The 243,592-nt window shown below is 46.0% G+C and overlaps 6 protein-coding genes and 3 long non-coding RNA genes across 19 annotated transcripts; 4 read left to right on the top strand and 5 right to left on the bottom strand.

The window, feature by feature from the left end:
- Nucleotides 1-6,255: 6,255 nt before the first annotated feature.
- LOC146207106 (uncharacterized) lies at nt 6,256-9,032 on the bottom strand. Its single transcript, XM_084600338.1, has one exon. It carries the CDS (start codon nt 8,292-8,294, stop codon nt 6,948-6,950), a length of 1,347 nt encoding a protein of 448 aa, XP_084456464.1. The 5' UTR covers nt 8,295-9,032; the 3' UTR covers nt 6,256-6,947.
- A 19,807-nt stretch (nt 9,033-28,839) lies between these two features.
- Nucleotides 28,840-46,903, top strand: LOC146207107 (uncharacterized). Of its 10 annotated transcripts, none has more exons than XR_014706541.1 (5): nt 28,840-29,037; nt 29,359-29,465; nt 30,534-30,625; nt 37,205-37,255; nt 46,766-46,903. XR_014706541.1 is itself a non-coding variant. In XM_084600621.1 (3 exons), exons 2-3 carry the CDS (start codon nt 29,441-29,443, stop codon nt 31,283-31,285), a joined length of 306 nt encoding a protein of 101 aa, XP_084456747.1. In that variant the 5' UTR covers nt 28,840-29,037; nt 29,359-29,440; the 3' UTR covers nt 31,286-31,862. The 10 variants fall into 10 exon arrangements, 3 of the variants coding, with proteins under 3 accessions (XP_084456747.1, XP_084456788.1, XP_084456833.1); XR_014706546.1 differs by lacking the exon at nt 46,766-46,903 and adding an exon at nt 37,793-39,822; XR_014706533.1 differs by lacking the exon at nt 46,766-46,903 and adding an exon at nt 37,809-39,822.
- Nucleotides 43,049-48,716, bottom strand: LOC146207108 (uncharacterized). Of its 2 annotated transcripts, XM_084600527.1 has the most exons (3): nt 48,312-48,716; nt 47,471-47,550; nt 43,049-44,821 (listed from the first exon to the last, which is right to left on the bottom strand). In XM_084600527.1, the coding sequence occupies exons 1-3, from the start codon at nt 48,474-48,476 to the stop codon at nt 44,719-44,721; spliced, it is 348 nt and encodes a 115-aa protein (XP_084456653.1). In that variant the 5' UTR covers nt 48,477-48,716; the 3' UTR covers nt 43,049-44,718. The 2 variants fall into 2 exon arrangements, with proteins under 2 accessions (XP_084456653.1, XP_084456695.1); XM_084600569.1 differs by lacking the exon at nt 48,312-48,716 and having other exon boundaries at nt 47,471-47,586.
- A 1,903-nt stretch (nt 48,717-50,619) lies between these two features.
- LOC146207109 (uncharacterized) lies at nt 50,620-69,808 on the bottom strand. The gene is made up of 4 exons (XR_014706573.1): nt 69,484-69,808; nt 69,030-69,134; nt 66,990-67,101; nt 50,620-51,128 (listed from the first exon to the last, which is right to left on the bottom strand). It is a non-coding gene; the product is annotated as an uncharacterized LOC146207109 (long non-coding RNA).
- A 384-nt stretch (nt 69,809-70,192) lies between these two features.
- Nucleotides 70,193-119,322, top strand: LOC146207110 (tyrosyl-DNA phosphodiesterase 2-like). The gene is made up of 6 exons (XM_084600471.1): nt 70,193-70,734; nt 71,768-71,862; nt 87,188-87,382; nt 102,158-102,368; nt 110,391-110,561; nt 118,880-119,322. The coding sequence occupies exons 1-6, from the start codon at nt 70,597-70,599 to the stop codon at nt 119,162-119,164; spliced, it is 1,095 nt and encodes a 364-aa protein (XP_084456597.1). The 5' UTR covers nt 70,193-70,596; the 3' UTR covers nt 119,165-119,322.
- A 689-nt stretch (nt 119,323-120,011) lies between these two features.
- On the bottom strand, nt 120,012-205,795 carry pit (probable ATP-dependent RNA helicase pitchoune). Its single transcript, XM_084600411.1, has 12 exons — nt 205,590-205,795; nt 201,993-202,070; nt 196,048-196,104; nt 193,409-193,565; nt 192,996-193,296; nt 169,229-169,343; nt 169,020-169,159; nt 164,912-165,073; nt 162,906-163,058; nt 162,657-162,827; nt 148,507-148,684; nt 120,012-120,193 (listed from the first exon to the last, which is right to left on the bottom strand). The coding sequence occupies exons 1-12, from the start codon at nt 205,690-205,692 to the stop codon at nt 120,039-120,041; spliced, it is 1,770 nt and encodes a 589-aa protein (XP_084456537.1). The 5' UTR covers nt 205,693-205,795; the 3' UTR covers nt 120,012-120,038.
- Nucleotides 205,796-217,748: 11,953 nt separating this feature from the next.
- On the bottom strand, nt 217,749-226,590 carry LOC146207112 (uncharacterized). The gene is made up of 3 exons (XR_014706582.1): nt 226,429-226,590; nt 225,584-225,691; nt 217,749-217,963 (listed from the first exon to the last, which is right to left on the bottom strand). It is a non-coding gene; the product is annotated as an uncharacterized LOC146207112 (long non-coding RNA).
- A 130-nt stretch (nt 226,591-226,720) lies between these two features.
- On the top strand, nt 226,721-229,193 carry LOC146207113 (gamma-tubulin complex component 5-like). The gene is made up of 2 exons (XM_084601244.1): nt 226,721-226,803; nt 226,886-229,193. Exons 1-2 carry the CDS (start codon nt 226,762-226,764, stop codon nt 229,061-229,063), a joined length of 2,220 nt encoding a protein of 739 aa, XP_084457370.1. The 5' UTR covers nt 226,721-226,761; the 3' UTR covers nt 229,064-229,193.
- Nucleotides 229,194-231,299: 2,106 nt separating this feature from the next.
- On the top strand, nt 231,300-234,453 carry LOC146207114 (uncharacterized). The gene is made up of 3 exons (XR_014706591.1): nt 231,300-231,439; nt 231,797-231,903; nt 233,116-234,453. It is a non-coding gene; the product is annotated as an uncharacterized LOC146207114 (long non-coding RNA).
- The last annotated feature ends 9,139 nt before the right edge of the window (nt 234,454-243,592 follow it).

The following is a 243,592-nucleotide window of genomic DNA, read 5'->3' on the forward strand; positions in this document are numbered from 1 at the left end:
CACTGCTAAACTAGCTTCACTAGCTAGGGTTCTAGCATTAAACGTTGCCAGGGTCAGTTTCCAATGGCGGCCTGTCCAGCGGAGCCAGGCTTTCTTAGCACCCCCTACTGCGTCACAGGTCTGACCGCCGCCGTGGTCAGTTGTTCCGCAGCCGCTGGTGACTGAGGGCCGGGGTTTTATGGAGCTTATCATAGGAGGTTGTGGCCAATTACTGCACCAGGGTGGCCAACTCCTGTTCTGGTGAGGGAGTGCGTTGTCGGAGGTGTTCACCGGCATCAGGTCACACCCCAAACCTGTTTATGCAATTCCATCGACACGCGAATTTTTTTTTTTTTTTTTCATCCGGTGGAGAATCGCGCGGCACCGGGATTTGAACCGCGGTCCTCTTGCATGCGAGGCGGATGTTCGACCGCTACGCCCCCGGTGCACGCGGACAGAAAATATTGGTTTTAAAATACGAAGCAAAAAACATAAGCGCACAGGAGAGGTGTTATTCTCTTAACTTTTAAGAATAGTACCTGTTCTGGCAAACTGTGTTTTGTCCTGTGTCTTTACAAACATACACACACAAAAAAAATCAGGGGGCTCTTTGGCTCACTGAAGTGCTTCAAGGTCCTGGTGCACTGTTAGGCATTGACTGCAAAATTGTTTGTGATTGACTCGTGCTTTATTTGGCTGTATACTTTGACTGCGCATTACAACTACACACTTTGACTGGTGCCGCTTGCGCTAATGTCTAATTAGCTAATTAGTGTATTTGACTGTCACTTTGCTCAATTTTAGGTACACCCTCACTTGACAACGGCCACATTTAGAAAACTAGTTAATAATTAGTTAGCCTAATTAGGCTAATTAGCTAACCTCGGTCCCACTTAGCAGGAACATCACTATACCATCCCTTTAATTGATTGCATGGTTACTGGCCAAAGTACCATTGGCCCTGTTTGAAATTCGCGCACTGTGATGTCACGACCATTTCGAACAATTGAAAAGCGTGACATTTCTGTCGACAACTCGTGCTTACAACGATGAGGCATTAAAGGCTTCCGCCTTAATACGTAACTGTGCACTCTGTCAGTAACCTCCGCATAGCCCTATTTTTCCTTTTTAAAAACGTTATGCACTAAGTGCACACACACACACACACACACACACACACACACACACACACACACACACACACACACACACACACACACACACACACACACACACACACACACAAAAAAAAAACAGGCGAAATTTTTCGTTGTGAGTCACAACACGGCGAGTTATGTTCTTCTCTCAAGGTTACCTCGAGCTTATGAGCACTGTTAAAGCAGTACTGCTGCAGCAGCAGTCAAGCCCCATCAACCAAGTTGAGTAAAGCACTTGCACAGTGAGCGCGGTGAAATCAGTTAGTTGACCGTATCACCTGTTAATAAGAAGGGTCTATTAGTTCTGTCATTTTTCTTCGTCGTTATAGTTTAATTATCTGTCCACGCTGTAATGCACAAACACCTGTTCTGCGCACGTGCAGCGAGTAACTGCAGTGCCGTCGCACAAAGCGGAATCGCGGTATGTCTTCTGGCAAGAGAAAAACGTTGTAAAAATAAACAGTCTCCGTTAAAATAGAAAAAGGCAAAATTTTCGAAGTTATGGGGGTGTTACTCCCGCAAGAATGCGCCACGAGGGGACTAGACGCTACAGTCGCCTTCTAGCCCCGACGTGCAGCCCTAGCAGACAGAGCTGTGACCCCCAACCCGCGGTGCGAGAAGTCGCTACTGCGGCGGGTTCGAGCCAGAGGGGACAGACACCGAGTTCGTACTCGAACAGTTTATTGTGCTCGAGTACACGGCAAAGGAAAACACACTAAAGAACAACCGCCGTGTAGCGAGCGAAAGCCGCGTACGGGGGTGAAATAGAACCACCTAAAGGAGAAGCACGCACGAGGAGTGAGAGGTACTGCTCACCTGCGTGCGGCTTCGTGCTCACGGCCCGCGGCAGTCAGTGCGCGCTGGACCGGGAGCAGAGGGTGAAGGCGGCGGTCTCCCGACGGGAATGCTGAACCGTGCGCGTGCACGCCCAACCGTCAAAAGACGCCGAGGGAGTTGCGACAGACGCGCATCTCACCTCGGCTCGGGGAGAGGAGGTTTCCTGGGTATCCGGTAGGAAAGAAGGAAACCCGTGCGGTGTCGCCGCGGGAGCCTGGGAGGATGGGAGGGTGGCCAGTGTGCCCTCTCCTCGCGGTCCTCCCCAAGAGCGCACGTAATCACGCGTGGTAACTACGCGCAGCCCTTTATAATGGGGGCAGGGGATTATGAATCCCCACATCCCCCCCTCCTTAAAACCGCCGTACGGCTAAAAGTAACCGCGTTCACCCAGAGATATACTGAGTGGGGCCAGCTAGACGCCGTGTAACTTTTAAACCCGTTTAAAGAAAAGCGCCAATATATAAAGAGTTGCAGACAGCTCACAGCCATGGGTGTCGGAGGGGGAGGCATGGCCGATGACCACAGGAGGCGACCATGGAGCAAGGGTGGAAGTGTCGATGACCGCGGTAACCACAGGTCCCGCTTCTTCGCCGTCAGTCAGCCAAGCACGGAAATATCGATGGCCGCCGGCGGGCCTCTCCATTCATCCTTGGTCAGCCAGGGCAGCCCGCCGGGGAACGGTTAGGAACTGCGTCTTCGCGTTGCGTAGCGTGCTGCAGGCCCCCCTCAGCGGGTCGTCCGCTCGCTCCCGGCCGGCCTCTTTTCCCTCCGTCGTTGACGCCGCCGGTGGCGAGAGCAGCGGGGTGCCAAACTGCTCCCGCTGGTGAAGCCACGGCCGCGAGCACCGAACGGCGCCGAGGCGGTCCCTTTGCTGCAGCTTTTGTCGTGCTAGACGCAGGGGCCCGTTCCACGAACTCCGGCTGGCTCGCTCCGTAGCCGACCGGAAACCGTTTGTCTTGGCCTGGTTGACGGCGACAGCAGGCCCTAGGTGCAGGAACGCGGCCACTCCTTGGACGGCTTGCCCTTCGCTGCTGCAACGGTCGTCGTGGCCTCCGCCGGCTCCCCTCCTGGCTGGCTGCAAGACTGTCTTTTTCCTTGTTACATTTTTTTTTCGTTTACGGTATTCCTCTCCTTTTTTTTTTTTTTAATCTAACCCCACTCAGTCTTTTCCAAAGAGAAAGCGCGTGCTTGCTCTGGAAGCAAAATGTACTGAATATCGACAGGGCGTCGCGCCCGTGTTCAGCACGAGAAATTACTCCCTGCGCGTTGGTCAGAGTTACGTCTGCCGTGGGCGCAAGTTGTAACGAGGCGCGATGTTCAAACGACGACATCGGCCTCCCGGTACAGCTGCCTGCTGGCGAGGGAGTGCGTCCTCCTCGGGCCACTCATTCCCTCTGTCAACGTAGGGTTTGAGATCACAGACATGCACCGGTCCGCCGGTCGGTCTTAACTTCAAGTCCGCCAGCCTGTACACGAGCGAAGAGACCTTCTGCCAAACTCGGTACGGTCCTGACCATTTCGGCGCCAGAGAAGCGGAGAACTTCTTACTGGCGTCGCTCAGGACATGACTGCGCCTCAACACGAGATCACCCGGTTTGTAGTGAATTTCTCGGTGAGAGCGGTCATACTGCGCTTTCTGCTCTGCACGAGCAGTGCTCAGATTCCGTCGTGCTTTGTCCAAAGCCTCCGTCATCTTCGCGCGCAGCCCGGTCGCGTAGTCGGCGCGTACCGATCGAGCGTTCGGGTTGTTGCTACGAACCTGTAGAGTACGGTCTACGGGGTTCGACAGCTCCCTGCCGAGGTTGAGGGCGGCAGGTGTGTACCCAGTTGAGCGATTCACGGTTGATCTGAGAGCAAACCCAATCTCGGGGAGACGGGTATCCCAGTCACTGTGCGTCTCCGCAAATGCAACTAGCATGTGCTTGATGTTGCGGTTCACGCGTTCCGTGGGATTCGCCTGGGCGTGGTACGTGGTTGTTTTCTTGTGCTTAATGCCGAGGGCAACACAGGAGTCCACGAACAGCTTAGCAGTGAAGTACGACGCATTGTCCGTTATCAACTGCTCGGGGTAGCCAAACCGTGTAAACACCTCAACCAGCTTCCCCATGATTACGCGTGCCGTCAGCTTTCTCAGTGGGAAAAGCTCCACCCATTTGCTGAAATGGTCTGTGACAACGAGCAGAAAGTGGTTCCCGCTCGGGGTCCTGGGATAGGGTCCCATGACGTCACAAGCCGCAATCTGCCAGGGAGCCTGGCTATTGATCGGCTGCATAAGCCCAGGTGTGCGTCCACCACGTGGCTTAACCCTTTGGCACACGTCGCACGAGCGGGTGTAGCGAATCACCTCCCGCTTCATGCCAGGCCAGGTAGCGAAGCGACACAACTTAAGAAAAGTCTTAGGGCCGCTCGCATGCCCAGCGATGCACGTGTCATGAAAGTAGCGTAACAACGCCTTTCTCAGCGTGCGTGGGATCACCACCTTGAAGGACTCGTGGGTATCCTTCTCGGAGGGAAAGTATCTCAGCAGGACGCCGTCAGAGTCAAGCAGATAGGAATCCATCGCGCTCACAGCATTACCAGCTGTGTTCGAGCGCCCCGCACGGGCAACAATACCAGCTGCCTCCATGTGCGCCGCGGCCGCGCCGCCCGGCTCCCTGAGCCCGTCAAACACTTTCTGACAAAATGGATCCTCTCGCTGAGCCTCTAATAGCTCCCTTCTGCTGAACGCGCTCCCCACTGAACTGATGCAGTCCAAGTGGTTAACGCTTTCGCCCAGGGAAGGCGGGTCGGCCGCGCTTCCCTCGGAGCTATGACCGAGCGTAGCTGCAGTCGCGCTGCTCCGACTGAGGGGCGTCGCGGAGGGGGTAGCAGGGGTACTGCCCCCGCCGCCAACGGGTGCGCGCGAAAGCGCGTCGGCTACCACGTTGTTTTTACCTCTCCTGTAGCGAACGGTAAAGTCGTAACGCTGGAGAAGTAGCGCCCATCGCGCTAGGCGTCCGCACGGCTCGCCTAGGCGTCTCAGCCATGTGAGTGCCATGTGATCTGTCTCAATCACGAAAGCGACTCCATCGACGTAGTAGTCGAACTTCCGCAGAGCGAAGATAATCGCGAGACATTCCTTCTCTGTCACGGAATAATTCTTCTCTGCGGGAGTTAATGAGCGGCTGGCGAACGCCACCGGCCGCAGGCTACCTTCGTGCTCCTGAAGCAGAACTGCTCCTAAGCCCAAGTCACATGCATCCGTGTGGATCACAAATTCCCTGTTCAGGTCAGGCAGCCTCAGCTCTGTGGTTTCCGCGAGCGCATTAGTGAGGTCTCGCAGTGCAGCCTCTTGCTCGGGATCCCAATGCCACTTAACACCTTTCCTTAACAAAGTCGTCAAGGGGGCTTGCAGAGCGGCGCAATCTGGGATAAACTGGCGATAAAAGTTCACCATCCCCAGAAAGCGTCTCAGTCCGCCTACATCTGTCGGCGAGGGGAACTTCCGAATCGCCTGAAGTTTTTCCTCGCACGGCAGAAGGCGTCCATTGTCTAGCGTGAACCCTAACAAGGTTATTCGGGTCGCCGCTATCTGAGTCTTATTTGGGTTCAAAGTGATTCCCGCAGACCTCAGTCTTTCCAGTACGTCCCTGAGATGGCGTAAGTGCTCATCAAAGGTTGCCGAATACACCACAATGTCATCTAGGTAGGCAAGAGCGTAGTGCCACCTTGCATCACCTAGGACAAGGTCCATAAGACGCTGGTACGTCGCCGGAGCTCCAACCAGGCCAAATGGCATTCGGGTAAACTGGAAAAGACCCCGGTGACAGGTGAATGCAGTCTTCTCTCTGTCACCGGGATCCATCTCCACCTGAAAGTATCCTCTACTGGCATCGAGCGTAGTAAAGTACTTCGCTCCGCCAACATTGGACACGATCGAGGGAATACTCGGAAGTGGATAGGCATCCTTCCGCGTCACCTCGTTCAGGCGGCGATAGTCCACACAAAGGCGGGTAGTTCCGTCCTTTTTGGGCACCAGCACCACTGGAAAACCCCAGGGGCTGTTTGAACGTTCCACGACGCCTGTATCGACAAGTTCATCCAGAGCGTCATCAAGCGCTTTCCTCTTAGCCAAGCTGACTGGCCGGGGATTGCACTTCCAAGGAACGGCGTCGCCTGTCTCAATTTTGTGCCTTACTAGTGTAGTACAGCCAGGCCGCTCAGTGAATACTGTATCGTACTCGTTCAAGAGCTGAGACAAGCGCGCTTTTTCCTCCCTTGACAAACTGCTCACGTTGTTCAGCAGAGGGTGGGGAGGCCTGCCTTCCTCCGCGGCGCAAAGTGCAACCGCAAAAGGGGCAGGGGGTCGCGCGGGAGGGGAGTCAGTCCCCTCCGCGCCTTTTCTCTCGGCGCGGTTGACCGGCGAATTTGTCTGCCAGGCCGAAGGCGTTTCGAGAAGCTTTTTCGGGCGCTTGTTGCGTACGTCTGCGCGCGTAGCATCTGATAGCAAGTGTACTTCTGATGCTTTTTGAGGTTGAACGAAAGGTTTCAGGGTGCCACATGCTCGCTCCCTATATCCTCCGTTGCAGACGTCAATAACAATGCCCGTCTTAGCGAGGAAGTCTCTACCAAGAATGATTGGGACCGACAGGCCGGGGAGGTGGGTGAGGCGCTGGCGCCTGACTCGTTTCTCCCATCGCACCACAAGCCGCGCGGCACCGCTCGCGTGCGCCGTGCCGCTGGCTAGTCGGAAGGCGAGGTTGCTCTCTCGCAATCGGATCCCACTCCGACGGAGATGTTCGCATACCTCGTCGCCAAACAACGAAGCGGACGCTCCTGTGTCTAGCAAAGCCATGAACTTACGCCGGACGACAGTAAGCTCAATAAGTGGCACTGGCGTGTCGCTGGGTGGACCAAAACGACAAGCCAACGGGGCCAGGAGTTCGTGTGACTCACTGAGCACCGCTGTTGACGCCGCCGGCTGTGCAGTCGTGCTCAGCGGCGGCTCCGCTCGTTTCCCGAAAGCGCGTACTCTCGGGCAGCGGGGCGCCTGCATTCCCTGGCGTAGTGCCCTGGGTGGTTGCACCGGTAGCAGAGGGCAGTCGGCCGTTGTCGGGCGGGGCTGTTGTCGCCGCGCGCCGATTGACCATACCTCTCTGCAGGGTTTACCGTTGCAGGTGCGCGTTGCGCTTGCGTCCTCGTGTCGGGATGCCGACCACGATTCTGCGTGTCTTGGCCGGGCGTAGCGTGTGCTGTACGCATGGCATAAGTGTACGGGTCGAGAGCTCGGTCAGACAGGTCCCAACCGTTTCTCGTTTCTCCGTCACTCAATGCGACCAATTCGGCTCCCCGGGAACGAGGTCGAAAAGTGCCTCCGTTCCAGGCGCATCGCGGCTCAAGTGCGTGCGACGCCGGCGGGGGTGGCCGATAGGTGCGCGAAGCGAGAATGTCCGCCTGTATGCGCTTGGCTGCCGAGGCGAGCTCGTCCAAATCTCTGAACTGAGCTCCTCGCAGGTAGGCTGCGAAGGTAGGGTGAGCTTGTCGCGTAACACGCTCTACCTTCTCACCGTTCGGAGCCGAGGGGTATGCGAGACGATACAACTCGTCCATCGCCCTCACGTACTCGAGCAAGGACTCGTCCGGATGCTGAGTACGTAGCTCCAGCTCGCGCCGCAGACGCCGTTGGTAATCTGCGGGCAAGAATTCCTCGCGAAACCGCGTTCGGAACTCATCCAGCGTGCTTGACCGGTGGCCAGTGAGGCGGAACCAGCGGGCAGCCTGATCGGTCAGTGAGACTGGCACGACGCGTCTCAGAATCTCGCCATCGGGTAGCCCTGTCGCCTGCTGGTAAGTCAGCATGCGGTCCAGGTACTCGTTGGCACTGACACGATCATGATAACCGCTATAACTGGGCAAAACCACCTCTAACCTTGGTCTCGCAGCTGGCGCGGATGTGTGCAGAGTCGTCTGCACGACACCCGTGAGGCTTTCTATGAGGCGCAAAGCGTCGCGCAGCATAGCCTCTTGGGGATTGGTCTGGCCAGAGAAATCTGGCTGAACGACCGGCTGGGATGTGCAGGGTAGCGGCCGCTCCGTGCACTCCATACCTCGCGGCATAGCGCTTGGCGAAAAGTGCCCTGCGTCGCCGCGCGTCTGAGTGAGTGCGTCGGGAGAAGCACAGCTCGGCTCAAACGATATGAGGTCACTGGGGCTAGCGTCGCTAGCGTCAGCCTCTGTGATTGGACCGGCTGTAGCAGATACAGCCGCGCCAATAGGTTGCCGTTGGGAAGCCATATCGGAAAGCATTAGCAGCGACTGAAAGTCAGGCATGCTCGCTTCCATGGCCTGTCTGTGTCGAAAACCCGATGCACAGACACTCGGTTTGTCACACCTCTGGCCCCACGTTCGGGCGCCAAGATATGGGGGTGTTACTCCCGCAAGAATGCGCCACGAGGGGACTAGACGCTACAGTCGCCTTCTAGCCCCGACGTGCAGCCCTAGCAGACAGAGCTGTGACCCCCAACCCGCGGTGCGAGAAGTCGCTACTGCGGCGGGTTCGAGCCAGAGGGGACAGACACCGAGTTCGTACTCGAACAGTTTATTGTGCTCGAGTACACGGCAAAGGAAAACACACTAAAGAACAACCGCCGTGTAGCGAGCGAAAGCCGCGTACGGGGGTGAAATAGAACCACCTAAAGGAGAAGCACGCACGAGGAGTGAGAGGTACTGCTCACCTGCGTGCGGCTTCGTGCTCACGGCCCGCGGCAGTCAGTGCGCGCTGGACCGGGAGCAGAGGGTGAAGGCGGCGGTCTCCCGACGGGAATGCTGAACCGTGCGCGTGCACGCCCAACCGTCAAAAGACGCCGAGGGAGTTGCGACAGACGCGCATCTCACCTCGGCTCGGGGAGAGGAGGTTTCCTGGGTATCCGGTAGGAAAGAAGGAAACCCGTGCGGTGTCGCCGCGGGAGCCTGGGAGGATGGGAGGGTGGCCAGTGTGCCCTCTCCTCGCGGTCCTCCCCAAGAGCGCACGTAATCACGCGTGGTAACTACGCGCAGCCCTTTATAATGGGGGCAGGGGATTATGAATCCCCACAAAGTATAACTCGGGCAAAGATCTTTTTTTTTTTCAATTTGGATACAGTTTTTTATATTATTTTTGTGATTTGATGATGATGAAAATGACAGACGAAGGATGGATGGATGGATGGATGGATGGATGGATGGATGGATGGATGGATGGATGGATGGATGGATGGATGGATGGATGGATGGATGGATGGATGGATGGATGGATGGATGGATGGATAAGGCTGAACCCTTTGAATCGGGCGGCGGCGCCACAGGCCGCCTAGCCGTGAATAGTAATATATAGTGTGGACCTATTCTTGCCTTCCTTTCAGCCACCAATCAGCTAACCTTCGTTTGGTTATTTCTACCCTTTTAAAGTCTATTTTCCCTTCATTATCCTTAAACCCCAATGCTTTGGCTAAATCTGGCCCATTGCCTTGAACTATAGGGCGGAGCCCTTTACAGGAAATTATTAAGTGTTCAGGCGTTTCCTTATCCTCCCCACACACCCTGCACAGCGTGTCTATCTCTTGGTACTTGACTCGGTACGTCTTAGTCCGCAATACTCCTGTCCTAGCCTCGAACAACAATGGGCTGCCCCTAGAATTATCGTAAATGTTTTCTTTGGCTATTTCCTGCTTGAACGTTCGGTACATTTCTAATGCTGATTTAGTCTCCATCCCTGTTTTCCACAGACCCCTCTCTGTTTCCTTAACCTTTTTCTTAATTGATAATTCCTGGCTGGTCCCCCTACTGCTGTCCAAATATTTGCTTGCCAATTTTCTTGTCCGCCTTCTCCATCCTGTGTCAACATTCCTCATGTAGAGGTAGCTGAATACTTTCCTAGCCCACCGCTTTTCTCCCATTTTTCTCAATCGTTGCTCAAACGCTATCTTGCTGCCAGCTTCCCTGCTCTCAAAAGAAGACTATCCCAGGTCACCCTGCACACCTTGGTTTGGCGTATTCCCATGAGCTCCCAAAGCAAGCCTACCCACCCCGCGCTGCTTAATTTCCAACCGTGCTCGGACCTCTAATCTCAGGACTGCGTTGGCAAAAGTCAGACTAGGAACCATCAACCCTTTCCAAATCCCTCGCACCACTTCATACCTATTGTAATTCCAAAGCGCCCTGTTTTTCATGACGGCTGCGTTTCTACTTCCCTTAGCTGCCACATATTTTTCATGCTCCGTTAGGTATTCAGCTCCAGTATTTATCCACACCCCAAGATACTTGTACTTATCCACTACTTCCAGCATGTCCTCCTGTATCCTATGTTCGCCGGCCTCATTATCATTAAAAATCAACTGCAGACCTAACTTATCTCCCTCTGTACCGCAGATATCCATCAACTCCTGCAAATCTACCCTGTTGTCAGCCATCAGTACTATATCATCTGCATACATTAGTCCTGGTAATGACTGTGGGATAAATTCTCCTTGCTTGAATAAAGAAAGGTTGAAGCCGAGTTGAGACGAACAGGTTAACCGAGCGCCCTGAACGGCGAGAAAGGTAACGAAAGTTGGCGCACGAGGCCCCATAGGACCCCGTTTTCTATGCAGGTCTGTATTTCAGTCGGTCTTGGGCAGAACACATGGCAGCGGGCGACGCTGCCGGCTCTGTCCGTCCCGTGCCGCGAGGGAGGCAGAACAGTGCATTTAGAAGGCACAGCGCAAGCGCAGTGGTTGTTGGTTCGGCGCTAACGCGCGCAAACCCTTGTAGGCGACATCATCCAACGCTCCTACTCTGCTGCAGTGTCTGGACGGTGTTGTGTCTGTGTCTGTGTCGGTGACTTTTGGCTGCACCAGCTGCACTCATGTGCAGTGCGGAATCTTCGCTGTGGAATTATCAGCCTCTCATAAAAAAAGTTCGGCAGATGCCGGCTCTCTACGACGAGTAGCTGAAATCGCACAGAGAGAAGTGCAAAACGATGCCTGCACTGAGTCAAAGTAGTAAGTGGTTTATCAATCCGTTTTTTCATGTACGAACAAGCTCTCAACAAGCAAATGTTTTCTCTAGTTTAGAAAAGTGAGATTATGGAGGCGGGGGATGCCCGCTTCATCCCCGTGCATTCTCGCAGCCCATCGACTCCGTTGACAAGTGTGGAAACAGTTGGCCGGCAGCGAAAGGCCGATGCGGGGCGACGTTGCGGTCGGGCCGCAGAACGGAGCTGGTGCGGACTCGTCGAAGTTTGAAAGAAGCTCACCGTAAAAGAGAAAAAGAAAACAGCATTTTCTGAGGGAGGACGAGGTTCCGCGGACGTTTCCGTGTCTGCCGCGCGCCCCGGCTCATTGTTTGGTGTCAGTAGTACGGCCTTTGAGTCACCGTCCTGGCCCGTCTCCAAGATCGCTCCGGGGCACTGGTAAAATCGCAAGCAGGGATGCAGGCGGACCGTACGCCTGTTGGTGAGCGAACGTTTGAAAACTGTGTGCGAACGTGCGTGTGCGAAACGAAGTGTATTTGTAATCGAGTGGTTAATTGTTAATATACCCATTGTTCTTTTTCGTATTTTATTTGCGTGTCCAGTCTTTTCTTTCACATCTCATCTTGAGCTTGAAGAGCCCAGACCTCCGCTAACCGGCGCCTTGTTGAGAGCGGTGATTGGCCGGTCGTAAAGAACGCATCTTACCGAACGGCCCAGTGTGAACATGCGCGGTCGCACTGCGATAAATACGATACTTACGACGGATGTGCACGTAGTCTGAACGCGGCTTAACATTGCATATGTTATTGGCCACAGAGCGACCAGTCGTTGATTTGTCAACGGACTCTAAAGCCGCGTTCAGACTACGTGCGCAACGCACGTATCTTGATCGTAAGCGTAAGCACAAAAAACGTAACGTGTCTGTTCAGACTGCTGTCGCATTGAGCGTAAAATGCGCAACGTACGCAGCCAGCATGGGCGTAGGAAGCGAGCTTTGAGACAGTTGAGCTCGGAGGAGAGTTGGGCTCAGACGAGAGTCGAGGACAGACGGGTGGTTCGAGGAGGGAGGCTAGGCTGACGGAGGTCTCAAGGGACTCCGGCCTGAAGTGTGGCAGAAGGCCAAGGCCTGATTCTGCTAGCCTCTGACCTCCGATCGTTCACCCATTTGCAGTTAGCTCTCCATGTTTGATGTCGCATCTGACGACGTTATTGTAAATAGTTTGTAAACAAGTGTAAATAAATGTGTACAGTCGAGAAGGGAAATCCTCCTCTCCGCACCGCAATGTGTCGCTGAGCCACGGACGCAGCGGTGGTCACCAACACCGCTACGAGCGAAGGCAGAAGAAACAGCAAGAAACACCTGCTGTATAGGGAAGCCCATCGATTCCCCACGCCCCCCCCCCCTTTTTTTTTTGTTTAACTGATGCTAGTCTTCCAGTATTTAAGATGGCTGCTGTCGAAGTGCAAGTACTGGGGTCTGTCACTGGGTTTCTGGTATAAATCAGTAATTAGTTTGCCATTCTTTATTGACACTGTCACGTCTAGAAAAGTAATAGTGGTTCGAGAATAAGAATGAGAAAAGTTTACGGCATCATGCACATTATTAAAACTTGAGATGAATGATAGAAGTTCACCATGTTGCCAAATAAAAAAAAATGTCGTCTATGAATCTCTTGTAGTAAAAAGGTTTTAGCGGGTAGTCGTCGAGAAATTGATCTTCTAATAAGCCCATGAATATGTCGGCGTAGTTGGGACCAATACGTGTACCCATCGATGGTCAGTTAATCTGGACATAATGTCTGCCATCAAACTCAAAGTTGTTAAGTTCAAGTATTAATTTAAAATGGATAGCCAATGTAGAACCGTCAATGTTACGGCATAAGTTTCGATCTTCAAAAGCCTTTACAACCGACCCGATATCATCGGAGTGGGGAATATTGGTATAAAGTGACGAAACATCCAGAGTTAAGAGCGAGACGCCTTGAGGGATGGTGATGTCAGCTATATCAGCTAGGAAATCAGTTGTGTCCTTTATGTAGGACTGGAATGGGGCTGGAATCTTATTAGTGTGTCAACATAGCGTGACAGGTTTTCAGTTACGGTTCCTATACCGGAAATGATGGGTCGTCCAGGGTTATTAGGTTTATGAATTTTGAGCAATAAATAAAATCTGCCTGGTACAGGGCTGAGGGGAATTATTGACTTTGCAGTGCTTTTGTCAATTTTTTCACTCAAGCTAAGACTGGATAAGGGTTCTTCCAAAACTGTTTTAAACTCCGCAGTCGGATCGCTTTCTAAGGCGGTAAAAGGAACCATCTGCCAGTTGCCTTTCGGCTTCCGCGATGTGGTTACTTCTGTTCATGACTACGATGGCACCACCCTTGTCAGCGGGCTTTATGACAATATCAGTTTGTGACGGTTTCTTTTCCAGAAAGGTTACGACAAAATTTCTTTTGGATATTGTAAGCACATCATTTTGGACTGCCTTAATATAAATGTCGAGGCAGTTTTTTCTTTAAGTCGGGGGAGTCCAGTGATTTTGAGAGGGCATTTTACCATCTTGTAGGTGATCTTGTGACCGGCCATGGAAGTACTCCTTAAGTCTCATATTGCGGGCAAAATTTTTCAAATCTTTTAGCAATTGAAACTCATTGAACCCACCTGACGCAGGGCAAAAATTTAGGCCATGTGCCAGGGTACTCTCGTCGTCATTAGTCAGGGTAAAGTTCGAAACATTTACAATTGAGGTTTGAGCCTGAGATGGCAGTGGCAACGGAGGCTGGGACTGCGCGGGCAGGGAGATTTTGTCGCGCAAACGTTTTTTTGGATTTCTCGGAGTTAATCTCTGCCCATTTTTTTCTTTTTGTACGCGTCAAGAGCGGCAAGTTCTTTGCAAGAGAGGTTAAGATGATTAAGCAATTGTTTTTCTGTATTCGCTAACGACTTTAGGGCAGATTGGTGGTGATCCAAAATAAGACGCGTAAATTCCAAAGCAGCCGTTGCCGATATGCTGTCCCATTTTGACAGTTTGGACGTTGCTGGTATTAACATGGAGACCACGCGGGGCAGTGGAGCATGCTGGATAAGCACATGCAGTTCTGAACGAGTGCGCTTTTCTGCTACTTTTCAAACGCGTATTAATCCGTTGGAGCATTTGAGGCTGGACTTTTTCTTGGGAACCGAGCTTTTAAGTCATAAGGGTTTTCTTACAGTGTTTCTAGGTTGTACCGGTGGTCCTCGGTCTAGACATGGATGGCAGGAGAAATACGTAGCATGGGCTTTGCAAAGGTTCGACTTAGAGGTGGAAGTTCTGGAGCCTCGAGCCCTGTAAACACGACTGTTTAAAAACTGAGTATTACACTTCTGAGGGCAAAGATCTCGAGAGTCGGAAACAGCGGAGCAATGAAGGCTGGAGCTCTGGGCGTTGGAAGCTGGAGGGTCGGAATCATGAGGGCCTCTAGATGATACGCATGGGAGCGGGAAGGGCTCCTTCAGCAGGAGCGTCAGAATTAGCAGCGTCGAGACCAGGTGAGTCTGGAGCAGATTCGATGTGGAAATGTCGGTAGCAGGAGAGCCAAGGGTCGGAGCGTCGGGGCGGGAGGAGCAGGCGCGTCGACGGGAGCAGCCTCGTCGGGAACAGCAGAACTTTGCAGCAAGGACACCACCAGGACGGACGCCGGTAGCAAAACACTAGGGCTTCAAGTAATGGAAGTATTTATCTTTCCTGCAGAATTGGTGCGCACTCAATCCCTACATCTGGAGTGGCTTTTGAGCAGGAATGCTTACTTGCAATCAGGGCGGTCATAGCTTGGATGCAGGCCGTCGGCAGTGAGCACGCGTGTCGGTGGAAGCCACTCAAAGCCATGGAGCGCCTGCAGAAGGCCCGCAGTAGCCGGTTGAAGAGGCATGCCAGCGAAAAGCCCTGCGGTTTCGACGATTTTCTGTTCTTGGTAGAACCAGGCTAGCGCACACACGAGTGATGCCGGGTGGCTGATGTGTGGTCCAGTAATTTGCAGTAGTTTTGAAACATGGACCGTCCTGAGCCAGATCGTTTGTTCCGAGCTTCTCTGTTATTTAGGCTAACATCTAGTGGGGGTACCAGTCTACGTCCCAATTTATAATGGTCGATGATTTCCCCGTAGTTTTGCAGACGCTCGTCGTATGCCCAGTGTTCGGGGGGCTCGACGGGTACCCGGAAGTAGAGAGCTCGGGCTATCTCGTGAGCCGCCTCGTTACCAGGGACGGCAGCGTGAGTGGGTGTCCAAATTAATTGAATTTTCCTATTCAGCGTTCTTTGGGTGAGGATTTCGGAGGGGGAAATATAAGGCGTCATTTGTAAACCGAATTTGGAACCTTGAAGAATCAGGGCGCCATTTGGCGATAAAGAATCGGTACCGCGTTAGAACTGACCCAGAAACCGAGAAAATAAAGGCCGGAAAAAAAAAAAAAAGAAAGAAGGTGCTGGGTCATTTCAAACGTGCTCCTTGAACTTGAGAGAGAGAGAGAGAGAGAGAGAGAGAGGGGGGGAAATTTGAAAAAAGAAAAAACAACAACAACGGGAGGGGTCATGCGGTTTTTTATATGCAATATTCTTATTCGAGGCAGAGGCCGCCCGGCCTCAGTCCCCTTGCGCATAAGCCAATAATGATTAGAAATAATACCGGCAACCGAATAACGCATCACGTTCCAGAAATGAATCATATTTTGTGCTTAATCCTTGCAAAGCTTCTGTGCAAAAAGAAATTGTGACGACGGCGTATGGAACTCTCTACACATATTAGGTTTTGAAGCCAATTTCTAGGCGCGAGGGAGAAATGTCAGTGGCGACATTTCAAACAGCGAACAGTTTTCCAAGTTGGGAGCGACGCCCCACCGGCGTCCGAATGAAGCGGTTCCTCTCCTTCGAGGGAGGAGGTCGTGAGTGAGGGCCGCCAGATATCCCGGTCAAGGTTCCCGAGCGGCGGAAGCGCGAAAGGTTCGTTCCGGCGGGCCCGGAAATAGCTCGTGCTCGTCCCGCTCAGGGCCGCCGCCGTTTGGAAAGGGGCCGCGGGCCCGAGGTCAAGGCCTGCGCAACACCTGCGACCACCCCTCTCGACACGCTGCGACACCCTTTCTCGCGGGCGCACCCTTCCCTTCCCTACCCGTAGACTCCGCTCGGGCAAGGATCGTCGGGCCTTCCCACCCCCACTCAAACGAAATGAACTCGCCTGGTGTTCCCCAATCGTGACGCCTCCTCCGGATATGAGGGGGGAAACAGAGGGAGGCCACGAGGTCCAGTGAGTGCGTCTACAGGGAGAAAAACTAAACTGTTTAGTGCCGCTGATGGTGGCAGTTGCGCCATTGTGGACGAAATGCCCTCAGAAAACAATGACACTATACAAATAAACAAAGCATTTGATCCTTTTCTGCGTGACGTTTCCTTTCGATAGCCCATGTTCCCAGAACGCTCGCTTGCCGGTGGTTCCCTCTGCAATGAATCCGCCTTGAAACTTCAATAATAAAATATGCACCTTATCCATGCAGGAAGCACGTGCAGCACAGGAGGTAGTACAACCATACGCGCACTTGGCTAACGTTCTCTACCGAGCGACGGGAGTGCAGAGCGGCCTCAGTAGTTCTGGGAGCCGCCGTGAGGGCGGCACTGCTCTCTCGTCTCCATAGCAACCGCTTCAGGATCTACCTTGTCCCAGCTTGAAAGGATGACGCGTTCTTTACGCCGTGGAGAGACTGGTTTCGGCTGCCATACCACACTTCCCGACAGCGCAGAACGGACGCACCTCGCCCTAGTCGGTGACCTATTCCTGCGCAGGTCTTGTTCAAACGTGGACTTTTGCAGCCGCGTGGTACGTTTTTTTTTTTTCTTCTTCTTCTCTGTTCCGCAAACCGAAGAGCGTGAACACCGTGCGGGGGGGGGGGGGGGGGGGGGAGGGGGGAGGGGGGGGAACCTGCATGCGACGGGACCTGTGGACTCGCCCCAAGCGCTCCGCTCACCCCTCAAAAGCGGACGAGTCGAAGTTGGGTGCCGTTGTGTATAACGAGAATAGGGAAGGAGGACGGTAGGAGAGAGATGGAGTGCAAAGCAGGTGGGGGTTTGGGGGACGCATCCGATTGCTTTTAGAGCCTCTCTTGTTGACTTTTTACATTTGTTTGTCACTGACACGTGAAGGTGACTCTGCGCGCTTCCTGAAAGTGAAAGCGCTCTACATATCGAGATGGATGACGATTCGCATTGACCGCGGCGGTTTCGATCGCAGCTACTTCGGGAATGAACCTGTTTCCGGTCGCCTGGCCTGCACTTGACCGTTCTTCCGGACCGGATCAAGCCCCTTCGCTTGACCAGATGAAGTAATTATGCCAAGAACAAAGGCATACTGTTCTGATGCTCTCATACTGACAGCACTTGTTCTGTTTCATGAGGCCCGGATACTGCTACATGAAGCGTTTTTGGAAGCTGCCATAATTCAGCATTCAGAGCACATATATGCTTTTTTCATAGTGCGTCTACGGAAAGCCATCTTCTTGATATATATATATTTTTTTTACCTTCGTTGCCCTTGTTACCCCAGCAATTTTTTCGCAAAACAGAAATAGGAGCACTGGGCTTTCGTAAATACAGTATTGTCACCACTGAGACCAATGTTCCCTACTCATTTGTGTCAGCGAAATTGGCGGCCTTCGCAGAGATTCTAGTCCGTTTATTTGGACTGTGACGCAGCGCGGTTTTCCGTAAACTTGCTTTTAAAAGCTAATTGTTTTCCACTGAGGGATGAGTGCTATATATATCACGCCTTCATATAATGCCATCAGGCATTGTAGGTATCCGAATAAAGAGAACAATTATTATTACGTAAAGACAAGTGTCGTTAGCCTCTTTTTCCTTTTTCTTAAATGTACGACCTGAACAAATTTTGCCTGGGAACATATCTGCACCTTCGAGGTTGCAAACGCTGGGCGACCATGACCTTCGGTTCAAAACGCAGGAGTGCGCAGGTACGTACCTGCGCGGGGAGAGAGCACTTTTTATTTTCCCGCCACGCGGCGATCGGGCCAGTGACGACAGCGGGCGACCTCCGCTAGGGCCGCAAAAAAAAAAGCGGCAAGACGGGCGGCCTTGGTCGGCCTTGGCAACACCTCAGCGGCGGAGAGAGGACTTTCTCCTCAAGCCCCTCACTTTCTCCACCGAGCCGTCGGACCCGGACGCCCGGACGCGCCGAGCGAAGCCACTTCCTCCCGCCTGGCGCAACAAGTTGTCAACATCGCGCAGGCGAAAAACAAAATGCAAAGCGCGCAGCGCACCTTGACATTGGATGGGCCAAGTTGATGCGGAGAGACACATTCCGTTGTAGGGGAGGGGGGCAAGGGCAAAGAACAGCTGCTTTGTTTTTATGTTTTGCTGCACGGATCGCGTCCGTGCATGCTTCTCTCCTCATATTTCCTTCGCAGCGTGTCTGTCCCTCTCTTGACGTCAGCCGATACGTCACTCGACAGCGGAAGAGTCCATTCTTGTCCGCCGGGGGTGGCAGCGTGGGGAGTTTAGGCAGTTTAGGTGCTGAAGGGGGGCAGCTTCTCTTTGCCCATCGCCAGTTGCCCGCGGTGTAGTAGTGGGGGTGCTCCTCTCTCGGGAGGAACTGGGGATCGGGTAAAGCACGGCTGACGCAAACCCCGTTAAAAGACCGACCCAGATCCGGTCGGCCCAAGGTCGCAGAGAGGGAGTTCAAGGGCGCGCGCTCCGCCGTCAGGGCTGCGGCGCCCCGCGGTCGAGGTCAGCACGGTCGATAGCGCCTCCCCGGCGGTGCTCAATGCTGCCTGGTGGTTTTTCTCTCGCCATTCATATGCCGATACGGTGCAGTACGGCATATCTTGGACGATCCACAGTCACTATTTTTACAAAAGATATTTCGGAATTCAGGTAGTTGAATTCCGGCTGAGCTTGCCACGCAGCTCGAGGGCATCTCCTTCGCGACCGGAACAGCTACCCTGCCTGGGACTATGCGCACCGTTAAGGGCGCATCGTTAATAATCCCTCTAATTATTAACAGGTGACACATGTCCAGCTTTTAAAGTCTTTACATGCTCAACATTGAGTATTTTTCACGATGAAAGGGTGTCACCGAGGCTAAGAAAAGTCGCAAAACGCTGATAGATATTTAATGACTTTCGCGCAAGAACTTTTAGTCTAGATTGAACAGAATCAGAGCAAGTGGCGATTGAAAATGACTCCTGAATTTGCTGCAACAAATGCGAAAAAAAAAAAAAATTTGCCGACGATTACATTACTTCCCAATACGAAATTTGAGCGCAGCTCATCAGGTGTTTGAGCTTTTAGATAGATTGAAGTAAAGACATGTATATGCACAATTACAGACAAATTTTCATTTTTCACACAAATTCAATATACCATCTAGTTCCTCTTCCGCGAGTGACAAATACTGGGCCTTTCCTTTCCTGTAAATCACTTAACTGGCTGTAATCAAGTTTCGATGGAGGCGAAACGAAGTGACTGTACTGTGCGATGTCACGTTAAACATCCCCATTTGGTCGAAATTACTGCAGAGCCCCTTTCACTCCCATCTTCCTCCCTGCCACAGGTCAAGGTGCGACAGACATTGCGCCTTTCCTTTTCTGTCATTCATTTTAAACCAGCCAAAAGACACAGGATAGAAGACGAGGCTGGACTGAAGATTTATTGAAGGAAAGAAGACACGGGTGTAGTTTATAAAAATGAAAAACAAATCTGTCGGGAGATAGTTGAGACATTTTACATTGCTAAGGATAAGGCGTCGGTTACCCTCCATATTAAGGAATTCGCTTTGTTAGATAGGCCATGACTTCTGCCATTTCACTGGTTTGGGTTTGTGCGCGCGCATCTCAGTGTGCGAGTCCTTCGTTGTTTTTTCTCCAATAAATCTTCAGTTAGTCCAGCCTCGTCTTGCTCGCTTCTAATCTCTGTGTCTTGTATTTTGGCTGATTTAAAATGAATGCTTACCAATTCGCCCAGTCGTCAACCATGTTGAATTCCTTTTCTGTGAGCCAAATATTATTGTTATTGGCTCTAATTAATTACCTAATTAAACCACATCAACCATTTGTCACTTGCACACCTTTCCTGACGCTCTATAATATAGTACGATTCTTTTTTTCCCTGCGCAGCTTGTTACAAGGGACAACGACGACGCTCACGATTACGTTACTAGTTTCTCTTTTTATAGCGCCTCCTTCCTCCGGTCTCATTTTTTTTTTTTTTTTTGAGTAAACTTCGGTTCAAATTGTCTACTTATCACCTCGCATTTTAAATGGGTTAATAGAAGATCATTTAAAAGACTTCCCATTAGCATAATGATAGCAAAACTCTCAAGGTCATGAAAAGGAAGGCGTTGAAATATACTGTCCACTTCTAGACTGGGCTTTTTCTGTTCGTCTTCCGGATTTCAGCCCAATTTTCCAGGCGGAGTTTCTGGCGGTAATGGTGGTAATGGCTGCTCTGTGCAAACTAGACCCACCGTACTCAGCAGTGCCTGTAATTAACCTCGTGCTCGTCGCTTTCTTCGAATATGGATTCGCCAGTATTAAACACCTTTCTTTGCTCCCCTCACATTTGATAATAATTCGTTCACAGGAAGGGAAAGGCGCAGTTATCTGTCACACTTATTTCTGTGGACACCTGAACCGCGCCGTAAGGGAAGAGAGGAAGGTGGGAGTGAAGTTAAAGTGGAAAGAGAGAAAGAGGAACCGTAGTGAGGGGTGTTGTGCCGGTGTGGTTATCACACAGTAGCCCACCGTCAACAGGGTTGTGCCAAGGAGTTGGTTGCATAGCGCTCGTCACCCGTTTCGTGAACGAGGGCTCCCTGGCCGGTAGCGATGAATCCGAGTCGACGCTGGTGAGGTAAAGAAAAACGAAGTGTCTAAAGGTACGTCCGACGTATCCATTGGATTCTCGTAAATATACGGCGGACGTCGATATACAGGCTCATGGCTATATGCACGTCGAACGCGGCCACATTCCGCTTGCTACGCCTGAATGAATCTTATCCTCTATGATATCAGCTTGCCGCGACTCTCGATGAGGTGCTACGAAGAGTGCATCCGTTCTAACATAGATCACGGTCTTCACTTAGGTTTGTGTACGGCAAGCATCGCTGTCACGCACATAGCTGCAGGCGATGCTATGTACTGCACCAACTCCACTAGCTGGCATCGAGATACGCACATTCACGAGCAGCTTTCGCTTCGCACTAAACTATCACCTCGATCTGCCCGTAATGCGAGCGAGCTATTCCTAGCATTTACGCTGTCTTAGGTCCTGCATCGACCTCCGAAGATCTAGCGCCGGCACAACACACACACACACCTCGCCGTGCAGAACATTCGGCAGTCCAAAGTATGTATGTGAAATGGCATTATGCTCGTTCCTCACATGCAGACCGAGGAAACAGGATGTTTCTAGCTAAATTCTTCGTTTAAATTCTACCTCAGAGCCATGGCAAAAGACATGCCGAATCTAATAGAGGCCTGCGCTGCTACTACGGCGAGCTGCACATCGACTCGTCGAGGCGAATACCTACTGCACCGCACCGCAAGAGTGCACAACCGGAAAGCCGGAAGCGCGAATGATCCGAATTCCCTGTGAACAGCAATGTTCTTTGGTATTTAGGGGAAGACTACACTAAAGTGCTTAGCCTGCATCTTTTTCTTGTCGGATAATTTTGCGTACATGTAGTTTAAACCCCCGCATGCTTGAGGTTAGCGTGACCCGACTGAACGGCCGCGCAGCTTTGAAACGATCGAGATCGATATGCATGCATCGCCGGACTTAGGTACGCGGTAGAAAATGTGCGCTGCACATTTCGTTGCAGAAGCTGACTCTTGAAATTTTGCAGAGTGCGCCATGCAAGTGATCGTTGCTACAACCACGCATCCATGTTCCAACGGCTGGCCTACCCCGAGGCGCATAAATGTTCAACCGTGGACGTATCAATGATCGAAGAGATGACAGATTTTCACAATATTGGGCGCGAAATCGATAGCTACCAGTGCTCAGTGTTAGAAAAATTCTGCCTTGATCATGCGCAATTCAGTGTTTCAGGTGTGGTCAGTAGCTATGAACAGTTCGCCTGTCAAGTCAGCGGCGCCAGCGATGGACCGGCGGAGCGATTTTCCACGCAACACCGCTGTCTTGCTAGAAAGCCTACCTAGGCGGCGTTTGACATTCAGCTGCTTTTTGTGGGCCCTGTAATTTAAAGCAACGCCTTCAGAAATGCGTTAAATGTTAAAAAATGTGCTCTCTTCAACAGTTTCACTCTAGGCTGTCAAAGCAGGCGGACGTTGATAAAACAGTTGAGCACTCCAGTCTTTAGAAATCTGTAGAATCGCCTTCAGTTTGTAAAATTATTGGAATAGGTCACTTTCCGATCGCTGGGACATAGACCCTCATGACAGCGCTTTCACGTGAATAAGGACCACACCAGACCGAAAGCTAGTCTCATATAACATAGCTAACCAAGGTATACCTTACAGCATTGTGTTGATTTTTATGGTGCATAAGCGACTAATGCTGCCATGCACCAAGAACAAGGTTTAATGTATTTATTTTGCGTGTAATGACTAAAATGTTCTTTAGGATGTAGCTTGTTTAGGAACATTTTAGGAAACCAAAAATGCAGGAAATTTGCACGTCTCTCCTAGGATCATGCTGGGATGGAAAGGGATCTGTTGCAAAATTGTACAAAATGTTTCCTCTTATTTTCTCGAATCTGGCGCACGTGTAAGATATGGTTTATTGTTAGTTCATCTCCACACTCCTTGCATATTGGTTTGTCCTCTTTCATAAGTATGAAGCTGTGTGTGAGGTGTGGGTATGTGTTTTGTGAAGATGACCTAAAATGGCCTCCATGTTGTGTTTTTGATTACTGCATGATTTCCATTCCTTAATGACAGGTTTGACAAGTATAGTTTGTAGTTTATTTCATTGTTTCAAAAATCCTGCCATTTCACTCTTACTTTTCTTTGTACAAGCTTCTTGGTATCTTCATGCAGCATATTCACCCTCTGTAATTTAGCATTGCGTCAAGGTAACCTAGTTATTTCTTTTCATCACCTTTCAAGACAACTGTCCCGATTTCATAAAGTGTAGGATTTCTGACGACAGGAACTCCTTGGAAGTCATAGAAATAAATGAGATCCACAATCATGAGCTATCTAGGGTGTGCATATACATGTCCATCGCTCAATGGAATGGTGTCAGTACGCTGTTAGAACAGGTCTTGTGGTAACAACAACCATTGTCTGAGGTGGTCCTTTAATGGGCATTGAAATGCTATGTAACTACAGGTACTGATAGAACTCTTGATCATGTTATGTGATGGTGCGATCCTTGCATGCATATTAGGTATACATTTCAGAATCTGCAGTGCACCACTTGACCATTTGCCACCAGTTTGTGTGAAAATGTATTTGTCATGCATGTTAACCAGTATTTAACAGATGACCCCTGTGCACAAGCCAAAAGTGCCACGAGCCAAATGTCACGAGGCCACACGACATGGCAGGAGCTGTTAAGTCAAGCTTACAAAGTTATATTTGAAATATGTTCTGCGACGTTTCAGCTCCAATTAAGAAAGGTTGAGGCTTACAGAGGTCTATGCCAGGTTGTCTATCACCTAACAGGGCAGCCTACGACCGTATGCTAATGAGTATATCTGAGATAACAGAGACATGAATTAAGGAATTAGTAATTATGTTTGTAGCAAAGGGCACGTAAATTAACGGGAATCCACAGTGGGATCTGCAGACAAGAACCATTAATGCTGGCACACCATACCCTTACAGGTGGAGATTAGGAGTCTCCCTAATTTTTTTTTCTGCTCAACGCTTGTCATTTCCTTCGTTCTTCCAGATGAGGAAGATGTGAAAATGATAGCATCGAAAATTCCAGAGACCATCCTTAACAAGGATGCTGATCCCAACAGCGTAAAAAAGGAATTTCAGAAAAGATGGGTAACTAGTAATGCTGGCAACAGTTGAAGCTAAGTGGAAAGGCATGAAATTGAAATGTAACATATGCAGAGATATGTTGCGAGACGACCAGTCTGTGGTGTGCGACATCGTCTCAGTTAGTTTCATCAAGTGATTGGCCAAAGCAGATGGGGCTTGTGGTTTTGTGATAAGTGCAGTGTAGTAGCATAGATGCAACCTTGCCCATTATTAATTGGAGTGGAGTAAGTGCATTGTTTTGCTTTTGTAAGATGTTCATGGTTTCCATGCAAACAGTATGGGAAATTTTTTCCTAGAGAATAATTGCTGAAATGTGAATATAATGTGCAATAAAACTAGTGTTTTCTTGCTATTTACTTTTCCTTGTATACATTAGTTCTGTGAAGAAAACCACAGGCTAGAAGGAAATGTAATGGCATGCATTTTGATACTTGGCCCCGTTGTGCTGGCTCAGTAGTTAGAGTGCTTGGCTGCTGAACCCAAAGATGCAGATTTGGTTCCAGCCACAGCAGAGGCATTTCAATAGAGGGGAAACAATAGGCTGTCATGCACCGTGCGGTGTCAGTGCATGTAAAAGAACCCCAGGTGGTCGAAATTATACCGGAGCCCTCAACTATTGTGCTCCTCATAGCCGTAGTTATTTTGGGATGCTAAACCAGATATATATCACATCATACTCTGAGTAAGATGCTATTCTTGGTCAGTTAATCATACACTAAATGATCAATTTTTTTCTGCATGGTACAGCAGCTGTTGTACAATTTTACTTTAGCCTTCATGAAGAATATCACACTGGCTCCACATGGCTTTCTGTTGACCCTTAATATGCGTCACAATCACACACCCGAGTATGTATTTGTCTAAAGGCACCTATGCATGCAAGGAGGGGACCATTACTTTCCACTTGTCAGAACTGAAATGCATGATCCACATCATTTCTGTAATTCAACTGCTTGCTATTTGAACTGTCCAGCATTGATGCAAGTTTCAAAGAACTGCAATTAGAAAATTAATCTAAGCAGCAAACCATGCCAAGAACTGCTTCGGTTTCATCTTTAGCAACTGTTTGGGAACAAAAATTAGCCAAATGTTGCAAAACATAGATGAGAGGTTACAAAATCTAAAAAACAATGCAGCCTACCTGTGGCATGTAGGGTTTCACATCCTAAAGTGACATATGTAGCTATGAAGAATACCGTAGTGGAGAGCTCCAGACTAATTTGACTGTCCAGGCTTTGTACTTTGCATTGACATCTTGCAGAAAACAGAAGCATTTGCATTTCACCTGCACCAAAGTGCGACTGCCATCACTGGTATTAAACATCACGACCTTGGGGCAAGTAGCCGAACGTGCCACTAAGATGTCGCAGCGTGTACATACATGCTATACACGTCAACCTTTCTAGCATTAAAGCTGTCACATGCATGGCAGATATTCATGTTCAGCTTTGGACTGAAAAGTTTAAAAGTGTACTATTTGTGTTTGTCGAGCATGAAAAACAACTGAAACTAAGGAAAAACGAAAAAAAAAAATTAACATATGCTGAAAAAGCACTAACAACACATAAAGCATATTCGTTCCTTTATTAATGATAAAGTGGCCTTCAACAATAGTACAAAGCCTGAACATTTAGGAAGGTGCTGTGCCAGGCAGCTATTTTACAGAAACCTGAACCATTTCACCTGTAGTAATGCGCATCCCGGCGGTGTGGCCTGGGCACTTATTTTTCGGTCCACTCCAACATGCGAAAACTGCATCATGTGCATTCCCATTTTCCGAGTTTTGAGCTCTGTAGTGCAGGCTAACAAACTGTCGACGACTTATTTTCGTCTGATTGTTGCACAGCGCGTGTAAATAAATTACCACTGCACCTAATAAACACTGACATGCACGTGCAACATCGCCGATCATAAACGGACACACTGATGTCCGTCCGGACATCGGCGCACTCAACACAGCACTCTTCGTAGTCTCACACAGCACTCTAGTAGGACGTAATCCGTACATCACAGCATCTCACGGTAAGCACAAACCACACCTCCAACAAACACGAATCACGCGATGCTTGGGCTAGAGACACGCCGGCGGCACCCAGCTTTTTCAGCGCCGCTTGTATATGTACTACGTAGAACTTGCAGCACCAAGTCTCAATGCGAGCAGAAAGCGATGCGTTACGTGACGCATCTCATCACAGATGGAAGTGACAAAAACTTTGAAGAATCAAAACTACATAACGACCGTCGTAGACGTTAATCCACATGATAACGAGGACCAAATGAGCGGGCGTGCGGGCCGCGGGCTGGCCGTCAACACCGCGATTACATGCGCTTGCGCTCTGCTGCCGCGGTCCAACTCACGTAAACCTATCATCATGCCATCACGTAGTATATCACCCATTCTAGGCACTATTCTTTGTAATTTCACACTTCATGCATGCAGTATGTAGTACATACTTAGTGCACCTCGCACGTACACTTCATACCAACTTCGATTTGGCTGCATATGGCTACCGCGTTGTTGCTACAACATACTACAACCACATCTGGGGATCTCGGACATCTCGGATCCGTCTGGCTTTCCCGTCGGATCCCAAGGCCCATATCGGAGAAAAATGCGTTGGGTCCGTCACCTGCCGTATAGTGTTCTAGAATTGAGAAGTGTGCCGTCTGCCGCCGGCGAGCTGGTCGTTCCAGCGATGACAGGAGAGAGGGCGCTGTGTGCAGGAGGAGCGCAGTGAGCGCGGAGCAGACAGCTGGGTGAACCGCCTTCGTCACCGCTAGTTCAATTGGACTCCGAAGGCGCGTAGCAATAAATTGTGTCGCTTTAGGTCCCACACGCTTGTCTAAATGTATTAAACGGTTATGTTCATGAACAAAACAACTAGTTCCCTATAAAATAAGCGGCCGTCGTCAGGGAACGGCAATATACAAATACAGGCAATGTAAGATACAGATTGCCGACGAACTGATAAGCAACGGCAAGATATATTTCCTGAACGTATTGGGTGCTTTATTTTCCAAACACTAGCGGGAGGTTCAATGACGAATGTCTAATGTGCGTATTTCTATGATCATGTAAATTTTTAATATTGGATGCATCGGTTTATGCGGGCTAGACTGAAGTCTTCCATCGACGCTCACACGTACTGAAAACGCAGTGAATGGTGTTTTAGGCTAGGCTAGCGCCACATGTAAATAGAGGTTTGCGAAGATTGCTTGAAGACAAAAATTATGCCAGCGCTTACTGATGACTTTATTTAAATGTGGGCGAATACATATGAACTGGCAGTCCTACTCAAAACAAAATGAATGAATGAGAGCACATAGCAATGAACGAAACCACATAATGGCCGACGTGAAAAAAAAAAAATCGCGACTTAGTGCAAGAATATGGTACAAACGTATAAAACTGTACAGAACTATATGAGAATATTAGGTGCTTTACCTGCTCTGCTTTAGAGGTCTGTTCTTGGTTTAGCGACTTGGCATAAAAACGCAATCGCATGAGGACGTAGAACTTCACTATGTTAAGTGTCATTTCTTTGTCATGAGTAGGGCAACCAAACTTGGAAACCTCTGCGCTTTGCAAAAACAAAGCAAATTCACGCATGCTATTTGCGTTAATCTTTCTTGAACTAAAAAAAAAACCGTGAAAGACTCTTCCAGTGTGTGCACGAGCTTTGCAAGCTCCGAGGACGGATAAAGAAGACCTCCGTGGTCGAAGTTTGAGATAAATTGATTTTTTCCTTTTTGTGCCGCGGACGATTTGCTTGAAATGAGATAAGCGGAGCAAATACTGCATTTTGACATCTGCATGAACTTTCTAGCGACATATCCTGCAATATAAGCTATGAGACGGCTAGAACTGTGCCTATGTGACGTATCTGTGGTCATCTGAAGGAAGGGAATTCAAAGTAGCTTCGACGCCCTCGAGCCTTATCTCGTCAACCAAACGGTCAAGCTCATCAATAGGATTTGAAAGAAGAAGGGTAGGTTTCTCGCTTGTACGGCTAATTCCAAGTAAGGCATTTACAATTTCAGCATTACAATTTCCTGTCTTTGGGGGCTTCACTTAGTTGTAAAATGCCAGGGCATTAACTGTCACTAAATATTGAGCCGGCGTGGGATGATCGTTGCAGCCATTAAATTGCCTCACGATGCCGAAGAGGTTTTCTAGTTTGTCTTGGCTTAGTCTCGATGTGATAATGTATGTAAAACCGCATTTTGCAGATAAGTATGCAACGAGGTCGACTGTGGACTGCAAAGTTACCCGAAGGCCTTCTGCGGTGCTGTTGCTTAGGGAACCATGCTTTGAGTCAACCATGCTTTGAGTGTATTTCGAGAAGGGAAGGGTTCGAATAGGCAAGGCAGCAGAAAGCGCGCAATGAGCAAGAAGAAAGAACGAAAGGAAGGAAAAGAGCATTCAGTAAAAGAAGGAGGGGAGGGGGGGGGGGCGGAAGTCATACGAGACGGACGGAACTGTTACTGTGCTCTCTGCAAACATGTGTTTTCCTGCTTGACCCAATGATCGCTCTTCGCTCAACAACGCGCCATAGTACAACAACCAGAGAAGCAACGCGATGCAACAAAATTCACGCAGGAAACGAGCCGCAGAAGCAGACGCCCCAAGCATTTGCTCTGCGGCGCGCGCGCTTGTGATGCGCTCCTACGGCTGACAGCGCCACCTACGCTTTTCATCGCTCCGGCGACCACGTCGCTCCTATTGCCGCACGCCGAAGACGGCACACTTCCCAATTCTAGAACACTATACCTGCCGGTCGCCACCGCGCGATCTTGGTAAGCTGCGCATGCGCGAGAAGAAAGAAGGTGGGCGAGGAGGATCTGTTTGTAATCTGGCGGATGTGACGTAATAAATTGCTTATTTTTGTTTTTTGCTCGCGTGTACTCTCGTACCCAGACGCTTTTTTTTATCGCCGCCTCCGCAGCCGCAGGTGCTTTTTTTTTTTTTTCCTTTTCAATTTTGGCGCGCAGTCGTACAAGCAAGCGGGAGGCTTGTTCGCGCCGTGTTTCAGATTGACCAGACTGGAATGTATTCTGCAAAATAGACTGGGCGGCACCCATCCTTGCAAGTTTCTTCAGACTTTCGTAAGTACAGCGAAAATGCAGCGCAAAACACTTACGGTGGCATCCCGTACTTTCCTCATGGCGCCGCTCTTCTCACGTTACAGCTTGTCTGCATCGATGCATTATTGCTAAGTGATCTCAATTCTTTTTGCGGCATCTTGCTGTGAGTCGGTGGCTTCAAGTGAAGCGTAGAGGATCTACGAAGCTCCGTGCGCCAGGAAGCAGTCCCTTCAATACCCGTGCTTCGATCGGTCGCCGGCGGCTCATTTTCGAGTGCGCCTCCGTTTTGCTCCCGAATAGCCCTGTCTTAGCAAGAGCAACCATTTCTATTTTTTGTTTCAGTGTGTGCCGAAATACTCTTGCTGCACAGTGATTTTGGGATCTTGGCTACGTCGCAGCTTCTGCTCATGGGCTCTCCTGCACCATGAATGCCTTGTGCCTCATGAAAGGTGGGTACAAAATGTGTGCTGGCAAAAACAGGTTGCTCCACAAGAGCGCTACTATATGAAATCGAAGTGACCTTATTTATGAAGCTGGCACTGGGCATGCATTTCGGTCAGCACCGTGACAGCCAAAGCAGTAGAAAAGGGTGAGGGGGTTGGGGGGGGGGGGGGGGGTGCCAGTACATATCTGCCGGACTGTTCTGACCACTAGATAGGACTAACCCGGTCATACGACTACATTTTAGCTAAGCTACATTTTAGCTAAGCGTGATAATATTAATTACATTTTTGCATCAACTCTAGGTGAATTCAAATTCTGTTTCTAGTTATGACTGTATATTGTCTTGTGCACCATACAAGGTAATTGCTGTTGATGGGCACGGTAAAAAAAATGTTTTTCAATGTTCACCAGCAAATCTACTCAGTGACAGTGCTATTTCTGTGGCCATTGTATAGATCCTTTTTGTATTCCTGACTAGAGCTGGTGAAATCGCTTCTTTCAGCTGTAGCGCGTTAACAAAATAAATGCTGGTGCATATTTTCCAGTAGCTGTCAAATACAGTGAGAGGGCATTCAGGTGCACAAGGTGGGACTAGGCTGAACCAGTCTGTTCCATATGGAGTGCCCACGTAGGCCTGTCATGGTAGGAAATAGAATTGTATAATTGCTCAAAGAGCTTTCCAGTAGCATGCTTTGATGGGCTAGCTGGCACACCACTGCAGTGTGGTTTGGCTGTGCTAACAGGCCAAGGACGAAAGGAACGCACATGGAAATGCCAAGTTTGTTTTATCATTTCTTCATCTCCGTGTTTCTTTGGTTTACACTGCCAAATCATATTCACGCTTTCCTATATGTTATCTTGCAAACAGCAAATGCACTGCTGACACTAGGGGCAAATTTTATTTGCTCTTTTTGGTTGAGGCCAATTTATTTTACTGATAGAACATTAAATGTTTCCATGTGAGTGCCATGTGACAGCTACTAGCATTATACTTTCATTCTGTGTTGCAGCGAGATCATTCATGTCTTACCTTTCCCAGGAGCCGGCATTTATTGCATTGTTCCGATTTCCAGGCCCTTCCCTGTTTGGTGCGTGTGCTGAAACAGGAATCCCTTGGAGGCGATTTGCAGCTTTTGTTCATCATCTTGATTCCGTCCCCACATAGGTAATAGCCACTGCGGTGGCACAGGATTAGGGTGCTCAATTGTTAAACCCAAGGACACGGGATGAAATCCTGGTTGCGGCAGTCCCTTTACAATGGAGGTGAAAAGCAATGCCGTGAACTGTGCGATGTTGACACACATTTAAAGTTAAAGACAAGGTAGTTGAAATTTCTGGAGGCCTTCACTAAAGCATGTATCTATGTCCCAATATGGAAACAGTCTGTCCGGGCAATGGACAGGGAGAAAATCCAATGAGGTCATTGAGAGCATATTTACCACGGTAGCAGGGGTGAATTTAGGTGCCTACCCTGTTGGGGGGGGCACAGCTAGTATTATTGCGACATATCTGTAGTGCTTCCTGATATATATTTTTTTACATAGTGGCCATGCAGACCAGTTGGTGCAAACCTAACTTGCTGGACATGGACATGGGAAGCCAAGGACATGGGAACTCAATACAAAGAAGTACATGGGACAACACTGTTTGGTCTGAGACCCATTTCCAAAGCATTTCACCCCAAAAGAGCCAAGCATCAGGTCAGGGGAAATCCTGTACCAGTTGGATCCTGTACCAGTTGGATCCTGTACCAGTTGGATCCTGTACCAGTTGGAAAACTGTTGAGTACCTGGCGGCACCTGGAATCAAACCTGGTACCTTCTGAATGCGCAGCATTTCTTTTTCTTGTGTTCCCGTGTCTTTGGCTGGTCCAATATGTTAGATTTAAGTTTAGTACAATACCCCAAGAAAACAAAAATGACAAAATATTTTTGGTCAGTACATAATCTAATTGCCCACTGCTCTTTTAGTTTTCATGGCATTGTTTGTCTATAAAATATATATCCATGAAATTTGTTGCCGCTTAACTAAATTTGTGCAGAGCTAAACACAAAATTTCACCGATCCAGTTTTTGTGTGTGTGTGAGTGTGTTCAGGTAAAGACTATCAGTGTTACAGAAACATTGTTCTACATGCTAGTTTAACATATTTGACAATGGCTAAGTTTCAGAAATAAAAAGCACAGCTATGAATTTCCTGAAAATTTCAGACAGCTCGTCCCAGTGTATATTATTTTTTTTTACTGATGTCTTCTTGCAATGAAATTTTTTCTAGCTTGGTCAGTTCTTTCAAGAACAAACTTAGTATTATCCTTTAACCATAATCATCACGGAATGACACGGATCTGGTGTGTGAATCCACCCCAAGTGCTCTGTAAAAAAAAAAAAAAAAAAAACGAAAATGTACTGCATACACCAGCGCACCTTTGACCAAGGCCTTTCTGAATTCATGAACGATCATTAAGATTTTTTAAGATCTTCCAAAGCCACGTTGAGCACCATTAGAACGAGAACCCGAGCATGGGCTACTACCCCACCAAGACATGATGGCCTTGTGATAGAATCTGCCTCACATTCAGGAGGTACCAGTTTCGATCCTGGTGCTGGTGGGTACAAGATTTTACCCGGCCTGATTCTGGGCTCTTCTGGGATAAGATGCTTGGAAAAGGTATTCTAGTTCACTTCAGGAAAAGGGTCATGAACCAAAATTCACGATTCGTTCCACCATTAGACAACCCTAAGTCCGCTTCGTGCAGCAGAAGCCCATATGCAGTTCCTTTTTCCTCCTTTCCTAAGCCATGAGCCCTGGTAAGCCAAGCACCAGGCTGGGCCATAGCTGGTACACATTTGAGAAAATTGGAAGTGGAAGTCGAACCCACCACATTGCTGTAATGTGGAATGATGCTGAGATAAGGAAATAGTGAGCCAGCACTATTACTAACCATTCAAGAAAGACTACTGATTACTCACACTGTGGTTCATTAAAAGGATGTACTCAGGGGTGCAAAAGCTCAAATAAGATTTGTAGCGATTTTTGGAGCAGCAAAATCTTCGTTTTAGAGCAATAAAATTCATATTTGGAGCAGCTCACAAGAAAAAAAAAATTCAAATTTTGGAGCTGTTAAACATGGAAGAACTTTGCTTTCGGCACAAAAGAATGAAGAGGTGTGAATATCGGACTGTATGAATGCGATCCAAAGGAAATCTAGCAAAGGCCACCTATCACCGATGCTGCGTGTATTTATTTTTGTAAATAAGCTTTTTGTACTGCTAGGCATGCTATCACACACACAAAAATGTGAATCATAAAATTGAAGAGGCTAAATAAAAAAAGCTAGAGAATATGCCTTTTCTTTTTTTTTTCATTTAGCACGGTTTGACAACCTTAATCATGGGACTTTATGTTGCTTGTAAGGCTCAAAAAACATTGTTTTACTCTCTGCGAAATCCACAGCTCGTGTCGTGCGAGGGCAGCTCCGAAAGAGCTTAATTTGAAGCAGTGACTGCGATCAGCCTGTGTCCAGAAGCGAGCGCAGTGCAAAGACAAAATGTTGATTAAAAAGCAAATACAGAAACAGACAAAAAGAAACGCCGACCAAAAGGCGAAATGGCAAATGCCGAAAGCAAGTTTTAAGCAAAGAAAACTGACAAGCGAGCACATCTTCGGCTTGTAAATTATACTTCTTGTGGACTGGCGGTGGCTTTGACACAATATTTTGATTAAGGAGAGGTGGACGATTATTAGGTTATGTATTTCATGCACAATGCATACCTTATAGTACTTCAATGTTGCAGCATGCATAAATGTTATTTTGGCAGTCTTGGGCTCCACTACGGCATTATGGAATTCAATAGCTAGGCTGCTGTGCGTTTCTCGACCTTCTGATGTTCGAAATAAATTTCACATGTTCCACCTCCAGTTGTATTAGCACGAACTTCGGCGGTGATGCAGGCATTGCGAAATCAGGGGGTAGACGAGTCATACGTGAAAGTGCTGCAAGATATATTTAGTGGGTGCACAACAATCATAGTTCTGCATAAAAAAGTAACAAAATTCCCATACAGAAAGGAAAGAAGCCAACAGTCGGCGAGGCCAAGGAAAGCGTTGGGGATGGTACTTTGTCTTTTTTTTTTTTGTTTACTTGGATAATCACAGAAATTAGTAATGTAATCTGTTTAGGGGAAAGATAATTAAACACAAAGTAGAAGAAAAAACAACGTGCCGATGGTGGGGACCGAACCCACGACCTCCGAATATCGCGTCCAGTGCTCTTCCAACTGAGCTACATCGGCCGCTGTCCCCCCTGCTACTTGCTTGGGTATTTATGTTGTCTGTATACGAACCTTGAGAGTGTTCACCAGCGCCACCCTCAGCCATAGCGGCGGACGTAGAACGTCCTTTGTTACCGCCAGCGTCACGTAGAACGTGATCAAGAGCGAGGGCGAAAGCAGGGGAAATGTGGGTGCTCGCCCTCGCTCTTGATCCCCAACGCTTTCCTTGGCCTCGCCGACTGTTGGCTTCTTTCCTTCATGTATCATAACGAGCACCCACATTTCCCCTTAATTGATCTGCATACAGAAAGGTGTTAGACAAGGAGACACGCTCTCCCCAGTACTATTCACAGCTTGCTTAGAGGAAGTATTCAGAGACTTGGAATGGGAGCAGTTAGGGATCAGGGTAGATGGAGAATACCTCAGTAATCTGCAATTTGCTGATGACATTGCCTTGCTAAGTAACTCAGGGGATGAACTGCAAATAATGATTGATGACTTAGACAGGAAAAGTAGAAAGGTAGGCTTAAAAATCAATATGCAGAAGACTAAGGTAATGTTCAACAGCCTCGGGAAGGAACAGCAGTTTATGTTAGGTAGCGAAGCACTGGAAGTAGTAGGCGAATATGTCTACATAGGACAGGTAGTAACCGCAGACCCGGACCATGGAAAGGAAATAACAAGAATAAGATTGGGATGGAGCGCATTTGGCAAGCACTCGCAGATTATAACTAGCAGCTTATTGGCATCACTCAAGAGGAAAGTATGCAACAGTTGCATCTTACCTGTGCTCACCTATGGGGCTGAAACGTGGAGGCTAACCAAGAGGGTTCTACTTAAGTTGAGGATAACTCAGAGGGCTATGGAACGAAAAATGGTAGGGGTAACATTAAGAGATGGGAAGCGTGCAGAGTGGGTCAGAGAAATAACTCAAGTTACCGACATTCTAGTGGAAATTAAGAAGAAATGGACATGGGCAGGACATGTAATGCGAAGAGAGGATAACCGATGGTCGCTTAGGGTAACAAACTGGATTCCAAGGGAAGGAAAGCGTAGCAGGGGGCAGCGGATGAGGTTGAGAAGTTCGCAGGGGTCAAGTGGATGGGAGAGGCCTTCGCCCTGCAGTGGGTATAGTCAGGCTGATGATGAAACACAGAAGCCACCTCCTACACTATCTGATGATGGGAAAGTGAGTCTATCGACAAGACAGTATAAAAATAACCTTAGTGTACATGAATGAACCAACAGGATATCGAAAACTTCCATGAGCCGCATAAAAAACTAAGATACATCCAAGAAAAACATGCAGCACTTAAAATGCAGGGTTGAAGTATTGCTCCAAAATCACAAGTACCACTATGGCCCACCACGGAAGCAATAGCAGTGGTGCCTTGTCACAAACAGCCCACTTGCGTTATAGGGTTCCTTCAGCGCATAGACAGTGACTGAACTGGAAAGCGGTGAAAGCACATGGATGCAAAGAAAATATGAGTAGCCATTGGAATGCCATGATGCCATCTCAAAATAAAACTAAAATGCCAGTGACGCATGCTACAGTGTCTGAAGCATCGTGATTGGTTATATCACGGCCGCAGAAAGTTGTTACTGAGTATGGCAAACTTTTGTGGATAGTCGGGGCATTTTGGCACAGCATGGCGCAAATTTCACGCTTAATGCACAGCTTGGTGCAGAAATATGTAGCCGTATCAAAATATGCAATTGGTGCAGCTGTTGCACCCCTGTGTGCTGTCCGCTCATCATTCTTGGATATTCAGGCACCAAGCCGCTTCTGCTCTTTGAGGCCTGGGAGAGGTCTGGTGTCTTTGCCTTTTTAACTGCTTGGAGCACGACAGATTTTATTAACCCTATTCAGTATGCCCACTCTTTTCAGCCTTCGATTAATAGCCTGGTACGCAGATTTAGGGTGTCTTTGGCAGGCGCACCTCCTGCATATCCTCCAAAACCTCTAGCAGTCTCTCCACTGCTTTGAAGCTCCGTTCGATCGATAGCCTTTGTCCTGCGAAGCTCCCTAGAAATTAAATACTGAAACCAAATACTAGAAACCAAATACTGTGGGAAGTCTCGACACTGACAAGAAAGAAAAAGTAAGGGGAACAAAGGACTCCTTTGCGGCACGACGGAGTCCTGTATTTTTTCTTCATTGTGCATGATCATCCTTTATAGACGTATCGCTGTCATACCTGCTTAAGTGCTTCCGCACTAACTGGGAACCAACATGGCGGCCCACCAAGCCTGACTGCCGTTTTTAGCCAAAATAGGGAACCCTAGCATGAGATGTCACCACCCTAAGCCGGGCGCCGCGGCGCAACACGTAGGCTCCCTATCCTCTGAATTCGGCGCCATCTATTAGTGTTGTGAGAAAGTGTCTGCTGTCCCATATTGCCTCTGGGATCATCCCCACGCTTGCGGGGGTGATCTCTGAGGCCATGCTTCCCGCCCTTCCTCGCAAACATCTCGCCTTCGACTGTCTTTTGACCGAGCCGCTTTTTTAAAAGAGCGAGAATGAGTGGCGACTCACTGAGCGGCCACTCTTTTGGAGAGCAGTCGCTTAGTGAGCAGTGGTTCTTTTGGAGAGCCGCTGGTCTAGTGAACCATCGGGAACCGTGAGCAGCGTTTCTTTTGGAGTGCTGTTAGGAACCGTTCTGCCAGAGTTAGGTCTTCTGTTTGCTGCTACTTTAGCGCCATCTATTAGCAGTACGAGAAAGCAACTCCAGTGGTCAGGCACAGGTGGATTGGGCCGGCATATAAAGAAAAGAAAAAAGTGTGCTGTCTGCACAATCCTTCGCACGTAGTTGGTCGGCTGCTTCGGCGCCGTGTCGAGGCTCCGCGCCGGCGACCTGCAGCCGCAATGTGTGTATGCTTCGGGTGATAGCCGCTGTTTTTGAGCGTCTTTTGTTTTGCTTTCAATAATTGCTATGTATAGTTTTCTCAAGCTGCATTACAACAGGGCGAATGTGGAATGCATGGCCCCTTCCGCAGCCAACCCAGCAGAAAAAAAATATCTGGTTCAGTCATGAACAGCACTGACTGCAGAGCGTCGTGTGCTCAAAACGGGAACAGATGCTTTACGAAAATTAAAACCAGACTTCACAGCATGAATGGCGAGCGATTCGGCTTAAGTAGATACAAAATGAATGAATGAATTAAATACGGTCGGTGTATGTATGTGGCGGCAAAAACAGGAAGGTTGAACAAGTTTGGGTTAGGGTACTGGGCCAGAAACCTGTTGCCAGGAATAAAGGAAGCAGTGGGAGAAGCCGGGGCGCTGAGAGCTGTGGGCATTGAGAAAAACTGTCGCAAAGTTGAACAGGGTTATAGGAATATACGAAAAACGAATCAGCTAGAGAAAGCATGTGGGGGGAGGGGGGATTTAGAAAGTGAAAAAGGACTAACGCGGACTCGAGCTACAAAGCGCACACTGCATTAAAAAAAATGATGCATTTATACTTCAGGCTCCTCCTGAGTTCACTGTCTCCGGGAATATAAGAGGGACCTCGAATCAGGTAATCTGCTTTCTCTATATTTATAATTCACTATCTATATCTGTCTACATTGTCACTATCAGTATTTGTTAACAGTCAGTCCACAAGAGATTTTGGGCTAGAGATTGATGGCCCGAAGTATTTATTAAGGATAATTCTCAGTGTGTTTAATGATGGCCAATGTTATTCAGATAATTTTGAAACGATAGGGTACCAAAAGAACGAAGTCCTCTCTTGGACTTCGTGGACATAAAGTGGACATAAAGAGTAAGAATCGAGCCTAAAAAAATATGGATGTTGCTGTTTACTGAGATTTTGTAGTCACCATTAGGGGAGATAGTATGGACACACAAATATTTCCACGCTTTCGTTAAGTTTCGGGAGGTCGAATGGGTGCGTATCAGTGAACGAGAGAGAGGCAGAGTTGGCTTTCTCTCTCTCCAATAGACCACTGTTCGCTCCTGAGCGACCCAGGCTTAAGTGAGCCGGTGAACCGTTCAAATGAGCCGGCTCACTTCAGTAAGCTGAGCCGTTCTGAGCCGCTTTGCTGATCTCTAGGTCGTCGTCTCTTCAGCTCACTGTTCCTGAGTCTGCGTCGCTTGGATGGTAGCTATTGGAAGGTACTCTTGAGAAGATAAAGGTGGCAAACACCTGCCACATGGCGGCTGCAACGAGGCACTGGCTGGATTCCCAGGATGTTTTACCCAGCACCTCCACCAAATGTAGCGGATGAAATGGGTTTAATACAGGTCAACGTTTGAATAATGAAGGCTGCTTGCAAACGGCCCAAAGCCCAGAACAGTCTGCACGCATCTCTCTCTTCCTCGAACTCTTCAGTAAGCACTTCCTCATTTGAAAGTAAAAATGGGGTATTTCACATATAAACCTCTGGCACCCATTGCATTGACTTATGCTTTAGTCCACTTCAGCAGATCATAATGGTTGCGGAGCACTGCAAGTTTCATTTTCAACCGTCAAAATGTGGAGCACATGCAGTCGAACCCTGCAAAGGAATTTTTTTTTTTTTGTTCCCGCGAGAATTTCACTCTTGCAAAAGTTGACAAATAAGTAAATATTAGCAATTGGCAATTCAGCTATAAGTTGTGATGGCTCAAAAAGTGGGCATGAAAACGGCGAATACGCACTTGTCAGAATTCACAACCAGGCCGTGCTGTTGGAGGTGCTGTAAACTGCACGCAGGTAGTTCTCGTTATCTATAGACATATTGCTGACTGTGTTCGCATACATCAATGATCGATGTATGCGAACACAGCTGGGAGGCCTCTTGTGACCTTGGCAATGAACTGCTGAAAGGTTTGAGTTGGGTTCTGAAGTCCAAAGGGCATCCACACATACTCTAACAGCCCAAACGCAGTTGTGATGGCTGCTTTAGGTATGCTGGCAAACACAGTGGGTATCTGGTGATGTGCCTAACCAGGTCCACTTTGTTAAAAATGGTGCAGCCATTCAGATGTGGTGTGAAGCAGTGGATAGCTGTCGTGGACAGTCTTGGCATTCAACACTTCATAGTCACCGCACGGACGCCAGTCACTTGGATCTTTTTTTAGATATGAGATGGAATGAAGCCCATGCGCTGGATGATGGGTGTATAATGTCGAGTTGCATCATGATTGAACTCCCGTTTAGCAGGTGACCACCAAACAAGAGATGTGATCGTGCTGGTGGTGGTGGTCACACCATATGCTTTGGTGGCTGGGTGAGATTTAAACGCTTTGCCAGTTACTGAAATCACACCGGGATGTTCTCAAAGGAGGTGATGGTATCAGCATGCCGATGCCAGTGGGGACAAGGTTAGACTCGACGCCAGATATAGATAGCCGAGTGAAGCTGTCTGTCGGGCTGCATGCTGAATGAAGCCCAAGTGAAAGTACGATAAGAAATATGCGCTGATGATTGGGTCAACATCAGCGATGACGAACACTCATCAAAATGTGTGGCAGGGTACCAAGTTGAGGGTGAGGGAGCGAAGTCTATATGTCTCTATGGTCGAAGGGATGGCAGCCCGTTGCGATTGCCCCGCCAGCTAGGCAAGATGGCTTTTTTTTTTTAAGGATCACGCTGACCTCTGCACCATTGTTGACAAGGAACGGATTATGACAGGTCTTGTCAATTACCACAAAAGGACCCCGCCGGGGTGGCGCAGTGGTTACGGCACTCGACTACTGTTCCCAAGGACGCGGGATCGACTCCCGGCCTCGGCGGCCGCTTTTCGATCGAGGCGAAAAGGAAGGCGCCCGTGTGCTGTGCGATGTCAGTGCACGTTAAAGAACCCCAGGTGGTCGAAATTTCCGGAGTCCTCCACTACGGCGTCTCTCATAGCCTGAGTTGCTTTGGGACGTTAAACCCCACAAACCAAACCACGAAAGGTGGCCGCATTGGGGAGCCACGAGTTGCCATTAATGGTCTTGAGGGGTTTTTCCCAACCACGAGACATGCACTTAGTGGCAGGATGTAGGAATTGCCAGTCATACCAGCAGCGTTAAGTTATGGCTCTTTGTGCGCGATGGAAAGTGGTGACTGGAATATGGTGAATGGTCTCTTGGGACAGGCTCCTGAGTGTGTCAAGTTGAGGTAGTAAGCTCATCAGTACAGGCCTCGAGGCAGGAAATTGCCGAGTCTGCCAGTGGTGAGACAGCTGTGGCTTGCTGGAAGGCCACCTCATGAACCTGGTTGGTCAGCTCCATGGTTGTGTCACTGGCCGCTGGGAAGGCAAGATGCAGATGCTTGGGCATCAGCAAGAGCTGAAGAAGAGCTCTCGAAGCAGCGGAACATGGGTGGTGAGTCCTCACCGAGGAGCTGCCAAATCTGGTGAAGCAGTTGTGAAAGGCGACAGTCGTCAAGGTCCACCAGTAAGGAGCTGCTGTAGGTTAGAGCGTTCTTACGCCATAGTTCTCTCGGGTACTTTGGTCTTGAGGTGCTGATGAGGGCATCTCCCATGAGTTTATAAGAATATCCTGCAGGTCACTGATCATGTCAGGAGAGAGCGCAGATACGACATGATTGTACTAAATCACCTTGTGAGGTGATGCAGTCAGTAGAGATGTGCACGGGCCGAAATTCTGAGCCCGAGCTAGCTTGGAATCTGTGTTACAGACCAGAGTCTGGCATGACAACGTGTTCAGACTTAAAGGGCCCACGAAGAGCTATTTACGAAAACTAGAAAACGCACTCTAGATATCAGTCCTCTTTGCAACACACAAATTTTTATGCTAGTGTCAGTAATACCGAAAATATTGGCGACTGAAATGGCGCTCGTCCTCTGCACGCTTAACCTGACGCACGCCGCCACGGAAGAAAAAAAAAAAAGAAAACAAGCTGAGACGGCACCCCACCACGTTCCATTCTGCCCGGGTCACCTGGGAGCATCCAGTGAGCGGGCACAACCAGCAAGCCCCGATGGAGGTTTGCGCGGGGGAACATGTCGCCCTAATCAGTTGAGAGCTTTAACCAGGAGCACTTTTTAAAAATTAGTTGTCAATTGTCTCCACGCAAAGTGTTTAAATTTGACTCAAATACTCACAAAGACCATCTCTATAAATTTCTTTCACTAGAATATTAGAGCAAATATTGTTTAATGGCCCTTTAAGGCCCTGGTCTGGCCCAGAATGATACAGAAAGAAATAATTTCCAAATAATGAGTTGACCTTGAAATGCTCAGTTGTCGCGTTTAAGATTGAAATTTGTAGAATATATAGAGGCACAGCACAACATAGAATTATATTAATTTTTTATATTATTACGCAAGAACAATTTATGCATTGATGAATGCTTAAGACATTTGTGGCACTCCTGGATTGTGAATCCAGCAACGCTGAAGTTCTTTTTACTGCTGTAACTTGTGGCTGCAATGAATAATGTGTTCTTAGCAAGAAAGGAAAGATTTAGGTACATGGTTTCCTCACTTCACCAAAAACATGCGGCCTCTGAGCAAGGGGTTGATTCTGTGGCCAAGTACTCGGTAAGCTTATCTTGCTCACTGCGTGTCTTTCATGGCACCGACAAGGTCGTGGACCGCAGATGCTTTGACTAGGTGCTACGGCCCATTTCTACTGAGGCTTGTTGAGGCCTGGCACAACAGATGTGGAAGAGCTGACAGCATACCGCGAATCTGGAAACTGATACCTAAACATCTGCCGAAGAGGAAGAGAGAAAAGTCAAAATTCGATAGCCCACAAGCAGCCCTTCTGCTTGGTCGTTGACAGCTAGCAAAGATCTGTTCATGCCAGGGGTGTGTGGTGTAAAGGTGCATAAACATCTGTATAGAGAATTCACACACTCTTGTGTGGGAAGGATGCTGCAAAATACTGCTGTATTGTGACGCCTAGCACACCACAACCATATTCGTGCCTTTAAAAAAGTTTTGAATACTCTGGATTGGTGTGTCCGGCCTGGCCTCGCCCAAGCTTGAGGCACAGAGCTTCTGAGCAGCCAGAGTACGAGCTTTTGGGCTAAACCGAGCTTTCGCACACCTCTAACGGTAAGGGCCGAGTTGTGCCTCAATCTGGAGAAACCACATTTGCGGGTTCTGGGGTCAGAAGGGTGAAAGGCAAAGTTGCAATGATGAAACGTTCTGCGAGAGTAAGAGCGGCTCTGTAGAGCAGGTGCCGGCTTCAGTCATCCTCTAGTCCTAGGCAATCAGTTGTAGATGTGGTGCTCTAGGTCGCAGGGAAATATAAGCTTCCCACACATTTTAAGGCATAACCAAACTACTGAACTGTGGCAGCACGTGCCTCCGGCCCAGTACATTCTTTGTTGTCCTCCTCTTGTGCAGCCGCGCTTAAGGCACAGCCAAAGAAGGATGCTGCAAGGGCAGCTTTTCTAACCAATTGTTCCAGTTTATTTTTTCTGATATTTTATGTTGAGCTTCTGTACTCTGTGAAATTTCTGGAACTCAGCGGAGAGTACTATAACTGTCGCAGCATTCAACAAATTCTTTTATTACAGTTCTGTATTCTCTGCATGAACAAGACAAATTTATATAAAAAAAAAAGGAAATGAATACATAACTCCTCAGGGCTGTTTCTTGGACTAGTTAGTGGGGTTTACTCATTTTGGTGAGGTCTGAAGTGCAAAACAGACAGTGACGTGAAAGAAACACAGGGCAAAGCGCTAACTTGCAAATGAATACTGAGCTCATAAAAATATTGGGGGAAGGGGGGGGGACTTAAACTCTTCCTTTAAGGTCATGGCATGCCAGCGTTAATGGCGCCAGTTGCCGGTTTTCCTTGTGGACCTTCGTGTAGACACACTTTGCCACTCACTTGTTCAGAAGCTTTTAACTTGCGGCTGCATTGTCCCATACATAGTCGCAAGATACCACTTTATAAAACCACCGCGACAGAGATCTAAAGCACCATTTTAACCAAGCCACACAAAGGTATCTTCGTGGCCTAGGGGTCCTGAAGGGCTGGATTCAGATTTCACCCTTCCATGTCACACCTGTGTTGGCAGCGCCTACCAATTCGGCCATGCCACGTCTCATGCCATCACACAACTCAATGACTAGCCATGCATGACCATATCGTCTGCCAGCTACCACTTGCCTTAGCCATGCCCATGATTTTTTTGCTCATAATGCGGACAATGGCTTTTCTGGGGGACGAAGCCTTTAATGGTGCTGAATGGGAGAACTAGGGTTGGAACACTTTCATCCAGCGATAGAACTAGTGCAGTTTCTTAGCACCAAGAACAGTCAAGGGCAGTCCAGGCTGCACTTCAAACACAAGTTTGAAGGACGTCGCCTGACATCAAAAACACTGCATAATTGCTGTTTCACTCCTTTTAGCAGGACATTTTCGAGAACACTGCAGGATCTGCACTGGAGAAATGCGTAAGCATGCTCATTGCTGTGTTGTCCGCAAGATGTGTCAGCGGGATTCTGCGAGTAACAGATACTGCGCCTTTCCTTTCCTGTAAACCAATTATAGAAGGGTGGTGAACTGTGATGCGTTCAATGGAACACTGGTTGTGTTCAACAAGAGGCATGCGATGTACCGTGTGCAGCAGCAATGCTCAGGCTTTCGCAAGATCAAAAAACAGCGCGGCTACTTGGGACAAACAGAGAGGAGAATAACGGACAAGCGCTTGTCCGTTATTCTCCTCTCTGTTTGTCCCAAGTAGCCGCGCTGTTTTTTGATCTTGCAATGCACCAACTAGCTCAGATTTCCGTTCTTCAGGCTTTCGCATTTCTCCACTGCAGATCCTGCAGCGCTCTCGGAATTTTTCAGATTGCAATTGGCTGATTACCTCTCTTTACACACTTTCTAACCATTCCTACCACTTGTGCACGCAAATCACGCCCTTTCCCGCTCGTTCACGTTTCAAACATTTCAAATTTCCCGCCACTGGAAGTTAGTACCACGTGACCCGTTTGGATGTTGCCATTACCCCTCTAATTAATTACCTAGTTAACCCACATGCATCAAATTATTTACCCAGCAAGATTTTTTGGCCCATTCTTTTTCTTATAACTTGTTTCGTTCAAATGTAATTGTGATGACAATTCTGGTGACATGAAACTGCCGACATACCTACATAATGCTGACGCATTAAAATGGCAGTGACAAAGCATTACTGCCCTGTGCAGTCATACCTATTTGACACATGGTGCCTCTGTTGCCACAGAGGACATGGGCTCAACTTCAATGTCTTAGCCGTGAGAAGCTGAGGAAATGGAGGTTAGCATTTCATTTACAATCATGCCAGTCACAATACTGCGGACTGGCTAGCGGTGGTGATCGTTCAAGGGGCAGAACATGCACACCCTCTCTTGGCATGCCACTGCACTGCTCCTCACTACTTGGCATCTCTGCTCCCGTCCGCCTAATGCAATGAACTATACGAGTACTGATGCGACAGCATTTGCTGACCGAGAAGAATGTCAGGCATTCGGCGTCAGTGTCCATGCGAAGCCTTCGCCTACTAACTGTGGCAGGTGGTGTTAAGAGGTATTTCCCGCCCTCCATTTATGGGAGAGGAGGGAGATATTTGGACACGAAAGATTTAGCAAAGTTGAACCAAAAGCCACGACGAATAGAAATAGAATATAATCGGGATTGGAATAATTGGAGAGTGAAAAAACGATGGAATTAAAATTGGATTGGTTGAAACATTCCAAATTGACTGGCTATGAGGGACGCTGTAGTGGAGGGATGCAGATAATTATGACTAAGTGAGGTTCTTGAATGTATGTACTCTGAAATCTCACAGCACGTGGGCACCTTGCATTTTGTCTCTGTTGTAACATGGCAAGGGTCGAAGCTGGGTTTCCAGGCTCTGTAGTCAAGCACCCAATGACCAAGCCACCACAGTGCACAATGAGAGTAGTAATACATTGGTGAGTGAATTTCGTCTGCAGTCAGTCGAACTAACCGTCCTTAAATTTGTTTTTCCTACAACAAAACTTCCTATGAAAATGCTCTTTATGAACCGTTCCCAGCACTCAGGGGTGTCAGGCATTGCCCCTAGTATGTGGGCCATTCACTTCTGATCTCTTCAGTAGGCACTCCAATCCTGAGTGACCTTAGTTCATTGCTGCAAAGTGGTGGCTGCACAGGATATTGGTGGCTGCAGGAGACAGGATAAAATGGAAAAAGGTCCAATTGACTTATTTTCAGTAATGCTACTGCACATGTGCGAAGCCTTCTTCTCTATTTCTACATAGTAGGGCAGCAGTTCACTGCGTGTGCGGAAACCATGAAAGATGTCTGCTGGGTCATTGACGCGACAAACTGTTGCGCAATAATTACATGCATTGCTAGCATGTACTTGGCCCTCAGGACCACATACATTTTCCCTGCCTGCTATTGCAACAAACGAAAAGACGCTGCCAGGTTTGCCTTCTAAGAGATCAAGTGCCGCTTGGAAAATAAACCACCCTACTATTGTGAAAGAATTTCTGCAGAAAATATGTGAGGGAGCCTCGGTAACCTGCCCTGCCAAACATACCTTGCCCGACGTCTGCAAGAAGAGGCGCGACTGGAAAAAGGTCTATAGCAGAGCTACATTGCATGTGCTTAACAAAGTTGTTTGCCGGGTTAACTAGTATAGCATCCTAAAATTTGAAAGTGCTTGGAAAGACAAGGACAAGAGAAGTGGACGAGACAAAAGCGTTTTTCCTTGTCTTTCTGAGCACTTTCACATTTTAAGACTGCAAGTGCTGTTGTGTATAGCAATAAATTTGGTTATTCATAATTTGTCTGTTTTTTATTCTTTTGTTGGCTATTCATGACAAGCTTACAGAGGGGTATTTACATGACCTCACACGTGCCGTTTTATTGCCCAGAAGATAGCTTTTGCTAAGAAATCCGGAGTAAATTTTGGTGAGCCGATGAGACATGCATAGCAGTTTTTTGCAACGCTCCATGAACAGCAAATTGGTGGCCACTGTGTTGATGAATAGACCAAACGTGCACGCACAGTTTTATGTAATGTAAACCAAGGATTAAAAAAAAAAAAGGCTGAGCACTGTAGCTTACTGAAACCGACGACATATTATTCGTCTTCGTGTAGTTCTTCTGTTTGGAGTATTCCTTATATTTTACCTAATTGGTTAATTAGTTGAGATTAATTATTCTATTTTTTTTTTTTATATTCAGTTTAGGCCCAAGTACCCTTAAGTTTTAGAGGGGGTTCAAGTACAAATGACCCAGTTTTTTCTACTAACATACTTCCTGCATGATTGTTTTTTCCAGCATTTAAACAAAGTGCGCAAATATGAAAGGAAAAGAAAATACCACATGACTACGGTCTTGCTTTGCTAAAGTTTGAATTATCCGAATTCAGGTTTTATCTTGCATGAAAGATGACAGAATCCTCTTCATGAGTATGTGGCTTCCGCCCACACTGAAAATCCGGAAAGCCCGTCTTTTTTTTTTTTCCGAATCAATGAAGCATACACGCCCACTGTTTCAAAGTGAGCAGCCACCGCCACTGTCAGCCAACTCTGACAAAGCTTTTATCGAGCTGTCCCACTGACAAAATTTGGCAATGGCAAACACAATGATGATCCCCAAATTTGGTCCAAACCACCCTCAAAATTTGACTTCATCCGATTTGGACCAAAACCGACGTTCAGGCTAATTCAGCTATGTCAAGCATGATGGTGACTTTCAAATTTAGTCCAGGCCACTCTCTGCTGAAGCTGGATTCAGTTTATTGACAGGCACACTGGACAGCACTCAAAATATTGTTATGTCACTAGTGAGATCATGTATGTAACAATACAATAAAACAAGGTGAGCGCTTGTTAAAGAACAGAGAGCACGTGCAATTAAAAAAATCAGACTTTTTCCCGAGACGTGGTTACGTGGTTACAGGGATGATGACAGTGTTTCACCGCAAGAGATTCCTTCAGTCGTTTTTATGCAATTTCAGTGCCAAATTAAAATAAATCCTCAATTCTTGGATATTGTAGTGCTCGATCTATACTAAATCAGACATTTTTTTTTACACCATAATCTAATTTAATACATATTGTTACATTTTGGTCCATGTTTTGTCCCTTTACAGGTCCAATGGGCACATTCAAGTGCAAGGCCCTTAGTAACAATTGTGCAGCAATAGTACCGTGTAGCTGTGCACTATCAGACATAAAGGGCCAGTTCTGGAAGGCCTTTTTGGTGTCCATGGGATCGAAACATAAGTTATAGTCCTGTGCATTGTTGATAAATTCAGCCTAGCCCCACCATCCACTGGTGTCCTGGTTAGATGACTTGGTAGACAAACTGCCCCACATGAGTAACAGTCCAGGGTTCACTCCTTGGACCACGTCAAATTTTTCACTACTGAAGCTTCTGGAAAACTTATATAGCTTTTCTTTTTACCTGTATGGCTGCACTTATATGGGTGCTAATGAGTAAGTAGCCTCTATTTGAAGTCTACTTTATCTTGTTTCCACTAAGTATACATTTGACTGATCTAGCAGCCAATGCGTGGTACTGCTTTCTTTGATACACATCGCATAATTCAGCACTCTGCCTGAGATGAGCAGTGCACCTGCTGCTAATCATATTGCTGTAACGCATGTAGCTCAGCCAGAATGTTCTCCTCAGTTGAGCAAACCAACCGTTTTCTGGTCGGAGCATTTCATCAATTAAAATAATTAGTGGACAACACACTTTGAAACAAAATTATCTTTATTATTTCAATCAGTAAGCTACTATCATTTGCTTACCATGCATGAAACATTTTGTAGATTTTGAACTGTATACTCACCACAAGATGAGTTGAAACGGTTCCGACTGATAACAGCTACAAGTGAATGGCATCCATCCTTCCACCAGTGTTCTTGTGATCTGCAAAGAGCAAGGCTCCTGAAGTGAAAGCTGCATGGGCCACAATCTCCACACGAAGTCTTGTATCAAGGCATTTCTAGAACAAAAGAGTTTATTCTAGTAATGTCGATAGGCAGTTCATTGAAAGGTTTTGCAGACACAGCTGCTTCTAGCCAAGGAGGAGCTTCAGTTTCTTGGGGTGTATTACCATTTTGTTTTTGTTCATGAACTTGCCGCAGAATACATATCTTTATCTGCCAACAGAACTTTTTTTTATGTACTTTGTTCTTTTCAAGGCTGAAGCAGTACAAGAAAGATAAGGCTGCAAAATAGATTGATTCTTGTGGTAAAGTATGTGAAGTAAATGAAATAGGCTTCTGCCACAGCAAAAGCCCTCCACCTAGTAAACAATCTATTTCACTCCGGCAATGTAGTGCAAAGAGCGACGTGTCAAAGAACGCGAACTAAAGAAAACTAAGCGCTGTTAAAGCTGATCACACCATCGATCACTCCAAATCTTGCGTGCACGTTTCTGTACGGTCCTGTCGTTTTTCAGAGAATAACTGGCACTTTTTACATCGGAAACAATAAATTACTTTCTTTCTGCCGATACATTCCGAACATGCTTTTAGTGCGCTCGCCCAAGTTCTGTACTTGCCCCCACGCATTGACATTATAAATGGCACTGAACCATTTTAACCTCGCAGAAGCCGCTGAAATCATTGTACTCTCCTAAGCTCGTTTCCGATGCACGGACATTTTTTAAATAGGAGCGAACTTACCAAGATTAGGTGAATTGCGCGTATCGGTCGGTGGTCTCGGTTCGCCGACGTTGCAAGTGTACGACAACAATGTTTTAGCACAGCGTTTAAGGGTCTGGTTGCCGACTTATAAAAACTGGGAAAGCATATGACAACCACAGCGGTAAAGAGGAACTGTAACAGCATAATAACAGCGCATATTTCTGCCTCTAACGCCGTACTAGCCGTACGTTAAATGCTTCAAGCACGGCGCCATGAAGAAAATTGCAAAAGCGAATGCAGCGCCACTACTGGAAATTACAATTGCAACTTCATGGAAAATATTAGTAACAGAAAAAAGTTCCCTTCTGAATGACATCTAACGACATGACTTCAACATTTAGAACTGTATTCTTGATGAGAAAGCTGAGTATGTTGCATCCTAAAGAGAAAAAAAAAAAAAAGATTGGTAAGTGCCGCCATCTGCACCGCTCGCAAATGCAGGTTCGGCGCCCTATTTGAAATAATTGTTTTAAACGAGCGCATGTTTGCGCAGATAGACCTCGCAAGGGCCGCTTTGCTCCATCGAAGCATTTGACGCACGACATGTAGCAGTGATCGCAAGGCACATCCGCGCAGACCTGTGAGGAACCAGTGCAAATGTGAAGATATTCCCTTGCTCCTTTTTCTTCTCGCAAGCAATATTCCAAGCACAAATAGAAGTGACTATGAAAATACTTTGCCGAGCCCAAAAGGAAGAATACACTGACGCTGAACAGTCCCATTACGAATCCAACTGGATTGACATGTTGGAAAACAAGTGGCTGATTTGAGCCTGGCAGTTTTGTTGATGTGCTCAACTGACAGCAAGCAGCCTAATTACTGGCATCAACTAGAGCACAACTCGCCCTTGACGTTTTTTTTTTTTTTTTTTTACTTTTTACAGTGACTCATGCTACACAGATATTTTATAAATGCACTAAACAAAGCGGCCCAAGCATACAAACAAGCGATAGTTTGTTTTGTCTCGCACTCTTATTTTTTCCTTCATGCATGAGCGCCCACACACTAGGAGGATGAAAATCCTGCAGGTTATGCACCTGTATGGATATGAACGAGGAATGATGCAGCATTTGTCCAAACAAAGGCACATAATGCTCTTGAAGAGCCTATAGAAACTCTCAAATTGAAATAATCTTATACTACAATCCTTCTTTTTTTTCTGAATGAACACAACGCTTATAAAATATGTTCTGTAATGCAAGCACCTTTCCTGTCATCAGCAGGACATCCGCAGCTATGCATCTAAAACTTGCCGCCACTGTGGGGAAGCAATATGAAATGAAACAGTAAGATGCACTGCTTTGATCTAGCAATCTCTTTCCGCCTCAAATGAGAATTCAGTGTACTCACCACGTTTACAACTATTACAAGGTCCTTACTACCCATCCGGTTAGCCCCTGAATTTAAATCTCCAAAATGAGAGGGCATGTGCTGCATTTAACATATTTGCTAAATATGCACTCAGGCACAACAAAACACAGTGCCTTTCAGGTCTTGCAGACATGCGTTATGTTCATCTGTCAAGAAATGTCTAAATACTTGTGTGTCTAGTTAGAAACAAGCCCCTATTTCACAAAAACTGGGGCAACTAAAAAATGTTAGGAACTCACACAAGCCGCACAGTTTCATGCTTGCAGAATAGCAGCGATGTTCTTCTACCAAGCACATATATGACCAACTGCTTATTTCTGTTATCTGAAACTGCTTCCCCAACAAAATCTTGGCTCTTCAGTAAAACTTCCCATCATGTCAGAAAAGAAAGAAATGAAGCACCATACAACACTTCCTAGCTGCGCCATAGAACTGAGCAGTGTCCACCTTTATTTTTTTGGTAAAGTTGTTTTTCTTTTTTAGATAAGAAATGGCTGCGCTATTCCAAGTTTGACATTGTGTCCACTCCTATCTTCGTCCAGGTTGGATCGATAGTATGTATAAATCGATAAATAAAAAATGAAGCTAGTGTGACTCGATGAAAATAATGCTCGGCACTTTCTGCACATAGGAAAGTACAAAACACTAGCCATGCAACAATGACTAGCATCTCACAAGTAGGTTTCCATGGATATTGTGTACGTTTTTATGCAGGGGTGTCTTGCACTTTTTTTTAGGTGAAGAGGATGCGATAGTGTGCAACAGCAAAGAAAAAAAAATGGCAAGAGCATAGCCGAACAGGTTCCTCATCATCATCCTAACCAGCCTGACTACACCCACTGCAGGATAAAAGTCTGCTTTAATTCTCTTGTAAGGAGGAAGATGAGCATGCAGAAGCTCAATGTCGGCAGCCACAGCCAGTTTGCTCAAAGTGGGAGACAAATCATCAAACTGCATGGGAGAAGTCCTAATTAGGCATTAACGCAGATGATGATGATGATGGTGCCATGGTCAGAGAGAAAGTCAAAACCTGAAATGGTGTCACAGCAGCACGACGAGAGAACAAATTCTATGGTACATAATGAGCTGTGAATGGTGGCCCTGGCCGTGCAGGCAGTCAAAGGCGAAAGACACTGCGCATTACGATGTGAGAAGCGAAAGATCAGATAATGTTGTCCACACTTTTATTAGCAAGTGCAGTTTCCTACACATCACAGATACAGTAGCCCCAGTATCAACAAGGAACGGCCCTATATTTGTTGACGTATTCGCAGTTCTTGCCTCAGGCAGTAACTAGGCAGAGATGCAGCAAAGAAACCGAGTGGCATTATGAGGATGGAGGCGAGCAGGTGGTGAGTGGAGGTGTCAAAGTTGTCTGCAGGACAGACGTGGCCAAGGCTCAGGGGCGCGTAAAGGCGGGCACATCTGCAGGTGGCAACAATGACTCACAATGTGACCAGAAACTCTGCACGCATAACAAATAAGAAGGTTGTCATATATGCGCCAGGAGTCCACACAAAGAGGGGACAGTTACGTAGGAATGAAGGTGGCAGGCTACAGTGGAAGGCGGAACGGGATAAACATGTCTGACCAGATCTGACGTTGCCATACATGAGCGTTATTGCAGCAGGAACCTGCAGATGAATGAATGGCAGCACTTCAGTCACTTGCTCTCAAATCAGCCTGAAGGGTCATGGCCAGGCTAGGTGGAGATCCCCAAATGTCCTCAATTAGGAGTAGCTGTTATATCACCTCCCCAATCGCAGTCTTTAAACTGGTCCAGCAGCAAGCTGCTGACGGAACTACGCTGGAAAGTGATTCAAAGTGCACAGAAGGTGGCTGAACCAGAATGCGCTGCTTTGCTCCTGCCAAAGCATGAATATATTGGCAACAGTGATAGGGTTTAGGACAACTGCGTCAGCCTCAATGTTTTTGAGAATGTGCTTTATCTGATCCATCTCTGGCTGGAGACTTCTAGATGTGTACACAGGTTCACAATGTCTTCAGTATAACTGGTGAAGGATCCTTGCAGCTGGGTTTAGGCTCACAAGTACTGTTTGGAACACAGCTTTTGTATGCAAGGGCAGCCAAAGATCTAAGAAAAGGCGCGTTTAAAAGCAGACTAGGTGGTGAAGTTTGCTTTGCGGTTTCTGCTCTACAAACTGGCAATGCCTGTCACGTAAAACACCATGTCGTTCAGCTTCACAGCGTCGTCTCCCTGGTTGTGGACGCTTAACCGCTTGTAAGAGGTAAGCCAATCCTATGTATCTTGGTCATTGAACCCAGTGAAAATGGCCGGGTCCCACTATCGACATCAAGGTCCCTACATACCTATCTTAATGTTTAGCCAGCTGTGGCGACCTAATCCTTGAAAACTTTCGCACACTTCATTTTCTGCTGCCCCTTGCTACACGAAAAAGAACACATAAGGCGATTGACTAGCGCTGGTCAATCATTTTATATGTCCTTCTTCGTCCGCTCTTTATTTTTGCGCTAAATTCTTGACTTCATGAATGATCAACTAGCCCGGCAGCAAGCTACACTTGGGAGGGAACGAATAAGGTTTGCCACATGAGGGACGGTGCACGAATTCAGGATCTCTGAACAGAACAGATATTCAGCTTAAGCGAAAGAAGGCGATCTTAGTCTAGAAGCAATGAGCGATAATTTCAGAGCCATTGATAATGAGTGCATGGCAGAGGTAGGCAGTAGGACAATTAGACAGGCTACCAGTAAACTATCTAAGCAGACGAAATATCTGATTATGAAATGGCAAGGCGCGAAAACCTCCATTACAGCGGTCAGGATAGAACTGGCAGAGATGTTAAAGGTACTCAGTGAACGCAATTTGTTCGACGCAAGGGAGTATATTACGGAGAGAATCGAGCATGCTCTAAAATACAATGCTAGCCTGAAAGAGGTGAAGGGGAAATTAAGTAGGTGAAAATCCGATGTATGCATACCAAGGTAGCCGAGGAGTTCTACACTTAACCAGGCTGATAATGAGATTAGCAATAGTGAAGAGCAATCAGACGTTCCGTCAGTGACAAAGGAAGAGGTTAAGAAAGCTTTAGAAGCTATGAAAAAGGGGAAAGCAGCTGGGGAGGCTCAGGTAACTGCAGATTTGTTGAAGGACGGTGGGGATATTGTGCTTGAAAAATGGCCACCCTGCACATGCAATGTCTGGACATCGTCACCGGAGTTTTGGAAGAATGCTGACATTATTTTAATCCTTAAGAAAGGGGATGCTAAGGACTTGAAAAATTAGACCAATCAACATACTACCTGTTGCGTATACGGAATTTACTAAGTCATTGCTACTACAGTTATATACATATATTGAACTCGAAGTGGATCACGGAATAGTTAGATACATAGGCAATTTCATATATAAGGCAAACCAACAGATGAGGCTCTCTATAACCCAGAAGCATGAATATGGTACATGTATGGCAGTGGTGCGTTGCCTGCCGGCAACACACTGCTCACCAAGGGTGCGGCGATGACCTGCAAGGTGTACACATGCACTGAATGTCACCTGCCACCTAGTGTCGAAAAGGAGAGTACATTGGGAACACTTCCAAATGCCACTTCGCAGGCGCCAGAAATCTTGGCAGGCAGCAGCTGCCATGACTGCACAACCCGGCTCTATGCATGAAAAATGATTGCCGGTGAGCTGTTAAAACAATCCTTTGCAGGGCACGACGCGCAATTCGATGGACATGAACAACGCTGCTAAACTTTAATGTGGGATTTTCAGGGGGATATTTTGAGAGTTCGATATAGGAAAATGATATATGTGCATTTGATATATCCGGGATCAAATACAGAATCAGGACAACCTTAGACTTTAATCAACCAAATGATCAGGCAGGTTTTCGGAAAGGGTACTCTACCATCGATCATATTCATCATGCTATCAACGAGGTGATAGAAGGATGTTCGGGATATAACCAGCCTTTATAAATAGCATTCGTTGATTAGAATAAGCATTTGACTCAGTCGAAACGTCAGCAGTCATTGCCTAAGGGTGTATATGAGCCGTATGTGAAAGTATTGGAGGATATCAACAGTGGCCGCATAGCAACTATAGTCCTCCATAAAGAAAGTAATAAAATTCCCATAAGGAAAGGCACTAGGCAAGCAGACACGATCTCCCCAGTACTATTTGCCACTTGCTTAGAGGAAGTATTCAGAAACCTGGAGTGGGAACAATTATGAATAAGGGCTGATTTAATACATTGCCTTGTTAATTAACTCAGTGGACAAATTACAAAGAATGCTTAATGACCTAGGCAAGCAAAGCAAAAACATAGGCCTAAAAATTAATATGTGGAAGCCTACGGTAATGGTCAATAGCCTCGGATAAGAGCAGCAGTTTACAAAAATTCCGAGAGCACTGTGGAATCTACACTGCAGAAATGCGACAGCCTGAGTGTTGTTGATGCACAAGGTGCATCACATTTGCTCTCATTATCATTACCAACTAATTGCATCGTCATTGTTGATTCCATCACTGTCATTATCACTAATTGCAGCATTATTGTTATCGCTACTATCATCCTCACTGTAGACAAGAAGAATTATGATGTGTTTCACAATTTCGGGCATGGCTTCAGTTTGGTAGAACTGAAAAAGTTTTAACCCGCCGTGTCATGCGAAAGTATGCTGGCACGTTTTATTGTTCATCGTCTTGTTTTGAATGTCCAGGTCGGCAATAAAGAAAAAAAAAAAAAAAAAAAAAAAAAAAAAAAAAAAAAAGAGGGGCATGGCGCAGTAGGTTAAAGCGCTCGGCAGGGGATCCGAGGTATGGAGGTTCGATTCCCGGTGGAGATCGGACTTTCATTTTTCTAGATTTAAGGACAAAGCTTTCAGCGCAAAGGCACGCGGCCAAAGGAAAGAAGAAGAAGGAAGACTATAGGGACGATCACAGCGCAGTGTTTGTCCCTATAGTCTTTTTTTTTTTTTCTTTGGCCACGTGCCTTTGTGCTGAAAACTATGTCCTTAAATATAGAATACCAACTAGCCCAACAACTTACTCTACTGAAGTTCATTTTCCTGATGACGTCATAGGATTGATAGATATGTCTGACCAGACGAACAAACAGCAACAGTATGAGCCATTGAAGGCTTTCGCCTTAATAGGTACAGAGGTGGAAGCAGGCTCGAGCATTTTGGAACAGCTCAGGGAGCAGTGGTAATGCCAGTTTGGAGCACTCAAATTATGCTTTGGAACATGTTTCTAGGGTCAAGCACTTTTAATAATTGCAATTTGTTTCCTGATATACAAAAAAATCCAATTTGATTACTTTTTATTCAAGATTCAATGCTGTACTACCTATGCACGCATATCTCAACATGTAAAGATGTTTAAAGTAACACAGCTGACTAAAAGCTTTTGCCTATTCTGACTTGACAGCTTTAGACATGTCCACGCTCAAGCACCACCACTACCTTGGAATTAAAATAAACAAGCTGCACATCGCCACTTTTTGATTCCGCAGCTGTGCTGATAAATTCCTGGGCACTGCTCAGTAGTACCTTCAGGAAGGATAGATGGCACTGAAGGGTAGCCTTTTCTTCCTTAAGCTTCTTTACTTCATGGTTGTCTCCCAGTGACTCATGTTTTCTTTTAAATAACACTGGGGCTACACGTCGGCAACAGGCTTTCTATGCCTTTCCAACACTCTTGAAAGCATTTCTTGCAATTAACACCGTCCTGGCATCGCCCCCATAATGCTTCAAGTATGCTTTTGTCTGATGTAGACTGGACAGGTTTGTTGTTAACAACGATTCTATAGTGAAGTACACACTCATTTTCACAGCAGAACTGTTGGAACAACTCGTGTAGTTCTTTGTAACCAGAAAAGTTTCCTCAACAGCTCGTGGTAGTCTGTGGCAATTGCTTCGCTCCTTGCCCTCACTTCTCTCACCACCGGCGATTCAAAAGGCTGGGAGAAGTTGCTGTCATGCGCACAAAACATTTTTCTCGCAATTAATTCCTCCCAGTCGTTTGTGACTCGTTTTAGAATAACTTGAGATCAAAATATTTCTTATGCTCGCTTTTCTAGTTTATTAAAATTTTATATGTGTTAGCTAGGCCCAGCCAAGGTGCATTGTACCTCCACCACTAGTGTGCTGCCATCGTTTAAACTATGACGACCCTTATAGACCAGAATACGGAGGGTAAATTGATCGCTGCCATATTGAGGGCGCTATAAGGCTACCTAGAGGTGCTGCAGCGAAATGACTGCTCTCCACTACCAAACGAGGTGGCCATGGCTATTCATAGCGCTTACGCCTTTACGTTTCTTTGAAGTTTTCACAACTTGCTGCTCACAAAATCGTCAAAATTGCATTTCTGCCTCATGGCAAGGCTGTTCTACACATCTCGCAATGGCAGAGGCAAGCACAGCGTCCACAAGTGGAGCGAGTGGTTCGGTTAAGTGCATGGTACCTTTCTATGCGAAAAATACTACGGTTGCGACATTTCTTACCCTCGCGTGGTGTCTGCAAAAATTTGTTGCAGTCCGCACCGCACAAACAGGTGGCATGCCACAAGTGCGAGTAAACCTGATGTCTCCGTTTGCATTTCAGCAAGGAAGTGCCTTTTTTTTTTTAACAGCCATGATAAGCAACGCCAACCAGTCACAAAAATAAGACCTTGCTATCTCCTGTTTGGTTGATGTGCTGCTGATTCATTCTTCAACCCTGCTGGAAAGGAAAAAAAAACAAAAGAGACACCGGGGAATCATCGCCAATGAGAAGCATTCGCTCGCAGTAGCGGCATGCGGTCTGTTTTGTGAGGTGTGGGCTGCGGCAGATTTTTTGCAGTCACCACGCAAAGGTAAAACATATAGCAGACTGCAAAGGTTTTGCTGGTACATGGGACATTACTTGGGGGTGCAAATCAAATCAGAAAAGTCACAGCCATAGCAAGCCTGCATGCAATGGTACCATGCGCTTATAGGAACCACTCACTTCACTTGTGGACACTGTACTTGCCTCTGCCCTCGCAAGATGTAAAGAATAGTCTTGCTGTGAGGCAGAAATTAACTTTTGACAATTTTATCAGCAACCAGTTGTGAAAACTTCAAAAAGAAACATAAAAGCGCAAGAGCTAGACACCCACGGCTGCCTCGTTTGACAATCCAGAGGCATAGTTTCGCTGCGGCAACTATAGATGGTGCTAGAACGCTCTCAAAATGGCAGTGTTCAATTTACCCTCCTTGTTCTGGTCTATAGACCTTTTCGAAAAGTGGTCGTGGGCGCTGCCATATTGAATACTGGGCTGTGCTGCTAGCATAAGAAAAGTTGAGAATTATCTCTCCCAAAGCCGCTCCACAGCCCAGTCAAACCGGTTTCGCCGAGGCTCGTGAAAAGGTCTATAGCACAACATGCCACTGCCCTGCTGCACTTCTCACAGTCACCTAACCAAATTGCATCGAACCGCATTTCTTGTACCTGGCGCAGTTAACGGCCCAATACAATTAATGTTAAGCAAAAATCATGTTTCGCTAAATTTTATGGCAAAATACCAAGGCATCAAAACATCATGGCAAAACATCGTTTTGGAGTTTTGGAACAATATTGTGTTTTGGGGCAGGATGGCGCAGGCAAAGCAGTTTGGAGCAGAATAAAGCAAACGGAGTGAATGGAGCAGTACTTCCACCCTGCAGGTAACAAAGCTCTGGATGTTGTTGGCAAATGTGTCCGCTTAGGACAGGTAGCAACCGCAGATCCGGACCATGAAAGAGCGATAACTACAGGTTTTCCCCCCGAATTTAATCCTAGTGCTAGTGCAAATAATCTGAGCGCTGACTGATATAATCTGCGTGCCATGTAATTTAATTCGAGTGCCAAGCATTTTATTAAAGTGCCAGCATATCTAATTCGAGCGCGAGCTCGAATAATGCCAGCGCCAACTAATTTAATCCGAATGCCAAAGCAATTAATACAAGCGCCGGCAAATTTAATCCGTGTGCCAACCAATTTAATCCATATGTGGAAAATGAATGCAATACAGGGCTCCAAAGCACGAAACATGAATTCCAGAAATAAATCAAAATTGAGATCATCTTTCAGACAATGCGCCGAATCAGCAAAGTGTCAACGTATAGGATAGCCTTCATCAGTATTATGACAAACATTGCCTTGATGCAAGTGTTTTAAACCTAATGTCTCCCAGAAAATAAAACTGCATTTTAAAGACGGCCGCTTCTGTGCTTTTACAAGCCTGTAGTTTCCTACGCCGCTACAATTACAGCCCAGGCAAATTAAGCACTGCTGTTTGGGTTAAAAGCTCTGCTGTACATAGTTTCAGCCACTTTGCCATGTCAGAGCCAGACTAAATGCAACGGCACGCGCTCTCTCTTTCCGTGGTAGTGGCCGTGTAAAATTGAGAAAGCGGTAAAATGAGATATGTTTCTCTGGCTCCATGTCTTCGCGCCTGAACCAACTCTGCTTTACACTAATCCTTCTTTTCTGCTAGTAGTGTTGAATCATTATTAGAAACACAAATACATTTCTGCACCGGTTGCCATTTCACAAAAACAGCAGGCTGTTGTGTGAAGGCCGAAATGCCATCAGCATGCAGATTCAGTGCATATGACAACCCATAATAAGCAGTGCTTAACCAGCCAATTAGAAGATGACAGTCATATTTATTCACTTGTCATGCGTCTAAACTAAAAGCTGCAAGAGGCGTGTCATAAACTGCCGTTTTTCAGCTGCGCGTGGTCCTTGGTTTTTGCAAGATACAAGAACAAAGCAAAATAGTGCATGCAGATGTGACGCTTAAGCGTCGCATGGTCTGCAAAGTGATCTCAATTTCGATTTATTTCTGGAATTCATGCTTCGTGCTTTAGAGCCCTCTACCGCATTTATTTTCCACATATGAATTAAATCCGCTGGCGCTTGTAGTAATTGCGTTGGCAGTCTGATTCAATTGTTTGGCGCTGTCATCATTCGAGTTGGTGTTCGGATTAAATACACTGCCGCTTTTATTAAATGCTTGGCACTAAAATTAAATTACACGGTGCGCAGATTGTATCAGTTGGCGCTCACATTATTTCCGCTGGCACTAGGATTAAATTCAGAAGGAAAACCTGTAGAACAAGTCTAGCATGGAGCGCATTTGGCAAGTTCTTGCAGGCCATGACTAGCAGCTTACCGGTATACCTCAAGAAAACGGTAAACAACAGTTGCATCTTACGAGTACTCATCTATGGGGCTCAAATGTGAAGGCTAATTAAAGGGGTTATACTTAAGTTTAAGTAGATGCATAGAGCTGAGGAATGGAAAATGGTAAGTGTAGTCTAGAGATAGGAAGTATGCAGAGTGGGTCCAAGAAATCAACTCTAAATAATGGCATTCTAGTAGAAATCAAGAAGAAATGGTCACAAGCAGGACATGTATTGCAAAGAGAGGATAACCGATGGTCGCTAAGAGCAACAAATTGAATTCCAAGTGAAGGAAAGCGTGGCAGGGGGCGGCAGAAAGTCAGGTGGGTGGACAAGGTTAGTAAGTTTTCAGGGGTCAAGTGGGTGCAGCTAGCACAAGACCGGGTTAACTGAAGGATTACGAGAGAAGCCTTCGTTCTGCAGTGGGTATAGTCCAGCTAACGATGATGATGATGATGAGCTATGGACAAAGAAAAACCGTATGGCAACAAAGGGCTCCTTCATCACATAAAAAACTGAATTAAAAAAAAATCTTCCCACCAGTTGAACCAGACTTGCAATGACCTCATTAAAATGGCCAGTTTGCCGCCACTCTGAAATTAATGGCCGAGCAGCATAACTTTTGGGATCTGCACTCGCAAAATCAATACTGACATATACATTTCACTTGAGAAATCTGTCGCCAACGGTGACACCAGCATTTCATCTCTCCTCTTGAGTATACTCGTAACTCCCTGCCACTAAAAAGAAATATTGCTGACAAGTCGTATTGTCTACGAAGAGGCTTCACAAATTCATAAAACATTTAGCGTAAATATATGTGCGGCTCCAACGCCTCAATTCGTCTTTTAATTAAACTGGACATGCTCTTTTCTCTCTGTCTGAGCACGTGGAGGCGTGGAGGGGCAGCTGAACTGTGCATGTGCAAAGGTTATCGCGGCACGAGACTTGTGCTTGACGCGGCAGAAAGTGTAGATAAAGGGACAGAATGGAAGAATCGGGGGAGTCTGGCGGGAGCCCTGCTTGGGGAGCGATCACGTTGTTAGCTGTTGGCGAGCAGCCCGAAGCATCCTGATGTAATGGACTGTGGAGCAGAGCAATACCAGGATGAAGACGGAAGCGACGCCTCCTGAGCTGGTTTTTTGCTTGAGTTGCAGCCAGACGAGGAGCAATGGATTTCGTACTGCTCGGAGCCCCTTTTGCCATGTCACATAGGCCATCTTTACACCCCACTATGTTTCGTCTTGCCATGTAAAAGCACTGGCCCCTTAATTTTGTAGCAAAGCATTGTCCTGTCACGAGTCTCGACCACATGCTTCGCATTGCAGCAGCGTGCAGTGTTGTATCTTTGCAAAGTGCTTCTCTGCTGACCCGGAAATAAACTGGCATTTTTATCATCATCATCAGCCAGACTATACCCACTGCAGGGTGAAAGCCTCTCTCATATTTCACCAATTGGTATTTTGGAGCAGAATAGAATTCATGTGAATTTGTGACTAGTAGTCGGGCGAGGCCCTGACTCGCGGACCCATTCTTTAGAAGGCGAGGCCTACAAATAGATTAGGTATTTTTAGACCTGCATCATTATCATCACCACGTCGCTTTGTTGCTTCAGCAGCGAGTCATGGCGAGTCAGTGTGCCAGGTTCATCCATGCTATGAAAATGTTGATGAATTCTGAATCAACAGTTCCTGAATTCCTGACCAAACCAAACCGAATTCTGAATCAGGTGAAAGTAACACAGATGAAAAAAGAACCTGGAAGGAAGTGAGGAGCAGTCACAAAAAAAAAAAAAAAACTTGGCAGTGAAAGGGTTAATAACAGTGCGCTCTTTGTGATTAGGGTCATCGGCTCTACCTCGTCCATCCATCCCAGAGGTCTTTCATCCTGCCATTTTCCATTCACTTCACGACATCTGCCATCTCAGCATCAGAGCCACATAGTGCCTCATTACCCAGCGGTGCGTCTGGCCAAACATTAGACGTTCGCCAGTGGGCCCGCTCGTGTTTTGCTTGCCAGTCCGTCAAAATGACTCACTATACAAAGACTCCTCCCCAGTCTTTCCTGCCATCTGGTTGTTGCTTTGACCACGTTCACCTTGACTTGGTTGGACCACCACCTCCATCTAATGGCTGCCGGCACATTCTGATGATGACTGACCGCTTCACTCGTTAGCTCGAAGCAGTGCCCACTCTGGACATTACTGCGCAAACAGTTGCCAAAGCCTTCGTTTCAGCATGGATTTCCAACTTTGGCTGTTACCACGGATCGTGGCCGCCAGTTTGAATGCATCCTCTTCACTTCCCTTACCAGTCTGCTCGGCACTAAACAATGCCGCACCACAGCATACCATCCTTATGCTAACGGCATGGTTGAGAAGCTCCATCGTCAGCTCAAGACTGCCCTCATTGCTCGCCTAGATCGCGAGCACTGGGCTGGTCACCTTCCTATGGTGTTTCTTGGCCTACGCACCGTTTTTCGTCGCGACCTTGGCTGTTTGGTGGCCGAAGTCATCTCGGAGACTTGTTCGTTCCTTCGGCTTCCTCGTCCCAGCCCCTGCAGTACTTTTAACGCCTTTGGGACTGCATTCAACACCTAAACCCAGTCCCACCTCTATCATCTGACCGTCAGATCTTTGTGCACCCAGATCTTGCGTCCTCGAGGCATGTTTTTCTAAGGCGAGACACTGTAAAGGCGCCTCTTAGCCCCCCCTATGATGGCCCGTACCATGTCCTCAACAAGACTACAAAGTCTGCGACTATCCTGCTGGATGGTCGTGAGAGGTAGTCTCCCTGGATCGCCTTAAACCCAAATATATGGAGACACCTCCCCAGGAGCTCCCCTCGGATGTTGCTGGCTTATCTGTCGACATGCCTGCCGCTGAGGCACCCTCATCCCTGCCCCGTTGGCGCGTACATTTCGCCGCTCCGTTTGGTCGGGGGGCCCTGTAGCGCACAGCGCCGCTGTAAAGCGGAGGCGCTAAGATCGGCGTTCACAGCCTAGCAAGCACGGCACAGGCTGCTCGGTTCGAGAGGCCTGCCACGCTGGTCCTCTTGTTCTGGTGCTCCGCTGCAACGCCGTAAATTCCTTACATGCTCTTCACTGCAGGACACTTCCTGCCGGCTGCAAATATACACAGAACCAGCACTCCACTGCTTCAATACAATGCTGCTTTAGGCTTGGGCACTGCCAGCTTCGACAATAAAGGAATCTGCTGAAGGCCACGGACACAAAGAAAAATTTAAATGAAGCTGTAGTACAGCAGAAGGATCAGAATTCCCGCAAAGTAATTTGAGATGCGGATCAAAAAGCTGCAAAGAAGACTGTTCTTTGCCCGCAGCTGCGAGGAGGGCTATCAAATGCAGGTGCCATATTCGGTTTGAGGTCGAGCACAGAGACTGGCATTCAACAAAAACAGTATGGAGCTCCTATCGGGATGGAGTCTGATGCCGATTTACGACCTACGGGAAGTCGGCGCAGCCGTGGGCGAGCAGTGCACCACGGGCGTACTGGCGGCCCATGACCGGTAAGCGAGCCATGATAATTCGCCCCCTTGTGTTTCCTCGTGACTGCGGCGACGAGGATTTCAACAGAACGAGTCGGATGTACGGCCTGCATGCGGGGCCCGTTCGGCATAGAGGGTGGCCTGCCTCACTTTGGCAGCGGCACCAGGAGCAGAGCCCAACAACCCAAGTCCCGACCCCTGCCCTGATTCCTGTATTACATGGGCCTGCTGAAGGACCAGCCGTGCGACTCCCAAGGGGAAAACGGCACCCAGGTGGAGGTCATGATTAAGGGAGGAGGGTGTGGGAATTTAAGATTACCCACGCTTGCACGACACGGCTCTGTCTGCCTCACGGGGATACCTCATCTCTCTCCTTCCCCTGAAGCAGTGGCGGAGAGGGCAGGGGCGAGAGACCTGGCGTAGCGTGCCGGGCGGCCCCTCCTTCCCCCTACCCTCTAATATCGATGTACAGCATCTCATCGGGGGGAGGCGACGCCGCGACGCCAGAGCCCGCGGATGCTGCTATGACCAAGGATAAAAATTGGGCACTCCCAATAAACAGCCCGGCCCGGTGGCTGTGCCTCAGTGTTTCGTTCTTACCTGCCACGGATGTGGTCAGAGCTAGCGGCGGGGCGTTCCGTTCTGAGCACAGAGCCCGAGTCCCGTGAGAACCCCCACAAGGTGTTGTTACATGTCTCCTTGACGTCAGCTCCAGCATCCATTGCAGTGAAGAGCAAGCACAGAGCAACGCCAGGGTTCAAAGCGATCGCTGAATGGAAATGTTTTTTTTTTTTCATCTAAAGCACAAATTAGATTAAGCTCTAAAAAATCATTGAATGGTACTGTGTCATGCAATATATATATATATATATATATATATATATATATATATATATATATATATATATATATATATATATATTACCCCGCACCTCCACCAAGTGTTAAGTGGGGATCCAGGCACTGGTAGCGGGCACTGGTAGCGAGAAGAACCGGAGCGGTGGTGGCTTAACTTTTGAGTCAGGTGGTCCGCAAAAGCACTTCCTCTTCCTCCTTCTCGGCTATCTGTCCGCTTAATCAGAACTTCTTCTTTACAATACACATATATAACTGCAAAAAATTTGCACATTTAAAGCTGACAGTGCCCAGGCCTAAAGCACCATTGCACTCAAGCAGTGGACTGCTTGTTCGCAGCCAGCAGAAAGTGGGCTGCTGCGATGAGCAGGCACAGAGCAACACCGTGGTTGCCTGCAAAGGCTCAACTTGAGAAATTATTTTCTCACTTAAAAGCACCCTGATTAAACTTTCAGTATTAAATGGCAATGAATGGCTCTGTGCAAACTAGTATTTTTCATATCTTTAATAGGGCCACTTCATTACATAACTGACGGAGGAATAAACCTCAAACCTCAATAAGGTAATTTTCTCTGATTTAGAATACTTTTGCAGGTGCACCTTACATTGTTTGATCTCTTTTATAATGTTTTTGCAGGTGCAGCTTAAGTTATTTGATCTCTTTTATAGGCTTTTTGTCTTCTAAAAAAGTTGGAGAAATAGATTGAGTACTATAATAGTAATAATTGGTTTACAGGAAAGGAAAAGTTTTCCCGTGGACACCTGAATCACGCTACAAGGGAAGGAAGATGGGAGCGAAAGCGGAAAGAGAGGCCCCATAGTGGAGGGCTACGGAGTAATTTTGACCACCTGGGGACCTTTAACATGCATTGACATCGCACAGCACACAGATGCCTCTCCGCTTTGCATCCATCGAAACGCAGCTGCCGGCAGTCAGATTCGAACCCAGGCACTCTAGTCTAGTGCCTAGACCATAAGAATATAAAATTTGACAAACATTTCAAAATTTCAGCTTTTTGTACCATATTTTATGATGTATATTTGAACAAATATAAGGCAGAGTTTGTTTATTTCCTGCACATCAAAAGAACAATGCATTTTATTAATATGAAAATTTTTGTTTATAGTGATGCATCAAAAAGTTAATTTTTTTACAAATTTATCTGTGTGACTAGGTTTTGCTATTACTTGCAAGCTTAAAGGAGTATAGACCACCTTCACTCTGGCTACGTCATGAAGATGCGGTGGCGCTGTCGTAATTACAGACTTTCGCGTGGTAAGAAAAACAATGCTTCAGTTGCTTTCGCCTATTGTGATTGTGCGATGGTTTGCTGCAGCCGAAAAAATAATAAAACAAAGCACCATGCTGACTAGTTGCATCACCGTGGCACGTGCTGGAAGGCAAAGAACGCAAAGTTTAGTAAGCTTGCACAGGTTTCTTATGGGCGAAGGTCGCCGTAAACAGTGGGCCATCGCAGTGTGGCGCGAAGGCTGGATACCGACACCTTTACGCCAGAGCGGTTATGGGCTCAAAGGCCATGAATAACTCGAGTTTGGCCTTCTTTATGACGCGTAATGGTATTTTGTGAGTGCACGTAAAATGTTGACGAGGCAGCCAGTATATTAATGCGTAGACCTGTTTATAATGTAAGCAATTCCTGAAGCAAATTTTTTTTTCACTTTCTAGTTGTATGTATTATGTGCATAGTGAGCTGCTGCGCATGCGATCAGTATTGCACTCCTCCGTGGTTATATTGTATGGCTAACATTAGCTTTGTTCACCTCAAATTATTTTAAATTTTGTGATGAAATGTGCGTGTGCTGACAGCCACTGATTTGCTCAATTGGAGATGAATTTTATTATACCGAGGGGTTTGAGTGGTATTCACTGCAGCTAATTTTGAATGCGAGTTGTGGGGTTGAGCGTCCCGAGTGACATATGGGCCCCTGTTTCAGATTTTGAAGATCTTTACATCAACTACGTACTGCATGGCACACTGTCGCATTCAGAGTTTATCCTACATAGAAACGTGGTCACGGCGGCCAGGACTGAACTGGGTAGCCCTAACTGCGGAACCAGCATGTGGACGCTGCAGCTTGTAATGCAAGCTAAAAGCTTGAATACCCATGAAGAAATTATAAACGCTGACGCCAATAACCTTCCACGAACAGAACAGATAGGCGTGCAGCGTGGTGATTTAAAGGAATAATGCAAGGATAAGCAAACCTGTACGGTGCCAAGGCACAGTGCCCTTGCTACTGTTGCCATGCTTACCAACAACGCTCATTTGATGCTCGGTATGAAGAATCATCCGAGAATGCAATGATGTTTTGAGCGGAATACTTCCTACCTGGTTTGCGTGTGCTGTTTACGAGCGAGAAAAATCACATTCCACTTACCCGACTGAAAGTTGTTGTATGCACCCAAAGCTTTGCAATTCTCGACGCATTCCGCGGCTAATGTGCTGGGCAAATAGCAAATAGATATCAATCAACGCTACTCATTTTCAAGGCAGCAACAACTTCGCTCGTGCGCTTTGAATCCACTCTTGGTCTGGTACGGTGTGCAGGACAAGGTGATGCATGTTGTGTACGTGAAGTTTTTCCAAGTATTGCTTTTGTACTCACACAGCGCGTGGGTATTTTATCTGCCAAAAAGGTGCCTGCATATCACAATAACACGCTCTTGGCAAGTATGGCCACAGCAGTGGTGTGGCACCACAGTGCCGCTCCCGTGCTTTCCGCCTGCTCTGGGGCCATAGACGACTGCCATGCCACTTTGATTGCTTTGTTTGTTTTAAACATGGCGGAGACCTATAGACACCTAATTTTTGGGTTTGTGTTTAATTAGCTGTAATGATGTGCAAGGTATTACTGTACAGAAAGCACCAGGTGATATCCACCTATGACCGCTAAACAATTTATCATTGAATTTCTTTCCTCATCCGTTTCGGTTTCAAAAGCTGTGTGATGGCTGTGACGCCAAAGTTAAGTCTAGGTCACGTGACGAGTGAAAAAAAATTGTGATATCCTGTGATGTTTAAATTCACTGCAACGCTGAAGCCAGCCTGCCTCAAGAACAGGAATCGCGAAGAGCTGGAGATTATACTGCGGCTTTTTCATGCTGTGCATGGCTTGGACTTGATTGTGATGTCACAGCCATCTCTCAGCTGTTGAAACCGAAATTGGCGAGAAAAGAAAATTGAACTGAAAAGTATTTAGCAGTCGTAGGCAAAAACCACTTGGCGATCCGTATACAGGAATGTCTAACAAAAATGCCACCAAAATTTGGCGTCTGTACTCCTTTAAGATGGTGGTCACGGGCAGAAAATATTTTTTCGCCAAAAACAAGCTGGGATAATATTCTTCATAGCAATACAATTTGCTATGATTTTTTAAAAAGAAATTGAGGATGGTCAAGCCCACAACCTGTATCAGTTGGTGTGGAATGAAACCAGCACCTTTACCTTAGCAGATCATGCTAGCCATAACAGCCTAGCATTATCCTTGATGCATTAGCATGACAGGAAAAAAAAAAACAAAACAGTGGTAGCATACCATATATACACCATTACAAAATCGAAGAACTTGAAGGTAAGCTGTCTAAAAATTGTAAAAACATTTTTTTTTTTTTTGTGGAACTGCAGCAGCATCACACTTTGTACCAAAAAAAAATTGCCTTGACAAGCACTGGACCATATATATGCTGGTCTGCAAATATTAAACGCCTTTGCCCACACGTACCAGCCACAGCTATCCGATGGAAACTAAGGCAGAATCAAAAGCACAGAAGAAAGCCCCAGGTTGCCTCCAAAGGATCCCTGTTTCAGCACACGCACCAAAGACAGGGAAGGACCTGGAAATCAGAACAATGTAATAAATGCCCACTCCTGGGAAAGGTAAGATGTGAAGGATTTTGTTACAACACAGAAAGTATAATGAATGAAAGTATGAATTCCGCAATTCATGGCAGTTGGTTGTGTCTACTATCTTTGCAAACATTTGTCGTCACTTCAAGTAAAGGATCCATTTCTCGTTCCTAATTCTGAGGCAGTTGCTGATTTACTCCAAAATGAGAGCTTGGTATACAGTGCTGGTTTTAGCGTAGATGTGGTTGATTTGTATAATCTCTTCCACACTCTCAACTCATCCAGTATGTTCAGCAATGTATTACGGAGGACAATGATGAATGCTGGTTCCAAAATGAGTGTGGAACCTTAACCGGATCCTTTTTGGAAATGTTATCTTACTACCTGAGTAACACGTTTTTTGAGTGAGATGGTAGACTTTATACGCAAAAATCTGGTGTTTGCATAGGTGCCAAGATAGCTCCCATCCTCAGCGACATTTATCTAAGCAGGGTTGATATGAAAGTTGAGAATGATTTAGCCAGTTGTTGCATGCACATTTTCCGTTTCGTGGAGGATTTTCTGGTGCTAGCTAGCTCTGTGAATCCTGAATTTGTGTCAAATGTTCTTCATGTTTTTGCACGTAATGGGTCGGGACTAAGGCTCACGCATGAAGTCTCCCAAGAAACAGCCTTACAATTTCTCGATTTAAAGTTGTCTTTCCAACCCCACCATGTCTGTTGGCAGTATTCACCTAGGAGTGAAAAGCCCCTTCTGAATTACAGGTCCTTTCATTCAAAGCTCGTAAAAAGTAGTATTGTTACGGGATGCTTAGGCATGGCAGTGAAGAAATCTTGTCATCATAAAATGATGTCCAGTCTCTTAACTCAGGCGGACAAATGCAGGGAAGCTGGTTTCCTGAACTCAGTTCTCGTCTCGAGAGCAGACAAAGTCCTCTGCGCACTAAAATTGTTTTAAGCATGTGAGGGCGGGAAAGGTGTTCGGAGGAAGGAAGAAGAAAGGTATGTAGTAGTCATGCCATATGTACACATGCTGTTGCACCGAATTAAAAGAGTAGGAAGCAAGCATAATGTAAACGTTCTGTTTCCTTCTCCTAACAAACTAGAAAGAGTGGGAGCCGCGGTTCAAAGAATGCACGAGGGGGCAGAAGAAATGTGTGCAACATAAATCATGAAAATAGATATGTTCCTTGTAAGACTGGCATAGTATATCAAATCCCTCTGGCCTTACCTACATAGGCCAGACTGTGCAATGCATTAAAGTGCGGCTCATGGAGCACGCTAATTCGCTGAAAAAGAAAGAAGCTAACCTAGCGAAGCACTGATCCATGTGCGAATGCACGTCATTTTTTGATGACAGTGATGTTTTGTTCGTTCATTCTTACCAGTGTACTAGAGAAGTAGCCAAAGCTTTTCACATCAGAAAAAGTAAAGGGTGCGTGAGTACGCCTTTTGTCACATTATCTCCTCGGGAAATGAATATGCTGCACAGTGGGCGGCAGTTCTGCCGATGCACTCGTGCTTTTAAATGCTTTTTTTTCTTTTTACCAAAACTTGAGGTCGTTGACGTTGCGCATGTGCGCTGTTTCTCTGTGTGCGTATATATGATGTGATTCTTCCCAATAAAAAAAATCAGCTGTAAGTTCAGCGCTATTCGTGTGTCTCGTTTCGTTTATTTCTTGGTCTCTGTATTTTTTTCGCTGTTGGGCCACCATTAATTTCGATACTCCCCCGCTTTTTATTGCTTTGGCTGTGGCGGTGCTGATCGAAATTCATGCCCTGGCCACATCAAAGTCATGCTGTGGACTATCTTCATAAATAAGGTGAGTTTGATTACATATATCAGCACCCTTGTGGAGCAACCGGTTTTTGCCAGCACATATTTTTACAAGCGGGTGCACTCAAGTGCTACTCACCTTTTCATGAGGCACAAGGCATACCATCGGGAGAGGCCATGAGCAGAAGCTGCGACGAAGCCAAGATCTCACAATCGCCGTGCATCAAGATTATTTCGGTACATACTGAAAGGAAACAGAAATGGTTGCTCTTGCTGGGACAGGGCTAGCCGGGGCCAAACGGAGGCGTATTCGAAAATGAACTACAAAAGGAAAGCCCTTTCGTGCGAGCCGCCGGGACTGCTTTTAAGCGCACGAAAAAGGGCTCCTTAGTTCCTCTACACTTCACTTGAAGTCACTGATAAATAGACTCATAGCAAGATTACAAAAAAATAATTGAGATCGCTAAACAATAGAGCGTCGATGCAGAAAAAAAATTCCAAACAATTTGTAACGAGAGGGCAGCGGTGCAATGGGTTGGCGAGGCAAGTACGGAATGCAACACGTGCTTTGCGCTGTATTTCGCAGTACTCACGAAAGTTTGGAGAAAGCAGCAGGGATGCGTGCCACCCAATCTAATTTGCAGAATCCATTCCAGTCCGGTCATTCTGAAACAACGCGGCGCGAACAAGCCTCCCGCTTGCTTGTACCACTGCGCGCCAAAATTGAAAAGGGAGAAAAAAAAAAAAAAGGCGCCTGCGGCTGCGGAGGCGGCGATAAAAAAAAAGCGTCTGGGTTCGAGAGTACACGCAAGCAAAAAACAACAATAGGCAATTTATTACGTCACATCCGCCAGACTACAAACAAATCCTCCTCGCCTACCTTCTTTCTTTTCGCGCATGCGCAGCTTATCAAGATCGCGCGGTGGCGACCGGCAGGTGGGTCCGTCGGAAGAACCCTACCGATCGGGTCCGTCCGCCGTACCTCTGAAAAATATTTCCCGGATCCGTCCGTCGTATCCCGAAGAAAAACGCACCGGATCCGTCGGACGTACCTTTAAGACCATTGATCGGGTCCGTCCGACGTACCTTTAGCCACAGCCATTTTATTTTCGATTGCATTGCTGAAAGAAGAGGGTACATGGCCTCACTCATTGCAGAGGAGCGCTGCGGTCGCTTTGCGATCAACTGACGCCGGACCCAACCGGACCGGCGGGACCGGCGATCATTTTGGCATGCTTTTGGCCAGTGCCTCCTTCAGCCAGGAGGCACTGTTTTGGTCCACTTTACACTGCTCAGTTTTCCAACTATCTCTATCTAATGGCGTCTTCGGCTGACGGCACTCGTGGAACACTGTTGTAGTGCCTGACAAACGAACACCTCCACAATCGCAACATTTCGCAGCATGCGCCGGTGTCTCTAGTTAGCACCAGCGCACTAGCTCTACACACCATTTGTAGAAACGTAGGATAGCCTCCGAGACATAAGAGTCTCAGAGGTTAGAAAACTACACGAGTCCCATCAGCCGAAGATAAGAACTGTGCGTCGCAGCCCCTTCAGGCTTATCAAAGCCAATCCGAGCCAATCTAAGCAGCTGTTTTTTCATTGGTTATTTTACGTTTGTACTGTTTGGCTGTTCGTCTCAAAAAGCGCGGTATGGCTTTGCGAAGCGTGGTCTTTTGCGGTTAAGTTCTTTTGTTATTTCGACCATGAGCAGCTCCGACACTGATGACGATATACCTGATGGCAAAGTATGCCAGCAGCTATGCGAAGAATTTGCTGCTGTAACACAAACGGACACTGCTTGCGCGCAGTTTTACCTTCAGGACAGGTCGTGGAACCTCGAGGTAAGCAGTGGACGAAGCATACTGCTTCGAGCTCATTTTGATTATTCTAACTCCGAGGGGACCGTAAGTTGTTCGAATTAGGCGGAATTGTAATTGGGGAAGGTCCCGTCGCAATCATGTCAATATTAGCAGGAGAAAAGACATTTGCTTTCAGTGGTAGTTTTTTTTCTGCCAAACGTTTGCATTAATTTTGGGGTGTAACTTCGCAGGGTCCTATATGGCACACCTTTCTTGTTATCCGGGGATTGCATGCTTAGAAACTAAACCTTCATTTATTGCCTCCACAACACTTTTCTTGAACCAGGGAATGTAAAGTGTTGCATTGTTCGATGTTCCAATCGTTATTACGGACAAATTTGGTGTACCGTTCGTCTTACTCCAGGATTCCAATATCTGAAATAATTTCTTATATTATAACGTCGTTGGATTCGCTCCGCGCTGCTTATTGATCTTTTTCATTATTTTTAAACTAAACTGTGAAAGCATGCCCGATAGATAGCCGCTGTTGAACGGAGGTGTTGCTGCCACACTTTGTCCTACCAACTTCACGAAGAGCCGCAGGCGTTGCTGTTTCATTGAATTGTGGTTTTTCGATTGGCAGAGCCACTACGTGCTGTGGGGTGCACCGTACGGGTTGGGTGTGGACTTCTCTTGACCCGACAGCGATTCTTAACGGCACAAGTGTGGTTTTGCTTCGGCTGTTTTGCGTCTCGCCACATTCGAAACGCTACCGCGACGATTCGTGCTGAAACAAGCCATCGAATTTCAGACGAAGACAGACAAGAGCAGCACGCACCAGCGTTGATTCTGGCAAACTTTTAGCGCAGAAAAAACGGACATGTGTATTGCTGAAGTCTAAATAAAATTTCAAGAGCAGCTCGGTATGGTCATGTCATCACACATTTATTTAATTAAGCACAAAGCTACGGCCCTGCTTGCTTCTACTGCGAATTGCGAGCAGCGCATTTCGTATTACGAATTTTCGTCGTGTTAATTAGTCTCTCTGAAATATGAGGTGCCCTTTTTCTTTCAGAGGTCCATCAATGACTTTTTTGAAGACAGGAAGAACAAAGGTGCCGTCAGAGTATCGGGAGATGACAACCGTGCCGATGTGGTCCTCGTTGTGGAGTAAGTTTTGTTTACTGTGTATGGATACTTTTGGTGGTGTGAGCAAAAACAAGCTAGGGGTAATGTTAAAATTAATGCAGGTGCATATCATATTACTCTAACTGTAATTGGAAAGGTATTTTTTGAATATTTCTCTAGCAGTACTTATGGCCACTTAGAATTACAGTGCTTTGAAAAATGATTGCATTGCAATACTTCATCCACACATAAGCTATATGCAAACTACATTAGTGAGAAGAGAAAAGTGCAGGAAGTATCATTTTTCATCTGGTGGGAGTACACTGTCAATGCCACATATAAGTGAAGTCTTTTTATTGAATTGTTTCAAGATGGCATATGATGCTGTTTGATGTAATCCTTCTATAGGATAGTTAATATACCATCTTCGCATAGCAATATCTATTTGCCACAAGTTGGGAAATTTAGTTATATACTGCTAATGGTTAGATACGTACCAGTGTAGAATGCTGATTTTGACTATTTTGTGCATTGTGCCATAATAAAGCACTGCCATATGTGGCTAATATTTGCTGCTTATGAAAGTGCAGGATCCTCTCCGGCTATGTTTTTGTTGTACAGTGACAGCTGTTCCTGTGTCACGGTGATAGCAATCCATAGGAAGGATGGTGAAAGTAGAGAAATATGCAGTCTGTCTCATTTTATTTCCCATTCCCGGGTAGTATTAGTAGGAGTGGAAAACACGTACACAGTGAACTGATAATGATATCCCCCAGCTGCCGCTGAATATCTCCTTGCAGTGTGGTAATCTTCCAGTGAGCTTCTTTGTTTGTTGCGTTCTTGAAGCTTTTCATCCGTCATGAATTTCTCTCGCATAGCCACAACAAAGTTAGATAAAAAAGTGTCATATTAGTTTTGTCGCCTTGTTGAGTTACAGATTGTTAAAGCTGTGAAGAAATCGGCCCCTGAGAATGGGTCGCAACAATATGAAAGAACTGATTCTACAGAAAACATCATCATCATCATCAGCTGGACTATCCCCTCTGCAGTGCGATGGCCTCTCCATTTTCCTCCAGTGTTACTGGTCCTGTGCTAGCAGCATCCGCTTGACCCCTGCAAATTTCTTAATCTCATCCACCCACCCAATTTTTTGTCGCCCCAGCTACGCCTACCTTCCCTTGGAAACCAGTTGGTTACTCTTAGAGACCTTCGGTTATCCTCTTTTCGAACTACATGCCCTGCCAATGCCCATTTCTTCTTGATTTTCATTAAAATGTCATTAAATCGAGTTATTTATCTGACGCACACTGCACACTTCCTATCTCTTAACATTACGCCTGCCATTTTTCGTTCCATGGCCCTCTGCGTTGTCCTCAACTTAAGTAGAACTCTTTTCGTATGTTTCAGCCCCATATGTCAGTATCGGTAGGACGCAACTGTTATACACTTTCTTATTAAGTGATACTGTTAAGCTGCTAGTCATAATGTTTGAATACCTTCCATATGCACTCCATCCCAATTTCATTCTTGTACTTATTTCCCTTTCATGGTCAGGGTCTGTGGTCACTGCCTGTCCTAAGTAGGAATATTTGTCTACCACTTCTAACGCTTCGCTACCTATATTAAACTGCTGTTTCTTTCCCAGGTTGTTCAGCATTACCTTAGTCTCCCGCATATTAATCCTTAGGCCTACCTTTCTGCTTCTCCTGTCTGGATCATTTATCGTTAGTTGCAGTTGGCCCCCTGAGTTATTTAATAAGGCAATGTCATTAGCAAATCGCTGATTACTGAGGTATTCTCCAACGACCCTGATGCCTAACTGCTCCCATTCCATGTCTTTCAATGCTCTCTAAGCAAGCTGTAAATAGCACTGGGGAGATCGTGTCTCCTTGTCTAACACTGTTCTTAATTGGAATTTTTCGCTTTCTTTATGCAGAACTATGGTTGCTGTGCAGCCACTATAAATATCTTCCATTATTTTCACGTATGGCTCACCTACACCCTGATCTCACAATGCCTGCATAACCGCTGATGTTTCGACCAAGTCAAATGCTTTCTCATAGTCAGTAAATGCCATGTATAGGGGCTGGTTATATTCCGAGCACTTTTCTATCACCTGGGCCCGCTTGCACAAAACAATCTTAAGACTGTCTTAGCTAAGTCCAGACTTAACTGGAGTCTAAAGAATAGGCCACTAGCATGGACGCTTAAGACTGGAGTCAAGACTGGGCTTCAGTCCTGACTTGAATAAGTCGCTTGTATGATTACGACTCTAGTGCTGTCTTGGTTAAGACACAAGGACGCCAGGTGTCTAAGTAGAGAAATTAGGGAAATACAGGAATGCGCTGGCACTGTCCCTGCTGTAAGATGTACACATTCCGTCAATTTTGCGTTGTGTAAAATCCGTGCCATTGCTTTTTGCGGCTTAAGATTGTGGTACGAGGAAAAATGCCCCAAGTGGTTGCTGAGGCCGTTTTGGGAAGCCACTCTGGTGAACATGAACCCGAAGCGTTCGACGTTCGGAACACGAGCCGTCTTAAATAAGCTTGGTCTTTCTAAAGACACCATTTAAGCCTGGACTTAGCTCAGACTTGATCGTGCAAGCCGGCCCTGGTTTATAGTGTAGATATGATCGATGGTAGAGCACCCTTTCCGATATCCTGCTTGACCCTTTGGTTGATTTAAGTCTAAGGTTGTCCTGGTCCTATTAGCGATTACCTTGGTAAATACCTTGTACGTAACTGATAGTAAGCTGATTGGTCTATAATTTTTCAAGTCCTTAGCGTCCCCTTTCTTATGGATTAAAATAATGTTAGCATTCTTCCATGATTCCGGTACCTTCAATGCCATCAGACATTGCATATACAGGATGGCCAGTTTTTCTAGCATGATATTCCGTCTGTCCTTCAACAAATCTGTAGTTACCTGATCCTCCCCAGCTGCTTTCTTCCTTTTCATAGCTTCTAAGGCTTTCTTAACCTCATCCTTCGTTACTGGCAGAACGTCTGATTGCTGTTCATTACAGCCAATTTCATTCTTGTCCTGACTACTACTATGGCTACCGTTCAGGTCCGTATAGAACTCCTCGGCTACCTTGACTATCTTGTCCATGTTAGTAACGACATTGCCCGCCTTATCCCTCAGTGCGTACATCAAATTTTTGTCTTTGCCTAATTTCTTCTTTACCGCTTTCAGGCTACGACTATTCTTTAGAGCATGCTCTATTTTCCCCATGGTATACTTCCTTATGTCAGCCACCTTACACCTTTTGGTTAGCTTTGATATCTCTGCCAGTTTTGTCCGGTCTGTTGGGTTGGAGGCTTTCATACTTCGGCGTTTCTTAACGCTTTCATGTCCGCTGGAAAAGGTGTGGTTTTTGGGTGGTGTCATTAATATTTTTTTTCTTTAAACAAGCTTGCTTGGTACAGGAATGTCTAGTATCAAACTGTTGAGGAGGAATTCCTTTTCAATGGTATTAGTGACAATCAACATATTTATTAAGTGATGAAAAAAAAGAAAAACTATCAGCAAAAAATATTGTGGCTAAAAACAAACGCGCAAAAGCATCAAAGTTTCTTGACACAAATAAAACAAAAAATTTCTAAAATATACGTTTTTTACAATAGGGACCAATGCAACATTGCACCAAATTCTAGCTTTCTGTGTACAGTATTCGCTGAGTTAGGAAAGAAAACAGTAGTAGTGTTCGACTACGCCAAGGTCGACCCCTGGCTCTCTTCTAGCGGAAAACACTACTCCCTGTGTTGCCAGTGGCAAGTAATACTGGCCAAAAGACGTTGTGACCCTCAGAACAGTGATCTCTTCTGAGCAGCAAAAGCGGAATTTTTTGTAGGCGAAAGCTAAACTTATCAGGGCGTGGTTGTCGATGCTCCGGGTTGGTTTGACTTAGTTTCGCTGTGAGCGCTAAAGTCTGAAGAGCTGAATTTGTCTTCCGAGTGATCACTGCTGCTGTTTGCATTCAAAAACTAGCTCTCCAATGCGTCAACTTCCGCAGAAACTCGCCATTTCCGCGCAGCAGGAGCCATGATGTAAACAAGGAGCGCCGATCAGCTGACTCCGGAGACCACCTAAACAGGCGTGGCAGAGCGGATAAATAAAAGCAAAAACAAAACTGAAAGAAAGGTTCCTCTATTTCTCACTGGATGACTTCACTTGTCAAGAAGTGCTTCGAAAGCGGGAAAATTCAAATAGTGAAATCATCGATAGCGGGCTATCGATGGGAATAGGCGTAGACAGAAAAGTACTAATCAAATCTTTCGTCTTAGGCAGTTTACCGGTATCCTCTCTGACAATCCTACTGTGCACTCAGTAATGATATCAACTGACAAACCATTTGCCAACTTGTCGGCTTTTGTCATTGTAGAAGCTATTAAAAACTGCGTTGGCAAGAACTACAAAGCCAGAAAGCAGAGAAACAGAGACCTCTTTGTCAGAAGAGACAATAGAGATCAAAGTGACAGTCTTTGGAAAATATTGGTGAGTTGAGTATGCAGGTGACTTGTCACTGCGCCCTCAACCACACAAAGGGCGTCATTTCTGAACACAAGCTGGTACAAAGTACATAAGGAGAAATCGAAGAACTAGCCGAACAAGGAGTAATTGCAGCCCGTCAGATCACCATCACAAGAAACAATACAGAAGTCAAGACAAAACACATTGTCCTAACTTTAATAGCACATCTCTGCCGGAATCCATTCAAGCTGCATATCTTCGGTGCAAGGTCCGTCCATACTTGCCAAATCCACTATGGTGTTTCAAATGCCAGCACTTTAACACAGCTTGTTGGCTTGCCAGGGGAAACCCACTTGTGTCACATGTGTACTCATGGCACATACTCCAGGTCGTGCCAATCTGGAAAACAGAAAAAGGAATGATAAAGGCTACAGAAGACCTGTCTTACCTTGAGGCAAAAAGAACACAACAGAAAGGTATACACTCCAAAGCAGTGTCATGGGGACTGCTGCCACTTTCAGCTCAGTCGGCATCTGGTGGACCTTGTGTCGACATCCTCGCATCCTTCACAGAAGCCTGGCCTGAAAACTTCACAAGTAGGTCTCACAATCAACGCCGGAGCTTCTCAGGTGCCGCTCTTCAGTGGCGGTTTCCTCGGCGACAGACAACCAGAACGACACTGCTGAACATGACGTTTCGCCCCATTTCAGTAAGAAGGCTGTTCCAAGAGACTGCCGCTGGACCAGAGCCTATTACAGCAGTGCTAGTGAAAAAGATGTATGCGAAGGCATGCGCGGCAGAGACTCATCCTTCATGTCCACCGTGGAGGATATGAATGTCAGCCGGAGCCTTCCAACATCCACAATTCACACACCTGCTGCGACACCACGGACATCCAGCACCATGAGAGTGGCAATGTATTAAACTCCTGGCATAAAAAAGGGAAGTCAAGAGTTATCGTTCTTAAGAATGGGTAACTTTCCTCAGTAATAATAATAATAATAATAATAATAATAAATAAATAAACCCCCAGCTTATCACAATGGCATATTTAATACAGGGGAACTGTAGAGGTTTACACAGAAATTACCCAGACATTACAGATATGCTCAAAACGATGACACACACTGCGCTGTGCCTCCAAGAAACTAACCTTGGGCCAGACCACACAAATATCTTCACTTTCTGAAAAGATCAAGTACAGGCCAGCAGACTGTCTGGAGGCATCATAATAATAATAATACAAAGCAGCGTCTCTGCCAGAGAAATACTGCTACAAATGAACCTTGTAGCAGTAGCTGTGAATATCATTAGCCATAAAACAATAACATATATGCTCTGTGTACACGCCGCCACACTACACAATTACTATGCACAACTTAAAAGAAATTCCTAAACAGTTTCCTTGCACTCCTCCTTTTGGGGAAGTGAACATACTGATTCCAGGGGGCTGATCATTTCAGGATTTTATTCTTACAAATAACAAATGCCTTGTGAGCACCGGAAAAACTATGTATTGGTGCCCCAGCTCTGGAAAAATGAGGGGCCATGATTTAGCCTTTGAATCTCCGACTGTTTTTAATTATTTTATTTGGGATGTTTAAGCCGAACCTCCATGGAAGTGGCCACTTAACTACAGTTTTAAAGATAACATCATCTACATCCATTGTCCCCACAAGGCAATGGAAAATTCACCTCGTTGATTTACCACTTTTTAGAACAAAGGCCATGGTGGAAAATGAGTATTCCGAATGCCTTAAATGAAAAATTTGTTACATCGGAATATCTGCAGCAATAATAGCCGTCCCACAAACGTCTTAACTCGCATGAAAAACATAAGGTTTAGTGGTCAAAGGAATGCGAATCTGCTAAAGAGAGCAAAACAAAGCTTGGGGCATCCTCCGCAGATGCCCCAAGACAGAAAACTTGCTCACTTTGAAAAGAGCTAGAGCCAAAGCACTATAGATTAGACGCAATGTAGAGAAAACCTCATGGCAACAGTATGTGTCCTGGATGAACAGCTCGATGTCATCAAAGAAAATGTGAGAAAAGGCATGCAAATTAAGGGGTATTACACTCCTATCACATTTCTAATGCTAACGCCTGTCACTCAAACAACATAGAAGAGCAGGCTAACATATTGGGTGAGCATTTTTCCACAGTTTCAAGCTCATCCAACTTCAACACACATTCCAAAAGCACAAAGCAATAGTAGAAATCTCTTTGGTGCAGGCATGCCATGAAATCTACAATCAGCTTATTACACCGCAAGAATTAGATACTATATTGTCATATGGTAAAATGACATCACCGGGTCCAGACACTGTACTCCATGCTTGCCCACCTCTCATAGATTGGCATAGCGGCTCTGCTGAAATTTTTCAATAAAATACGGGTGACTGGAGAGATACTTGAAGCGTGGAAAGAAGCACTTCTGGTACCCTTCCTTAAACCTGGCCCACTGCCAACTAGTGCCCTCAGTTATGGCCAATAGCACTCGCGAGCTGTATAGCAAAATCATCTGAAAACATTGTAAACATCACCTTCATACCTCAGTCCCGGTGACATTTAGACATACACTAATGTGGTTTTAAAAAGACATGTTCCAAACCGATCACCTTGTCCGACTTGAGAACACAATCCGAGGAGCGTTCTTTCACAGGCAACACGGCATCGAGGTCCTCTTCCACCTGGAGAAGGCCTACGGTATCACGTGGAGGTTTGGTATCCTCCGTGACTGAGCAGAACTACATATCCGTGAGGTCAAGATGCTGAACTGCTTGAGCAACTTCCTGTCACCTTTAGAGTCCGCCTAGGTGCAACTTTCGCTGACACTTATAATCAAGAGAACAGTGTACCCCAGGAGTGCATCCTCAGCACGACTCTCTTCATAGTTAAAATGAGTGCCGTAGCTTTATAATCTACTCAGTTTATGTAAATGACCTGCAAATAGCATGCAATTCTTTAGGATGTACTCAGTTTATGTAAATGACCTGCAAATGGCATGCAATTCTTCTAGCATATCTACCTTGCACAAAACCCAACACAGCACATCTACCTCTAAAAGGCAGGTACAAATGACCTTAAATATACTCACTACATGGACAGGTAAAAATAGATTTAGGTTTTCTCCTCAAAAAACAGTACCATTTCTTTTCTCTTTGAGATGAGGATTAGAGGTCGATTCTACTATCTTAACCAAACTCCAGTAGTACCAGTCAAATACCCCGCAGGGTACACTTGTTAAAGCAGATGTTTGCGTGTTCTGTTCGACACCACGGACCCCGAGCACAGCCGTGCGTGCCATCGCCGTGTCTGGGGAAAATGGGATCCTGGTGGTTGAGCCGACGCTGACTCTTTGGACTTTTAAGGCCCCTCAGCAGAGGCAGCGCACCACTTTGGCCCACACTTTCCATAGATGGCACTGACCCACCCAGGGGAAATCGACGGTCACTTTTTTTTTGTCCTCCCCTTCATCTTTCACTTTCCTATCTTCATCCTCACAACAGTCCTGTCTCCTCCTTATTTCTTGTTTTTGTTTATCTTCTTCAAGGCGACAGGGGTTAACCTTGCTTGGCTAACCAACCACCCTGCATTATGCCATATTTGGTTATAGTCGGGATGCACAGCTTGCGTGGGTAGAACTTGCTTCTAAGTTCCTGTCGCGTCTTCTCATAGGGCTCCGTAGTGGGTGGCTGCCACCACGGCCGAAAAACAAGGCTTTTTTGTGGCTACTTCTGTGCTAATGAATGATAGGGCTCCGAAACAAGGTCGCACCGATTTGACATCTCAATTCTTTCAAACCAACACGCTACCATGTGATTCACAGTGAAGACCAAGAAAAGACTGCTCGGATTGTAGCACTATTTATAGTCTCTAAAACCCTTATAGGACCCGAATACAAAGTCAAAAAGTTGCCAAACGGTGATCTGCTGCTGGAAGTACTCTATAAGCACAAATTTGAAAAACTGTTTCGACTAACTTCCTTTAGAGAAATCACCTTAACCATCAGTCCCCACCGCTCTCTGATTACTGTTCGTGGAGTGATCTCAGATTATGACCTCGTGCACCTGACAGAACTACTCGAAGGAATGCAGGAACAGAGTGTAACAAATGTGTACAGAATAAAAATATGGTGAGAAAACTTCCAGACACTGTCAAAGTAGGATACATGAAGCTAAATGTCAGCCAATGCATTTCCAAACCCATGTCATTGCTACAACTGTCAGAAGTATGGCCACAGTTCTCAGAGCTGCCGACTAACCTGTGCCAAACGTGCTTCGCATGAACATGCTGCCGATAACTGCCAAATTAAGCTTATCTGTGCATAAACTGTGAAGTTAACCATGCCGCCTATTCACGAACCTGTGCAACATGAAAAAAGGAAAAAGAATTCGTGACACTGAAAGTCACAGAGAACATTGCCTAGAAAGAAGCACGAAGCATTGGTACATAATCCTACATACTCTGTTGTGGCCTGGTGCAGGGGCCCCAGGTGGCTAGTGCTACTCCACCTCACATCAAGCATGCGGTCTTTCAAGTCAGCCGGCCGCAAGACCTCCCCACACACGAGGAAACCGAACTAAATGCATCAGAAGATGCGATGGACACCCAAGATAGTTCTGAACATCTCGGAGGCAGTGGGACTCCTTGGAAAAACCTAAAAAAGACACGAGGGCCAAAAGCAACCTAGTTCGTTCTCTTTACACACCTACGATACGGTGGCTTTCACAGTAAATTGAAATTGCAGGGGGATAATAAATAATGTAAAGGATATAAAAGACATTACGTGCACACTCACCTGTCGCTTGCGAATATCTTTAAACGTCTTCCACTGCAACAGAGAGCAGGCAAACAGGCTTTCTGGCGGCGTTGCCATCATAGTTGAAAGTAGTGTTGCAGCTCGGGAACTCAAGCTAACAAGTAGGCTTGAAGCAATTGCCGCCACTCTCATAACTTACAAAACAATTACTTTATGCTGTGTGTATCTCCAGCCATACCTTAATATAACTTATACCTTATTAATATACCTTAATATGAATTGAAAGACCTTTTAAATCAACTGCTGGAACCTTTTTTGCTAGTAGGAGATTTTAACGGCCACTCTTCATTTTGAGGGAGGGAAAAAACTGACCTGCGGGGCCAGATTATAGAGAATTCTTTTTTATGCAATAATGTTCGCTTGCTAAACACTGGTAAACCTATTTACTGTTCCCCAAGCTCGGGAAAATGAGTTGCATAGACTTGTCTTTTAGCTCACCCGGCGTTTTTAGTGATTTTAAATGGGACGTTTTGGACAACCCTTACAGGAGCGACCACTTACCCACTCTAATCACTTTGTCATCTGCACCAAATGTCACCCCCAGAAAACCACGACGCTGGAAGCTTCATATGGCAGACTGGGATCTTTTTAAAATGGAAGCGAATTTAGATGAAGTCTTTTGAGAAACTCATAATATTGACGAACTCAACAATCTGTTCACAACTTGTATCATAAGTGCCGCACATCTGGCCATTCCACAATCCACAGGAATTGTAAAATGCCTTCATAAGGTATGGTAGTTGTGTGAAATCAAGGAAACAAAACAAACAAACTTGGGGCATATTTTGAAGGTACCCGTCATATGAGAATCTAATACTTTTAAAGAAGGCAAGAGCCAGGGCCCGGTATATTCGTCATAACGCGGAAAAAACATTCTGGAAGAATTACATATCTTTTATAAATAGCTCAGTCACTTCCAAAAAAATGTAGGAGCAGGTACACAAACTAAAGGGTACTTACTCTCCCTTTGCTTTTCCGGTTTTAACAGCCCTAGGAGTACCAACAGATACAGAGGAACAGGCGTATATACTAGGCGAACATTTCTCCAAAATTTCCAGTTCTTCAAACTACCCAGAACCTTTCTTAAGGTACAAAAGCATAGCTGAGAACAAAGGCTTCCAACAGACAGTGGTAAAAATGAGTCATACAATAGTTAAATCAAATTACAAGACTTAGAGCAAGTCCTAGCTGCTGGTAAACAAACTGCGCCCGGCAAGGACTAAATACATTTCGAAATGCTTGTACATCTATCTGACTCCTCAGTGCAAGCACTTTTTAAATTTTTTAACGAGGTATGTGTACATGGAAAAATGCCAAAAGCCTGGAAAGAGGCTCTTATTGTACCTTTCCTGAAACCTAGAAAACCACCAACCTACACCGGTAGGTAAAGGCCCATAGCTCTCAATAACTGTGTGGCAAAATCTTTTGAAACCATTTTAAACATCAGGATAACCTTTGTTTTAGAATCTCGCCAAGTGCTCGATATTCATCAATGCAGTTTTAAAAGAATACGCTCAACTACAGATCACTTAGTTCGACATGAAAATACAATCAGAGATGCATTCATACACAAACAGCTCTGCCTTGCTGTCTTCTTAGACTTGGAGAAGGCATTCGATGCCACTTGGAGATAAGGAATTCTGCAGTATCTAAGTGACTTAGGCATAAGTGGCAGGATGCTGAAAGTTTTGAGTGATTTTCTGTCCAACCGTACATTTCAAGTTCGTTTTGGCTCAGTCCTGTTAAAAACCTTTGCCCAGGAAAACGGTGTTCCTCAAGGCTGTATTTTAAGCCTCATACTTTTTATTGTAAAAATGAATTTAATTAATCGAGTAATACCTAAATCTGTTATGTATTCAGTCTATGTCGATAATCTGCAGATAGCCAGCACCTCCTCAAATGTATCAGCCTGTGAATAACAAGTACAATTAGCAATAAATAAATTGGTGACATGGGCAAACAAAAATGGGTTTCAGTTTTCTCCGCAGAAAACAGTGGCGGTTATGTTTTCGCTCAAATGAGGCATGCACATCAATCCCACTCTGTATTTAAATGAGAATGAACTACCAGTTAAAAATGAAAAGTTTCTAGAGATAACTTTTGTCAGAAAACTCACATGCCTACCTCATATCAATGCCCTTAGAGAGAAAGCTTCAAAATCACTGAACAAACTCAAAGTACTTTCAAGAAAAAACTATTTACCGCTCTGTTGTGCGGTCTTGTTTAGACTATGTGTATGGGAAACAATTAGAGATCTTATTTGAAATGAGTGCATAGCCGAACCTCTCCCATACACAGCCTTTATGTTCATACAAATGAGCCTTCTCTCGAATACAGAAGATGGTTGCTTACATGCTCGTATGTCTTAAAAATGCAATCCCCACCAAATCATATATGCTAACCCATAGTCACAAAGTGCACCTCTAGAATATTGTTCCAAAACAGCCAATCAGATCTTGTATCTTTCTGTTTTGAAATGCCTAGAACTAGGAATACGGGAGAACCTTGCAAACATTGCCGCGAGGCAAGATCTATTACCCCTTTGGTACAGTCTCCTCCCTCTGTGTGATTTCACACTAACACACTTTCAAGAAAAGCTAACTCCACACATACTACAAGAAGACTTGGCTCTGGAGGAAAAATACAAAAATTACAGATCTTTTTATACCGATGGTTCTAAGAGGGTTCTAAGATGTGGGAAACGCTATAGTGCAAGGCAAATGGGAAAAAAACAGTAAGACTGCATAAACGTGCATCTGTTTTCACTGCTGAATGTTATGCCATTTTCTTAGCAGTAAAACATATGTTCAAGAAAAACTTAGAAAAGAGCATAATCTTCACTGATTCCCTCAGTGCTGTCACAGTTATACATTCCAGTAATGCAGTAGAGCCCTTAGTAGGAGACATAATACATAGCAGCTGAAACACGAGGGCAAGAAATAAAGTTCTGCTGGACACATAGGGATCAGCGGCAATAAGAGAGCCGATGCAAGTGCTGCCTGCAATGCAGAAATTCAGAAAGTAAATACATCACATCGGGATGCCATAAAATTTGTACAAACAGAACTGAAAAGAAAATGGCACGCTTCATGGAATAATGAAGCAAATAACAAACTGCACACCGTCAAGCCAAAACTCGAGGAACGGAAATCGGGTAATCATCAGAACCACTTATTTAAAGTAATTTTGTCTTTTCCGTATCGGACATACCCATTTGATGCACAACTTCATTCATAGGAAACAAGATAAGCAGATATGTGAAGGGTGTAGAGATGAGGTCACTATTAACCACATATTATCCTGTATGAAATTCGAGAAACTGAAGAAAAAATATTTTACACCCTTCTGCAGAAAGCAAATCCCATTCCATCCTGCCTTGCTCCTCGGATGCACTTGTCGATACCTCCTGTGTTTTTAACTTCTTAGAGGATGCAGTGCTCCTGAACAAGTTGTAATGTCTCTGATGTCGGTAGTTTTTATTCATAACATAAACATAATATGTCTTGTGTTTGGCGCATGATAGCCTTAGTTGCTTATGCACCATAAAATCCAACACAACACTGCCAGTCAAATAAGAGCAAAAGTTTTAGGTACAATTTTGGACAAAAAACTCAATTTTTTACTGCATATAAGTAATTTAAAGAAAGCAGCATCCCAGGTGTGTACTGAAAGGGGTCTAATGGGGCATGCCTGTTACATATATATCATTTTCTCCAAGTTATACTGTAGATTCATAGGATATGGCTCACCACCCCGCAGGGGCCATCTGTTAAAGCAGATGTTTGCATGTACTCAAGGATGGAAGCGCTGCTCCATTCTGCTCCAAACTGCTTTTCCTGCTCCATCCTGCTCCAAAGCACAATATTGCTCTAAAACTGCTCCAAACCAGCTGCCTAAAAGTGTATTGACATCAAATTTTGCAGAACAAGCGCTTTTGCAACATAGTGGGTAATTGTATTGCCTACAAAAATGTGATCTTATATAATTCATTTAGGCAACTTTGAGAAGTACACTAAGGCGGTTGCATGTCGTGGAGTTGTGTGTATTGCATCGGGTTTGTCGAAACACCTCCTCTCTGTACTGTTGCAAACCGGTTCCACTGCCGCCTCCACCATGCTGACGTCAGGCGCACACAACAGCCCAGCAAGCATTATGGAGACGCCCTTAGGGCCCTCGTTGCAAAGGTCTATAGGAGCCGACATACTCGAAACAATTGTAGCACTCCGGCAGAGGTATAACGCGTCTTGCACTGGGCCTGATAATAAACATTTATACTCTAGAAAATAATGGAGCATAATGTTTGTTTGCAAGTAAATTTAAGATGATCCCTAAGTAGTTGGATGGAATTAATTGCAAAGAAAAAGTGATCTGTCCACTTGACATAGCACCTTTATGCGCTTTTGAATTGCCTGTGGTGAGAGAAGTGAGAGAGAAGCGAGGGAAGTGGACACTGCAAACTACCACGATCTGTTAAAAACCTTGTACGGTTACAATGTACTGTGCAAGTTCTAATGATTCTGTTGTGAAAACAAGCAGATCACCGAGTCTCTTTGTTTATAACAAGTGTGTCAAGCACATGTCAGGCAAATGCATACTTGAAGCATTATAGAGGTGATGCCACAAAAGTGCCAATCACTAGAAATGTTCTAAGAGTGTTGAAAAGCCATACAAGGCATATTGCCGATGTATTGAAACAAAGGAAGCTCCAGCGTCGCTCAAACAAAGCATGATGCACCACTGGCAGAAGGCAGTGAAGTAAAGAACCTGAAGGAGAAAGCTGCCCTTTAGTGTCTCTTGACCTGGCTGAAGGCACTACTAACCAGTGCTCGGACATTTATCAGCAGAGGCATACGATCAAAAAGGATATGCACAAGATAAAGAGCAGAAATGTGCTGCTCTTTGATGTGAGCTCCAGACTAGAGGCGGTTCATGAGCGCATCAAAGTTGTGGACTCCAGCTTTGAATCTATCAAGTTGAAAAGTAGTCTAAACCTTTCAGTCAAGCTGAATGTTCAGTTACGAAGGGCAGAAGCAAGCATTCTGTTTATTGCTAGTCTGTTCCAAATTGTTTCTCAGGCCATTTGTGTTATTTTCAGCCTGTGTACATATTTTGTCTGTTTGTTGTCTTGTCAGATACATGTGCATAGTCATCAAATTATTGAATGTTGTGATAAAAAGGAATAAAAAAAGGCCCAAAAATATGGTATAATATTCTGCTGGGTCCCCAGCCACGTTGGGATTAGGGATAATGAGAGAGCAGATGCATGCACTGCATAAGCCAGAATCATGGAAATAAAACATTGAACATGTCACACAGGAATCGTATCGTATGAAATTAATGCGCAGCAAACTAAGAGCTAAGTGCCAGGCTGCCTAGGAAAATGTAACAAACAACAAGCTGCATTCCATAAAGCTCATATTGGAATAAAAATCATGTCAGCATCAGGAATGCTTCATCGAAGTACTAATTTCATGTCGTCTACGCGGAGGACACATGCAAATTGCACACTGTTTCTTACTAACAAAAAAAAAAGAAAGACAAACCTGTATGTGAATTGTGTGATAAGCCCACAGTAAATCATATTTTAATCATGTGTACAAAACTTAAAGAACTGAGAATAGACATTTTACTTAGTTTTACAGTGGCCACATCCAATTTCATCCTTCAGGGAATCAAGTACTTGTTAACATTTCACATGTTTTAATGTTTATCTAGAAAGCAGTCTTTTTTTTTTTTTTTTGTCAACTATAGACATCTAGACCTTGTGTTTGGCACATGATAGCCATAGTTGCTTATGCGCCATAAAACCCCATATGTAAATAAAACTGAATAAAATACTGGCTCTATGCAGCTTGGCAAGCAAGATGCACTCACTTTCGAGCATTGAGACTTGCTTAAACAAGATAAAAATATGCTGTGTACGTCACTGTGAAGTTCTCTTGGTAGAAAAACATGGTGTGCAGCATTTGAAATGCAGTTTTGCATGCTTGGAAGTTCCCATCGCTACCCGAGTCACGACCCTAAAGTCATCATCATGTCCAGCCTTGTGACACCCTGTCTAACACTTTTCAGTGGGAGCCGTCCAAGCCTAGCGGCTGCTGCAACGGCCATATTTGCTGAGGCAGCCACCAGCTCCAGCAATGCACCAAGGTCTGCTGCACAAGGAGCACACCCCAACGCATTAAAGCTCATCACGTGGAATACAGATGGCATTGACGAAAAGAACCTGGTGCTTCGTGCAAAAGCTGTCTGCTTAACCATTGAAAGGCAAGGGACGCCTTTAAACATGGCCACACTATGTGCATGCTTTTTGAGCACATTGCTCATGCTTGAATGATAAATTGTAAAAAGGTGGTTCAATGTGACAAGTGCTAGCCATTCGTAAGCACTCTTGTGCCATTGTTTGACTGTGATTTAGAAGTAGTTCATGAGTGAACTCTAACAATTCTTGTATCACCTGAGGTGAAGATGTGACCTCTTTTCAAAACTTTGGCAAAGAGGCTGGGGCTCCCCCTCAACTCTTTTTCATTTTGTTTGGTGTTCCGAAGATTTCCATCTTCCTGCCTTCCCTCTACTGTAGATTATGATACATCCACTGCTTTGTGCTTTGGGAAAGAGACCCTGTTGTGCTACATTAGGTTCCGAAGGGCGCTGGCTTCATTCGCAAAGTCTCTACTTCGCCTTATTATCCATTCGCGTCCGGGTTTTTGTGCTACCACAGAAAGTGCAGTGCATCTTTGTTGTTCTCTCTGATCTCTATTTGTAAAAATAGCTTTTCGTTGCTGGCTACCAAAGCTGTTCTGTGGCTTCTGAAAGTTAGTAACAGTGCTGCAAGATCAGCTGTCAATATCGATGTGCTTTTGAGTTTTCCATTCATCAAGGACTTTGATTTCATCAAAAACCACTCACAATCTCGTTGCATAGCTCATTTTTCAGAAAACCAGCAGATAAGGCAGACCAACTTTTTCTGCTCTTCTTTTTCTGCTATCTCTTCAGTGCAATACTGTCTGGTGACAGCTTCCAACAGTTGAATTTTTCAAAGACAGTTTCTCAGTCGGGACATGTTTTTCAGCAATTTCCTTCTTAGATCTATGCTGTCCTTCCATGGAACAGCTCCCTTGTATTGAGAGCTGCCATTCTCTTTGATGGAATCCAGCAGCGTGTGCTCAACATAGTTGCCATTATCTATGACTGCAACCCGCCGCGGTGGCGCAGTGGTTAGGGTGCTTGACGTCTGCAAGGATGACGAATCAAATCTCTGATGTGGCGGCTGCTTTTCCATGCAGGTGAAAAACAAGGTGGTGGTGAACAGTAAAGAAATCGAGGGGGTCAAAATTTCCGGAGCCCTCTACTATCGCGTCCCTGAATCATCCGTTTCTCCAATGACTCGAGAGTCCAGAATCGTTCCATGCAGTTTATAGTTTCTCTCCAGCAGGTGATATGCGAAGCGCAGTGGTCTGAATGTATTGTGAGTAACAAGTCTTGAGTTCTACTGGGCCCTTGAATGCACCACCCAAATGGTGTTTACAATGCTCGCAGTTTCCCGTTGAGCTTTTTACTTCTTCATGTTATGATTTCCCTGTAATGCTCTGAGGCTTATGTCACCCCTTTCATTATTAGGTCATGTTGGCAGCAGTCAAATGCAGAAGTTATTCTTATCCTTGAGTTCAGGAATCCGGATTCTTTGCTCACATATTACGTTTGTCTCAAGAACTTTTATCTGATAGCTTTTCTTGTTTTGTGCAGTTAGCGACACTAATACTCTGTTAAAATCTCGTTCGAATTGGTGTCCACCGAACACGTCAACTTTCAGAGTTTCTTTTCCAAGAATTCCGCAGCAGAGTTTTTCAGATGCTTGCTCAATAATGGATTAACATTGACTTCTGCTGTACAAGAGAGCACGTTAGCACCCCGTCACGGAGATGCAATGGTTAGAGTGCTTGACTGCTGTTTACTAGGATGCGGGATTGAATACTGGCTGATGCGGCTGCTTTTCGATGGAGGTAAAAAGCTGGGTGCCTGTGTGCCATGTCAGTGCATGTTAAAGAACCCCAAGTGGTCGAAATTTCCTGAGCTCTCATAGCCGGAGTTGTTTTGAGATGTTTAATCCCATAAATGAGACAAAACCAGAGCATGCTTGCCGACACACAATATTGTTGCTGTTTGTAGCATTTTCTCATTTTTTAGGTTCTTTCAACGCAGACTGCAAGCTCACAGGGACAATTGTCACATTGTTTACATTTGCCTTGACTTTCAAATGGCCAATTTGAGCATGTAATGCTGCTTCTGCACTTTTTAAAAAGTACAGTGATATGGTTTCATGCAGAAAAAGCAATGTCTTCCTGCTTGTAACATTCCCTTCTTTTCATCTGATGAAATGCTAGCATGGCATTTTATTTATTCATTATAAATACCTATAGCGCCCATTGGGCATCATCGTAGGGGGTTATTTGCAAACATAAAACAAACAGAACAGCGGAAGCGAAACCATACAATCAGTTCTAAATATCAGTGGCATGTGGAAGTTTCATGGTTACTCTCCTTGCAAAAGAAACAGTTTGGTCTTGCTGACTGCTGCCGTACAGCTACTGAAGATTTAAGTGTTGTTCCCGTGCTCTTGTTGTGATTCCCAGTTGGGTTTGGGTTTAATGGCTGTGGCGTTGATACCCATACCTTGCTGTCCAACCATGCTTTCACAGTTTTGCATTTCAATTCTCAGAAAGTCACAGCGTACCTTTTGTGGCTGTTTCTGCTGACTCTCGAGCTGCGTTGTCGTCCCATAGCTCTTCATTCCAGGTTCCATGTTATGGTTTCCGAGGCCTCCTCCTTTGCCACAGGTCGGAATTCGAGCAATATATTTTGGCAGCGTGTGCTGTGCGACGGGGAAGTATGGTGTTTCTAATGTGCCCTGGCCAAATGCCTCCAGGCCGCAAATAAATTTGAGAGACGTCGGTATCGTATAACCAATGGAGGGAGCATGTTTTGGTGCTTCGCCAAGAGCATATGCATGTGCACTTGCACGGTGGCGTCCTCCTTGTCAAAATGTTTTTTCAGCAGCAATAATGCATCTTCATAGCTATGCGATGTGGAGGGAAGGCCCTGGATCATTTTCACTGCTTTGCCAGTCACGACAGATATTAGGTATCCGAATTTATCTAAGGTCGTAAGCCAGTCGTTATTGTGTATCATTTGCTTGAAGTGCTCCCAAAATTCTTGGCATGACGCATCTTTTCTGTCAGATTTTATGAGCTCGAACTTTGGAAGCTTCACCCGGCAGGTCGCAGTCGCTCTGCCTGTATCGTTGAGTGGTGATGTTTCTTTCACATTCCCCACTCCTTGAACTTCTTTTTTTTTCCTCTTGGAGCTTCACTATGTATGTAATAATCTAGTCGTCATGCTTGATGGATTCGATATAGTCATGCTCAGCTTCTTTTCTTGGAACTAGAGTATCGACCAGCGGCGTTAACTTCATTCAAAAATGGGTCTGCAGAGCGCTAAGCCTTGTTAACAAAACTGAGTTAAAGCAGAAAGCTGGGCTAGTTGGTGTGTCATGGTAAATAAAAAGACTAGCGCAAATAACACAGACACAGACATAGGAGAAGACAGGACGAGCGCTAATTATTTGCTATGTGTTATTTGCGCTTGTCTTTTTATTTACCATAAAACTGAGTTCTCTTTCATTGCGCATGTGGCTGTTCATGCAGGAGTCAGTATCAGAAATGAGTTGGGTCAACTGAGACCAAAGAGCTGTTCTCTTCGCTTTGTTGGTGCACTAACACTAGGCGGTGGCTTCAGGGTAGAAACTGACTTTCTTCATTATTTGCCGCCGTTGCGTCCAGGCAGTTGTCTTCGTTTGGTCCCACCGTTAATCCCTGCTTTCGGCACCAGCTTATACTTTAGGCTGCATTCATTAAAGTTAAGCATAATTACAGAGTATGAATGACATCCTTTTATTGTAGGTTATATAAGACAACTGATGCTCCAAGCAGCGCTCGGTAGTTTCTTTTTTGAAGCTTGCTAGACCTGACTTTTCTTCTGACTTAGAGCTGTCTTGTTCCCATTTCTCAACAATTCATACCGACACAAGCAGTATGGGTTTTGGTGCGGTCCTTCTTCAGAAAAGTTACGGATAAGAGAAAGATATCACATATGCTAGTTGTTCGCTGTCAAAAGCTGAAGCCAACTATTCGATAAAAGAGAAAGAATGTTTCGTCATCATCTGGACCGCATCGAACTTTCGTCCCTACTTGTACGGACGCCATTTAAGGTCGTGAGTGACTGCCACACTCTGTATTGTCTCGAAAATTTGTAAGATCCCTCTAGCCACCTTGCTCTATGGTGCCTGCATCTTCAAGAATATGACATCGCAGTGGTCCACAAATGTGGCCTATCTGATGCAGACTGGCTGTCATGAGCCTTTGTTGACACACTGTAGACTGTCTTCTTGGGTTTGGTAAGTGCCAGCAGTTTCGTGCGACAGCAGCGCTTGGACCCTGAGTTGCAAAATCTTGTCAATTGCAAGGCCGCTTTCTTTCATGCTGTGTTTAGGCATCAGTTGTCATCCTTTGCCCTACACAATGATGTCCTTTGTAGAATTTGGCACTTGCCCAAAAACCTCGGAGAGGAAATTGTGCAGATGTTCCACGCTGAGCCGACGGCAGGGCATCTTGTTCTTGCATGCACATTGCACCAAATCCACAAGAAGTATTATTGGCCACAGTTAGCTGCCGGCTTTGCTCATTGTGTCCAAACGTGCTGCGAGTGCCAGTGATGCAAGACGCCCCGTGAGACTACTGGGCTGCTGAACACAATACCACGTCTAAGTCCTTTCAACAAATAAGGACTGAGTTGCTCGGCCTCTTTCCAACTCCAACGGGAAACAAATGGGTCATCATGGCCACCAATCACATGACCCATTCGCCATCATAATCAGCCCGACTATACCCACTGCAGGGCGAATGCCTCTCCCATTTTCCTCCATTTAACCCGGTCCTGTGCTAGCCGCATCCACTTGGCCCCTGTGAATTTCTCAACCTTATCCGCCCACCTAATTTTCTGCCGCTCCTTGCTACGCTTACCTTCCCTTGAAATCCAAATGGTTACTTTTAGAGACCATCGGTTGTCCTCTCTTCACACTAAATGTCCTGCCCATGCCCATTTCTTCTTCTTAATTTCAAGAATGTCAGTAACTTGAGTTATTTCTCAGACCCACTCTGCACGCTTCCTATCTCTTAATGTTACCCCTACCATTTTTCGTTTCCATAGCCCTCTGCATTATCCTCAACTTAAGTAGGACCCTTTTCGCTAACCTCCATGTTTCAGCTCCATATGCGAGTACCAGTAGGATGCAACTGTTATACACTTTTCTCTTGAGTGATACCGGTAGGCTGCTAGTCATAATCTGCGAGTGCCTTCCAAATGCATTCCATCCCATTCTTATTTTCCTAGTTATTTCCCTTTTGTGGTCCGCCTCTGTGGTCACTACCTGTCCTAAGTAGACATATTTGCTCACCACTTCCAGCGCTTCGCTACCTATTTTAAACTGTTGTTGATTGCTCAGATTGTTCAACATTACCTTGGTCTTCTGCGTAATAATTTTTAGGCCTACCTTTCTGCTTTTCCTGTCTAGATCATTAATCACTAGTTGCAATTGGTCCCCTGAGTTACCTAACAAGGCAATGTCATCAGCGAATCACAGATTACTAAGGTATTCTTCATCAGCCCTTATCCCTAACTGCTCCCATTCCAAGTCTCAATACTTTCTCTAAGCAAGCTGTGAATAGTACTGGAGTGATCGTGTCTCTTTGCCTAACACCTTTCTTAATAGGAATTTTATCACTTTCTTTGTGCAGAACTATGGTTGGTGTGGTGCCACTGTAGATATCTTCCGGTACTTTCACATATGGCTTACCCCTGATCTCACAATGTTTGCATGACTGCTGAGGTTTCGACCAATTCAAATGTTTTCTCGTAGTCGATGCTATGTGCAGGGGCTGGTTATATTCCGAGCACTTTTTTATTACCTGGTTGATAGAGTGGATGTAATCGATGGTAGAGTACCCTTTCCGAAATCCTGCTTAATCCTTTGGCTGTCCTGATCCTATTAGCGATTACCTTCGTAAATACCTTGTACGTAACGGATAGTAAGCTGATCAGTCTAATTTTTCAAGTCCTTAGCATTCCCTTTCTTATGAATTAAGATAATTTTAGCATTCCTCCATGATTCTAGTACTTTCGATGCCATCAAGCATTGCGTATACAGGGTGGCCAGTTTTTCTAGCACAATATCTCCTTCATCCTTCAACAAATCTGTGGTTATCTGATCCTCCCCAGCTGTTTTCCCCCTTTTCATAGCTTCTAAGGCTTTCTTAACCTCATCCATCATTGCTGGCAGAACGTTTGATTGCTCTTTTTCATCTTTTTGGCTACTGTAGAGATCCACATAGAACGCTTCGGCTACCTTGATTATTGTCCATGTTAGTAATGACATTGGCGCCTTGACCCTCGGTACATACACCTGATTTTTGCCTATGTCTAATTTCCTCATTACTGCTTTTAGGCTAGCCTATGACTATTCTTTAGAGCATGCTCAATTTTCCCCATGTTATACTTACTTATGTCGGCCACCTTGCACTTGTTGATAAGTTTTGATATCTCTGCCAGTTCTATCCGGCCTGTTGAGTTGGAGGCTTTCATACTTTGGCATTTCTAATAAAAGCTTTAGTCTCTTTAGATCGTTTACGGGTATCCTCTCTAACAATTCTACTGCCTACTTCTACCGCGCACTCAGTAATGATATTTCTGAAATTATTGTTTGTTGCTTCTAGGCTAAGGTCGGCTTCCTCGGTTAGCACTGTATATCTATTCTGCAGTGAGAGCCTGAATTCTGCTACTTTTCTCCTTGCCGCTAATTTGTTAATGGACTTCTTCCTCATTAGTCTGTTCCATTCCCTCTTCAAATCCAGATTAAATCGAGACCTTACCATCCTGTGGTCACTGCATCAAACCTTTCTGCTTACCTCTACATTGTGCACAGTTCCAATGTTAGAATAGAGTATAAATTCAATTTCATTCTCAATCTCCCCATTAGGGCTTTTCCATGTCCACTTCCAGTTGTTCCGTTTGCTCAAGAAAGTATTCACGATTCACAAGTTATTTTGTTACTCAAACTCAACTAGTAACTCCCCTCTGATATTTCTTAACCTGATGCCATAGTTGCCCACAGCCTGGTCTCCAGCCTGCTTTCTGCCTACCTTGGCATTGAAGTCACCCATCAGAACAGTATACTGTGTGTTTACTTCCCCATTGCCAATTCTACATCTTCGTAGAAGCTTTCAACTGCCTGGTCATCATAATTACCTGTAGGCATATATGCTTCTACAACCATCAGTTTGTACTGCTTATTAAGCCTAATTATGACGCCTGCCACCCTCTATAATGCTACAGAATTCAATTACCAGCTATATCCTTATTGACAAGGAAACCTGCTCCTTGTTCTCGTCTCTTCAGTAAACCTCGATAACACAGTACGTCCCCATCCTTCAGTACAGTATATGCTTCATTCGGCCTTCTAACTTCGTTAAGGCCCGTGATATCCCATTTCATACCCTCTGTTGCCTCTAATAGCACTTTTAAACTAGCCTGACTAGCTAGGGTTCTAGCATTAAATGTTGCCAGGGTCAGTTTCCTATGGCAGTTTGTCCGTAGCCAGAAAATCTTAGCACCTCCGGCTGCGTTACAGGTTCAGTTGCTCCGCAGCTGCTGGTGACAGAGGGCTGGGGTTTTATAAGATTATACATGGGAGTAGGGTGTCGAACCGGAACTGAACCGAAAACCATAACCGAACCTGAATTTTCACTCTGAACCGGAGCCGAACCGAACCCGAATTTTTTCCGCCATCTTGAAACTGAACCCGAACTGGAACCAATCGTAGGAATTGTTCCGAACTGGTTCTTGGTGCGGTTCCGAGCCACTTTCGCTGGAAACGTACCTTCACTAATTTTTTCTTTTATCGCTGCTTGTAAAACCCTCTCCTCGCTTATTTCCAAACCACCACTGCACACTGCAAACATCACAACCTTACTAAAAAATCGTCCCTTGCAAAAAGATGACAAGAACAAAGGAAAATATGCTGCCACATGCACAGCACCAATCTCTGGTGCCCGTCTTCCGTTTCATCCTGAACAAAGATGGCCGCTGCTTGACACAATTGCGCCGCTCATGGAGAAAGTTGCCCCATTTGAGAGCCTTCCTAGGCAGTGAAATAATAGATAATGAGTCACATGTTTTGATAAATTAGCGTATAACCATGTACGATTCAAAAAGGAAATGACGAATCTGTTAAAAAAGAATTTCATGTGACTCATTGCACGTGCATAGCAGCCGCATGCGATGCGATGGCAGCAGATGCAAACTGGTCGAGACTTCAGAATAAGCCGATGTTGATGGTGGGAAGGACGCCTTGAGCAGCAATTTACCGGTCTGTTCTTGAGTTGTATCTGAATTTAGCACAGATGATTCCATAGGGGTCGGCTTCCCTTTTTATTTTCTCTTCATTTTACAGCTAGCGATGTCTGCTTGTTTTATTTTCCTTGGTAAGTTAAACTATGCCAGAAGCTCCAGTGTCCAAAGCTGAAAACTAGGTGGAGCAGGGAACTGAGTCCAATTACTGGTAGGAGTATTAATTCACAGGCTCTATTTGGTGTACTATTGTTTTGGCCCGTGCAACTACAGTGTTGAAAAAACAAAATGCATTTTTTTGCTTTATCCACCATCGCTGATGCGAATGCCTAAGATGGTCTAGAAAAATGGCACTGAAAGCTAGAAGTGCGCTCATGAGAGAAAACATAGCTAATGAATAATCTGGTCTACGGGGTGCGCGGCGAAGAGAGAGGTCGGCACAAGAACCTTGAAAAGCAGGAAGAGGGACGCGGTCAAGTGGCCCGAAGGAGGTTGAAACTTGGCCCTAAGAAAAAAAAATAAACAGAAGGGGGAATGTCAGTAATTAAGCAATCGGTAAACTGCAGCGTGAGACCTTCGCTATCACAGTACATTGACCAGTGAGCTGTTCTTGCCCATTGAAAACCCGGTGTTGATGAATATGTTGTCGCTTACGCAAGTCGAACGTTGACCAAGGCCGAGACCAACTACTCGGTGACAGAAAAGGAATGCTTGGCTATTGTTGGGCGCTTCAGAAATTTCGGCCATACTTGTATGGGCGCCCTTTCGATGCTGTTACAGACCACCACGCTTAGTGCTGGTTGTCTTCATTAAAAGACCCCACAGGCCCTCTCGCCCGCTGGTTGCTTAGACTGCAAGAGTATGATATACGAGTTATCCATCGTACAGGGTGCAAGCACTCCGACGCAGACGCTTTATCTCGCTCGCCGGTGCCTCCTGACGCTCCGTTGTCCTCTGCCTCCAGCTCCGCCTTGTCTTCCCTGTCCATTGACGACATGCCATCAGAACAGCGCAAGGATCCGTGGCTACCATCAGTAATCGATCTTCTAATGAACTCGTCACTTTCACCGGCTCCTTGCGCCCTTCGTCGTCAAGCGCAGCATTTCGCCCTTCGTGACCATCTCCTCTATCGACGCAGTTATATGCCAGATGGCCGTGAGTGGCTGCTGGTCGTACCTCGCCACCTCCGTAGTGATATCTGCGCATCTCATCATAACGATCCGCAGTGTGGCCATGCGGGTGTATTTAAGACTTATGAACGGTTGCGACAGCGCTTCTACTGGCGCGGTATGTATACCTTCGTCAGTAAGTATGTGTGTTCGTGCATCGATTGCCAGCGTCGCAAGCTGCCTCTTCTCCATCAGCTGGCTCCACTACAGCATCTTCCGTGCCCATACCGACCATTCGATCGTGTTGGCATTGATTTGTATGGGCCTCTGCTATATACACCTGCAGGGAATCATTGGATCATTGTGGCTGTCGATCACCTTACTCACTATGCGGAGACAGCAGCACTTCAGGATGCCACCGGACCCAATAGTGCGTCCTTTCTTCTTCATCATTTCATTCTGCGGCACGGGGCCCCTCGTGAACTTCTAAGTGATCGAGGCAAATCGTTCCTATCCGAGGTTGTCAAAGCGCTCCTACGTGAATGTCAGACCATCCACTGGACAGCCAGCACGTACCAACCTCAAACCAACGGCCTTGCAGAGCGCTTCAACCGCACACTTGGTGACATGATGTCCAAGTACATCGCCTCCGACCACTCCGATTGGGACAAGATTCTCCCATTTATAACCTATGCGTAAAACACCGCCGTTCAAGCAACTATCGGATTCTCGCCATTTTTTCTGCTGTACGGGCGTGAACCTTCGTCTCCACTTGACACCATCCTCCCCTACCGTCCTGATATCTCAGAGTATGCATCACTTTCAGCAGCTGCTAGGCACGCTGAAGAATGTCGCAAGCTGGCTCGCTCGCTTACTTCGGATGAGCAAGCCCAGAAGAACGCGCACAGCGACAGCAGCCACTCTGTCCACCAATTCTCTCCCGGTTCTCACGTATGGCTCTGGGTCCCATCGACACCACCAGGTCTGACCAGCAAGTTTACTGCCAAGTACCACGGACCCTATCTAGTGCTCCAACAGACTTTTCCTGTCAATTACCTAGTTGAACCGCTAGCCACTTCTACCGACCTTCGCCGCCGTGGACGTGAGATTGTTCACGTCAACCGCTTAAAGCCTTATTAGGATCCTGCTATCATTTCGTCTCCTTGAGTCACCAGGATGGCTCCTCTTTTCTGCGGGGGCCAGATTGTAAAGAAGAAGTTCCGATTAAGCGGACAGATAGCCGAGAAAGAGTCTTCCTCTTTCTCGGCTATCTGTCCGCTTAATCGCGCTTTTCTGTCCGCTTAATCGTGCGCTTAATCGGAAGTGCTTTTGCGGACCATCTGACTCAAAGTTAAGCCACCACCGCTCCAGTTCTGCTCGCTACCAGTGCCCGCTACCAGTGCCTGGATCCCCGCGTAACACTCCTCACACATTAGGGAATGTCGCCTGAAAGACGAATTAACCTTTGCTGCTGCCATTTGAAATCCCTGCTGTCTTTTGGTCGGCGAGCAGTCATTACAATAAAATCTTGGTGATACGAATCCAGTTGATACGAATTTGCGAAATTCCCTGGCCAGAGTGCATTGTGTACAATGTATAAAATTTCGGATGGTCCGAACACTCTCCCGAGCCACAACGGATGATACGAACGCGCGAACTGCGACCGCAACCTTGAGCACTATGCACCGCCCGCACATGTTGACTCTGCGATCGCCAGCCGTGCTGTATGTACGCATTACGAGCAGTTCGCGGTGACGCGTGGTCCGCACCTCGCCGACGCAATTTTCTGTCGGGCTCGCGCTGCGAAATTTCAGCGGCGCGTGGCCGGCAAACCGCAGACGTCGCAACCGCCGTAGCTAGCGGCGGTGTATGCGGCGAGTGTGCACGGACTGGACATCGCTGGCTCCGCGATCGTGATCCGCGAGCAGTTCGCGGCGCCGTGCGGCCTGCATGTCGCCATCTCCAGCCATGCTGTACGCTCCGTTTTCCACGCCGCGAAAAGTTCGCAGCAGCGCGCGGCCGTGAGTAGTAGTCGGCGGCGCACGGTCCGCACATAGTAAACTTCGTGACCGCTAATCGCGCTGTATGCATCGCAAGTAGAGCCACTGGGAAAATTTCAAAGTACCGCATTCGTTCTCCCCGCGCCGCCGGCTCGCCTATTGGCTGATGTACGTCACGCGATTTCACGTCACCATATCCCTTCCAAGTGCTTGTGCGGAATACGTGTCTTGCGCGGGAATTCCTTTTTTTCCATTTGTTTCTCGCAGTGTACACGTGAGAAATGCTGCCGTGCCTCTTGGTGCGGCACCAGGCCCGAGTCTGGAAGTGCGTTTTCTTTGTGCCTGAACGAAAAGAATGACCTGCAGGAGTGGTAGGTGTGGCTTCACAGAACCGACCAGGAAAAATTCGTGCCATCAAGGAACACCTTATGCGAAATACTCTGGTTCATTGGTTTGAAATTTTGTTTGTTTAACCGCGAAAGATGCGCATGAAATATCCAGCGTGAACATGGTTTGCCTAATGGCAACATGTGTTTACCTTCCAACGCCGTGTGCCGCACGTGCGCAGCAATATGCAGCGTCCATTTTGCCTGCGGATGGAAGAGCTACCCTCACATTAAGTTAAATATCCAGCCGACATTAGATACATCTATGTTCAGTTCTGCGAAATCACACACACACTCTGCTAGTGTATGCATGAGTACGGGCGCGTGTTCGTGTGCGGATCGATGACCGCCTGCAGCTCTTCTTTTTTTTTTATTTATTGCTAATGTAAATGTGCATAAAAGGCTATGCACAAATTTATTATAGTTATTTATTTCTAGTTGTACATTAAAGAAACACAGGTGTTGGAAATTTTCCGAATTCTCCACTACGGTGTCTCATTGCATGAGCCGCTTCGGGATGTTAAACCCCATAAACTAAACCAACCAATTATAGTTGTTGTGTGTTCGCAGCTGAAAACTTTTTGCAAATGTGTGTCAACCAGAGATGCCATCAATATGCGATGTCATTTTAATTTTTGACGGCAGTTAATGAGCGACGTTCTAGCAAATTTGCAGCACGAGGCGTATGGCGATGAAACAACATAAAGAGATACCATTACACAATATTCACAACTGTGAGATAAGAGCGACGATATAGTAGGCCATGTTTTTTTTTTCTTTTTCAAGGTGAAAATGGGCGCGACCAGCGCGTTAGTTTTCCTTCACTTACGATGGCGCCGCAAAATAATTAAGTTCATGCAAAACAATATGCTTCAACAAAGCCTGCTTGGCGTTCTTGGCGCCGCGACGGCAATACTAAATTGTATGTTAGTTTGTTTACGCTGTCTCAGCGAACCCGTTGCGTCACTTTGTGTTGCTTATACAAAGCGATTCATCGTGTTAGAGCGTAATAAACTATGCACATCGCCCTCCGTGTCTTTACCGCGTCTGGCACAGCGGCGCCAGCGGACGGCATTCTCAACGACTTAACAATATATGCACACGTTCCTGAGATCTTCCCAGACATGCTGTTTCGCACTTGGTCACTTTATAATGTTGTAACACCACTGCACTGCACGTAGAACACGAGTTGATCCAAATGGCCGGCGATTTACTAGAGCAGGCGCCCTGAAGTGTTCGCCGGTTCACCCACACTCTTCATCTTTTCCCATCGACTGTGGACTGAAGTAATAAAGTTAGTGACCACATAATCTCTGGTGGTACTGTTCTGAATAAACATACCAAAATCTTTCAGTTTTACTAGCTTCAAAACATGTTAGAAGTCTACGAATGCGGTCACTCGCCGTTCAGACGGCGGTTGGGTCTGGAAGGAAGATGGCGCCCGCGGGCACCTTTGCGGTACTCTGAACATTTTCCAGTGACTCTAATCGCGAGCAGTTTGTGGCGCAGACGTCGCGATCGCCTGTCGCGCTGTGTGCGCCGCAAGTGGCGAGCTGTGACTGCGCGACCTTAATAAACCTTCTCGGACATAAACAGATCTGCGTGACTGCCTTTCCCATGCTTCTGCATACTTATTTTCGTTCGTTTTTATGATATGAATTTTTTCACGATCCCGTGAGATTCGTATCACCTATGTAAGCAAACCACACCTGTAGAAGTGTGAAAGAAAGCCACACAAATGCTGCACAATGTTTTTTGGGGCAGAGAAGGTTCTGGAGAACTGTGGCTTGTCATTAAAGGGGATGTTACGAATGTGGTGATTGGAACCTTTTGTATTTTCCCGTAGTCTATGTGAAGCAGGAAATACGGGAATATTCTTGCTCAAGATTTATGAGGCAATGTGTTCTTTCATTCAAAGGCATTTCTCAACTTGGTTCCCTTACTGGATCGGTTTGACCACTTAATGAACTTCTTATTTTTACGAAATTTGAGCCGAAATAGCTTTGTTCCGCCATTGGCGGGGTAAGTGCTGGGCATAAATTTCTGCTTGCAGCAACCAGACACCCAGTGGTGCCTCAAAAAATATGACGAGCTGGACTGTTCAGGAGCCTGGCTCATCCAAGTCGGCAGCAACATTTATGCGATGCGTGACATTCGCTGTGGGCTTTGCAAACTGCTTTTTCCATTTCCTGTACTGTCGTGAGATCGAGTGTGTTTTCTGTTAGCATATTGCCACAAGAAATAAAGAACAGTTATTTAAGCTGCGGCTAATGCAGTTAAATTAAAAACCAGCCCTGTGCTCTCAGTGTTGTTTAAGTGCGAAAAATATGACACAAAAGACAAGAAGGATAGGACGGGGCGCTCTTTCTTGTCTGTAGTGTCTTTTCTTTTTCTTGCTTAAATAACTAAGAGCATGAACCAACCGAGCCCCACAATGCATATTACTGGAACTGTGTTCTCATATTCATAGTCTTGTATTGTCACATCCTGACACACACATATGGTAGCAGAGAGTTCACGTCAGCGGGAAGAACCAGCCCAACAGCAGCAAACCCAGTCACAGCAGCAGTGTCGTCTTCTTCGGGCGCTACAACATTTTTGTTTATAAAAATGTAAGAAAGCAGCATGAAATCAGTTTTGTATGATTTTGTCAGCAGAGTTTGGGATACGTTTACAGGCTAACTATTGTTTTTTTATTAGGTACACCAAGAGTGCTCAAACTGGGATTTATGGGCTGCTTTCGTGGTTCCACATGCTCCCACTCCTCCACTATGCTCCTTTTTCTTCTGTGTATCAAATCTCTCACTCTTGACTTAGTCTACCCATTGGTGGTCTGTGTTGGGTAATCTCAAAGCCATCATGTAATCCAGAAAAAGATCTTCTTTGTTGTTCTATTTGTGGATGTGCAGTCAGGCAAGTTTTATGTGATACCTGAGGTTATTCTCTAACACTCTGTGGTGTTCCTAATCTTCCTCTTTCATACAGGAGAGTTCCTCTTTGCATTGTTAGCTTTTCTGTGGATACATGCTTGGTGCTTGCACACGCTCTGCCTCCTTAACCAACAGTGCTTGAACTGCCCCCTTGTAGCAACAACATCGACGTGGTATTCCTCCAAGAAGTGGTCCCAGCTTCGGCCGACCTCTTCCAGGCACTCCTGCCTGGCTACAAGTGCATCCTGGGGAATACCATCGAGTACTTCACAGTTACACTGCTGAGGAAGGCGACCGTTGACTATGAGTGTCATGTCATATATCCCTTCTCAAATACTGTGATGGGAAGGAATGTGACCTACGTTAAGGTGAGAGCTGCTTGTTTTAACTCCTGGACTTTCTTGCCTTGTGCAGTGAGGATTCCCACTTGGGTCTTTGGGCACACTGTGCTGAGGTGTGAGCTGCTTGTTTTAACGCCTAGTGTAGTGAGGATTCCCACTTGGGTCTTTGGGCACGCTGTGCTGAGGAGTCTCTTGTTCACCTGTTGTTTTTATTTTTTTTTAATTCTGCAAACTTGCCATAAGGCATACTGTAAGAAATTGTGTAAACTGCTTTTTTGCAGAAACCAGAGAATGCTTCTGCTCTTATTGCTGTCAGTCTGCCACTTGGAGAAATCCTCCTCACTTGTCGCCAACAGTCCTACCTCCTGTAGAATCAGTGTCCTTGACACCCTTTTCCACACCCTTTTCCTTGCACAAGTCCACATCAGGTGGCGAACATCTACCTCTGCAGCTGGTATACAACACTTCGGATGGACAGGTGGTTGGTCCTATGTCTTGAGAGGCTCGACAAAAGCAATTTTTGGCCGAGTTGGTGTTTTCGATGATCCATAACTACAGCGCAAAAGACTGGACTCCTTCATCTTTGTCTTGTCTTTTGCGCTGTAGTTATGGGTCTTGAGAGGCCCATCGGTACAAGACCAAAGGGGTGCGAGCCGCCCCAGTTCTTAGGAATCTGCAAATAAAACGAGGAGAATGAAAACGAGGTTTGGGACTGGGTGGCGCGCGGGAGAGGCTGAGCGCCATGTTGTGGTATTAAAAACCAGGGGGACAGCCGGGGATTAACGTAGAGTAGAGGCTTTCTGGTCTCTGCCCTTCTTCTATAATGCGTCGTGTACAATTGGTGCTTCAGCCCAGCATGCTATACCAGGCTCAGTTGCAAAGACTAACAAGGTGACAGTGGGCAGAGTGGAAACAGTAAATAGAAACGCAGTGCACACAATCACAGCCTTACCAAAACTTACCCCGGTCCCTATTTTTCAGGAATTTGCACATCTGAACACACTGACGAAACTAACTGAAGATAGAGCTTGAGGCAACAAGAAATGTGAAGAGAAAATATGTTATGCCCATGGCAACCTTGACCAATGCGGTGACAATGCAAATATTGACAAGGGACGACGCCCCACCATGGGATTTTACGACTATTACAACAAACAAGACGGCTAAGCTACATCGCAAAGATAAGCCGGCATCTCGCCCTCTGGTTGATGTACTCTCAGGAACCTGCACTGAATTACAGACGTGATTATAGAAAATGGCGGCAGAAAAACAGCTACTAACCTGACACACACACAAGTAAATGTACATAATGAAAACGAAGCAGAACTCTGGATCCGCTTGTGCTGGAACTTTCTGTAATCCGCTATGCTATGAATGCCATAAATAAAGGAGAGTGTTACCCAGGTGATCCATGCGCTTAATAAGGAAACAGATATGCATCCAAGACGATGCTGAGAACACTGAACTGCGAAAAGTTGAGAACCTCACACACCAAATTCCAAACACTAATGCCCCCCCACCCCCCTGGTTATTTTTTGATAGCTATTTCGTTGTCCCCATCCTGACATCCAAAGTACACAAGTACACGTGCCCTCATTCCCTCGCGCACTTTCCCTCTCTCTAATAATTTAACTAGATTGGAGGGGGTTTCCCTTAGAAGGATAAGGGCTGGGGCGGCCCGCACCCCATCGGTCTCATGCCGATGGGCCTCTCAAGACTCATAACTTATGGGGGTTCATTCTCGCAAGAATGCGCCACGGGGGGCTAGACGCTACAGTCGCCTTCAAGTCTCGACGTGCCAGCCCTAGCAGACAGAGTTGTGACCCCCACCCGCTGTGCGAGAAATCGCCACTGCGGCAGGTTCGGGCCAGAGGGTACAAACAGGAGTTGCGCACTCAAACGAGCTTTAATCTGCCCGAGTAATTATACACGGCAAATCAACAGCACACAAACACAACCGCCGTGTAGCGAGCGAACACCGCGTACGGGGGTGAAATAAAAACCACCTAATGGGGAAGCGTGCCAAGGAGGTGAGAGGAAGAGTCTTCTCACCTGACACGGCTTCACTCTCACATTTCGTTGCGGTAAGTGCCTTCGGTCAGTGGGCGATAGGCGATCCTCGGTGACGGCAGTGGTCTCCTCGGCGGAAATCATGAATCGCAAAGCGTGTGCGCCAAACCACGAAGATCTCAAGGGAGTTGCGACAGACACACTCGTCCCTCGTAACGGGAGAGGAGGTCTCCCGGTTACGCCGGCAGGAAAAAGGGAAACCCGCAGCAACGTCGCCGCAGGAGATCGGGAGGCGGCGGGGGGTGGCCAGCGTGCCCTCTCCTCCGCCAACCTCTCGACCAGCATGCGTAATCACGCTAATTACGCGCGGGAGTTATAATGTAGGCAGGGGATTGTGAATCCCCACAAACTACAGCGCAAAAGACGGGACTCCTTCATCTTTGTCCGGCAGGTAAGGAGCGGCGGCACAGTTCACTTCTCCGGCGCGCCAGCGGGTGACGCCCTTGCCGAAAGCTTTTCACTTGTGCAGGAATGCCCTTGGGACCTGCGTACAGCAGGCAGCTTTAATGTACACCAGGCTCAAGTTTCACTAGTGCGGCGTCAATGAAACGAGTAAACAAATTGTGCTTCTCCTTTTCGGAGTCTGATCTGTGTGTCCGTGCGCGCGCACAAAGTATACCCAAGCATTGCGTTTGAAAAACAGGCCGACCGTGAAATCGACGCCAGGTGAAGTAACTGTAACATGCAGCAACGAAGACAGTGTGGAAAGCCATCGAGTCAAGCGAGCAGAAGCTCAGAGCTTTCCCTGGGGTGCCCACTCTATATAGACAGGGCAGACATGGTGAGCTATCCTGTGTCGTCACTGCTGTTTGCTCTGCTGACTCTACGTCACAGTTGTTTGATGACGTCATGTTGTTTACCTATGCACACATTTTCGTCACAGAGATGTCACTGTCGATGGATTTTGAAAAACTGAGTCTGCCTGGCTTGTATTTAAAATGAAATAAATATATATAAGCGGCAAAATGAGACGTTGGGATTACTTGGGGAGCATCTCTGTATAACCAGCAAAGCAACCGTATTCGTTCCGAAGCATCAAAAATTGGTGTCTATACTCCTTTAAACTTTAAGAAGGCAAAGGCCAGGTAGAGGTAAATTCGAAGGAAAGCAGAAAAAGACTCGTGGCAAGAATATGCCTCCATATCCTCAAAGAAAATGTACATCATTCACATTTCCAATGTTGACAGCACCTGGTACACAGATCATTGTTGACAGAATGGGTAAACATTTTTATAAGGTCTCAAGTTCATCTAACTATACTCACATTCCAAAACACAAAACAATAACAGGAAAACAAAAACTACCTTTTGGAGCAGGTGCACATGAGCATTACAGCTAGCTTTTTACAATGCAGGAAATGGAGTTCTAAGCTCTGGTAAGAAAACTGCACCAGGCCCTGATAAAATCCATCACGCAATGCTTGCTCATCTATCGGAAGCTGCCATAGAAGCACTGTTGAAATTCTTTAACAAAATTTTGGTAACTGGGAAAATACAGGAAATGTGGAAAGAAGCCGTAATAGTGCCTAACCCAGAAAACCACCTACAAGTCTTATCAGTAACCATTTGAAAGCATCGTAAATATCACTAACCTTTGTTCTTGAAACCCATCAACTTATGCGTCAGTGTGGTTTTAAAAAAGCGTGCTCAACAAGTGATTATCTTGTCGGCTCAGAAAGCATTATCCGGGAGGCGTTCATCCATAGGCAACATTGTATCGGGGCCTTCTTCGACGTGGAGAAGGCCTACGATACCACGTAGAAGTTTGGTATCCTCCATGACCTCGCAGACCTAGGTATCCGCGGCAGAATGCTGAACTGTTTGAGCGCCTTCCTAGCTAACCGCACATTCAGAGTCCGTCTGGGCACAACTTACTCCATGACATTCACCCGAGAGAATGGCGTACCCGAGGGATGCATTTTAAGTCCAACGCTTTTTATAATAAAAATGAATTCTCTAGCGAAAGTGATCCCCAAATCTATAATGCATTTTGTTTATGTAGATGACCTTCAAATAGCATGTACTTCCTCCAGCGTGTCAACCTGTAAACGACAGATACAGATGATCATAAACAAGCTCTCCGCTTGGGCAGAGGAAAATGGATTCAAGTTCTCCCCGCAAAAAGCAGTAGCTGTTCTGTTCTCACTAAAATGAGGCTTGTAAATAGAACCTTAATTGCACTTGAACCAAGCTGCACTCTCTGTTAAACAAGAACACAAATTTTTGGCATCACTTTTGATAAGATTTTTACCACATATAAACCACCTAAAGAAGAAATCTGCCCAAGCACTTAATGTCTTAAAAATTCTCTCAAGAAAACGCTGGGGTTCTGGTCGAGCATGCCTTCCACAGATCTATTGCTCCCTAGGGCGCTCTAAATTAGGCTACGGGTGCATAGTTTATGGCTCGGCAAGGTCATCCTACTTGAAAGGACTCGATCCTGTTCGTAATCTTGGTCTGCATTTATCATCTTGAGTGTACAGAACATCGCCTGTACCCATTCTCTATGTAGAATAAAATGAATTTTATATAGATGGCTCAAAAACAGAAACACAAGTAGGAATTGCAGTAGTTCAGGAGAAAAGTAAAAAAATGATGTCTGCCACAGTGCGCCTCAATTTTCACGGCCGAGTGTTACGCAGTATCTGTTGCTGTAGAACAGATAGTCAAAGAGAAAATCAAAAACATCATCTCCACTGATTCTTGCCTGCTCACCAGCCGTAAAAGCAAAAAACGCTCAGGAACCTTTGTTAGGAAACATTATTCATCACATAGTTAAAATCACATCTCGGAAACATAACATTCAGTTCAGCTGGGTCGCCAGCCATATTGGGGTTAATGGTAATGAGACAGCTGATGCATATGCTGCGGAAGTCTGATTCGGCGAAACAAAAGTGAGCATGCCGCACAGGGATTGTATGAAGGCATTACATAAAAAATTGAGACAGGCCATAGATGCATGGAGAGAGCAAGTCAAAGCCCAGAATGGAAGTCTAGTAGAAAGCCTTAAGGAAGTAATTTTATGTTGCTTACACATCAGACACGCTCATCTCACCCACAATTTCTAACAAAACGAGACAAACCGCTCTGCGAAAGGTGTGGTGGTGAACTCACAGTTAACCACATTTTAATCGCCTGTTCAGAACTAGAAGATTAAAGAAAAAAACATTTTACATTATTTTATAAAGAACACATCCCATTACACCCCATGCTCCTTTTAGGTGAACAAGCACTTCTTGATTCTGCGCTGATTTTTAAGTTCCTTCAAGATGCCAACATTTTAAACAAACTATAACAATCAAGATATGCCATTATTAACCTCTGTCATCAGTTTCAATTTTGCGTTTGGCATAGCATAGTTTTAGTCACTTTTGTGCTAATAGCATGATGCCGAACATCGCAGTGGTTGATAGTTTCACTTTTGACTGCAGTTTGTTCAGATTTCAATTCAGGAAGCCGAACCTCGATACAATTTATGTGTGGCCATCGCTTCAGCCTAGTATTGAATGGTGTCACTGTATGCAGTCTGAAAAATCTGTGAACTTACAGAAAATCACTTTTTTGCGAAAAATCGACATTTCGTTTGCCACCAGTATGCACGCACTGATTGGTCTCAACGAGCAAGTGTGTGGGCTGTCGGAAGCATGCAACGCCCTCAAAGCAATCCACATACGCATGTTAGCATCCCGCATGCTAACTCTAATTAGGCTGTATCTCTGCAAGAGTAATGCGTTTGTTATGTCCGCACTGCTTCAGTTCCAGAGTCAATGCGATGTGGGTGCAGGTGATGGCACAAACTAATGCATGCAGCCTGTGAAGGAGTAGCAATGTTTTCCATGGGTAATGAAAGACTGAGAGATGGAATCTACGGGAAGAAAATGAGCGCCTCTGAATCGACACCACCCACACATACACACATGAGCGTTGTCATGGTAGCCACGGTGGACGCTGTACGTGTCCCATTTACAGTGCTATCGTATGTGTTTTATAAGCCACTTGACATTAACGCTACTGATTAGTGCATTATTACTGCCAGTTTCTCACTTTGCAACAATGAACAAATAGCCAAGCTAGTCCGTCCGAATGACTTTGCTTAAATCTGAGATGGCACTTTCACAGCTTTGAAGAACCTGGTATAAAATTCTGCTTCATTTAATCTGCAGTAAGTCAAAGTTGCAATGTCCTTGGAGGCATCTGAAGTAAACAAGCAGCAGTGCAATACCTTAATTGCAGCTTGGGTTACGAAACGGTACAGTTTTTCAGCTGTCGTGGGTGCATTGAAGCTGCAATAAATTGGCCAGCCACGATTAACTGAATGCTATTTGGGAAAATGTGGCCTGAAAATGTCATAAACACAGGATCATTGCTGCTGGGACTTGCCAATATGTAAAGCTGCATTCTCTTTGGCTGGTGGCAGAAGGAAAGCAATGGGGTGATATCTCCGGGCGTTTCCATCATGCTGTTGAGCATTCTTTTTTACAACACTCGAGAGAGAACACATGAAAATGCTGTGCACAGTAGCACGCAGTTCTCCGTCGATGGGATTGCAGTGCGGCCTCAGTGTGGCGCGAAAATTTGCAATATTTTCCTGGGGGAATTGAGACGTCAGAATCACAAAGGAGCTAGTTCGGCACCAGTCATGTGTGCCCTGTGCTAGTTTTTCCGCTTGCTTTCACTGTGCCCTTAGGTATTTATTCTTTGTCTCTAGCAAAAAAATTAAATTTCACTTCATAGTTGTTGCTGTGTTGTTCCAACAAGTTGTGTACTTGCCGTGCTACAGCTATTGTGAGACAATGCTTCCTAAGGAAAGTAAAGCGGTCCTACAACATAATTTGAGTGCATTGTTTTCCTTGTTTGTTGCAACTGTTGAGTTATGGCGATGCTATTACGACCAGTCATAACACGCATATTTAGGTACTTTATATTTTAATTTGCTCGAAAATCATGGTACTGATGGTGTCAGCACACAGTGGGGTTCTTTGTAGCGGATATGACGTCAACTGGCGCACATTTGACGATTGAATAAATAGCAGATGCATGGCAAATTGTTTCCATTAAGAAAAAATTGTTATGTCGCATTGTTGCATCTTATATTAAGTCAATGAATCCATAATGTTTGCTGTACACTAGGGCACTGCAATGCAAGTGGCTCGAAAAGCACCAACAGAGGCTCTGGTTACTACTTAGAATCGAAAACTTTCACGATCTATGCACATGGACCTGTGGCTGTGTAGCCAAAGTTAGGCAGGAAAGAATTGACCACTCGCTCCTTGCTATTGTAGGATGCCGCCTGCAGATAGAAAGGGACGGTCAAGGAGCGGGCTCACAAGAAAAGTGCAGTAGTTGGCGGCACATGGTGACAAGGAAAGGTCTCCTTCTCCTGCCTGCTCCTGCTCTCTTTGTTCCTCATTCTATTTCTACAAGGCGCCCACGTGGTCTTAGCCACAGAAGAGAGATCGTCACATTTAGTAAAAACATGTTGCAGCGAACAGGAAACTATGAGAAGCTATCTTCCGCGATGTTGTAGTGACATGCTTATTTAGGCTGTTTCAATTGGTCTCACTGTGTGTCGTCATTGGGTGAGTGAAAAGCGAAAAGCCGGGAAAATTGAGTTGAGGGCAATTTTTTATTTGATTGCATTTTGAAAATTCATTCCTAAATAACTCCGGTTGTGGTGCACTGATTCCTGTAATTCTTTTGATTTGGTATCTGCGTGACATGAATAATTCATCTAAAGCATAGCGGATAATCTTTGCAGGGCCCTTTTTAATGCGACTATCCTAAGTGGACACTGGATAATTACTTCATTGTACACTTTTGCTGTTTTTTATGTGAGACCAGTCTACATTTTTTGTTCTTTCTCCCACATCCCCCCTCCCTTTCTCAGTATGCCTGATGGCAAACATCTCTTTCTGTAGCAGTATTTCAAGGCAGCACCCCAACTGGTTTTGATTTTGCTGGGCCTGGTCCACTTTTGCAGGTATCATTCAGGGGCTATCCAATCACGCTGATCAACACCCACTTGGAAAGCACTGCTGACTTTTCAGAACAGCGGAAAGTGCAGCTTTACAAGTGTTTCAAAAAATGCCTCAAGGAGCCAGCCGAAAGGACTGTCATCTTTGGCGGTGATCTGAATTTACGAGACAGCGAGGTATGAAAGGTTCCTCCTTACATTTAATTTTACATCTGTGTGAGGGGAACTGTAATGTGCACGTTGTTCTGTACAGCCCTTGTCAAAAAATGGCCACAGAACATGCTCCTTGATTATGCAGCTATTTTGCATTGGCTAGTGAAGGAAACTGTCACCCTAAACTCAGGGGCGCTTTGAATAGGGGTGTGCCAGCTGCGCCATTTTGATACAGTTTCCTGCGCTATGCTATGCAAGAAGTACTAAACAGGCTACGCCAAAAAGGCCAGGCAAGCGCAATACATTTTTTTGCCCCGCATGTCGCGCCTTCCAGGAATTCAATTCACGCAGAACTTATTGTATGTATTCTATCAGTGTGTATATTTGGGAACTACGGGATTTTTTTGTTTGTCCGAACTAGCCTCCGGTTATCGCAGATTCCAAATGATGTTCGCTTGTTGCAGCATTTCACAACAGTTACATCAGACTTTTTTCTGTCACGGAATCAAAAAATGTACGGAGATGCTAATTAAGTGAGAAGGCTTTGACGGTCATCGATAGCATGGTATGATGTGGTGCAGCATGGCATGTCATAGCGTCCAACAACAGCGCAACCAACGAGTAGGTGCCAGTGCTGCGATCATTTTTTATCACATGACACCTGCGGAACAAGTCTTGAAAATATATGTGTGCTGCTGTGGTCTCTTTGTGGTGACCACGCACAAGTTTTGTAAAATCTTGTTAAAATGAGCCCCGTTAATTGAGAGCGCAGGCTCGCACTGGTTCATTCAAACCAGGTGGTTGCATCGAGGTATGATGCCAGAGATCACCAGAATAATCCTCCCAAACCTGAATTCAATTAAACGGTGGTGCAGGTGCACTTCGTGCATGCCGTGGCAGGCACAATAGCGATCGGATTCCACCTTCCGATCTACAGCCCAGTGGCATAGTTCCTGTTTGCTTAACTTCATGCCATCCCATAATCAGGCATGTGCATTGGCCAAAACCAGTTTCCAGCGCTGCTTTGCATGTCACTGGTCTTTAATTCATTTTTATTTAGAGATGACATCACAGATTCTAACGCCTGCGCATATAGACCATTTTACGACCCTTGGAGAAACTGGTCTGACTGGGCTGTTAAGGGTGGAAACCAGCACTTTCCTGCGCTACGATCAGCCCAGCTCCCCAATATGGCAACACCCTTCACCCCTTTATAAAGTCGTGTATGTTTCCGTTGCTTGCATTCACGTGCTTCTTTCAGTGTACTGAAGCTGCGTGCCGGTCATAATTTGCTCACAGTTCGTGCAGTGAAGCATCTGCAAAATACGATGGCGATGTTTATAAGTTTGTAAGCAGGCACCACCGCTACTCTTTTGTGTTGAGGGTTGTGGTGACCATTTTAATGGAGATTTACATTGACCACATGCCCTGAAGTTGCTATGATTACTGCAAAATAAATTTCTGCTCCAAAACTCTTTTTTGCTGTCCAATCCCTGCAGGCGCGTTTCTATCAAACTTAGGACCACATGTAGATTGTGAGGAAATAAGTAAAACCAAAATTTAGTTTCAGATAGATTATAAGGAATTGTGCAGTGAAACAAAAGAATGGCCAAATACAGTGGAATACCACTAGAACGAACGTCACTTAAACGAAGTATTCAGTTGTACAAACTTTATTAAATCCCCCACCGAAGCTGCATTGAACGCTATGCAAACGCCTTTCATTTTAACGAAATTAGGTATTGCTCATTTCAGTTCTACGAACATTTTCGGCGACTTCATTCTGTGTCTCTCACGTCATATTGAGCACTTCCACAAACACAACTTGCACTTTTTGTGGCATATTTTTACGTTGAGAACCACGTTTCATTACAGCGTGAAGAAAAGTGGCTGTCATTTAGCTTTAAACTGAATTGGCTTGTAGCCAGCCCTATTCATAGCTGGCTTTGCACACTTAATGTGCTCAACAGTCACAGCCAGACATAGTGAGAGCATCAGCTCTACTAGGCTTTTAACTTCAAGAAAGGTGTACGTATGCACTTTGGTTAACCATAATCTGCTGAAGCAGTGATCTGCTTGGAGAAAATGAAGGCCTTTGCTGCCCAGTAGACCGTTGTGCTGGACAAGGTTCACGGGAGCTTGCACACAGTGACTGAGTTAAGGACACTGCAGACCTAATTTCGAAAGGGCTGCAAGAAATTACTGCATTATTTGCTTGCAATTGAGCGCAGTGACAAATGGGTTGAGATATGACTTCGACACCCGATGTTTCTTGAGGCTAATGGAATCAGCCTTGCACATACTTATTTCAATTCAGCGAACTTTCATTTTAACGAACATTTTCCTGAGGTCCTTCGAAGTTCGTTCAAGTGAAGTTTCACTGTATATAGACCATCTGCATTGTAAGTTACTAGTGATTATTAAGATTCTTGTCACTTCGAGAAGACATGTGAAGGATATTTAGTGTGCTCACTTATTCAATTTTAGTAGCATGACTTTAAAAGGGAGAGCTTTTTCTGCTATTGTCATGAGCACTGCATATGCGCAGAAATTCTAGAAAAGCACATATTTTCAATGAAAAGCGGCTTACGAATGTAACTTTTTTAGAGTATCGAATAGGACCTTAACTATCATTATGCCTTAGAATGCCTGTGGTTTTCTGCTATTCGTTGCAAAAAACTCGCTCCACTGGGTTTCAGGGATGCGCCTAAATGCCAATGCAAGTGCAGGAAAAGCTTTAGAAGCAAGATTTTGCTACGCATTATACTATTCCCGTCAGCATGCTCATATATATTACGGTATGCCAAAGTTGATAGGGCAAACTTTAAAAGCAAGATTTTGCTGCACTTTGGAAGATTGGACCATTCCCATTAACATGTTTGAAACAGAACGTTACAATATTCCACTGTTACCTCAGCATTAAGGTCAACTCCGGCGATTTTTTGATGCTCACAGATATCAACGAAATTTGCATCAGACGTTCTTCTCAGCATCAACATTACGTGTTCCAAAAAGCACAGTTGAGGACACTCTAGTTTTCCCGCAAAGTAATTTAAAAGATAGCGCTCCGGGACCCGCGGCTCGCGCTGCCAGACAGGAAATTTTTACTGCCAACACGGTGCTTGATGACGTCACAGTCGTGCAGGGCTTTTGAGCAGATGACGCAATGCAGACAATGCAACGGCCCTCCTATGCGCGGCTTATACAGTGTGGCGTCACCTGCATGACTCTATGAGGTGCTACTAGCACAGGGCAGGGCGATGCTGGCGCTACTCAGAAACAGCCTAGCATGACGCAGGCACGGCCGACGGCTTGTTTGCAAACAGCATAGATCTTGGAATCTCTGTCTTGTAGCTTCAGCTCACACTTTAATGCATTCCTCTGCAGCGATGGGTGGTAGCTACTGTTGTGCTGTTGGCTGCACGATTTATTCTACGAAAAACAGCACTGATTTACCACCGAGAAAATAAAAAAAGAAAGCTTCGCGACAAATTGCATCGCGCGATCCGGCGCCCCCTCTGCACCCGAGAACGAATGTATGCTCGGAACATTTCACTCAGGCCTGCTACCAACACAGGATGGTTCAAATGGTTCACAAGTTTTTTTTTTTTTTTCTTTTTTCTTTTTTATTGACAGCTGCCCTCGCTGTGAAGGGGGTCTAGCCTGTTGGCGGCACATTGCCACAGAGGGCAAAGACCAGCGCACACTTGCTTGCTTTGTTCTTCATCTGTCGCCTCCCATAGCGCCGAGTCAGTCTTCAAACGAAGCGCCGCCATGCAAAGCTGCACAAGAATGCTAAATTGGGCGAGTTGGTGCATTCGCATTTTAGGAAAAGTAGCGCAAAGAAGACAATGACAAAAAAAAAAAAAAGAAAGAAGGAAAACACACACGAGCGCTCGTGTGTGTTTCCTTCTTTTTTGTCCTTGTCTTCTTTGCGCTACGTTTCCTAAAACACGCAAAACTCTCGTGTGCACAGGCCGAGTTGCGCCTCGGCTAACAACGTTCTGGCTGCAGCCTTCTAGAACACTGTAGCCCGTCGAATGGAACATTTTCCTGGCCTAGAACGAGTGGTGGCTTTCATTGCTTCGTTTTTAGTTTGTTTAGCAACACACACACATTGTGTATTGCGTGTTTGGCACAAGGCAGAAAGAGGGACAGGACGCTATCTGAAAGCAGGCATCTCGCTCACACGAGAAGCGAACAACTGCTTGCACAACAACACAGGGAATCCGCAGAAAAGAGCAGGCCTCTTTCCGTCCACAGAAATGGCTAAGCAGAATCAGGTGTACAAAAAGCAGTGCTGTCATAATTTCAATCTGCCAGCTAGAGATCCAAGGACATACCATGACTCCGTGGAATTGGATTTAATTCAACCTCAGCTGTCTGCTTTATTGAGTCAGTCTTAGAGTGGGTGTGAGGCGCTGAAGGGTAGCGTTCGCAAGCAGGTATCATGCAAACCCTCGAAGTTCTCTTCCCCGAAGTCTTCCTTTTCTTCAGACTTGGCAGACGTTTTAACAGTATGCGAGACAGGTGCTTTCTGGTGCGACTCAATCCTTGGCAGCATGCATAAAGGTGCTTCATCTTGGCTGGTCATCTTTATGTTAAGAAAATGTAGGGACACTTATTTAACATATCTCATAAAATCATAAGCTAAAATTACAGCCCGTTTTAACTAAACACAATGAATGTGCCTGCGTGGCTTTGGGGCAGCGGGCCGTACTCAAGGTCCAAGCGTCCTGGGGGGCTGGACTTCAATGTTACCCTCTTATCTCAATAGGTAAAAAACACTCCACGGTAGGTCGGGCCCAGCCCATGCGGACCTCTATCACCGAGTGTGAAGAGATGTTTTGTAGCTTTCCTCGAAATAAACCCTACTTTGTGTCAAAAATTCCAGTTCAGCGGTTGCGTTATTTCTGCAGCATTGAACCAGCATCACTTTTTCATTTTATATCGTTACATACCAAGCACAGGAAACCATGGTTTGGATAAGAAGCCGTTGAAAGCCGACATAAACGTGGTCCACCCCTATAATGAAGCTGATGATCTTGGCAATGGCAAAGTAAGAACACTGGCACTCTGACGTGTGGGATATACAGTAAACTCCTTAAGTTATCGGATAAGGCGACTGAGGCCTCAGTGCTAACACAAGTGAATTCCATTTTAATGCAGTGTGCTTCATATACTTTTCTGCTGAGTCTGGACGCGAACTTCTCCAAGATTCTCAATACACGGAATTGAGGCGCACTCAGTTCTGCGGCAGTGGCGCCAATAGACGCCTAGTTGCCCCCGCCAGTGCGCCTACTCCTGCGTGCAGGTTCTAAAGTGTGCCGTTCGTGCAACATCCAATTTGTTCTATGTAGCTTTTGACACAGGACAGCTGTATACGGTAAACGACGACACTCTCCATCAGGACGAAACTGCCTACGTGCTTGATGCTGCATTCCTGCTTATGCTTTCCCTACACCATATTACACACGCCAGCCAGTTTTTTAGGTGCAGTGATGACTACCAGGACGTCACCTTTCTAAGCAATGTTTTTTAAGCGGTGGGAAATTTGATAGCAATATGAAATGGCAACAGGTCTTGTACTTTGCGCTTCATAGCTCAGCGGTGCTCCTCTACATCCCATCATTAGCAAGGTCTCTTAAAACAGGATGACCACTTCTCTGGGAAATCCTGCACTGATCAGTGTTTGCAGCCAAACATCCATGCTATGTGTCATTTCATGTAGGCAGAATTTGTCAAGAGCGGCATGCAAGTAGTTCTTAGCAATACCCTTGGAAGCTTGGAATGAGCTGACTGGTGGTTTAAAATGACTTATTTTTTAGCGAGGCTGATACCACCAGCAAGCTTTGATTTTGCGAACAGCAACAGCTGTATCTCGGAACTGCAAGCACCCTTATAGCTGAAGCCAACCCGAAAGCGCATTCGCATTGTCATACCCCCGTCATGCACGAGTCATAACATACGGCCTTACTATCATCGAGCATTACAATGCATGAAACTTATTCAGACTACAGAACGGATGCTAAAATCAAATAAGGAATATTAAAGAACCTTACTCCGGTACAGGACTTCAACAGGTTAACTCAAAATGCGAACACACTCTTTTGATACTGTAAATGAAACAATTCTTTCGCGAAATTGTGCTCAATGCTCACACGCTATTACTTCCCCAACAATATTAACAATATTAACCCTTTTGCTGTCGGGCATTTATGGCCGTGACGCACCCCCAGTGTCTGCTTGGTTTCAGGGAACGAGCATAGCGATATATGTTTGATTATGATTGCTATACAAATAACATAGTCAACGGAATAGGCACATTTCAGTGTTTTGCAGGTGTTATTAATTAAGATCATCATTATCAACCTAATTATAAATTAGATAAATGAGGATAATAGAAGAAAAAATCTGCTCTTTAGAGACCGAATCCGAGCTCGACTCTTGTTTATAATCAAAAGAGCCATCGCTCCAGTCCGCAATCGAAGTTCCCGCTCAATCAGCCATCCAAAAGTAACCGCGCGCACGGAGGGCCCATTTTCAGTGACCCGCACAGTGGAAATAAATGGTACGTTGGGAAATCAAGATGACAGAGGGAGATGGAAAGAGGCTAAAACAGCCTCCTTTGCTGCTGCTAGGCACAAGCAAGGGCGCGGCAAGAGAGAGCGAAAGCAGCGATCGAGTCATGTGTCAGCCTATTGGGAAAGCAACGGCGCGAGCCCCTGAATGTGACACATCGTAGCAGACACGCCAACAGAATAAAAATAAAAACCTATAAACCTGCGGCAGATGGCAGAACTACCCTTGAATCCGTGACCGCACGCACACGCCACGAAACGCGCGTGGAGCGATCGTGTCCTCCAGCAAAGAAGGTAGCAGGGGTGGGCGCGGTCGCTCCATACTCTTCAGTATATACGCACCAATGCAACGCGGGGTGAAAATACGAACTTTTAGAAAGATTGGACAATGGCGCAGCCTTTCCAAGTGCGCCAGCTTCGCGCTCAGGCGCAAAGTTTTGAATGCACGACAGAGAACGTACCGGTACGTTCGTGACAGCGAAAGGGTTAAGACCCATCTGAAGAAAAGTATCTTAAAAAGATAAACTAAAACTTAATGTTATAGAAATTACAGAAAAAACAATGCATTGTATTTACGTGCCGCACATATTAATGCACGATATGATTTTGATAATTCACAACAAAGCAAAAAAAAATGGTAAAAGAAATAAGAAAATTCTTGCTCGTTTCTGCAAGATGACAAAGATTGCATTGGATATTGAACTGCGGTTTATCTTATTGGAGCTCTTATCAGCACAAATTCACTGCTGTTTATTTTCCATTGGTTTTGTTGCGAATTGTATGTACACAATTTGAGTTTTATGTAAAACCTTGTCAACAAGACAGTCACGAAACACTGTCAACAAATGCTTCTCATGCGTAGACTACCCATGCAAGCTACTCTGAAGGAGGAAAAAATTAAAAAAAAAAGTGTGGAAGGGTCACAACAGATAAAATCACCCTACCTTGGTCTTTTCTTTTTTTAATAATGTTGTTTATTGCCTCAGGGCATAATGGAATGTGTAAAGAAATTAAAGGGGGTATTAAATGAAAGAAAAAAGGTTGGCTGTTCTAACAAAGTTCAAGAGAGAGCGATGATAAGGCCCTAGCGTCCATGCAATGTATGAAGATGAGTTGTTCAATGTCTCTAGTGCGTGCCCAATCTCATTTGGACACGCGCTTTTTTTTTTTCTTCTGGACCTGCTGTTACCTGAATGGCAAAGAAACATTAGCTGTTAGAAACTGCCGTCCTGTGTATTTCACCGGTCCCGTCGCGTTCCGCGAGGCTGGAAACAGCGTCATCGCTCTCAGCGACTCTCTGCAGCTCCCTAGTGTCGTTTTTAGACTTTTGTTCATCATGAGCGCCGGGGCAATTTTGTGGCTTTCGTTCTTGCTTCTTTAGCTGCAGCTCCTGTGCACCATCCCATTACACCTGTTTTGTATACAACACATGCCCAGTGGAGGAGAAAGTGAGTGCCTTTTGGGTTGCCGCGTGCTTTTTCTTACTACAGAAACTACTTTCATGGAAGGTTTGCCCTCGCCCCTCAAACTCCATCTTTCCCTCCTTCACCCTCGTCCTCGTGAATTTTTCAGCGCCGATCCTCGGCACCGGCATCCTCGTGAGGGCATCCTCACCCTCACCGAGGATTTGACTCTGTGAGGGTGAGGATGCCCTCATGAGGATGCCGATGTCTGCACAGTATACATGTTGACTGAGAACCCACACAGAAATCTTTTTCTATTGCACTGTTTAATGCGGCTTCTTCTTCTGATTTGGTTCAGGTCAGAGACTTGGGCGGCTTGCCAGGGGGCTTGAAAGACGTCTGGGAATTGTGTGGCCAACGGAAGGAAGTTCGCTACACGTGGGACATGGTACGCAATGACAACGTTACCTGGAACGGGCGTTTCAAGCCACGCTGCCGTTTTGACCGCATCTACACCAGAGCTGCTAAGCCGGCCACCCTGGTGCCAGCTTTCTTTGGCTTGGTGGGACTGGAAAGGCTGAAGCCCCACAGATGCTTTCCAAGCGACCACTGGGGCCTCTTGTGCCACTTTAAGCTCATCTGAATAAACCAATTTTTATTGTTTACAACATGGACTGTGATGCAAGAAATTATTTTAAGTGAGTTGGAGAGCTCTATGCGTAATTGTCAGTCTTATCTCCTGTATATATAAACATGTTTATTTGTAAAAGCATCCTATTGTAAAGAAAAAAAAAAAAAGTTCACATACAATTACTGCTTCAGAGCTTCTTTTTGTGAGCAAACAGCTCAGTGTTGAGCACTGCCAAAGATTATTTCCATCGTAGCCACTGCAAGCTTAAAGCAGCTGCTCGCTGTATGAAGCCTGCCTAATGCATCTGTGTAAAATATGGATTGTTTCCCGACGTAGGAAATAGTTGTGCGTGTGCCATGCAAGGCGTAAAAGGCTTGCAAGAGCCTGTCTCAATGCAAAATAAAGCTTTGCCTTAGCTGCTGCAACCAATTGTTTGCACTGAAACAGTTGTGAGCACAAAGCCAGCATGTCCTTTGATGTGGCTTCAGAACACACTTGAGTCATGAATAGAAAACCAGGTCTTACCCTAACAGCCACCAGGAGACACAGTTGCATTGTAAATGCATCCCAAAAGTAGTCAATTGTAGAAAACTTTAAATTTCCCAGAGTGCAAGTTTATAAATGCACCTTTCAATCACTGCTGTAGGATACTCCTGTGCTTGCAACACATTTATTGTAGCATTGCTGCATGACGTTGGCACTGTGTTGGTATGACTGTTTTGGCTGTTGATGCAAGGAATGATAGCACACGGCTGAAGCAACAGTGGTTAATAAATGGGAGTAAACTGTCCCTGGCTTCTGTCCTCGGGAAGACTGGAAGTGGAAATCAGTAGTGCACATTCTGCCAATGCCACAAAACTATTGGTAGTGTTAAGACTTTAATGGTTCAATGTGAGAACTGTCTGTTTCTCTTATCTACGGTACCAATGGGTACTGGCTTGTAGATGACAGACTTCTCGCGCTTCTTGGGTGGTGCTCCTTCGTAGCTGTAGTTTGCAGCCCTGCCCTTCTTCCGTGGTCTTGCTTTGCTGCTGCCAACGTCTGGAGCATCTGGTTAAGGAAGCAGTCACCTCGGAGAATCAAATGGCAGTCTCAGTGCATCCTTGCAAAATTAAGCCGGGACTGCACACACGTGGTAAAATAACTAGCTTAAAGACAACTCGTACTTGCATGTATGCGCGGCTAGATGTTACGTCTAACATCCTGTATGAATTTTATTGAGGGGCTTAGCTGCTGACCAAAAAAACCTGTTTTACTGCACCTTTGTGCCTAAAACCAGCAAAAGTGCATTTCTCTATTAAGAGAACAAAATAGAAAATTTTCCAGGTAAGCCAGTGTCTTCAATGTTTCAGAAGCCAACCAGTACTAGCAAAGCTTTTCAACCTCGTAAACCAAAACAAGTTGGTTTAAGAACCGTCCCAAGGATGTAGGCACGCACATAATTGTCAACAAATAAGCGATCACAATTTAGTAGTATGGCATTTCCAATTGCACCACCTTATTTCCTCAGGAATTATTGTTCGCATTTCTTTTTTTTTTTTTTTTTTTCATTTCGGTTAGCATGAACTATGAGACGAGTGCTTATAATTTGCCATATTCACTCGCGTATAGTTTGACCTACTTTTTTTTTAACACATTGACAAATTCGGGCGGGATCTACCACAACACACCGCTGCAAAAAGGACGGGAGAGAGCAATGCTGCCCTCACCTCTAGGCCTTCATGAAGTATAGTAGTTGCAGTGTCACTTCGTAAAGGATGTACATGCCTCTTTCAAGGGGTCTGTGCAAAAATTTTGTGATAAAAGTGATATTACTATGAAGGTTAACACCACGGTGGAAGAAAGAGAGGTGCTCCGACGGCGCGGTCGCGCTGCAGCGAGCGCGCGGCCACTTAGTGTGACCAGAAGAGAGGGCAGCCGCCAGGGGCAGCACATGTTCTGGGGGCCATCCTGGCCATCCTCTCCGCCGGTTCTGCTGGCATGCCTATAGAGCACCGGCGTGAGAGCTGATAATTTCCCACTTAAATCAGCATTAAAATGCCCTAACCCTTAGATATTTATTTTTCGATATTTACACCCTGACTTCTGAGTAGGTAGAAACTTTCGTAACGCTGACTAAACAAATAACTCCATTTCCGAGCAAACAGAGACGCGTCGTCAGACGACACGCTGCACTCGCAGCTCCGGAGCGTGCACTGGGCACGCTTCTAGCGGATTGCTGCCTCGTCTGGCCTCGTGGCCGGTGCAATGTCTCTTGGGTAGCTGTTCAACGCATGTGCAATGAAGCCCGCCCCTTGTTCGCACGGCAACCAGACACCGATAAAACGGCGGTGAAGGAAGCAAGATCAAAGCGCCGTCGGGGAGGTTTGAGCGCCTCTTCACCCTCGCGAGTGCGACAGCCGTTGCCACATGAGAAACTGCGCTGCGCCAGATGGTATCAGAATGAACATGGCACTCCAGTGGCAAAGCGAAGTATCGAACACAAAAAAAATCAAAGCTATCTGTAGCCGGATGCGCGTACCTATCTTAGATGACGGCATCCACACGGTCAGACTGTGTCTTTTGCCGCGCGTTCGATCTGCAGTTCACACTTCATGCCAGAATGCACAGCCTGGACTGCATGAAAGAAACAAAGAAACTGTGCACGGGAATAAAGGTAATGTGCGTCGTCGAATGATTAAAATAAATGATTGCAGCCAAGAAACATTGTTTTAATGAGGCAGTTCTCCATGACCTTCACAATTTCTTCATTTCACTAATAATATTTGTAATACGTTGCTTGCTCATTGAACTTTATCGTATTTTTGTGCAATCAGTGTTTTGGTGAAGGTAAAATTCGAAAAACATCTCTGCTGCTCGATGCCACAAGCGCATCAGGAATGCCACGCGTACAAATTTCCGAAACATTCACTACAGTGTCTGCCAGCTAATTTGCAACATCGAGACATAAATGAATAAATACAATATTATGCCACAGTTGAAAAATAGTGTGCGATTCACAAATGACGTAGAACCTTGAAACCTGCGTCGTACGCTGAGACTTGCGCAAGGGTATTATTGGAGTGGCTGTAATTATTAGCACAACGAAATCATGCAATATGTTTTCAATGTATTTGAAAGCTGAAGGAAAGGAGAATATGTGGACAAAGTTTAGGAGATATAAAAAAAAATTACTCGTCTTCAGAAATTTTCATTGTACGTTGTTTTCATGAAATGAGCGCGATCGTACGTCTGTATTAAAATGTAATCTAAATATAAGCTTTCGCAGTTTGATAGATAAATATGCTGAGAATATAGTGATGAAGTATTGCCGCTCTACCACAACCTTTTTTTGAGACAAAGGACTGCAAAATAGACAAAATTTCATTTCCTGGGCCGATTTCGCCCCGCTGCAGTGGTGCAGTGGTTAACATGCCCGACTAAGGTGCCCGAGTGCCAGGGTTCGATCCAGACCGCCGGCGGCTGCGTTTCGCTGGAGGCGAAAAAAAAGAGGCATCCGTGTGCTGTGTGATGTCAGTGCACATTAAAGATTCATTCCCCGGGTTGCAGAAATTACTCCTTAGCCCTCCACTACGGCATCCCTTTATCTCTTTCCGCTTTTACTCCCACCTTCCTCCCTTCCCTTAAGGAACGGGTCAGGTGTCCACAGAACATTCGTGACAGATACTACGCCTTTCCTTTCCTGTAAACCAATTATTATATTTTAAGAAATATTAGAACAGGCCAGGTGTTTCTTATAAATTTGGTTGGATGGAGTAGCCGCAACCGCTATGCAGCACCAACCTCTCCATTATTGTTCATGCAAATAAAGAAACCTACACTTCCCAAAAAGCCAAAATAATTGAATATAAACAAAAACTTGCATATTTTTAGTGAGGCCATTTTCAGCTACCTAACTTAATTATGCCTTCTGTAATCAATAATGAAAGTTATATATATATAGTGACGTATCCGCAAGCTAAGTAACATCTTGTATAATTTCACAGCTTAATTCCAAACATCAACGTTTACGTGCAAGATGCTGTAAAGTTATTTGCTTTTTGCCACTAAAAAACTGCATGTGTGTGGGCACGGGTGTGTGCAAATAACTCATGCGCAGGTACTCTATATATTTGAGGCCCCGCATAAGGTCAGCACTCTTGCACGTTTTCACTGTAGTGAGGAAGCAAACTCACAATCCCTGCAGCGCGCTTCGAAGAAGCAGACTCGCGACTAGAAGTCCCTGCGTCGCTTCTAATACCAGCTCTAACCCCGCCAGACCACCGGAAGAAAGAGAACGAAAGCAAAAGACTGCGAACGCATAAAATCTGCGCTCACTCATTCCCCCGGGGGAGGAAAATTCTGTTTACTGCTTGGAGCCATGGGGGAGGGGAGAAGACTGTGCTGGAGGAGGAGCCATGGCGTGGACAAAACTAACTGCCGCGAGCGCTTTACAGAAGAAAAATACAGAAGAAAGCATGCGTGCTGGTAAGTGCGGACGGCTAGATGCTCTCCCTCCGCCAGCTCGAAGCCGCGCTCCGACGGCCAAGCGCTTTTCTCACTGCCCCAGTAAAATTTAAAAAAAAAAAAAAAAAAGTCGGCAGGACACGCAGAAGTGACGTAGTAGCCCCACGTCACTTTTGCGTCACGTGATTGCGCGTTCACGGTGTGCAAAAATACCCTCCCGCACCGATTTCGAGGCTATCGAAGGAAAAAGTAAACAAACAAGATGGCGGCGACACCGCTCAAAATGTGTGGCAGTTGGCCGGGCTGACGCTTGGAATGTCCGAAAAATCGAATAGCCCTGCTTAGTGTCCAAAATTTTGAGCAGCATAATACATTGATTTTATAAGGTATGTCCTGGGGCCGGGAAAAAGTCCGAATAATCAAGCATGTCCGAAAAAATTGGGTGTCCGAAAAATCGGTCGTCGACTGCTCAAATCATGGAGGAAGGAAAAAACTGAGGAGAGGCCCCATGTATCCCAGATGCGTTGCGAAAAAGGTGCCGGAAGTCACATGCTTTTTTTAAGGCCAGATATGGGGCAAATAGTAACAGCGTCAGCGCTGCTATGGGGCAGCATGGCTGTGGGCGTCGGCGTCGGATGGCGCGGAGCCACCGTGGGCGCGGAGAAGCACTCAGACGGGGAAGGGCACACATGGAGTGCGAGGGGAAAATCTGCCCCATGCGTAGGTGGCGCCACAGCATTTTTCTGTCGCGGGCCGGCGTCTCAAAAAGTGACGTCACGGCCGCTCAGTTTTTTCCTTCCTTCATGACTCAAATTATGTTTTGGGTCGTGTTTCTTTCCAAGGTCAAACGCTTAAAATAACAGCAATTTTCCTGAGATACAAAAAGATCCAGTTTGATTCCTTTTTATCAAATGTTCAATGCTTTGCTGACTATGCACGCATCTCTGACAAGCGGGGTGCCCCAGGGCTCCGTCCTTACCCCCACATTACTTAACATGGCTTTTATTCCTCCCATCTGAGCCCTAGAAAACGTGCCTTCTATATGCGTTCTTGGGTATGCTGACAAAGTAACCATGTGGTCCTGTCATCCACACAACAGTCGGCGCTCCAGCACGTGCTGGCTGCCTTAACATCTCGACCCCCCGCTTTGGGCCTGACACTATCGTGTAATAAATCGCATTTCGTTTGCATCGGAAACAAATCTGGCTTACGAAAAGCAGCCCTTTTTACTGTTATGGTTGATAATTTTCAAATTCACCAAGTGAAAGTGTTCGCGTTCTAGGTCTTCTTTGTCATACATCTGGGACTAGAACCCCTTGGCTAAATGCTACCCGTATATAGGCTCACGCTACACTCCTGATCTGATCCGTCACATAGCTGTGCGCTCAGGTGGAACGTGTTCTGATACTGCTTGTCAGCTTGTGCGCTCCATCCTTCAGCCGTGGATAGTGTACTAGGCAAAATTTCATTGTTCAACTGCCGACAATGGGACTCCCTTGAATCTATCAATCGTGAGGCTATGCGCGCCATAACCTACCTCCCTTGTCTTGCACCCATACCTGCCCTGCAAGAGTGCGTTCACCTTAATTAACTAAACTCATCGACCCCTATGAGACAGAGCGCACAAAATGTCGTTTCAGCTCCATCTTGGTTGTACTGTCAACTCAGACTCCATTGCTTCGCAACCGGTATCAGTCGCACATTTACCTCCAGGGTGCATAATATACACAGCAGTGTAGGTAGATATCGCATCCTCATCTTAACTCTCAGGACACATATAGACCTTTGCATCGGGCGAGGAGGAGGTAAAAACACCTCCTCTCTGAACTGTTGCAAACCGGTTCTGCTGCCGCTTCCACCGTACTGACATTAGGCCCACGTAACAGTCCAACGAGCATTATGTAGACGCCCAGGTGGCCCTCGTTGCAAAGGTCCGCAAAACGCCGACAATGCCGCCTGTCGCCAAAGCCGCAAAGCGTAGGCGGGCTTGGTCGGGCGCGGTTCATGTCAGCGTCTATGCATGCGCGCGCGTCGTGTTTTCGTCTTTGGTCGCAGTTTAACAGATATAACGCCACTGTCAACCTTTAGCAATGTCCGGGAAGAATTGCTGCTTAGTATTGTTTTTCAAACACACACAAAATCTTGCCAGGAACATGTTTGTATAAGTTTTTAGCGATGCTTCACGAGAAGGACGGCGGCCGTGAATCGCGGCTGTTCGACGCAGAAAGCAAGTAATCCTACCGAATGACATTTGTTCAGGTTAATGTCATTTTTTAGATGCGCTGCTACAAGACCAAAGCTAATGCCATTTCCAAATTATGGTAACAGCGATTGACATACAAATGTTGGTGCGCCTTCAACATGTTGCCAAGATGACTGCGCTGTAAACGAAAGCAGCCTATTAATTGACATTCATATCTTGCATCTCTTGTAAACAACCTGTTGATTAGGACTACCTATTAGTTAGCGGCAGTGTCGGCGGCGTTTGTTTACGAAAGGGCACGGAAGGTGCGCACGTCTGCGCTCGACTGGGAAACGCTTACGAGTTTCAACAACATACACTTTGCGCACTAAAGCAAGTGTCAAGAGCAACACGTAAAATAGGCAGTATCTGGTGTACTGTCCGACGACGCTTTTATTGAACCTTCGAGTATCACCCTACAGGGCAGCATACTACAGCCCCGTTGACTTCCGTACGTTTTCGCCAGATCGTTCGCTCGGCATATTAAGCCCCGTCGAAAAATGCCCGAGCTTGGCCTCATCAAGAAAGCATACGGCAAATTCGAAACGTTTGCCACATCGGATACCGCGAGCTTACCACAACGACACTGCCTGCGAAAGCGGCCGACGACGGCGCTGTGGCCGTATGGTAGGTCCTAGTCGTCACTAGGCTTAAACGCCTAAACGGTTTCACATAAGAGCTGTAGCTGGAAGCGCTTTGGAAATAGTAAATTTCATATTCATAAAACTGCCTCAGTATCAGTTCAATTGTCTCACAAATTGTCTTGCAGTAAACGGAAGGTGTAACTTCGGTGACGCCTAGCTAGAGAACGAAATCGGATGAGCTGCGTCACATTGGCGGCAGCTGCTAATGTGAGCAGAAATTTGCTTGTATTGCTGTTATGACTTCTTCCAAAATCTCGTTACATTGCAGCGATGCTCACTAAAGATAATTTTTTTTAGATTCCTTCATCAAATTAAGCGCATATTATTTAAGATCGAAAGACATGCTTTTCTGATTTTGACGAAAGAAATCCATCGTGCCGGCGACTCGGTGCCGACAGACCGCGGCAGCAGGAGCGACCTGTTCTGCCCGTGCTGTGTGCAGTGGCTACGGGTTGGCTGGCAGCAATGGGGGCCAAAATTATAGGAGCACAGTAGTATTTAATGCAGGTGGCACTTTTGTAGTTTATTTTGGGTGTAGTATATTTTCACCGAGTCTCTGGTGATGAGATAACACATTTCCTCGTTGATCGCATTCGGAAGAGTACCTCAAACTCAATCGATACCTAATGTCGTTTTCATCGAATGTCATTATATTTTCTTGTGTAGCAGGAAACAAATATCATTTTGAACAAATCTCATTCGGTGGAAATAGCATTAAATTTACCTTGTGGCAGGGCTGAGTGATGACTATGTTTTCAGTGTTTTCTGCTTGTCATTGCAACTTCCGTGAACACTTCTCGTTTAAACTTGGTCGCCTCCGCTAGCCGGGAAGATACAATACGCATTAGATTTGTGAAACGCTTAGCCAGACGATCTTTAGCGTGCATTGACAACTCCAACGTCCCAATAACTCGATCCTCCTCAGTAGCCTGAGCCACTGCGATGGGTTATTGAACAGGTATTTGCCAATACAGACGAACCCGGTTATATCGAACCCAGATATATCGAATTTTGGTTATATCGAACTCACGGAATATCCCCTTGAAAATCCCATGTTAAAGTATAGGAAAGCCGCATCATATATCGAACTTAATTTCCCCGGTCGTTCGACACATCGAACTCCGCACCACGCACTGGAAAGTGTGTCTTCCCCAAGGATGATCGCATCACCCTTGGCCGTTTGCCGCGTGACGTTTTCAAGCCACGCGCGGAAGGAATGAGGGGACAGTTCGGCGACGGCTGGTCTGGTCTGCGCCGCGCCCATTCCCCGAAGGCGCGCGCATCTGCAGTTATTTTTTTCCGCGCGCCAACACATGACGTTTGCAAGCCATGTGCGTGGGTGTGCCCTCCTTTTGCCGAGCTATATCTCTCCTTCAGCACGCGCTACGCATGCGCCAAGCCAGCTCAGCCCGTATTCAGACAAGCGTCGGACGCTCTCTCCAGCGTGTGTTGCGAACCCTCTATGGCGCCTGCGGACGTTAAAAAGCGGCAGCTCTCTTTGTTTTTCTTTTCGCGAGTCATCCTTTCTTATCGTTGTGCTGTTCGGACGTTAAGAACCGGCATTTTTCTTTTTTCTTTTTGCAGGAGTCGTTTATTCTTGCATGTATGAATCAACGAAAGCACGTGGTCAGCTGCTGCGATTATGACGCCCGCCCCAAGCACGGCGTGATAAATCGAACCAGGCTTGTACGTGCAATCAAGCCATCACGGGCACTCTGCCAAGTTCGCTCCCCGCCACCGCAGGAGCTATCAAATGATGAACGCGCCCCGACGTTATCGCTGCACAGCATCTTGGCACGCTGCCAAGAAATGAGCTGTGGATGAGACGACCGAAACGGAGTGAGGCGCACCATGGACATGCAAGCGAAAACGCTCGCGATTTTTGCTGCGGTGACATGGAAACCTTGTTTTGAGCTGCTGCGGTGGCTCGAGCAACGAGAGGGACGCAGTTCCAACAAGTTTGAAATTTTTCGCTCTGTCGCTGCCGCTCGTCGCTGAGATCGCTTGCATGTGAGCGAGCTAGCTTTAACACAATTTATTTATTTCTTTTTCAGATTCTCGGTGCAAAAGTGGAGGGTGGGTTCATTATACAAGTGGCTTGATTACGCGACAAATACGGTATCGTTCTTTCGCATCGTAAGTGCCGTCACAAGCCGATTTCTGTATATTGAAGTTATCGAACTATTTCGCGATCCCCTTCGAGTTTGATATATCCGGGTTCGACTGTATTCGTTTTGAAACTTGCCATGCAATTACTTGGAAGACCAGAGCCAGTGTTCCTGTTTGCAAGATTACGAAAACATAACATGTCGCTGCACTTACTATTTAGACTAAGGGCTCTAGAGCTGGCTATAAAGCGCGCTGTAATTCTGCAGTTGGGCACGAGGGTGATACAAATGAAATGAATATGATACTACAATAATAAAATAAGATATAAAATTTAAATCTTATATGCTCTTGGCTAACCTGTTATGCAACTTTTCAGATATTGCATCTGCTGATATCTCACTCCCCCATGAAATTATCTACCTGCTCTGCGTTTTTGACGACGGAATACGTGAAATCCATGTTGCACAGGCAGTGGTAAAGCGCAAGCATGAAAAATCTGAGCTCTTGTTACAGGAGCCCAATATGCGCTATTTTTCTGATGCTCAGAATGCTGGTTTGCAAACTCGCTGGTTTTTCCTGCGGTCGCACTGATACGAAACCGCTCGCAGTTCCGACGACGCTTAGTTTACTGTAGCAATAGTGTTACGTATATGCCACTAAAGAGGACGACGATAGACTACTGACTGATAGACGACGAAGCTGAAGAAAACGGTTGATGCTTGCCTGAACACCTAGTCTCATCACCTGTTGTGGTTTCCCTTGTTGTGGTACTAGCCTTCTGCCACGTATCATCTTGGTGGAGGTGAATTAAGATCCCCGTACGCGCCAATTAGCCCATTTAAGCTGCCAAAACTGGATTTGCGAAGCGGTCGCCACCTACCTGAGATCACAACCACGTCTCAAACAGCCACGATGACCTCTGAAGCAGCCCCTACCACCGCAGGAACATCGCCTCAGCCAGTTGTTCTAACGAAAATTCGCCACCCTCCCATCTTTAATGGCGACGACAACCCACACATTGACGATTGGCTAGATGAGTATGAGCACTGCAGCCGGAACAACCACTGGGATGCCACCATCATCTTTTATTTGGCGGGAACAGCTCAAACATGGTTTCAAAACCATGAACAAGAGCTTGTTACCTGGGATATATACAAGCGAAAGCTTAAGGACTTGTTCGGGATACCAATTGGACGCGCTCTGGCTGCAAAAACGGAACTTTCGTCTCGTGTTCAAACCCCCACGGAGTCCTACCTCGCCTACATTCAGGACGTACTTGCGTTGTGTTGCAAGATCAACACCTTTATGCCGGAAAGTGACAAGGTAGGGCATATCCTCAAGGGTATCGCGGATGATGCGTTCCACATCTTATTCTGCATGGATTGCTCTACCGTCGACTCGGTGCTTCAAGTCTGCCGAAAATTCGAGCAGGCTAAACAAAGACGTCTCGGACATCGCTTTGAGCATCTTCCGAACACTGTGGCTACCTCATCCTGCGATGACCTGGCCCCTTTTCACCAGCCCTCCCATCCCACGACCGTGACTCGATCGTCCGGAGAGAACTCGAGGCCCTAACTCATGCACCACTTCTGTCTCTGCTGTCCGACACCGTGGCCATGATACAAGCCGTTGTCCGCCAGGAACTTGCAAACGTCGGCCTCTCCTCTAGCTCCGTGCTGCCCCCGCCACCATCGCACCCTGTTCCTTTAGTGGCTGCTACAACCACCAGCACAGCCTCCCCACGTCGCTACCTTGGTCACAATCCTGCAGAGTGGCGCACACCAGACGACAGGCCAATCTGCTTCATTTGCTGTCGAGCCGGCCACACTTCGCGGTATTGCCGTAGCTACACTTTCCACGCTCCTCGCTCCTATTACAACTCTGACCATCGGTATTACTATGGACCTCGACGCTTTGCTGCCCCACCAGAGAGCCCCGTCCCGCCTATCATTGACCTGGACACTTTCCTCCTTAACCAGATGAGCCTCGCACCGAAACCGCCCCAACTGCTCGTCGCTACAGCCGATCTCCATCTCCCCGGGCTCGTCGATTCCGTTCACCGGTACCTTGTCGCGGCTCCTCCCCATCATACGCCGGCACCTACTCGGGAAACTAGCAAATGCAGCGCCCGGGAGTGACGCTGCATTATCGACCCGGACTGCCAACTCGGTTCTGAACCCCGCACCTAGACGTAATCTCATTGATATTGTCGCGACTCAAGCCGCAGGGAGCCGTGGAGGTACGCGGTACCGTGAAGGTGAGATCCGGGAGTCAGGTTTGCTTCTAGCTTCGATGAGTGTCTGGCACCAGCGCGCCTCTCGCGGCGCTATGCACGTGGCATTATTCTTGTGGATGAAGTCCCAATTTCTGCACTTATTGACACGGGCACCCACATTTCTGTCCTCAGTTCTTCGCTCCGCCGATGCCTCAAGAAAGTCCTCACACCCTCCATCTCATCTACCGTTCGTGTTGCAGATGGCAACACAGCTACTGTGATTGGTATGTGTACTGCACGCTTTAGCATTGCCGGCCACATCCCTGTGTTATTTACAGTCCTCACCAGTTGCCCTCAAGACTTATATTAGGCCTCGACTTTTTAACTGCACACTCCACTCTCATTGACTGTTCTTCTTGACTGCTTCATCTAGACCTGCTGTTTTGTCCCGATGAACAAGCTCATGCAACTTCAACGCTCCGTCTTCGCTCCGCTGCATTTACTCGTCTGCCATCTGAAGCCATTGTGTATGTGCTCATGTCGGCTTTTTCCCCAATCCTGATGGCAAGTACGTTGTTTCCCCCTTAACCGATGTGACTCTGTAGCGTAGCATAGCCCTCCCTCACAATATCGTGCATGTAGCGAATAACCACACTTATCTTCCAGTCCTGAACTTCAGCTTTTTTGTACAAGTTCTTCCTGAGGGCATTTCTCTCGTCGAACTGACCCCGTTTTCTGACTTTAATGTGTGTGCACTTTCACCTGACCCTACTGCTGGAGTATCGACACAGCATGCGCCATCCCCTCCTACGGAAGCCCGCATATCAGGAATGGTAGCTCCTGACTTGTGTCCTGATCGTGCTCAAGCACTTACCAGCCTTCTGACCTCGTACAGTGACATTTTCGATTTTGATAACCGACCCTTGGGACAGACGTCCCTCGTTACTCACCGTATCGATACCGGAGACGCCAGCCCAATTCACAGAAGACCTTACCGAGTCGCCATTTCTGAACGTCGCGTCATACAAGACGAAGTGGACAAGATGTTGGCAAAAAACATTATACAGCCCTCGAGCAGCCTCTGGGCGTCAGCAGTCATGCTTGTTAAAAAGAAGGACAATACCTGGAGGTTTTGCGTTGATTACCGACACCTCAACAAAGTTACAAAAAAGGACGTTTACCCACTTCCCAGGATAGATGATGCCCTCGACTGCTTGCACGGTGCCAGTTATTTCTCTTCAATTGATCTTCGTTCCGGTTATTGGCAAATCGCGGTTGATGAACGGGACCGAGAGAAGACTGCCTTCGTTACTCCCGATGGCCTGTACCAATTCAAGGTGATGCCTTTTGGCCTGTGTAATGCGCCCGCTACATTCGAGCGTATGATGGACTCTCTTCTACGTGGTTCGAAGTGGACAATGTGCTTATATTATCTCGATGACGTCATTGTCTTTTCTTTGACCTTTGAGAGCCATCTTCACCGCCTTGATGCCATTCTTGGAGTCTTCCGAAGAGCTGGCCTTCAGCTAAATTCAAGGAAGTGTAACTTCGGCCAACGTCACCTCAAGGTACTCGGACACTTGCTCGATGCCCGCGGCGTTCAACCTGACCCCGACAAAATTCGTGCTGGAAGTGCATTTCCTACACCCCGCTGCATCAGTGACGTTAGCAGTTTTCTTGGCCTTTGCTCTATTTTCGGCGTATTGCATGTAAACGAAGCAAGCGAAGAAAGAACATTGGTTCATAGGTGAAGGAATGAACGAATTAGCGTGCGTTGGAATGAAAGCGTGGCACTCAAAATGAGCTCCACTTCGAACGCAACCTTGTTGATGCTCGTCTGCAGCAGACACTTGATGCATAAGGAGGCGATGTAGACCCAGACGGCAGTGATATCGAACACATGTCCACTATTATACAGTGCGATCCTCTTGAGCACACTGTCATCGCGGAAATGCCCGCGAGACGCGTACAACCTGTAGTAGACGTAGCCGGTATAACAAGCAAAACTGTTTATTTATACATCAGGTAATGGCGCCCGTTTTCGCTCCGCTTGGCGCGGTCGCCCCTGCCGGGGTCTCCCGGCAGTTCGCCTGGTTAGCTTGCAGCTTGGGGCGTTGTCGTCAGTGGCGCCCATAACACCCTCCTTTCTTGAAAGGTTTGATCTCACAGGTCCAGGCGTTCTGTTCGCTTACAAACACGTCCACTTCTTGTGGTGCTTGTGTCCTGCAACGGTTGCAGGTGTCTTGCTGTATGTCTTGCTTGTCCTCTATCGGTTTGTACAACGTAGGACCTTGGTTCTGATGTTGGCTGTATTACCATGCCGTGTGACGCAGCTACAGCGAGGATGCGCACCGCTGTGCCTGGTGGTAAGCGCTCTCGGCTCCGTACCGTGTGCCCGGTGTCGTATGATCGTTTTGAACGAGATCTGTAGGCTTCATTATTTTGTCTGAATTCGCTGTCGTCCCACTTTGGGGCTGCTTTGAAGTGGTTGGTACTGTGGCGTTCAGACGACGACCCATTAAGAGTTCTCCTGGTGAAAACCCTTCCACGCTGGGTGTGGCCCTGTAGGCAAGCAGCGCTTCGTGTATGTTGGAAGACTTCCTCAAAAGCTGCTTTGCTGTCTGCACAGCCCTCTCAGCCATACCGTTGCTCTGTGGGTAGTAAGGGCTTGAGGTTGTGTGTGTGGCTCCCCAGTGATGCACTAGTTCTTTGAACTCTGTGGAAGTGAACTGCGGCCCGTTGTCTGTGCGTATTGTCCGTGGAACACCGTACCATGCAAAACTTTGGCTCCAAGACTAGGGCTATGTTTTTTGTAGCTGTCCTCGGCAGCTGTTCTAGCTCGAAAAATCGGGAGTAGTAGTCTACTACTACAACATACTCTTTCCCCTCCAGCGTGAAGAGATCCATGCCGACTGTGTCCCAAGGGTGTGCTGGCAATGGGGTTAGAAGCAGGGGTTCTGTTTCTGGCTTTCTGTGCTCTCTGCAAGTTGGACACTTTTCCACGTAGTCTTCAATGTGCTTGCCTATGCCTGGCCACCATATGCATTCTCTTGCCCTCGCTCGGCACCTCGTGCCGAAGTGGCCTGTATGGAGCTTTTCCAGAACCTCTACTCTGATGTCTGGCGGGATGATTATTCTGTCACCTTTGAATAGCAGACCATCAGCGATTAAATCTCACTAGCCACCTCGACGTACCTTTTCAGGTCAGGTGACAGCCCATGCACAGTTGGCCATGATGTAGTGCAGAAGGTAGCCACCCTGGAAAGTGTTTCGTCTGATTGGATGCTTGCCCTGATTCTGTCCAGAATTTGGTTTGAAGCAGGGAGCTGTTCAAGTGCTAATTCTTCAAACTCGCGCACTGCACTCTCGAGAGTTCTTTCCTTGTCTGCTGGTTTCCCAGATGGCTTCCGGGACAGAAGGTCAGCTGTGTACAGCTTTTTGCCGGGAGTGTGGGACATGGTGTAGTCGTACTCCAAAAGGCGCATCCTGAAACGTTGAAGACGAGGACTCAACTCGTCAAGTCGTTTAGTCGTCAGCAGCGGTATTAACGGCTTGTGGTCCGTTTCTACGTGAAAGGTTGATCCCAGCAGGTATTTGCGGAAATGTTCGCAAGCCCATGTGATTGCCAGTGCCTCCTTTTTGATTTGGGCATATCTTTGTTCTGTATCCCTAAGGGAGCGTGATGCATATGCCACAGGTAGGAGCTTTTCGTGCGAGTGCTGTAGAAGTACAGCCCCAAGACCGTATGAGGAAGCATCCACAGACACTGTGTGAGGGGACTGAGCATCGTAGTGAGTGAGAATCGGCGTCCTGCTTAAAGCTTGCTTGAGTTTGTCAAAACTCTGCTGCTGAGCTGGGCCCCAATGTGAGTCGGCGTCTTGGTGGAGCAAGTCTCTGAGAGACTTCGTAAAGCCTGCTAGCTCTGGAAGAAATTTCACTAGGTGGTTTGCAGAGCCCAACAAAGACCTGACTTCTGACACATCACATGGTGGGTCGAGCCGGACTATGGCCTTGACCTTTTCCGGGTCGGCGCTGACTCCTGTTGAGTTTACGACGTGTCCTAAGAATGTTACTTCTGTTTGTCGAAAGGAGCACTTGTCGATGTTGAGGGTAACACCTGCATCTTCCAGCTTCCTCAGCACCAGCAGTAGGTTGGTGTCGTGTTCCTCAGTTGTCTTCCCTGAGACAATGATGTCATCTTGTAGACAACTCACACCATCTAGTCCTTCGAGCACACAGAGCATTTCTCGTTGGTAGAACTCTGGCGCTGTGGAGATTCCGAACGGAAGCCTCAGGAACTGGAACCTGCCAACTGGTGTGATGAAGGTTGTATATTCGTGAGAGTCCTTGGACAGTGGCACCTGCCAGTACCCTGCTCGTGCATCTAGGCAGCTGAAAACTGTTGAACCTGCTAATTTTGCAAGACACTCGTCCACCGTAGGCATGAGCACACGTTCCCGTATTATTTGTTGGTTGAGTTGACCATAGTCCACAAGGATGCGCAGCTTATTGTTCTTTTTTTTGTGCGACAACCATTGGAAAACACCACTCGGTTGCTTGCTCGATTTTCTGGATGACTCCCAAGTCTTCCATCATTTCTAGTTCTTTCTTCACAAGTGGAAGCAGTGGAAGAGGCACGCGCCTAAGATAACTGAATGCGTATGGTTCAGCATCCTTTTTGACTTTGATGCGGTACTCAGTCTTCATGACTCCAAGCCCAGACGTTAGCTTTGGGTATGACGCCAAGAAATTGGGGACATCAGTTGATTGTGCGAGGGTTTCGTCTAGCTCAAGAAGGCGCTGTAGAATCCCAAGTGATTTTATAGCTGGTCGACTGATCAGCGGTTCTTTTAATTCTTTGATGATGAAGACTGCTTCTTGAACTTCAGTGTTGCGCCAGGTGACTGTTGCATCGATGTAGCCAACAGTGGCTATCGCTGTCTGGCCTGGGCCTATCAACAGCTGTTGCGTTGACTTGATGGGTCCCATGACGGTTCTGCTGTACTGGTCTTGTGCGATTGCAGTCACATCCGCGCCGGTGTCGACCTTGAAGGTAAAAGGCAAGTTGTTCACGGTAGCAGTAATCCTCCACGGCGTGTTCACTCCCTTTGATTTCGCCTAAATATAGCTTTCCGAGATCTTTTGGTCATTGTCGGATACTCGAGGTCTCGTCCTTCGGCTTAGACATGCAGACGCGGGCGTAGTGGCCTTTTTTCCCATACTGGTTGCACGTCTTGTCTATCGCGGGACACTGTGTCTTCGTGTGGTCACGCACACCACCACACCACTTGCAGCGTTCGTCTCCTGTCTTGTGTGTACGTTGAGGGAGCGACTTGAAAGGCACCTTCGCTTCGTTCCGGTGAGTTTTGACGTTTGTCTGGCCGCGAACTTCTCCCATGTCGAGAGCTGGCTGTTCAATGGAGCGAATTTCCTTGTGTTGAAGTTTCACGCTCTCTGAATTGCGGGCAGCTGTGATTGCTTTTTCGAGAGTGAGTTCTGCGTCAAGCTGTGGGCTCTTGCTGAGTTTTACGTCTCGCAAGCCGACCACGAGCCTGTCCCAAATCAGTTCGTCTTTGAGAGTTCCGTAATCACATCTTTCGGCCATCTTGAACAGTTCAGTCGCAAATGCGTTGACGTTTTCATGCTGCTCTTGCTTCCGAGAGTTAAATCGCGCTCTCTCATAGATGACATTTTTTCGAGGTAGGAAAAGCTTTTCAAAAGCACTCACCACGGTGGAGTATGATGCCATCTGTTAGTCTGTCAGTTTCAAAGCAGCGAGCACGTCCTCCGCTTCTTCGCCAATGGCGTAGACTCCGTAGAGTAATGTGTTGATTTGCGTAGTCTCGTCCTGTCCTGTCAGACCGGAGATAAGTCGGTAGCGTTCCCACCTGCAGTGCCATTGTGTCCAATCTTCGGGCTTGCGAAAATCGAGCTTTGTTGGCAGTTCCACGGCGAGCGGGTTGAACGTCATTCTTGGAGTGCCGCTCGTGCGCTCTTCAATCGCGCCATGAGTGTCTGGCATGACGCTGCGGCCGCTTACGTTGGGCTGGCTGTCCTTTTGGGTGTCACGCTGTGTTGGTTATCCCGCCGCTGCCGCCATGTGGTAGATGTAGCCAGTATAACAAGCAAAACTGTTTATTTATACATCAGGTAACGGCGTCTATTTTCGCTCCGCTTGGCGCGGTTGCCCCTGCCGGGGTCTCCCGGCGGTCCGCCTGATTAGCTTGCTGCTTGGGGCGCTGTCGTCAGTGGCGCCCACAACACAAACGACAGATCGCACGCGCTCACCACGGCCATGCTTGCCGCATGAGGCTTGTCTCGGGTTCCGACGGCCGCTGCTACGCAGTTTTCAGTGGCACCCCTATAGGCTTCTAAAGCACCGTCGAGCGGCGCTGCTGCTCCTGACAGGGAGCACCATCTCTGGCAGAAAAATAGAAACTGGGGATACACGCGGCGGCACCACCTAGGCATCCCGTGCAAGTTTTCTCCTTTCGCTCGCTCGCTTCCGCGCACGTACAGACATCTCGCGCTGCTTTGTCGCGCGGACAGGAAATCACACACTGGACGCCGCCGGCTCAGCTCGCTGCCTTCAAGGCGTGCGCCGTGCGCTCTTTCGCACGAGCCTTGACGTGCCCCCGCAGGCGCACCGCGACATGCCATCTGCATTCCGTCTTGATTCGGCAACCTGACGCGTATTTTAAAGGACAGTTAATTATAGGCGGGAAACTTTTTATTCATGTCTGCACTGTAAAGCAGACAACAGACGGGGATGAGTAAATATTGATTGTGAATGCGTCCCACGTTAGCAAAAACGTAGGAAGTGAATCTCGAGGTAAGTCCGCTATGTAATTATATTGTCGTATATAATATGTTTAAAAACTGCTAAAGTATCATCAGTACTATGAAATAAAGTGGCCCGCTTGTTGACCATCGTTTGGCCTGTAGCATGCGACCTTTATACGGATTTGTTTTTTATTATTACAACGTTACTAAAGGAAATCTTGCAGTAGAAGAATAAGTATATAGTCCAAAGGAGGTGTTTCTACAAAGACAAGAACGCTAGCGATCTCATAAGCACATGCATGCTCCGTGCGCTGCACGCGACATAACCTGCTCACTGGCTCGGAAGGTAGGTGAAATCCAAGCTTGTACTACATAGTGTTTTATTTCGGTTCTTATTAAATGGTTGTGCTTCATTTTGATAATATTTGGTTTGCACTCACTAACCCTGTGACACGAATGGGGTGCTCCGTGCGAGTAGTGTAAGTCGAGCCATAGCTAGGATCAATTTTGTACTGCACTTCCGACATATCTTTGTTAATAATAATAATAATAATAATTGGTTCACTTATTGGCCAATTTGCAAAAATCTGTAAAAGCGTCTCAGCAAGGCATGGTTTCCAACGCCGCACCCCCCCCTCCCCCCTCCCCCCCCCAAAAAAGGCCTCGTTCCTAGATAAATCTAAAAATGAAAAGGCAGCTGTGGGCACTTAGGGCACATTCACACATCAGTCTCGATCGCGGACGTCGCATCTGTTGATTTGGTTGCTTTCGGAGCACTCACAAAGCAGGGAGAGAGCACAGAAAATCGGCAAAACTAGACATGTGGGGAGCGAAGAGCAAAATAATCTTCCATCCTCTTCACTTTTATGCATGGTGTTAAACCACTGTACTTTTTTGATGCCTCTCCAAGCAGTATTTGTCAACTATCAACATTTTTGAGTTTACGAAGAAAGGGGAAATTGGCTCTTTTCGTTTTCACAAAGAACGCGAGACTTCTCAGAATGCTGTCATGCGGTTGGAAAACAGGTCTTGCGGACACGCTTCCAAAGGAATCTGCAAAGTTTCACACGTGAGCCTCATCTTTTTGTGCTTCGCCTACTATTGTGGCTTCCCATGACACAATTCTACTTGGTACATCCGTTTCGCATCAGCAAAAGCGTTTTTGTATCGCCCAATAACCGCCAGGCGCAACGCGATCACCGCGCATGCACGGGAATCTAGCGGAGCGTCTGTTCCGGCGAAGCCCCATCGTTTCACATTTCGCCACCACGGCAGGAATGCGGCACTGCCGTCGCGCAGCAAAACTCGAGCTTGGGTTTCCTATAGGCGCTGCGCATGGTGTATAGACAAGTGTCAGCTCGTGACGTCAGTGGAGATGCGGCGGCGCTGGCGACAGCAGTGACTTTCGGGGTGTAGGCAAAAGCCTGCACCGTCTGCATTGGATGCGCGGCGCTTGCTGTGTTTTCGAGCATAATTACCGATATTCCTGCAAGCTGTGGTGTGGTTGGTTGCGCCACGAAGCATAAAACAAAAATGGCACTTGTTTCCATATGTTTCTTGCAGTCGGATAAAAATGAGAGCGAAGAGGAGCGGCATCAAGCGCGACAAGTAGACCCTTCAGCGACGGATTGCCTTCACGGCTAACGTGCGTTGCACTTTTGCATTGAAACTTGATCAGTTCGTTTGGAACTTTAGTTTTTTGGGGTGTTTTTCGGCCGCACGACGAATAACGCAGCAGCAAACGCCTGCAACTCATGCATGTTTTGCTGTATATACTATCAAGTCATAAGAAGTTTTGACGCAATATTCCGTGTGCCTATGATCTTAATAGAAGGTGGGAAAGCTGCGCTGTGTGCATCCCATTCATCTGCAGTATTGCCCTTGTATATGTTTGTGTAGAAAAGGACACAAAAGTTGCTGTGGAAGTAACTGCAGTTATATACAATTGAGGGGTCACTCTGGCGCGATATTGCCAAAACGGCCGGAACTGTGAAGTAGCTTTTTTCTGTTTTCACTTTCGCGAGTTTCAACGAGTGACACTTCGACACCGGTCCTAGAAAGCGAGTAAACATTGTTAGGATCCCGGCAAAGTCGCACAACATTATTTCTCAGATTATTAAATTTTCTTTTGAACGAAACCTGACGAATTAATATCCAAGTATCGCCTAGCTCTGATCGAGCAGGATATTTAATAGTATATATGGCATATAGAGGTTAGTGTCCCAAAATTGAGTCGGTTATGAGGGGGGCAAAATAAGCAGAATAAAATGCATTTGAATAAAAATGTTACAATTATATTAAAAAGGTCAGCAGATCTTTTAAATTTTGTAGCAAGCGATTGTGGATAACGTTGCATTTGCGCTCATGTACCGCCTTTGCCAAAACTAACCTGGCTGCAGGGTCTGCTTCTCAGTCGTATTGTAGTAAATTCATACCACATCCGAAACTTTAAATCTTAGCAAAATAAAGGCGAGCGCCTGCCCTCTCTAGTTAATGAGTAGTGATATTCTGGGAATCCTTATTGGCTTTATATACAAGTGAGAAGCAAAACATGCAGCCTGGTTACTTTTGGCAAAGACGTGTACCTTTCCTGTAGAGCAAAGAGAATAAATGAGAGTATTCTTAAAAGCATTCATATACAATCGAACCTGGATATATCGAACTCGAAGGGGATCGCGAAATAGTTCGATATACCGACAATTCGATATACAAAAATCGGCTTGTGACGGCACTTACGATGCCAAAAAACGATAGCGCATTTGTCGCGTAATCAACCCACTCGCATAATGAACCCAGCCTGCACTTTTGCACGGAGAATTTGAAAAAGAAAAAAAAAAAGCGTTAAGGCCAGCTCGCTCACATGCAAGCGATTGAGCGATATCAGCGACGAGCGGCAGCAACAGAGCGACAATTTTCAAACTTGTTGGAACTGCATCCCTCTCGCTGCTCGAGCCACGGCGGCAGCTCTAAACAAGGTTTCTGTGTTGCCGCGGCAGAAATCGCAAGCGTTTTCGCTTGAATGTCAATGGCGCGCGTCACTCCGTTTCGGTCGTCTCATCCACAGCTCATTTCTTGGCAGCGTGCCAAGATGCTGCGCAGCGATAACGTGAGGGAGAGCGCGTTTATCTTTTGAGAGCTCCTGCGGTGGCGGGGAGCGAACTTGGCAGAGTGCCCGTGATGGCTTGATTGCACGTACAAGCCTGGTTCGATTTATCACGCCGCGCGCAGAGGGTTCGCAACACACGTTGGAGAAAGCGTCGCCGCCTGTCTGAAAACAGGCTGAGCTGGCTTGGCGCAAGCGTAGCGCGTGCTGAAGGAGAGAGATAGCTTGGCAAAAGGATGGGCACACCCACGCACATGACTTGCAAACGTCATGTGTTGGCGCGCGGTAAACAATAATTGCAGATGAGCGCGCCTTTGGGGAATGGGCGCGGCGTTGCCCAGACCAGCCGTCGCCGAACTGTCCCCTCTCGTTCCTTCCGCACTTGGCTTGAAAACGGCACGTGGCAAACGGCCAAAGGTGATGCGATCGTCTTTGGGGAAGGCACACTTTCCAGTGCGTGGTGCGGAGTTCGATATATCGAACGACCGGTGAAATTAAGTTCGATATATGACGCGGATTTCCTATACTTTTGCATGGGATTTTCAAGGGGATATTCCGTGAGTTCGATATAACCAAAATTCGATATATCCCGGTTCGATATAACCGGGTTCGACTGTATGTATATTGTGAGCTGCATCTTTCATTTGTGAGCCGCATCTTTTTTTTGTGTGTGTGTGAGCGTCTTCCACAATATTAACCTGTGAATGACCCCATTGCATCAAACATTTGTGAATAGAACAACTTGGCTGCGCACTACAGGTGAATGTTACTGTTGCAAACGCCAGCGGCCGGCGTTCGCCTGCCAACGGGTCGGCGGCGGCGAACGCGTTAGAGCCCAACGAGACTGATGGCTGGGGCAGAAAGAACCGGGTTTATTGTGTGGCTTGGGTTTTTATACCAAGCCAAAGAAAAAAAAGAAGAACGAAAGGAGAAGCTGCCGGGACGCTTGGTGATGACGAGCAGAGCGGAGGCGGGCACACGTGGCGCTGACGACGCATTTAGCAGTTCGCAGCATCCCCCTTTTCTTGGAATCCATATCTGACTACGGGCCTCCTGACACGTGTTGACCGCCGCAGCACCGGACCCTCGATGTCGCTAGCTGTGGGAGCCTTCGTTCTCTCCAGCTCCACGTCTGAGTGATCCGCAGGTACTCCAGGGCAAGCAGGGGGAGTTGAAACAGCAATGGGTGCATCGGTGCTTCTTCTGCGGAGCTGGTCCATGTGACGGTGAACAACCCCGTTGTCTGTCTCCACTTTCACAACACGCGAGCCCGTGGTTTCCTTGACCTTGCCCGGCGTCCATTTCTCGCCGCTGCTATAGTTGCGGATGTATACCGGATCTCCTGGGGCAAAGCTCCAGCCGGCGTCTTCCCGTGACTGGGCCTGGTCGACTGTCTTGCACCTGGGCGGGAAGCACATATCTAGTCTCGTGCGCAATCTGTACCCGAGCAAAATTTCGGATGGCGAGCGCCCTGAGGGTAGCGGCGTGCTTCTATAGCTGCACAATATTCTTGCCAGGGCCTTCGTTATATCCCCTTCTGAGCACCTTTTAAGTCCATCTTTAATGGTTCGTACAGCGCGTTCAGCCAAACCATTGCTTTGTGGGTGATACGGCGGTGTTCGAATGTGTGTCACGCCGTTCCGCTCCATAAATTGGGCAAATTCCCAACCGATAAAAGGCGTCCCATTGTCAGAGACAACTGTGCGGGGTAGACCAAACTGACTGAAAATTGTCCGGAGGGCCTTGACTGTGGTGCAGGACGTGGCGTTGGATAGGGGTATGGCCTCAATCCACTTGCTATGCGAGTCTACGATGACCAGGATTATCTTGTTTTGAATAGGTCCCGCAAAATCAATGTGCAACCGCGACCATCTTTCCTGCGTCTCTGGCCAGCTAACAGGTGCGTGGGTAGGCGGCATTGGAAGCGCTTGAACGCAGGTTTGACACCCAGCAGCCACCCGTTTAATATCTGTGTCGAGACTGGGCCACCAGAAAGTAGACCGCGCAACGGTCTTCATGGAAGAAGCCCCTTGGTGTGCTTCGTGTAATAACTTCAAAAATCTTCCTCTGGCTGCTACCGGAATCACAACACGGTGGCCCCAGTAGAGCAGGTTCTGACTAACGGACAGCTCATGTCGCCTTTTCGAGTATTCCGCCATCTCCCTCCCTTCCATAACCAAGTGCCTCGGCCAACCCTCCAAGACACACCTACAGACTTTCGAGAGCACTGCGTCTGCTTGCGTGAGCACTTGCAGCTCCTTTAGGGGCACGGCAGGCTGGTCCCAGGCGTCCAAGGTCAACACGTACTCTGCCTCGTCCTCCGAATCCTCGGGAACCTGCTGAGATGGTAGCGGTAGGCGGCTTAAGGCATCCGCGACGAACATGTGCTTACCAGGCTTGTACTGTAACTTATACTTGTATGCGCCAAGCAGAATGGCCCATCTCTGTATTCGAGCAGCTGCCATGACGGACGTTTGCCTGTCATGCTTTAGGAGACCCAACAAGGGCTTATGGTCTGTAATGAGCGTGAACTCCCGCCCGAGTAGATAGTCTCGAAAACGCTGCACACCGAAAACTAAAGCCAGGGCCTCCCGCTCAATGTGAGAATAATTCCTTTCAGCGGCGTTTAACGAGCGCGAGCGAAATCCGATCGGACGATGTTCGCCATCTATGCGATGGGAAAGCGTGGCCCCAACACCATAGGGTGATGCATCGCATTCTAAAAATAGCTCTTGTTTCGGGTCGAAGTGCGTGAGCACCGGGGCCGTGGACAGCGCCTCCTTCGCTAAGGAAAATGCATCTTCTTCCTTAGAACTCCACACCCACTTAACACCCTTTTCGAGCAACCGGTACAGGGGGGCTAGCAACGTAGCCATGTCAGGCAAAAACTTGTTGTAGAACGTTACCATGCCCAGAAACGAGCGCAGCTCGCTCACATTTTGGGGGGAGGGCGCTGATTTGATGGCATCAACAGCTTTTTCAGTCGGATGCAGTCCGTCCGCATCAATACGGTGACCGAGATAAGTGACAGACGTCTCGTGAAATCGACACTTGTCAGCACGCAGCTTGATGCGATGCTCACGAAAGCGCTGAAGAACCGCCCTGAGGTGATTGCTTTCGCCATCCTGGTTTTCCGCAATCAGAACGTCATCGAGGTATGCTTGTACCCCGGGCAAGCCTTGCAGAACAGTTTCGATACGCCTCTGGAATATGGCCGGTGCAGAAGCAATTCCAAAAGGCAAGCGATTGAAACAAAACAACCCTTTTTGGGTGTTGATTACGGCCAACTGGCGGGATTCTTCGTCTAGCTCAATCTGATTGTAGGCATCCCTCAAGTCCAATACGCTGAATCGCTGCCCTCCTCCCAACTGAGCAAAAATATCATCTATAACTGGCAGCGGGTACTGTTCCATTTCACACACTAAGTTCAGCGTAACCTTAAAATCTCCACATATGCGCACTCGCCCATCTTTCTTGAGAACTGGTACAATAGGTGTGGCCCATTCTGCGCGAGTGACCGGTGATATTATGCCAGCTGCCACAAGCCTGTCCAATTCCTCTGAAACTTTATCGCGTAGAGCGTAAGGTACTTTTCTTGCCTTGCAGAACTTCGGCTGTGCTTGTGGCTTGACCTGCAGGTGCACTGGTGGACCTGTCATGCTTCCCAGGGCCTCCGTGAATAAGTCTGCGTAGTCCTCCAGAACGGCAGTCTGTACAGCAGGGGTCAAGCTGCGGTCCTGTGGCGAACGCAGAACATGTAGCACAGCTGCTTCTTTGGTTTCGAGTTTCTGCAGCAAATCCCGGCCACAAAGTAGGGGTCCTTCGCAATCTAAGACGATGAGGTTGCAATTGACAGCTGCAGTCTTTATAGCGCACCCGCATAGGCAACACTCCGAGTACCGGCAGTCTCCCCAGATAGCAAGACAACTTAATCGTCGGCTTCTGCAACTCTGGCCATTGATTACTGTGTGCTTCGTAGGTTGTCCTAGGAATGACACACACTGGCGATCCGGTATCTACATCCATTAACAGCTTGATGCCATTCCAGCTGAAAGTTTTTCTAATTGGTGGCACCAACAGTTCGTTTGTAGTCACTGACCATAGCTGGGCTGCACTAGTTTCGCTATCGCTCTCTGTATGCGCTGTGACGTTCACCGAATGGTTTCTTTCCTTTCGGCACATTCGAGCCAAGTGGCCTTGTGTGCCACAACTGTAACAGCGTCGGTGACGCATCGAGCAGGCGGCATTATCATGACCGCTGTTTCCACAACGCTCGCACTGCTTGTCACTCGCGTTCCGCTTCGCGCGCCAACGCCGCGGCATCTTTAATGCTAGCAAGTCAGAGGAGGCTTCTTCGTGGCTTATCTTCTGCGAATCAAGCTCTGCATGCTCGGATGCTATCGCAAGTGCTGTCGCTTCAGCTAAGGTAAGATCTTTTTTTGCTAGCAATTGTTTTTGCAAGTTCTTCGAACGGACGCCACATACGATGCGGTCTCTCAACATCCTGTCGAGCATTGTTGCAAAGTTGCAGTTCTGAGCAATTCGTCGTATTTCGACAATAAAATCTTGTACTGACTCCCCTTCGTGCTGTTGCCGGTGAAAGAACTTGAAGCTTTCGGAAATCTCGTTCGGCGTAGGGTCGTAGTACTTGCTTAACTCGTCTACTACTGACTGATAGCTCAAAGAGTTTGGCTTCTGTGGGGCGACTTGTCCGCGAAGAATATCAATGGTTCTTGACCCAAGCGCGGCGACTAGCAAGGCTCTTTTCTTGGCATCGTCAGTTACTTGGTTAGCTTCAAAATAGGCCTCAACTTTGACGAGGTACGATTGCCACTTATCTTTCACGTCGTCGAACTCAGGCAGGTGGTGGCCCATGGCTGCAGGAAGGTCCGAGGCCTGGATACTATCGACAGACCCTTGTGTTATGGGAATCCTCGTCGCCACTGTTGCAAACGCCAGCGGCCGGCGTTCGCCTGCCAACGGGTCGGCGGCGGCGAACGCGTTAGAGCCCAACGAGACTGATGGCTGGGGCAGAAAGAACCGGGTTTATTGTGTGGCTTGGGTTTTTATACCAAGCCAAAGAAAAAAAAGAAGAACGAAAGGAGAAGCTGCCGGGACGCTTGGTGATGACGAGCAGAGCGGAGGCGGGCACACGTGGCGCTGACGACGCATTTAGCAGTTCGCAGCAGTTACAAAGAACTAAAAGATTGAGTTCTCATTCGATGAAATTCTGTCAGTTAAGTTGCAGGTACAGTGAGCTAGAAACATGATTTCTAGTTCCCTATAGCTGCCGGTAATATTGTTCTTAGAGTGAGTTATGTGTTTGAGCAGCAGATTCCAGTCATTCAGATCTTGTCCTCCTTTCATGCGCTAGCAATATGCCCGGCAGTTTAACAGTGTCGACTACTAGTCTTTCTTATACATTGTGCTTACTCATTTTCATTCAACTTAATCAGTCTCGCCCACCATAGCTGCGCGCTGTTGAGGTCGCGGAGAAAGAAGCCAATGCAGTTCTTAGCCGGGTAATTCCAGCAGTAATCGGCTGCAAAAGTGCTTGAACTGCTCTCCAGGCATAAACCAAACTATTTCTATGCACAAACGAAGCTCACACTTCAGAATATTTGCACGCGTGAACTGATTTCAAAGGCAGCGTCGCTTGGCGCTGTGTAGGCACGCTGCGCTTTTGCCTACACCCCATGTCGCTGCCGATCGCAGCGCCACCTTAGTTTACAAACTTGACGCTTGTGTATACCACCCCCCTTGCCTTGGAGCTTCAGGTGATACACAATGCAATTGCTTCCCTACCCACATTTGACATCGCTCATATTTGCACTGACTCCCTTAAAAGGCCACTGTCCAGGGAAGGACCTTTTAAGCGAAGGAGCCCAGTGTTTCGATCAGGTACCGGAGATAGTCTGTGCAAAATGCTACAGTGACACGCGCGCCGCAAATACAAATCAAAGCAGTCTCATGCTCTCCTTCGGGAAGCCAGCTTTCCCATTCCCTGCGCTGGCCCGTCGAGCCGCAGCTATGACGTATTTGTCGAGAACGACGTCCATTGGTCCATCTCACTGTCTGAGGGTGAAAGATGGGTGTCTACCGCTCGCTGCGCACTTTTCCCTTACCACAGCCAGACTGAATCCAGCGGCGCGCGCTCCCTCGCCCTTTTATTTATTTTTTCCCGTTCAAGCGGAGTGCCACGCCCCACCTCTCGCCAAACGCGGAGGAGGAATGGGAATTTGTCTTGCGGAGGCTAGACGACCTCGGGCAGGAGAGTGAAAAACCTTTGCGAGGGAACAAAAGGAGAGAAGCACGACAGAATCAGGTGATTGCGGTGGCTGTAGCTGCGTTATTAGTTACTCTTTTCAAAAACATTTTGTGGCCTTGCGTTCTGGGGGCGAAGTGTCACAGTCACCAAGGAAGAAAATATTTTCGACCGGAGGGTGCACAGAGGGCCTCTAAGCAGTTAAGGCACACATTCCAAATTACAAAATCCATTCACCAGCTCTGCAAACAATACCCCTGTCCTGTACAGTGCGTATATATTGGATTCGGGGCCATGCTCACGATCTACATAATATCCGTGTGGATACAATGACACCCCTTGACACATTCCGCCACCTTCCCCTCTTGCCCCATACCCCGAGAATCTTTGCGCCAGCAAACACCCTCTCCCCCGCAATCTCACTCGGGAGGAGGAGGTACTGCGCGCCGGATTCGGGCAGGAGCAGCTCTGACCCCTTCTATGTGTCATCAGTGGCGTGATGAACGGCTTCAAGTAACTGACAAATGCCTGCACTGTGGTGCTTCCGGTGAACCTGCCGAGTTACGGCATCCATAAGACAGTGCTACCTAAGGAAAGCAGGCCTGCGGTGGGACCTTGAATGTGACTACTGCAAGTGGACATTAGATAATCAGTTTATCGAGAATTTCTGCGAATTTTAAAGAGATCAGTTTACACTCCTTTTTCTAACTTGCTCCTACTTCCTGCTCCTTCTTTCACTATGCCTGATGGCAAATGTCTCAAATAAAACAAAAACAAAAAAATCTGACAAGACATAAGAAAGATCAAAAAATGCTTTAAACAGCACAAATGACCTGCGCAACAATTTAAAACAGACTAGCAGCAAACAGAATGCTTGGTTCCACACTAATAATTGAACATCTTTTGACAAGCTTCACACTGATCTGACCTAATAGATTTAAATACATCGAGTCAAGCAATTTGATGCACTCACCTGTTATAAGTGGGCTACGGATATATCTGCTATCTATTTTGAGCATATCTTTTTTTATCATGTGATTTTGCTGATAAATTTCTGGACACTGATCGGTATCGTGCCTTTAAAGAGGACAGGTGCCAGTGGAGGGCAGCCTCCTTCAGCTTGTTTACTTCACTGTTGGCAGAAGGCACGCTGGGGCTTCCCTATTTTCAGCGCGTTGGCAATAGGCACTGCATTTGAGAACATTTCTAGTGACTGGCACCTTAATGCTTCAGAGTATGCCTTCGTCTGACGTGCCAGACATGCTTGCTATTGACAAGGAGGCTAGGTGATCAAGTACCTGCTTGTTTTCATAGCAGAACCATTACAATAACTCCTGTATTTCTCTGTAGCCAGACAAGCTTCCTCCTTTTGGCCTTGCCATTCTAGACTGCCCCCCGGGTGGCACAATGTCCATGGCAAAAATGTCGCCATAACTAGATACTTTTCACTACAAAAAGAAAAAAAAAAGGACTTTACTACAGCCTACTGTGCTGACTGCTTTCTCTCTTCATGTAACTTGCGTGAGCATTGCAGTGCAAAAGGATACGCAGGTCGACATTCGGAGGCACCAAAAATCCAAAGGACTTGGCAACTTGAATGAGGTCCAGCGTGTTGACGTCAAAGATAGACTTGAGGTGGTGTGAGTCATAAGCTCGAACATAAGCCTTGTAGGCTTCCTTGGCCGACATGTGCAAGTAGTAGTTTTTCGAGATGAGCTTCTCCAACTGTGCACGAAATAAGATGGAAAAGAAAATATGGTTATTTTCCCACACAGCAAAACAATTAAGCATGTGTGCTAGCACTTTCAGCCACTGTTTGTTACGGTAAGATGCGACAGCATCAATGGCTTCCTCCTGCAGGCCCTTACTGGTGCACATACAGTTTGCTACTTGCCCAACGGCTCAAATACGAATTTAATACAAGGGTTGTTCAATAAAGACTAGGTCTAGTGCTCTCTGCTGTGTGGTGCCAGTGTTTTTGGTAGACATTGTGATCCACTGCTATTGCACCATATGCATCATCACTTTGCCTCGAATGAGACAGGAGCAATAGTTATTCTAACAGGAGATAGTACCATATAAACAGAAATATAGGTCGATATTTTTTTCTAAAAAACAACAAACAACAAACAAACAAATTAAAGTAGCCCGTTGCCTTTATAAGGGACATGCACTGGGAAGCAGTTTCTGTCTCTCATATGAGAGGTCCCTTATAAGCAGGGTACCAAGTCCACATTTTCTAAGCAGACCTGATTTTGGTGCAGGCATCATATGGCTAAAATATGCAAAAAAAGAAGGGTACATCACGTCGCAAAAGCGTTGTTATAGCATTCATTTACATACTGCATTTGCTTGGTGGATCACCACACTGACCACACCTTGTAACTTTCTTACACTACTGCTGAAACAGTTGTAAATCTTGGTTTGCTTCATGACTGCATTGATGCTGTTCAACACAGCCTCTTCCGGCTTGAAAATCAGGCCAAGAGCCTCTAGCCGATGTGCCAAAGCTGTATATGTTGGCAAACTATGTTTGCAGCAATTGCAAAGTGTGATCGCGATGTGACGTGGCACTGCAGTGATTCGCAACTAAGCTGTGTGTCTTGTAATGCTACAAGAAGTCAAGCAAAAAAAAGCGCCACGAAATCTTAAAAGTAACCAGCTTACCACCGAGGTGCTAGAAGTGGCCAAAACTATAAAGCATCACCAGCAGAAATATCACTATGAAATTTATGCTTGTTTGACAAAGGGTAACTAACAGCGGCTGTGAGTAACAAGTCTGTGAATGTCGCTACTGAGACTAAAAATAAATGAAAAGCAAACAAGGCATTTCCGAGTGGAGTAGAAACTGGTTGAATAGAACAGAGCAGTTTATTTATCCTCGCCAGAGCAAACCACTTCAGTTTTTATGTGTGTTTATGTCTTGGCTTGGCTATGTCTCGGTTTCTAAGTACAATGACTTGTTAATGTCAGTAGCACCAGCTGAGCACTTTTTTTCCATTCACCAGATAGATTTGTCGCTCATACCAAAATGCAACTTAATAGACAATTTTCACTATATCCTTCAGACTAGTGGAAACAACACTTACAATAATTCGTGACAGGAAGCTCCACTAATTGGAGATCCCAATGCGTGCTCCCAATATGCTTGCTCAGATGCTCGCATATGCAATCCCACTTGTGCTCTTTGTGGCAAGCCTGCAGAGCTTCTCTACATGCATTCCCACCGTAGAGGCTTCTTTTAGTCATTTCATAGTTGACTGACCTGCTCTTTGTTCGCCAAAGTTAGTTATAATTAATAATAACGGCACAGATGTGTCTCTCTTCTTTGTTTTCACTGTCACTGAACCTGGCGATGGATGGTGCCGCATCTAATGTTAAAATGTCCGTTACAAGCAAGACTGAGTACCAAATTCGTCCTTTACAGCCAATTGCCTTCTACATCTAATGTCTGTTAAAATGAAAGTCACAGGGTGGCTAACCATTTTGGTGAATGATGTCTCTTATAAAGGGGTTTAGCTGTATAGCAGTCTGTCGAAGAATTTGAAGCACAGCTTGGCAACTAGAGGGAGGCAAGCCGAATGGCACTCGGGCTAGTCAAGTCATCTTTATTTCAACATCGCAGAGATGTTAGGGGCGTAGCCAAAAAGCCTAACAAAGGCTTGACGAGGGGCTACGCCCCCATAAAAACACCTGGCAACTTTGGTGCGACAGATAGCAATACAGATATACATTTCTTTGTCTTATTTTTTTTTTTTACAGAAACAGCAACATGGCAAAGTGACACTTTCAAATAATGATGAAACAAGGACATACATGCAAAACAGAAGGCATTTTTAAAGAAATACAGTTTCAGTCAGTTCATAAAGGGTATGGAATCTGCATATTGTAATCAATCTATTGTGTTTAGCAGAAGTGGCAAGTTAAAATTAATGCTTTGTCGTCTGTAATTTGTTCGGGTTTGCGGAAGGATGAAATTATTTTTAGTATGCGTGTGATAGTTATGAGTTTTGTGCTCAAGCCTGTACATTTCTCTGAAGAAAAGGACTGGATTTATTGCTGCAGTCCTGTAGCGACTTAATAAGGTTTGCTTGTATTGCTGCGGGAGAGGAATTATATTCAGTTTTTGAAAAATCGATGCCATAGGTGTGTCTCTGGAAACGTCGATGAGTATTCTAAGGGCACGTTTTTGCAGTTTGAAAAGCTTGGTGATATTAGAAAATGTGGTGGTTCCCCAAATCAAAAGACAGTAACCTATAACGGAAGAGAATAGGGACTGAAATATAATTTTTTTACCACACTGTGGTAAAAAATACCGGAGCCTTGACAGAATACCTTTCTACCTTAGCTGTTTTCTGTTAGCTGGTAGCTACCAAGCTGTTTATCGTGGCATCTATATGTGTATTCCATGATAATTGTTGATTGAAATATACTGCAAGGCTTTTGAAATCCGAGACGAGCTCGATTTCAGCTGACCCTAGCCACAGTGAGAAGCCCGAGAAGTCAACGATCCTGTTTCTCGGCTGGAAAAGGACAGCTTTTGTTTTTTTAGTATTTATTTTTAAGGAATTAATGGTCATCCATTCATGAAGGGAACACAAACACCTATTTGTTTGCCCAAACAGGTCATATACGTCTGTTGATTTAAAGAAAATGCTTGTGTCGTCAGCGTACATTATAAATGTGCATTTGTTATCTATATACTGGTAAAGTCATTATGTACAGGTTGAGGGACGCCATTTCGCGCGGCCTGTATGTCAGAAAAGTGATTGTCAATTTTAACTTGCTGGCAGCGAAAGGTTAGGTAAGATCGGATCAATTGGAGAAAAACTCCCCGAAAACCGCATGTGTCTAGCTTGCCTAATAAAGTCTCACAATTGATCCGATCAAAGGCTTTTGAAAAATCTACAAATATACCCAGGATACGCTGTCTGTTTTCAAATGATTCTAGTATTAACTCTTTCTGTACAAGAAGGGCGCTCTCTGTTGACCGACCCTTTCGAAAACCATGCTGGCATGCACTTATCAAATTATGTTTTCCATTAAACCCAGCAATACGCTGAAACATAACCTTTTCCAGACATTTTGAGAAGACGGGAAGAATCGATATCGGACGATAGTTTGAGAGGTCATTTCTGTCACCACTTTTAAATATAATAGAAACTATAGCCATTTGCATTCGCTTTGGGAATACTCCTTTTTCTAGACAGGTGTTGAATATGTGCTCCAAAGCTTTGCTGATAATATCAATGACATATTTAAAGGGTTGTACCTGGAAACCATCTATATCACGGGACTGGCTGTTGAGAAGTGTTGTAAAGTGACTTTCAATTTCATGTTTATCTGTCGGTGACAGAAATGCAGTATGAGGGCTGCGAAATTTTAAAAACTCTACAGAGCGGCGATCATGAGCGCTGCTCACAACTGTAACAAAGTAATCATTAAAGCGATTAGCCAACTGCTTTCCAGATAGTATGCAGTCGTCAATCGTTATCGAAGTACAAGTCTGTAGCTGCCTTTGAGGGTATAAGATGTTATTAATTTCCTTCCAAACAAGGTCACTTCGTTTTACTGTATTATAGTTGAACACTTTATTCATATAGTCCTTCTTTGCTTGGCGAAGGAACAATGTTACCCGATTTCTAAATGCTTTAAAAGCTACGAGGTCATCGGAAGCTCTAGAGGAAATAAATGGGGTGTATAGCTTGTTTTTCCTTTTTATCATTTTTAGACAATCTCTATTTATCCAAGGTTTGCGAGCTTTTCTTGGTTTTTTGGAAGTTATTTTGGGAAAGCACTCTGTATACATATTTTTTATTATTTTAATGAAGAGATCGTACGCGTCATTTGGGTCCTTAATTTTGTACACGCACTCCCAGGACACTTCCTCGAGTTTGGCTCTGAAAAGTTCTAAGGTATCTGCATTTATTGTTTGGTACGTTTGAACTACTGGCTTCTTCCGTTGACGCTGTTTCACACAATCAGCAAACAGAAAAATTGGTAGGTGGTCACTCAGTTGGGCACAGATTACACCAGATTGTGTATCCTGAATATTGGTGATAAAAACATCAATTGATGAGCCTATAAGCATTCGTGTTGCTTCCAAGATCACATTTTGGAAACCATTACTACGGCCGCTCGATGGAAGCGCACTAGGTGCGGCCTGCTACGTCGCCCGAAACCGGCGGGAGGCGCCTACTTCCAGTCGCCACCGCTCGGGGACAGTTGCGCGCGGAGAGCTGCGCCTGGCTGCGCTTTGAGGGAGGCGTCGGCGTGGTAGAAGCATTTTATTTTAAGGATATAAGAGCTCCGCTTCATACAGTTTGGCAACAAGAATTAGTATATACTGTCATGTCTACTGTGACCATGTCAGCACTTAGCGCTTGCTCGGCAAGGATGTATACTGGAGTGTATCCCGAAAAACTCATAGTCACGGTGGTTCAAGGCCACTCGAATGGAGAGCTCTCATTACTGTGATGTTTCATCGAATCCAGTTGTTCGTCACATTAAAATCTGACCCGGCTGTGAACAATTCGAAGCTGTTCAGCAGCCATGGTAGCCTAATGCATAACCACTTAACTATGTCGCGAATTCCGTGTGTCATTTTCATACAATTTACTCATCCCTGCATACAGCTTTTATACACAAATTGATGTCAACCTGTTATAAGCTGCCAGCGCTATCCAATAAAAAAATGTCCTACAATGAGCAACCTCTGTGAAAATGCGACATGTAACCAACCTTTCTATCTCATTGTGACAAATTTTACGGTGAATAATCAAGATGTTTATTAAGGGTAATCTAGATGATAACCTGGGATCTTCTACTCAGTTGGAGACCTTAAACTTTGTGCGCCAGAACGCTATCCGTCATGGCTTCCCGCATTTTGCATGACGGGACAAAGTAAGCAGGCTTGATAGAGCCGGTCTGCCTCAAGGTGCTACGTATATGCGCCGAAAGCTTTTATTACTATCTTTATTGGCTGCTCGCAAACCCATACAATTTTGCTGGTTCATAATTTTCAATGGAAGAACGCGCATCGAGTGTTGCTGTTGTGAAACTCTCAGCTGTGATCACAAGAATGTTCACGCAAACTGCAGCCAAGATTCAGCGAGCAGCCGAGTACGCTTATTTAATGGCCACACAAAAAAAGGAAGAAAATTACCAATCGCAGAAGGAAAACTTTTCTTGGGAGAGGTTTATGCCATAGCCATACAGATCGCTCCACTGTTTAGTTGACATTTCCAGCCCAGCTCGCTATCAGCGGAGGCAGCAACTTAACGATATCTTGCATAGCGCCTTAGCATGGGCACGATCATTGCTTTTTTAGATTAGCTGCAGGTACTGTGTACAATGAGAAAACAGTGATGAAACCAAAAGTTTACACAGCTTGCTTATACTTCACCGGACCTCTTCAGACTTCATCATCCTGTTAATGAAGGTGCTCGTAAGCTGACAAAGCTTGATTACTTCCTTTGCGGGGTACATCAAGCCTGCATTGTCCTTGGTTTTCATTAATCTGTAACTGGTCCACTTGACTATATTTCCTGCAACAGGCTCTTGCTCGACTGACATGTCGCCTCAAAACCATTACCAAATATCGCATAATTTAAGCAACAACCTGGTAGTGATAAACAAAACTTGGGTCTGCTTGAGGAGCCTCGTTAGAGTGCCTGCACTTTGCTACCTGCTTATTCACCGTATCCCGTAATTGCTGTCTCTGTCGCATATCATTAGAATACAGCCTTAAGCCACCACATTATATGAAATAGCACCCTACACATAGCTATATAAAGCCCCTCTTTACCGAAACCGTACGAACGTACCCTATAGGAGTATAGTGTGCCTGACTTGGCATCTAAGGGTCCCGCTTTCAATAATTCCCATTTCATCCTTACATCTTATTGACTCTCTCTGGTTTGGTAGCTCCTGCCACATTGAACATGTCATGTGTTCTCATTGCGCCAAAGGCGTCTGGCCATATCACCAACTAAAGTGCCTCTTACCAGAGAGGTTTTTCTCTGACTGTTCGCTGACAGAGCGGGCGCCAGATTTTCCGTGGAACGTGGCTTTTCATTTTATCGCATCGGCTCAAACAGTCTCAACAGTATAAACAAATGTTGTATGCACAGGCTCCTTTACTTGCAAGGCCACTCAGACTAGCGCGGCAAAATTTAGAACAAATTGCATGCTTATATAAAAAAAAACCTTCGTAGCTTTTTCTGATATGTCCTCGCAACATAACCTGCGAGAAAAGCTTCTGGTGCTACCTCATCGTGTTTATTTGCTTCATAACACATCATTAAAAATCCTAGTTCACCTGCCAGCTCCCTGGTAACTAAGTAGGTTAAACAACGTGACGGGAACACAGGAAAAGAGGACGACACAACTACCGCGGTTGGGCCGTCTTCTTCTCCTGTGTTCCCGTCACGTTGTTTGCACGGTTAACCTATAATTAATCACCAACAAGTCCAATCTGCTGTCCCTTGTAGCAAATTCAATGGCAGTTGATAGGGCATTATGCTTCAGCATCTGAACTTTTTAACCTCAGTGCCGCTTTCATTTCAGAGGAAGCGAGTGCATTTTCACTCCTCGCCGCTGCCTTTGCCTGAAGCGAGCTCAGCAGATAAACTTAAAGGGTCTCTTAGATGTCTCTTAAGCGCACGACGGCGAAAGCCTACCCTTCTCCTATCATTTGCCTCTCATCGTTTGCCACAGTTCGTCATTTCAAGTCGTCGTTTGATATATTGGTCGTTTCTCAGTCATGATGAGTCTGCCTGCGTAGTCATTGTAGCCCTTATCACCCATAACTAAGCCGGTTACTCATTTAGAATCAGCAGTGGTCATTACATGTCGTTTCACATATCGGTCATTTTGTAGTCATTAACAGTAATGATGAGACATGCCTAGCTATTATAGTAATTACCACACATCGCGAAGCACTTTTAATCATTTCTAATCAATTGCAGTCAATACATTTCGTAGAGTGATATACTGGTCATTATAAATCATTTTAGTCATTATTAACCCTTATTAGTCATTAGCATTTGTCATTACCTCTATCAATGTCTATAACTTTTGTTGATTACCTATCACCATCAATCATTTTCATTCTTAATCTCTCTCCTTGCACGTCCGCTTTTGCGACTGGAACACCAGTGCACAGATGCGACGCACAGATAACAGGCACAGCTTCTGCGCATAGATTTTCGCTCCATGAGCCTAGAACGGCTTTCGCCTTAACAAACAAACGCATCCAGTCTCAACGTTAACGTGCTTGTACACGCGCACACAAAATGTTTGCGTTTACCACGCAGACGCGAGGCGAACGCGCCCAGAACGGAAGCAAACAGCGCGCTCAGAGCCGGCGACCCCGGCGGCGACGTGTCCCCGAACAGTGGCGCCCTCAGCAGAAATAGCGGGCGCAACTGTAAACTCTCCAAGGACACGCTTGCCCATTGACGGCGGCGCGACTCAGCAGGCCGCACCCAGTGCGCTTCCATTGAGCGGCCGTGCCATTACAGTTCAAAACCATGTTTAATTCATGCTGTTCATTGGATGAAGTTAGGGAATCTATATCCCCTTCAGGCGCTGCGTCCACATATGTGGACGCGACTCGTAGCTTGCTCGCAAGGCGTGTTCCCACCTTTGAATTTGGCGCACAAAACAACTGGCCCCTCCCTGTCAAGTATGTGGCGCCATCTGTTGCAGGTACATCGAAATGTGTTTGTAAACAAGAAGTCAAGATGGACGTCTCCACGTTTTGCGGCGGGGCGAGTAAGTTGATCTTATTTTCGCGTGCTCTCTTCCCAAATGGTCGTGAAAAACGGAATTTGTCATGTGAAATATGCCAGTAAGGTAATGTAGAAGGGGCATGCTGGATTTCATTACCGTAGGCAAAGAAGGAATGCTTCGGTGGGCTCTCAGAATTGCGCGTCCACAAACGTGGACACGGCGCCTTAGTGCCGAAAATATTGTTACGAGATACCGTTCTGTGCGCACAAGAAAAACGAGGACAAGGAACAAGAAAACGAGGCACGCGCGCTCGCTCGAGTAGGAAACCATTGATGTGGTTCGTGTTGTCCTCGTGCTTCTAGTGCGCAGAGAACGGTGGCTCATAACAATATCAAAGAGCCACATTCTATCCTCGATGCTCTGTTTTTTTGCGCTCAGATAGCGCCAGATTGGCTTATTCCACGCAGGTGTTCAAAACCATGCATCCACAAGGAGAAAGTTGGAGGATTCGAGCACTGAAGAAACATTGCTTAGAAAAATCTCCAATGAAGATGTCTCTGACGCCGACCTCTCTGATGATGAAACAGAGGAATGGCAAGTTGAAAACAAGATAACATGAACATTGGTAAATGTTGTACTGATTGACTAATTCTGTAATCTATCATCTAGGATCCAAATGCTGGTAGACCTTCACCTTCAGTTGTGGTAGCGGCACCCAGCACTTCGCGGGATACCAAACGCACAACGATGCAGACGCCAGGGCTGCACTTCGAAGAGTCGCGTTCGCTGCCGCAAATGCGGAATTTTTCTTTGCCTGTCGTCACAGAATGACTGTTTTTATCTATTTCATAAGCCTTGAACAAGTGGCTACTCTTCTGTACCTTAGGTATTTTCAGAGTAAAACATTTATTCATTCCTCATACTTAGTAGAGAATACAAGAAAATGTTGTAGTGTTTGCACTCATGTAGGAGCTTTGAGGCGCCATGTCCACAAACGTGGACGCAAATAAAATGGGCTCAAATATGAAAATTTTGCCGTAATTTCTTGCACTTGACTTCTGTCTGGTGTACTGATCATGAATAACACAAGGAAAAATGTTTCCTTTCAGAAAATTTAATTCGCGCCTGAAGGGGATATTGATGTCCCCTCCTAATATTAGGTTAAGCCTATTTTCAGTTATCCACGATAAAAAACAATCAAGGAGCAAAAGAAACGAAGACACATTGCCGCCAGGAGGACGGTATACAACTGCAAACACATTCGAACCACAACTGTAGGACAGTATTTCGTAATCATCGACCACTATCGAGAAGCGAGGAATGACAGAGCCATTAAACGATTTGTTTAACATTAGCATCACACCACCTCCTCTTTTATTGATTCGATGCTGACAGAGCTTATTGTGATCTTCGAGAGTTAAAACTTCCTCGTCTTCTCTATACCAAGTTTCTGTTATCATAATTACATCAAATGAGAGCTCTAGAGACTTGAGAAAAGCAAACACTTCGTCTTCTTTATTATGTAAGGACTGAGCGTTCAAATGAAAAAAAGAAGTGGCTTTTTTGTTACTCAAATGTATATTTGAAACATCAGTGGGCAAGAAAAACTGCGGGGCCATGGTGAAGTTGTAAAAGCACTACGAAAACGTGCTTTGATTATACTATTTTATCTAGGTCGCCTACACAGGCAATGCGGATTGCATTGGACAATTCACCCTTTCTTGCGAAAATGCGTCCATTTCTCGTCCAGACGAATTTCCATTTTTTTTTCTTTCTTTCGAGTGATGGCAGATCCCAGCAGTTTTTTCAACGCGGGGCAAAGGTGGTCGTTAAGATATATTGCTGCCGAAGTCCGGGACATCCTGTTGTTTAGATCAGCTTCACAGTTTGAATTCGCTGTTGCGACGCTAGTTTGTTCACTTGTTCTGAGTTCAAGACTGTCAGTGGTAATCTTTGCACGTCGAGCTTTATCAAGTACAGCATCACGTTTTGACCGATACCGGAATTGCACGATTATGTTTGGACATGGGTTATTCTTTGTCAGTTCATGGTGACAGACATCTATATCATCCATTGTTATTGGTTCTTGAATAGCTTCGCCAACTTTAGAAAGGATCTCAGGCAAACGTTCGTTCTGTTTGAGAGGAAGACCCTTGATTTCGCCATTTTTTTGCCTTGAATATTGCTCAAGCTTAGTCAGGCGCTGTTCATAGGTGGACAGTAGCTTTTTCAGAGAATTCTGTTCAGTGGCCAGTGCTGCATTTTCATTTCTGAGCGCCTTCTTCTCCTCTTTTAGAACCGAGATTTCAGCCTTCAAGTCATCAAACTGGGAGCTGCAATACTCAACGCTAGTGGTCAGTTCTCGGTGGTCTTTACGAAAGTCTCTTTCTATTGCACTTCGCAATGCAGCAATGCCCTTCTGAAATTCCGCTCTTAATTCATCCCGCAACTTATAGAGTTCACGCACCATATTGCAAACCACATATGACTCAAACGCACTTGGTAGCAGCAACAGCAACAAAAGAAAAAAAAAAAAAAAAAGACAGTCACATTCCTATCGAGACCATTCACGGCGACATGGGTTGGGCGTCATACACAGCCTGGGATGCAGTAGCAAAGGCGGAATTCGAGAACCGCCTCTTCCATCTCCCAGAGTTGAATGTGGCCCGTCACACACTCATTCACATTATTTTCGCCAGCCGAACTACGAGATAGACGCACCAAAGTGTTCGTGTTTGGTGCGTCTATCTCGTAGTTCGGCTGGTGAAAATAATGTGAACGAGTGTGTGACGGGCCACATTCGACTCTGGGAGATGGAAGAGGCGGTTCTCGAATTCCGCCTTTGCTACTGCATCCCAGGCTGTGTATGACGCCCAACCCATGTCGCCGTGAATGGTCTCGATAGGAATGTGACTTTTTTTTTTTTTTTTTCTTTTGTTGCTGTTGCTGCTACCAAGTGCGTTTGAGTTAGTCAGAGGTACCAGCTACCAGTGGTATCGCTACCAGTGCAGCTTGACTGCAGAGCAGAAGAGCCAAGATCCAGGTACAGCTGGTGTCATTGGCCCTGTGCAGAGCTGAGGACACCATTCGAAAGGAGCTGGGTGTGATAATTCCCACAGTAGTGGTTTGCTGGCAAAGGCATGCTCGGGAGCTTTGCGTACACGCTGGTGGAGAACAAGAATAACGGCTGTATGCGCCCTCTGCGGAATGGCAGAGGAGTCAACCGACCACGTGGTACTCGAGTGTCTGGCTATCTCTCCGCCTGCCCGTACGATGTCACTACCTGTGGCACTCGGCTTTAGGCTTGCAAGTGGAGAGGCAACCTCAGTGGATGCGATCGAAGCTACAAAAGATGTTCGGAGTTTTGGTGGTCGCGAGCAGCAGGGAACACCATCGAGACGCAGCTGCAACTACAGTGATTTTTGTGTTCTTTTCTTTAATTTTTGGCCACGCCTTTAGCCTTTTGAAGTTAAACAGGCAACCCGCTATAAAGGGTAAGCCACCATCACCTCAACGGACAGCCAAAACCGCATCGACCTCCTGCAGTTGCTGACATTTTTTTTATTGCGAAAGCAATACTACTTTCACTTTTCAGCCCTTCGCGTAGCGAGGCGGTAGCTACCATTGACCTTTAGCGTGACCTTTGGCACGCTGCCAAGCACAGCTGCGCAAAAACAGGGGCCCCAACTCGCGCCGTCAACTCGCGAGGCAGTAGCTACCATCCGCGACCTAACTCCCGCTCCTTCCACGAGAGGAGCTACAACCGGAGTGACGTCATCCCATTTGCCGCAAAAACAGGGGCCTCAACTCGCGCCATCGGCTCGCAAGGCGGTAGCTACCAGCCGCGGCCTAACTCCGGATCCCTCCGTGAGGGAGCGCTACAGCCGGAGTGACATCATCCCTGAGACTGTTGTGAGACCGTTTAGAAAGACGTTTGGGGTGCCGGTTCGGGTACGCCCTTACACACCAAGAGTTAAGCCCAACGTTGATCTACGGCCGGGCAGAGCTGCAGTTGTGCCACATGCTCCTAAAGCTAAGAAGAATTATGGGGCTGCAGCCGCAGCTACCGCCGGGGGTGCAACGTTGGATACTATAGGAGGTGGTCTAGGGCGGGTGGAACCAACGCAGTCTCCAGGGATGCTTTCATTTCTGCTGGCATAAAGAATGCCGTTGCAGCCGGTGCCGGAGCGGCAGTTGTACATTCTGCCTTAACCTCACCCACAATCAAGTATATCGTTGCAGCCACGGCACTCCTTGCCTCGCTACTAGTTATACACAGAATAACCAGGTAGCACCCCACAATAAACTATAGTTGAACCATATAATTTGGCCAGAGTGAATCACTGCATAACCATAAGCATAACCACAAGCACCACAACCAGCTACACCACCAGCTGAACCTAGGCGTAGCCATAGCTATTGCTTTCGAAATTACCAGGCTTAACCAAGCTAAGCTACTGCCAATTTTTTTACGTCCCAAGTACATTAACCTTCGCATGCGCTCTTTCGTTCGACCTATGAGAGTATAAAATGCCTCTTTAGCAATGAATAACAGCATGTGGAGGCAGTTTACAATGGCTTTCCAGAAAAAGTGAAGTTTGCCAAAGCGAACGGCAACATGGCCGCTCTCTCTGCGACAGTTCGGTGTTTCAGAAAAGGCCCCCCCCCCCTTTCTCCTTTTAATTACATTTGTCTTTCCAATACTTTCCTTCCTCTTGCTAACACACCCCAGGATTTCAGGTAATCCAGCCTTGTGTCCTTTTACTTTCATCCTTCATCACGATTAACACCTCTAGGGCCCCTTGAAACTACTATTCCCACCTCTCATTTATGCCATTTTATTTTTCTTCTAATTGGTTTTTCTTAAATTTTGTTTTGGCCCCTTTTCTTATATTTTCAACTGGTTTTACCTATGATTTCGTGCGGGCTTTCTCTCATATTTATTTATTTATTTATGTCTTAAGAGTTTTACAATTAAGGGTTGGGGGAAGGGGCATGCACTGGCATAGACATATTTTGGAGCTAACTTTTTCCCCCATTGAGGAGTACGCATTTGGAGATCTAAGTTAATGTGCGAATGTATGGTACTTATTGTTCGTTTCGGCATTTGTACAGCTTTTAGGACACGTTTGTGAAATCATGTAACATGTGTAACCCCGTTTTGAAACAAAACAGCACATAAAATACACGTGATTAAATGCATTAACTTTTGCAGAACAAAAATAAAGGTGCTTCCTTAATGCGGGGAAAGAATCATAATTAGTTTTGACAGCAAGTTTTGTGAGATTTTCGATCGTACCAAGCTCGGATTTTATAGTACGGCTTCATGCAGTCCCATCAAAATCGTATAATTGAGACTGTACTATGTAGAGGCCCACTTCAACCAAGACGTACAGACATGGTCCAGGAGTAGCTTGTCTGGCTGGAAGGGTGTGTTCGAGTTGAATCTCAAAACAGCTACCCAAGTTGGCACTCCGCCCATCTAGGCCATGTCATACAACTTCCAACCAAACATTGTCAAGGACCAGGCAGCAAAACTGGTGAATGCGGGCCTTAATGCTAGCGCACCAATACGGAATGCTAACATGAGCCAACCTTTTGCACATGACAAAAAATTACAGGGGACATTTAAGCTCTGTCTTTAAGGGTACGACGCGACAGCGTAGGCTGCCAGAAAGCCCCGCTTTAGCCAAGCCGTATGAATGTGCCTGCGTGGCCTAGGGGTAACATGGAATGCAAGGGTCAGCTGGCAGGCTGATTCTGATATCACCCTGCCATATGAAAGGAGAGGCCCAAGTTGGCAGCCAAATGTCAGGCAACCCTACATCCAGTCAGTGCGTGGCCACGCCAGCTGCTAGCGCCATAATTTTTTGCTCACAATGCCAACGCCGGAATTTCTGGTGAACAGGGCATGCATTAATCCATCTGCTGCAAATAAACAGCCTGAAGAGAAAGGCATCACCTGTGGCTGGATGTTGGCAATCTTAGACCATGAGAACTCAAACTCCTGCAGTGGCACCTTGGCCACCTTGAGGTAGCGCAGGAAGCCCACCTCCTCTGGGCGCAGAATCAGGAGCGCATGGCCACGGCCTCCTTCGCCCCTGGCTGTACGGCCCACGCGGTGGATGTACTCCTGCAACATCCCTACAGCTGTGGAGAAACGCTCTCACCAGAGTGACTTGCATGAGAGGCACAAAAACAAGCTTCACACCTTGGGGTCATCAGGTGGGTCATACTGCACGATCCAGTCCACCTCCGGAATGTCGAGGCCTCTGGCAGCCACGTCTGTGCACAGCAGGATTCCACATTCAGAATTGCAGAACTGAAAAAATGTCGTTGTTCGTTTTGCCTGCTTCTGCTTGCCCTGAAAAAATGCACACAAATGGTGAGGGTCGTCCTCTGTTCCAAGCTCCTGCCAACCCCCTGGAACAAGCATCTTTGTAGCACTCCCTTTAAAGCCTGCACAAGCCATAGAAAATGAACACATTCCAAGTACACAGGTACACAGTCTCAAAGCTAAAAAAAAAAAAGATTGCAATAGGCATTTCTACATTTTAACGGTAAAAAACATGCACATGTGTTCCTGGGAAGGAACAATAAGTGCTCACCGCACAACCACACAGATGCAAAATCAACAACTTTCTTTGCCGATTTACTAAGTTCATTGAAAAAGCTTCTCAATTTGATGTCTAATCTGACTATCACCACCATTTCGGCAATAATAAATTGCCTTACAGGAAAGGAAAAGTGCAGTATTTGTCACACTGCCGCTGTGGACAGCTGAACCGCCCCATAAGAGAAGGGAGGAAGGTGGGAGGGAAAGTAGAAAAAAAAAGAAAGAAGTGCCGTAGTGGAGGGCTATGAAGTAATTTCGACCACCTGGCGATCTTTACCATACACCGACATCGCACAGCACAAGGACGCCTCTCTGTTTCGTCTCCATCGAAACATGGCCATCAGAGGTCAGGTTCGAACTGGGGTACTCCGGCACAGCAGTCGGGCATCTTAACCACTGTGCCACGGCGACGGGGCCCCATTTCAGCAAAAAGAAAAAATCTCAAGCAACTAGCATAGTCTAGTCTTGTCAGTTTCAGGTTCATTATAGGTTTCTACAGACATACAGTGAAATCTCATTGATACAATTCTACTTGATGTATTTTCGGCATACTAATATATTTCTTTCTATTTCCCGGACAGTGCCTTATAGAGGCAATGCATTTTTACGATCGTAAAAATATATGAAAAACAAAACTATCGTGGTTTTGAATTTCCCTCTAAAAGGCAGCGAAAAACGCAAGGGGGTTCAGAGTAGCTGTAATAATGGCAAAGTTGTTTCAGTAACATTTTGCCACATAATAAACCTCCTCTCCCAAATTTGTCCCAGAGAATTTTCCCTTCTCTTTTTCACAGCTTTTCGATGGAGGCGAAAAGCAAGGCGTCCGTGTGCTGTACGGTGTCAGTGCACGTTAAAGAACCCCAGGTGGTCGAAATTTCCGGAGTCCTCCACTACGGCGTCTCTCATAGCCTGAGTTGCTTTGGGACGTTAAACCCCACAAACCAAACCAAACCTTTCAAATTTTTGTAGCAAGCCCAACAGTTCCATCCTGTTGCTGTCACAGTGCTGACCTTGGCAGCCTGCCAAGGTGCAGGGCTTCGATAACAGATCCTTCAAGTTTATCTTTTGATAGAATCTGCTACAACCCTCCCTGCCTCAAAAATATGTGAGAATGGAAACCAGACAGCAAAGTTAACCCAATCCAAAAGAAAGGAACTTGCACAAGAATCCTTATTTCTTTTTGCTCTCGTACCAATTCATAATTCTTGCCACCACTTCTTGAATTTTGCAGCATGCACAAAAAAGTAGTCATTTTTTTGCGGCCCATTGCACTGCCTCTTGTTTCCTATGCCAACATGTTGCCATCTCATCATGTTCTTGGATCTGTCCAGTCAACAAACTATGTGAAGAATTCATGATGGCATTTTACATTATTCAGAAATAGAAAACTGCATTACCGCCACTCGTCTCTCAGCTTTCTTATTAAACTGCATCACCAGGCCTGAACTGCCGCATTAAGAGGGTCCATGTTGATGTCATAACTTTGCTTAGTTAGTATTTCCCCACAGCACTTGCTACTGTTAACACTACTGTATCAAAGATATAGTCAAGGAAACAACTGCATCTGTGCAGATTGCATGGCACAGACCATGTCAACTCACATGAATGCTCATGACAGGCAAGTCTATGTAATTCAGCAGCTCATGGTGGTACTTGACTGACAAGCAGGAACTAAAAAACACCATCACTTTCTTCTTTCTGTTCTTTTTGAGGAATGTGAACAGCAGCAGGAATCGCTTGTCAGATGGGCACACCACATAGCCCTATGTGGAGAAAAGAAACGAGGCTCATACATCACCACGCGCCAAGCAGGCAAGAATCTCACCTTAACAGTCCAAAACATGTTCTATGGGCATGGAAAGAACAAAATGCACTATAAAACACTATAGACCTCCTTCACTCCGGCTACGTCACGAAGATGCGGTGGTGCTGTCGTCAGTGACTTTCGCGTGGTTCGCAAAACAACATTCCAGTCGCTTTTGCCTACAGTGATTGCGGAGTGGTTTGTTGCTGTCGGAAATAAAACAGCACCATGGCCAACTAGTTGCGTCGCCGTAGCATGTGCCGAAAGGCACGGAAAGGGAATTTCAGTAAGCTTGCACAGGTTTCTTGGTGGCGAAGGTTGCCGTAAACAGTTGGCCGCCGCGGTGAAGCGCCAAGCCTGGATACCAATGCTGGCTCCGGATATGCAGCAAACACTTTGTCAAGACTAAGCTAGAGCTTATTCACTTTTATGCTACAACTGTATAGCTGCTCAAAGGCCAGTATATTGCAAAGCTTAGGCCTGTTCCTTTGTTGGAGCATGTATAGATGTAAACAATGCCTCAAAGATGGTGTTTTTTTTTTTTTCCTTTGGTAGTTGTACGTATGCGTAGTGAGCTGCTGAGCGAGTGATCAGTGTTGAACTCCTTCGTGGTTATGCTGAATGGCTAGCCTTTGCCGTGTTCACCTCAAATTATTTTAATCTATTCTGTGATGAAGATTACGACTGTGCTTTGACAGCCGCTGATTTGTTCGATTGGAACTGAATTTTTTTTATACCACGCGGTTTTAGTTGTACTCACAGCGGCTAATTGTGAATGCGAGTTTTAGGGTTCAGCATCACCGAGGGGCTCGTGATTCAGACTCTCTGAAGATTTTTATATGGCCGCCCTAGCTACAGAAACGACTGCTGCAGCTTGTAATTGTAATGCAAGCTAAAAGCATGAATACTCGTGATGAAATTGCAAAAGTTAACGTCAACAGTCGCCCACGAAAACAGCAGATACAACACGCGCGCGGCGATTTCAACAAATAACGCACTGATAAGCAAATCCGTGCGGTGCCAAAGCACAATTCCCTTGCTACTGTTGCCATGCTTAATATAAAAGCCGCTCGAAGCTAGCGAGGAGTTTAGTGCTTACCAACAACGTTAATTTGCCACTCGTTGTGAAGAATCACCCGAGAATACAACATGTTTCAAGCGGATTACTTTGTACATGGTTTGCGTGCGTTGTTTATGAGCAAGAAAAAAAAAATAACCGTCTACGTACTCGACTGAAAGCAGTTGTAAGCACTCGAAGCTTTGAAATTCACGTTCCGCGGTTCATTTGGTAGACGAAAACAGCAAATAAGTAACAACGTTGCTCATTTTCCCGGCGGGCAGCAACGCTTCTTCGCTTGTGACCCTTGAAGCTACTCTCCGTCTGGTACGGCGTGCGGCACCGGGCGCCGCATGCCGTGTACATGGAGGTTTTTCATGTATCGCCTTTGTCCTCACTGCTGAGGCTCAAGAAATACTCGCACAGCCTTGCATACATGAACTTGACAGAATGCAGGTCGAGTCGATTATGCGGGAGAAAGCGAGTTTTTAATGGGGACACGCGTGACTGGTTTTTTTCTCTCTTCCTCTGCATTTTGCCCTTTCCCTCTAAAAAGGGACCCGGCTTGACTTTTGTTGGGTTCGTGTAAACCCCCTGAGCACATGGTTATTTCGTCTGCCAAAAAGGTACCTGCACTTCACAATAACACGCCCTTGATAAGCTTCGCCACAGTGTCGCTCCCATGCGTTTTGCCTACCGTGGGATTGCAGATGACTGCAGCGCCACCTCAATCACCTTTTTTGTTTGTAAACATGTAGGAGGTCTATAGACCAACACCGTGTTTACAAACAAAAGGGGGCGCTCGTGCATGCCTCAACAAACAGGTGGTGAAAAGCAGGCCCAGCTGCCATAGGAATACAGTAAAACCTCGTTACAAAGACACCCAAGGGACCCGTAACAGATGTCTCTTGTAGCCAAGGTCTCTTGTAACCGTAAATTTTTATCAACTCGTATGTGCGGCAATTTAGATTCCCTTATCTAAATTCTGTTCCATAACAGCGTCTTTTCTTGTTGCAATATGTCAGGAACCAAGAAGGAGTGCCTCCTCTTGACTGGGAAGTCAAGATTGGCGTCACATTCCTGTGTGACTGAAACAACAGGGACATTTTGATTTCCCAGTCAAAACGAGGCACTCCTTCTCGGTTCCTGACATATTGCAACAAGAAAGGACGCTGTTATGGAACAGAATTTAGATAAGGGAATCTAAACTGTCACGAGTGTATGAGTCAGCTGCGTTGCATGAGCACACCTGGATTAATTGTGTGTCCCTTCTAAATAGTGAATAAGTTACTTTAGGGACCTGCAAAAGTTGACCTTAGTAACAGAGTGTCTCTTGTAACCATGTCTCTTGTATGCAATGCTGTTAACATGGCAAACATAGGAAAACCAACCAAACCATTTTGAAGTGTCTCTTATAACTGAGTGTCTCTTGTAACCATGTCTCTTGTAACGAGATTGTACTGTACATGGAAGTGAAGGTTTCCAAAGCAGTTTTCTGATTTCACAAAGAGCCTATGATGTCTTCCTTTAGTGCAGAGCAACCATAAGCACGCTAGAACAGATTGAGAAAGTATGAAATGTCATTTTAAAGGGGGAGTATTTTTAAAGCACCGCGTAACACATAAGGGTACAAGTCGAGAGTGCCACTCATAGAAATACATGTAAGCAAACTTTACGGTAGTATTTCAGAGTACCAATGGAGGCTGCTGGTTGTTAAATGTTGGCGAGCACTTCAAAGAAATGTGTGACAAAGTACAGTACGTCATTCCCGAGGCAATATATCTTTAAAGCGCCACTAAAAATATGTATTGTGAAGACATACTGCTGACAGGCTCGCTTCCGCTGGACATTTCTCCGAATCATGCAAGCTTCTCGTGTAACCTGATACATACTCAATTTGTTTAGTAATACCAGTTGCTCAAGGTATGCAACCTAGACAAGGCTACATTCAAAAAAGTGCTTCTCTAACATCATGACATGGGGATGAAAAAGAAGGTGCACACAATGCATTCTACTCGAGTGAAGGCAATGCCGGCATCCACAAATGGGACTTGTGTGAGCGAATTTTGGTCGTCTGATGCTACCTGCAGTTCGTTTATTGTGCTGAGTGAGGAAAGTCTTCAGAGTGTATCATTTGGTATAATTCGAGTGGCAGCTTTAAGAGGGAATGTAGCCTGCATAGCGGCCTGTTAAACAACACGAGAAACTGTTGTGAATGGGAGAGGCACCCAGTGGATAATGAGCTTTTCAGGGGTATGTCATTCTTTATAATACAGATTTATCGGGGAATTTTAAAAATACATCAACTTCAAAATGAACAATCGCAACATTTCACCATTAGCCGCATTTATTGGTTCTCTCCGAAACAGCAAAAATATGTTAAGTTTTCCGAGCATGTGTTCCTATCGGTCGTGCTCTCACAGATCCCACTTCAGATTGCTGTTGGTCTATAGCCACCATTGTGAAAAAAAGGATAGGGGACGGAAGGGGCTCAGAGAAAACTACCCGAAGAAAAAAAATGAATGACTTTTAGGCTTCGCCTCGAGATAGACGCAACAGCCCCTTTAACACCACCCTTTCACTCCACAAATTTTCGGCATTGAGACACTGGCACGGAGTTTAAAAAACTGTTAAACATCTAAAGTTGGTTTGGTTCTTGGTGAAAGGAAAAGCACACTATCTGCTCCAATTCTCAGTGGACACCTACACTTAATATGAACGGCATACAATGGAAGTTACATACATGTCGTTGGCTGGAATCCCTATCGCAAACTCGTCTCGACTTGACTAATGGATGCTAAACAGAAAGCGCAATGGTATGACCCCACCTCATAAAGAATGGTCATACCTGTTCGAGGCCCTCCACAGTGGCCTGCTCTTTGCCCTCATCAAGGCCTATGTAGAGGGGTTCACTTTTGAGGGCAACCTTCACCAAATCCTCTGTTTTCTTGGTCAGTGTGGCACTGAACAGCATTGTCTGCCTTCGCTCTGTCACAGGAAGAATAATCATTTTACTTTGCTCTGCCTACCATGTCCAAAATGTAGAAGAGGACTTACTAGGCAGAATTCTGAGGATCTGCTTCATCTCTTCTTCAAAGCCAATGTCCAGTATGCGGTCAGCCTCATCAATTATGAGGCACTGCAGGTTCTTGTACACAAACTCTGAAGTGTTCTGAAAAGAAGAAAGGTCATCACTGTGTAATCTCTTTTTAATTATACCTTATACCATAAGAACACTACCACAACGAGCAAGGTGACCGCCCAGCCCAAGGCTCAAAACATTGCCACTGAGCTTCTTGTTTAGGAGAAAGCGCATTAACATGCTGGCATCAATATACAGTAAAAGCTCGTTAATTCGAACTTCACGGGGACCGGGGAGAAAAGTTCGAATTATCGAATGGCCTGGAAAAGACTAACAAAAACCATTTGTATTATGGTAAATGTGCTGTGTTTAGTCGCGTAGCGAACTCACTCGCATAATGAACCCACCCAACCCCCATTTGTGCCTACGAATCGGGGGGGGGGGGGGGGGGGGGGGGGGGGGGGGGGGGGGAAGAAAAAAAAAATAAAAGGTGTCAGTCGTTAGCGGGTCCCTCCGTTTCGCGCCATCGCGGTTTGCTACACATTTCTTGGCAGTACGCCAAGACGCTGCAGAGTGATAACAGCCCATTTACCTTTTGGCATTAGCTCCAGCAGGGGGGAGGGGGGGGGGGGGGGGAGCGAACTTGGCAAGGAGCCAGCACTTGTCCGATTGTGCAAGCCTCCTTTTCAGTACGCTCGCTTTATCATGCTATGAGCGAATGCGGCGGCCGCCATCTACTGCCACTCCAATCATTGGAACGCATGATAGCAGCAAGCGGCTTTTGAAGTGAACGATGCTAAAAGCCGGCGTCATGATCGTGGCCGACTCGTGTGCTTCCGTTGACGACTGATGGGTGGAAGGATGGATGGTGATCACAAAAAACAAATAATAATAATAATAATAATAAGTTTAACCCATAGCGCCCGCCCTAGATCATAGCCTTTCATGGGCATTGGCTGGGGTCGCGCTAGCAGTACTTTTCCCTATTTCCAAATTAACAGGGCTGGAATTAACGAGTATTTAGCTGCGAGCTACGGAGGTTGCGCAGAAGAGAGACCAGGTTGCCGCCGCCGCGGCCATGCACTGTTCTTGCCACAGCCGTCTTCCCCTCCCTCCAACGCTGCCAGCCGCCGCGCTGGTCATGGCGCCATTTAAGTTTTACCCACTCTTCCATGGTTTTACCTGGTTCCATCTTTTGTCCCCATTTTGGACATGCGCAGCCTTTACTTATGCCTTCCTATCGCGGAGGAGTTTCTTTTTTCTTTTTTGCCACGTGATGTGCGCCAAGCCAGCCAGACGAGGCGGCGCGTAGTTCGAATTATCCGTAGCGGAACCGACTCGCGTTCGAATCAACGGGCTTTTTTATACACAGATCTCTATGGAGCTTGGCCGGACTAAGTAGTGTAGTTCGAATTATCCGAAAATTCGAATTATCGAGGTTCAAATTAACGAGCTTTCACTGTATTGCCCACTGTGTGACTGCAGTATACCATCACAAAAATGTGAATATGCATTTTTATTCTGAGGTGAAACGAAGGAGGCGAAACGAAGTGGCGTCCGTGTGCTGTGCGATGTCAGCGCACGTTAAAGATCCCCAGGTGGTCGAAATTACTCCGTAGCCCTCCAGTACGGCTCCTCTTTCTCTCTTTCCACTTTCATTCCCACCTTCCTCCCTTCCCTTACGGCGCGGTTCGGGTGTCCACAGAGCAAGTGTGACAGTTACTGCACCTTTCCCTTCCTGGGAACCAATTTAATTTTAATTTAATTTTTATTTTGTTTCACAGACGGCGGCACAGATATTTATATAGAGTGGGTGGTACTCTTCTGCAACGCATGACGGCCGTCGCAGCAACTATGGTGGCTATAAATGACGTTCGCGGTTTGCAGCACATCTTGTGATAAAGCACATCTTGTGTTACTGCACCTTTCCCTTCCTGGGAACCAATTTAATTTTAATTTAATTTTTATTTTGTTTCACAGACGGCGGCACAGATATTTATATAGAGTGGGTGGTACTCTTCTGCAACGCATGACGGCCGTCGCAGCAACTATGGTGGCTATAAATGACGTTCGCGGTTTGCAGCACATCTTGTGATAAAGCTGGCTGCTATCAAATGACTGCGCGGCAAGCTACGCACTCGACATAAATCTGTATAAGCCGCAGGCACATGTGCGGTAGACTTGCACTGTATTAAGGCCTTCATCCTCATTTTTTTTTTTTTTTTGCAATAGACTGTCAACACTCATGAGGAAAAGAGCAAGCGGAGGACACATGGCAAGCCAAATACTACTTCATGTGGCAACACTTGTGCAACGAAAAACATGGCGTGTCTGGGCAGCCTTGAGAACCAACTAGAATGTTTTGAACAGGCTGAGTTGGACTGCTGTAGCAACACGGAATGCCATGATTCAGGAAATGGCAATGTTATTCAGGCTCATTTGCCTGCCCAAAGCTGGAGTGACACTGTATTGAAGCCCCGCAATGCATCATCCTGACGAGCAAAGGTGCTCTGAACATTTTTTTCACATTTTTTGACCGTAGAAATTTGGGACATGAGACAAACAGGTATGGAAAGCAGTACTCCCTGTAAGAGAAGTACCGGTGAAAAGAATGGACAGATATACAAGAAACTTACTCATCCAACTTTGCATCACTACTGGGCAAGAAGCGATCCTTATGGAGTAGACTGCATTTGGCAGAAAAGGAGGAATCGAGCGCACAGCAGGATGGAGAATGAATCTCAATTTCTGTGCTGTATTGGAATACCGATTCCTTGGTGTAGGCGCCTTGCTATATATACCCACAAGTATGGAGTCAAGCTCTGCACCAAGGAGGGCTATACAAGTCACGCCGAAGATGATACGAATCACGTGGGATCGTGAAAAAATTCGTATCATCCAAACATTCGTATTGTTAAGGGAAACTTACACAGCGGTAAACGCCAGATAACTCTCAGAAGCACACACCACCAGCACAAACCCAGCTTAGCCTGAGCGTCGTCTTCTTCACAACACCACACCAGTGCGTCGTTGTCATCTAGATATTGTGCACCGTAACAGTATTCCCCGCACGGGAGAAGCACCGTCCCGGTGCTGCCTACACAGGAGAACTTGAATGGTATGGTTTCAGACGGGCGACGTGCACAATTTCTGGATGAGGGGTTGTGGAAGGATACTTGGGCTGTAGAGGGGCGATCTTATAGGTCACATCGGTGACTTGTCGCAGGACGCAGTAAGGACCCACGTAACGAGGCAGAAGTTTCTCGCACATCCCCACATGACGGGCCGGGAGCCAAGGAAGCACGAGGGAACCAGGAGGGTAGTGAACGTCTCGGTGATGTAGGTCATAACGACGCTTTTGAGAGCGCTGAGACGCTCCAAGACGCTCTCGAGCAATGTGGCGGGCGCCACCAGCGCGGGCGATGGCATCCGAAGTGTAGCTGCAGGAAGAGTAGTCAAGAGGCAGCAAGGTGTCGAATGGGAGTAAAGGGTCACAGCCGAAGAGTAGATAAAAGGGAGAGTATCCGGCGGTATCATGGCGTGAGGAGTTATAGGCGAACGTGACGAAAGGTAAGGAGACGTTCCAGTCACGATGGTGATCGGACACATACATAGATAGCATGTCGGTCAGTGTGCGATTAAGGCGCTCAGTAAGTACCCAGCACCTCCACCAAATTTTAAGGGAAACTTACACAGCGATAAACGCCAGATAACTCTCAGAAGCACACACCACCAGCACGAACCCAGCTTAGCCTGAGCGTCGTCTTCTTCACAACACCACACCAGTGCGTCGTCGTCATCTAGATATTGCGCACCGTAACAGTATCATCAAAACGAAACAAAAAAAAAGTGTGCAGAAGCGTGGGAAAGGCAGTCGCGCAGATCTGTTTACGACCGAGATTTACGCTTGTGTGGTCACAGGCTTCGCCGCTCGCGGCGCACACAGCGCAACAGGCGAGAGCAATGTCGGGGACTTGAGGGCCGCGTGCCTCCGCGGACTTCTCGCAGCGTGTACAGCACAACGAGATGGCAACATGCCGGCCGCGCAACGCAACAGACTGCTCACGATGCGTACAGCACGACTAGCGGACGTGAAGGCTACAATGTGCGGCCCGTACACGCACGCCGCATGCGCCGTCGATGTGCGGTCTGCGCACCTCCGCATACTCTCGCGGCGCATACAGCACGACAGGAGATGGCGACATGTGGGTGCACAGCGCCGCAAACAGCTTGCGGATCACAATCGCGAAGCCAGTGATGTGCAGTCCGTGCACGCCCACTACGTACGCCGCCACCAGCTGCTGCAGTTGCGACGTCTGCGGTTTGTGGGCCACGCGCCGCTGAAAGCTTTTCGCAGTGTGAGCCCAACAATCGCAACGTCAACGAGGTGCGGACCACGCGTCAGCATAAACTGCTCGTGATGCATACACACAGCGCGGCTTATGAACGCGGATTCAACAATGTGCGGGCAGTGCATAGTGCTCAATGTTGTGGTCACAGTTTGTATCATCCATACTGGCACGGAAAGTGCTCTGAACATCAGAAACTTTGCACACCGTACAGAATGCACTCTGGCCGGGGAATTTCACGAATTCATATCATCCCGAAATTCGTATCAACCGAATTCGTATCACAGGGATTTTACTGTAGCAGCTACAGTCACACACCTTTCATCAACAACTTATACATGAGGATTCCACTTGCATCACGCTTGTTGAGATATAAATGGCACTCTCCGCTCCGAAGAGGTCACAAAAGGAAAACTCACGCCAATCACAAGATAGTGTAAATGTGCTGGAGCGGATGGCCGAACGTCCCATTCATGATGACTAGGAAAAAAATTGAGGAAGGGTGAGTGAGTCATGATAATAGGACTGGTCCTTGACTACGACACTGTGAAAAAGGGTGTCGACTACTCCTTCCTCCAGAAAGGACTCCAGCGGCACCAAAAAACAGCTTCATTGGGACTGCTGTTGTGAAGGTTTGGGTTTGTTCGTTCAATGCTCGACGGCAAAAAAGTCAGTAATCATTGAATTCTGCGAGGAGTGGATACACTCTATCTTCGGCGGAGCTCAGAATGAGACTGAAATGATGCAAAGGAGGCATTGTGTCTACATGCTGCAAAGAGCCGATGGACCTCCGAAGGCAATGAAAAGAATGCTATGCATCGCTAAGAGCTCACAGAAGCCCCAAGGATGTGAGGGTGATGGTGTCAAAAGCAGCCACATTTTGTTCACATTGCCCAGGAGAGCCTTGCCTTGTGTTTGCCTTGTTTCAATAACATGCATGAGGGGACCACCATAAAAAACACAGCTTTAGTGGTCATAAATGTGTGGCACTTGTAAATATAGCAATTTCATTAATTTTCTCAGAAAAGTGTTCTGGAGGTGTCCCAAATGGAGTCCACATTACCGAGTCTTTTTGCTCAGAAGCTCTATCTTGCAGCCACACTTGGAATTGACACATGCACAGGAACCGGCAGTTGGAAAGCAAGCAGTCTACTGTTTCTAAATGTATATTGGGAATATTTGCGTTCAGCAAGTGCCAGTAAAGATGGCATTCGGCACATCACTGCAGCAAAATAGAAATCTCAGCTAAACTAGCTTTTGTAGATAACAAAAGCAGCATTATTGTTTTTGAAGGACAGCTGTAGAACTGTCGGAAGACACAGCCAGAAAAAAATAAGTACATTCCTCTGGTAACATAATAATTCATTGACCATTCTGTATTTTCAGTCCACTGGAATAGGTGTGTTGTTTGATGATACAGGCGCTGTGTTCAGGCACCCACAAAAAAAAAAAAAAAAAAAGAACATCTGGAGTCTTGCCTTATGACTGATAGCACGTCCTCGTAACCAAAAGCCAGTCAGTGCATTTTGGCAAGTACGAAAGCTATCGCTCACCCACTACCTTGTCATATCTGTGATCAGTCCCTTGCTGCTGTTCCGTTTTGCTTTCGTCATGCTGCAGACACGCCAAAGGGAACAGAAATTAAATAATGGATTCTTTACAACTGAAATTTCACTGGCAATGCACAGGCAACATGATTCAAGCGATCATTTTTGTGACTGAGAGCAATTTTTAAAAGAGCACAACAAAGTCTTTTAAAACAATCTAAGAAGTGTGACCCACCAGTGTGTCACGCCGAGGGCAGCAACTGGTCACGATGCACTGGCTCGGAACTTCGAAATGGGGCAATGTGTTAACGTCTTCTACCAGCATGCACATACCACATCTGGAAACTTCAATTAGGTAACCCATGAAAGATGTTAACTGGTAACAGCGTTTACTTCTGGCTGCAGTTGTGCAATTACAGCAGTCGCTCTTGCCCAAATGACTGTCCCCAAAAAATATGATTGCCTTACACTTTTTAAACAGTTAACAGCGAAGAAAAAAAATCCACTGTCATGGTTAAAACGTACCAAACTAATCTTCTGCTAGTCCAACATGTTTGGTAGACTCCCCCAAGGTGAAACAATTTTGAGACAAGACATCAAAAGGAGTAGACATTTAATTTTTGGGTTCGTGTCTTATCCTTTATAATGATGCGCAAGACGTCACTGTACCTGGATCATGACATGATATTCGCCTACGACTGTTGAATAATTTATAATCGAGTTTCGTTTCTCACCTGTTTCGGTTACAACAACCACGTGGTGGCTGTGACGTCAATGTCAAGTCTAGATCACGTGAGGGATGAGAAAAAACATCAGCAATGCACTTGTTCCTGCGTCATTTGAATTCAGTGCAATGCTAAAGCCAGCCTGCCTCAGGAACAGGAATCGCTACAAGTAAAGAATGAGCGATTATATTGCTCTTTTTTCATGTCGTGCAGGACCTAGACTTGATTGTGACGTCACAGCCAACTCCTGGCTGCTGAAGCCGAAACTGGCGAGAAAAGAAAATTCAATTAAAAATTACTTTGCAGTCGCAGGCGAAAACTGCATGGTGATTCATACACAATAATGTCTTGCGCATTATTACCAAGATGAAAAATGCTACCAAAATATGGTGTCTGTACTCCTTTAGCATCTACCCACAGCAGGCATGTGGCTGCAATAGAACCTCTGGCGTGGAAAAAAAGTTGGGCCAGGAACCGAATTCAGAACTTCCACAACTACTGAACTAGCCCAGATGGAAAGTAGGTAGGTAGCAGCGGCATTTCTGAAATACTCCTAAAAAGGAGCTGAATTGCAGGCTGAGCTTGCTAGCTGTACGAGGCAGCCAACTTTGCAATTCTTCAGGTGTTGAGAACTTGAGTGCTCCGGTTAGTCTGCAAATATTTTTCATCGTATATATATACTCAATGAAAAGGTGCCAAAATATGATGCAAAGGCTCTTTTCTTGCAAGAATAGCTGGCCCCTGTGGTTTAGTAGCAGTCCCCCTCTGCGTAAAACCTGTTTCATGAAACAGGACATCATTTCCAAGTTGCTCTACAGTGAAGGAATTTGTTGGTGCAAGCACTGCAGAGTTGGTGTCATCACTTATGAAGCAATGTTTGCGCATGGAGACAAAGCCAACATTCTCTGTGCAGGTGGAATATTGCAAATTTATATCAAAATGGTTGTCATATTTGATATTGGCAGGCACACCATGGCTCCCTGGTTATGAACGAGATGTCCCTCAAGGAGAATACCAGCTTTCAGCCTCGGTCAGGTTTTTGTGGTTATGCAGGAAGCTACGAGTACAAGACACTGGCTCAGGGGTTCTTCTCACGCGCTCATGAGCCAAAGACACAGGCCTGTTAGCTGGCGGATCGCGCTTGCAGGTTGCGTTGTATACAGAAACTTGTCCTTTGCTGTGCGTGCTTAAAAAACTCTGTGGTTTAACTCAACCTGCAATGCCGCATACAACCTCAAGCGTACGGCGAGCGGGGCTTCGCTGAGGGGTGATACTTCCGCGGACACACGCTGCTATAGGAAGCGGTGCAGTGAGCAGGTCACGAAGTAATAATACCAGTCAACACTGAACTAACACCATTCCTACTGAAACCATTTTGGCATAACCTACTAAACGTTTTGTTTAGCTTAGATAGGCCTGGTTTGAAGTGGCCCCTGCTGATTCTGAGAACTCTGTTGGCAGGATACCATGCTACCAAAAACAGCTATGACACACGCCACTACGGTCAGACAGCTTGCAATCATCAACACTAGCAGCGGAAACGTCGTCCCAGCTGCACAGGCTGAGTAGACGTCTGTAGATGCACATGGTTTCACATGCATTCAGGGGTGCCACGGGTCTTGGAAACCAGAAAATCGCCCCAAAAAAAACAACAAAAAACGATTTTTCGAAAACATTTTTGACGTCAGCAGCCAGTTCTGCACCTGTCTGCAAAGTTTAACCGTTCTAAGTTCAGTATTTTGCCCACAAGAACAATTTATATTGCCTCTGCTGACTGAATTTCAACTGAAATCGATGCCAAAATGGCAATTCTTCCATGGCGTGCAGCTCCTGTTCCATGCATGCTACTGAAGCCACTTTGGTCTCGATTGAAAGAGCGGCTTTCCCTCTTCAAATTCCCGCTACCGCCATTCTCCCCCCGTTTATTGACCATAGAAAAAAACTGCGGCAAAGAAAGTCCTAGTGCGCAATCCTATTCGTTACTCGGGGCACGTGACCTGAGGGCGCTACCCGATTGGCTGAATAGGCCTCCGTTGTCTGCACGATGCGCTCGGTCGCAGCCAGTGCCTCCTGGAGAACAGTGCCTGCAGCGTCGCGCCCGTCTCCACAGCACTGAGATTGCCGGTCTGTTTCGCTGAGGGGACTGTGTAGTGGCGCTAGCATTACACCCTATACCAATGCATGTGTTATGCGTGCGCAAAACATTTGCAGGCGCGCTTTTGCGTGCGTAAACCTTTTTTGATTTTCTGTTGGTTTGAAACATCTTTAAGATCATTAAATTATGCGTCGTAGCTCATCGGCTGATGGCATCGGCCTAGAAGTCCACGGTCCATTGTGCGTTGAGTGCGAAACGAACAAGTGTGGGACAGCTATAGAACACGCGTGATTTAATCAATAAACGAGCAGCTGATGAATGCAAAATGAACATAGTATACAGATATCTCTTGTGGCTGTGGTTCAAAGAGCTACATTAATCAAATGACACTGGCCTAAGCTTCTCGTAATCAAATGATTTCCATACGGAAAAATGTGTCCATGCACTCTGACGTGTGTACAGTTGCCGACCGATTATTCGGACCTCACGGGGACCGCCGAAAAATCCGAATAAACAAAAGTCCGAAAAAACAAAATCAGAAAAAAAAAAAAAAAAACTTTATTTCTATGCACTGGCATGCCCTATGCACTTATTCAGGCCCCGCAATTGGCTGGAAAAAATCGTGAATACGCTGCTGGACGCTTCTCCGTTTGCGAGCAATCAGATTGGCTTGAACCTCGGAAAGGGTCATGCTGTCACTGTAGGCAGCTGCAAGCATCGTCACCGCATTCACAAGGTCCGCGTGCGACGGCAGCGGAACAGGTGGTGCGTCATCCTCTGACTCAGATTCGTCGTCAGGCGGGACAGCAGACACCTGACGAATTATCTCATCATCGTCCAGCTCCGCGCATGTGAGTGCTGCACTGTCGGCATTTGAAAAGTTCTCTAAGGTGACTGCGTCTGGGATCACCCTGCCGCCACTGTGCAAGTCTTGCAGCACATGTTCGCCATCTGAGGGAAGCATGTCGGACGGGAGATCCTGGGCCGCGGCATCCGCTTCACCAACTCCAACAAATCCAGCATGCTGAAAGCAGTTTCGGAGTGTGGCTGCAGTCACTGCCTTCCAGGCGTCAGCAAGCATGCCGACAGCAGAGTTACAGCATACTGCTTACCGGCGTCAATGCATAGAACCATGCGGCTCAGCAAGCGTGCTCTGTATAGCACCTTCAAATTTTTAATCACACCCTGGTCCATGGGTTGAAGAACGCTCGTTGTGTTTGGTGGCAGGAATTCCAACTGAATGGATTCCAGGTCATCAATGTGGCCATGTTCACTGCAATTGTCCACAAAGAGTAACACCTTGCGATTTTGGGCCTTGAATTTTCAGTCCAGCTTGCGTATATAGGCAGCGAAAAGATGGTGCGTAATCCAAGCTTTCGAGTTGGCTTCATACCACATGGGCAATGTTTTTACCCCCTTGAAGCATCTCGGGCTCTTTGATTTCTGAATCACAAGAATTGGGAGCTTTTCGTTTCCTGACATGTTGCTGCCAACCATCACTGTGACCCGGTCTTTGCTATGCCTTCCGCCGTGGCAGGGTCGCCAGACACGGACAGTGTCTTCTCGGGTAACATCTTATAAAAAAGGCCTGTTTCATCACAACTGAAGACATCATCAGGCGAAAATCGGTCCAGAAGCGACTCCAGTCTGTCGGAGCGGTGATTTGTTACAAGAGTCTGGTCCACGGCACCACTCTCGCCGCACATCTTCTTGAAAGTGAGGTCATACCGCTTCTTAAAATTACGGAGCCAGCCATCGCTAAACTTAAAGTCTTCAATGTTCATTCGCAGTGCGAGGGCCTCCGCCTTTTGTTTCAGAAGATAGCCCGACACTGGGATCCTCTTTGCAACTGTCGCACACAGCCACATGTGGAGCGCATCTTCGAGCTTCGGGTGGCTGCCCTCTCTGAAATTTTTTCTTTCCAGCACTGAAGAAGACTTCAATGATTCGTTCAAAATCTTCATTTTGTTTTTCACGTAGTCCGACACAGTCTGCTTCGAGATGCCAAACTCCCGGGCAACTTCGCTCTGCAGGCGGCCATTCTGCACTTGATGGATCACGGCGATCTCCTTCGCCATTGTCATCGTTGCGTATTTGCCGCGCTTCTTAGCTGAATTCCCCGGCGCTGACTGCCCCGATGTTGGTGCCATTCCCGTGTGCTTCGTTGGTCTCACTGCTAGGCATACACAACACACAAGGAACACAAGTAGAATGAACACTGCACACTATAACTACACCGCACGCCGTCACAAAGAAGAAAAAAAGAGACGACCGGGCCAGCGGCTACTGGATTTGACCTGGATTTGGATGGGCAAGACCGAAACTAGCCATTGTGCCGGAACACACAAAAACGATGATGACGAACGGACTCCGCTCCTACCGCCTCTTGGGGCGGTAAGGAGGCTCATTCCAAAACAGAAATGGCGCTTCACGCTGCAGTCAGCGTCGGTGTGGGTAGCTGCTATGGATCGAGTTGGCTCGAGTAGAGTCCAAAAAATCAAATGAGAGGTTGCGAAGTGCCCGAAATTTCGGTATTTGTTATGCATTATGGCCTATGGAAAGGGTGACGGTGCCGCGAAGCAGTCCGAATAATCGAGTATGTCCGAATTTTTGGAGTCCGAAAAATCAGTCTGCGACTGTATACTCCATGTCAGTTTAATTTCCTTTTGAGCTGGTGTGTGGATTATCATGCTGTACATGCAAACGGCTGAAAACATGAATCGGCATGTATATACAGTATATGACAATCACGCTTCCGCGCAAGAATATTCTTACTGGGCTTAGCACGCCGCTGCAAGTTGCCTTCGGCAGGGAAAACAAGAAAATACACTCATATTAATTGCTCCTCGAAGTGGTTCCAGTCTCGGTGCGTCCATGTGCTAGCCAGGTGATGTCAGTGTCAGCGTTGTTTACACCACGTTAAGTCCCAAATGTGTCGAAGGAAATGGGAGATGGCATACCGATGCTCAAGAGCATAGCACACATATACATATCAGCACTTTTATCATGTGCATATAAATATATATATATGTCACTTTTAGCGTTATCGTTGGTTAATAATATTGCTTAAATTTGTTTTTATTACCATTGCGGTAGGTCCAGCAGTTCTACACGCACGCCTGCTAGCAGGCGTTAGAAAACGCACAGAAGTTGCCTGCAAGCGGCTGTTCCGTTGGTGCGAGGAGCACTTCCTAAAGAATAACTTCGCGAGGTGGCAGCGAGGCAGAGCCAGCCACGATTATGCCCTATTGAGAAAGGGAATAGAAGAGGGTATGGCAGGTGGCAAAACCCCCAAATGCTGCAGGCACAGATAGCTCAAAGAGGCACTGTCGCAACCCGGAGCGAGAGGAAGTGCTATTTTGTTTCTGTGCTGTGATCGAAGCAGTACAAGATGCATCAACCATTGGTAAAATTTCACCCTAGAAACAAGTTTGGCAAGGAAGCCAATCATTCGCGGTTCGGAAAATTTTGCTACGAAGACATCATGGAACGCACAAGATGACGAACTTGCATACGGTGACTGTGGCTTCGAACCCACCAAGCTAGGCCTAATGTTCCTGGCGGCTGAAAGTAGCTCCGGCGACAGCTGCGTATTCCATAACACGGCGTTTCTGTAGCTCGGAGGTACTAAAAAGCGGCAAAAGACAACGGCGGACAAGATAGAACAGCAGCTTCAAATGCGTTAATGGACCGGAAGAATGAATTTCTCGCTGACAGTGCCGGCGTTGTGACCCGACCACCCAGCGGAACTGCGTTCTTTGTTGTGAATTTAAATTTCGTGAACTATTTACATGCGTCATTTGCGGACTCTAAACTGTGCTGTGGTGCTCTGAAATTAATTGGAGATAAGCAGGAATATGGACTTGCTTCGAAGTCACATTTTGTGCGCGAAGACTGTGGCGAGACGTCATCAGCTCACTGCGTGTCGAAGGCACAAAAAAAAAAAAACCCTTTCGCCATGAAAGTTTTCGCAACGCTTGCGATGCAGGCTACTACCAATTGTCAAACGGCTTTGAATGATGTACTTTCCGAAATTAATGTTAGCCAAAGTGAGCGTGATAGGCTTATGTGGAAAAAAAAAAAAAAACTGCCGTCTGCTGTTAGTCGTGCAACTGAAAAACACAAGTGCGCGCAGTCAGTTCACAAGCTGTAGGCTGAACTGAATGTGAGGAATTTGGGAAACATTGTAGTAGTTTCCTATGAAAGAGAGATCTTGCCTAGGGCTTATTACGCTTTTGCAAATGTAATTGTGCAACTATTTCTCGCTTCCAATCATTAAAATTACTTTGGTGCCTTTTCTGGCTTTTCCTCAAAGCTGTGTTTTGAGTTGAACTACAAGTTTGCCCAAAGGATATCTCATAAACTAGAGTAGCTGGAGCTATATTTCTTTTTGTATTGTGAAGCTGAAAGTATAATGCATGCAATGTTCGAAGTATACTTTGTTATTTCCACTTTTTAAATTTTTTTTTACTTGGTCTTCAAATTCGTATATAGCTGCCATGGTTGTGAGTGTAAAGTTAAACAAGCTGGTAAATTTAATTTTAGCTCAATTTGAAAACAGCTTCCAAGATTGCATTCCTTACACTTTGTAATATCCACCTGTATATTACAAATTAATTTCTAAAGAGCATTTTTCCCCCAATGGTTTGGGCGGACAAAAGCAGCAGTTTTCTAATACATTTCTAATAGCTCTCGAGCTCATTGTCCTAGAAGGAAAACGTTTGCATATTTAAAATCAGCAAAAGAAACTGAACACTTTACGAAGTTTCATCAAATTTAGTTGGTAAATCACTAAGTTAGTTTTAAGACCCATGTCCCCCTTCAAAAATGCTTATGTAAACACATCAACCCAGATTTTTCTGCTTTTTCAATATGCAGGTTTCAGCTGTTTTTTGATGATTCATTACAATTTCAAGACGTTATGAGTTGTGCTGTTAAAATTTGATTCGATCAGCAACTTTCTCAAATTTAAATTCAGAATATTTTCTCTCAGCAGATTCAATATTAATTACATAAAGCTTGAGCCATCTTCGTCTGCATAGTGCACGCACCCATAATCATCATCATCAGCCTGACTATACCCACTGCAGGGCGAAGGCCTCTCCAATATTTCTCCACTTAATCCGGTTCTGTGCTAGCTGCATCCACTTGACCCCTGCGAACTTCTTCCTAACCTCATTCGCCCATCTAACTTTCTGCCGCCCCCTGCAACGCTTTCCTTCCCTTGGAATTCAGTTTGTTACCCTAAGCGACCATCGGTTATCCTCTCTTCGCACGACATGTCCTGCCCATGCCCATTTCTTCATCTTAATTTCCACTAGAATGTCGGTAACTTGAGTTATTTCTCTGACCCACTCTGCACGCTTCCTATCTTTTAATGTTACCCCTACCATTTTTCGTTCCATAGCCCTCTGGGTTGTACTCAACTTAAATAGAACTCTCTTGGTTAGCCTCCACGTTTCAGCCCCATAGGTGAGTACAGGTAAGATGCAACTGTTGTATACTTTCCTCATGAGCGATACCGGTAAGCTGCTAGTCATAATCTGCGAGTGCTTGCCAAATGCGCTCCCTCCCAATCTCATTCTTCTTGTTATTTCCTGTTCATGGTCTGTATCTGCGGTTACTACCTGTCCTAAGTAGACATATTCGCCTACTACTTCCAGTACTTCGCTACCTAATGTAAACTGCTGTTTCTTCTTGAGGCTGTTGAACATTACCTTAGTCTTCTGCATATTGATTTTCAAGCCTACCTTTCTACTTTTCCTGTCTAGGTCATCAATCATTATTTGCAGTTCATCCCCGGAGTTGCTTAGCAAGGCAATGTCATCAGCAAATCGCAGATTACTGAGGTATTCTCCCTCTACCCTTATCCCTAACTGCTCCCATTCCAAGTCTCTGAATACTTCCTTTAAGCAAGCTGTGAATAGCACTGGGGAGATTGTGTCTCCTTGCCTAACACCTTTCTTTATGGAAATTTTGTTACTTTCTTTATGCAGAACTATGGTTGCTGTGCAGCCACTATATATATCTTCCAGCACTTTCACGTATGGCTTGTCTACCCCCTGATTTCGCAATGCCTGCATCACTGCCGATGTTTCAACTGAGTCGAATGAAGGGAATACATGCTAATGATGGGTCGGCTCTTGGCTGCGTGTTGTGGCCAGAAATTGGTGCTTCCCAGCGACACCCAAAGCCCAGTCTGTCAGCCGCTTTTGAACGGCCGGGTCAGAGCTGGACACCGCAGCCTCCCATCGCTCGAGGTCGGAGAGTTGCCAAGTGGCTGGAGGGTGGAATTCCGAGCATTTGATCATAATATGCTCTAAATCAGCTTTAGGTGGTGCCCCACACAGGGTGCACTGCGGTGAGGCATGCCTTTCAAGGGGGGATGCGGGGACCAAATCGCGAAAATTTCGTGAAAAATCAAATTTTAGAAAAGATCAGATTCGGAATCTACAAGGCCTCTTCAATCACACTGCAAAAAAATTCAGCTGAAAATGGACTCAAAGAGAGCCTAAAAATTATTTTTGTGACTGCTGGTAGCAAAAAACTGGCCGAAATGTCAGCGAAAATGGTCGATTTCCGAGCGCAATAACTCCGCGCCCGTTACACCGACGGTGATAATTTTGGTACCACTGGAAAGCTTGTTTCACTGCAATATTCCTCCCACCGGATCCACGTGTCTACGACAAAAAATAAATGCACAACGTCAAAAATGCAAAGGCCTCGCAGAATCACTCCTCAGCACTGATTGGTCGCGCCAGTCACGTGGCGCTCAGCGCCCTTTTGGAGTGGCTGCTGGAAAGTGCGCCATTGCTCGCGGCGTCTGCTCCCGCCTCATTTGCACACGCTTTTGTCAACTGCTCGGTAGTTTGTGAATCCGCGGAAGCGCAAACACAAGTCTCCTATCCAGGAAGAGAAGCGGTCGGTGGCAAATAAATCGAATGAAGTAAAGACCGGGTCAGAATCAACACTTTTCGAAACGTATCAGCGCATCATGTGGTCCGTCCAAAAGGCAAAGAAATGGAAACGGCGGTGAAAGCGACAAGGATATCACACATTTGTTCCGACGCAATACAATTCCAACGAACAGAAGTCTCCAGGCGTGCGGAAAGCTCGATTAATGCAATCACGTAGCCACACGGATATGCCGATACTCGGTGAAGATCACAGAGATACGTCGCGGAAGGCCGACCCGCCCTTGGAATCAATGCTTAGAAGTGAACCCGCAGACTCAGCGCCATCAGCCAACATCGCAGTGCAGTGCCGACACGGGGAAAGTTCTGTTTTTGCGACGGCGGGTGATGCTGATGCAGCGCGAGCTCCCGAGTAAGATGGCGAATGTTTGTGTTACTGGAATAGCACCATTCCGCGGCACCAGCACCCGATATCAATTCCCAACAGCAAATCCGAGGTCCCGGCTCCATCAACTAGCCGCGAAATCGCGATGCAGTTCCGATAAGGAGAAACTTCCGTTTTTGCGATGGCGAGTGATGCGCTGCCAGGTTTACGGCAACTGTTTGCCTTACCAGATTCGCACCATTCAGGTGCCTGGAACCGCATTCTGTGGCTTCGAAAAAAACCCAGAAGGAAGCGTGTAGCGTAGAGATAGAGTATTTCAGTCCAGAGGCGTTTTGATGGGCAAAATGTGGCTGTGCAACTTTAACGTCAGTTTTGTCAAAAGTGCTTTTTGACCTGACTGGCCTGCTTGCAGAAAGCGTAGCACAATAGCTCGATGGATTTTCATGAAGTTTGTTGCATTATATTCCTTGGTAATTACTTTATGCGGTGACATTCACATATCTTTAAAATATTGCGAGCCTTCCGTGGATGTTCTTTAATTTGTACATGCCATGATCTTCCTCTTTCATTTGTACATACCATCATCATCGTCCCGCGGCGCCGGCTCCGGCACGCGCCTGGGTTTTTGTCATCGGATTAAAACGCTAGACAAGGCATCGCTGGCTTTGCCGTCACGACCTTGCCGTCTCAACCTAGCCTTCTTTCACAAGTGGTGGAGGTCGAATTCGATCCCCTTGCTGCCTCTCGCTGGAGCTACGTTCCGGTCGCCGTTTGGCAACTACGACCATAATCATGTCCACCGAGAGCAATCCCGACCCGGCCGGACCCTCTACCTCAGCTGCACCGACGCCTCCGACTCTGCCCACACGTCAACGCGACCCACCGCTGTTCGCTGGTCGTCGTGACGAAGACGTGGATGACTGGCTCGACACATATGAACGCTGCAGTGTCTATAACCGGTGGGACGATGCTTTAAAATTCCTCAACGTTTCGTTCTATCTAATTGAGGTCGCTAGAAACTGGTTCATTAATCGCGAACCCCACACTACTAACTGGACCACTTTCAAACAGCGATTCCGACAATACTTCGCCGACCCGGCAGTCCGGACTGAGATCGCGAGAAACAAGCTCGCTTCCCGCCTTCAAGGTCCCGATGAATCATAATCATATGCGTCTTACATAGAGGCTGTTCTTGCACTTTGTCAGCGCATTAGTCCCACCATGACGGAACCTGAACGTGTGCACCACGTCTTAAAAGGGATCAATGCCATGGCATATCACACCTTAGTTGCCCAGAATCCTTCAAGTGTTGATTCAATCATTAAGACCTGTCAACGCCTCGACCAGCTGCAGTCCTCTCGATTACAGCCCGGCTTCGCAACTGGTCCGACCTCTGCTGACCTTGATCTGCGGGCAATGATTCGAGCAATCATCCGCGAGGAGCTTCAAGCCCTCAATCCTTTCTGTCGACATGGGTGCAATCATTCTTCCGCACCTCCTAATGACGCCGTTCTCCGCAACATGATTAAAGAAGAGTTAGCTACCATCAACCGCCCTATGACATCCGAAGCTTCTGCAATCCGCCCAGCGCCGACCTACGCGCACGTCGCTGCATCCCCCCCTTCGTTGGTTCCCCCGCCCCAACCGGCACCAACATACAATCACGTCAATGCAATGGCGATGGCTCAACCTACACAACCCAATTACGCACCTTGGCGTCCCCTCCCGACCAGTCTGCTATTACTGTGGTATTAGAGGACACATATCCCGCTTCTGTTGTCGCCGCCTTCAGAATGAGCGCCGTGGTTATGACAGCTTCGAATGCGACATGCCTTCAACCTCATATTATCAACGCCGGTCTATACCAAGCCCACCTCGACGATCCTCCCCACCTCCAGTATCTTCCTCTGAGCCTCGTGGGAACCATGTATCCCGACGCCGGTCCACATCCCCATACCGCCGCTCAGTTTCCCCTCTCCGCCCCGCAACCGCTCTCCCTGTCCGCCATCCGGAAAACTAAGTGTTGCAGTTTCCGGAGGTCAAACTGCACTCTGCGAACTTACTAAAAGTCCTCCTGATCGCCCGTATAACGTGATTGCTGTTATCGCTGAAGGTTTACCGGTTGAAGCTTTAATTGATACAGGGGCTGCAATTTCTGTCATTCACGCTGATTTGTGCTACCGTTTGCGAAAAGTGACAACCCCATATGATGGGCCTGAACTCCGTGGAGCCAATGACGTCCCTTTGCGCCCTTCAGCGAAGTGCACCGTACGAGTTGTTATCGACGGCATCCGCCATCATGTGCAGTTTGCTGTGCTCTCACCTTGTGCGCATTTCATGATTTTCGGATGGGATTTTTTGTCAACCGCTTCAGCGTTAATTTCTTGTGGTGACCGTGTTGTCCATATGACAGACAGTGATTTTTCATCTGACTTTTCTGAACGACATCATCCCCTCGTTGCCGCCGCTGATACTGTTTTGCCTCCTCAGTGCGAAAAACTGCTTACTGTTGTTTCTGACCACATCACTGACAGGGACGTACTCATAGCACCATCGTATAGTCATCTTGCACGCGGCATCGCCCTCCCGTCAAGTCTTGTCCGGTTCCACAACGGCTCAGCGACAGTAGTGGCCACTAACACTTCACGTGAATCCCTCGTGCTCCCAAAAGGAACTTCTCTGAATTGTATGGTGGATGTTCAACCTTTTTCCCTGATGGTGCTCACCGCCCCTCCGCCTCAGCAACGTGTTTCGTCAGACGTCTCTCTTTCTGTTCTCGCAAAGACTATTAATCCTAAACTCACGCCGAACCAACGCCAAGAACTGCTGATATTGCTTCGACACCACCAAGCCATTTTTGATGCCACTTCCACACCACTGGGACGGACTAGTGTTGCGCACCATCGCATCATTACTGAAGGTAACTCTACCGTTCGCCGACGGCCTTATCGGGTTTCCCTCTCTGAACGAAAAGTAATTGAAGAAAATGTAAATGACATGCTCCATCGCAATATAATTCGTCCTTCAACAAGCCCATGGTCCTCCCCAGTAGTGCTAATTAAAAAAAAGGACGGCTCGGTACGCTTTTGTGTTGATTACCGTGCACTCAACAAAATTACCCGCAAAGGTGTATATCCGAATGCCGCGAATTGATCACGCCCTTGACTCCCTCCAAGGCTCCGAATATTTCTCGACCCTGGACCTGCGCTCAGGTTATTGGCAAATACCTATGCACGAGGACGATAAAGAAAAAACCGCTTTCGCAACACCCGATGGCCTTTACGAATTTAATGTTATGCCTTTCGGACTTTGTAACGCACCAGCGACATTTGAAAGAATGATCGACACTGTACTTCGTGGCCTAAAATGGAGAACCTGTTTGTGTTACTTGGACGACATTGTTATCTTTTCGACAACCTCTAATGACCATCTCACGCGCCTGAATGAAGTCCTCACCTGTCTCGCTTCGGCAGGCCTTCAGCTCAACACCAAGAAGTGCCACTTTGCACAGAAGGAAATTAGAATATTGGGACATCTGGTCAGCCATGACGGCATTCGCCCAGATCCTGAAAAAATAATTGCGGTCTTGAACTTTGCTCGTCCACAACGGACTACAGATTTGCATAGTTTCCTCGGCCTCGCGTCCTATTTCCGGCGTTTTATAAGGCATTTTGCAACTATTGCTGCACCACTTCATGAGCTACTTAAAGCACGCAGCCCTTTCGTGTGGACTGAGCAGTGCGAAACTGCTTTTAATGACCTCAAGCACGCCCTCACATCAGATCCTATTCTTGGCCACTTCAGTGACAGCGCTCCAACTATCCTGCACACCGATGCCAGTGGCCACGGTCTTGGCGCTGTACTTCTACAGCGTGATGCAACATCGCGTGAGAAAGTGATTGCCTTTGCCAGTCGGACACTCACTCCAGCTGAGAAAAACTACACCATTACCGAGCAGGAGTGTCTTGCTGTCGTCTGGGCTGTCCAAAAATTTCGCCCTTACCTATACGGTCGGCACTTCACAGTTGTGACCGACCACCATGCTCTTTGCTGGTTGTCTTCACTCAAAAATTTGACAGGCCGACTTGGCCGCTGGATTCTACGCCTGCAAGAATACCATTTCGACGTCACTTATAAATCTGGTCGCCAACACCAAGACGCCGACACTCTCTCTCGCTGTCCCCTTTCGGAATCCACTTGCTGCTTTTCTTCCCAATTCATTTCCACCTCTGACCAGAGCCGACCATCTCTTTGCCCGACGTATATCACAACCGTTTGTTTTGACGACTCTGAGAACAAGCACGCTCTCCGCTCACAGCAATTAGCCGATGCCTACTGCCGTCCTATCATCGACCGCCTTATCGGCGCTTCGGACCCCCCCAATGCTAGGCTTCGCCGACAGCTTCGCAATTTCAAGCTCGAAGATGGCATCCTACTCCGCTACGTGTATTGCCCTGATGGAACTCGCTGGATCCCAGTCACGCCGCGTGTGCTTCGCCCACGTATACTGGCGGCTCTCCACGATGACGCTACTGCAGGTCACCTTGGTTTTGACAAAACCTACGACCGCGTGAGAAAACGATTCTTTTGGCCTGGCTTATCTTCCACCGTTGCCAAATACGTCGCATCCTGCCCTCTGTGCCAACGTCACAAACGGCTGACTTCTTCGCCCGCTGGCCTTCTACAACCTCTTCCTTGTCCCACCACGCCATTCGACGTAGTCGGCATCGACTTATATGGTCCCCTACCTCTGTCCTATGGGGGTAACCATTGGATTATAACAGCTGTCGACCACCTCACACGCTACGCTGAGACCCTGTACCGACTGGTTCCGCTGAAGAAGTAGCAAATTTCTTTTTGCGATCAATTGTATTGCGTCATGGCGCTCCTCGGGTGCTCCTAAGTGACCGCGGTACAGCCTTCTTATCGAAAGTCGTTGCCGAAGTTCTTCACGCCTCATCCACCCTTCATAAGACAACCTCAAGCTACCATCCCCAGACTAACGGTCTGACTGAGCGATTTCATCGCACCTTGTCGGACATGATATCAATGTACACCACACCAGATCATCGAAATTGGGACACTATTCTACCATTCGTCACATTCGCCTATAATACAGCAGTACAGCGAACTACCGGTTACTCTCCATCTTTCCTTGTTTATGGCCGTCCTCCCACTACAATTCTTGACGCTTCCTTCTTCTCTACGCCCGACTACTCCACATCAGTACCTACCCATTTTTTATCTCGTGTGGCCAGATGCCGTAATCTCGCCCGCCTCAACACGGCAGCGTGCCAGGAAGTCCGCAAGACTCGCTATGATTCTACACATCGAGTGGTCTCTTTTCGTCCTGGTGACGAAGTACTGCTTTACACACCATTGCGCACCCCTGGCCTTAGTGACAAATTCCACCACCGCTACGTAGGTCCCTATGAGGTCATAAGCCAAACTTCCCCAGTGAACTACAAAGTGACGCCTGTTGATCCCCCAACTGATCGACGCCACCGTGGAACTGAAATTGTTCATGTGTCTCGCCTGAAACCGTTTGTGCGCCGCGATGCATCGGTTAGGTAGGAACGGCCAGGCTGGTCGCTTCCGACCCCCCGGGCAGATTGTGTGAGCCTTCCGTGGATGTTCTTTAATTTGTACATGCCATGATCTTCCTCTTTCATTTGTACATACCATCATCATTGTCCCGCGGCGCCGGCTCCGGGACGCGCCTGGGTTTTTGTCATCGGATTAAAACGCTAGACAAGGCATCGCTGGCTTTGCCGTCACGACCTTGCCGTCTCAACCTAGCCTTCTTTTACAATATGCTATCATTTCTTTTACTTTTTAGCTATTTTGAAATGGTGAAAATGAGTGCGTTATGCAAGGATGGATGTAACGTTCTATGTAAAAAAAATCAGGTTGATAAAAATATTTGGAGAATGTCAGTGCATGAACCATTCATATGGCTCAAATATAAGACCAATTATGGGCTTCTACCATGTTTTTTTGTCACGCCAGGCTTTCTGTAAGTTTGGTAAACAATGATGCAAATATAAATTTCTAATGTCAAAACTGCTGGAAATATCTTAATGAAACGTGTAATCAGCCATTCAGCACACTTTCCAATGAGCATGCAAAGTTTCATTGCTTTATTACAAAAATGAAAGAATTTCACTTCGATCCCCATGTCCCCACTTAAACAAACCTCTCCTAAGACTTGCAACATTGTTACATACTCTTGTACCCTTTTACCAGCACTGATATGGTTGTGTGGCTATGATGAAGAGCCTGGATGTAGACAACTAGGCTGAATTTGGTTGATTTGTACACAACTGGAAATGAGTCAGCAGCATCGAATGCCAGGTTAAGAAGAGCTGTCGCTTTCCACCATGCAAAGGTGATGGCAAATTTTGGGGTGCTCCTCAAATAGCACTAAAACTACCGATAAATGATAACACCAGAAATAGAATACAACCTCAAAAGCACCCAGAGAAATTGAGGGTGCAGAAAGGTTTATATCAAAACAATATTCCTGACAAGATAGCATCATACAAATGAAGGCCGGCACTGAAACTGAACCCCTGTAAGGAACGTGGAAGAAAACTGTAGCTGAAAGTGATGACTCGTACTACTTAAATCTAGAGGTGTGCAAATATTCAAATACTCGAAATTTCAAATATGAATCAAATATGTTTGTTATCTGATTTGTATTCATAGTCGAAGAAATTATATTTGTAATTTTCTTAGTATTCTAAAGTGATCGAATACGCCAAAAATTTTCACCGGAGTTTCACTGCACTGCACACTTCACCGCAATGCATTACCGTACAGTGAAGCATCCTCAAAACTGGAAGGGACCGTTTTATGAAGAGGGACGTTCCCGACAGTGTGCGCAAAGTGAAGCACATAGCAAGACTAGGAAGAAACGCCATTCTCACTTCGATTTCATCTAAAATGCAGACAACTATTGTGCAGGTGTTCGTCAGATACAATTACTGCGATGCAAACGATTTTCGGCAGTTTAGTTCCATGTAATAATTCAAGCTTTTAGTTTATTTGTACTTTTTTTTTCCAGTCTCTTGAAGGCCGGATTAAAGAGTTTATGCAATCAGCAGCAATATGACAGCTCCATCTGGTTCCATGCAGGTCCTTCCTCCTTCCCGTAGAGTAAACCATTGTATGGAATCCTGTATAAAATTTATACTGCATTTTTCAGCACGGTTTAGACTTGTCTTCAATTCTTATTTAATTTTATTTGCAAATATGAATTTTGAAAAAAGCAAGACAAACAATGTTTCCTATTTTTTAAATTTTCGTTTCTTTAATTGATCACATATTCGATATTCAAAGGCACTTTTTACTGATACTATTTGCATTTGATTCATATTCAAGAATTTCAATATTGGCACACCTGTACTTAAAACATATATAAAAAGAAACCATAATTAGACTCCCCACTACATCTGAATTAAGAGAAATCACAGTAGTAAAACTGGGGAAATAAAATGTGAGACAAATTGCGTGAATTATTTTTTCAAAAATGATATCTGAGAGGAGCAGCAGATGTAGACTCAGGAGTGTCCGCTTTGATCATCAAATTAATAATTTGTGATTAAAAATTATTTCTGCACTGGGCTGCAGTTGTTTAATGTCCTGAAATTGTGAGTGCCACGTCTTATGTCCCTCCATCCAGAATTATTTAGATAAGGTGCCTATAGCGCCTGAAGGACACACACCTGCAGGTGGTCGAGCAGTCTTCCTGGCGTGGCAACCAACAGGTTGACGCCCTTGGCCAGTTTGGCGGCTTCGGACTGGCGGTTGGTTCCCCCCATGATGAGGCCCAACGTCTGGTTCTGGCCTGACAGCAGTTCCTGCAGCACGCCAAAGGTCTGCATGGCCAGCTCCCGAGTGGGTGCAATCACCAGGGCCCCCGTGCCATTGCGCGGCATGAACTTGAGCTTGGACAGGAGTTCCACCGCAGGCACGAGGAAAGCCAGAGTTTTGCCACTGCCGGTCTTGGCAGCTGCCACCACGTCCCTGGAAGTATTCCACAAACGTCTCACCGTGTCTCACTCAAAGGCCCACAATGGGCTATGGCATGCCTAATTTTGTTACATGGCAGTGCGAACTCCCTGCTCAAGGAACTTACCTTCCTTCCAAAAGATGTGGAATAGTCTTGGCTTGTATTTCTGTCATCTGTTTAAATCCCATAGTCTCTGTGATAGCCTTCAGTGTGGCTTCGGAAACCTTCCCTTGTAGGGAGCTGAATCGGGTGTCTGAGAGCACTCCAAAACTTGTCCCCGGTACTGCAGCAAAAGAAAACATTCCTTTGAAGAAATGCATCATAACCAACACTTGTATTCGTTGCGCAGCTCGATGTAAATGAAACATTCTACATCAAACCACTGTGAGCAATGTCAAGGGGTGCAAGCAGGCTGGAGTAGCTCAAGGAGCAATGAATGTTTTAATTATGTTTTAGAGCATATTTCCTTTGATAATTGCAGTTTTCTATTCCCGACAACCAATTAGATTCCTTTTTATGCAACAATAAATGCTTTTACAACTACACACACATCCCCGACAAAGCAAGACAACAGTCAAATGGTTAAAATAACAGGTGCAGCCTAAGGAACAATTAGGAATAAACTAGCAGCGAACGGAATACTTGCTTGTGCACTTCAGAATTGAACATCATGTTTGACCTAAAGGTTTTGCCTATTTTGACTTGAGAGATTTAAACATGGAGTGCACCATATTTATGCACTCAAGAAGTGCCACTAGACTGGGGTTTACGCCAATGAGCAGCATATTTCTGCCCTCTTGTGCATATATATTGTTACGTGGAAGATTTACAGTCCCAAAGCTGTCCGCTTGGTGGAGGTGGAGGTGAATCTATTCGATCCCCTGTCACAAGCTGGATCTCCGCAGCGGCCGTCACATCGGAACCACCACGATGACTACCGACGCCTCTACCTCTACAGCCACCGCCCCTACTGTTGTAATGGCCCACCCCCGTGACCCCGGAACCTTCTGCGGTACCGACGACGTTGACGTAGACGACTGGCTAGCCCTATACGAGCGCGTGAGCAAGGACAACAGGTGGGATGCCACACTCATGCTCACGAATGTAATATTTTACTTGGCTGGACCGCGCGGGTGTGGTTTGAAACCCACGAAGACGAGCTAACATCTTGGGATATTTGCAAACAGAAGCTGCACGACCTATTCGGAAAGCCTATTGGCCGCCACATCGCCGCCAAAAAAGCGCTCGCCTCTCGGGCCCAAACGTCTACAGAGTCTTATCTCACTTACATCCAAGACGTCCTGTCTCTATGCCGCAAAGTCGACCAAGGCATGCCTGAGGAGGATAAAGTCGGCCATATAGTAAAAGGCATTGCCGACGATGCCTTCAACCTCCTGTTGTGCAGGGATTGCTCCACCGTGGACTCTGTGCTACAGGTGTGCCGACGTTTCGAGCAGGCGAAACAGAGGCGCATATATCACCGTTTCGACCGGCTGCCGAACACGGCTGCTAGCTCTTCCTGTATTGATATCCCGACTCCTCGACCGCCTGCGAACGACAGCACTTTGACACGCATTGTCCGCCAAGAGCTTGAAGCAATGACTCCCGCGGCCTCGCTGTCGCATACACCCGACAACACCCTGGCTACCATATCACTTATTAAGGCTGTTGTTCGCCAAGAGGTTGCGAATATGGGCCTCCCTTCTACCCAGCACCTCCACCAAGAGATGTTACGTGGAAGATTTACAGTCCCAAAGCTGTCCGCACAACTAACGTTGATGAGGGCACAGATTTCACAACACTCAGCGTCGTCGTCTTCTCGGAGTCTGTTGCACTTCATCCTCATCACGAACAGCGAATACAGCTAAGTAACAATATCCTTTTTGATCCTACGCCTCTGCTGATAAATTCTCAAGCGCTGGTCAGTAGCACCTTCAGGAAGGATAGATGGCACTCAAACATAGCCTTTCAATCCTTCAGCTCCTTGACTTTACTCTTCTAGTGATTGGCACCTTCGGCACACCACCCCATAATGCCTCAAGTATGCTTTTGTCTGACGTAGGCTTGACAAGCTTCTCATGGACAAAGGGGCTGATGTTGAAGTACCTGTTCGTTTTCACAGTAATTGTGTATTTTTTGCAGTCAGACAAGTTTTCCAATGGCACATTTACACTATTTGCTTTCCTTGCTGCTCTCACATCTCTCTCCATTGGTGATTCAAAAGGCTGGGAGGAGGTGCTGTGTCACGTGCACTAAGCATTTTGCTTGCAATTTCCTTCAATCACTTGTGGCCCATATTACGTTTACTCGCGATCAAATATTATGCTCCACGCTCCCGTAGGTTTTAAAAATTTTATTTGCGTTAAGCCCAGAGCAGGAGTGTTACACTCTGGCACCGGTGTGCTGCCATCATTCCTGTGTTCAGCTAGCAAAACATTTGATAGCAAAACATTTGATAGCAAAACATTGTGGCAGCAGTTTGGAGCAGTTTTGGAGTAATATTCTGTTTTGGAGCAGGAAAGGCAATTTGGAGCATAATGGAGCAAATGGAGCAGCGCTTACACCCTTGAAGCTTATAGCTGACCACTGAGCCTTCACAAAATTTAATTTCATTTCTTTTGAGTTCACATTGGAGTTACTTGTATTAATGTTATTTTGCGCCCCTCTTACCTTGTGTTTTTTTATGTGTCAAGATGTAATTTTTGCCCTGCTGCATGTATGAAGAACAGTTTTCCAACATTAGGATTAATTTGACTAAAACTTACAAGGTTCAGGCTCTGTCTCCATTGCTTTGGCTTCATCAGCACTGACTGCACCTTTGTCTGGGGTGAAAAAAAGAAAAGACGGAAACCTTACAGATTCAGTCACGCCGACCATTTCCTGTGGTAGTGCACTGACTCCACACGTGCCTGGCTCACCCTGTAAGTCCTACAGCATTCCTTGGGAAACAACAGTATGAAGCAAGAAGAAGACCACGCAATGACAAGATCAACCTGAAGTTGCGCTGTCGGTCGTCTTCAAGGACACAGGGCAAGAGGCAAAAAGAAAAGAAGGCAAGAAGAGGGTGGCACGAACCCTAAACGATAAGAACATCCCGTGTATGGGCACCATGTAGGAGTAACTCGGGCCGCGATGAGCACGCCCCTCACAGCAGAAAAAGCAGACCATGCTGCAAAGCAGCTTGGACGTGGATTGCATTTCTCATTTGTATTCACGGCATGCAGCGGTCACAAATGAATGACTGGGTGGCAGTCGGCAATTACACACATTTTCACTTGCCACGTACAATGTTTATAACATCCCTAAACAGGCTTTATGAAGCAAAATGAGGCGAACACTGCCGTCCCAACGAGCAGTGAACCGGCAATCATATCCGGATTTGCCGCAAGGCGCTGTTCTCAAAAGAGGGCACACTACAATCGCTTAATTTGTAATTCTTCTCAAGCTGTGGAAAAAAAAGGGCAACTCATAGGCCCCTGTATTCATCATCATCACCATCAGCCTGACTATACCCACTGCAGAGCGAAGGCCTCTCCCATATTTCTCCACTTAACCCGGTTCTGTGCTAGCTGCATCCACTTGACCCTCGCGAACTTAACCTCATCCGCCCACCTAACTTTCTGCCGCCCCCTGCTAGGCTTTCCTTCTCTTGGAATCCAGTTTGTTACCCTAAGTGACCATTGGTTATCCTCTCTTCGCATTACATGTCCTGCCCATGCCCATTTCTTCTTCTTAATTTCCACTAGAATGTCGGTAACTTGAGTTATTTCTCTGACCCACTCTGCACGCTTCCTATCTCTTAATGTTACCCCTACCATTTCTCGTTCCATAGCCCTCTGGGTTGTCCTCAACTTAAGTAGAACTCTCTTGGTTAGCCTCCACGTTTCAGCCGCATAGGTGAGTACAGGTAAGATGCAACTGTTGTATACTTTCCTCTTGAGCGATACCGGTAAGCTGCTAGTCATAATCTGCGAGTGCTTGCCAAATGCGCTCCATCCCAATCTTATTCTTCTCGTTATTTTCTTTTCATGGTCCGGATCTGCGATTACTACCTGTCCTAAGTAGACATAATCGCCTACTACTTCCAGTACTTCGCTACCTAATGTAAACTGCTGTTCCTTCCCGAGGCTGATGAACATTACCTTAGTGTTCTGCATATTGATTTTCAAGCCTACCTTTCTACTTTTCCTGTCTAGGTCATCAATCATTATTTGCAGTTCATCCCCCGAGTTGCTTAGCAAGGCAATGTCATCAGCAAATCTCAGATTACTGAGGTATTCTCCATCTACCCTTATCCCTAACTGCTCCCATTCCAAGTCTCTGAATACTTCCTCTAAACAAGCTGTAAAGCTGTGAATAGTACTGGGGAGATTGTGTCTCCTTGCCTAACACCTTTCTTTATGGGAATTTTGTTACTTTCTTTATGCAGAACTATGGTTGCTGTGCAGCCACTATTTATATCTTCCAGCACTTTCACGTACAGCTCGTCTACCCCGATTTCGCAATGCCTGCCTCACCGCCGATGTTTCAACTGAGTCGAATGCTTTTTCGTAATCAATGAATGCTATGTATAAGGGCTGGTTATATTCCGAGCATTTTTCTATCCCCTGATTGATGGTATGGATATGATCGATACTAGAGTACCGTTTCCGAAAATCTGCTTGATCCTTTGCTTGATTGCAGTCTAAGGTTGTCCTGATTCTATTAGCGATTACCTTAGTAAATACCTTATACGTAACAGACAGTAAGCTGATTGGTCTGTAATTTTTAAGGTCCTTAGAGTCCCCTTTCTTGTGAATGAGAATAATGTTTCCATTCTTCCATGATTCCGGTACCGTCGATGACACCAGGTACTGCGTATACAGGGTGGCCAGTTTTTCTAGCACGATATCCTCCCCCCCTTGTCCTTCAGCAAATCTGTAGTTATCAGATCCTCTCCAGCTGATTTCCCCCTTTTCATAGTTTCTAGTGCTTTCCTTTCTTGACCTCGTCCTTCGTCACTGGTGGAACGTCTGTCTGTTTTTCCTTACCGCCAATCTCATTACGGTCGTGACTACTTTGGCTACTGTAGAGATCTGTATAGAACTGCTCGGCTACTTTGACTATCTTGTCCATATTCGTGATGACGTTGCCCACCTTGTCCCTTATCGCATACATCTGGTTTTTGCCTATGCCCAATTTCTTCTTTACCGCTTTAAGGCTTCCCCTGTTCTTTACAGCATGCTCGATTTTCTCCATGTTATACTTCCTTATATCAGTCATTTTGCGCTTATTGATTAGCTTTGATATCTCGGCCAATTCGACCTGGTCTGTTGGATTGGAAGCTTTCATACTCTGGCGTGTCTTAATCAAATCTTTCGTCTCCTTAGACAGCTTACCGGTATCCTCTCTAACTATCCTACCGCCTACTTCTACCGCACACTCAGTAATGATATCTCTGAAATTATTGTTCACTGCTTCTAGGGTAATGTCGTCATCCTCCCCTGTATTATCTGGTGCCAATTAATTGGCATTCCCATAAAAATGAAAGCCAATGCACTAGGACCACAGCATACGCCCCGTGGCGCGTTCGTAGATGCAGTTGATTATGTTACTTAACCTGTGCGGTGTGTCTATATTTGCCAAATGGGTCCATGATAGCATACATGAGCCCCAGTACAATGCAGACAGTTATCAATGGACAGGTAGCATTTCAACTGTATTTTTTATGTCTTGTGTCGTGTATAGGTTCATTTAGTGCTTTCTCTCACTATTTTTTCGTCTCTCTCAGCTCTTTCCTTATTTTCACCAGCCTTCACTTCTTCCCTACTCTACTGTGTCACAGTTGCCTCAGCATTGTCAAGCCACAGTCATTGTTTGCGAGTTTACAGGCTTTTAGTTCGTAGTTCTATCACATTTTTTTTTTTTTTTTTCATCTCCCACTTCATTCATTCCTGCTCTTCTTCCATACCCGTTTTTACTTTCTCCATCAGCCAACTCCCCCGCAGCATTGCTTTTATTTTTTTCGCCTAGGAATGCTTCCTCTGCCAATTCTGTTCGGTCGAAGCACTCACGGCTGGCTTTGTGCGAAGTTCTACCGCAAGTGTCAAGGAGGCCCAGGTGTTCCCCACAAGTGTGCATTTTTCTACTTCTTTCTTTGTATATTTATCGCCTCTCCCTCATTCTTTTGCTTTGCCTTATTGCACGCCCTTCTCCTAGCTGTTCGCTTCTTGTTTCTTGTATTTGTAGCCTTGAAATAAACGGCCAGCAGACAGCCAGGGCTCATCTGTGTCTCTCCTGCCTTGTGGCTCCTGCATTGTTTATCCTTCGCCACATCACTCCAGCTAGCCCAAACAGCCATCATTTCGCTGCACAGGCCAAGATTACACCCTGCACAGGCGGCCGCCATTCCCGGAAGCTCTTCTTTGGTGCCGACTCATGGCGCTGCCAGCTCACCGCAGGTGCTGCCCCCTGGGTTTCTGCTTTACACCAAAACGCTGCTGTGCCCGGCAGTTTTAAAACACTTTGATCCTGCTTGTACAGGAAAGTGCCCGCACTGTGCGGAGAAGTTTTCGGACATCTTCCATATGGTGTGGGCATGTCAGTCAACCCCGAACCTCACCCCCAAACCCAACCCCACCCGGGAGGACTGGGAGGCAGCCCTGCTCGGCTGCTCCGATCTGGCAAGCCAGAAGGCCCTGGTCCACTGAGCCCGAGCCGCAGCGGTCGCCAATGGGCTCCTGTAATGAGGAGCCCACCTAGTGTTTGCGTGAGGTTGCTCCGGCTACCTCAAGCTTCCTCCGAATAAAGGTTTTACACACACACACACAATGCCCTATGTTTGCAAAGTCTGCGTGAAGCTGGTTTTTGCCACCAGGAATAAGGAGGGGTGTGCAGAGAGCTAACCAAGAAACTAGAAAAGCCTGTCAGAAGAAGCATCGAAAGCAATTTGTCAGTTGTTTATAAGATCCCATCGTCATGCAGCCAATTCTACATTGGGGAGAACGGATGTTGTGTGAATGGGCGACCGCATGAACATGTAAAAGACATCAAAAACCAGCCACGCCAAAACAACAGTCACTCATTTCGCTGATTGCAAAAACTGTGAGGCATTTCTAAAACAGACCCCAATCATCGCTAAATATAGAGATCAGACCTCACGCTTGATATCGGAGGCTTTCCACACTCACAAATTTGGCAACACGTGTGTCAGCGAATCATCGGTGGTTCTATTCCCACAAGAGCTGGCAATTCTTAATCGATGACTGTTTTTTGATAACCACATGTATGCATGTCGCGATCATGACTGCGCCCCCAAATGTGTCTTTTTCGGTGTTTTGCTTGTCCTGTTGCTTTATATTGCTTGCATCTTTTGCAATAAACCAGTCAGCACATGTGTTTGGTCCTTTCCTGCTGTCCCGTCTGTAAGCGCTGTTTTCGTTGTTCCCTTCCAAAAGAAGGCAGACTACAAGGTCCAACTCTCAACTAAAGTTTGCCAGTATATTTTCCCATCTTTTGCCAATGCTTCCATTAAACCCATTTTTTGCATCTTGTTTTCAAACAGTAAAAGACAAGAACTGAGCAACTTTCTTGTTGCAGCACTCCCAGCAATGTAAGCAGCACTCTCATTTTCCCCTCCCCATTCGGTTCACAGAACTTGATGTTGCGCAATCTGGTTTATGCTTCTAAGCGGAAAGAGGAGAAGTCGTATAAAGCAGAAATAAGGTGGGCAAAAACAACCCCAACCATCCTTACTGCACATGCAATATTTGCAGTGTTTCAACCTTTTCCCTTGTTTTCATACAGCCAACACCAGCACTTATATTCTTTTTGAGTTGTGTAAATGCAACTACAGTCAAACTCAGATATACAGAATTTGAAGATGATCGCGAGACAGTTTGATATACAGATGAGCCTGTCTATAACCCAGAAGTGTGAATACCCATGCTAGTGGCACAATTCCTGTAGCGACCAATGAGGTGTCACCTCCTGTCCGGCGTCGAAAAAAAATTAGCAAACTGGGCAAGCCTTCACGTGCTGCTCCATGGGCACCAATTATATGTGGCAGGTACAAACTGAAGCTCCATTGAAGTTGAGGCTCACATTAATGAAAAAAGCCACAGCAGACCACAAGGGGTTTTAATTCTGGTCCTGGAACCTGTAAGCGCAATAGTGACCCAATTAAAATTCGGGTGGAGTTCATTTTCATGTTCTCTTCAACAGGCCATGTGACAGCCGCCTTCTTCTGTCAGCTAAGCTGGCTTCCAGGAACAACTGAATCGCCGGGTGTTGGTGTTGGCTTTGCTGCACAACAGCAGCGTCCCAATGAAAAGAAAAAGCCTGCCAGACTGAAGGCCCGTTCACCTCATCACACGGTATTAGCATAGCTGGCCTGGCTCCATCGTCACAGAACTGTTGAGAGAAGCAGGGGCATGGTGGGCAGTTCAACATACCCTTGAACAGGAGTTCAATAAAATAATGTCGCTGTACTTTTGTGCAGCACTTTCAAGAGGGTATTCTGAGAGTTCAATATAAGTTATATATTCAGGATCAACTGTACTTCATTTGGGTTAAGCAACAGCATGCCTTTAGAGAAATTCGACAGTGTATACAGTTCTTTGTTCATCAATAGTTCGTAACGAGAGGCTGATACCATGAGCGTATATCAATGGCCATAACAGTGCTTGTCAGCACTGGGTCAATGCTCCAAGCAATGCCCTGACATCCCCACCTTTATCGTCTTCCTCCAGTACATCTTGCGTTGGCTGCTCTTCACTGGCCATTTCATCTTCCTGCTTGGTTTTTTTGTCTGTGCAACAATGGTGAAAATACACTTCAGCTCATCGTAATTTTTCACAGAACTGCATTAGAATGCCCCATGAATGAGAAGTAAGAAGGAAAATCAGTTCAAAGTATTCTTGACAGGCCTACATAATGAAGCAGCTTTCTAACAACAATTATCACCACTGCTTGCCTTAGCACAACTGTACAGCTATACAAATGCTGCAAGGCTTCCAAAACCTCTGTGGGCAGAAGAAAAAAATCCCAATCCACAGATAAAAGCCAGGATCAGCGTTTGCCTCCAAACTATGGCACTCTTGGGTGACATCCTAAAGACTGTTCTGTCGGCCAGACAATGCATTTGTGTGCAGTAGCCTCTAGCAAATTTTAACCGGAATTTTCAGTGTGTCATTATCATCTTTTTCACCACCTCCTGAGTTGCTTACAGCCAAAGTTGTTCCTTTTTTATAATAACGGAGGCCGGTTGTGCATGATGCACTATCGTCCCATTTCCCTCACATCTGCTTGTTGTAAGATGCTTGAACACATTGTCACTAATCGCATTCTGTATATATTAAACACTGACACAGCTTTAGCCCCTGCCAACATTGTTTCAGAAAAGTATTTCCCGATTTCACACAATTGGTGCCTTATAGCCAAAGGCACTTTGGGACGTTTCCCCATAAACTAAACTAAACTGTCATGCAATTAAGTATGGTTGTTGACAATTTTATCATCACTTAAGTTTAATCAGGCAAAGTACAGTGTTTCTTGATTTTAGCAAAAAATTTGAAAAGTTTTGCACATGAAGCTGCTTCTCAAGCTTAAGATAATCATAGTTTCTCTAGCCTTGTTTACTAGATTTTCGCTAATTTAAAAAAGCACATAGAGTTCGTGCAGATTGATGCCACGTGTTCCTCACGTCTTCTAGACTCCTCAGGTATTCCTCAAGGAAGTGTACTTTGGCACCTTACCGTTCTCAGTGTATGTCAACGATATAGTATCAGGCATTGACGCCAGTGCTAGTATTAGTCTGTTTAGTGATGAGTGCACGTTTTAAAAACCAGTTCACTCGCCCTCTGTTCAAGCTTTGTTAAATACTTAATGATGTTGTAAACTGGTGTGATGAAAATGGGGAATGGTGATTAATGTGATATATATATATATATATATATATATATATATATATATATATACATATATATATATATATATATATATATATATATATATATATATATATATATATATGCACATAACAAGGAAGAAAAACCTCTGAAGTTTAACTACTCCCTTAATAGCACTCCTATTTCTGGCATTACGTGTGACAAATACTACCTAGGAATTACAATTAGTTAGCAGCTTAGTTGGCCTCACCACGTCAACTATATTACTTACGTGCTAATATTAGTGCAGCACAGCAAAAAATACAACTCAGACACACAAGTGCTGATCAGCGCTTGTGTGTCCTCGTGTCTAAGTCATATCGTTTGCTGTGCTGCGCTGATATTAGTACATAACGAAATACCAACTGGCTCACACTCTTGCCCTACTGAAACTATATCACATCATATACAAAAAGATATGTAGGCCTCTTGAAGCATGAACTCAGAGGAGCACCAAGCAGCGTTAAGAAATTGGCATTACATAACTCATTAGGCTGAAACTCCAATACACGGATATAGTCTGGGATCCGCACACAAAGAAAGACATTTCAAAACTCCACCTGCTCTAATGATAGGCAACTGAAATCAGCCCCTCGAAATAGGAAAATGTCTCAATGTTCATTCACTCACTGCTTCATAAAACATTGGGAACCTCATGACCCTTGCATCACACAGTTACTCACAAAACCCGACAAAAGCATAATTACACCTTGGCTCCCTACTTTTCTCGAACCAATATAAATATTCATATTTCCCATGAATTATCAAGGAGTGCAACTTATTATCAGAAATAGTCTTTAAAAATGACCATTTTGGAAATGACCTTGATAACATTATGCATTTCGGCCTCCATACTCTGCTGATCTGCTGCTTATGACCATTCAATATATTTGATTTGCACCATTGTTTTTGGTGCTACGAATATTGTTTGTTCTAGTTAAGTTTCTGCCCATCCTGAATGAACCACATAAGGTCTGCAGTATTGTGTAAACAAGCCATCAATATAACAATAACAATCTAATGGCAAGTTTCAAGGTCAGTCCAATGAAGTGTGTAAATTTCTAGTGAGGTAATACAATTAGGATTTTTGATTGCTCCAGCCATATAATTCCGAGAAAGGACTCTTCTGAGACACTATGTGGGAAGAAGAGGCAGAAACTGTTGCCACATCAAACCCAAGGTTCAAAGGCATGCCAAGAACAGACCCCTTTCGATAAAAAGTGTATTAAAGAGAAATATTGAATGGCATATGTGAGGCCAGCATCATAAACAAGACAGGTCCAAACTGTGTCAGCCCAAATTCTGCTATTTCACAAACTCTGGTATCTTGATAGCCATTCCCCGATACCTCTTCTGCCTGCCCCTTTGTCTTAGCAGATATGTACTCTTGTTTAGGTGCTTCAGCTGCTGCCTGTTCACAGAATTTCGACCATTTTAATGGCACCTTGTTGGTCTAGTTTTTATCAATTCTCTTCCACGAATTTTATATATATGTACTAGTAGCCTCCCTTGCCGCGCCATGCACGCGTCATCAACACAGATATAGATACAAGGCCCGTTCACACTTGCGACCGCGACCTGCTGTGCTTGCGACTCGCAGCGGTAGCGCGACCGTTTTGGTCGAAAAGCGACAGTCGCTACATGATCAGCTTCGGGCTGTCCAGGAGGCCCGCGCGGCGGCGGAGAGCTTCGGGCTCTCTGTGCCGACGTGGGAGCTGCCCTCTACACCTGGCGCCTAGCCGAGTGTTCTTCAGGACCCCTACTGTGGGAAATAAAGTTTTACCAAACCAAATGGTCGCATCGGTCGAAAAGCGACTGCCGCGGGCCGTTCGGGCACTGCTCGATTTCCAGTCGCGCGACTGCTGGTCGCAAACCGTACCCAATCAGCGGCTCAGCTGACGTGAACGTCGCGTTGGGACCCCGTTACAAACCAAACCAAACCGAAAAAAAAAAAAAAAAAAAGAAAAAAGAAAAAAAAAAAAAACGCGGACCACCAACAGTTACGCACCTCCCAACAACAACAACGCGCGCATCTATAATAAATGTTTTTCACCACCACCATCTATTGCGCGATTCAGGAATATGCAGTTTTCGTCTTTATATAGTTGAAATTGGTTGCTGTATTTGATTTCCTCGCCTAGTGACAGCAGACAACGGATTTAATTGCACGAATCTGCGTTTGCTTGTGCACGGCGGCGAAGCGGAAGGCAATTTTTCGACGCCTGGTACACTTTCATCGTGCGAAAAAAAAAAAAAAAGTAATTTTAAGGTGTTGAGCAGACAGCACCAAACTAGATGCTGTTCAGCATACGGGTGTGCTGATTTGCTAATGAACAACCTCACATAGCGCGCACAGCGCCGTTTCAGCACTGATGGATCACCTTGTCGAAACTCGTCCTCCAGCTCTTTCAGGGCCCGAAGCTTTTTTCTGGTCTTCTGGCGCTTCTTGATCTTCCGCATTATGACTTGATCGTGAATAGCCATTGCTGAAGGCTTTCAGACCCAAGCGCCCGTTGGATATCACCACAACGATGAGCAAGCACGCGCACACCACGCACACCGTAGCACGAGAAGAGTGTTTTTCGACTTTGCTAATGTCGGATACGATGGCCGGCGTTGCTGCGACCCGGTTGGAATAAGCTAGAAGCTTGGTGCAACCGGGTGAAAATAAGCAAATCGTTATTGCAACCCATGGATTGGCTTGGCTTTGTTTATTATTTTCGGATTGGGGTTTTTGCAGGAAAGCCAAAGGCAGATCACGTGTCGTGTGTTTGTAAACGACGTTTGGAATGTGTGGTCGTGTGAATCGCGATTTTTGCGCCGTGCACATTTCGTGCCTCAGTGCTCATCTTGCAGTTTCTTCATGGATTACGTTAGTAACGACAGAGGCGATAGACGCAGTAGAGAGTAGAGGCTTCGTGCATCCACGGAAGTTGAAAGAGTGCTCCGACCTGCGGACCCCGTCGGTCTCTCCGTTCATTCTGCAACAAATCATATTTGCGTGTTGCTTCACGAACAGGGCATCTTGGATTTATTTTTGAAGCATGAGTGGTGCACAGTGTGGCATACTAGAAACCAAGAGCGTATGTAAAACGCCTGTGTATGGGGATCGTGATTTGGTTTGTGCTGCCATAGAAGAAAAATATTCTCAACGTGTAGGTGGTCTTGGCTTTCGTTTTGAAGGTTGCGATTTTTATGTAATCACCGTATGTGATCGCTTGGCTGATTCTGGAAGGGTGTTTATGTGCTCTTTCTTTTGCAATGCCGGGCACTCCAGATAAAACGGGTCTTTTCGAAGCTGCGAGCAGTTTTCCCAAAACTGCCTTAGCGAAAGGACACTTCTATTTCGCGTTATTCACGAGGTGTGCGCGTTCGCGTAGTGTACAAGAGTGTGTAAAAATATTTAGCATTCACCCGTTCCTACGTTCCCTGAATCACACAGGGTATAGGCACTAAGATGGAGCCGAAATGGTGCCTTTCACCCTCAATATATCCCAATATTAACTTCGAAAAAAATATCCAGCAGGTTCGGTACTGGATTTTCTTTTACCGCTTTTCTCAAGTTGCGTCGCCTGTCTGCACGCATTTTTCACGTTGCCCGCATTCTGCTGAAGCTGCCTGAATTGAACAAACCTCTATCCACTAGTTTGATCCAAGGCTTTCTGACCGACCGCTCGCGGTTTTTATACTGCTAATACTCAGTCCTTTTTTTTTCAAAGTTTTCTTTCAGCTATGTGTTCCACAAAGCACTGTCCCTTACTCAACAATCTCCCTTCAGTAACTTCTACCATCCACATTTTAGTTGATGACTGTGTACTTCGCTGCTCTGTAACCAACTCATCCGACGCCTCTGCCTTATATCTATATCTAATTTGCATACAATAGTGATGTGCTATGTGGCCTCCGTCCCTGAGAATCTTTAAACTGTTGATTTCTTCTCACCACTGCCAAAACAACACATCCTACTTACAAAATTAACACTAGTATTACTTTTTCAAAGAATTCGTTTAAGTACTTTGGTGTTCACCTCACTAATGGCTTAACATTGTCTTACCTTGTAAGCCATGTAACTAATTACTCTAATAAAACTGTTGGATACCTCTATCGTAACCTACCCATGGCTGGCACCTTCTTGTGTAAAATTACTAGATTACAAAATCCTTGTGTGATCACAACTTTAATATGCCAATGATATAGTTGATCCACACTACTGTAAATTTACTGAACCTTATGAGCCTGTTCAAAACCATGCCACCAGCTTCATTCCCTCAAATACTCCTTCAGCATCTCTGCCATGAAATCTCTGTTACAGTCTCTGTTCTCATCACTGTACTTCATGCCCCTGCCTTTATCACAAGCTTTTCATACAAGACCTCATGGCAGTCGTCTCGGCTAACCTGTGTATAGAACACCTCGCACAGGTCATCGTAAAAGTGGCGTTTCACCGCATGGCCCGCCCAAACTACATTTCATGAGTCATTCTTCGCAAGCACTGTTCACAACTGGAATCATCCCTCATCAGTGATCCTGTAAGCTTCAATACTGCCATCGAAGAACCTGTCTAATCATAGCCATGTATACCACTAGCCTGTCGCCATTTATCACTGTGCACAAGCCCATTCCTTCTGTAAAGTCTTGCATTAGGACCTCTGAGGTATCAATAAACACATAAATAAAAGCATGGTTGATAAAGATTCCTTACAATATGGGAACTGTGATTATGTTCGGCAGGAATATATATATATGTAACTGGATCATGTTGAACGGTGTTAAGCTGTCTTTCCTGTGATATTGAACTTAGAAATTAGGATACTGAGTGATAACACTGGCATGGTGGCTTGTCTTTTGAACTTAGAATGAACTTAGAATTTAGAATTTGATTGCAGTATTCCTTTATTTGCATTCATCCTCAATGCAGGGGTGGAAGTGCTGCTTCATTCTGCTCCAGCCTGCTTTCCCTGCTCCAAAATTGCTCCAACTTGACTGCATCAATGTTCTGACATTAAATTTAGTGGAGCACGGTTTTGCCGCACAGTGGGCCATTACTGGTATTGACAGCAAGAATCGCAATCCGAGACAATTAAGTTAAGCGACTATGAGAAGCGCAGCTGGGCAATGGTCTGTTATGAGTTCTGTATACAGGGTATGTGGCTGGTGTAGTCAAAACGATGGCAGCACACCGGTAGCAGAGGTGTAATGCATGTCACCGGAGCCTAATACATATAAAATTTTAATATTACTTTTAGTATGCAGCATAATGTTTGCTTATAAGCAAATTTGAGGAATTCGTTACGGAAAATGTTCTGTGCACTTGATATAGCACCTACTCCCGGCCTTTTGAATCGCCTGTGGTGAGGGAAATGAGATCAGCAAGTGAAGCAGGCGCACCAAACTACTACGAGGTAGCGAAGCACTGTAAGTGGTAGACGAATATGTTTACTTAGGACAGGTAGTAACCGCAGATCTAGATCATGAAAGGGAAATAACTAGAAGAATAAGATTGGGATGGAGTGGATTTGGTAAGTATTCTAGTATCTTACCGGTATTGCTCAAGAGGAAAGTATACAGCAGTTGCATCTTACACTTACTCACCTATGGAGCTGAATCATGGAGGCTAATGAAAAGGGTTCTATTTAAGTTGAAGACAACGCAGATGACTATGGAATGAAAAATGGTAGGTGTAACGTTAAAAAATAGGAAGCACATAGAGTGAGTTAGAGAAATAATGAGTTAATTACATTCTAGTGGAAATCAAGGAGATGAAATGGGCATGGGCAGGGCATGTAATGCGTAGAGAGGACAACTGATGTTCGCTTAGGGTAATAAACGATTCCAAGGGAAGCAAATCGTCGCAGGGGACAGCAGAAAGTTAGGTGAGCGGATGAGGTTAAAAAGTTGGCAGGAGTAAAGTGGATGCAGCTAGCACAGGTAGAGGAGTATGGGAGAGGCCTTCACCTTGCAGTTGATATAGCCTGGCCAATGATGATGACTACGAGCCATTGGAAACTTGTCCAGCTGCAATGAACTACACGGTTTGTTTCTAGCGATTCTGCTGTGAATACAAGCAGGTGCTTCACCATCTAGCCTGTCATGCCTACAACAGACAAAAGCACACTTGGAACTCTTATGGAGGTGATGCCACTTAGGTGCCAGTCACTAAATGTGTTTTCAAAAGTGTTGGAAAGTCATATACAGGGCCTATTGCCAGTGTGTTGAAACTAAGATAGCTCAAGCAATAATTTCAGCAGCCACAGAGGGCCATAAAGTAATGAATTTGAAGGGGAAAAAGGCTATACTTAAAGTGCCACCTATCTTCCCTGAAGGCCTTACTGGCCAGTACCCAGAAATTTATCTGCACAGGCGCAGGATCAAAAAGAATATGCACAAGATAGAAAGCAGAAATGTACTGTTCATTGATGTGACTTCAAACTTATTGGCAATACTTGAGTGCATCAAAGTGGTGAAGTCCACCTTTGAATCTTACAAAACAGTATAAATCTCTTAGTTAAACGATCTTCAATGAAGTGTAGAAGACAGCATTCCATTTGCTGCTATTTAACCCTTTGACTGGTTTTGCTGTACAAGTGCTGCGGCCGCATGCCGTCCCGCAGCATCTGCAGTACAGGTATTGCGCTAAGCGCATGGTGTTTGAAATAGCTCGACACTGGAGGAGATTTTTTTTTTTTTTTTTTTCGGAATATTCGACAGTCAAAGAGTTAAGTGAGGAAGCTAGAATTCTATTATTAAAAGCGAGTAAAGAATCTTGCTCCAAAACATAATGTGATTGCTCCAAAACTCTCGCTTTATTGCTTCAAAGCTGCTCCGAAGTTACTTTATTACTGCTCCCTGAGCTGCTCTAAAATGCTTGAGCCTGTTTCCACCTGTGTAAATATGATTACTTTCTTCCCCTGTACGGCACTTCAACCAAGAAAAAACTCGGTTATAATTTCTTTCCCGTGTTTTTTTGTTTGTGTGACTAAACTATTTAAACTAATATTCTGCCTTGAGGTCTTAACCAACTTAATAATCTCCTTAATAATAAGCGAAGCATATAAGCAGAAGGAGCGATCACTTTCACTTCGACGTTAGATGTTGCAGAAAGTCAAGTTCATCATGGTTGACAGCAAAGTCTTATTCATTGTAATAAATTTATGACTGTATCAATACTTGTGCATGTTACTATATTGGAATGAGGTCTTTGAGATTGAGATAGATGTGGTCAGAGGTAGGGAGATGAACACAGCACTGACTGTCAACTGAGGTTTATTGGAAAACGGAGGAATTTATGCACATTTTCATAACATGTGACTCAGCCGAAGTCAAAATGTCATATACACGTGTACCAGTTTTCTCTCCTAACAAAGCATTGACAAAAAAAAAAAGTAACAGTAAACAAGAAATCACAAAAATCCAAAACGCAAGTGAAGTAGTATACACCATGAGCAAGCACATGCCTCACCGCTAAACATTCGATGAAGACAAATGAAAAAGCCAGGTTGAGCTGTACATGGGCTTCTGTTGTCAAAATGTAAAGTATGAATGAGCAGGATTAAGTCGTGTCATTAGCCTTAAAAACCACCAGATATAGAACCGAAAACTGCCATACAAGAAAAGATATAACATACTAAGCATTTTGAGTAAACCTACGCTACTTACAGGATCTCAAGTTCTTTTTCACTGAGCATTATCGAAGGTGCACAGACGCACAAGCCCTTTTTCTGTTTGATGACTCTTGCCTCCAGAATCTCTGTTGTAATCTGCTTGTTGCTTCTACCAATAATCCTTGTTTTGTGAAGCCCAGTGCTTAAAGTCTGGCTCAATCGGAGGGGGTCTGTAGTGTTCGAGCATTGGTGGAAAGGGAAATAAAGAAAGTGGCTGGTTGCTTGTTTTGCAAATAATTTTATACAAAGGGGAGAAATCATTATTTTTCTCCATCTCTGGTTTTTATTAATACTCAATGTGAAACTGTTAAACTGCTAAAACGATAGAGAAGAAATCTTCCAATTACAACACTGACAAGAACAAAACAATGGTTACCTGGTTTGTATTCTTACAGTCCTCATGCTTGAATTCAAGCTTGTGGGGATCTCGGACCCCTCTTAAATATTACGGGGGGGGGTGGGGGGTCTCTAACACACCCCCAGGCTTTAAGCCCAGTAGAAGCCAGGGCATACAACCTGTGCACCTGCTGCAGTGCAAAGCAACGTTTCCTTCGCAGATGTTTCTCTTTTGCAAGTTTTTCATAGGTATAATTGTGTTCTCAGAGCCGTTCATTGAGGCATCTACCCATTTGTCCAATGTAACGTTTCCCACAGCCTAATGGGATCTCATACACCACACCTGTGCTGCAGGGTACAAATAAAGTCTGGTGTTCTATGCTGCATGCACGTCGCTGCACACCACAAGTTTGAGTGATCCTACAAAGCTTCGATAACTTTTCCGAAGCTGTAAAAACTACTTCGATATTTACTTTTTTGCCTATTCGTTTCAAATCATGCGATATGCTGTGCAGATAGGGTATTGCAACCAGATTTTGTTGTTGTATTCTGTCCACTGTGTTAGGCATAGCTTCATTGCTGTTTGTTTTCATTTTTTTATAGGTTCCTTCAGCAACTGAGATGACACCATGTTCCGGATAGCCGGCTTTTTGCAACCTGTCAATTTGATGAATGAAGCTGCTTTCCAGGCATTTTCGAGATTATCTCATTCTTCTTTTGATACCTCTTCCTTTCTTCTGTCACTAAATCTCATGTCAAACGTAAAATGGGTACAAATTTTCTCTCCATCCCGGCACATTTCATTTTCCGCACTTTTCTTCCCCGACTTGGTGGGTTTGGCTAGTCTTGCACCAGCTGACGGACTGGTTGGCTTTGGTGACCCGTACTCAGGACATTCTCGGTGCCTAATACTCCGTGTCATTTAAGTTTCTTCCTCCTTCTCCCAGTGCATTTTTTTCTGTACCGTTTCCACCTAAAGCATCTTGTACCAACTATATCTCCCATTTGCATTAACCTGGAACATTGCTTTTCCTTTGCACCACTGCCATTCAGTCCCCCATTTATCTTGACTCTCCTCCTTTTAATTGGTGTACCTGGCTGGAGTCCTCCATGTCGAAGTGACAGATGGCCCTGGTTCTACAAGTTGCAAGCCTCTTTGGCACTCATTTTTGTAGCCAAATAAAGTTTATTACTACTACTTCTACTAGGTCTTGAAGTACAGTTTTAAGAGTTGAGGAAAGGTCTACAGGGACCAGCATAGCTGAGAGCGAAACTTAAAAAACACAATAAGACCTTAAACGTGGGTCGTTTTATTTTGCAGTTTATAACTTATATTTTGGATAGTTCCAATGAAGCTCTGAATGGTCTCTTTTGATCGTGCTTCTATACCTTAAAATTTCTAACTGAAGGTATGAATGCATTCTAGAAAAGAAAGCAAAAGCCGTCAGGGCTAGGCTTTTTTTGTGCTTCTAAGTGTTGCAATTTTTTAGAAAAATTTGGCATTGGCAGAACAGCCAAGTTGAGTATTAAATTTTGGTAAAATGAATTCTGCTTTGCCCAGTACTCTTGCTGAATTTTGGGGGTGCTATTAAAATCACTTGTTTTGACATTTCAAAAGCCTTTTTCTGTTTCTTCTCTGGCTGCATATACTGCAGCTAATTCTCTTGATTTTAAGCGAGTATCTCAATTTTAAGGCACTTTTGATGACTCAGTACTTGCGCCTTTTCCTTTCTTAGAAATTTTTGCCTCAAATTCAAGTTAGTTTTTTATTTCATGCAAAGAGGAAGCAGCCACAGTTAAGCAATTACTGTAAGTGTCTTGATGAGCTGGCCCATCAGGTGATGAGGAATGCTTTGTATATACTGATTCACTAAATGAGAAGCATGGGCATGTTCAACTCAAATAAAATTAGCTGCCTTTTCTTAATCTTCAAAAAGCATTTGATACAGTGAACCATAAGATTTTAACTACCAAACTGAACTACTTAATTGTCTTCTGCTGTCCATTTATTGCTATTCTTATGAATTTTTGCATCAGATTAAACAACCAAATCAAACCTTCTGATAATGTATCAGTAAAGGGGGTTGTAAAGGGTAGGGTTTATTCCATCTCCCATACTTTTTTCCTTAATTTAATAACACAAGCCCCAAAATTTAAACTTCCACGAGTTTGTCCTTCTAGAATGAACAAATTATGTCACTAAGTGTTCTGACAATGCAGTTTCAGTGAATAAGAATCTGTTGGCACCATGCAGGAGGTCATGCCGACGCCCATGTCAGTATCTCTACCTATATCAGTGTAAATTTTCCCAAAACATAATTCTGTTGGCGTATTTAGCGCAAGAAATTTTTATGCGCGGGCTAAATTGAAACCACTGTGATGATCGAGCGTGTACCTGGCCATAACCTCCTCTATTTTTTCGAAAAAATAGAGGAGGCTATGACCTGGCTCTCTTATGAGCCCGTTTCATATGTGCGGGTATACCTTGCTCTCGAAGCTTGCCGTCCCTCCTGTGCGCTACGAAGGAGCAAGTGACAACTTTGGAGCAGTACGCTGCCATCTACGCTACCTGCTCGGGTAGTTTCGGCCGTACACAGGCGAAACCGTACAGCGGGTGAGCGAAAATCGCCACGCTAGTCATGCATGCTGAATACGCGCCACGCACCGCCGCGGGTGTCACTCCTTTCAAAATGTTCGGGAGCGCCCGGAAGGAATGGCTAGCGAAGCGCTCGTACAACGTACACCCGTACATATATATGCCGCGCGCACGAAATTATCCTCGACCGAGAGGTTTCGTTTTCTGCCATGCGCGGCCTAAATTCATGTGCTAAAAGCGGGGACGATAATGGTGTTTCCAAAATTAAAAAAAACTGATATAGATATTATAATTGCGACCTCAGCAAACCTATAGCTGTTAGTAAATGAGGCGCTAGTGCGCATGACTAGTTAAAAAGTATTATCAGTTATATACCAGCGCCTGCTTAATTAATTGTTATCGCACCACATACACGGGCACAATTAAAAGCCTCCAGCCGAACCAACCCGTGAAACTACATGTTAATTCTGCAATGCCCGCAGTCCCGGCATAGTTTCTTTTTTCACGGCCCGCACCCGCAGCAGCGTAGGCTGCAACGAATTGCATGCCGCCCGTAAGCGTGTACGTGGCGTCGATCGGCATTGCAGTGCACCGTTGTGATCATTTAAGAGCCAACAGATCCCGTACGTCTTTGTTGGCCAGCGTGTATAAACGAACTGTCTGGCGACTCGAGCAGGGTAAGCCACGCTAATTCGACCAGGAGGCGACTTCGTGCCAGGAATTGCATGGTTGCGATTTTATAGGAAGTCGAGATTGAATTGCGATGGCCCAGTGGAAGCTAGGTGGAACGGAACTGCATGGCCATGTCACAAAAACGTAGCAGCCGCGGGCAAAACCAAGCACCCAACAACACAACAGTGTCTTCTGCAGCCCCCCCCTCCCCCTCCCCCGCTGTGCTGGTGCAGTTGGCGTACTCGACTTCTGTGTCCAAGGGTGTGGGATTCAATCCTGACTGGGGTGACTGCTTTTCAATGGGAGCGAATACTAACAAGGCGCCCGCGTGTACTGCGCGGTACGGTAAAAACCCAGCTAGATGGTCGAAATTCTCGGAGCCTTCCACTATATACGGCGTATCTCATAGCCTGATCGAGTTGCTTCGGGACCTCATAAACCAAACCAAGCCATCTTTTGCAGTGCAGTTTAATTCGTCCCCCACGTACCCACCTCGCATACACAGCATATGTAACGCGACTCATTCGAACATTTGACCTCGACAGCTATTATTCGAACTGAAGTGGAAGCGCGAATTTTCATGTGGCACTTGATCTCAGTGCGTGGTTATGCATATGTTTGTTGTGAACATAAAATATAGAAAAAGAAGTAAATTATTTTTTACTATATATTTTGCGCGGCCGGATTTACAAGCAATGGTATATCCAGCAGCCAAATGGCCGTTTATATCGAACAATTTGTTCAAATTATTCCATGTTGGTCTCTAACAAATCCAGTGCGTAAGACATGCATCAGAGTGAATCGCCGAACTTTCATCCTCTGATGTGCTCTTTATTCGCTTCGCCGGTTACGCGACTGCCATAGGGCTGCGCTGTAAACTAAATTCGATAAAATATTTTATTTATGTGCTCAATTAGTAGAGATGGCTTACCTGCTTATAGTGCAATAATCAGCGAAAATTGATGGCCATTAGCAACCAAACTGGAAAGAGGGTTGAATCCGTGCCGCGGAGGGCGTGGCGTCGCTAGGAGAATTGACGGCGACGATGCGCCGGCCGACAGCTGCCAGTCGATGACCAGACGCATAGCATGCTTGGTTTGTAAAGGTGACCACTGCACAAGTGCTGCCGATACTTTATGTCGCAGTCGACAAGAAAGAAGTGAAAGCGATTAAGTTGACTTACGTTGCACTCTCTCCAGGCGTTTTAATTGAGCAGTAGCCCGTCCATGTTTGGTGTCAGTGCTGTGTTTTCATTTTTAGTATCAACTAAGCAGCTCGATTAGACCACTATTAATTGTGCTTGAGGAAGTATATATGACAAACACTAAGTGACGACTAGATATATCAAATTTTCTTTATTAAATATAGTAGTTGGCAGGGCCCTTACCTGCAGGTACACTTAAAGCCTGATAGCATCTGATTTAAGCACCCTTCCATATATATTTCATGGAAATCAGGTTAAGCCTAGCTGAGTCCACTTAGAAAGGTACCCTCTCGCAAAACATGGCTTGCCAGTGCAAAAGCACGAAGGTGCTGTATAGAAACTAGCAGATGTCGTCCTTGCATGATGGAAACTGGCAGCTTGAAATATGAAATCTATGTGTGCCAGGAGGAATTCTATGTAATATTAAGCATTGCAATACTTTTCTTGAAAGCATGTTTCTTTTTTTTTTTGCTCATTAGTTTCATTCACAGTGCACATGGGGTGTCCACTCAGAAACATCTACTCTATTTTCCTTTTTCAAAACCTTGCTTTGCCCCTCACAGAGTACTACCAAAGTTTTCACTTTTTTAGGCTTTAAGAAAATTTCTCACCGCAAAATTGGAAAGTGTGCCAAGCAATTAAGTAAGGCAACAATGCTATGCTTCAGAATACTCAGGCTACTGGAGGCATTAAGCTGAAGGTTTCATCATTAAAATCTTGTCAAACATGAGGATAGTCCGAAACTGAATTGATAAACTACTGATGTTAATACTGCATTTATGGTTCCAAAAATGGCTGGGATCACACGTGTATGCTGATGGTACAGTGTAGCAACTTTTGCTGCTATACGTACCTTAATTATTATTTCTCCATTTTTTGGAACGCTGTCATCTTGACAATGCTATTTTTTTAACTGCCAATTTTACTTACAATTACTGTGCCTAAAGGTGTGGGAAAGGTTATACCAGAAACTGAAATACACATAAATTGAGCAAATGCAACAAATATTTCGGGGGCACTTCAGCACCGCTGTTAAGGAAAACATGCCACAGCATTTACGACTCCTGTATCCTCATCCCTGTACATTTAGTTGGCTACTTGTTGACTCACCAATCTTTGTTTGCACTTTTATCACACATACCAATTTGTAAAATTACTAATTACCACATTATGTAAATGAACTCCCAACTCACACATCTGACGGGATTCTGAAAGGCAATGAGTTTTTCTCATGTCAAAGGAGCTGCTTGGGTAGGCAGCTGGACCATACCATGGCCCTCACATCACACAGACCAGTCCATCCGGTCATACTATCTGCCACTCACCCTTGTCGCTCAAATTGCCTTTTTTGGTAAATATGGCCTTTTAATGCAGTCAAATTAAATTAGGCGAGGGCTTGAACTATTGTTACATGTAAAGAATTACTGCACACGCTTATTTTTTATGCCCTTTTAGTATGCTGCTTCACCATCCCAGTAGCATAAGAGGCACAGCAATAGTGTATTAAGCGGGTATCCAAGGTTAGATCTGATCTCATTGCTACAAGCATGTCACCTCGCTACTGAACACAATTCACTTTGAAGGGCCAAGAGTTCAATATTTTAGTAAAGTGATTAGCACTGCCAAATGTTTGAGCATTACATGAGGTGACAGTATGGGTGTAAGCAAGCATTGCAATTAAGAAAGTTGCTGCTCATCTGCAAAATACTGAATTAAACCAATCTTATGCAATTCAACAAACACCGCCCACTTTGCCATTTTATCATCAGTCCCTGCCTGCAGTTCGAAACATCTTCATTGGGCTTACCTCTAAAAATTGTCTACGAAACATATCTGTGAACTTTTCTTACTTCACTGGTCTTGCGGATTATTTCCAGTCTCAAAAGGAATAACAAATACATGTGGTTCTATGACACATACAGTAAATACTTACCTTTCTAGGTAGGTTACAAAAGGGAAGTAATGCAGAAGGTTGGCAGTCTAAACATAAATGAGTGTGTCAACATGGTGTTTTGGCACTGGAGTGTTTATTACTCCAATCATGTGCGTTAATAATGAATGAAAAGGCACATAAGTAGGAATACTTTATTTTGACACAGAAGCTATGGGAAGCTATGGCCAACATGTGTGTGTTGCCATTACGCTCATAAGTGAAGTGCAGACTTGAGAGTACACTGTTGAGCCAGTAGCACAGAGAGCAGTCAACTTGGGCCAAGGAATGCCATGCTTTGAAAGGTGGGCAGCTGTTGTGATCTCTCGACTAGTATCAGTCACGTGCAGGATCGACTGTCATGGGGAGAAAAAACAAAAGAATGCAAGCTCAGAACAATAACAAAACACCCAGAGAAACTCAAGAGACGTACCAAATTTAAATAAAAAGATAACAGGACTGCAGACTATGCAGCAGCTCATATATTCTAATAGTGGATTTGCATATGGTCACTACACCCTCAAAAAGGAAAGAAGCACGAATGCTGAATTCATGACTCGTCAAAGGAACCAGACAAAAAGAAAAGTGTGCACCCTGTAGCATAGCTCAAGAACGAGAAAAGCCAAAACAGCGAAAAGGTTACCCTAAGTAAGGCCAGTACTAGTGCTCTCTGCATGCATGTGACAATGTATCACTGCAGTGCACATGCACAGCAGAAATGGACACCATGGGTAGTAAAGAACTGATATGAAGTTATCAATACTGGCCACAGACATCAGAACAGACAGCTGATTGTGCTTTGGTATAACGCAAGCGTGCAGGCTTTAGTAGGTTGTGAAGCATATAAATAAACGTTGAGACATCTTGAAAACCATGTGTGCACATTTTCATTTGCTGCTGCATCCAAGAAGTTTCGCTTGCACTGTTCATTAGATGACATGCATTGCTCTCGGATTGTAGCGTTTGTCGACTACACAGCATGATTCCAGAATCGCGACTAATTCAGCTGTGGACTTTTCATTTTCTAAACTTGCGAAATCCTTCCTATGGGCCGTGAAAAAGAATGAGGAACTGTTCCACCCAAATGTCTATAATGCACATGATGGCAGCCACAAGTCATTTTGTGCCAAACAGTAGTTTCCATACAAGTAACAAGAAGTTCTCAAACTATGTGACAGGACCACAGCTATTTACTTTGAGGGTGGCCACAGCAAACAGGCAACAACCACAAGATGGCCAAATCCCTCATTGAACTGCAGCACCACAACAGTTGCTACAATGCCAGCATCATAAAACCTCTGGCTGTCTTTGATATACGGTCTCCATCACAAATACACCAGTTCATGTTGTTAAGGAGGCTGTCCACGAGCATCTTACTTCTCATAGCAGCTAAAAAATATTGCAAACAGAGACCAACACTTGACTTTAAGTGCAGTAGCAGCACTACCAACATTCAGTGTGTTAATGGAGTATACACACCCTGAAACAGATAAGACAAAAAATCAATAATAGATTATTTAGCTGTTGAAGATAAAAATCAGGTGATGATCTGTACAGAGCAATGTCTTGCATGTCGTTAACAAGCAAAATGCGACCAAGATTAGGTGCATATGCTCCTGTAAGATGAAGTGCTGCACTGGCCTAGCCCAAGCAGTGCGGGTACCTCCAGTCAAAACGCTTTCAAGTGCCATCATCCACGAGATGGTTGCCCAATAGCAATCGGAATTTTCATAATGCTGCGTTCCTTATCTTCAGCCAGCATTTTTCCCTCTTCCCAATGGATGCAACCCTCCCCAAAACTCCAAACTGAAGACATCAATTCAGTCATGCAGAACTGTCAATAATGACCTGAACCACAAACCAACTTGGAGAGGTGGAAGCAGGCTCGAGCACTTTGAAGCTATAAAACGGAAGTTTTGATGCATTCAAATTGTTTTAGAGCACGTTTCTAAAGTCAAATGATATTGTTACGGACGACATCAAAGAAGAAAAAGCGGGCAGTGGCGTGGACAGGAGCGCTCGCGCTAGGCCCGGCAACATTTTTCATTAAACGCCATCTCACTGTCATCGACCATCTCTCTGTCCTGTGTTCTCCTGTTTTCATCGGCTTGCCGTATCGTAACATTTGGTTGGAGGTGCTGGTACTTCATCATCACCCCCCCCATCCTGGTCCGGAGCATCAGCGCCCTGCGACTTCTTGCGCCGTCGTAGAAAGGTTAGGAGGAAACGCAAAGTAGCCAATAGCGTGCGTATGTAGCCTTCACGCCATGCCAAAACTGCCATTCGTCAAGCGTAGGTACCACCTCCATCAAAGAAAGAGGAAGCCAATATTCTTCTCGAATTAATGTATCTTGAACTGGAGGTGACGGCGGTAGAAGAAAGACAAGAAGCTCAGGTGGCGTGCCCGTCCTGTGGTGTGCGAGCGGTGCCGTTATATCATAGCTCACAACAGCACCGCCGCCAGGGCCGGCACGTGTTCTGGCTGCAATGCTCTTCGCTGATTCTGCATGTAGAAGATGGCGCCGCTGCGGCAGCAAGACTGTATCTGTGGCTGAGGCGTCACGAGTGTTGAACACCAACCTTGAAAAAGATTGCACCTCATGAAGCGTTCGAATGTTGGCCCTTCCCAGTGGTTTGTATAAGGTTTCCAGTTCCTAGCCTCCAGTGGTATACAGTCGTTCCCCCTTTAATATGGACGACCCGAATTATGAACAGTTTTTCTGGGGACGAAACTTTTTCAGTGTAGTTATTCCTCATTAATATGGAAACTCGCTGTCTGGACAATGGACAGGGGAAGAATGTACACGGCCCACTTGGGCCCATGTATTTTTGTCTCGGTAATATGGACAGTGCTTGAAAAAAAAGCAGAGGAGTCCGAACGCAAGTTAAATAAGGGCACGCCGCCCGCGAACCTACGCAACAGCCGATACAACCGGATGCCTGAACGAGTCCTGTGGGGTTGGAAAGAATAAAAGCGAGCGTGGGGCGCAAGAGCGGAGAGGAACTTGCACAGCAAACCGAGGGTTGGCGTAAGAAAGACCCTGAAAGGGGAGAACCAGGAGATTTCTGGGTGCAGCGGCAGTGCCGCCGCAGTCGGGAAAACAGCAACATGTGGTTGCAATAAATTCTGCTGGACGTGAACAGAGAGGCCGGTAAAAGCGTAAGAAAGAAATGACAGGAAGAAAGAAAAGTGCATACAGTGGTGGTGGGAACTGAAGTTTTCTTTCCCAAAGCACAGTATGTGTTCCATGAAGCCGTAAACTCTTTTCGGTGAGAGTTAAGACACACTCACAAAGTAGGGCGACAAAAGAAAGGCGATGTACGAGCATGCAACCGAGACCGGGCGTCCCGTCCTGGGCGCGGTTCCCTCTCAGGCTCCTGGTTTTCGTTCCTGTTGCTGCCGAACTGCCACATTTTGCACCTGAGGCGGGTCCGCATGTCGGCTTCGCTATAAGTCAACGATGCGGCCTTGACAAGGTCTGAGCTCTTTGTAGTCGGCTAATCGTCGTTCTAAACTGTACTTCAGCTTGCAGTGTTTGTCTTACACGAACACATAGAAACGGCGCAAAGAAGATGGGATGTTCTATAGCCTCCGCATAGCAGCTTGCCAATTTGACTCTCTCGCTTCCTTACGGAAACAGTACAAGGCAAAAAAGAAAGAATCAGAAGAACGGAAAGGCAGAAAGGTTAACTAAGCAAGAAAGTGCAAAGTATCAGGAGCCTGTAACCCTCAACTGGAGTCTGGATTTTGGCATGGTGGGAATTAAACGCAAAAGAACAGAGCTGAACGTCGGCGCGAAGCAAGCAATCTGTGAACACAAGCAGCAAAAGCCATCTCAGTCAATCTAAGCCGTGAGGGACTAGTATCGACAGCTCGACTGTTTCCTCGCCTCAGAAGAATCTCAAGCAGCTACTTAGCGGCTACTTTGCTCAATGCCGAGCCCATTTTGAAAGTGATGGTGAGTAGAAAATCGGACGCCGATTCATGCTCGAAAGTTAAACCAACACAAAGCCCACCATCACGTGTGTCATTGTACGCGAGTCGCTTCAGTCTCCACTACCAGTTTTCGAAGACAACAATGATAAGGATAATGCACTCAAAATTGCCGGTGTTCTGTCAAATTTTGTGTCAAGTGCACACCGTTATCTACAAAAGAAGTCATTAATTACAATTCTTTTTTTCTCAATAAAATTCTTTTCATTTTATTCATGACTCGTTATTATGGATGACTCGCTTTATGGACAGTTTTGGTCGGAAACCAAAGTGTCCATATTAGCGAGGCACGACTGTATAAAACTGACCATATGTAGAAGTGCCTTATTGCAGACCAGACTGTCTGTGCTCGCTGATAGCTGAAACAGCCTCACCTGGCACTACTCTAATTTATTAGGCGAACTTCACGCTGCACCACACCAGCGTAACCCGCACATGGCATTTTACGCTTTAAAACATGCAAGAGCGGTGTTTGACTGCTGCTCCTTAGTAACCGAGGGGAGTAATTTCATATATTCATTCGTATCGTTCAATGTGGCCGGCGCACGCCTAATTGTTTACGACTCTGACTCGATTTAAAAATTGCTCATTCAAGATTTATCTTATTCCATCATCAAGGAGATTTCTAAACTCTATCAAGCCTTTGCGGCTATTTCAGTTATGAGACGTTCCAATCAACAGATTAAAATGAAAACCATACCCACATTTGGTTTTGAATTTTTTCACGTGGAGAAAAAAAAAAAAAAGTGTACATGACGCCAAAAAAACAACAAAAGGGCTATGTCTCTGGAGCAATGGTCCCAAATCGGCTCAAAGTGTGAGGACGCCGTAGCAGAGGCTTCCGGATCACTTCGGCCACCTGGGATTCTTCAGTGAAACTGCCATCGTTAAGTATATGCCTGCAATGCTTTCAGCTTCGACCAAAATGCTGTTTCCCAATTAGGATCAGACTAGGGTATCCCAGCTCAGTACTCGAGAGCTTTAATGACCAAGCCACCGCGGTGCCGTAATAAGTAAATAAATAAGCCAAGAAGACTAAACTTCTTTCTCGGAGCGTACCATGGTTATTTTATCCATTTCGCTGCAGCTACGCTGCGAATGTGTATTTTACTCTGACAAAGTGACTATAAAGGACATCGGCCCTATGTGTACAAGCCCGAATCCGGCTCAGACCCGTACCTTTAAGCCCACTCAGAGTCCAGCAAAAATGTTCATGTGTCGGCCCAGACGGGCCGTGGGTTGGGCCACACCCAGCTTTTGGGCCTGTCCATGCCCACACAGTGTCGTGTGAAGCGCGTGCTACCTTCACTTGACGCTTCTACAGAAGGTTTGACGATCTTCTATTTTTTTCGGTTCCTGGGGCTGCCTTTCAGTGGGTCGCTTTCTACTTTTCGATGCCTGAAAGGTAGGCAAGGCAGGCAGAGAATATCGTGGGGACCGCTTCCTTTGCTACCAACGCGCAACGCTTTGCAGCACATGCCCATTTAACTCTGTCGTCCATGTTTTGGACACAAACCTGGGCTCCAAGCGCCCCTCACAAACAGTGGCTGTATAGCTCGGTCCTTTCTTGGTATGCCGGCCACCATAGCTGAAGTCGTTTGACATCTTTTCGCACCGAAGAAAGCTGACATTTTTCATTGCAGAATACGTAGCCTGTATTGCAGTGGTGAACAATGCACTTTTTTTTCCACATTACATTACATTACAACTTAGAATATACCGTGATCGAAGAAAGGCGTGGAGCGGGGGCGTCAGCGAGAAAAACAAAATGTGCACCGATGCAAGTTGAGAACTGACTGGCAATCCTTGCGGCACCCAGCGAACCCGCGGCCACCAACAGTCAACGCAGTCTCTCGGCAGCCTACGGAAATCAGAGCATCGGTATAGCCACTTACTGTTCGGTGCGGAGCGACCCGTTCACACACTTCTAAAACCATGATGCGGAGGTTGTGGGTCTGGGCCGACCAGTGGCATATAGTCGCTTTTTGCTAAACAATTACCTTTCAGACAAACTAATTATGAATTATCCATTGATCCCCACGCCATTATGGGCATAGAGCAGGGGGTCTCAAACTCATATTGCTACGTGGGCTGCATTGAGAAAGCTTTTTCTCTCATGACCCAGGAGCCAGAAAGTAATAAAACAACAGGAAACAAAGTACAGTAAATAACAATAAAATGAACAAAAATAAGCAAAATTTCGTTTTGTCAGACCAAGCGCTCCTATTATTGCAAAAGAAAAGCAATGTGTGCTGTTTCCACTTCAATGCCGGACAAAAGCAGCTTCAGGATCGCTCAGAGAGAGGTACTGAAATGGTACACCTGTTAATAAATATCACACTTATAATCTTCAACAAGAAAATAAAAAAAAAAAGAACACTTGGAAATAAAAGAGAAGGCAGGATGTCTGGCTCCTTGCTTTTGAAGGCATAGTGATGTCAAATGAAAGTTCACGCAGATTAAGTGGTCAACGCCTTTTCAAAAATGAATGCGTACTAACTGGTACAAAATCTGAGTTTATTTTAGTTGGAAATTAGGGCTGGTGGCAATGCTTTCAAAACGTCAGCTGAAAATTTTGAGCTGGCGGACTGCAGCACGCAGCTCCGCGGGCTGTGCGCCAAGGCCCCTGGCATAAAAGGATAATCTCTGATGATCTCTGATGAGCGGAAAGAAAGTGTTCGACATTGGGCTGCATTCCCCATTCTCAGCAAGGGAAACTAGAATGCTTCTTTGCTCGTCAAGTGAAGAGGATATACATTAGGCAGGCATTGCCTCTGCTACGAAATGGACACCACCGTAGGCAGTGTACACCTGGACAATGTTTTAACAGTACCACGCGACCGTCGACTGCCCTGCACTGCTGCGCCGGAAGATGCAGGAGATGACAAAGCAATAGAGTGCGAGGGCGTGCTCACAATTCTTGCTGCTGCAGTGAACCTCGTTTGCTACGCTGCTTTGATCAATGTGAAGCAACCCTGCCACAATTGGCTGGCAGGCATGCCGGTGCCCGGAGAAGCTGTCATTGTTTGTTTTTAGCCGCAATAGTATCTGCATATCATGCGAATATCTCCAAAGTACACACATTTCCGATAAAAAATCCAACATGCCCCATAACTCTTGCCATCGATACTTTTGAAAAATTGTTGTATCGGTACTTTCATTGCATTAAAAAAAAAAAAAGAAAAGAAAAAAAAAAGAAAAAAGAAACCCTTGAGACAACCAGGGACAAGTGTAATATTTGGAACGTTACAAGTTTGCACAGATTGAAGCCACAAGCACATAGCAGAGCGCTCCCAGAACTCCGATATGAAACTTGATTCAAGGGGTTGCTGCCAATGGAGCAGAACAGCCAAGCAGACAACACTCGCTGAAGCAGCATGATTACATCTCCCTGCTTGTTCCCTCTCCTGATTTCCACTTTGCTTCTGCTCGGACAGTCGACGCTCAAGCGATACTGTTAAAGAATTGGCAGGGTGTATATTCTGTGCTGCTTGTCTTGCAAGCCATTGATGCCAATCTTGCAGACCTCATTTTATCTTTCACAGTGGTTTCCAAAGCTATAAAGTTATTGCAGCAACTTTGTTACACGCACAAAAAAGCGACACAACCAATCTGTGCGGGAATATCATTCGTTAAAGAAGGCAGCTTTGCCAGTTTTTCACAGCAAATTGAGAAGACAATAAAGCGTGGTTTGATCTTCCATCTCGTGCAAACATTTGTTTGTTTTTGGAGCTAGTCTGGTTTTCTTAGTCTGAATCAACTGTTACATTGCACACTGTTTGCAACGCATTGATTGCAACTGAGAAAAAAAGGCTGCAAACTACAAGCTGGACACTGCAGCTGCAGGAATGCTTGCTTGCTTGATTCATTCATGCACTCTATGCAAACTGGTGACCTGTGCCATGTTCCCCATGTAAAAGTTAAAACAAATGACCAGTCCCGGTGGCACAACAATTGTTTTGAAATTAAGTACAGGGCTCACGTTGTGGCGTTGGAGCATAGGCTGCCTCCGCCTTTCATAGTCCCATTTGTTCAGCCTCAGCAACCAGCAAGCCCATGCTAGACTCCAAAACACATATCAGGATGATCCCTGCGTACCAAATATTAGACGTCAGCTTATAAGCGATGTTTACACACACAAAAGAAATTAAGACAAGTACATGTTGATGCATTTTAAACACAAGGCGAAATCGCTTACCTCACCGCAATTGGAAAGTGGCCCTGCATACACTTGACAGTGCGCAGTCATAAAATGAGGTATTAAATCATTATTCTACACCGCGTCACAGCAATGAGGGTCACACAAAGGGTCACGTCGCACAAATGGTTAGTACGTCGTGGTGCACCGAAACAAAAGCTTCCCACACAGGCCTGTGTGATCCTCACCTTTCCTGCTTCTACGCGTTGTTTTGTCATGTCCTAGTATCTCCTTAAGTCCCTCCATCAGCTCAAAGACGTTACAATCATTAATTATTCATCCAGACCGCTGAGGAAAGCTTACCCAAGTTTCCCGCCGTTTTCAGGCGCACGCAAGACTGGTAGTCAGGCGTGTTTTACATGACTGAGACTTTCGTGCGGTTGGCCTAATAAACGGTATTTAACCGTATGTTCCTTGGTGTCGAACTACGTTGAGCTTTCGATTGAAACTTTCTATAATACACCTTTGGGCCGTTCGGGCCCACTGCCGGCCAAGCAGGCTCAATGGTCGTCAACAGAACATTCGGACGCACGGAAGTTGAAAACTAAATGTAGAACTCCAGACAGCGGGCAATGACTCAATACATGCATACTGAAGTATCTAAAGAATAGAAAAAATTGCTTACGTACCGTACAACACGAGAGCACCCAGCTCTCACGGCTCCCACCATGGACGACGACGACCAGCCATTTTGCTACTAAAAGCAACACAAAACCCACAAAACAATAGCCGGATGTGACGTTTTTCTTAAACCGGATAAGACGTCATGGGTTGCAGCAAGCATTTTGCTCCTGCAACCCGGTTGTAGGAAGCATTTCGCTGCTGCAACCGGGTCGCAGCAGACGGCGCCGGATACGGCCAGGTAGCATAAAAGCCGAAGTCAGGTAAACGCATGCATCCAAGCCAACGCGATCGGTAAGCCAATAGAAGTAACCCAACGCGCAACGTTTAGACAGAACTGCATGTGCTGCCGTTTACGACGAGTACTTATTCAATATTCCTCGGTATGAAAGGAATTGTTACTGCCGTCTGAACTGTCGGCTCCGGGGAGGAGCATGTTAATGTTTTTCGTTGTTTTCTGTTCAGATTTGGATGGCGCTTCAAGACCATGTCTTGCCGCCTTACTGGAGCCGGTGCAGTGCACCAGTCGCTCCGGCAAGCACTTCAACTTCTTCGAACCTTGCCAAAGACTGGGAGGCGTACTTGAACAGCTGCGGTGTGGTGACTCCCACGGGCGAGCACAGCATACTGACTGAGCGCATTATACTTCGCGAGGTGTTGTGGATGATGCGCGGCACAAAAGATCTGTTCGTGTTTTCGTGGAATGGAGCGCGGTTCGTTATAAATGACAATTTTATGTTGTCGCACGTGACTCAAACCACCTTGAGGAACATTCTGGAAGAAATGTGCCACCGCGCTTCTCACGTTGCACATTTGCTGCACTTCGTCTCGTCAGTCGTAGGTTCATTGGAAACTGTCGTGGTGACACTAACTTTCCAAGCATTTGCGAACTCCATTTTGGAACAACTGGAACCGTACAACCGGCATCTTGTGTACCTTGAAAAAAAGGTAATGGAACAGAGAGAGACGTTGACGCTAGCCATGCTGTTAGAAGAAATGGAGCCTTATTTTCAGCTCGTGAGCCACATATATGACATATATTGTAGTGCTGTCTCTCCTGCGCCCCCCATCAACCCCGTGGAGAGCACAGTCAAGTTGCTTAGAGCTCTTGAACAGGCTTTGGAAAGCGCTACTGTTTTGAGCCAAGAAAACGTGCTGCCGCAAACAGTGAGCCTGTACTTAGACTCGGTGAAGCCATACATTGACTTCATTGACGAGCTCAGCAGCAGTGGGAAACTGGTTGATCCGTATCAAGAGTTTCCGATTCGTAGAGCTGCTGATATTGCGTTGGAAGACCCCAGATATTGGAAGGAATCTCTCTACATTTGTTCATCTGATTGCTTAGACAACGTCTTGGGCTCGCATTTAGTGTCACTGAATTCAGCAGGCAAGTCTATGGAGCACTTGATACATGCAACACAGAGCAAAAAAGAAGTCCTAAAGAGTAAGTCCGGAATCCTGTATGCCTCCATTGTCCGCAGCATTCGTTGCTTGGGAAGCAAACTGGAAAGCATGGGAGACGAGGTCAGAGCACTGGAAAATGTTGAAGAAATATCCATGAAAATGGAAGAGTGGTCCAGAAAAGTTGGCTGTTATGGGCTGGTTAGCCTGGAGCGTGGCAAAAGTTATGAGGACTCTTATAGCGAAATGCACTCTTCTACCTGCAGACTGTCTCAAATCCAGCAGGCAATAAGAAATGCTGTGGCTGAAAGGTGTTCACAAAACAGTGCTAAGTTCTTGCATTACCTCAAGTCTGAGTGTGAACTTTCTGTGCAGATCGAAGTAATTCATAATCATTTTCTCATGTTTGCCGGTGATATAATGCATTCATTTGCCAGTGAAATGTTCTCCAAGCTTCTGTCAAAGACCCCGGAGATGTGGCAAAATCTCTCTATCTTGAATTTTGCCTTGCAAGAAGCCTTGTCATGGCACTGCACTTCATCCTACTTCTTGAAGAATTTAAGCATGAGGTTAAGACAAAGCTCACCCAAGGTCTGGTTAGATGGCTTTGACAATGTCGTGTTTTGTTACAGTGTCTCTTGGCCCGTCACAATTGTACTAACAGAGACCACTCTCGACCTATATAACCGCATTTTTGTTTTCCTCTGCAAAGTGAAATGTGCCAAGTTTGCTGTTGAAGAACTGCATTTCCAGGCGCTTAATTGCTGTGAATGTGAAACAAGTGTGAAGCAGACTGTTCACTTTCTCCAGCTGTTGAGATTCCAGGCTCTGAGTTTTCTGAACTCCTTCCATGCCTGTCTGATGCAAGACGTTCTGCACAGCAGCAAATTAGTCTTTGATGCGGAGCTCCAGTCTGCCACAGATCTGGACATGGTGATCAAGTGCCACGAGGACTTTGTTGCCAAAGTGTATCGTCAGTGCCTGCTGAGTGAGCCCTTTGCTGAGCTACGGGAAGGCATGCTCATCCTCCTGCAGCTTGGCATCAAGTTGCATGTTCTGTGGAACAGTGGGGTCGAAAGTATTCTTTTGTCAGATGTCAGAAGCATCCACGACAAGTTCCTTAAGCATCACGTCAGGTTTAAACATCTGGCCAGGTTGTACATAAGCAGAGGCTATGGGGATTCATCACAGTTATTAACTTTTGCTTTGAACATGGATACCTTACAGCCCATGGGAATCTAGTGGCATTTTTAGCCTTATTGGCAATCTTGTGCTTCCAGGGACGAGCATGGTACATAAAATTGCATTTATTGTGACCTGTGTTTTCTGCTAAACAACTTTGAATATTAAAACCGTGACTGAAAGAAGCAACCTTCCTTCAGTTTCATGCTGCCCACCGAGCATCTGGCATGCCAGGCTAACCTGCCAGGTCTGCATACATGATTCACACATGAATGTTTCAACAGCAGCAGTTCATTCTGGCTCTTCTGCTGTATTTAAAAAAACTACTACACTTGTGTAATAGACGCCGAGAGGCCTTTCTGCTGCAAACTTTAAAGTTGCAGAGACTTTTTTCAGAGATGGCAATTGAACATGTTGGGGGAAAGCAGAGCTCTAGCTTTCACAGTTTTGTGCATGAAAGTCTTGGTGCCTGTATTTACACATGCAATTCAGGCCTCATCACCTCCAAGGCAACTAGGATTTGAGCTTTTTGTGCCTGTAGATGGCAGCACGTAATAGACCATGCATGTGTGCAAATCACCGGGGTGACCATTGGGTATTTCAGCAGCCGCGTTTATAACTTATAAGAATGCGACAGTAGCCTGTGATATATTATGCCATATAGCATTCCTGTCAATGAGGTTAATGCGGGCTAGTTCACCAGAAGGGGTAGAGAACTACAGCAGCAGAATGAGTCTGTTGCACATGTTTGCTTTCAAGAACGATGTTTTAAAGTGATAGCGTTTGTTCTTGAAACAATCCAATCTCGGCGTTGTGAGTAAGTCATGGGCAGTGGGTAGTTGGACGGTGGCATGGCAGTGCACTGGCTGGTCATCTGATAAATTTGTATGATGTAGTGATAACAAAATATGGCCAAATTGGCAGGCGCTCTCTAAACAATGACACAATCTCTCTAAGCAGCTGTAAGATGCTTGAATCTTGCGTTTTCGCTTTCTTGTCTTGAATTTCTCTAAACGCGGAAGCATTCAGAACCTTGAGCAAGGATTGTTCGTGCTGCCCAAGTTCACCTGTTTCGCGATCTTTTGACTGCACAGAGCGCAGACCTGAAAGCGTTGCAAGCGAACCTCTTTGTGCTAGAGCAGCTAACGCTTGTTGTAAATGCATTTGCAAACACTTTCGTCTGCTTTCGACCGAAGTGAACTGGGCCTTAGGAAGAACTTTCGTGAGCAGTAACGGCAAAAGAAACCCTACTAAACTGAGGTCTGTAAAACGCTTCACATTCAAGAACGTCAGGCTCCGTTCGCGAAAACCGGTGCCCAGCGGCCCTGCTGCCATGCCAAGGTCAATGCAAAAGCAGCAAAAGGCCGCGCTACTTGGATGAAAACAAAATGGTGATGATGAACGATGCAAAGGGGCTCCTGTGCAAAATAATAAAGCACCGAAAACAACATTACTCCAAATAACTGGCAGAAATGAATTCAGTTTTCGTTCCTTCAGCAAGAAAAAAATGTGTCACATATGTAATAATATTGGTGATGATGATCTGTATCGGGTGGGTTCAGTAGTAGGGCCATTTGTTTAATCTACACCAGCTACACCAAAGTCTTTGTATTAACTCTGTGCTACACCTGTGCAGGTATAGGAGATTTCCTACACTGGTGTAGCTGGTGTAGGTTAAACAAATGGCCCTAATGTTACAGTGGCCAACGTTACTAGAGGTTGTTCTAGTAACGTTGACAGTGGCTAGCCACTGTTGTAATGTTATGGTGGCTCATAGTAATGTGCCCGAGACGGGTGAAATGGGTGCGTTCCAATGGCCGGCGTTGCTGCGACCCGTTTGGAGCCACCGCGCGATCTTAGTAAGCTGCGCATGCGCGAGAGGAAAGAAGGTAGGCGAGCCTGAATGAATGAATGAAAACTTTATTTCCACCGAAAAGGAGCCCTTCATCTCCCGCCCCCGGCACGCAGGCCGGGGAGCGGGTCAGGAGGGCCCCGCAGGCTGAGGGTAACGGTTACAAGCACTCTTCACGTCCTCAGCCCCTCAGCCATAGAGTTAATACAAAGAGTCTTTGTATTAACTCTATGCCCTCAGCCGCCAGGACCTGCCGGTCGCCACCGCGCGATCTTGGTAAGCTGCGCATGCGCGAGAAGAAAGAAGGTAGGCGAGGAGGATCTGTTTGTAGTTTGGCGGATGTGACGTAATAAATTGCTTATTTTTGTTTTTTGCTTGCATGTACTCTCGTATCCAGACGCTTTTTTTTATCGCCGCCTCCGCAGCCGCAGGTGCTTTTTTTTTTTTTCCTTTTCAATTTTGGCGCGCAGTGGTACAAGCAAGCGGGAGGCTTGTTCGCGCCGTGTTTCAGATTGACCAGACTGGAATGTATTCTGCAAAATAGACTGGGCGGCACCCATCCTTGCAAGTTTCTTCAGACTTTGGTAAGTACAGCGAAAATGCAGCGCAAAACACTTACGGTGGCATCCCGTACTTTCCTCGCCAACTTAGGAGAGCTCATGGCGCCGCTCTTCTCACGTTACAGCTTGTCTGGAAAGCTTTTCTGCATCGATGCGTTATTGCTAAGTGATCTCAATTCTTTTTGCGGCATCTTGCTGTGAGTCGGTGGCTTCAAGTGAAGCGTAGATGATCTACGAAGCTCTTTTCCGTGCGCCAGGAAGCAGTCCCTTCAATATCCATGCTTCGATCGGTCGCCGGCGGCTCATTTTCGAGTGCGCCTCCGTTTTGCTCCCGAATAGCCCTGTCTTAGCAAGAGCAACCGTTTCTATTTTTTGTTTCAGTGTGTGCCGAAATACTCTTGCTGCACAGCGATTTTGGGATCTTGGCTACGTCGCAGCTTCTGCTCATGGGCTCTCCTGCACCATGAATGCCTTGTGCCTCATGAAAGGTGGGTACAAAATGTGTGCTGGCAAAAACAGGTTGCTCCACAAGAGCGCTACTATATGAAATCGAAGTGACCTTATTTATGAAGCTGGCACTGGGCATGCATTTCGGTCAGCACCGTCACAGCCAAAGCAGTAGAAAAGGGGGGTGGGGGTGGCAGTACATATCTGCCGGACTGTTCTGACCACTAGATAGGACTAACCCGGTCATAGGACTATAACTGTATAACATTTTAGCTAAGCGTGATAATATTAATGACATTTTTGCATCAACTCTAGGTGAATTCAAATTCTGTTTCTAGTTATGACTTTATATTGTCTTGTGCACCATACAAGGTAATTGCTGTTGATGGGCACGGTAAAAAAAATGTTTTTCAAGGTTCACCAGCAAATCTACTCAGTGACAGTGCTATTTCTGTGGCCATTGTATAGATCCTTTTTGTATTCCTGACTAGAGCTGGTGAAATCGCTTCTTTCAGCTGTAGCGTGTTAACAAAATAAATGCTGGTGCATATTTTCCAGTAGCTGTCAAATACAGTGAGAGGGCATTCAGGTGCACAAGGTGGGACTAGGCTGAACCAGTCTGTTCCATATAGAGATAATAGTGCCCACGTAGGCCTGTCATGGTAGGAAATAGAATTGTATAATTGCTCGAAGAGCTTTCCAGTAGCATGCTTTGATGGGCTAGCTGGCACACCACTGCAGTGGGGTTTGGCTGTGCGAACAGGCCAAGGACTAAAGGAACGCGCATGGAAATGCCAAGTTTGTTTTATCATTTCTTCATCTCCGTGTTTCTTTGGTTTACACTGCCAAATCATATTCACGCTTTCCTATATGTTATCTTGCAAACAGCAAATGCACTGCTGACACTGGGGGCAAATTTTATTTGCACTTTTTGGTTGAGGCCAATTTATTTTACTGATAGAACATTAAATGTTACCATGTGAGTGCCATGTGACAGCTACTAGCATTATACTTTCATTCTGTGTTGCAGCGGGATCATTCATGTCTTACCTTTCCCAGGAGCCGGAATTTTGACAGCTACTAGCATTATACTTTCATTCTGTGTTGCAGCGGGATCATTCATGTCTTACCTTTCCCAGGAGCCGGAATTTTGACAGCTACTAGCATTATACTTTCATTCTGTGTTGCAGCGGGATCATTCATGTCTTACCTTTCCCAGGAGCCGGAATTTATTGCATTGTTCCGATTTCCAGGCCCTTCCCTGTTTGGTGCGTGTGCTGAAACAGGAATCCCTTGGAGGCGATTTGCAGCTTTTGTTCATCATCTTGATTCCGTCCCCACATAGGTAATAGCCACTGCGGTGGCACAGGATTAGGGTGCTCAATTGTTAAACCCAAGGACACAGGATGAAATCCTGGTTGCGGCAGTCCCTTTACAATGGAGGTGAAAAGCAATGCCGTGAACTGTGCGATGTTGACACACATTTAAAGTTAAAGACAAGGTTGTTGAAATTTCTGGAGGCCTTCACTAAAGCATGTATCTATGTCCCAATATGGAAACAGTCTGTCCGGGCAATGGACAGGGAGAAAATCCAATGAGGTCATTGAGAGCATATTTACCACGGTAGCAGGGGTGAATTTAGGTGCCTACCCTGTTGGGCCCCGGGGGCACAGCTAGTATTATTGCGACATATCTGTAGTGCTTCCTGATATATATTTTTTTACATAGTGTAGACCAGTTGGTGCAAACCTAACTTGCTGGACATGGACATGGGAAGCCAAGGACATGGGAACTCAATACAAAGAAGTACATGGGACAACACTGTTTGGTCTGAGACCCATTTCCAAAGCATTTCACCCCAAAAGAGCCAAGCATCAGGTCTGGGGAAATCCTGTACCAGTTGGAAAACTGTTGAGTACCTGGCGGCACCTGGAATCAAACCTGGTACCTTCTGAATGCGCAGCATTTCTTTTTCTTGTGTTCCCGTGTCTTTGGCTGGTCCAATATGTTAGATTGAAGTTTAGTACAATACCCCAAGAAAACAAAAATGACAATATTTTTGGTCAGTACATAATCTAATTGCCCACTGTTCTTTTAGTTTTCATGGCATTGTTTGTCTATAAAATATATATCCATGAAATTTGTTGCCGCTTAACTAAATTTGTGCAGAGCTAAACACAAAATTTCACCGATCCAGTTTTTGTGTGTGTGAGAGTGTGTTCAGGTAAAGACTATCAGTGTTACAGAAACATTGTTCTACATGCTAGTTTAACATATTTGACAATGGCTAAGTTTCAGAAATAAAAAGCACAGCTATGAGGTTCCTGAAAATTTTCAGACAGCTCGTCCCAGTGTATATTATTTTTTTTTTAAGAACATTGGTGAGTATGCTGAGCACTGATGTCTTCTTGCAATGAAATTTTTTCTAGCTTGGTCAGTTCTTTCAAGAACAAACTTAGTATTATCCTTTAACCATAATCATCACGGAATGACACGGATGTGGTGTGTGAATCCACCCCAAGTGCTCTGTAAAAAAAAAAAAAAAAAAAAAAAAAAAAAAAAAAAAAAAAAAAAAAAAAAAAAGACGAAAATGTACTGCATACACCAGCGCACCTTTGACCAAGGCCTTTCTGAATTCATGAACGATCATTAAGCTTTTTTAAGATCTTCCAAAGCCACGTTGAGCACCATTAGAACGAGAACCCGAGGAAAGGCTACTACCCCACCAAGACATGATGGCCTTGTGACAGAATCTGCCTCACATTCAGGAGGTACCAGTTTCGATCCTGATGCTGGTGGGTACAAGATTTCTCCCGGCCTGATTCTGGGCTCTTCTGGGATAAGATGCTTGGGAAAGGTATTCTAGTTCACTTCAGGAAAAGGGTCATGAACCAAAATTCATGATTCGGTCCACCATTAGACAACCCTAAGTCCGCTTCGTGCAGCAGAAGCCCATATGCAGTTCCTTTTTCCTCCTTTCCTAAGCCATACTCCCTGGTAAGCCAAGCACCAGGCTGGGCCATAGCTGGTACACATTTGAGAAAATTGGAAGTGGAAGTCGAACCCACCACATTGCTGTAATGTGGAATGATGCTGAGATAAGGAAATAGTGAGCCAGCACTATTACTAACCATTCAAGAAAGACTACTGATTACTCACACTGTGGTTCATTAAAAGGATGTACTCAGGGGTGCAAAAGCTCAAATAAGATTTGTAGCGATTTTTGGAGCAGCAAAATCTTCGTTTTAGAGCAATAAAATTCATATTTGGAGCAGCTCACAAGAAAAAAAAATTAATTCAAATTTTGGAGCTGTTAAACATGGAAGAAACTTTGCTTTCGGCACAAAAGAATGAAGAGGTGTGAATATCGGACTGTATGAATGCGATCCAAAGGAAATATAGCAAAGGCCACCTATCACCGATGCTGCGTGTATTTATTTTTGTAAATAAGCTTTTTGTACTGCTAGGCATGCTATCACACACAAAAATGTGAATCATAAAATTGAAGAGGCTAAATAAAAAAAGCTAGAGAATATGCTTTTTTTTTTTTTCTTCTTCTTTTTTTTTTTTCATTTAGCACGGTTTGACAACCTTAATCATGGGACTTTATGTTGCTTGCAAGGCTCAAAAAACAGTTTTACTCTCTGCGAAATCCACAGCTCGTGTCGTGCGAGGGCAGCTCCGAAAGAGCTTAATTTGAAGCAGTGACTGCGATCAGCCTGTGTCCAGAAGCGAGCGCAGTGCAAAGACAAAATGTTGATTAAAAAGCAAATACAGAAACAGACAAAAAGAAACGCCGACCAAAAGGCGAAATGGCAAATGCCGAAAGCAAGTTTTAAGCAAAGAAAACCGACGAGCGAGCACATCTTCGGCTTGTAAATTATACTTCTTGTGGACTGGCGGTGGCTTTGACACAATATTTTGATTAAGGAGAGGTGGACGATTATTAGGTTATGTATTTCATGCACAATGCCTACCTTATAGTACTTCAATGTTGCAGCATGCATAAATGTTAATTTTGGCAGTCTTGGGCTCCACTACGGCATTATGGAATTCAATAGCTAGGCTGCTGTGCGTTTCTCGACCTTCTGATGTTCGAAATAAATTTCACATGTTCCACCTCCAGTTGTATTAGCACGAACTTCGGCGGTGATGCAGGCATTGCGAAATCAGGGGGTAGACGAGTCGTACGTGAAAGTGCTGCAAGATATATTTAGTGGGTGCACAGCAATCATAGTTCTGCATAAAAAAGTAACAAAATTCCCATACAGAAAGGTGTTAGACAAGGAGACACGCTCTCCCCAGTACTATTCACAGCTTGCTTAAAGGAAGTATTCAGAGACTTGGTATGGGAGCAGTTAGGGATCAGGGTAGATGGAGAATACCTCAGTAATCTGCAATTTGCTTATGACATTGCCTTGCTAAGTAACTCGGGGGATGAACTGCAAATAATGATTGATGACTTAGACAGGAAAAGTAGAAAGGTAGGCTTAAAAATCAATATGCAGAAGACTAAGGTAATCTTCAACAGCCTCGGGAAGGAACAGCAGTTTATGTTAGGTAGCGAAGCACTGGAAGTAGTAGGCGAATATGTCTACATAGGACAGGTAGTAACCGCAGACCCGGACCATGGAAAGGAAATAACAAGAATAAGATTGGGATGGAGCGCATTTGGCAAGCACTCGCAGATTATAACTAGCAGCTTATTGGTATCACTTAAGAGGAAAGTATGCAACAGTTGCATCTTACCTGTACTCACCTATGGGGCTGAAACGTGGAGGCTAACCAAGAGGGTTCTACTTAAGTTGAGGATAACTCAGAGGGCTATGGAACGAAAAATGGTAGGGGTAACATTAAGAGATGGGAAGCGTGCAGAGTGGGTCAGAGAAATAACTCAAGTTACCGACATTCTAGTGGAAATTAAGAAGAAGAAATGGACATGGGCAGGACATGTAATGCAAAGAGAGGATAACCGATGGTCGCTTAGGGTAACAAACTGGATTCCAAGGGAAGGAAAGCGTAGCAGGGGGCAGCGGATGAGGTTGAGAAGTTCGCAGGGGTCAAGTGGATGGGAGAGGTCTTCGCCCTGCAGTGGGTATAGTCAGGCTGATGATGAAACACAGAAGCCACCTCCTACACTATCTGATGATGGGAAAGTGAGTCTATCGACAAGACAGTATAAAAATAACCTTAGTGTACATGAATGAACCAACAGGATATCGAAAACTTCCATGAGCCGCATAAAAAACTAAGATACATCCAATAAAAACATGCAGCACTTGAAATGCAGGGTTGAAGTATTGCTCCAAAATCACAAGTACCACTACGGCCCACCACGGAAGCAATAGCAGTGGTGCCTTGTCACAAACAGCCCACTTGCGTTATAGGGTTCCTTCAGCGCATAGACAGTGACTGAACTGGAAAGCGGTGAAAGCACATGGATGCAAAGAAAATATGAGTAGCCATTGGAATGCCATGACGCCATCTCAAAATAAAACTAAAATGCCAGTGACGCATGCTACAGTGTCTGAAGCATCGTGATTGGTTATATCACGGCCGCAGAAAGTTGTCACTGAGTATGGCAAACTTTTGTGAATAGTCGGGGCATTTTGGCACAGCATGGCGCAAATTTCACGCTTAATGCACAGCTTGGTGCAGAAATATGTAGCCGTATCAAAATATGCAATTGGTGCAGTTGTTGCACCCCTGTGTGCTGTCCGCTCATCATTCTTGGATACTCAGGCACCAAGCCGCTTCTGCTCTTTGAGGCCTGGGAGAGGTCTGGTGTCTTTGCCTTTTTAACTGCTTGGAGCACGACAGATTTTATTAACCCTATTCAGTATGCCCACTCTTTTCAGCCTTCCATTAATAGCCTGGTACGCAGATTTAGGGTGTCTTTGGCAGGCGCACCTCCTGCATATCCTCCAAAACCTCTAGCAGTTTCTCCACTGCTTTGAAGCTCCGTTCGATCGATAGCCTTTGTCCTGCGAAGCTCCCTAGAAATTAAATACTGAAACCAAATACTAGAAACCAAATACTGTGGGAAGTCTCGACACTGACAAAGAAAAAGTAAGGGGAACAAAGGACTCCTTTGCGGCGCAACGGAGTCCTGTATTTTTTCTTCATTGTGCATGATCATCCTTTATAGATGTATCGCTGTCATACCTGCTTAAGTGCTTCCGCACTAACTGGGAACCAACATGGCGGCCCACCAAGCCTGACTGCCGTTTTTAGCCAAAATAGGGAACCCTAGCATGAGATGTCACCACCCTAAGCCGGGCGCCGTGGCGCAACATGTAGGCTCCCTATCCTCTGAATTCGGCGCCATCTATTAGTGTTGTGAGAAAGTGTCTGCTGTCCCATAATGCCTCCGAGATCATCCCCACGCTTGCGGGGGTGATCTCTGAGGCCATGCTTCCCGCCCTTCCTCGCAAACATCTCCTCGCCTTCGACTGTCTTTTGACCGAGCCACTTTTTTAAAAGAGCGAGAATGAGTGGCGACTCACTGAGCGGCCACTCTTTTGGAGAGCAGTCGTTTAGTGAGCAGTGGTTCTTTTGGAGAGCCGCTGCTTCAGTGAGCCATCGGGAACCGTGAGCAGCGTTTCTTTTGGAGTGCTGTTAGGAACCGTTCTGCCAGAGTTAGGTCTTCTGTTTGCTGCTACTTTAGCGCCATCTATTAGCAGTACGAGAAAGCAACTCCAGTGGTCAGGCACAGGTGGATTGGGCCGGCATATAAAGAAAAGAAAAAAGTGTGCTGTCTGCACAATCCTTCGCACGTAGTTGGTCGGCTGCTTCGGCGCCGTGTCGAGGCTCCGCACCGGCGACCTGGCAGCCGCAATGTGTGTATGCTTCGGGTGGTCGCCGCTGTTTTTGTGCGTCTTTTGTTTTGCTTTCAATAATTGCTATGTATAGTTTTCTCAAGCTGCATTACAACAGGGCGAATGTGGAATGCATGGCCCCTTCCGCAGCCAGCCCAGCAGAAAAAAAATATCTGGTTCAGTCATGAACAGCACTGACTGCAGCGCGTCGTGTGCTCAAAACGGGACCAGATGCTTTATGAAAATTAAAACCACACTTCACAGCATGAATGGCGAGCGATTCGGCTTGAAGTAGATACAAAATGAATGAATTAATTAAATACGGTCGGTGTATGTATGTGGCTGCAAAAACAGGAAGGTTGAACAAGTTTGGGTTAGGGTACTGGCAACAGAAACCTGTTGCCAGGAATAAAGGAAGCAGTGGGAGAAGCCGGGGCGCTGAGAGCTGTGGGCATTGAGAAAAACTGTCGCAAAGTTGAACAGGGTTATAGGAATATACGAAAAACGAATCAGCTAGAGAAAGCATGTGGAGGGAGGGGGGATTTAGAAAGTGAAAAAGGACTAATGCGGACTCGAGCTACAAAGCGCACACTGCATTAAAAAAAATGATGCATTTACATTATACTTCAGGCTCCTCCTGAGTTCACTGTCTCCGGGAATATAAGAGGGACCTCGAATCAGGTAATCTGCTTTCTCTATATTTATAATTCACTATCTATATTTGTCTACATTGTCACTTTCAGTATTTATTAACAGTCAGTCCACAAGAGATTTTGGGCTAGAGATTGATGGCCCGAAGTATTTATTAAGGATAATTCTCAGTGTGTTTAATGATGGCCAATGTTATTCAGATAATTTTGAAACGATAGGGTACCAAAAGAACGGAGTCCTCTCTTGGGGAATGGGTGCACCTCCAGTAAATATAGTGGACATAAAGAGTAAGAATCGAGTCTAAAAAAATATGGATGTTGCTGTTTACTGAGATTTTGTAGTCACCATTAGGGGAGATAGGATGGACACACAAATATTTCCACGCTTTCGTTAAGTTTCGGGAGGTCGAATGGGTGCGTATCAGTGAACGAGAGAGAGGCAGAGTTGGCTTTCTCTCTCTCCAATAGACCACTGTTCGCTCCTGAGCGACCCAGGCTTAAGTGAGCCGTTGAACCGTTCAAATGAGCCGGCTCACTTCAGTAAGCTGAGCCGTTCTGAGCCGCTTTGCTGATCTCTAGGTCGTCGTCTCTTCAGCTCACTGTTCCTGAGTCTGCGTCGCTTGGATGGTAGCTATTGGAAGGTACTCTTGAGAAGATAAATGTGGCAAACACCTGCCACATGGCGGCTGCGACGAGGCACTGGCTGGATTCCCAGGATGTTTTACCCAGCACCTCCACCAAATGTAGCGGATGAAATGGGTTTAATACAGGTCAACGTTTGAATAATGAAGGCTGCTTGCAAACGGCCCAAAGCCCAGAACAGTCTGCACGCATCTCTCTCTTCCTCGAACTCCTCAGTAAGCACTTCCTCATTTGAAAGTAAAAATGGGGTATTTCACATATAAACCTCTGGCACCCATTGCATTGACTTATGCTTTAGTCCACTTCAGCAGATCATAATGGTTGCGGAGCACTGCAAGTTTCATTTTCAACCGTCAAAATGTGGAGCACATGCAGTCGAACCCTGCAAAGGATTTTTTTTTTTTTTTTGTTCCCGCGAGAATTTCACTCTTGCAAAAGTTGACAAATAAGTAAATATTAGCAATTGGCAATTCAGCTATAAGTTGTGATGGCTCAAAACGTGAGCATGAAAACGGCGAATACGCACTTGTCAGAATTCACAACCAGGCCGTGCTTTTGGTGGTGCTGTAAACTGCACGCAGGTAGTTCTCGTTATCTATAGACATATTGCTGACTGTGTTCGCATACATCAATGATCGATGTATGCGAACACAGCTGGGAGGCCTCTTGTGACCTTAGCAATGAACTGCTGAAAGGTTTGAGTTGGGTTCTGAAGTCCAAAGGGCATCCACACATACTCTAACAGCCCAAACGCAGTTGTGATGGCTGCTTTAGGTATGCTGGCAAACACAGTGGGTATCTGGTGATGTGCCTAACCAGGTCCACTTTGTTAAAGGGCCACTGTCCAGGGAAAGCCCTTTTAAGAAAAGGAGCCCAGTGTTTCGATCAGGTACCGGAGATAGTCTGTGCAAAATTCTACAGCGACATGCGCGCCGCAAAGCATCGAAAATACAATTCAAAGCTCCCTCATGCTCTCCTTTGAGAAGCAAGCTTCACCGCTCCCTGCGCTGGCCCGACGGGCTCCGATAATGACGTACGTACCGGGAACGACGTCCATTGGTCCGTCTCGCTGACTGACGGGAGAAGGATGGGTGTCTACCGCTCGCAGCGCGCTGTTCCCTCGCCACGGCCAGACTGAATCCAGCGGCGCGCGCTCCCTCGACCGTTTTTTTTTTTTTCGCGCTCGCGGAGGGCCACGTCCCACCTCCCGCCAAACGCGGAGGAGGAAGGGGAATTTGTATTGCGGAGGCTAGACGACCTCGGGCAGGAGAGTGAAAAACCTTTGCCGAGGGAACGGAAGGAGAGAGGCAGGATAGAATCGGGTGATTGCGGTGGCTGTAACTGCGTTATTAGTTACTCTTTTCAAAAACATTTTGCGGCCTTGCGTTCCAGGGGCGAAGTCTCACAGTCACCGGGGAAGAAAATATTTTCGACCGGAGGGTGCAGCCATTCAGATGTGATGTGAAGCAGTGGATAGCTGTCGTGGACAGTCTTGGCATTCAACACTTCATAGTCACCGCACGGACGCCAGTCACTTGGATCTTTTTTTAGATATGAGATGGAATGAAGCCCATGCGCTGGATGATGGGTGTATAATGTCGAGTTGCATCATGATTGAACTCCCGTTTAGCAGGTGACCACCAAACAAGAGGTGTGATCGTGCTGGTGGTGGTGGTCACACCATATGCTTTGGTGGCTGGGTGAGATTGAAACGCTTTGCCAGTTACTGAAATCACACCGGGATGTTCTCAAAGGAGGTGATGGTATCAGCATGCCGATGCCAGTGGGGACAAGGTTAGACTCGACGCCAGATATAGATAGCCGAGTGAAGCTGTCTGTCGGGCTGCATGCTGAATGAAGCCCAAGTGAAAGTACGATAAGAAATATGCGCTGATGATTGGGTCAACATCAGCGATGACAAACACTCATCAAAATGTGTGGCAGGGTACCAAGTTGAGGGTGAGGGAGCGAAGTCTATATGTCACTATGGTCGAAGGGATGGCAGCCCGTTGCGATTGCCCCGCCAGCTAGGCAAGATGGCTTTTTTTTTTAAGGATCACGCTGACCTCTGCACCATTGTCGACAAGGAACGGATTATGACAGGTCTTGTCAATTACCACGAAAGGACCCCGCCGGGGTGGCGCAGTGGTTACGGCACTCGACTACTGTTCCCAAGGACGCGGGATCGACTCCCGGCCTCGGCGGCCGCTTTTCGATCGAGGCGAAAAGGAAGGCGCCCGTGTGCTGTGCGATGTCAGTGCACGTTAAAGAACCCCAGGTGGTCGAAATTTCCGGAGTCCTCCACTACGGCGTCTCCCATAGCCTGAGTTGCTTTGGGACGTTAAACCCCACAAACCAAACCACGAAAGGTGGCCGCGTTGGGGAGCCACGAGTTGCCATTAAAGGTCTTGAGGGGTTTTTCCCAACCACGAGACATGCACTTAGTGGCAGGATGTAGGAATTGCCAGTCATACCAGCAGTGTTAAGTTATGGCTCTTTGTGCGCAATGGAAAGTGGTGACTGGAATATGGTGAATGGTCTCTTGGGACAGGCTCCTGAGTGTGTCAACTGAGGTAGTAAGCTCATCAGTACAGGCCTCGAGGCAGGAAATTGCCGAGTCTGCCAGTGGTGAGACAGCTGTGGCTTGCTGGAAGGCCACCTCATGAACCTGGTTGGTCAGCTCCATGGTTGTGTCACTGGCCGCTGGGAAGGCAAGATGCAGATGCTTGGGCATCAGCAAGAGCTGAAGAAGAGCTCTCGAAGCAGCGGAACATGGGTGGTGAGTCCTCACCGAGGAGCTGCCAAATCCGGTGAAGCAGTTGTGAAAGGCGACAGTCGTCAAGGTCCACCAGTAAGGAGCTGCTGTAGGTGAGAGCGTTCTTACGCCATAGTTCTCTCGGGTACTTTGGTCTTGAGGTGCTGATGAGGGCATCTCCCATGAGTTTATAAGAATATCCTGCAGGTCACTGATCATGTCAGGAGAGAGCGCAGATACGACATGATTGTACTAAATCACCTTGTGAGGTGATGCAGTCAGTAGAGATGTGCACGGGCCGAAATTCTGAGCCCGAGCTAGCTTGGAATCTGTGTTACAGACCAGAGTCTGGCATGGCAACGTGTTCAGACTTAAAGGGCCCACGAAGAGCTATTTACGAAAACTAGAAAACTCACTCTAGATATGGGTATCCTATCAGTCCTCTTTGCAACACACAAATTTTTATGCTAGTGTCAGTAATACCGAAAATATTGGCGACTGAAATGGCGCTCGTCCTCTGCACGCTTAACCTGACGCACGCCGCCACGGAAGAAAAGAAAAATGAAAACAAGCTGAGACGGCACCCCACCACGTTCCATTCTGCCCGGGTCACCTGGGAGCATCCAGTGAGCGGGCACAACCAGCAAGCCCCGATGGAGGTTTGCGCAGGGGAACATGTCGCCCTAATCAGTTGAGAGCTTTAACCAGGAGCACTTCTTAAAAATTAGTTGTCAATTGTCTCCATGCAAGGTGTTTAAATTTGACTCAAATACTCACAAAGACCATCTCTATAAATTTCTTTCACTAGAATATTAGAGCAAATATTGTTTAATGGCCCTTTAAGACCCTGGTCTGGCCCAGAATG

The sequence above is a fragment of the Amblyomma maculatum genome, chromosome 1, assembly GCF_055883805.1.
Source record: "Amblyomma maculatum isolate TAMU_Amacu chromosome 1, ASM5588380v1, whole genome shotgun sequence".
Classification (NCBI taxonomy): Eukaryota; Metazoa; Arthropoda; class Arachnida; order Ixodida; family Ixodidae; genus Amblyomma; species Amblyomma maculatum.

Bases quoted from the DNA above. Each gene is read 5' to 3' on its own strand.
- LOC146207106 (XM_084600338.1), bottom strand. From the start codon at position 8,294: ATGGAAGCGAGCATGCCTGACTTTCAGTCGCTGCTAATGCTTTCCGAT.
- LOC146207107 (XM_084600621.1), top strand. From the start codon at position 29,441: ATGAATGCCTTGTGCCTCATGAAAG. The intron at 29,466-31,004 runs GTGGGTACAAAA...TTTTTTACATAG, and splicing joins TGCCTTGTGCCTCATGAAAG to TGGCCATGCAGACCAGTTGG.
- LOC146207108 (XM_084600527.1), bottom strand. From the start codon at position 48,476: ATGCTGTTACAGTTCCTCTTTACCGCTGTGGTTGTCATATGCTTTCCC. The intron at 47,551-48,311 runs GTAAGTTCGCTC...TGCTCTTTGCAG, and splicing joins GCGCAATTCACCTAATCTTG to ATCACAAGAACACTGGTGGA. The intron at 44,822-47,470 runs GTGAGTATACAG...TGTCTCCTGCAG, and splicing joins CCGTTTCAACTCATCTTGTG to CCACCAATATCCTGTGCAGC.
- LOC146207110 (XM_084600471.1), top strand. From the start codon at position 70,597: ATGAGCAGCTCCGACACTGATGACGATATACCTGATGGCAAAGTATGC. The intron at 70,735-71,767 runs GTAAGCAGTGGA...TTTTTCTTTCAG, and splicing joins ACAGGTCGTGGAACCTCGAG to AGGTCCATCAATGACTTTTT. The intron at 102,369-110,390 runs GTGAGAGCTGCT...CCACTTTTGCAG, and splicing joins GGAATGTGACCTACGTTAAG to GTATCATTCAGGGGCTATCC.
- pit (XM_084600411.1), bottom strand. From the start codon at position 205,692: ATGGCTATTCACGATCAAGTCATAATGCGGAAGATCAAGAAGCGCCAG. The intron at 196,105-201,992 runs GTGGGGATGTCA...TTTTCACCCCAG, and splicing joins ACTGGAGGAAGACGATAAAG to ACAAAGGTGCAGTCAGTGCT. The intron at 193,566-196,047 runs GTAAGTTTTAGT...CTTTTGCTGCAG, and splicing joins GGAGACAGAGCCTGAACCTT to TACCGGGGACAAGTTTTGGA.
- LOC146207113 (XM_084601244.1), top strand. From the start codon at position 226,762: ATGTGCTGCCGTTTACGACGAGTACTTATTCAATATTCCTCG. The intron at 226,804-226,885 runs GTATGAAAGGAA...TTTTCTGTTCAG, and splicing joins TACTTATTCAATATTCCTCG to ATTTGGATGGCGCTTCAAGA.